This window comes from Heteronotia binoei, chromosome 7, assembly GCF_032191835.1.
Source record: "Heteronotia binoei isolate CCM8104 ecotype False Entrance Well chromosome 7, APGP_CSIRO_Hbin_v1, whole genome shotgun sequence".
NCBI classification, from domain to species: domain Eukaryota; kingdom Metazoa; phylum Chordata; class Lepidosauria; order Squamata; family Gekkonidae; genus Heteronotia; species Heteronotia binoei.
The window spans coordinates 108921233-109209590 of NC_083229.1; the positions used below are offsets into that span (position 1 = coordinate 108921233).

Genomic DNA, 288358 nt, shown 5'->3' on the forward strand with positions numbered 1-288358 from the left:
GCCACCTGCAGGAAAGGTAGCATGAAACTGACCTAAATTAAACACCAGTTCTTCAGTGCTTTACAGATCTGAACCTTTCCTCCCGTATCATCAGCTCAGCTATTCACTGAGTCATACAAGTCAGTCAGCCTGTTTAGATGATCCTCTGTGTGGAAAGTTAGTGTTTCTGAAAATGGCTACCTTGGAAGTTCAAGGCTTCAGTATCTCGCTGATCCATCTCTGTCTGACTTCAGGGCCAATAAGGCAAATAGCAATTGGAGCAACGCAATCCAAATTGGGAAAATGGTGTAAATACTTCAATCCTAGGTCGATCTCTCGCTATTACAATTGATCTCCAGACAACACAGAGAAAATGGTGGCTCTGGAAGGTTCATTGTACCCAGCTGAGATCCCCCCCCTCTCCAAACCCCACCCTCCTCAGACTGCATCCCCAAAACCTCCCAGAACTGACGACCCTCTTCATTCCCCAATGCCACTTCTCTGACCCAACAGCCCTCGCTTCTAACTTAACTCCTCCTCAGTCTGATTATGGGTTTGCTCCAGAGATCTGTCAGCAGATTATTGTGTATCCTTACCAGGCCTTGAACTCAGCAGTAGCTCACAGGAGCACAGCTCCTGAACTTTTCTGACAGCCCCCCCCTCCCCACCTACCTATTTTGTCCATTGAATAGGAGGTGCAGCTGCATAACAATCCCTGGATTTGGAGAGTGGGCAGGCAGCCAGCCACCAGGAACTTCGCTGCACCCTCAGCAGCCCTCATTGAGAAGACAAAGAAGATGATGATATTGGATTTATACCCCACCCCCCACTCCGGATCTCAGAGCGGCTCACAATCTCCTTTACCTTCCTCCCCCACAACAGACACCCTGTGAGGTGGGTGGGGCTGAGAGGATTCTCTCAGCAGCTGCCCTTTCAAGGACAACCTCTGCCAGAGCTATGGCTGACCCAAGGCCATTCCAGCAGCTGCAAGTGGAGGAGTGGGGAATCAAACCCGGCTCTCCCAGATAAGAGTCCACACACTTAACCACTACACCAAACTGGCTCTCATCCCAGTGGAGAAGCCCACAACTGGCTCTTAACCCCTGGAGAAGCCCACACCACTCTTTCTCCACTTCTTATGTGATTTTGGGTGGTGCGTGGCTTGCTGGCCTTTTGATGGGGGGGGGGGGTGGCCAAGAGAGCCCCAGTTGGCCCCGTTTAGTTTCTGAGATCTGATGAGATTGGGTTTGCCTACTAGAGCTGGATCTACCACATTATAGATATTCTGATTCTCAGCCTAAAACTTTGATAAGCCTAGAGAGACTTTCCTTTTCACTCATTTCCACAACTTGGCTTCTGATTAAGCAGGGCACTTAGGTAGTGATATGCCATCAAGTCACAGGAACTTACGGCGACCTCAGTGAGGGGCTTTCGAGGGAAGTGAGAAGCAGAGATGGTTTGCCATTGCCTTGGTCTGGAGAGCCTGCCTTAGCAGTGTCCTACCCAAATACCAACCTGCTTATCTTCTGAGATCTGACAAGATAGGGCTATACCATTCCACTTCCCACCCCCCACCCCCATTAAGCTACCAGCCATTAAACTTCTTTTACACTTCCATTAATGGCTTAGAAGGAACAAGAACCATTCAGCCATGGACTAAATTCAGAGCTTTTTTAAAAAGCAGGAACGCACAGGAATGCAGTTCTGGCTAGTTTGGTGGCAGGGGTGTGGCCTAAAATGCAAATAAGTCCCTGCTGGGCTTTTTTTTTACACAAAAAAACCCTGTGTGAAACAATGGTGGTGTCAGGGAGTGTGGCCTAATATGCAAATGAGTTCCTGCTGGGCTTTTTCTACAAAAAAAGTCATGACTAAATTTATAGCTAATTTGCAAGGAATGTGGAATCTATGGTTAGGGTTTTTGTTTTTGTTTTTTAAACTTAGCTTAAACTTTGTTTCCCCTTTACAAAAACTTGCTTAAACGTGATCTTTGGCTTAGCTTTCACTATAAGAAGCTTTGAAATGAATAGCACTCAACTCCCCTCCCCCAGGGGTCAGATTCCTTCCGCTTAGCACTTAAGGATGCCTGCCTCCCAAGAGCTGGACGGCAGAACAGATGGACGATGAATGTTATGAATGGATGCAGTTGCTGCAACGGAGGAGGTTATCCTTTGCTCAGGCAGACAATGCCCTTTCTCAGATTAGCAGTACATTTCGTTGCCCCCTAAAAGATCAGGCCCTTAAAGGAAAATACGAGCTCATGGATTTAAGATAAAGAATCTCGAGGCAGAATCAAGGTGGAGATGATAAAATAGAATTTATTAATTTTTGACTGCAAAGTAGAGTTGCCAATCCCCAGGTGCGGGCAGGGGGTCCCCCGGTTTGGAGGCCCTTCCCTCACTTCTGGGTCATCAAAAAGTGTGTGTGGGGGAAATGTTTGTCTGCTGGGCACTCCATTATTCCCTATGGAGACTGATTCCTATAGGGTATAATGGAGAATTGATCAGTGGGTATTTGAGTCTCTGAGGGGGCTGTTTTTTGAGATAGAGGCACCAAATATTCAGCATAGCATCTGACGCCTCTCCTCAAAACACCCTCCAAGTTTCAAAAGGATTGGACCAGGGTGTCCAATTCTAAGGTCCCCAAAAGAAGGTGCCCCTATCCTTCATTATTTCCAGTGGAGGGAAGGCAATTAAAAGTTGTGTGGTCCCTTTAAATGTGATGGCCAGATCTCCCTTTGGAGTTCAACTCTACTTGCCACAACCTTGCTCCTGGCTGCACCCCCAATGTCTCCTGGCTCCACCTCCAAAGTCCCCAGATATTTCTTGAATTGGACTTGGCAACCCTACTGCAGTGCCTTTTCCATGAAAATAGCTTTTTAAAAAATTAAGAGAAACAATCTAAACATAGAAATCTTTTGCATTGACTGCTAAGATTTGTTCAAATGACTTCAACAGTGCAGCATAACCTAGTTGATCCAGATGTTTTTCAGAACATTTGATAAATCAGAGTGGCTCAGACCTCTGTAGAGGAAACTGGATTTTGGTCCTACATGGACTGTTAAGGGAAGTGTATGCAAGAAAGAGGTTTTGGTCTTGAGATGGGCTTGCTCCCATTTTAATGGGAAAGCCTTACATCAAGCTAGAATAGGTTACCTGTATGTTATTTTCCACATCAAGGATGACAAAACAGCTGACTGAATGCTTGTTCTATTTTATGGGCCAATAGAGTTGTTCTTGTTCTATTTTTATGGGCCAATAGAACTTTTCCACCCCATTTTATCTAGTTCTTTTCCTTACTAGACCTCTTCATGGCTTTGTCCTTGCAGGTCTCATGATTCTCAGCATAGGTTTTTTGTTGGTCAAGGGAAGCCTCCGTCTTCCTTTTTTCATTGGTGGAAAAGCTATCTGGATGAACCCAACCCAATAATTATTATGTGTTCTGAAGGTATGCACATACATGGAATAAGACCTGCCTCTCAAGTTCATTTGTATGAGAATACTTTGTGTGTGTGAAGTGCCATCAAATGGCTTCCAACTTAGTTATCCTATGAATTAATGCCTTCCAAAATGTCCTAGACCGATTTCCCACTCGCCTTACGCTGCTCTCAAGCCCCTCTTCTCAGCGGGACTTCCCTCCGATTTCACACTATCAGCACCAGGGCTGCAGCTAGCATCAGCTTTTACATGCGGCAAACAGAAACCTCTAAAAACAAGTTTCTGTTTGATGCATGAAAAAGCTGACGCTAGCTGCAGCCCTGAGGCAGATAGTGTGAAATTGGAAGGAAACCCCACTGAAGAGGAACACGAGAGCGGCGTAAAGTGAGTGGGAAATCGATCCTAATGTTAACAACCTTCTTCAGGTTTTGCAGACTGAAAGCCCTACACATTAACTTATACTACCAATCTATACACCATATTTGTCAAGTTGGAAAGGGGCAAAAGATGTTTCATGCTTATGGAAAATGGATTTTTATGCGCATCTCACTGACTATCTAGAGCCTTCTGCTTCTGTTCTATAAGGTTCACTGTAGCAGGTAAGTAATGGAACCTCACACATTGCCTGGTATGAAACGATTTTACTCTGACATCAAAGCAGAACTTAGCCAGCATAAGCCTTCAAAATGACTAAGTTAAACTTCTTCTCCAACAGACCATTTTTATTCAACCCCAAAACAAGCAGCCAAGCCCCCAGGCTTATCTACTCAACATGCCCCCACCTTCCTGCATTTTTCCATACGTCCTGCCTTCATGAGTTATCAGCTTAGCAACTCAACATGCCCCCACCTTCCTGCATTTTTCCATACGTCCTGCCTTCATGAGTTATCAGCTTAGCAAGAAGCTTCTCAGAGGGGCCTCATTTATCTACTTTTTACAACCTTCTATCCACACCCATTTGGGCCGTGTGGCCTCCAACAGTCACTCTAAATGTTTCATTAGACATTCTCTTCTGAAGGCAACCCCCCCCCCCCATATTTTCATTTATTATTATAGGGATATTCATTAATTATTCAGGGGTCCCTCTTCACCACATTACTAAGCTCTTGAAGACTATCATAGATCAGTCACTAACTCAGGGCATCTTTCCTCAGGTACTCATTTATCAGGCCACAAAAAACCACCCAATCCCTTCACAAAAATGATGTGGCCAATTATCACCCAGTCACTAATCTGTCCTTTCTGGGCAAAGTGATTGAGAGAGCAGTAGAAGACAGAATTCAGATCTTCTTGGGTTACACATGTGCTCTAGACCCTTTTCAGTCTGGTTTCAGGCCAGCCTATGGGAGAGAGACAGTCCTGGTGGCTTTAGTTGATGGCCTCCAGTTGAATGTAGACAAGTCCACACTTGTTTGTGCACTGACTGGAGCTATCTGCAGCCTTTTATATAGTTCAGGGGTGAGAAACATATAGCCCATGGGCCAGAACCAGCCTTTGCAGGGCTTGTATTCAACTCAAGACTCAACTTGGTCTCTCCTGCTTCTTTATCTGGGGATGCTGGTGCATCACAGATTGCTTTGACCAGCTCCATCATTTGTACAGGAAAGATAGAAAGACACTCCTCTCTTCCCTGCATCACAACTTGCTTTGGCCAGCTCCCTCAATCATATGGGAGAGATAGAAAAGCAATCCTTTCTTCCCTGCATTGGCCGAGTCTCTTCTCCCTGCTCCTCTCTGAGAGAGGGAGGGAGGGAATGAGTGAGATCTTGCTTTCCAGGGAGGGAACTTTTTGAGGGAGCTCAATTGCAAAGGATACAAAGGCTACATTTCCTCCATTGGCTGAGACTCTGCCTCCCCTTCCCCTTGCTACCATGGGTGAGGGTGTGTGAAACAAAGTTTGAGTCCTCCTTCAAGACCAACCAAGTTTTATTCAGGGTATGAGCTTTCATGTGCCTTGCTACAGCTACAGTGTGTGTGTTTTATTGGACTCATTATGCAGTGGCTCTCCTGGGGGCAACTGAGTTCACCTCCCTCATGACTCTTCTTTTTCACTGTACTCATACCCTCATGATCCAGTCTTTCTCAGTAGAAAAGCAATGTGAACTCTTTAGATGAGAAATAGCAGGAAGCCAGTGAAGTGGATTAGACTGAGAGTATGTGTCCAGACCACTCAATGCGTTTCCTTTGTATACTGGGGATTTTGAACCTAGGCTTCCCAGATAGTAGGCTGATACTGACCATTATACATTGCTGTCCCTCTATTCTTGCACTGCCTCATAGGAACTGTAGTTATTTCTCTGGGAAAGACTATAGTTTTGTAGACAAACACACAGCCCTCACTCATGATGATGCCTTCACATGTTTTTGACCAACACACAAACCAACTTAATGTATGAAAGCTTGTAATGCCCAGCCATTTTATGTTTTCCTCTGGGTCCTAGACTTAAAGCATTGGCCATAAGATTTCTGTAATGAATGCCAATAAAATAAAAATAGGTTTGCAGCTTACAGATACACACCAGAACAGCATACTTTAGATAGCTACAGCACAGACATTGTGTCCAGGCTTTGACACAATAATTCAGAGCAAGAGATGTCAGTTATCAGAGACTGCTAAATAAACAAAATATGGAGTGCTAATGATTCAAGCATGTTTGTAACTTAAGCAAAATACCGTTAATTGTGTTTATCTGTGTCCTTTATAAAGTTTATAGCTCTGCTACCTGGCACTGCATGTTATTGCACACATGGCCCGACCCTACAAGGTTCCATTTATGTCAAATCCAGCCCTCATAGCAAACGAGTTTGACACTCGTGTGATCATACCATCCTGTTGAGGGGTTTGGAGGCAGAAGTTTTAATCAGGTTATGTGCTTTGGACAAGTTGAAATCATTCCTCTTGAATCAGACTCAAAAGTTTGCCACTGGAGACCAACTATGTGGAAGTTGTCTTGTGGTGTTCCACAAGGTGCAATTTAGAAATGGTTCTAAAAAATGTGTTAGCAAAGAGTTAAGGTCTGTCGTCTATACTGCCTTGCTCAGTCAGTTGTAAGTCTGCTCTTTCTATGTTATTTCTGCATCATTTATTTTATCACGTCATGTTTAAATGATAACACTTTGTTTCAGCTTGTTTCAGATTTCTGCTTGTTTTCAGATTTTTGCAATTCACCTCTATTGCACTTTTTATTGGATGTCCTATGCTGTTGATTGTATTGGACTTGCACTATGTAATCCTCCTTGATTCTCAGTGAGAACGGTGGAATAAAAGTAACATGAATGAATGAATGAATGAATGAATGAATGAATGAATGAATGAATGAATAACGCCAGGTGCAGGAAAAATAAGTGGTAAGTTTCATCCAGTTACTACAGTCCAGCAGTTCCTACTTGTATATCCTCTCATTCTTTGTGAACATTAAAAGAAAATATATGGTGTGTGCTTTTCCTTTTCTCACAGGGAATGAGAAACTGCCGGGAGTCCGGGGTATAATGTGTCCCAGCATCATTCTTCCAAATAAGTAGAGATCACTATAAGTCTAGATCACAGTCTTGGAGCCCAACAGCTCTCTCTGTGCCAGATGTAGGAAAATATGGTCCCCGGCTTTCTCAAGGCCATCACCTCTCCTACCTGTATATCATCTCATTCTGCACATGCAGCTAGAGGAAATGATGTGGTATACAGCCTTGTTCTGAGAAAATAGAAAATGCTTTGGGTCCACACTCAGAATACTACTGACATCTCTCAGCAAAAGATATGAAAATATGTTATTGAGCTGTCTCAAAGTTCTTGATACCTCATCCGCTTCCCTTATACTGTCCCAATTCTGCACATCCTCCAAAGAAGTCAAAGTAGCATGTTCAGTAGAATTTGCTGAAATTCTGCCCCAGTCATGTAAACATTCCTTACAAAGTCATCCTGTAGCTTTCAACAAGGCCAGTGCCCAGGCAGCTCTGAAATGTCGCAGAACAGCTAGTTAGTAGGGCAAGAAGCTATTTTAACCCTTAAAGGTAAAAGTAAAGGTAGTCCCCTGTGCAAGCACCAGTCATTTTCGACTCTGGGCTGACGTTGCTTTCACAACGTTTTCACGGCAGACTTTTAATGGGGTGGTTTGCCACTGCCTTTGCCAGTCATCTACACTTTCTCCCCCAGCAAGCTGGGTACTCATTTTACCGACCTCGGAAGGATGGAAGGCTGAGTCAACTTGGAGCCAGCTACCTGAACCAGCTTCCGCTGGGATCGAACTCAGGTCATGAGCAGAGGGGTCCGATTGCAGTACTGCAGCTTTACCACTCTGCGCCATGGGTCTCTTAGTCCACTGGTAATTTACCCACTTAAAAATTATCTCCCCTGAGCCTGCATCTCTCCCCATGTCTAATTTTAACTTTTTTTTTTATTTTCTAACATGTTAGAACAAGTCCAGGAAATAGATTCTGACAGGTGGCATTTATGAGACAGGTAACATGACTCAAAGGACTAACTATCTGATTTGCTTTCTATCTATTGGTATCCATTGGACTATGAAACCAGAGAAATCTTTTATCACAATATTATGATATTCTGTTAAAGGCAGAAAGTACTGCTGAACTAAAATCCTTCAGGAGCTGAAATATCGAAACTGCACTAACTTAAAAGGAAATCATTTTTTGAAGTCTCCTGTAAATGCTCTCATAACTATGTTAAATTAAAGAAAATATGATGTATCCAGCCAAGACAGTTGCTGGAGACATAATTCAGCAAATACAGACGATCTTTATACATGATAGAGCTACTAGCTAATTTTGGTCTTTTTGGATAGGTGGCATTATCAAGACTACGGATGGCCGTGAACAGGGGTGGAATTCTAGCAGGAGCTCCTTTGCATATTAGGCCACACACCCCTGATGTAGCCAATCTTCCAAGAGCTTACAAAAAAGAGCCTTGTAAACTCTTGGAGGATTGGCTGCATCAGGGGTGTGTGGCCTAATATGCAAAGGAGCTCCTGCTAGAATTCCACCCCTGCTTAAGACTGAGAGTAGCACACTTACATGGTGCATTGTTCTCCTCTTTGTAGTCTTTCTGCAAAGAATGAGAGCATATATATGGGGGTAAAGCAGAGCTACGCTGTGTTGGTGCATCACAGTGAAGTGGTTGACTGTACTACCATACTTCTTCCTCTGGGGTTTCAGAGTAGTAAATGGTGGCAGTATGGCAGTTTGTAAATGGATGTTGTCACTAAAGATGAATTCTCTGCCAAGCTCATTGGATGTAGGGATGGCTGAATTACAGAACAAGCCCTTCTTTTAGGGCCTTGTGGGATTTCAAGGATGATAGAAGCGGAAGAGTTAATTCCTTTCTTGTGCCATTAATATTCATGTCATGCTTGTACAGAGAGTTCAGCAATTTTAGCAAGGTAAACAGAAAGGTTTGGCAGCAAGCTCTGTATCAGTGCTGCTCCATTAATGGGACCAGATATTTCAGAAGTGCTGGATTCAGGGGGGACCTTGGATATTTGTGGGGTAAACTATGGAAGCTCCTTAATCAGTTCAACAGACTAAAAGCAAATCCATCCCAAGAGAGTGTTTCGTAAGGAATGGAGGGGCAGCAATCCATTGTAATGGCACAATGGATTGTAAGCTGGCCAAATTTGGGAGATTTAGGCAGCAATCTTAAGAACGGATTTCCTGGGAGTAAGTCCCACTGACTAAAATAGGACTCACTTCTGAGTAGACTTGTTTAGGATTGCTCTGTTAAAGCGCAGTCCCTTGCAGAATTTCCCATTCTGCATCTATAGATTTTAATGGGCTTAAACTGGAGTAGATTTATCTAGAATTGCATTGTTAGGTTTTCAATAATAACAGAAGAAGGGTGTGGGGGTACCTTGCAGTTCTTGTTGTCTGTGGGTGGTTTCACACGATGACTGTTTGCAAGTGGATTTTGCTATTCTTACACAGCAAAACCCCAGTTGCAAAGTGCATTATTTAATGTGAGTGAACGCACGCAGTGTGTAAAGTGATTCAAGCGTCAAAGACTGTTGAACAATGGCACTCACCACAGATCGAGAAGAGTCATGTTTGCAGCTCCCATCACCCCAAAGAGTCACATCACTACTGTATGCCCCGCACTCCTTCAAACACACACCAAGAATCAGGACTTTTTTTGTAGCAGGAACTCCCTTGCATATTAGGCCACACACCCCTGATGCAGCCAATCCTCCAAGAGCTTACAGGGCTGTTCTTACAGGGCCTACTGTAAGCTCTTGGAGGACTGGTTACATGGGGGGTGTAGCCTAATATGCAAAGGAGTTCCTGCTAAAAAAAAGCCCTGCCAGCAATAATAAGTGATGTATAATTCTTCTTCCACAAAACTATGACATAAAACAGAACACAAGCTTTGGAATAGTCCAGAACTCTTTATTATGTTGGATTTAAAAAAACCCCAAAACCTCTCCTGTTGGAAGGGCTGTGGACAAAATGGTACATTCCTGCACTGTTGGTGGATATGGACCTGTTTAAAAATTCAGAAACATTGAGAGTTAATAACCAACACTATTACAGATATTGTGGGATGTTTGATAACACATGCACCTGAATCGATCTTATTAAATTATTGGCCCATCACACATATAGACTTTTACAAGCAGAACTAATTCTACTGTTATTATTAGTGGCAGGGAAAATAACTTTAGCGCAGTATTGGAAAACCAAAAAGATACTTAAGACACTGGTTTTTAAAAGTCTGGGACATGATGATTAAGGACAGACTTGCAGCTCAAATATTGCAAATGGAGAATCCTGAATTTAAAAATAATTTTGATGAGAAATGGTATTTTTTGAATATGTAAATAACAAAACATCTAAAGATTGTAAAGTACCAGCTAAATATTTAGATTTTGCATTGTATTGAATATATAGATATTTAAAGGGTACTTTGAAGAAGTAATTATTAATGTAAATTTCTACATCTTGTTGAATGTTGTTGTTTGAATGTTTGATGTTTAATAAAAAAAATTAAGTACTAAAACAACTCTTATTTTAAAAAGTTCCCTTTAAGTTTTACTCTAGGCTTGCAGAAGTGGTGATTAGAGTCTTTTTCTGTGCTACTTGAACGGCATGGTGTAGTAGTTAAAAGCAGTGGACTGTAATCTGGGTTTGATTCCTCACTCCTCCACACAAACCTTGGGCTGGATGACCTTGGATCAGTCACAATCCTCTCAGAACTCTCTCAGCCCCACTTGCCTCACAAGGTGCTTGTTGTGGGAAGAGGAAAGGAAGAAGATTGTAAGTCACTGAGACTCCTTAAAGTAGAGAAAGGTGGGGTATAAAATCCAGCTTCTTCTCCATCATCTTTGTTTTATGAGCTAACATTCAACAGTGGTATATCCCATCCCATCACCTTGTTTCAGCAGTCTGTGTTGACCCAGCTTCATACACAGAACCTCTACATTTCCAGGACTTTGACAATTGTGTTTCAAAATTAAAACTGTGAGGTTTATCTTGAGCCCATAGTAAAAATTAACTTATTCCAATTCCTAAAGAAATTGCCAACTTTTATAGAATATATATGGGATGTCTACCATTGGGAACAATGTTCAGAAGAGCCCCACAAAAAGCCACATGTGGTTCCTGGGCTACTACAGCAGGAAAATAAATGAAGTTTGGAAGAAACAACATTATGATTTCATGAGATTCTTCCCCCCCCCCATCCCACTCCTTATACACCAAAGGCTCAGAGCTCAACTGTATGCTTTTACTTCGCATATTGAGTATTGTAACTATGCCCTTTTTGGGCCTTCTGAAATGATATTAGTTTCAATTACAGCTAATGTAAATGCCATTATATAGTATAGGCTCTAGTGCTGGAAAAGTAAAATGAGATTAATTCCAGAAAGCCACCTGTCTTCCAGTAAGACATTTTTTCACAAAGCAAAACCAGGCTGCGTTTGTGTTTCCACTCCTTGAATATCCTTCTGAGCCCTGTGCCAAATGTGATTCTAACATGGGACCCTGCAATTAGAGTGGACAGCTATGGGTGGGGGAACACCTGGAGATTAGGGGGGTGGAACTTGGGAAAGGAGGGTTTGGGGAGGGGGAGAGGCAGGGTACAGTGTCGTAGAGTCCATTAAGGTTGCCAAGTCCAATTCAAGAAATATCTGGGGACTTTGGGGGTGGAGCCAGGAGACATTGGGGCGGAGCCATAAGCAAAGTTGTGGCAAGCACAATTGAACTCCAAAGGGAGTTCTGGTCATCACATTTAAAGGAACCGCACACCTTTTAAATGTCTTCCCTACATTAGAAATAGTGAATAATAGGGGCACCATCTTTCGGGGTTCATAGAATTGGACCCCCTGACCCAATCTCTTTGAAACTTGGAGAGCATTTTGAGGAGAGTCATCAGATGCTATGCTGAAAGTTTGGTGCCTCTACCTCAAAACACATCCCCTCCAGAGCCCCAGATACCTCCAGATCAATTCTCCATTATACACTATGAGAATCGATCTCCATAGGGAATAATGAAGTGTCCAGCAGACATTTCCCTCCCCCACTCCTGTTTCTGACAACTCTGAAGCGGGGGAGAGCCTGCTCCCACCTAGGGATTGGGAAACACAAAGAGTGACGTGGAAAAGTAAAGCAGGAATGAAGCCCGAAGGCATCCATGCAAAAACAACCTCAATTTTGGAAATCTTTATATAAATAACTTACTGCATGACCAACAAATCTAATAAATACAGTAACAAAGTACCCCGAAAACACAGTCCTCTCATTCTCATAAATCTTGATAGTAGAAGTCCAGGGAAAACCTTGCGAAGCCATGAAATGGAAGTCCAAGGTTACGGCAATTCTTTACCTTCTTGGCTGAAAGAATCGCCGTAACCTTGGACTTTCACTTCACGGCTTTGCAAGGTTTTCCCCGGACTTCTCCTATCAAGATATATACTGTGTATTGAATGAGAGGACTGTGTTTTCGGGGTACTTTGTTACTGTATTTATTAGATTTGTTGGTCATGCAGTAAGTTATTTATTTAAAGTTTTCCATAATTGAGGTGTAACCGTTGAGAATGTAGAGATTTCATATGGACATATGGACATATGAATCTGCCTTATACGGAATCAGACCCTGGGTCCATCAAAGTCAGTATTGTCTACTCAGACTGGCAGCGGCTCTCCAGGGTCTCAAGCTGAGGTTTTTCACACCTATTTGCCTGGACCCTTTTTTGGAGATGCCAGGGATTGAACCTGGGACCTTCCCCCCAAGCAGATGCTCTACCACTGAGCCACCGTCCCTCTCCCTATTTCTCCCTATTACTGAAAGATCTTAGCCAGCTGTGTGTCTCTAGAGTGAGAGGAAGGGCTTGCAAGTCAAAATTATGACATTAAACACTACGCAAGCTTTGGAATAGTCCAGAACTCTTTATTAGGTTGGATTTTTACAACTGATCTCCGGCTGGCAGAGATCAGTTCCCTTGGAGAAAAATGGCTGCTTGGAAGGGCGGACTCTATGGCATTGGACCATACTGAGGCCCCTCCCTTCTTCAAACCCTGCCCTCTCCTGGATCCACACCCAAAGTCTCCAGGTATTTTTCCAGTCCAGACCTGGCAACCCTACGAGGAAGCAATACAATAATAACCATGCCTAACGATACTGTTGTCCTGGTTGCAGAGATGCAAGCGCTAGGGACGTCATGAATTTTGCAGCAAACGTGTTCAACTGTCCAATTTACTGCATTTGACTGTGACTATCAGACATCAGGCAATCAGCGGCTCTGTTTGGCTTGGCACCAAATGAGCCAACCCCTGCCAAATAGGCTTGCATTGCTTTGTTTTCCAAAATGGAGGACATGCAAAAAGGCTGCCAATCCAAACACATGAACAGCGATTAACATCGCTAAGGACTACTTTGGTGAGTGGTTATGGGGGGACAGCTGGTGACTGGATTAGGGGACAGTTTTTCTTAGCAAGGAACAAAGCCATACACCTGCTGTCAGGAGGACCAAGGTAGGGATGCCAGTCACCAGGTGGGACCTGGGGATCCTTCCAAATTACAGCTTATCTCCAGATGGCAGAGATCAGTTCCCCTGGAGAAAAGGGATGCTGTTTCATCCCCAAATCTTCAGGAGTTTCCCAACCAGGATTTGGCAACCTATTTGCCCCGTCCCCTGTTAGTGGCTGGGTGGAGGGGAACTGGCAACCCTAGCTCCAGGTCATGGCTGCTCTCTTGATAAGTATGGTTAGTCCAGGGCTTTTGTTGTAGCAGGAACTCCTTTGCACATTAGGCCACACCCCCTGATGTAGCCAATCCTCCAAGAGCTTACAGGGCTCTTAGTACAGGGCCTACGGTAAGCTCCAGGAGGATTGGCTACATCAGAGGCATGTGGCCTAATATGCAAAGGAGTTCCTGCTACAAAAAAAGCCCTGTCTCCGTGTATTTCCCAGCCGAGAGCTGGCAATCCTGGCACCCATCCACCTGCTCATTTGCTTGCTTGCCAACCCGCTGCCTGGTCAGGGCCGGCTGGCTGCAGAGGCCGGTGTGTGGGGCTCACCCCAGCTGCACAAAAGGGGCATGTCAGTTGCACAGCAGTTAGGGAGCCCCTCCCATTTCTCACTTTTGCCTCTTGACCTGCTGCAGCAGCCAAGCAGCTCCACAGTGGCCCCCAGTGCTCACCCTGGGCAGGGCCCAGGACAGCTGACCCAGTTGCCACAGTGCCTGAAACACTCTCCTGGCCTGACCTACCTCTGAGGACTGTTGTGAGGATAAAGTGGAGATGGGGAGACTGTTGGCAAGCTTCTTTGGGGACCCCACTGAAGAGAAAAGCAGGGTTCGAATAAACAAATAAAAGATACTGGTAGTGAGAATAGATTCTCTGTGGTCCCAGAAGGGCATCTTCACCCACCTTGTGAACCAAGTTTCTTCATGTATACACAAGAAAAAGGAGAAGAGGAGGAGGAGATTGGATTTATTCCCCACCTTTGACTACCTGAAGGAATCTCAGAGTGGTTTATAATCTCCTTTCCCTCCCCCTCCCCACAACAGACACCCTGTGAGGTAGGTGGAGCTGAGAGAGCTCTGACAGAAACTGCTCTTGAGCAGAACAGCTCTGCGAGAACTTGTGACTGACTCAAGGTCACATCAGCAGGTGCATGTGGAGGAGTGGGGAAGCAAACCCAGTTCTCCATGCACTTAATCCCTACCAAGCTGGCTATCTGGAAGCTACCTTTCCCTGGTATTTCAGGAGATTGTAAGCCGCTCTGAGTCTCTGATTCAGAGAGAAGGGCGGGGTATAAATCTGCAATTCTTCTTCTTCTTCTTTGAAAATGTCAGAGAGTAGCATCTATGCATGCGAATTCAGTGTTCACTTTACGAAATATGTTAGAAACATATGGAACCAGGCCTTTTGTCTGTACTAATGAACATTTCTCCCAGATGTATATCGAAATGGGGCCTGAAAACAGGGCCAAGGGGTTTCCTTTCAAAATATCACCGAATATTCATAGTTGGTTGCTTTAAAAAAGCTGTGCATTGCATTGAGGAAGCAGCATACATTCGCCGTGTCCTGTTACTCTAATATCAGTAGCTGAGATTTCTGCACACAAATAAATAAGCTTATGCGATGAAGCTCATTAGCGCGTTCTGCTGCCTGCATCTTGGCTGCGCTTCTGCCTCTGATTTGGGGTAGTGTGACACTTAGCAACACGCTGAGCTTTGCAGAGCAGGTGGCCGAGCCAAAATAGCGCAGGAGTGAGCTTTTAACTGGAATAATGGCAAACAAAAAGATAATCTCTGAAGCAGGTCCCTCCCGGGCGGCTGCCGCTCGAAATATCAGGCAGCAGCGGCAAAGTTATTTTCTTCAGTGCAGACAGGGAAGCATTCAGAGAGTATCAAGAGGCTATGCCAGCCTGACAAGTAGACAGATTGAGCCATGGCAGCACCACACCGGAGAACTCATTTGTGTGTCTTTTGGCTCTTCGGGGGATCTTATAATGAATCAATCCACAAGTTTCCCTCTGTCCAGGATGGAGGCTTTCACTCCTCCCCCACATCTCTCTCTCTCTGTTTCATACCTGTGCTGTGGCCATTGTAACGCCAGGCCTGCTTTCCTACCGATGGATTTTTTGAAATGCACTCCGAGGCAAGAAACGTGGGTGTTTGTTGCTGGGATAATATATGGGGGAGCTGCTAGGATCTCCCACGTATGACATTCTTGAAGGCACCCAAATTCTGTTCTGAGAGGAACGTGGGGCTTGTGATTGGGATTGCCAACCGGGAAGGTGAAGTTTCTGTCAGAAGGCTTCTTAACCAATATTCTCCCAGTTTCTACCCTGGGATCCACTCCAGAATTGTCAGATTCCTCTCTAGTTCTGTCTCTGACCAGGACCTGTATGCAGGCCAGAGTATGTAACCATTTTGTGATTGGTCTAGGGCTGCCAACACTGAGTTGGGAAATTCCTGGAGATTTGGGGGTGGAGTCTGGGGAGGGCAAGGTTTAAGGGAGGGAGGGATCTCAGTGGGGTACAATACCATATAATCCACCCTCAGAATCAGCCATTTTCTCCAGGGGAACTGGTTTCTGTAGTCTGGAGATGAGCTGTAATTTTGAGAGATCTCCAGGCCCTACCCGAACACTGGCAACCTTCCCATGGCAGTCATTTTGTGGTGGTCTTTCTCAATATCCCCAAAGCACTTCCATGCTCAACAAGATGGAGGACCCCTGAGCTAGGTGCTTGGCAAACTCTGATTTTGTAGTCCCCAGGCAAGCAGACAGGCAGCAAGAACAAGAAGTCTGGCTAGCGTCATTTACACTTATATATGGCCGAGATCCTACTTCAGTAGGGTGCGTCAACAGTGTTGCAGGGCAGATCTCTTGATTGTTCTGAAACAAGCTTTGTGCATTGGGAAAAGACAGAAACCGAAACAGTTTTGTCCAGTACCCTCCTTACAAGCACACTTGTTACATGCAAATTTAGACCATGCTGTAAAAAAAAAAAAAAGAGTGAATAAATCAACCCCGACTCCCCAGCTGCAATCTCAGGAGTTGAATGCACAGAAGTTCCACCTGACTGCATCCCAAGCAAGCTGGCGATTTCACTCCACGGTACTTAACGGTCTGCATCTATGATAGGAACACGGTGTGGGGGAAGAGATAATTTGCTTCTATGCTGGGAAAAAAGTATTTTGATGATGCATTAATATTTCCAAATCAATAACAAGTTTTCTTTCTTTTTCTTTCTTTCTTTTTAAGTAAGAGTCAAGATTTTAACATAAACACACTGATGGGCCAAGGCGCATTAGAGAACTGCCAGTACTTGTGGAAGATCTTGATGAAAGGCAATTTGACCTGACATTAGCTGGAGTTTTATTGTTCTCTTTGGGAATATAGATTTGGAAAAGGGGTTTAGCTGAAATATCTGTAGGAGGGAGTGGTAACCAAGGATGCAGGGACTTTCGTCTGGTGCCAGGCAGTCAGCATGAAATGACATGGCAGATCAGCCTTTCCTCACACACCTTTTTATTTATTAATTTCATCAAAATATTTATTGACCCCCTTGTGGCTCCCCTCTGGCCTGGTGTGTACATGTGAAAGGAATGAGCCGGAAAAGCCCTGAGGTGTAATGTGGTCCCAGTACAGACTGCAGGCTGGAGATACCTTTTTGAATTATTCTTCATCATGGATAGGGGTGACATGGGGCGCTTTCACACACGCTAAATAATGCAGTTTCAATGCACTTTGCAGTGAGATTTTGCTGTGTGAAATGGCAAAAGCCTTACCTGGCCCCATGTACTTTCCAAAATCACTTGACAGGCACTAGGAGAGGTGACAGCAGGCACCATAGCATCCACGAACCCCTGGAGAATCACTGGTCAAAGAGATCATATAGGGTTACCAGTTCCAACTCAGAAAATACCAGGGGACTTTGGGGGTGGAGCCAGGGGACTTCCCCATTCCCTAAAATAAAAATACAGCAGTGCAATTCTCCTGGATAGTCTTTATTTCCTTGTTCCCCAGCAGCTCCAATTCCAGTGAATGAAAGTGAACACACACTAACAAAGCAGCCACTTTTCTGATCTCACTGGGGCTTTATGCACAGGGGCTGCTGTATTTCCAACCAACTACTTCAGACTGCTGGGAACAAGGCAAACTACCACAAGTCACCTGCTGGGAACAAGGCAAACTACCACAGGACTTTCGCGATGCAATCATCATCACTCTACACAAGAACAAAGGAGAAAAGTCAGACTGCTCCAACTACCGGGGGATAACCCTGCTCTCCATCGCAGGCAAAATCCTTGCCAGAATACTCCTGAACAGACTGGTGCCCACCATTGCAGAAGAACTCCTCCCAGTGAGCCAGTGCGGCTTCAGAGCTAACAGGAGCACCACCGACATGGTATTTGTTCTCAGGCAGCTTCAAGAGAAATGCAGGGAACAGAACAAGGGTCTGTATGTGACTTTTGTCGACCTTACCAAAGCTTTTGATACCGTTAGCAGGAAAGGCCTGTGGCAAATCTTGGAATGTTTAGGATGTCCCCCAAGGTTCCTCAGCATGATCATCCAGCTACATGAAGACCAGCGAGGCCAAGTCAGACACTGCAACGACCTCTCGGAGCCCTTCCCAATAGGCACAGGTGTAAAGCAAGGCTGCGTTCTCGCGCCAACTCTCTTTACGATCTTCTTTAGCATGATGCTTCAAAGAGCCGCAGTAGATCTAGATGATGACGATGGTGTCTACATCCGCTATCGCACTGATGGCAGCCTGTTCAACCTGAGGCGACTAAAGGCTCACTCCAAGACAATGGAAAAACTCATCCGAGAGCTACTATTTGCTGATGATGCTGCACTCGTCTCCCACTTGGTATCAGCTCTGCAGCACATGACGTCCTGCTTTGCAGAGGCTGCCAAGCTATTCGGCCTAGAAGTTAGTCTGAAGAAGACAGAAGTTCTCCACCAGCCTGCACCCCAGGAAGATTATCACCCTCCCTGCATCACTGTGGGTGAATCAGTTCTGAAGACAGTCCAGCAGTTCAGCTACCTGGGGTGCATCATCTCCTCAGATGCCAAGATCGACAAGGAGATTGACAACAGGCTGGCAAAGGCAAACCGTGCATTTGGCCGACTGCACAAAAGAGTGTGGAGCAACAAGCATCTGAAAAAAGGCACAAAGATCAATGTTTACAAAGCGGTTGTGATGACAACCCTCATCTACGGCTCCGAATCGTGGGTTTTATACCGTCATCACCTGCGACTCCTTGAGCGCTTTCATCAGCACTGCCTTCGCGCCATCCTCAACATCCACTGGAGTGACTTTGTGACCAACACTGAAGTCCTCAAGAGGGTGGAGGTTACAAGCATCGAAGCACTGCTGTTGAAGACGCAGCTGCGCTGGGCAGGGCATATTTCTAGGATGGAAAACCACCGCCTTCCCAAGATTGCTCTGTATGGCGAACTTTCCACTGGCCATCGAAATAGAGGGGCACCAAAGAAGAGGTACAAGGACTCCTTGAAGAAATCCCTTGGCACCTGTCGCATCAACCATCACCAGTGGTCTGACCTAGCCTCAGATCGCAAAGCATGGAGGCACACCATCCACCAGGCTGCCTCTTCCTTTGAGAACGCACGCATAGCTGGTCTTGAGGACAAAAGGAGATTGAGGAAGAATCGCACTGCTACAGCACCAACCCCAAATCAGACTTTTCCCTGCAGCCACTGTGGCCGGATCTGCCTGTCCCGCATTGGTCTTGTCAGCCACCAGCGAGCCTGCAGCAGACATGGACTACTGCACCCTTCTTAAATCTTCATTCGCGAAGTGAAGCCGAGAGAGAGAGAGAGAGAGAGACTTCAGACTAGCACAGGCAAATAAAGAGAGAGCGAGAGGTAGAGTTTTCCTCCATCCCATAAACAGGTTCCTATACAAAGACATCTGAAACAAATCCAAAACAAGCACAGAGACTGTGCTCTCATGCTCTCTCTCACTCTCTCTCTCACACACACTGACAAGCTCTGGTTCCTATACAAAGACATCTGAAACAAAAGCAAAGCAAGCAAAGGGACTGCACTCTCTCTCTCTCTCTCTCTCACACACACACACACCCCTGGCTTTGCTGCTGGCCCCTCCCAATGCAGCTTTCACTTCCTGCTCAAATTTAAAGGCACACACACAAGGTGTTTGCAGGCTTTTAAATCTGCAAAGATCTAAAAGCACAAGGTGGCTGTGGGCAGGCCCGGTGCTAGGGGTTCAACCTGAAAGCTGGTTCAAACCCGATTCTCCCAGATAAGAATCCATGGATTTAACCACTACACCAAATGTGGTCTCATCTGGCTCTCAACAATGGCATAAAAAATTGTGGGATCATTTCATTCTAGGGAGAATAGCAGAAAACCCTTATATGATCTAATGAGTAAGAAACAGCCTCTCTCTGTCTCACTGACTTGCTTTGGAAAAGAAGGGAGAAGCTGATTCAGACTCATAGCTATGGAGTCTGTCTTGGGGCCTATAATATAGTGGGTTCAATGCATGGGCACTATGGCACTCATAGGTGTGTTTCTTAGCAAGCATTTTCTTCTACCCCACCCCCAAGCATCTCTTTTCTGAAACAAAGAACGAGCCTTGGCAGGTGATCAGAGTCCTGCATTTGCACATACTGTAGAAAGCAACTCTAGAATGACCCTGAATACCAAAATCCAACTGGCTCCAGTTCTCCCCTCCCCTTCTGCTGTTGCCCCCTTAAACAGAAAGAAAAAAAGGAAAGGAAAAAGAAAGCAGAAGAGAGAGAGAGAGAGAAACCACCCTATCCTCCTCTTCCAGCCAGAGTGCACGAGTTCTGGTTTTTTAAAAAGCAAGCACATTCCATATTGGTAGCCGGATTGTGTCCTTGTTAACTCAAAGTGTGACTGTGATTGGGCTTATTTGCATGTAAACAGTGCTTTTTTGTAGGAAAAGCCCAGCAGGAGCTCATTTGCGTATTAGGCCACACTGCTTGGCCTGGGAGCATGTGGCTGCTGCATGGTGGGTTGGGCCGGATGGGGCCCTGGTCAGCCCAGTTGGAGCTCCGCTCTTGTGTGCTCCAGCAGGGGAAAAAAATACCTCTGCATGTAAACATGTACAGCAGGACTGCAGCCTTAAATGTCCTCATTTCTTCTCTCTGATTCTTGCATCCCCCCGCCAATCTACCCAGCATTCATTCCTTCCCATTCACCAGCACCACGTGCCCAACCCCAACAATCCCTTGCACTTATCCTCACCCAGATCTAGGGGTTGCCATTGCCAACTTCTTTCTTACTAGCTCCTACTCCTCTGCCTCTTCATAGCAACTTGAACTGCAGGCACAAGCCATAGTAATAAGCGTTTGTTCTTTTTTTTTTGTCATAAGTTCCCTTTCTGATTGCTACAGCTCAAGGCAGAGGTGCAAACTAACCCTCTTTCTTGGTCAGCTGGCAACCTTATCTGAAACTTCCACTGCTTTTCCAACGCTGATCTTTTCCCTGTGATGTTCATTCTGAGCAACTGCCTGGAAACTTTTTTGCCTCTCCGGCATCACAGTGTCAGCCTTAACATCCCTGCTCCCTCCGTCATATTCTTCTCTGGGGCATGAGATAATTGAGAAGTCCCCTTCCCCCCACCCCTTCCACTGCCTTCAGCAAGGGGCTCATTTCCCAGACGACAATCCTCTTCTTGTGGTAGAGAAGCTTGCAGCTCAGGAAATGGGTCAGGGAACTGAGAAAACGGTGAGCCTTTTGCAAGGCACATCATGCAAGGAGGATGACGACAGACTGGTTGCTGCCGTGCAGATCATCTTACAAGGGAGAAGTAGCACCCCATGCTGCCTTCCCAGTGTGCAGAGTGTGAGGCTGGCTGGCTATGCAGACAAAGGAAGGGGACAGGCAGAGGAAGAGGGCAGGCAGAGGAAACTGTGCCAACCCTGAGCATCCACCTCTCATTCTAGAGCAGGGGTGTCAAACATGTGGTCCACTGACTGCATCTGGCCCACACAGGTTTCCTATCCATCCCTTGAACAACTGGCTGGTTCCTGCTTCCTTCTCCATTTCTGCTTCTGCAGCATCATAGCTAGCTTTGCCAGACTCTCTCAGTCTCACAGGAAAGATGGATAGACAAGCCTCTGTTCTCTGCTTTGGCTGAGGCTCCTCCCCCCTCCTCCCAGAGGGAGGAAGGGAAGGAGCCAGAGCTTTCTTCCTGGTCAGGCTCCCTCAATTGCATGGAAAACAAAGGTGAGCCTTTCTTCCCTTCCAACGCCTGAGACTCCCCTCTGCTTGGCTGCCTCAATTGCACAGGAGAAATACAAAGCATCTTAAGGCCAGCACACTTTTAATAAGGTATCAGCTTTTGTGTGCCTTGCTACAGTTTGTGTATTTTGGTGGGCTCACTATGCTGTGTGTTGTTGGGCTAATTATGCTGTGGCTCTCCTGCACGCAACTGGGTTTGTCTTCCCTTTTTCATTATACTCATGCCCTCATGATCTAGTCTTTCTCAGTAGGAAAGCAATGTTTAGATGAGGAATAACAGCAAATCAGTGAGGTGGATTAAGCAGAGAGCGTGTGTCCAAACCAAGCTCCCCCAGTGTGTAGTGGCTAAGTGTGTGGACTCTTATCTGGGAGACCCGGATTTGATTCCCCACTCCTCCACATGCAATTGTTGAAGTGACCTTGGGTTAGTCATAACTCTCTCAGAGCTGTTCTCTCAAAAGGGCCGTTTTCGCACTAGCATTTGCTCCGGCGTAGCGCCCCATTTACCTCCGGATCTTCTCTTGGATTTCGCACATGTTGCTCCGGCGCTGCGCTTTGCTCCGGCGCTTCAGGGATTTTACGCCGGAGTATGTTTTTCAGCATGTTGCCGGAGTTTCCGAAAACCTCCGGATCCACTCCGGATCCACTCAGCGGAGTTTGCTGTGCGAAATCCATCCACGCCGGATCGACTGCTTTGTGGGCGTCACCCTCTCCCTTTCCGTCCTCCCACCCCATCCACCCGCTTGGCCAATCATCAGCCTTTCGCGGCGCTTCCCCAAAGTGCCGGCACGGCCATTTTTTTTTTAACTTCACAGTTTTGCGTAATAGCGATATTTCGAAATTAACAAATAGAAAAAAAAACCCTCCTGGAATAGCCTCAATTGCCACTTCAATTGGTTTCGTTAGAATTTTTTTTATTATTATTGACTTTAGTTGCGTTATTTCGCTGTTGCGTTATCTCGATAATGCGAAAACGACCATTGTTGGGGGGGGGAATCTAGTGCCGGTGCGGGCCAAAGCGTTCGTGTGTGTGTTTTAAAAAGGGAATGCCTCCCTCAGCTGTGCCACCAGGATTTCTGGACCTGCACAAAATCGCCATGTATAAAATGGGAAGTTGGAGTCCTGCATTCTTCTCCCTGGCTACATTCCGCTCGGTTAGAAAATAGACGCGACCTCGCTCTTCACACGCGCCATAGAAGGGGAAGGAGAGAATGGAGCGGGTGGGGGGAGCTATGGCAGCAGGAATCAGTCAGGTCCCCGTTGCAAGCGCCAGCCGGGGAGGGGAAAGAGAGCGGAGGAAATTTGGGGGGGGGGATCTAGTGCTTCAGAATTTGGGGGGGGGGGAATCTAGTGCTAGGATTCTCCACTGTGAATGCTTCCGTTAATACATAAAGGGCTGTGGAGGATTCTACAGCTGCAGCCAATCCATAAGCAGCAGCAGCACACGTGATGCGGTTTGTCCAAGAAAAGAAGGGGAGGGAACAGCTCGATGTTACATTAGTACGTTAGTATGTCATTACGCAACCAGACTTGCGCTTAAAAAAAAAATGATTGACAGGGCATCGAACTCAAGCCGATGCCAGTGGGAAAACGATTTGAGCCGGGGCTTCAGGGAAGGCGACTCCACAAAGAGTCACTAGTGGGAAAACGAGAAAAATGATCCGGACATAATTGCGCCGCGGAAAAAGGGGAGCAAACGCTAAGTGCGAAAACGGCCAAGCAGTTTCTGTCAAAACTCTCTCAGCCCCATCTATCTCATAGGGTATGTGTTGTGGGGATGGGAAGGGAAAGGAGATTGTAAGATGCTCCAAGACTCCAAGTGAAGGGTGGGGTATAAATCCAATCTCCTCCTCCTCCTCTTCTCATTACATTTGATGGCACACATGGCCCAGCCCGACAAAGTTTCATTTATATCAGATCTAGCCCTCATAAGAAATGAGTTCAACACCCCTGCTCCAGAGGGAGAGAGGGCAGAGCAGAGACATTCCAGGGGAAGGTAAACTCTATGGTTGGCTGTCAGAGAGTCCTAGCTGGGTCCCCTCAAGTTTACTATGCTTCCCTTTCCAAAGTCGCCCCCCCCCAGTCCTTTTCTCTCCTCATGGCCAAGGAATCAGTTTTGATCACTATGATTGACAATCAAATACCTTTAAGCATTTGCATTGGCCCTCACCTGGATGGCCCATGCTAGCCAGATCTCATCAGAAGATAAGCAGGGTTGGCCCTGGTCAGTGTCTGGAAAGGAGGCCACCAAGGAAGTCCAGGTTCTTTACAGAGAGGCAGACAATAGCAAACCACCTCTGCTAGTCTCTTGCCTTGAAAATCCCACCAGAGTTTGCCATAAATCAGCTGCAACTTGACAGCACTTTCTACCACCACATCGGTTCAAGAAACGGAACAGTCCATCCTTCTAACAGTGCAGTTTTATTTATTAAATTGTAAGTTATCTTACGCTTCTTTCACTGTTTCCAAATAGGAATGCCAGTCTCCAGGGGTGGAATTCTAGCAGGAGCTCCTTTGCATATTAGGCCACACACCCCTGATGTAGCCAATCCTCTAAGAGTTTATAAAAAAAGCCTTGTAAGCTCTTGGAGGATTGGGTACATTGGGGGTGTGGCCTAATATGCAAAGGAGCTCCTGCTAGAATTCCACTCTTGCCAGTCTCCAAGCGGGACCTGGGGAATCCCCTGGAATTACAGCTCATCTCCAGACTACAGGGATCAGTTTTCTTGGAGAACATGGCTGCTTTGGAGAGTGGAATCTGTGCCATTGTACCCCACTGTGGGCCGTGTCCTCCCCAGGCTCCACCGCCAAATCTCCAGGAGTCTCCCTACCTGGATCTGGCAACCCTACCCTGCTTTCCCTAGCCAGTGGCTGAGGAGGACCTGGTAACTCCATTTCCAAAAGTCTGGAAAAGGTTTCAAAATACAACTGTTTTAGGAATCTGAGGATGTATTTAAATTTAATCGATCAGTTGTGCTCAGGGAGTTACAGCCACTGAATTAATTTTAATCGGGCTACAGGGACAGAATTCTTTTTTAAAACATGAAAAGATTATTTTATTTTTAGTAACTGCTGATAGTACGTGGGATGGAGGGAGAGACTCCAACCTATTCAAAATTCTTCAGATGTTTTGATGATAAACCTGCCAAATGGTGCAAGGAAAACTTTTTGAGCCAACGTAACACAATGGCATCTGAGCCGAGCTTCAGCTACTGGACTCAGATCAAATGTATCAAAGTTACCCTTTGGCATCCAGATATTGACTGCAGACTAATCAAAAGCAGATATGTTTTCTGGCATTTAGCAGCTTTGCCCAGTCAATAAAATGAGGTCAAACTCAGACTTACTGCAACTTTGTTCAGATACTCAGACTTCTCGGATTCATCTATTCGTTTTAATTTCATTTACAACAAAGTCTGAGTTCGGTGTCACCTTTAAGGCCAACAAAGTTTGACGACCAAAAAAGTTTGCAATGAAAGTTACCAGTTCATACATATAGGTAGAGGTTGACTGGTATCTGAGGAAGTGTGTGTGCACATGAAAGTGTGTGGACTCTTATCTGGAAGAATTGGGTTTGATTCCCCACTCCCTCACTTGCAGCTGCTGGAATGGTCTTGCGTCAGCCATAGCTCTCACAGAGTTGTACTTGAAAGGGCAGCTCTCTCAGCCCCACCAACCTCACAGGGTGTCTGTTGTGGGGGAAGAAGATAAAGGAGATTGTAAGCTTGGTGCTTGGGGCGGGGGCAACAGTGGGATGGCTTCTAGTGTCCTGGCCCCACGGATGGACCTCCTGATGGCACCTGGGTTTTTTTGGCCACTGTGTGACACAGAGTATCAGACTGGATGGGCCATTGGCCTGATCCTACATGGCTTCTCTTATGTTCTTAAGCTGCTCTGAGACTCTGATTCAGAGAGAAGGGCGGGGTATAAATCTACGGTCTTCTTCTTCATGCCTTGAATAAAACTTCGTTGGTCTTAAGGGTGTTGCTGTACTCTAACTTTGTTCTGCTACTTCAGATCAACACAGCTGCCCATCCAAATTTCATTTATAGTTTGCCTTTCCCATGAAAATTGCCAACCTCCAGGTGGCACCTAGAGATCTCCAGCTATTTCAGTTGATCTCCAGATGACCACAATCAGTTCCTCTGGAGAAAATGGCTGCTTTGGAGCGTGGCCCCTATGGCATTGTAGCCTAATGAGGTCCCTCCCCTCCTCAAGCCCCACCCTCTCCAGGTTTCATCCCCCAAATCTTCAGGTATTTTCCAATCCAGAGCTGACTACCGTTATTTCCCATTGGGACTCCAAGTGGATTATGCAAGTATGATAGAATCATTCAGACAATCTGTAAGCCTGCTATAAAACAACATAACATTTTAAGCGATAACTACTATATTTGAATCTGGAGTCCAGTAGCACCTTTAAGACCAACAACGTTTTATTTGGAATGTAAGCTTTTGTATGCATGCAGACTTCATCAGAGAGAACTCCATAGTGCAGAATGGTAAAGCTGTAGTACTGCAGTCCTAAGCTCTGCTCATGACCTGAGTCCGATCCCGACAGAAGCTGGGTTCAGGTAGCTGGCTCAGGGTTGACTCAGCCTTCCATCCTTCCAAGGTCGGTAAAACGAGTCCCCAGCTTGCTGGGAGGAAAGTGTAGATGACTGGGGAAGGCAATGGCAAACCACCCTATAAAAAAGTCTGCTGTGAAAACGCCGTGATACGATGTCACCCCAGAGTCAGAAACGACCAGTGCTTGCACCTTTACCTTTTTTATACTTCATCAGACATGCACACAAAAGCTTACATTCTGGATAAAACTTTGTTGGTTGCTCCTGGACTCCAACTTTGGTCTATTGCTTCAGAACAACACGAAGATCCCTGTAAACCAAAGCGATTCAGTCAGGGAGCAAGCAGATGACAAAATATGGTGACATTTGAGTCTAACAGTGAAGATTTTTAGTAGAACAACACAACGTAGCGGGGCTGAAAGAACAGGAAGGAAGGAAAAACAACTAATAGGGATCCTGAGGTGATGCATTACCTCAGATCCAGTGCTGAAGTTGCTTCACTCTTCCAGGTTTTTAAATGATGATGCTTCATATTAGCCCTGTTCATATGGTATAGGGCAGGGGTGGGCACACTTGCTCCATGGATGAGCCACAGAGAATAAACATCAGATGTCTGAGAGCCACAAGACATGAATGTCAGATGTTTGAGAGCAGGAAACAAGGAAGGGAAATGGAGGGAGGGAGAGGTGGAAAGAAAGCAACTTTAAATGCTTTCTCCAAGTCAGCCATTGGGGTGGGGGCTTCGAGAGCCACACAATTTGTGTGAAAGAGTCACATATGGCTCCCGAGCCGTGGTTTGGCCACCCCTGGTATTTTGTGAGAAAGAGCCAATATGCACTCACTTTACAAACAAAACTGGGGACCAGTCCCTGGATAAAGAAGAAGAAGAAGAATTGCAGATTTATACCCCGCTCTTCGCTCTGAATCAGAGACTCAGAGTGGCTTACAATCTCTTATATCTTCTCCCTCCACAACAGACACCCTGTGAGGTGAGTGGGGCTGAGAGGGCTCTCACAGCAGCTGCCCTTTCGAGGACAACCTCTGTGATAGCTATGGCTGACCCAAGGCCATTCCAGCAGGTGCAAGTGGAGGTGCGGGGAATCAAACCTGGTTCTCCCAGTTAAGAGTCCACGCACTTAACCACTACACCAAACTGGCTCTCCAGGTGGGATTTCAAACATATCAACATACATATAAAGAAAAAAAATCATCTTAAGAAAAAATCAAGTGTAAACATAGAAACATAGAGCTGGAAGGGATCCTCAGGGTCATCGAATACAATCCCCTTGCAGAGTGCTGGAAATTCACAAAGACCTTTCCCTCCACTCCCCCAGGAACCCCCTGGTCTATGCCCAGAGGAAGGCAAAACCCCCTCAGGATCCTGGCCTGAGCCAGTCTGGTCTGGAGGAAAATTCCTTCCTGACCTCAAGTGGCAATTGACCTTACCCTGAGCTTATAAGAAAGCACCACAAGACCTGAGCTCTGTCTTATCTGTTCCTGCCCTCGCTGTAGCCCTGTTCCCAAATTATAGCGAATGTACAGACAATCCATGTACAGTTTACACTTGGTTGTGCTTTGTACATGCGTTGATTAATTCTCCTGCTGCCTTCAATACACATACTGCCGAACATGTACCTGAAACCAATACATCCTCTAAGCTGTGGCGTCTTGCGAGAAAACATTCTGCTTTGTGAGCTACTGGTGTTGAAGCTGTGTGTGAGCGATTTGGCTACTGCATCCTTCCTGACCTGAGCTAAGACAAAAATGTGTGAGCCAGAGGCTAAAAAACTGTGAGCTAGCTCACGCTAACTCAGCTCAGAAGAAAGACTGACTGAAACCCTTTGTTTATCCAGAAACTGGTGAATGTACCTTGCCTCTTCCTTACAAAAAGATGCACACACGTAAATGCAGGTTTTATGTATGTTTATGAAGGAAAAAATGAAAAAAATACTTTGATTGCTTTTTTGCTTGTAATTTCTTAACTCTCTCTCTGCCCAAATGCCTGAAGACTGTGGACCAAACGAAAAAGAATAGATAAAACCCAAGGCACACCCCTTGAGTAACATGGGAAGTCCAATGCGGTAGCAAAGTGTATGCAGATGGGACTGGCTGTGGAATATAGTCCTATCCAAACTGGAATCTCTGGTGTGGTGCAGTCAGGGCTTTTTTTTTTGTAGCAGGAACTCCTTTGCATATTAGACCACACCCCCTGATGTAGCCAATCCTCCAAGAGCTTACAGGACTCTTCTTACATGGCCTACTGTAAGCTCTTGGAGGATTGGCTACATCAGGGAGGTGTGGCCTAATACGCAAAGGAGTTCCTACTACAAAAAAAAAAGTCTTGGGTGCAGTTATCTGACTCCATAATTTCAATGTGAGGAGAATAGCACAGGTGGAACACTTCCTTGGTCATATATATCCTTCTGGAAGTGTAAACCAAGTGACAGCTTCTCACTAGGCAGTGGCTCTGGACACAGTACCTTATGGAAACTGACCACAGGAGTGGTGTAGCAACGGGGGAGTGCCGGGGTGGGGAAAAGGTAACAGCCAAGATTATCTGGCAACCAACAGAAGACCAGGTGGAGCAGGGACATGGAGAAGGCATCAGCAACGGAGTGACATCACTCCTGGGATCTTCCCCGATCTCAAAGTGACATCACTTCTAGGTATCTTATGCTGTGTGATTTCCCCCTGTAATCTGCCTTGAGGTGAGCTATAAAGTAAAAAAAAAAAAAAAACTGTTACACAAACAAATACATTACAATTGCTGTTCCAGTTTAAAGGATCAAGATGCCTTGTAACAGATAATTTTCCCCCCACATGATCATGTTGCAGCTGTTTGACTGTTCGTTAGAAGAAGAAGAATTGCAGATTCATACCCCGCCCTTCTCTCTGAATCAGAGACTCAGAGCGGCTTACAATCTCCCATATCTTCTCCCCCCACAACAGACACCCTGTGAGGTGAGTCCGACTGAGAAGGCTCTCACAGCAGCTGCCCTTTCAAGGACAACTTCTATGAGAGCTATGGCTGACTCAAGGCCATTCCAGCAGCTGCAAGTGGAGGAGTGGGGAATCAACCAAATTCTCCCACATATGAGTCCACACACTTAACCACTACACCAAACTGGCCTGTTTGTTCAGGTTTTTTAAATCAGGAAGGGGGAGAGAGAAAGTAGCATTCATTTTTTTTTAAAGTTCCACCTTTCCTTTTGCCGTTTTATGTACAGGTTCCATTTCCATTTGTCCCCCTAGGACTGTTAAATGTCGGCTAAGAAAGGAATAAGAGCACGAAGGCAGAAATACAAGATCAATGACATTCGTGAAAAATGCTACCACCACCTAAAGGAGGAAAAGGAAGCTTAAGCTTTGACTCAGCAGAGAATCTATTGCAAAATAAGATGAATGAAAGAAGATAGGCTAGAACACTGTGAAGCCACAGATGCCTTGGGGGAGAAAAAAAAAAACAACAAACAGGAGAGTGAAGCCGTATTTATCCTTTCACGTGAACCAAGGACATTTCAAAGCAGTCTGGGTTTTTAAAACTGAGATACAATTGAAACCGTTCTGCAGGGCCTCTTTTACATGGCTATTTGCTCAAGAAAGAGCTTGGTCACATTAACCACAGAAAACACATTTCTGCTTCTTCCCTGCCCCGTGGGTATAGATTGATTGGGAAAGTTTAGCAACTCATTTATCTGGTTAGCAACACTCCTTGAGATCTGGATTCATGTATGTGTGGATGCTGTCTTCTTTTATTTAAAAAGGATAACCGTATCCTCAGGGGTGGAATTCTAGCAGGAGCTCCTTTGCATATTAGGCCACACACCCCTGATGTAGCCAATCCTCCAAGAGCTTACAAGGCTCTTTTTTGTAAGCTCTTGGAGGATTGGCTACATCAGAGTTGTGTGGCCTAATATGCAAAGGAGTTCCGGCTAGAATTCCATCCCTGCATATCCTTCTTTGCTGGAAAGTTCAACATGGTGAACATGTAGGGTTGCCAGCCTCCAGGTGGTGGCTGGAGATCTCCTGGGATTTCCTGCATTGAGCAGGACTAGATGGTCTGTATGGCCCCTTCAATTTCTAGGATTCTATGATTACCACTGATCCTCAGGAATAGTGATCAGTTCCTCTGGAGAGAAAAGGCTGCTTTGGTGAAAGGGAAGAAATACCTTTCAAGGGAAAAATTGTAAAAATATAAAAGAGGGAGGAAACAATTTTCAGATATTTGATAGGTCATGTCTGTGGAGGGAAGCTAGGGTTGCCAACCTACAGGCAGGGCCAGCCGTAGATGGTCTGGCACCCTAGGCTAGGTTAACTTCTGGCATCCCCCCTGCACTGATAACATCACCAAGTCACATGAGGGCACCCAATTCAGCACCTCCAGAAGGCCGGCACCCTAGGCAATTGCCTAGTTCGCCTAGTTGCAGGGCCAGCCCTGCCTACAGGTGACACCCGGAGACCTCCTGCTGTTATGATTTATTTCCAGACAACCAAAAACAGCTTCCCCCTGGACAAAATGGCTACTTTGGAAAGTGGACTCTATGGTTTTGTGCCCCACTGAAGTCCTTCCCTCCCGCAGCCCCCATCCTCTTCAGCCTTCACCGCCCCGCCCCCCCCCCCCCCCCGATCTTCAGGTATTTCTAAACCCAGAGCTGGCAACCCCAAGGGAACAATTTTTCTTCATATCACGATTTTTAAAGTGTTACATGAGTACCTTGGCATTATAGTAGGGGAAGGAAGGAAGGAAGGAAGGAAGGAAGGAAGGAAGGAAGGAAGGAAGGAAGGAAGGAAGGAAGGAAGGAAGGAAGGAAGGAAGGAAGGAAGGAAGGAAGGAAGGAAGGAAGGAATTGCAGCATAGGATTGTGTTTGGTGTCAGGAGTGATGACATAAGAACTATCCAGTAAGTACCTCTGACAGTGACAAAATGCTGCTTATGCATGTCTTGAAAGTAAGAGAACACTCTGCAGGGGAGAGAACAGGATTTTGCTAGCGGCCATGATTTGTGATCTGCATGCTGGCAGGGCCAGTTTAGCCATCAGCGGGGGCACAAGCAGGAGGGAAGACCCCCTGCCGTCAGCATTTCCTTCTAGTGCAGGGTGCTCAGTAATGTATGCACAGGCTTTGGCAACTATCCTTGACCAAAGACTCTTTAGCTCCATCTAGAGGCCACAGACCTGGGAAACATTCCTGCAAGGTTCTGGCATGACCTACATATGCAGATATAGATCAAGCCTCCTCCCTCCCCAAATCTGCGAAGACAGCTGCCTCTGAGAAAGTACTTGTTTCCTGGTCTGAGGCCAAAACAAAGTGCAGAACATCTTTATCAACTGAAATTGGATTAACACTTTGCAGAAGCAAGCATATAAATATTCCTTAAACATTTCTCGATTACAACAGATGATTATTCTGAACAGGGGTTTTTTTGGTAGAAAAAGCCCAGCAGGAACTCATTTGCATATTGGGCCACACCCTCTGATGTCACCATTGTTTCACACAGGGCTTTTTGTAGAAAAAGCCCAGCAGGGACTCATTTGCATATTAGGCCACACTCCCTGATGGCAAGCCAACTGTGTTCCTGCTCAGAAAAAGCCCTGACTCTGAAGGATTCATTGCTATAGAGGGAGACGATTGACGATAAAACGGGGCTACTGAATGTCAATCAGCTGCTAAATATTGACCCTTGCTTTTTAAAAACAGGTTTTACTAATTCCAAGTCTTTTCTGTGACATGCGGTTATTTTTATACCTGTTTTGCAATATGAATGTTGTACTTTCAGTGATTGTCTTTCCTAGCAATTGGATGTTAAGGAAAGACCATTGCTGAAAGTATGAAATTTATATTACAAAACAGGTATCTGCAGGGCTTTTTTGTAGGAAAAGCCCAGCAGGAACTCATTTGCATATCAGGCCACACCCCCTGATCCCAAGCCAGCTGGAACTGCATTTCTGTGCGTTCCTGCTCAAAAAAAAAGGGAAAAAAAGCCCTGGGTATCTGCCTCCAGCGACAAACAGCATGGAACAATTTTGAGTCTTAGAATTGTTGCTTGTGTGGCTTTTTGTACCTGTGTGGGAAAGAACTGTGCTATATTTAGTTTGTTCTATGACACCCAGAGGACCTTTTGGTACATTGCTGTGGCTCAGAAAGCCCCTGCTATACCACTGGGGTGCTGGAGCATTTCTCCAGCCCTTTGAACATACTGCAGAAATGGCTTTAAGAACATTCCTAGATCTATTGATGCTCTTTGGCCTACCCTCAAAATTCCTTAGACAGGAACCCTCCATAGGAAAAAAAATGGCCCTTTCAAATGTCACTAGCTTTAGTGAAGAGTGTTGGGTGACTCTTGAATGTTTCATGCGTTTCACCTGCAGAGAATCTCCTTTGTTTTGAAGTTTGCTTTAGCTGAAATTTCAGTGACAGCCTTTAAAGTAAGCAAACAAAGTTCAAGCACTGGGAAAGTATTCTATTCTATCCTCAACAATTGCATCCCCATAACTTTTGCAAGGCACAAATAAATAATGTGCTGCACAGTCCGCATGGATACAGAACTTTCCCAGTAACAATATAAAGCTGTCTGAGAAGAGCCAGTTTGGAATGAAGGATTCCAAATGCTGGACTAGGGAAACAGTTCAAAAGTTCATTTGAAAAGAGAATCTCTGAATGTGGTGAGGTAGGAGGAAAATGAGGGGAACACTGTAAAGCCACTTCCCATTTCAGAGCAGGAAGTGATTTTCAAGACATTTCTGCCCTCAGTGCTCCTGGGAATGCCCAAACAACAAGGGCTTTTTTTGTAGCAGGAACTCCTTTGCATATTAGGCTGCATCCCCTGATGTAGCCAATCCTCCAAGAGCTTACCGGGTTCTTCTTACTGTAAACTCCAGGAGGATTGGCTACATCAGGGATGTGTGACCTAATATACAAAGGAGTTCCTGCTACAAAAAAAAGCCCTGCCAAGCAACATGAAACTGAAAGCGAAAGGGGAAAATGTTTTGGTTGCTGAGCCGATTTGCATCATACCCAGCTCCCGCTCTTGCTTGCCATATGCTTGACAGAGCTGTAAGAATCACATCCCATCGCTGGCTTTATTTTGGAGGGAAAGCTCACTTATGCCATCCTAGGCAGGAATTCGGTAATGTTTTTCTTTTCGTATGAGCCTCTGTCTTTATCCTTTTTCCCCCTTTGGTAAAAGTCACCCTTGAAAGCAAAAGTTAACTTGAAGGGGCCCTTGTGTGACATAAAAACATGACCTTGCAAGGAACCCTGACTGAGGCTTGTGCTGCCACGTCCCTTTGAAGATCAAGCCACAGAAATGTGGGCTGTAGAAGAAAGATCATCGTGTAAAAGGTATGGATTCTCTGCTGCCAGTGTTCCCTGAAAACATGACTATAGCTTCCAGCTGCACACGTTTGATATCCACTTGCCAAAGAAAGATGAAACGTCAGGGTCGGGAAATTTCTTCTTAAATCACAAAAGGTTTTTCCCTCCCTGGCATAATGGATTTCTCTCCCTTTTTTGCTTATTCATGCCGCTGTTGAATAGCCTGTGGCTCTCACATCTCCCTTTTTATTTCTTTCCTCTGCTTCAGTAAGGCCCAGACTAGATGGTACTGGAGACACAAGGCTGCCATTTCCAGCAGCAGTCCCGTATCATCTCCTCTCTCCCCAGTAAAAGGTAAAGGTGACTACCCTGTGCAAGCATCCAGTCATCACCTACCCATAGGTGACATCACATCACATTTCTTGGCAGACTTTTTCTTATGGGGTGGTTTGCCATTGCCTTCCCCAGTCATCTACACTTCACCCCCTAGCAAGCCGGGTACTAATTTTTCCGACCTCGGAAGGATGGAAGGCTGAGTCAATGTTGAGCCAGTTACCTGAACCCAGGTTCCACCGGGATCAAATTTAGGTGGTGAGCGGAGCTTGGACTGCAGTACTACAGCTTACCACTCTGCACCACGGGGCTCCTCTCTTCCCAGTAATGTGTAGTAAAACAAAAGGAGTGGTACAGCTTCATTGTGCTCCCCATTTCCCCAGTCCTAGATAGCAGAAGCCAATAAACGGAGCCAGAGACGGGGAAACTCGGAATGGCAATGGCATCGCCACACATATTCATGTCCTTATGCATGACTGGGAAAGAGAGGATCAGCCTCGGGGCTGTTGTTTTCAGGAGCAGTCTAAGGCTGCAATTCTGTGGACGCTTCCAAGAAATACGCCCCACTGAATGCAGTGCAACTTCGGAATGAAGTGTTAAAAGTGTCCACTGCAGCAAGATTGCAGGCCAGAAGGAGGAAGTAATCCACAAAACAAAGAGGAAACACACAGGACTTTGCATTTTGAGAATCTTAGGCTTTAGAATTTTTACTTGGTTGGATCACAGAATCACAAGAGTTGGAAGGGACCTCCAGAGTCATCTAGTTCAATCCCCTGCACAATGCAGGAAACTCACAAACACCTCTGCCCTAAGTTCATACTTTCCCCCGAAGTCCTGCCTAAGTTCACAGAATCAGCATTGCCATCAGATGGCCATCTATCCTCTGTTTTAAAAACTCAGAAGGAGAGCCGGCCACCTCTCAAGGAAGCCCCTTTCACTGAACAACCACTCTGTCAGGAAGTTCCTCCTAGTGTTTAGTCAAAAACTCTTTTGATTTAATTTAATTTCAACCCATTGATTCTGGTTTGACCTTCAGGGGCCATAGAAATTAACTCTGCAAAATCCTCCCAGGGGTGGCCAATGGTAGCTCTCCAGATGTTTTTTGCCTACAACTCCCATCACCCCCAGCCAGCATGGCCAATGGGAGTTGTAGGCATGATGGGAGTTGTAGGCAAAAAACATCTGGAGAGCTACTGTTGGCCACCCCTGCTCTATATGACAGCCCTTCAAGTACTTGAAGATGGTGAGCATATCACCTCTCAGTCATCTCCTCTCCAGGCTAAACATACCCAGCTCCTTCAGCCTTTTCTTGTAGATGATGAGTTTTAGTATTGTTTTCTTGTTTTTTAGCTCTTATGGAAGTGATCTGGGGGAGGATTAAAAAGGACTTGGAGGATGATTTGTATGAACTGGGTATTCCTGTGGAATGCCCCCTGCAGTATGCTTCATTTTATCTACCAGGGCCAGCTCTTCTACAGGTAAATATCTGATTCAAATCAACTTTTACATGTAGGCTTGTTATGGCTGCAATGTGCAGGAAGAAGATAAGGCCATACCAGTAAATAGCAGAGGAAGGGAACAAGTTGCAAGGTTCAGAGCAGGGATGGGCATGGAAGGGGGAAATGGTGGTTCATGTTGGTTCGTGGTTCATTTGATTGTTGGAACCGGTGCTTCATTTTGTGATTCATATGGTTGCCAAAACCGGTTCGTTCAGGAGGTGAAAAACTCACTGGGAGTCTTCAGCAGGCTGTCCTCCACCCACCCTCCAAGTTTGATGAAGATTGGATTTGGAATGTCCAAGTTATTTTCCCCAAAGCAGGTGCCCCCAGGAAAGCGCAGCTTCAGCTCTCAGGACAACTAATGCCACAAAGTGAAAGCAGAGGAGTCAGGGTGTCTGCTTCCATAGAGCAGAATGGGAGCTCTGTGGTGGGCTCCCAGAGTTGGCAATCAAGCTATGGACAACAGCTATGGTCGTTTCTAGGGCTCCCAGAAGTCCATCCCCAGTGTTGTCTAGGAAAACAAACCACAAAAATGAACCAAAGCTCCAAGGGAAAAAAGGGGCTCATTTTCCAGTTTGGGCATGGCATAAGCAAACAAACTGGCTTGAAACGAACCATGAATTGGCCCAATTCATGCACGAAACATGATTCATGGATTGGTTCTTGCCCATCCCTGGTCAAGAGTTTAATTAGGTCTTCTAGATTCCCTATGCATTTTGTGAAATATTTTGTCATGGGATCTTGTACACAAACTTCTCTGGCTCCCACCTTGAACAACTGGATTGGTTTGTTTCTATGCCACCCACTTCAAATGGCTACCAAGCAGCTGTGCAGTAGTGGCAGTACTAGACTTTCATTTTCGTGCATCCCAGGAGGCTTCTACATCTGTGCAGTAGGCCAGACGATTCTACCCAGGGCTGAGGATGGCTGGATCAGGCAATTAAAGGTCATGAGAGGGGAATGAGACCTCCCTTAAGGGGGCTTGAAATTGTGCCTGCATGAAATAACATCAGTAACATGGACTTAAATGAAGATCATATTGTAGCACTTTCAAAGAAATGCAATGTTTATTTGTAATTGCTGGTGGACAGGCTTGTGCACGGCTTGTATATAGACATAGTTGTCAAACTGTGTGCAGCGACACCTGGGTCATGGAGAAAGGTGACAATAGAAGAAGACATTGAAGAAGACATTCGATTTATATTCCGCCCTCCAGTCTGAATCTCAGAGTGGCTTACAGTCTCCTTTATCTTCCTCCCCCACGACACCCTGTGAGGTGGGTGTGGCTGAGCGAGCTCTCCCAGAAGTTGCCCTTTCAAGGACAAGCACTGCGAGAGTTATGGCTGATTCAAGGCCATTCCAGCAGCTGCAAGTGGAGGAGTGGGAAATCAAACCCGGTTCTCCTGGATAAGAGTCCTCACACTTAACCACTACACCAAACTGGCTCTCCCATCATAGGACTCCCATCATGTGCAGAATGCTTGTATATGGCCCTTTGCTAATTGCACTGTGCTATACTTTTTTTTCAATACAGGAAAAGTAACCTGACAAACAGGTCCGGGTTTGCGAATAGCCAAACTGCTGAAAAAAGTCTGTTCCGTTTGAGCAGATTGTGAGCTGAACCGTTGAGTATTCGAGCGGCATGTGTAACAGAGCCCTCTGCAATGACCTCTAACTGGAAAAGCAGCTTTGGGGAGGAGAGGATTTGAAGCAGAAACACAGCAAGGTAAGAAATCTGTGCAGGGATCGGAACTGCGGCTAAGGGAGAACGATTTACAAGGAAGGAATGGGAAGCGAGCGAGAGCGAAGTACTCACCCCCCTCTGCTGATTTTCCACTCCAAATTGTCCTCTTTCAGAGCTGCTTTTCCTTGGAAATAGCAGCTGTTGGGAGGGTTCTTGCACTCATTTAGGTCTAATTTGTATTTAGGCCCTGATTTATATGGGATAGCGCTCACTTGTGCATGCAGCTGTTTGTCTAATCATAACTTGTTCCTCTGGCAATCCTTCCATCTGTCATCATCCAACATTTTATTTATCTATTGCCCTTGTTTTCTTTCCTCTCAGACTAGCCTAAATGGGATTAACTGGCGTTTCAAAGACAAACAAGGGGGATCTAGATCAAATCAAGGCTGAACTCTCCCTTGAAGCTAAAATGACCAAATTGAGGCTATTGCACTTTGGTCCTGTTATGGGAAGGAAAGCCTTACTGAAAGAAACAATAACGCTGAGAAAAGTTGAAGGCAGGAAGAAAAGAAGAAGATCCAACTTGGGATGGATAGATTCAATCAAGGAAGCCAAGGCTGCGGTCAGATGTGTATTTACATCCGACATAGCCATGGATGCCTATCAGATTTAAAGTGCACATCCAGACAGCAACATTTGGGAATGGTCTGTGAGCTGTGGACAAACTGTCCTGCCCCGACTCAATTCCGGACTTATTTGACAGCACATAACGTCCAGTCCTAAAAGCTTGATGAATGGCCGTGAACGGATTTCCCCTGTCTGATTGCTCCAGTATCTTCAAGTCGTTGCAACTTCCATCCCCGTCAATCCTGGTTTGATGCCATTTTTAAAAATCTTAGTGATATGCACATAACTGCATAATTGGCAAAAGGCGGCAGGAGACTGTGGGTTCCTTAAACACCGCAAGAGATGTATTCTGAGCAACTGCAAATACTTTTTGAGGTTTTTTTAAGGCTGAGATTTGTGAGTAACACAATCATTATTTAGTCCACACTCCTAGAATACAGTCCCTACATGGGTGAGCCAATCAGCAGCATCGTTTACGCGCATGTGCAAAGGCCAGGCCATCTGATAGGGGCAGGCACTCGTTGAGGTGGATTATGGTCAGGATGTCTGATCGGGCAACTGTGTTTCAAGTAAAGGCGGAAAAAAACAGGAGCACCTTGTTGACGAGTTAAATGGTACATATGACATGTGACTCAGTTTGCAAGATGTGAACAAGGTTAACAATAGGAAGTATGGGAGGTCATTAATTCACAGAGTTGGAAGCAGCTTGACAGCACCTAATACACATGCACACACCCTTTTTGTTACTGATCAAAGTCTGTCTCTACTCGGCTTCATAGACACAACTGCAGCTGGCACAGCCAGGCCCTTCTCTTGATCCTCTGCGGTCCATTGCAGATCAGAGGAGCAAAAGTTTTCCATGCGATAAGCATGCATGCAGATGCGCACACACATTTTTAAGGCAGATGGTGTTGATTTATGTTGAAAAATGGTTACCAAAATCATTTCAAATTTTTCACAAAAAGCTATTCAAGCTATTTCCATTTTTCAGAAACTAAGTGAATAATCAAAGGGGGTGGGATCCAAGAGTCCAATGATCTCTGTGCACCAATAGGGTGAAGATGATTTTTTTTTTTTTTGGCTCGAAACTCAGTGGAATTATTAGCAACTCGAGTTTTAAGAAACAAGGTATTTGTTCTGGTGGTTTCGCAGAAAAGTTCAAAAATGGGTGAACAAAAACAGACAAAATTGGGGCTTAGTGATAAATCCAGTGCTTGGGGGAGGGAAGATATATTTTCTGAATTGCTCTTTTCCTCTTTCCCATAACTTGCATAGTTTTATAGCTTTTTTCCTTCCTGCAGTAAGTAAATCTGTCTCTCATTGAAATAATTTGATAGCAGAGCGCTGAGAATTTTAGTCAAAAGAATATGCTGAAATCAAGATCTGTAGTCTGTTCCTATTGAATGGACAGAATTTCCTAACTTTCTGTCTAGAACTAAATTTACACCTGACTGAATGTTCTTTTATCTATTTCACACCCAGTTTATCTGCAAGCAAATGTGTGCTTTGTTAAAACCAGAGGGGAATTGGAAGACCGCCCTGGAAAGTCACAAATACATCTTAAAACTTAAATTGTTGCAGTTTTAATGGATAGTGAAAGTGCATGTCAAAGTAAAAGGAGAACTCAAGAAGGTAAGGGTCTGCAAATTACTGGAACCTTTGAAATACTCAGGGGCGGAATTCTAGCAGGAGCTCCTTTGCATATCAGGCCACACACCCCTGATTTAGCCCATCCTCCAAGACTTTACAAAAAGAGCCTTGTAAACTCTTGGGGGATTGGTTACATCAGGGGTGTGTGGCCTAATATGCAAATGAGCTCCTGCTAGAATTCCACCCTGGAAATGCTCATGATTGTTAGAACTGAATCAATCTGACCTTGCAGTCACTCCAGCATTGGCTGAGCGCAATGTATGAATTTAGTTGAGAAAAATCACAGGCATCAGCACAGAATTGGCCATACTGTACTTTGTTTGTAAAGATTTAAAGAGAGTAGCATAGGTAATGCTGATAGAGACCGTCTAGGACCGTTTTCGCACACAGCTTACCACGGGGTCACGTTCCTGTTCTCTCTGCAGCGTCCGTCGGATTTCCCATTATCTGCGCCGAAGTTACAGGAAGTGCCGCGGCTTTTGCGTAGCAAACGTAAACCGCTAAAACCCAGTTTACATTTGCTACACAAAAGCCGCGGCACTTCCTGTAACTCCGGCGCAGATAATGGGAAATCCGACAGACACTGCGGAGAGAACAGGAACGTGACCGCGTGGTAAGCTGGGTGCAAAAACGGTCCTAATTACATGAAACTCTGTTCCTGGACCCACCAGCAGACTTGCCAAGTAGATGTGTGTTAGCAGTTTCTGGTCAAACCACAGATTCTTAGGTGCATGAAGGCCTGATTCAGATTGGGACAATGAAACACAGGGAGAGGGAACTTAAACCTTCCAACCCACACCATTTTCCTGACCTAAAACAACTCCAGTGAACCACCACTTGGGGAAATTCTTGTCTATATGTTTTTGTTTACCCAATAGGGGTGGCCAAACTGTGGCTCAGGAGCCATAAGTGGCTCTTTCACACATATTGTGTGGCTCCCCAAGTGGCTACATTTCAGCCAGGAATTCCCAGGTACATCTGATTGAGAGGACCCAGGGCAGACCCAGAAACCATGTAAGGTGCAGTTCCACTCTCAGTCCAAACTGAATCACACAACTAGGTAAAGTAATTCTTTTATTGGATTAACTTTGATTCATATGAGTAAGGTTATGAGAGCCACAGACGACAGTTTTTCAGAGAAAAGCAAATAATGTATCGCTTTACAGGAGCATAAATCTGAATGTGCATGCAAACCAAACAAGTACACACTTTAGTCAGGATAACATTTTGAGAATAGTACCTTAATGATCTGGAAACCAAGTAACTCAACACGATGACCTGCTATACTGAAGCAGCACCTTGCAGAATGGAGTATTCGAGTACAATTCAACCCCTATCTGTCTGCCAATGCAGCTGTAATCTCTAGTGGTTCTTAATCTCTAGTACGTCCTTGGACATACACAACCTTTAAATGCAAAAGAAGAGTCTCTTGTTATCTTATAGACTAAACAGTTATTGAAACACAAGCTTTCTTAGTCTTCTGCCTGTTCCCAACACTGTCTCAAGCCCACAATAGTTTATGCTACAATAAATGTGTTTGTCTTTAAGGTTCCATCAAACTCTTATTTTGTTTTTGTTGCAGCAGACTACCAGCAGAGATCCTACTGAAACTAGCTTTTCCAGGTCACAGTTCCCTCCTTTCCACTGCATTATTACTGGCTGTTGCCCTACCAAGTACAACATTCATGACTTGTAAACATTTATGAGCAATGGATGGTGAGCAATGAGCAATGAGCAAACATTTATGAGCAATGTAGCCTATGCATGGTTTAGAGTAGGTGGCAACTTCTTTGAGACTCCAAACCAACTTGGCCCTCTGAGGGATGTCAAGTGGTCCTGTAGGATGGAATACAGGTTGAGGAGGTCACCTTCAGCTTACATTTCTTCTCCAAGCAACTCTCCCAGAGAATGAATTGCTTATTAGCATTATTCATATGATGTCCCACTGCTCTTTAACACGGTCCAATTCAACTTGTAGTGTCTTCTTCACCACAGCTGCCATTTTATTTATTCATTCAGAAAAAAAAAAATCGCTGCCTCTCCACAGAGCTTGATCAAGGTTTTGACTGATTCTGCAGTAGCCATTGCTCTGCCCACATGGCCATATTTTGATCCGCAGCTCCCTCCAATTTTCCCTTGATCTTCCTGATTTTGTTTTTTAGCAATCAGGAAGATGAGGGGAATTGGAGGGAGCTGCGGGTCAAAATGTAGCTATGCAGCAACTGATGGAGAATCGATTGCTTGATCCAGGGAAAGCAGAAGCCTGGAGGCAGAAAAATTGCTACTGCAGAATTGGTATTTGTTTTAAAAGAGTCACATGTATCCATATGGTTTCATGTATCCTGGCCTGCTTGTTCAGGGATCCTGGAGGTTTTTTGCTATTTTCTGGGCATGGAACAGGGGTTGAGGGGGAGGGTACCTGTGAATTGTGCAGATTCTATGCTGTGCAGAAGAAGACAGGATGTTTGGAAGTGTGGTATCAAACCCTTATTTGCATCTTATTCCATGACAATCACCATCTTGGTTCATTCTTTGAAACATTTCATTTATTGCAGTTGGAGCTTTCTGTCATAGCTTTTTTTTTAAAAAACTTTATGAAATATCAAGCCTTGATTAAAACTAAAGTTCAGAGTACTTCAAAGACTGGTACTCTTGATATTTGTCTTCACTATAATGCAATAGGTCATCGATACATATAAGCAAGAAGAAACAATGTGGCCTACAATGACATCAGACTGATTTGGTCCTTTGCTGCTCCTTAAACATTTTGTTGATTGGATGCACATCATTTTCCTTGATTGGATACGATTAGCCAGTTCAATACTAGATCAACAGGAGATTTCAAGCAAAGAAGACTCCAAAATACAGTCACAATATCCTGAGATAGAGTTGCCAAATCTGGTTTAAAAAATACCTAGAGACTTTGGAAATGGGGCCTGAGAAAGGCAGGGTTTGGGAAGGGAGGGAGCTCGAGTCCGCTCTTCAAATGAGCCATTTCCTCCAGGTGAACTGGTCTCTGCTGTCTGGAGATCACTTGTAATACTTTGAGTTCTTCAGGCCCCACCTGGAGGTTGGCAACCCTACCTGAAGAAGTTCTCTTGCAGGAGCCTAATGGGCAGCACAAATTGCTTTCTTGCAGGGCTTTTTTTCGTAGCAGGAACTCCTTCGCACATTATGCTGCACCCCCCTGATGTAGCCAATCCTCCAAGAGGTTACAGTAGGCCCTGTAAGAAGAGCCCTGTAAGCTCTTGGAGGATTGGCTACATCAGGGGTATGTGACCTAATATGCAAAGGAATTCCTGCTCAAAAAAAAGCCCTGCTTTCTTGTATTCTGGAAGTGTTTTTCTTCTACAAGGGCTTGTGCAAGAAAATTTCCCAGAGTATTATTCTATGCTTTATTTGACTAATTTTGAAGGTTTAAGAGGGTGGTTTGAAAACACTATGGGACAGCTTCCGAAAAAGAAGCAAAAACAGGCATGTATGTAGAAAATGAACACATACCCTTAGAAGAATACCCTTTTGTAATGAAATTTCTGAAATACTGGGGAGGAAAAAAAATGAAGGAACAGGGAAGAAAATCTCTTTACGCAGCACTTTGAATATAAATGTCCAGTTCGCCATAGACGTGCCGTATGGCATTGCAATTCAAGCTTGCAATCAGCTTTCGGAGGCCGTCCCGCTTTGGAATACATTGCACTTCCCAGATCAAGGGTGAATTCCTTGAGAGCTTTCTGCAGTGATAAAAGAAGAATGCGAATATGGTGTCAAATAGGCCATAAATCTCAGTTTAATACATGAGCAGGCACCTCGGAGAGAGAAACAATAATCTATCTTTTAAAAAGAAATCTCCCACCCCAAATTGGGCTTTTACACCTAAAAACAAAAGCTCAACACACCAGGACACTGCTAGAGGATTCCAAGTTATCAACTAGATGTGTCTTGTAAGCACACCAAAGCTGTTGTTGAATTAGATGAAATTGATCTGTGACTGACCCAGCAAGGTAGTCTTTATCAGGGTGTTTTTTTTGTAGCGGAACTCCTTTGAATATTAAGCCACACGCCCCTGATGTAGCCAATCCTCCAAGAGCTTACAGTAGGCCCTGTAAGAAGAGCCCTGTAAGCTCTTGGAGTATTGGCTACATCAGGGGTGTGTGGCCTAATATGCAAAGGAGTTTGTTGTGTATGAGGACCAAAGTGAAGACTATTTCTGTGTGTTCCTGCCTGGTTCATTGGAGCCTTTAGGCCTAAGCTTGGGACTCAGGAACAATGGGCAATAGGATCCAAATTCCTGCTGCCCTGCTCCAATCACGGTCCCCCTGCTGGTTTGAATGATCCAATGGCATCCTAGCACTGGAACCTGGATGTGTATATAGTTGGCCCTGTGGGCCCAGTTCTTCAGTATTTAGAGTGCAGCCCTATACTATGCTGTACCTAATGAAAGAGCTATGACCACTACCACCTCACTTCTTCATTGCATTGAACCCACTATATTATAGAGGTCCTGCTACAAAAAAAGCCCTGGTCTTTATACTTTTGACTGGTATACATGTCCACAATTATGTACCGAGATCAATAATTACTCATATCTAGAAATGAAAACAACATTTGAGATAATCAGAATTTGGCACTGGATTTGGAGGTCCATTTTGTAGTAGATCTAAATTTTGTTGAGTTTGTGTCCAAAACAGGACCACTAATCAAAGCAGATTGCAGCTGAATGATGAGAATCTAGTCCCTGTTCACATGAGGGTCCATTCCCAAGGGTTCATTCCCAATCACCCAAGGCCACAACCTGCTCCAATGTCTCCAATGTTTCTCAGTATATTGGACTTACGATTCCCATGATTCTGAGAGCCCCATCAAATAACTGCAAAACAGAACCCGCTGCTTTATTCTACCCCCAATCGACTTTCAGATTACACCTAGGGGGTGTGCATAACAGAATTCCTAAGCCTAAAAGATACATGAAAAACAATGGTTTGGGTTGTTATAGTAGCTCCCAAAAGTGATATTTAGGGCTTTTTTTGGAGCAGGAGCTCCTTTGCATATTAGACCACACACCCCTGATGTAGCCAATCCTCCAAGAGCTTACAGTAGGCCCTGTAAGAAAAACCCTGTACGCTCTTGGAGGATTGGTTACATTAGTGGTGTGTGGCTTAATATGCAAAGGAGTTCCTGCTACAAAAAAAAAAAGCTCTGGTGATATTAGCAGCCTTAGTGAAATTAGAGATTCTTAGTGAAATGAAACAACCATTCTCCCCGCCCCCGAAAAAAAAAATCTGTGTTATTTTCAAGTTCAGGTGCTTGCCAAACTAGCAGCAGTTCCTGCTTGTTGTGTTGAATCCTTTCAACCAACGGGATCCTGGCGAGGGAGGAGTACAAAGTGCTTCCAGTCAATCAGCTTTGGAATTATCTTCAATTACTGCTGTCCCAGGTGTCCATGGAAAAGGAGTCTGCAGCGCACGTGCATGTAAACTCACCTACTTAAGGTTCTGGTAAATTGGAGCCCCTTTGTTGAATGCACTTGAAATTCAGGGGGACTTGAGAGAAGAGGAGAATGTGCTGTCATTCAACTCTGGGAGCTGTCATTCCAGTCCTAGAGCAGTCTGTCTGTCTCAGGGGCCATTATTCCACTCTGGAGGACTGTCACTGAAGGTCCAGTGCAGACTTCTCCAAATCCCTTCCACGTTTTCACTGCAACTTTTATTTCAATGGCGCCCATGCAAGACAACTAGTATTCCCGACTCCCATTATATTCAATGGCCGCTTTTCTCAATAGGCATTCTTGTCATTGCTTTTAGTACATCCCCTCCAGACACCATTCTTTGCAATGGACTGCCAATTCCAGGGTCTGGGGCAGCAGTCACTAAACAATGGCACCAAATTTGGCAGGAAAGAAGTTGGTCCTCTCCTCTCAAGTTCCCTCAAATTTCAAGCACATTCAACAAAGGGGCTTCATTTTACTGGGCTCTGAAGTAGATGGGTTTCCGTGCACATGCACTGTGGATACCAGTCTTTTCAATAGACAGTCATTTCCAGAGTCTGGGGAAACACTCATTGAAGATAATACCCAGGGCTGGCCCTAGAGTGTCTGACATCTAGGCAAATAACTTTTAGTGCCCCACCCCCTGCACTGATAACATCACTGAGTCACATGAGGGAGCCCAATTTGGTACCCCCACAAGGCCAGCACCCTAGGCAATCACCTAGTTTGCTTAGTGGCAGGGCTGGCCCTGATAATACCTAAGATGACTGGCTGGAAGCACTCTGTGATCCTCCCTTCCAAAGATCCAATTGGTTGGAAGGATGCCATAGCCCAGAAAGTCGCTGGATCACGCTGTAACTTAGTTGCGGTGGGTGGGGAGGTGTCTTTCTGTATGTAAAAGCCCATGGTAAGCTTTCTGACATTTTCAAGTAGTCACATAAACTTGTCCAACTCACAGGATGAGCTCTATAGACTAACCTCCACACAATAATTGTGGATTTCTAATCACAAATAGGGTTTCTTCCCAGCCAAGAGAGGCCTTAGCCATTTAGGTTTTTTACAGGGGTTGTTTTGTAGCAAAATAGGTGGTGGAGATCATTAGCATAACTCATTAGCATATGCTGCCTCCCAAGCAAAAAGCAACCCGATACAAGAAAGGAGAGCCCCTGGTGAGCGAGGCTGGCTTGGGCTGGCTAGAGATCCAGCCAGTCCAAATAGGCCTCGCTCTCCTGGGGCTCTCCTGGGCTGCCTCTCCCAATAAAAAACCCAGCAAGCCAACCGCCACCCAAAATCACATAAGAAGTGGAGAAAGGCTTGTGCGGGCTTCTCAAGGGGTTAATGAGGGCTGCTGGGGGCATTGTAAAGCCCCTGTTGGCTGGCTGGCTGCCCGCTCTCCAAATCCAGGGATTGCTTTGCAGCTGCACCTCCTATTCAATGGACAAGGTAGGTGGGGAGGAGGAGGGGGAACCCTCAGAAAGGTTCAGGAGCTGTGCTCCTGTGAGCTCCTGCTGAATCTGAGGCCTGGTCTTTTATATCACTTAGAAGGGCACTTATTTTCATGGCATTCCCAAGTCTGGGGGGGGGGGGGGCGGAATTGGTGGAAATTGATGCAGACCAATGTTCCCTCTAAACTGCAGTCTTGTGAGCAAAAATTCTACTTTGTGAGCTACTGGTATTAAAGTAGTGAGCTACTGGCATTAAAGTTGTGAGCTACTGCATAATGAAGAGGGACCCCTGAATAATTATGAATAATAATAATTGAAAATATGGTTTTGCCTTTAACAGCAAAGAGAATGTCTGATGCAATATTTGAAGAGCTGTAATTGTTAGACAAACAAGCAGTCCAAAAGGGTGTAAGATACAGATGGGTACTGATAGAGGCCCTCTGAGGAAGCTCCTTAGATAAGCAGACATGCTGGAATAAGCAGACTACCAGGGAGAAGGGGAGGAGAGAAGTGAATCAGATAATGTGTAAGGCAGGAAGCTGCAGGCTGGCTTTTGCTTAAAGCTGATGTTTTGAGAATGGTCTGGGGTTCATTATTTTTGGGAGCCTAGATGCTCAAATGAACCTGTTTTGATGTCAAAGTAAAATACCTCGTTTTTCAATCAGTAAGTGTGCACCTCGCTTATTCCTCTGCTACAATAAATTATTGTGCTCTGAGGTCATCCTTCCTGAGGTAAGACAAAAATGTGTGAGTTGGAGGCTAAAAATCTGTGAGCTAGATCATGCTAACACAGCTTAGAGGGAACACTGATGCAGACATATATGGAAGTACTGGCACCTTTTTTAAAACAAAAAGAACACTGTTGCTTAGCTATAAGCAGTTTTGAAAATGATTCCTCTTTAGTATTGACCCTAAGCAAAACAAAACAAAACCGCCATTCAGAACGGTGCTGAGCAAGTGCCTTGTCAGGGTGGTTTAAAAAGTGGCCTTTTTACAATTAAAATGTAAAAAAAAAAAAAAAACAGTTATGGAAGACTGTTGGGGACATTTCCAGTGGGATCCGGTCCACTGATCTTTTTTTTAAAAAAAAAAACCAGAATGTTATCTCAAAGGATTTTTTTTTTTTACTAATGGAATAAAACTGAACTAATTCTATTTGCCTGAAGTAACCTTAGTGATGGATGATTCTCAGTAATGTGCTAAGCCATCAACATATACCAGTCATTTATCATCTTCAATACAGAGAGGCAAATGGGATTAATAATAAATAATCAGCTTTGTTTTTCTCTCTGTGAACATTAACTTGCCACCTCTACAAAGCCATGATAACTCGATCAGCAATATGCATATTGTGTGGAACCAAGAACCTCAGCTTTTAGGGATGCTTTTACAGGGAGTTTCTAGCTCTCATGGTGTATGAGTAAAACCTGGAATTGCCAAGATCTAGAACGCCATGTGCTGAGAGCACAGAACTCCTCCACATATACGCAGCGCTACCCCATTCATTTCAAAAGAGAGACCCTATTGGTAAGCATTGGCTGGTTACAGAGGGGTGGGACAGCAGGCCAGCGGATCGAAAAAGAGTGTCCAAATGTGCACATCTGCCTGTCGTCCCCATCCCGTACTCACCCCATCCTGGTCTGGATGGGAGCCGCCTCACAAAGGTACCACTCCCAAAGTGGTACCTAATATCTAAGGTGGCTCCAAAGTGCTTCCCTGGCCGTCTGGACAGCCAGGAAGTGCCCGGGGAGCATCTGGGGAGTGTCCAGGGAGTGGCAGATGGGAACACGAGCACTCTGGATGCTCCTCCAGAGCACCCACAGCCTGGAGCGCTTGCAAAGCAATGGCTGGATTAATAAGAGTGAAAGAGGCCACGCAAATAACCAGATTTCCCAAGGGTAAACTGAGTTGTCTGTATTATCCAGCCAAGTGAATGCCGTTACCATCGGAGCTCCATCTAGTAAAATCATCTTCTGCCCCCCATCAGGTTCTGGTGAAGAACCAGGAACTGGGCAAGGCTTCCATTTATGAGCGTAAAAAAAGGGAGACCTTTCTGTCAGACCATTAAAATAATAACTAGCAGCAGCCACAACAATAAGAGGTATTTATATATTTTGAATTCTCAAAGCACATAAATTATTTGCAATACTTCCAACATCACAGTAATACTGCAGAGATTGCTGAAACTCTTAAAACTGAGAGTTATTGGCTTGTCTAAGGAGATCATGGCTAAAGTGATGCTTAAACTGTGGATGGATTTATTACCACAGCTTAGTTTGATAGCCACTACATTATACAAATAGGATTATAGTAATATCTTATTACTATCAGTATCTGCCTCTAATGACTTACAGGAAAAGGGCATAAGCTCAAAATTTTAAATGCAATACATTTTGGATGCATTCACTTATGCCATCTGCATAAGTGCTACAGATACTGGGAAGCCAGTGTTACACTACCAACACGAGTCTAATTCTTACCCAAACTTCCTTGAGGTGGGGCTCAGTATCCCAGGCCCATCAAGTCGTACCAAGATGTCTGTTAGTTCCCGATTCAGCGGGTTGATGAATTCCACAGTCACTGTCATTTCCTTGCCAACTACCTTCTCACCAGCAACCTACAGGAAGAATACAGATCAAAATAAGAAAACTGGGGTACTTGAAAGACAGCCCCCTCCCATATTAATCTGTCTGGCAATTAAACTCTCAACCCTTGCTTGGTAGGCAGCTACCAGTACCAAGGCTTGTTGGGTGTTGGCCTCTCAGCTATGGAATGCCAGCTTTAAAGATGTTCAGCTAGCACTATCTACTTAACAGGAATGTCAAACATGTGGCCTGGGGCCACATCAGGGCTCCTATCAGGCCCCCGAGCAAATGGCTTGTCATCCGCTTCCTTCTCCCTCTCTCTTGCTTCCTTCTGCATCACAGCTTGCTTTGCCAGGCTCGTTCAATCACATAGGAGCTACAGAGCCAAACTTCTATTTTCTCCATTGGCTAAGGCTCCTCTCTTGGGGAGGAAGGGGGGCGAAGGCAAAACTTGCTTTGCCAGGCACTCTCAATCCCACAGCAGAGCTACTGAGCCAAGCCTCTCTTCCTTCTATTGGCTGAAACTCCTACCCCTCCTGGTTCCCTGGGGAAGGAAAGAGCCAGAACTTCCTTTGCCCAGTTCCCTGGATCCCATGGGAGAGATACAAAGAAAGCACCTTTAAGACCAACAAGTGCTAATGTTTTAAGGTTTTTTTCTTTTAATCTTCGTGCTTGTCTGTGTCCTTTATAAAGTTTACATCTCTGCTACCTAATTTTAAATAGGTACACACATGGCCCAGCCCAACATGACCTAGCCCAACAAGGTCTCATTTTTGTCAGATCCGGCCCTCATTGCAAATGAGTTTGACACCCCTGGTAGATCTTTTAGGTGGAGGGGAGGGGGGAGGGAAACCCATCAGAGCATAATGTTTGTATAAGTACTGTATTTTCTGGCTTGCAGGGCTTTTTTGTAGCAGGAACTCCTTTGCATATTAGGCCACATCCCCTAATGTAGCCAATCCTCCAAGAGCTTACAGTAGGCCCTGTATGAAGAACCCTGTAGGATTGGCAACATCAGGGGTGTGTGGCCTAATATGCAAAGGAGTTCCTGCTACAAAAAAAAGCCTTGCTATCTTGTATATGTTAAAAGCTGCCATGGCCTTCAGTTTGCGAGACCTGAGCAAGGCTGTTAATGACAGGATATTTGGGAAGCCATAGCTTCATAGAGTTGCCATAAGGTGGAAGTGACTTTCTTAAATTTTTATTTAAGAATACCAACAATATAGTTACAATACAACAATGTAATGGCAAAGGTAGCGACTCAGTAATACCATCTTGCTAATAATTTATAGAAGTGCATACAGATATTGATGGGTCTTGAAGTGTAAAGATTGGATCGCCATGTCATCACCCAGGAGTCTGCAGAGAAAGAACTACTCAAGTCTGCTTGCCAGCTCGTAGCAAATGACGGTAAACGATCATCATCTAGAGCCAACGGTATTTTATAAAGGGCCAATAAACATCCTTTAGTGCTATTAAATTCACTTTTAATTAAACATTAGGTGGAAGCAGGCCTTGGATTCAGTGGTTGCTCACAGGAGCACAGCTCCTGAACCTTTCTGACAGTTCCACCTCCTCCTTGTCCATTGAATAGTAGGTGCAGCTGCATAACAATCCCTGGATGGGCTCCACCACCTCTTTTTCTACAAAACAACCCCTGGGTGGAAGTGACTTGATGGCACATAACACACCACAGGCTGTGATCACACACACACACACACACAAACCAATGCACTTTCAATCCACTTTCAACACACTTCCCAACTGGATTTTGCCACACAGTAAAATCAAGTTGGAAAGTGCACTGAAAGCGCATTATTTCATGTGTGTGATCGCAGCCACATGTTATCTTTTGCACTGTCTGCAGGGCTTTTTTTGTAGAAAAAGCCCAGCATGAACTAATTTGCATATTAGGCCACACCCTCTGATGGCAAGCTAGCTGGAACTGCATTCCTGTGTGCTCCTGCTCAAAAAAAAGCCCTGTCTTTATTAGGTTTACAGTAAAGGGGAAAGAGGTAGGGAGGGTAGGAAGGGAATGATTTTTTTTTTTTCAAAAAGCCCTGTCTGTCTGATTATGTTTTATGCTGCTTTTTCTTTACTGCTTTATCTTCTTTGGATTTAGTATTGTTTTACTGATTTTATTATTTATTATTGCAAACAGGTCCAAATAAAAAAGCTTGGATAAGTGACTAATTAACAAGAAGTAAACGTTTCTAATAAAGATCTTGATTGTTAAATATGAATTGGCTGCAGAGAGGGAGTGGTTTCTCTACTGGGGAACAGAGACTGAACTGGAAGTATGGGCCCACCAAAGCCATCAAACTGTGAGACAGATCTCCTGCAGAGATGCAATAGGAAAAGAGAGACCTGAGGTCTTGCCTGGCATCTGCTCTGCAAATATATGCAAATATTGGATATTCTTAAATATAAAACACATATTATGTTAATCATTATTCACAGAATCCCTTTGACTCATGATGCATTTGGCTAGCAGTGGAAACCCCAATTAGAATATGGGGGGGGGGGGTGTTTGTTTTGTTTTGCTTATTGTAACAGTTGGCGAAGGATTGTTTTTGTTAAGGTACATCGTTTGCTGTTGGCCAAGGATGGCTGGTTGGTATTTCCTCAGTGGGAGCCATTCACTAAGTGGAGGATGTTTCCTTAATGACAATTCTCCTGCAGGGCATGGAGTTAGTCTGTTTGGTAAGACTGACAAAAAAAAGCTCACTAGTTCCAAACCAAGGAACTAATCACATGGAAGTCTATGGAAGGAAAAGAAACAGTCTGAATTTGGGCAGAAATGGCAAATGTCAGGCAGAGATCTGGAAGTCTGAGATAATCAGGAAGCAGTAGTCGGGGCTGGGAGGGGGAGTTCATGTGGCCGCTTTATGAGAGCTTGATGCAGGATTAGGGTTGCCAGGTGGGGGATGGGGCAGCCAGAAATTCTAGCTCTTTTTTTTAGTGTTATGTACCACTAGGTGGCGAGCTAGATTTGTTTTTATTACAAGAGACCTTTCAGAGGTCGTTTGCCGTTGCCTGCCTCTGCAGCCTGACCCTGGTATTCCTTGGAGGTCATCCTTCCAAACAGTAGCCGAGTCCAACTCTGCTAAGCTTCCCAGATCTGACAACGCTAGTAGAAAGGGCAACAATGCTAGTAGAAAGGTGGGTAAAAATGTTTTAAATAAAATAAGTATGTACTCTGTTCAAGAAGCAGAGGACCAGGGTGAACTGGGGGGGGGGGCACAGTAGGGTATTTGGCCTGGGCCTCACACTCAAAGGGGGCCACAAATTTTAAAAGGTAAAGGTAGTCTCCTGTACAAGCACCAGTCGTTTCCGACTCTGGGGTGACGTTGCTTTCACGACATTTTCACAGCAGACATTTTAACGGGGTGGTTTGCCATTGCCTTCCCCAGCCATCTACACTTTTCCCCCAGCAAGCTGGGTACTCATTTTATTGACCTCGGAAGGATGGAAGGCTGACTCTACCCTGAGCTGGCTACCTGAACCCAGCTTCCACTGGTATGGTACTCAGCTCATGAGCAGAGCTTGGACTGTAGTACTGCAGCTTATCACTCTGCGCCACGGGATACAAATTTAACAACTTGCTAATTTGGGGGGGGGGGTTCGATAATCTTCATAGCTTGCTTTTTTGTATATGCATATGCATCATCATCATCATTATTATTCTACAGGACTCAAAAACCAGAGGTGGCATGGACATTTCTGGGACTCCCTCTTTGTAACTTGCTATTTTTTTTGGGGGGGGGGGGTGTTACCAGCGCCTGCTTCTTCATGATTCATTATGCTGGTGGCAGCTGCTTTGTATGTACTCATAACCAAGTGAGTAAACTGGTTTAGCTCGAGTTCTGTCTGCACTCCACTAGATCAGTAACCCTGAAAGGTGATGCGCAACAAAGATGACTAGCTCCAATGCCAAAATGAGGATGATGATACAGATGTGGAAACATTTCCAGATGTGAACATCTGCAGCATGCACACGGAGGTCTGCCCCTGAACACAGATCTCTCTGAAAGGACCACGGTGTCTGCTAATTCTTTTTTCTAACAGCCTAAGAGGTCATCTTTGGATAATAAAAGCTGTTTTTTTCCCTCATCTCTCGAGTCCACTAAAAGTCAATATTCAGACCACCTCCCCAGGCCTGATCTATTTGTTAACTACAGACTTTATAAAATGCCTATTGTAAAGAGAGGGTAGGGGAGAAAGCTACTGAACTTAGGTACTGGATAAGGCTCTTAGTCTTCACCCCGCCAAAACCTCCCAGGGATCTGACGGTCTTTTGTCTGATAAGGGCACAGGGAATTAGCACTTTAAAAATGAAAGGAAAGGAAAGAAAAACCCTACCGTGCTACATAATGCATAATTCATCGCAACATCTGTGGTATGTCACATTTATCTTAACACACGAGAATGAACCAATTCAGCCTATGCTTGTTAGGGTTTATGAATTATATTAAATCTTTTATTTCTCTCTCCTTGGTCTTTTTTTTTTTTTTAAGGGGGATCAGATTCTTCTCCCAGCTGAACCAGAAGGCAAACTGATACGTGGGAAGTAATAGCATTGATATGGACTCACTGCCAAGCTAGTGAGAACAAAATTTGGCTATACTGAGTGCACTAGAAGCCGTGGCTTTGTATTAAGCTGCATTTGATACCAGAAACAATCAAGAAATATTGATGGTATTCAAATGCTTTTTCTTTCCATGTAATCAGACATGCATTACACGCTGCTGAGAAAAGTAAGGCATTTTGGGGTGAGGGTGTGTGTGTGTGTGTGTGAGGGATTCCTTTCCAATACTTCAGTTTCCTCACTGTCCTAGTTGCAGCAAATATAATTTTCTTTTCATTCATGGGGCAGTGGTAGGGAAAAAAGCAAAAAAGAAAAGAAAAGAAAAGAAAAGAAAAGAAAAGAAAAGAAAAGAAAAGAAAAGAAAAGAAAAGAAAAGAAAAGAAAAAGCCTCAGGCCTCATTTTGGGCAGGAACTCACAGGAGCAGAGCACGGGAACCCCTAAATTTTATTTTGCTCTTTCTTACCCCCCTCCCCACAAAAAAAACCCCTTGCTTCTGGGCTCCATTGTTCAACCCCCCTGTAAGGATTTTGCTGAACTCTTAAGATTTGACAAACTTCCTAATATCCCCCCCCACACACACACACAAAAATGGGAAAATAACCAAAACATATAAAGCAGACGGATGGAAATCTTCACCATGCCACTGTGGCCACATAGGAGAAAGTAATTTTAAAAGCATGATAGTGGGAGTAAGGTTTTATTATGACAATTAGAATTCAAGAAGCATTTTAAGGTAGATGCTGAGCTGCTATAATTGAGTACACATTCTGGTGATGTCAGGGGTGTGTGGCATATGCAAATGAGTTATTCAAATGAGTTGTGCTAATGAGCTTCAGCACTTATGATTCTATTAAATGATCCCTGCATAGCCTTATATCCATAGGATACCAGCCAACACACAATAGGCAGAATCCAGCTAGTTTTTCTGATGGTGAAAAAAGGGTTGGTTTCCTTTGACCACCCCAAAAGCCTGTGCTTGAGATCATGGGATTCTGCATGATTTGATTTGATTTATTAGAATTATACCCCACCCTCCGCACTGAAGCAGGCTCAGGGCGTGGACATAAGCCACGTGGGATGGGGAAGGGAGATTTGGCGAGAATGAACAAAAGAAGCTGGCTAGTTCCAAACCAATGATTAATCACATGTTTATGGCTACCTCAGGCACACAAGGGGGCACTGGAGGGAATGAGAGGTTAACAGGAGTCTTCTAGATCCTCATTCAGTCCCACTTTCCACCCCAGCTTCACACAAGTCACTCATGCTCCGAGTTACTGCCTAAAATACATTTTGAAAACGTGCCACAGTGCAGATCTGCTCATATGTTATGGGAACAGGTTCAGTTGAGACACATTATACCTTGAGGCAACATCAGCAGAACCATTTGTACAAAATTGCATCATGCAGACAGGCTGCATATGGGTCAGATCCAGAGTATATGGGCAGTTTTCATGGATTTGCCTTTCCCACTGCAGATCCCTCCCCCATCAGTCCTCAAGGTCCCCTGACACGCAGGAGCAACAAGTTGTAAATATCAGTGGACTGTAGTGGGGAGGAAGCAGGAAAGTCCCATCCACTGTTGAGAAATTTGATCCAGATCCAACCTGGAGAATGTTGGGCTTCTCCACATTCTAATTTTCCTCACTTGTAAATTCCTGTTTCTTTGAGATTTATTTTGTGTTCCACACACGTTTTGCTCCCTCTAGTGGTCAATTCAATGCTATAGGCTAGGGGGTCTTTGGCCACACAACCCTGCCCCCTGAGGGGGGGAAGAAAAGCAGTGGGCTCCCACTGCCAACACTCCTGCCATGCTGGTTTAATTCCACCCACTTATAACAGTGACTGAAACCTGCCCCATCTGTGGTCAGGCCTCTTGCACCTGCCATAGCCAGGAAATTGGCCCCTGGCTTCCAGCAGCCACTCCCACCCATGTTCCACACAAAAACCTACAGTTTAAATCTTCAGGGAGATATGCTGGACATAAACCAATGTAATATCAAATTGACCACTAGAGGGAGCAAACATGTGAGGAACAGGAAAACCTCCCTGAAGAAACAGGAAGTTACAAGTGAGGAAAATAAGAATGAGGAAAAGCCAGCTGTCTGACTACCACTTGCTTGCCCCTGGCGGGGGAGGGGGCAGTGATCCAAGGACCCATCTTGGACTTCGGACCAGGACCCCAGAATCACTGCCTCTGCTTTACTCCTGCCACAGTACGCTTAGCTGGCTGAAACTGAAAGCTACACAGCAGCACTTAGCACTCCTTGCTGGAAAGTGGCAGAAACACCTGAGCAGTACAGGTTGTGTGTCTCAGACAGATTCTTTTCCAGCCAACGATGCAGCATTTGACTGAGGGGCTGCTGAGTGATAAAACCAACCAGCAGCCAGCTTCAGAGGAGGTAAGGTACATGGGTCACCAGATGCTCTGTACCGAAGTGTAATGGTGATTAAACAGAACTTTCCTATGGCTCTCCGGACAGTTTTGAGTGGATTTAAAAAGGAATAACTAAACAAACAACCTTTAAGTAAGTTTGAAAGAACTTTCTGAGATTTCTTTAAAGAGAACAAAACAAACTGGGCACAGAATTAACTTTCCCCTTCTTCTTAACGGTATATAAAACGACTGTCTGAAGAAGCAGTGACTCTGGGGTTCGTTCTCGGCATGTTTAATATTCCTGCTTCAGAGAAGCCGAGAAAGACTAAGCAATTTAGGAGTGTAACCCAGGGAGTCTGTAGATGCTGTTCAGATCTGGCAAAGAATTGAAAGGATTATACATTTTTAAAATGTGGTTACTGAAGATATGAGCTCGAAGCAAAGTTTATTTGACATTGGCTTCCTCTGTGGAGTGCTCAGAAAAGACATAATATTATTTGAGGACACTGCTGATAAACATTTGTCCTCACTAATTAGATACACATAGGCTGGCATCTGCAGAGAGTTCTCAAAACAAACTTTGATGAGAAGGAGCCATTCCCCTCAAACTTTTTTTTTAAAGAGTTTGGAGCCTTATCATCTGTCACATTGTCTCACATTCATTTTGGTTTTTTTAAAATCTGGAATGAATGGGCAGTTCATATAATCATTGCGCCTTCCTGGACGAAAGCTGTCGATATATGAGTTCTTGCCTTGACCTGGACAGCCCAAGCAAGCCCGATCTCATCATTTCTTGGAAGCTAAGCAGGGCCGAGCTTGGCAAGTACTTGCACGGGAGACCTCCAAGGAGTACCAGGGCCGGGATGCATAGGTAGGTGATATCCCAGCTACCCCTCTGAAAAAAGTCCTAGCCCCACTATGGGTCTCCAGAAGTCACCATGATCGTAAAGAGGCAATTTAAGATTACAGCCACTTTGGTGCAAGGGTTAGAGCAGAGGTCCCTCATAGTGCCTGGGGTCTCCAGGGTGCCCACCACTGTGTTTCCTAGCACCTGCTAAGTGTTTTTGGAAAGTGGGAGGGGTCAGGTGGGGCTTTGGGGCAGCAGGCTTTTGATTGGCTCCACAGATTTTTTAAAATGTTACTTTGGCTGTAGTTGCCATTACAATGCAAGGATATTTGCTCTGTGACTTAAGGTAACCTGTAGCAGCCATTTTGTGGCTGGCTCCACCTCCTGTGGCAGCCATTTCATGGTCTCCATGTTATGGCTGTGTGTCCCAAACTGTGTCAGAATTCCTCAGGCTCAGAAAAGTTGTCGATTCCCGTATCCAGGGCTTTTTTTGAGCAGGAAACGCACAGGAATGCGGTTCTGGCTGGCTTGGTGTCAGGGGTGTGGCCTAATATCCAAATGAGTTCCTTCTGGGCTTTTCCTACAAAAAAAGCCCTGTGTGAAACAATGGGTGTAGACTAATATGCAAATGAGTTCCTGCTGGGCTTTTTCTATATAAAAAAGCCCTGCCCGTATTCCCCAATGATACATTTGTTCATGGGTTGCTGCTAACTTAGTCATCCAAGGCAGACTGCAGAGATGTGGGTTTTTTCCTCAGTCTCCTTTGGATCATATTGGGGAAGGCTGCATGGAAGGGGGGGGGGCACTGGGTTGACTTGATAGCTTGAGCCAGACCTACAGAGCACCATACATACAAGACTACTCCCCCCCCCTCGAGTTTAGGATTATTCCTGCCTCCAAAACACACATCCTGAAAGTACTCTTTGAACTCCTCCTGAGTGAAACAAGTAGTTGGGGATATGGATGATATAGCCATGTTTTCCAATCTTTTTGACATGGTGGCCCACAAGTCCAAATTGTTGTAGCACCGTGACCCATTTAGAAAAGCAGAGCATGAACAAATCAATAGAAGTGCAAAAGGCTAAGATTCCAGCTTAGCGAACCACAAACGGGGGAATGCTGGGAATAGGGAATAGTAAAAGTGTATAAATTAATGGCATATTGAATGTTTTGACTTTGAACAATTTTTTTAAAAAAGTTCAGAACATACACATGATTTTCTTTTTCATGCAGCTTCTGGTTGCAACAATTTGCTTGAGAAGTTTTCCCCCTTTCCAAGCCAATTTCAGTTTGAGACTCTTCCAATGACCATACACTGTCAGTCTGCTTCTGCAGCAGGAAATTACTTCAGTGGAACAGGAAACTGAGCCTAAAGAAATCTCAGCTAAAGTGATGACTAAATCCTGTTGATATCAATAACATTGTCACTATTAATTTGCTCCACTGAGAAGTGAAATTTATAATTTACAACTAATTTTACAATTGATATTACCTTAACCGTGTGGGGTTTTTTTAGTACTATGTGGACTGATTAGTGTTTCATTCCTCTTAACCAGGGGTGGCCAAACTTGCTTAACATAAGAGCCACATAGAATAAGCATCAAATGTTTGAGAGCTGCAAAACATGAGCGTCAGATGTTTGAGAGACAGAAAGGAAAGAAGATGGGGAGAAGGAGGAAGAGGTGGAAAGAAAGCAACTTTAACTTGAAATGCATTCTCCAACTGCAGGTTGGCTTGACTTGGAGAAGTGATCGAAAGAGACAAATGCTTTCTTCAAGGCAGCCAACAAGGCAGGGGGGGCTTCAAGAGCCACACAATATGTGTGAAAGCCATATGTGGCTCCTGAGCTGCAATTTGGCTATCCCTGCTCTAAAAGGCACCAAGCTAGATAGGTCAATGGTCTGCTATGGTTTGGGTATGATACTAGGTTTTGAGACTCTTACTAAACATAGCTAGTGAAGATGCTTGTCTTCAGACAATCACACTAAACATAGTTCCTGCATTATCTAGGATGCCGGACTTTCCATAGAGGATGACTGAGGCCAGTTTTCTACCATCTGTTAGTAGTGCTGCCTGCTGTTGTTTTTTAAATGGCACTCTTGGGTATTGATTATTGGGTTCCAAATGATGTATGTTTTATTCTGATACCTGAGTTAGGCTGCTATTTTTCAGACTGTAATTTAATTTTTTTTGTTTAGTATGTATTGACTTTATTTATAACTTGTTTATTCAATGTTCTGAGCTGCCCCAAGCCCTTTGACCCAGAAGAGGGGCAGGATATAAGCCTAGAAACTGCTTTTTTGCAACAGGAGTTTTTTGCATTTTAGGCCACACCCCCTGATGTAGCCAATCCTCCAAGCATTTATAGTAGGCCCTGGATTAAGAGGCCTGTAAACTCTTGGAGGATTGGCTACATCAGGGGTGTGTGGCCTGATATGCAAAGGAGTTCCTGCAAAAAAAAACAACACCCCTGCCTAGAAATAAAATAAAATAAAATAAATACAGTACCTATATTGACCCCTTAATTGGCAGTGGTCCTCCAAGATCTCGGGTAGATACTTTTAATCAGAGCTTTTTTTGAGCAGGAACGCACAAGAACGCAGTTCCGGCTGGCTTGGTGTCAGGGATGTGTGGCCTAATATGCAAATGAGTTCCTGCTGGGCTTTTTCTACCAAAAAAAGCCCCGCTTTTAATTGAGATGCAAAACTCACCCACAGCGCAGCTACATCTGTCTGTTTCTTGCAGTCCCTGAAACTGACCTTAAGGAGCAATTGGGGAATTTTTAGTGTGGCGCTCTTCTGCTTGGCCAGGATCTTCTGCGTTTCGTTGACACGGGCTGTGATGAAGAAATGCAGGGAGGCTTGTTCCAACAGCCGGCTCATGTACTCGTTGGCCTTGATTAGCACCTCGGTTGTTTGAGCTGACAGGAGGAAACAAACAAACAAAGAAACACAACTGAAGCCTGAAAGCAATATACCGGCAAGTTATTACTTCCAGTCCTGCTGATACTGTATTACCCATAGGCCATCAGATGCAATAAAGATGCTTCTCACAGAGAGAGAGTGGCCACTGCTTTCCAAGGCACTAAAGAAACATCCAACTGCAGAGCTGTGGCTTGTTTTCCCTCCCCACCTCCCCCGGATCAGGCTGTGATCCACACGTACTATAGTTATGCTTGAAAATTTGGATTTATTTTATGACAACTTAGATCTCTTTCACCCCTGGGATTTCCCCCATATGCTGTGGCTAGGCACAGTGATACCAGGAAGTAGTCCCTGATCAGGGATTGTTTTGTAGAAAAATAGGTGGCGGAGCTCATTAGCATAACTCATTAGCATACCCCCCAGCCAAAAGCAGCCCAATGCAAGAAAGGAGAGCCCTGGGCGAGCAAGGCCTGCTTGGGCTGGCTAGAGATCCATATGTGGGTCAAAAGGCCAACAAGCCACCCGCCACCCAAAATCACATAAGAAGTGGAGAAAGGATAGTGTGAGCTTCTCCAGGGGTTAACGACGGCTGCTGGGGGTGTGGCAAATCCCCAGGTGGCTGGCTGGCTGCCTGCTCTCCTAATCCAGGGATTGTTATGCAGCTGCACCTACTATTCAATGGACATGGTAGATAGGGAGGAAGAGGGGGAAGCATCAGAAAGGTTCAGGAGCTGTGCTCCTGTGAGCTCCTGATGAATCTGAGATCTGCCCCAATAACAAAAAGCTGCTAGAAGTTCTTCCTCTGGTGGGGTTCTGAGCTAGCATCGCTGCTGAAGGGAAGGATTATAAGCTTTGTCCAATGTAGTATAGTGGTTAGAGCAGGGCTCACCAACCTTTTAATTAATGACAGAAGAAGAAAAGTTGATTTTTATACCCCACTTTTCTCTGCCCTAAGGAGTCTCAAAGCAGCTTACAATCACCTTGCCCGCCCCACAACAGGCACCTTGTGAGGCAGGTGGGGCTGAGAGACTTCTGAGAGAACTGTGACTGGCCCAAGGTCCCCCAGCAGGCTTCACATGGAGGAGTGGGGAAATCAAACCCAGTTCTCCAGATTACAGTCTGCCGCTCTTAACCACCACACCATACTGGCTCTCGGGTACATATAAGCAATGAAAAAATATTCCAAGCCACTTCCACCACTCCCTGTGCATGTTGCCAAGTTTTGTTCTGCTCCAGAAACACAGGTTAGGAAAAGCACCAGAAATGAAGCTGCCTTGTAAGAGGCACAGAGAAAAATCCTGTGAAGCAGGAAACCCTAACAGCATAAGAAGAGCCCTGCTGGCTCAAACCAGCATCCTGTCTCACAAACTGGCCAACCAGTTGTCCTAGAGGGCCAACAAACACGGCATGGAGGCTGAGGCCTTCTATTGATGTTGCCTCCTAACACTAGATTTCAGATATTTGCTGCTTCCAAAAATGGAGATTCCCGTTCGTCACTATGGCTAATAGCCACTGATAACCTATTCTCCATGAATCTGCCTCACCCTTTTTTTAAAAGCTATCCATGCAAGTGGCCATCACTACATCAACTGGCAATGCATTCCACAATTTAATAACTCACTGAGTAAAGAAGTGCTTCATTTTATCTGTTCGAAACCAATTGCCCATCAAATTTACTGGGTGCTAGTATTATGGGGAGAAAAAGTTATATCTACCCACTTTTTCCTCCTCATGCACGATTAAATAAGAGGTCATGATTTCCCTTCCTTCTCTGTTTTCTAAATTGAGAAGTCCCAGACTTGATAGCCTTTTCTCAGAAAAAAAAAAGTGCTACAGTCCCTTCATAATCTTGGTTGCCCTCTCCTGTACTTTCACAAACTCTGCAATACCCTTTTTTGAGACCAAAACTGCATGCAATACTCCAAATGGGGCTTCATAGATCAAGCGTAGCGAAAGCAGCTTGTAAATTATCAGCATACTTGTGTGGAAGATTTCTCTCTTTTTTACAACTGTATAATGGTTATTTCTGAAGCAAACTGAAGGAGATCAATTTCATTCATAATACTGTTTCTTAATTAAGAAGTTGTGTAAGTTTGCTAGTGGAAGAATATGTTCAAAACACACTGGGGAATTTGGAAATCATCTTGTTCTTTCCCCCACTGTTTTTATGACTTCATCATTCACTTGGAAAATACCCTGATGTTTGAATTCAACTTCCAAAGTGTGTTTAAGTGTGACCGATTTTCCACTCATCTTAGGCCACTCTCACGCTCCTCTTTTCACCAGGGCTTCTGTCCGATTTCACACTATCTGCCCCGGGGCTGCAACTAGCTTCGCCTTTTTCGTGGGAAACAGAAACCTCTAAAACCTATTTTCTGTTTGCCTCGTGAAAAAGGCGAAACTAGTTGCAGCCCCAGGCCAGATAGTATGAAATCAGACGGAAGCCCCACTGAGAAGAGGAGCGTGAGAGCGGCCTAAGGTGAGTGGGAAATCAATCTGTGTTTTGCAGTAGCTTACTCTGGAGCAAATTTTGGTACTCAGGTACCACATTTTCACACTGTCAGCTCTGTTTACTTCCCATTGAGTTCTCATTGACAGTGCAAAAAACACGGAAATGAGATAATTCACTGTTGATGGCATAGCTTGAGAAAACTACATTTTGAGAACATAGGTGCCAGTGCACAATAATTATGCTAGAGAATGCTGCTAAGGAAGAGAACACGGAAGTTGAATGCACATTCTCCAGCCAATGAAGATTCTTAATTCACACCACAGACTGATTAAAGCCTGGATCTACTGGGATGAAGGAAGTATGTGAACAATCACTGGAATCAGAGTGACCTGTTCGCTGCTTGTCTTGAGGTCTAGCAGGTTGCTGTGGTAGGGCAAGATGGGCGGCAGTTGTGGAGACTGACCTCTTGTCTTGATTTGGAATTTCCCAATGGAACAAAAACACTGACTTTCCCCACTAAGGGCTACCAGGTGAAAAAAAATCACTGGTTTCCCTCCTTTTGTGCCATCCATATCAAAAGGAAACCTTGACTTTCGCTCTTCTAACTATTCCCAGGCAGCCGTCTGATCCAGATTTCCAAGTCTTGTCAAAATCTGTTTGATGAGGCCCCTCTGCTACAACGGAATTACAACAGATGCCCCTAAGTCTTACTTAACCTTAGCTCAGACCTAAGAATAATCATGTCTCCTCAGCCCGCCTCCTCAAAGAAAATAACAAAATAAGCAATGTGATTTTCTTTTGACAATCTGAAAAAGAGTGCAAGAGAGTAAGGTTAGACTCCTAGCCATAATTGAAAGTACATCTCATCAGAATTGATGCAAATAATTTACGAAGTATGGCTTTTTTGTAGCAGGAGCTCCTTTGCATATTAGGTCACACCCCTCCTGATGTAGCCAATCCTCCAAGAGCTTACAGTAAGCCTTGTAATAACAGCCCTGTAAGCTCTTGGAGGATTGGCTATAGCAGGGGTGTGTGGCCTAATATGCAAAGGAGTTCCTGCTACAAAAAAAGCACTGTATAAATAAACACAAGCTTTATGCAGATGACACAGCATCAAGCGACAGTGGAAGAGTGGGTTTGTCCCCACTGGCTGTGCCCCTCCAGATGTGCCTACTCAGTCATTGCACACACTCAGGGGTGGAATTCTAGCAGAAGCTCCTTTGCATATTAGGCAACACCCATCCTCCAAGAGCTTACAAGGCTCTTTTTTGTAAGCTTTTGGAGGATTGGCTACAGCAGGGGTGTGTGGCCTAATATGCAAATGAGCTTGCTAGAATTCCACCCCTGCACACACCTATCAGCTGCATCTTAGATATAATATTTAAATAGGGGACTGTGTGCGTACAGCCCATTCTTATCCCTTATCCCATTTACACTGATGTTGTGTTCTACGCATACAGGACCCTATTTGAAAATGATATCCTATGAGCAGGTATCAGGTAGGATAATGGATGGGGTGGATGTTCCAGGCGATTGGGGTGGTGGGCACCATCACAGTCCTCCACTGCACAAGGGCACTATGTGCAGAGCCAGAAAGTTATCAAATGAAGCACACATACCTGGAAGGCAGTCCCCCTGAAAATACTATGTTGAATGTCCAGTCACCAAAGAAGAACAATAACAGAAGGCCCCTCATTGAGAGGGCTGACTGGTAACGCTGCCAGCTCTGCTTACAACTGGAAATCTCAGGAGTAGCATTTGTATATAAACAGGGGATGGGGCAAAGAGATTCCAGTGGATAGGGCTGGCCCTAGGCTGTCTAGCACCCTAGGCAAGACTAACTTCTGGCACTCCACCCCTGCACTGATAACGGCACCGAGTCATATAGGGGTGCCCAATTCGGCGCCCCGAGAAGGCCAGCGTCCTAGCCAATCACCTAGTTTGCCTAGTGGGAGGGCCAGCCCTGCCAGTAGTATAGGAGCAAGTTTCTTAACGAAATTAAAAGGCTTGTTCTTTGATAATTTCAAAGTTAAATTCCAAGACTGAGCGCAAGTTTGGTGTAGCGATTAAAAATGAAGGACTAACATCTGGGAGGCCCAGCCTTCAAATCCCCACTCTGCCATGGAAGCTGGCTGGGAGGGACTCTGAGACAGTCCCAATTTCTCAGCCTACCCTACCTTACAGGGCTGTTGTGAACGTAAACAGGAGGAGGGATGGCCAGTCTACGCCACCCTGAGCTCCTTGGAGGAAGGGTGGGTGAAAATGGAGCATCTCAAAAATAGAAGTGCATTTTGCCCTGATCCGGATAGCCCAGGCAAGCCTGATCTCCTCAGATCTCAGAAGCAAAGCAGGGTCGACTCTGGCAAGTGCTTGGATGGGAGACCTCCTTGGAATACCAGCAATTGGGAGGCGGGGCAGGCTTTTTATTCAGTCACCTCCCTGAATATCCTCCAGGCCCCCAGTAGGGGTCAGTCACCAGAGGTCACCATGACTTCCAAATGCAGACACACACAAAATACAAAAAAATACCCCCCACACACCCCAAAAAATCAGGAGTTGTTTTTAAAGTCATAACAGCTATAGCAATATTATCAATATTGGTCAAGTAATCACCAATTATTCTGAAACAAGGGATTATTGACCACTGGCATAAGTACACAGCAAAATTTAGCACATTTCTAAGTAGTCAGTCAAGGAGTGCAGCCTGAAAAAGAAATTCATCTTACAGCTGTAAACATTTTATTCTGGCCTTTGGGACCCAGAGTAAAGAGAGATTGGGTGGGGTTTTTTTTTGCTTTGTTTTAATGAGGTTTTAATTGAATTTTAACGAGATATTTTACTTGTTTCCTTATTGCATCCTTATCCGCCACAAGTCCTCAGGAAAGAGGGGCGCCATATATTTTAAATTAAAATGCAAATCCAGCATTTTCTTGCCTTACTTTTCGCGGGCTCCAGCGTCACATCAAAACTGTGGTTCTTGAACTCTGTCTTGGAGACTCCAGTATAAAACACAATGTTTCCAGAAAGATACGACTTCATGGTGTAGCGGTTCTGGGTGTTATTTTTGAAAGTAACGCTGACTTTGAAGTCGCTGCCAATTGTCGAATCTTCCACTTGGAAGTCCATGTCAACCTCCGCGCTGGGTAAGACATCCTGGGTATCCTTCCTTTTAACACCATACATCAGGGCAGTGTCAAGGGCCAGCCTTTCTTCCTCTGTACCTACAAAACAAATGGAAATGCTTCTGAAAGAGAAGCGCCACAGTCTTCTGCCCAACTCTAATGACTATCCTGTATGTGCTACAAGAGAATGCCTTTATGACCCTGAAAAGTATAAGTTGCACTATACATTATCATCCAGATATATGGGATTTTATAGGGCAATGTGATCAAAAGAGGCAGATTCCAGCCCAGCAGTTTGCAATAAAAGGGAGACAATGGAAAGGGAATAAAGAGAGGGAGGAGGTTAACAGGAGGTGAATATACACAAATGTACTAGGGTTGTCAATCTCCAGTTGGGGGCAGGGGATCCCCTGGTTTGGAGACCCCCCCCCTCCACTTCAGGGCTATCAGAAAACAGGGTGGGGGAGGGAAATGTCTGCTGGGCACTCCATTATACCCTATGGAGAACTATTCCCATAGGGTACAATTGAAAACTGATCTGTGGGTATCTGGGGTGGTGGGGCTGTTTTTTGAGATGGAGGCACCAAAGTTTCAGCACAGCATCTGGTGCCTCTCCTCAAAACACCCGCCAAGTTTCAAAAAGATTGGACCAGGCTGTCCAATTCCGTGAGCCCCAGAAGAAGGTGCCCCTATCCATCATTATTTCCAAATGGAGGGAAGGCATTTAAAAGGTGTGTGGTCCCTTTAAATGTGATGGCCAGAACTCCCTTTGGAGTTCAATTGTGCTTGTGACACCCTTGCTCCTGGCTCCACCCCCAATGTCTCCTGGCTCCACCCCCAAAGTCCCCAGATATTTCTTGAGTTGGACTTGGCAACCCAAAAATGTACCAACGCATACTTAGATATCATTACAGCTCAGGGAAGGTTTTTCAATTTCCTGCTAGGGCCAGGGTGACCCGGCTGTCACTTCCACTATAAACTCAGAAGGGACATCTGTATGTCGTACAAATAGTTGAGCGCTCTGTGGTGAAACTCTATGGCAATTCCTACAGAGGTATGACATCCCTTCTGGGTTTTTCCTAGAAGGGATGTCACACTGTTGCTAGCCAGTTCCCCTCCCACCGACTCCTGCAGATCTAGTTGGGAGCAGGGATTAAGGGATTCAGTCAAAGGTTTCCTATAAGAGGGAGTCTGAGGCTTCACAGAAGTAGTAGTTTGAGGCCTACAGAGCCACAAAAGAGAATAGGGCCAGCAACTGGTCATGTTCTCAAGAACAAGGTGGAGCCTCGAGTTCTCCTGGAATTGCAACAGATTTCTATTCTACAGAGCTGCTATTTCCTATAGAAATTAGTTTCCCTGAGGAATTAGCAGATTTGTAGGGTGGGACTCTATGGTATACAACAGAGTGTAAAAGAAACTAGACTCTAGAAGTCCTAGAGTAACATCCCATCCCTGCTGAGCTCCCTGCCCTTCCCAAACTCCATCCTCCTCAGGCACCACTCTCAAATCTCCAGGAAATCCCCAAGCAGGAGTTGGTAGTCTTAGCAACTGGAGTCACAAGACTCTATCTCGAGAGCCAGTTTGGTGTAGTGGTTAAGTGTGTGGACTCTTATCTGGGAGAACTGGGTTTGATTCCCCACTCCTCCACTTGCAGCTGCTGGAATGGCCTTGGGTCAGCCATAGCTCTGGCAGAGGTTGTCCTTGAAACGGCAGCTGCTGTGAGAGTCCTCTCAGCCCCACACACCTCACAGGGTGTTTGTTGTGGGGGAGGAAGATAAAGGAGATTGTGAATCACTCTGAATGTAAATCCAATGTCGTCTTCTTCTATCTGGCTCCCTGAGAACTGAAACACTCAGGGCTTTTTTTGTAGCGGGAACTCCTTTGCCTATTAGGCCACACACCCCTGATGTAGCCAATCATCCTGGAGCTTACAGTTGGCCCTGTACTAAGAGCCCTGTAAGCTCCAGGAGGATTGGCTACATCAGGGGTGTGTGGCATAGTATGCAAAGGAGTTCCTGCTACAATAAAGGCCCTGGAAACACTTATAACCCAATATTGACTTATGTGCCTGAGCAACTGATGTTCTGCTGTGACAACAGGTGGGCAGAAGACAAAGTGCCATTATCTTCTTCCTTTAAAAAATGAAAACTCTTGGAAGGCAACCAAACAAAAAGATATTGAAGATACTAGATTTATATCCCACCCTTCATTCTGAATCTCAGAGTCTCAGAGTGGTCACAATCTTCTTTATCTTCTTCCCCCACAACAACCCCCCTGTGAGGTGCATGGGGCTGAGAGAGCTCTCCCAGAAGTTGTCCTTGAAACTCTGCGAGAGCTGTGACTGACCCAAGGCCATTCCAGCAGCTGCAAGTGGAGGAGTGGGGAATCAAATCCAGTTCTCCCAGATAAGAGTCTGTGCACTTAACCACTACAGCAATTTGCTCTGTGAACATACAGACTATGACAAACATAGTTTGTCATTGAGTTTGCCATATTATTACCTTCTTGGAATTTGTAACTCTCGGTGATATCCCTTTTTTCATCCATGCCCACTGCCTTGGTCAGGATTAATTTCCCAACGTGGGTCTTGTCAATATATTTAACTTCCGTTGTCCCATTTTTCATAACTTTTGAGTAGACAACATCACTGTTAACCTAATAAATAAATAAATAAAGGCAAAGCATTAAGTCACATGCTGACTCAAGATGCACAGGATCAGTACATACTTAAATATTGTGTCATGGAATTACTGCCATATGCACCATGAGAAAGAAATTAATTAAATCATTAAAGGCCCAGAGAAGACTGAACACTATAAACCCTATACATAGAACACATTGATCTATAAGGTCTAAAAGGGCAGAGGACAAGCACTGACCCTTTTATGCATATTCTCTACACACCGGCACAGTGCTTAGGCACATGTCTGGGTTCCATTCCCAAGACTGGCAACAGCAGCTGAACCTACATCTGTGCAGATGTGCATAGCAGAGGGGCAGTGATTTTGGGGATGAGCAGGGCAGCACATTCACTTCCAACCCCCCTCTAGTATGTTGCTCAATGCATCATCTGTAGGTCTTCCAACACTATATGATTCATGGCTTTTCCTAGTCTCCATCTAGCCAGCCTCTTCTGAGAGTGAATTGTTCCACTGGGTCTCTATATTCAGTGGCTGTTTCCACAAGAAAGCTCTTTATTTGGAGCATCAGTACAATATCATGCTCTAATCATGCTCCAGCCATCCTTTTACCAACCAACAATTTTAATAAACCAATTTTATTACACAAAACAAACATTAACAATCAGGGGAAATTGGGAGGGGGGGGAGCCAGCCCAGGGCCCCTAAAGGCATGGGGGCCCATAGGCCAGTGATTACTTGGCCTACTTGTTAATCCGTCCCTGTTTCCCCTCCTCCAGTATGCACTTTTCCTGAACCTGCTTTCCTATGATTTTTTGGGGACCACTGCAGTCCAAGCAGAGTGGGTTGGATCCCATGATCCACCAGCAGAAGGCACAGACAATTGCAGATCTTCTACACATTCTCCTCCCTCCAACAGTCCTTTCTGACCCTGGGAACGATTATTCTTGGGATTGCAGGATCCATGTGAATTAACAGTCATGCAGGTCTGGAAGCTGCAGCAGGGAAGGGGAAGAGGAGGAAATCATCCTTTTCCTCTCTTCTATCAGCACAGCTCCACTGACGGAAGAAAGAGGAGAGGGCGATTTCGCTCCCTTACCGCTTCTGACTCCAGCCTTCTGACCTGTGTGACTATTATGTGATCTTTGCATCTGTAGATGAGAGGATCCAACCCATTTTCATCTCATTTGGATGGGGGAAAAGGCGTTTGAACCTGGTCTTCCAAGCTTACTTCAGCATTCTAATCACTGTACCAGAAAGGCACTCACTGATCATTGCTTACAGAGGTGCAATTAGATAACTTTCGATTCTGGACTTAATGATCTTCTGGAAACCCCTTTAGATGATAATATACGCTTCAAATGTGAAATACAAAATGAACTTCCAACAAACTCTTTCAGCCCACCGTCTCCACATGGCGTGACCTGATTTGCTCTATTTATTCCCTCTTCACTCAACAGGGCTTGCAAGCAACAGGCTTAATGTGAGCCAGTCATGGACCTTCCCCAAAGTCTAGCCAGGACAGAACTACTTTAGGGCAAGTGATGTGCCCAACGGTTTTAGTGGCTAGTTCTCGGATGAGCCTCTCAGTTTTCTCACTCCTGATAGTTAAGCACTTTTTTTTGACATCAAGTCACAGCTGATTATGGCAAACCTGTTGGGTTTTCAAAACAAAAGATGATTGGAGGTGGTTGGCCATTGCCTGCCTTCACATCACAGCCCTGTTATTCCTTGGAAGTCTCCCATTCAAATACTAGCCTAGGCTGACCCTGCTTAGCATTTGAGATCTGATGAGATCAGACTCGCCTGGGCTACCCAGGTCAGGGCTGGTTAAGCATTAACTGTTATAAATCTTGCTGTTGGATAACTTGCTTGATTTTTTAGTTTCGTTCATTGTAGCGTTCCACCCCAGCCATTTTGTGCACAGAACACACGGTTTTCCTGAATTCCAATCTGTGCCTGCAGCCCCTTTCAACTCTCAGTAAGATCATTTCCAAGGTCAAAGGACACATGCAGAGGAATAGCCACATGAGTTGGCGGCTGGAGTGAAGAAGGACAAGGGAATGAAGCTCCTCCTCCTCCCCTTCTACACGTGCTGCTCCGCTGAGAAAAGGGACCATTCATTTCCTTGTCTCACCTCACTCCAGCTCACTGATGCACACAGCTATTTCTCGACATAGATCTTGTGACCCCAGGGTCAGTCTTACAGGGAGTAAGAAGTAGTTGCAGGAGCAGAGGGGAATGCAGGCAAAAGTCAGGGTGCTTTCCCTAGAAGGATGACTGGACATTGCTGGTGTTGATGGAGCGGTGAGAGCAGAATTGGGGGGGGACCAGCATCATGCAACACTGTGATGTCACTTCTCAGTTCATACTTGGAAGTGATGTCATGGTGTTGCACAATGCCAAATTCTGCAGTCTCTGCCCCTTCAAGTGCTCCTGGTGGCTTCCCAATCTGACTGCAATCCCTAGAATTAAACAACGGTAAGGCCTGCAGTGGGTAAAAACCTGCCACTGGGTTGCCTATCTCTAGAACCAACTTTTAGTCACCCTCAACATGTAACATGAGCCACTCCAGACAAATAACTTATTATACAGGGGTGGAATTCTAGCAGGAGCTCCTTTGAATATTAGGCCTCACCCTCCCTGAGGGGGCCTCATCCCCCCCAAAAGAGCCTTGTAAGCTCTTGGATGATTAGCTACATCAGGGGTGTGCGGCCTAATATGCAAAGGACTCCTGCTAGAATTCCACCCCTGTTATTATATGATGGTAGCTGCAACACCGAACTGGTAAAAGTGGGCTCAACCTGGTAGCTTCAGCAAGTGTCAGTCTCATCAAGTCTCATTCCTTATTTTTGGGCTCACCTTTTCTGCTCCGTATAGCATTTGAGATAGCATTCTCATTTTCACTGCCCCACTTTGTTCCCTTCTTCCCCTACAGTCACAGTCCCATGTGGGGAGCTACTTCCTGGTCTGTGTCCACCAGCCATGCCTTCCAATTCTGTCTCATACAGAACATTTGCTCATGCTCCCAATCATTCTCATACAGAACATTTTCTAAACCAAGGATGTCAAATGTCTGGCCCATGGGCCAGAACCGGCCTGCCCAGAGCTTTAATCAGACCCATTGGGCTCTTTTCTCTCCCCCACCCCCAACTTCACCCTTTGAAGCTCCCAGGCTGCTGAAGTTCCTAGCTCTTTCTGCCTTGTCTTTGCCAGCTGCAGCAAGAAGCAAAGCTGCAAAGAAAATGAGGAGTGGATTTCCATTCAAGTCTCTGGGCACAGAGACCTTAATGGGAAATCCATTCCATATTTTCCTTGCAACTCTGTCTGTGCTGCAATGTGTTTCAATGAAGTGGAGCTCAGTGTCCCTATGGCCAGCTGAAGCTTCCTGGAGTTGTGTCCTTGCAAATAAAGGGTTGGTACTTTGAGCCAGCTTTGTCTCTACCAAAAGGAAAGAGAACTGGTGCCTAGTGAGTACTGTAACCTGGAACTCCACAGCCAAAGGGGGATATTACACTGAAGAGCAGGGCTTTTTTTGAGTAGGAATGCAGTTCTGGCTGGCTTAGTGTCAAGGGGTGTGGCCTAATATGCAAATTAGTCCCTGCTAGGCTTTTTCTACAAAAAAGTCCTATGTACAACAATAGTGATATCAGGGACTGTGGCCTATTATGCAAATGAGTTCCTACTGGGCTTGTTCTACAAACAAAAACCTGCTGAAGAGCCATTGCCAATCTGAGTAGACCAAGGTGGGGGGAGAAGTTTGCAATGCCCAGCTATTTCATGTTTTCCCAGGCTGAGAGCATTTTATATTTTTAGTGTCTGATGTGATCCTTGTGCCTTTCTTGATGTTTTATTTTTAAAACTGCATTGCCAAATCCCACTATGCCTCCACCTTTCCATTTTAAACAAAATATTGCAAGAATTTTAAGCATGTTTGTGTTTTAAGTTAAAAAAAATCTTTAATTGTGTTTGCCTATGTCCTTTGCAAAGTTTATATCTTTACTATCTGGCATTACATTTTATGACACACATGGCCCAGCCCACGAAGTCCCATTTATGTCAGATCCAGCCCTCCTGAGTTTGACACCCCTGCTCTAAACCATCACAGACATTCATTTTCTGTTGTCAGATTTCTCTAATCTTGTCCTAGTTGCTTCTTTATAAAGTCCTGTTTCAGCAAGCTCACTACAGACCTAAGCAGAATTAGATTCTTCTAAACCTACTGACTTCAACTGCTATAGAAGGCTATAACTCTGCCCAGGCGAGCCCAATCTCATCAGATCTCCAAAGCTAAGCAGGGTCATTCCCAGCTAGTATTTAGATGGGAGACCTCCAAGGAATACCAAGGTCGTGACATGGAAGCAGGCAATGGCAAACCACCTCTGAACACCTCTTGCCTTGAAAACCCCACAGAGTTGCCATAGGTCAGCTGTGACTTGACGGCACCTTCTACCACCAACTCTGCTCTGGATTCCACTGTTAAGTCTTCCAGTTTGGTGTAGTGGTTAAGTGTACAGACTCTTATCTGGGAGAACCGGGTTTGATTCCCCACTCCTCCACTTGCACCTGCTGGAATAGCCTTGGGTCAGCCATAGCTCTGGCAGAGGTTGTCCTTGAAAGGGCAGCTGCTGTGAGAGTCCTCTCAGCCCCACCCACCTCACAGGGTGTCTGTTGTGGGGGAGAAAGGTAAAGGAGATTGTGAGCCGCTCTGAGACTCTTTGGAGTGGAGGGCGGTATATAAATCCAATATCTTCTTCTTCTTCTTCTGCTTCTGGGAAAGAATGATATGGCTGAGCTTCTACACAGCACCTAACGTGTTATTAAATAGCAGTAACGGTGACCATGCTGCCTAACTGAAAGAGATGACCAATTATTTGATTACATGCAGGCCTCAGATTCAGCAGGAGCTCACAGGAGCGCAGCTCCTGAACCTTTCTGAGAGTTTCACCTATTCCTTCCCACCTTGTCCATTGAATAGTACGTGGTGCAGCTGCATAACAATCCTGAATGAGCCCCACCACCTATTTTCCTACAAAACAACCCCTGATTACATGTGTTAAAGCAAGGAGCCACTTCATGTCTCAATCATGGTTTGCACTGACATTGTTCAGAGAAGAATATCTTGTGCAGATGCATACCTCTGCAAAAATGAAAGGAGAATCAAATGGGAAGCAGACATGCCCATGCTTGATGGCTTGAACTGAAGCAGGACCACACCGGTACATGCCTGAATGTGGAGAGCAAAAAATGGGATATAAGTTTTGATTGTCCTGGAGTACCACCAGAACCCACCCGTCTCTATCTATTTCCAGAGCAGGGACACCAGACAGAAATTGTAGAGAAGGAAGAGAAGGATGACAAGGGCACACGCTGGTAGGGAAATCAGGTCACAAAATGACTGATTAGACATCCTTCTGTCCTTGGTACAGCATGGGCAGGGATTGAGGGGGGATGCAGACAGTCCGTCTGCCCAATCCGACATGTTAGGAGATAAATGGGAAGGAGAAAAACAGGTTTAGGATAAGAAGCAGTGGAGGCCAGTCCACTGGTCTGTCTTAGAATCATAGAGTTGCAAGGGACTTCCAGGGTCATCTAGTCCAACTCCCTACACATTGCAAGAAATTCACAACGACCTCCCCAGCCCCAAACAAAGTGACCCCTGCTCCACACCCAGAGTATGGCAAAAAGAAAAAGAAAAAACTCCCCAGGATCGCTGATCAAACTGGCCTGGACCCAAAGTGGTGAACAGCATTTCTGTGGGTGTGCATGAAAGGGCCAGAAGAACTAAGCACTGATTCAGCCCTTCCTGCCCTCCTTCTCATGAGTTCACAGAATCAGCATTGCTGTCTTCTCGCAGGCCGGGCGGACACATCAGGTTTGGACTTCAGAGACTCTTAAGGGGATCCCTCTTTGTAGGTTTAGGCAGGGAGCCTGTCGCTGCATAGGCCCTCTGGTCTGTTTAGATGGCCTCACTCCTCAAAACCTATTGATACCAGACTCTTGGGATGGTGTGGCTTTGTAACTTTGAAGAAGCTGGCTGCAACTCATGAGTAGAGATGCCAATCCCTTGCTTCAGAGTCGCCAGAAACGGGGAGGAGGAAAATGTCTGCTGGGCATTCCATTATTCCCTATGTGGAGATCGATTCTCATAAGGTATAATGGGGAATTGATCCAGAGGTATCGGGGACTCTGGGAGGGCTATGTTTTGAGGTAGAGGCACCAAATTTTCAGTATAGCATCTAGTGCCTCTCCCCAAAATACCCCCCAAGTTTCAAAACAATTGAACCAGGGGGTCCAATGCTATGAGCCCCAAAAGAAGGTGCCCCTATTCTTCATTATTTCCTATGAAAGGAAAGCATTTAAAAAGGTGTGCTGTCCCTTTAAATGTGATGGCCAGAACTCCCTTGGAGTTCAATTATGCTTGTCACACCCTTGCTCCTGGCTCCGCCCCAATGTCTCCTGGCTCCACCCCCAAAGTCCCCAGATATTTCTTGAATTGGACTTGGCAACCCTACTCCAAGAGCTTAAAAGGCTCTTTTTACAGGGCCTACTGTAAGCTCTTGGAGGGTTGGCTACATCCAGGAGTGTGTGGCCTAGTATGCAGAGGAGTGCCTGCTACAAAAAAAAGCCCTGCCCAGGATACAGCCATCCTTTACATACAACCCATATTTACTTCCCCCCTTCCGCCACTCAGTGCGCAACAGATACTACCATTTGTGGTCAGAAGCCAGATTTGCTGTATCCTTTCTTGTCTTGGAGCTTCTAACTGCTATTGGTAAGGTTATAGCATCATCAACATGCACAGCATTTTATAAAGTCCAGAAAGACAGGTTCTTGACCGTCCTGAGGATCTTACAATCTAACAATTGTAAGAGGGAAGGAAAGGGAGAGCTAAACAGATTCAGGCCTCATTTCAGTAGAGAAGAGAAACTAGCTGTCAGACATGAGCCACTACAACAAAAAGAACAAACCAACCAAGTTACCGAAAGGTTACATAATTAAAGCAGAGTCGATACATATCAAATTTACAAACACTTGTAACAGATATTTGACAGCAAGACATAATGCATAAAATTATTTTCCCCTCTCAGACGGCAAAAATAAAATCTCATTAAAGCCAACATGATCCATAAGGTATCATTACAAAAGAACATCCTGAATGTAATTTGCTCAGATTCTGTCTGCAATTAACACAATAACCACTACCTGGTAAAGTGCTCTACTGTCCTTCTAGCCTTAAAGCTTAAAAGTTGTTCAGGAACTCCAGCATGCAAGGATCAAGGTACATTTAATGGGAGCATGAAGCATATCATTTACAGCATGACTGATTCCCCACTAGCCTTGTTCCGGTCTCATTGCTCTTTTCCCCGCCAACACTCTTGCTGGATTTCAGACAAGCTGTCCCAGGGCGGCATTCAAACTCCCTCTGTTGCAGGCAGGATCCAGTTTCTGCCTGCTGTGGAGGGAGCTTGAAAAGAAGCGGGGCAACTCACTGCCCCGAGATAGCTTGTGCGAAATCCAGCAGAAACACCTTGGGAAAAGGAGCAATGAGACCAGAACAAGGCTAGTGGGGAATCGGTCCATGTTTATAGAGTGCCTTTCCATGCTTTGACTTCAGGGACTGGGAGATTTCCAGAAACTCGGCTACCTATTGTATGGATTTAACCTTTATTCTACAATCAGTCTTGATAGTTAAATGGAATCGACATGTTTATCAGAAGTCTGCCTTTGGTGAGCATCATCATACTGAGATGGGGGAGCTGCCAGAGCCCTGTGCTTCTCACGGGGCCCACAGTTGTCATGTTGCCACCAGTGTACCTTTTCCCCACCTACTTGCTTGTAAGTGCGAAGCCCAATAGCTCCAAGGAAGAACACGCAGGTGGTACACAGTAGCAGCTCACCTGGCAGCCCTGGTGAAGGCACTAGCAACATGAACTATCCAGTGCTGTGGAGGAACGTGTACGTGGACCGCACATGTGGCTGTGAGTGCCGGTAATGGAATGGCTTAAAAAAGGACACACAGGCAGGTGGAGCCATAGGGATGCCAGCCTCCAGGTGGGACCTGGGGATCTCCTGGAATTACAGCTCATCTCCAGACTACAGAGATCAGTTCCCCTGGAGCCAATGGATGCTTTGGAAGATAGACTGTATGGCATTGTAGACTACTGAAGAACCCAGTCCTTCCCAGGCTCCATCCCCAAATCGCCAGGCGTTTTCCAACATGGATCTGGCAACTCTAACTCCCCCATCCCTCACTGGTGGTCACGGGACTTGGCAACTCTAGACAGGTATCTGGGCACCAACTTGTTTCTTGGCATGTGTTCACTCCTTGAGTCATGGGGATAAAATCCAAAGGGTCTTGAATGGAACAGCAAAAACAGGGGACTCTGGGGTTGCCGCTACCACTTGCCTGAAGAGCAACGCTAATTTCAGGCAGGCACATTGCAGTCATTTCTCCTCAGCATGTCCATAAGCGCAGCTTCTCTTATTGTCTGTGGGCTTGGTGCCTCTCTGTGGTCACAGGGAGAGCAACCTCTCTGTTTTCTTCAGAAACTGGATCCCACAACCCTACCCCACCCCATCCCCTGCTGATGGCTGGGGGGGACCTGGCACGTGAGTGGGTGGGCAGGAAGGGAGATCCGAGCGGGGACAGGACTGCTGGGCATTCCTTGTCCAGGGTCCCCTGAAACCTGGGACCAGCCCTGAGTGTATCTCTGAACAATAGATGCCAGGAACAAACAAGAGGGGGAGGGGATAGCTGTTGCTTTCATGCCCTTCTTGCTCATTTCTCAGAGGCCTCTCGCCCCATTACAAACCAAATGCTGGACTCAATGGCCCCTTCGTTTGATTTAGCAGGACTGTTCCCTTGTTCTTATGAAATCTGTTGAAAATTCTGTTATTAATTGAAATGGATTGCACGGCATTGCTGATTATTGCAGATGACAAGAAGCTGAGTGTTGTTTCGTGGCCTTGTTGAAATGGTCTAATTGTTTACTGTTAGCTTCTAAATATTCAGACCGATTTCCCACTCACTTTACGCCACTCTCACGTTGGTCTTCTCAGCGGGGCTTCCTTCCGATTTCACGGGGCTGCAGCAAGCGTTAGCATTTTCGCGCAGCAAATAGAAACTGGTTTTAAGTGGTTTCTGTTTACTGTGCAAAAACGCCGTTTGCTGAAGCCCCGGGGCAAATAGTGTGAAATTGGAAGGAAGCCCCGCTGAGAACACCAGTGTGAGAGTGGCGTAAGGTGAGTGGGATATCTGTGTCTGTCTTGTTTTGCCTGTCTCTGCAGGACTGGAAGATTTGTTAATTTTTGGATAATCAAGAAGGATTCCTGATCAGGCTTCTACTGTCCTACCACAAAAATAAGATAATGAACACCAGTTTGGCAATCATCTTTTCATAGTGACTATATTTGTCCCATTAGGATGGTCAAGAAATGGACAACCACCACAAACCATTGATCTAAATCCAGGCACAAACTACTAGGGGATGGAAAAGATAACTTTTCACTGACAGAGCAGGAAAGGTTATCCAGAGTGTGATAAATACAATGAAAAATATTCAGCATTCTCGTTCTCTGTTAATAAAAGTTATAATATTCTCGAACCTGCTTCAAAGATGAATTCATTGCGGGCAGACATTTTTCGTTAATTGGAAATGTCAACTGCTTTGAAGTCTTTGTTCCTTGTTTTAAATTAAAATGACAGCTATACGCTAAGTGTTATATCATGATTCACTTAGCAATACTTTAATTTAATATTCCTGCTTTTACTTTGTTTTGTAAGAAATTCTGGCTTCACTATTCAGTGAAAGTTTATTTATTAATTTTTGCATCATTTACAGTCATCCTTTCTCACTCAGACGCCAGGTGAATTATACAGTTTACAATTTGCTTGTTTTATCTAATCTTGAAAACTCCTATAAATATTTTTAAAAGCCTGTAAGGTTTTGATTCTTGTTCTGCTTAATCAAATGGACAGATGCTAATATTTGTGTGTCCTGTGTGTGTAATTCCATTTATTTATTTTAACCACTACAGCACTCTGGCTCTTACCACACTGGGTTCAATCCACTACAAGCAGGATAGGCTACATGGATGGTGAAGATACAACAGGAGCATAATTTATCGTCTTGCTGGTGGAACACAATCACCCGAAGGCAGCCCGAAAAACAGCAGCCTTGCATGACCTGTGAAACCTAGGAAGGTCCATAAGGCAGGCACCTCTTCAGGCAGCTGGTCACACAGGACAGGGGCCACTACTAAGAAGGCCCTCACCCTTCTTGACACAAGGCAGACAGTTTGTGGCCAGGGACCTTCAATAAATTCCAAGAAGATCAGAAAAGACAGAGAAGATCGTGGTGGGAAGGGCAGTCCCAAAAGTATGAGGGTCCCAGGCTGTTTAGGGCTTTAAAGGTAAGTATCAACACTTTGAATTGGCACCAGAAACTAACTAACTGGGAGCCAGTGCAGCTGTCATAGGATAGGTGTTATATGTGCACTGGCTGAGATGTTCCTGTCAGCAATCTAGCTGCTGCGTTCTGGACCGCTTGCAGTTTTCAAAGCATCTTCACAGATATCCCTGTAAAAAATGCATTACAGTTGTCTGGTCTCAAGGTGACCATTGTGTGAATTACCATAGTAAGGTCCACCTGAGACAGATAGGGAGCTGGCGGACTTGACATGGATGGTAAAACAGTTGTTTTCACTGAGGACACGTTTGTACATGAAGAACTCCTGACAGAGTTGACTACAGAAAGTTGGGCCCCATCAAGGGACAATAGAAGTGGCCACCCCAGTGGTCTAGGCTTCCTTGGCCATAGAAGAAGAATTGCAGATTTATACCCCGCCCTTCTCTCTGAATCAGAGACTCAGAGCGGCTTACAATCTCCTTTATCTTCTCCCCCCACAACAGACACCCTGTGAATGGGTGGGGCTGAGAGGCCTCCCACAGAAGCTGCCCTTTCAAGGACAACCTCTGCGATAGCTATGGCTAATCCAAGGCCATTCCAGCAGGTGCAAGTGGAGGAGAGGGGGATCAAACCCGGTTCTCCCAGATAAGAGTCCACGCACTTAACCACTACACCAAACTGACTCTCAAGATAGAGCCTTGTGACTCCAGTTGCTAAAACTACGAACCCCAGCTTGGAGATTTCCTGGAGATTGTTTGTGATATTGTATAGCTTGGATAGGAATGTCCTATTGTCTGTGATTTGGTCTAATATTTGTTAATATTTGCTTAGGAAAGGTTTTTATTTCCCTAATACTATATCACATCCCTCAGTTTCTTTTTAAACCTTTAAATCTGGTCCCCATCACTCTTTTCATACTGAACACACTACTCCCAGCTGCCTCTTTAGTTAAAAGATATCTGTTTTCAATTCCTTACAAAAACACTAAGGTTTTCAAGTCTGGAAACCACCAGGAGGACAGTGGAGCGGGAAACATGACATTGGCAACACTGCTAAATAACTTCTGGGTTTAGTCTGGAAGTGACAGAGGGTAGCTCTAGGAATTGCTGGATACTCCATGGTAAAACCATAGAGTTTCCAGTGATTCCTAGAAGTACCTGATGTATTGACACAGAGGCCAAAGTTTTAAAAAAAATTTCTCCCACAGCTGCGTGGAGTGCATTGGGCAACTGTGCTGATCAGCTGGAGGCTGGCAACTCTAGCAAACACCCAAATTAATTCCCTATGTTAATTTGAACTTATGTTCATTCATGTGCTGAGGCCGGGGTAACATAATTCATTTAAAAAAATTTTAACTATGCATTCTATGAATTTTTCCTTGTATCTGTTTTGATCCTTCTGCCTCTCCCGTGTGCGTCACCCTTCCCATCTGCAGACATATGTTACAGTGTTATTCTGCTCCACAAAATCAATTCAAAGACGAAACGAAAACAGTCTGTCATGTAAGACAAGGAAGAATGACAAGCCCACCGTCGCTGTTTTCTTGGGGAGTGCTGTCCACAGCCTGCCATCCTCCAAATCCGATAGGAAGGTTAGGTCTGGTCATCCAAGCCTCATTCCAGCAGTGGTAATTCCTTAACACAAGAAAATGAGAACATTCAACTTCCAAGCTGCCACATTAGCATCAAAGCAAAGGAGCATATTTCTTCTTCATTACGGCTGAGCCATTAATAGCTGATTGACATTTCGGGGAAATAAGCACAGCTATTTATACCAAGACATAGCAGGACAGTTCATTAAGTCCACGCTTTGATATATTCCAAATATATCCATTTTGCATCTAACAGTGCAGTGACATCACTAGAATAGCACAGAATATCAATGTTGTAAGATCTGCTGTGTATCTGTCAACACCTTCCTTCCTTCCTTCCTTCCTTCCTTCCTTCCTTCCTTCCTTCCTTCCTTCCTTCCTTCCTTCCTTCCTTCCTTCCTTCCTTCCTTCCTTCCTTCCTTCCTCCCTCCCTCCCTCCCTCCCTCCCTCCCTCCTCATGGGGTTCAAGCATTGGTTCCTTGAGGCCTGATTTGCTATACTAACTAATCTCATGGTAATCAAAAGAAAAGACTAATGCATGTTGAATCACTTCTATGTACTCACCACTATGCTTCAGGAACAACTTTGAGCGTGCTCCTTCAAGCCACCATCTTAAATATGGGTTACTAGTAGTATGCAAAAGCCACTCCCAGCACGTGGCAGAGATGTGTGTGAATAGTTAAAACTGCTTGGAAGTCAGAAAGGCTAGGCATTCTGTAGCTGTTGCTATGAGTCAGCAAAGTGCTAGAACCCAGTCTAAGCGTAGGGTTGCCAATCCCCAGGTGGGGGCAGGGGATCCCCCGGTTTGGAGGCCCTCCCCCCGCTTCAGGGTCGTTAGAAAGCGGGGGGAGGGGAGGGAAATGTCTGCTGGGAACTCTGTTATTCCCTATGGAGATTTATTCCCATAGAAAATCATGGAGAATTGATCTGTGAGTATCTGGGGCTCTGGGGGGGGGCTGTTTTTTGGGGTAAAGGCACCAAACTTTTATTATAGCATCTAGTGCCTCTCCCCAAAATAACCCCCAAGTTTCAAAAAGATTGGACCAGGGGGTCCAATTCTATGAGCCCAAAAAGAAGGTGCCCCTATCCTTCATGATTTCCTATGGAAGGAAGGAATTGAAAAGGTGTGCCGTTCCTTTAAATGTGATGGCCAGAACTCCCTTTGGAGTTCAGTTATGCTTGTCACAGCCTTGATCTTGGGTCCACCCCTAATGTCTCCTGGATCCACCCCCAAAGTCTCCTGGCCCCACCCCCAAAGTCCCCAGATATTTCTTGAATTGGATTTGGCAACCCTATCTAAGCGTGAGACATTTTCATGCTTGGCCCAAAACACTGACCCAGCAAAGAAGACATTACAGCTCAGTTCTAGCAGAGGAGGAAATAAGTCTAGATTTGCACAGCTTAGTTAGCATAAACAGAATTTGAACAGTAATGATGAGCGATCAGAATCAGCTAATATATCTGTGCCTACTGGAATCACTATTGCCACTCACTGGTCAAGCACTGTTTTGTGGAACCTGCCCTGCACAGTCTGGATTTGCAGCATTCCCCTTTTTTCTTGTCAAGTCACCAGCAGCATCCACAAGCAGGTTAAGCCAACTCAATCACCTCTGAGTACAGGGGTTTTTCCAGGGCCGTAGCCACAGGGGGGCCTGTGGGGACACCGCCCCCTGACTTCCAGGGGGCTCTCTGGGGCGCAGCCTGCTTTTCCTTTTCCTTTTTGTCACGGCTGAGCCATCGAAGCATCACCAATGGCAGCTGGAGCTGGGAGAGTTGAGCAGGGCACAGTGCACTGCAGCAGCAAAAGCAGTAGGTGGAGACAGGGCCGGATGTAGGGGTTGGTGGTGCTTGCCTCGGGCATCGACGGAGGGGGGGCGCCAAATTGGGTATGGAGTCCATTGTATTCTATGGAACCATAAGACAGAATGGTCCATAAGGGGGCGTCATTTTTTAATTTTGCCCCCCCTCAAAAAACATGTAGATCTGGTCCTGGGTGGAGACGAGGGAGGCAAAGGAGCAGGAGGAAGAGGAAGCCGTGTGGAGGGGGTTCAGATGGGGCTGCTGGTTGTAAAGTGCTGGGATGGGGGAGAGGGAGGTGGAAGGAACCCCCCCCCCCCGATTGCACGCAAGGTGCAGTCCCTTCTTGACTCCAAATTTTTAGGGTTGGCTGCCTTGACTTGGCCAAATTCAGAGCCTCCAGCTTTTGCCCCTACACCAGAAAGCTTCTGAGAAGTGGCAAGCCCTGCAGTGGATGGGAAAGGGTGCCCCCTGACTTTTTAAAAAGCCCCCTGACTTTTAAAATCCTGGCTACAGCCCTGTTTTTTTGCATCACTCTTAAGGCATTGCTCACAAGCTAAATGCATAGCTGGAGGATCTAATGCCTCCTCTCACAAGGTCTTTCTTCGTCTTCAGATTGTCCAGCTGAGATCCTATAGGGTTGTCTGAAGTGTTATGAGAGGCTGTCCAGACCTTTTGATAGTGGTGCCCTCAATGTGCAACAGCCTACCGAGAGAGTTCTTCCTGGTTCAGTCCTACATCTCTTCAAGAAGATGTTTATTCCAAAGGGACTTGGGTCGCTGAGCTGCAGTGATCACACGATCACATACAGATACCTTATAGCAAACCAAGTCTTTGGTCTATGAAGGTCAGTATTGCCTACTCTGACTGGTAGCAGGTCTCTGGGGTCTCAGGTGAGAGGTCCTTCACTTCACCTGACCCTTTTAACTGGGGATCCAGGGGACTGGACCTGGGACCTTCTGGATTATCCATTCCCTGTCAGGTGATAAAAAGATAATTACATTAATACAGCCAATGTCTCCTCAGTGCTATTAGTGATAACATCTCAGCAAATATGAGGATTGTTCAGTTCAGACTGTTTCATTAATGACAGGTGAAGAAAAAGAAAAAGAATAAGAGAAGTCGGTGGGATCCAAGGCTTGTCTAACAAGACGTTTTGAAGTGGAAATGAAAGCCAGAATGTTCTTCCACTAAGCCACAGCCTCTCCCTTATTTGTTCTATGAGCTTTGCTGGTTTGTATTTTTAATTTCATTTGCAATTGTTGTTTCATTTGCACGTGGGCCTTCTTGAGATGTTTTGTTTTTGATTGGAAACCTCTACAAGAACCTGTGGATTATTCAGCACAGTCAGGGGTTGTTTTGTAGAATAATAGGTGGTGGAGCTCATCCAGGGATTGTTATGCAGCTGCACCTACTATTCAATGGACAAGGAGGTGGAACTCTCTGAAGGAGGAGCTGGAATCCTCAGAAAGGTTCAGGAGCTGTGCTCCTGTGAGCTCCCACTGAATCTGAGGCCTGAGCACAGTAATAAATCTTGGAAATAAGCAATGAATTGGTGGGGTTTAAGTACTCAGCAGGCCCTCTTTCTAGTTGACAGGTACCGTTAGCTTATCTGAACATAGTCTTCTGGGCTTCTGAACATTGTTTCCCTGAATAGGCTACCATCATTGGAGGGTATGGGATCTGTTTGGGGCATTTTTTGAGCAGGAACCCAGTTCTGGCTGGCTTGGTGTCAGGGGTTTGGCCTAATATGCAAATGAGTTCCTGTTGGGCTTTTTCTGCAAAAAAGCTCTGTGTGAAACAGTGGTGATGTCAGGGGATGTGGTCTAATATGCAGATAAGTTCCTGCTGGGCTTTTCCTACAAACCCCCCCCCCCTCACTCTATTTATAGTTTCTTGCCTTTCATGCTGCTGCCGTTCACTGAAACTGTAATGAAAAAGGCTCTGAGGGCTGAAACCCAGTCTTTGCATCAGAAGTTGAAAAACACCACAGGACCATCACGTATACAGTCTGCCCAGAATATTTTGAAGATGGAAAAAAACTCCCGGCCTTGTAATTTGCTTTCTACTGCTTTATCAGGGCTCAAGAAAAAGTATAAACAAAGGAGAAAAAGCCCAGAAGACAATGTGCAGATAAGCTTCAAGTAGGGTTGCCAATCCCCAGGTGGGGGCAGGGGATCCCCTGGTTTGGAGGCCCTCCCCTCGCTTCAGGGTCATCAGAAAGCGGGGGTGGGGGGAGGGATATGTCTGCTGGGAACTCTATTATTCCCTATAGAGACTTATTCCCATAGGAAATAATGAAGAATTGATCCACAGGTATCTGGGAATCTGAGAGGGCTGTTTTTTGAGGTAGAGACACCAAATTTTCAATATAGCATCCAGTGCCTCTCCCCAAATACCCTACAAGTTTCAAAAGGATTGGACCAGGGGGCCCAATTCTATGAGCAACAAAAGAAGGTACCCCTATCCATTATTTTCTATGGAAGGAAGGTATTTGGAGTTCAATTATGCTTGTCACACCCTTGTTCCTGGTTCCACCCCCAAAGTCCCCAGATATTTCTTGAATTGGACTTGGCAACCCTAGCATCAAGAGATTTGATCCATTGTAGAAGGGGGGAAGACAAAAGAAGCAATTTCCTTATTTTTTTAATTATCTCTTCCCTGTTAGCCGATAAAAAGATAATTACATTAATGCAGCCAACATCTCCTCAATGTTATGATATTAGTGATAACATCTCAGCAAATATGAGGATTGTTCAGTTCAGACTGTTTCATTAATGACAGGTGAAAAAAAAAGAGGGGAGAAAAACAACAGAAGTTGGTGGGATCCGAGGCTTGTCTAACAAGACGTTTCGAAGTGGAAATGAAAGCCAAGAATGAAGGAGAAACTTGTCAGTTAGACGAGCTAATGAAGCAGGGCAACAGGAAAAGGAGAATTGTTCAAGGGAAGTGTGGCACACTGTATAAATTTTTGATACTGTTGAGATATTCATTCATTCTTGCAGAGCCTTGCTCGTGGTGGCTGGCGGACAGGAAAGAAGCGCTTCAGGGTGAGTTTGAAAGGATGCTACTGACAGGGAGGGAGGGAGGATGCACCACGGTGTAGGCCTCATTCCCTACTGCACTGAAAACCTTACTGACATGAATTCAGCAGCTATCCACTTCACGGCCAGTGAGGGTGGAATATTAAAAACGGCCTGAGATGCATAAAGAGACAGGACCTCCATGAGTAATACAGTCGGGGCTAGAACAGAAATGAGTTTGCTCCCAGCGATTCTCCTCAGAAGTTTTTGTCCGTACATTTTGATGAGGAAGATTCTCTGAAGGGTGAAAAGCCACATTTGATGCCAAATGGGATTTGATTTTCATATTTGATATCTGGCAGTGGATATTGTGCAGTTTTTGATAGCTGACATTTGAGCAAAATGTAGCATTTGGCAGGAATGATAGCTGAAAGTGGCTTTAATTTTTCTTTTCCTGTTGACTAGCCTGCCAAGGAATATCCACATATCTGCCACAGGATCTCTGTGCATTGCAGAGGATTCTGGGAAATGTTGTAGGATGTACACTTCATTCACATAAAACAGTTTTCAGCTTCACCATCATATAGTATGAACTAAACATATGTTTGGAATACACTCAACATTCCCCTATGGGTGCACATAAGGGGAGGCAAACTGTCTTGTAGTTGTTCTTCTCACTGAGGAGCATTTAACAGCTTCCAAAGAACCCAGGGTTCTATGAAAAATAGTTTGCAAAAGATTGGCATAATCATATCTCACAATATTTTATGGTTGCTGGCATGCAATAGTATTGACCATTTTGGTGTGATGATATTTCTGTCATATGGATTTTGATATAAAATGCAGTGGCCTTTAATATTTGACAGCATTTGAGAGACAATGTGCAATGCTAATTAGTATCTGACACAAGACTGCTCATAAGATTTCATATGTTAAGCTTCCCCTCCCTACAAAGAAAACTGGGATGCCAAGAAGTCAAAACCATTTGTATTAGATAGTTTGGATTTCTTGCTCTGCGTTTATAATTTCACATCCCTCATGTAAAATCTGAGTTTTACTTTGGATTTGTTCGTTCAAAAAAATCTGAATGAGAAAACTGGGAAATTTGCCCAATTTTAACTATTTACCATTTTTGTTACAGCTCCAGTAGGAGCAATTAGTGAAAATGGAACATGTTTCGCTGGAATTTAAAAAGCAACAACCTTTACATTTACTGATGAAACTTGGTGGCATGGTGCGTCTGAACTCCACAGTGTTTTCCATATTCATCTGACCCTACCCATTTTCACTACTGTGGGAGTGGATTATATTTATTTGTGTCATCGACACAAATAAATCATGGCCTTGGACCCTCATGTTTGCAGGACTGCCTCTCTCTCTCATGTACCTCCATGACAGCTTCGCTCATCTGAGCAAGGTCTTCTGCAGATACCAATCTGCAAATTGCATGCACACAGGGCTTTTTTGGAGCAGGAATGCACAGGAATGCAGTTCCAGCTGGCTTGGCATTGGGGGTGTAATATGTAAATAAGTTCCTGCTGGGCTTGTTCTACAAAAAAAGTCCTGTGTGGAACAATGGTGATACCATGAGGGATGGCCTAATATGCAAATGAGTTTCGGCTGGGCTTTTTCTACAAAAAAAAGCCCTGCCTGCACGCATACCTCATCTGTTGTGGCCCCCCTGGCCACAGAAGGAGATGATATTGGATTTATATCCCACCCTTCCCTCTAATTTCTTATTCTTCTTCTTCTTCTTCTTCTTCTTCTTCTTCTTCTTCTTCTTCTTCTTCTTCTTCTTCTTCTTCTTCTTCTTCTTCTTCTTCTTCTTCTTCTTCCCTGGATCTCTCAATTTTTAATCCAACCACTACACCACACTTTTGATAACATTTGATTATGCGCCACTTGGACGTTATTCAGTTTTGTAGGTTTAGTGAGAGAAGACGCTCTGCATCTCTAATGAATGTCAACAGATGCAGAGTTCAATGAGACCGTGCCCTCCATTGAGGTTACTTCTATCATCATAAAAAGGAAGATTTAATAGCTATTCTGAAACCAGAGATGGGCAGTAATGAATTCAGGAATCACTACAGAGATCAAGATCAATTTAGGGGATATGAGACACTTGCTAAAATAATTGCGACCAAACTAAACAAGCTGTAGGTGTATTTAAAACAAACAAACAAAAAACAACCAAGTGGTTTTATGCCTGACAATCAAACCAAACTTAAAGGGGGAAAAGCAGGCTACATTGTTTACAGAAGCACTTCTATAATGGCTAAATTACAATGGCCTGCATTATCCAAATATGCCCCTGCTTTCAAAAGCATATTCATAAAATAATACTTCTATTGCTTGGAGGCGCACTGTAAACATATTCCCATGATCAAATATCAGCCCAACCAAGAATTTAGCTGTTCTATGGATTGCCCAAAATGATGTAGCCTGAGGTGAAAGAATTCTAAACTGTACTATTTCAAATTGCAGGTGTGAAATCACTTCTTTTTGACAAAATGTTTGCATGCAATAAAACAGTACTCCAGGGTGATACGTTTAGCATAGCCAGCTACTTGGTGTACTGAATTACTCTATGCATTATAAATATGACACCTCGTGCCACCAGCAGTTTGAAATGGTTCAGTCCAAAATTTCATCACCTCAGCCTACAATTTCGTTCTGTTCCACATGTGGATTAAGTGGGATTAAGCATGAATTTCTCCCTCTTTATAATATAGGGATAATACTACAGACCTCTTTTATTAGATTTTATATGGATTCCTGAGGTAATATATGTGAAACATTTTGAGTGCCACAAAAGAGTACTCATCACTATTGCTTTCATCACCATGATCATTATACTGATGTGGAAATCAAGAGCCTGATTTGGTTTTCTTTGTTTTGTTTAAACGTTGAGTCGCCTCCTGAGCATTTAACAAATCAGAGGTTGGAATGAGATAAGAGGTAGGGGAACTAGTTGTGTCCACAGGCTCTCAAGATGGCTACCTACCTGGCTCTCTATTCTAGCTCATGCTGAGTATGCTTCTGTCATATACATCCTATGCTCTAACCATGTACTTTGTTCTCAAAGCTTGCATGATCCTTGCTTTGCCCTAATGCAGGCGTGGTCATTGGATACTTGAGAGCCCCAAGACATTAATGTCAGATGTTTGAGAGCTGCAGGAAAGGAAGGAAGGAAGGAAGGAAGGAAGGAAGGAAGGAAGGAAGGAAGGAAGGAAGGAAGGAAGGAAGGAAGGAAGGAAGGAAGGAAGGAAGGAAGGAAGGAAGGAAGGAAGGAAGGTAAATAGATGGGGGAGGGGGAAAGAAAACAACTTTAAATGTATTCTCCAAGCTGCCAGCTGGCTTGGCTTGGAGAAGTGATTTAAAGGGACAAATGTTTTTTTTAAAGGGCCAGTGGGACAGTAGGGGCTTCAAGAGCCGCACAATATGGGTGAAAGAGCCACAGTTTGGCCACCCCTGCTCTCATGCAGACCTTTTCCTCCTGCTGTTCTTTATCTTCTGGGACACCAGTTCAGTTGCTAGTACAATCTGATTCTCATAGGCACAGTTCCAGTTTGCCCTGCCTAGTCCACATTGTTCATAATAATAATAATAATAATAATAATAATAATAATTTTTTATTTATACCCCACCCTCCCCGCCGAAGCAGGCTCAGGGCGGCTGATGATAGCCATGTTGGTCTGAAGCCGTACAACAAAGTTTGAGTCCAATGGCACCTTTAAGACCAACAAAGTTTTGTTCACTATATGAACTCTGTGTGCATGCACACTTCCTCAGACACAATGAAATGGAATTTACCATACATATAGGCCGTTTTCCCACTGACCTTACTCCGGAGCGATGTCCCTCTTCACCGCGCAGCGTCTGCGCGGATTTCCCACCAACTGCTGCGCACAACCAGGAAGTGCCGCGGCTTTTGCGTCGCAGATGTAAACCGCTAAAAACCAGTTTACATCTGCGACGCAAAAGCCGCGGCTCTTCCTGGTTGTGCGCAGCAGTTGGTGGGAAATCCGCACAGACGCTGTGGCTGCGCGGTGAAGAGGGACATTGCTTCGGAGTAAGGTCAGTGGGAAAACGGCCATAGGCAGGTGAGCAGTAAATTAGTATGCAACATAGAAGAAGATATTGGATTTATATCCCACCCTCCACTCCAAATCTCAGAGTCTCAGAGCAGCTCACAATCTCCTTTACCTTCCTCCCCCACAACAGACACCCTGTGAGGTGGGTGGGGCTGGAGAGGGCTCTCACAGCAGCTGCCCTTTCAAGGACAACCTCTGCCAGAGCTATGACTGACCTAAGACCATTCCAGCAGGTGCAAGTGGAGGAGTGGGGAATCAAACTCGGCTCTCCCAGATAAGAGTCTACACACTTCACCACTACACCAAACTGGCATAATGATGATGTTCTTCAGATTCAGGAATAACAACCTTAGTTTATATGGGGTTGCAAACAACCAGCTCTCTGAATATCAAAGGCAGTGTCAGGCAGGCACATCGCAGTCATTTCTCCTCAGTTTGGCAATAAGCACAGCTTCTCTTAATATCTATGGGCCTGGCATCCCTCCCTGTGGCCACAGAGAGAAGGACCTGTTTCCTTTCTTCAGAAGCTGGATCTGGCAACCCTACCATCCATACCCTGCTACTGGCTGGGGGGACCTAGCAAGCCTAGGTGGGGTGGGCAGGAAGGGAGATCTGAGCGGGGGCTGGGCTTCTGGGCACTCCCTGTCCAGAGACCCCTGAAACCTGGGACCTGAGTGTACTGCTGAATAATAGACGCCAGGAACAAACAGAAGGGGAAAGGGACGGCTGTTGCTTTCATGCCCTTCTTGCACGTTTCTCAGAGGTCTCTCGCCCCTGTTGGGAACGAAATGCTGGACTCAATAGTCCCTTAGTCCAATTTAGCAGGACTGTCCCCAGATTCTTATGAAGTCTGTCAAAAATCTGTTATTGATTGAAATGGATTGCAAGTCGTTGCTAATTATCTAGGCTGACAAGAAGCCAGGTGTTATTTTGTGGACTTGTTGAAATGGCCTAATTGTTTACTGTTAGCTTCTAAATATTCAGTCTTATATTGCCTGCCTCTGCAAGATTTGTTAGCTTTTGGATAATCGAGAAGGATTCCTGATCAGACTTCTACTGTCCTACCACCAAAAAAAAAATAAGATAATGAACTCCAGTTTGGCAATCATCCTTTGATATTGACTATATTCGTCCCATTAGGATGGTCAAGAAATGGGCAACCACCACAAACCATTGATTTGATTCCAGGTACAAGATACTGAGGGATGGGAAAGTTAACTTTTCACTGACAAAGAAGGAAAGGCTATTCAGAGTATGATAAGTGCAATGAAAAATATCCAGCATTCTCATTTTCTCTTAATGAAAGTTCTAATATTCTTGAACCTATTTTAAAGGTGAGAGGAGACCGATGGAACGTAATGTCAGAGTTCCAGTTAATTGCTCTCAGCATTCCACAATGAAAGATACATCAGTTTCCAATTTAGTTATATTTATTTCCTTCACTATGTTTCCCCCCTCCCCGGAACTAAGCCCAAACAAATGGCAACCATATAAATGAAACTTGCTATTCCTGAATATGATAAACATCTTCATTATGCTGCATGCTAATTTAGTGCTCACCTTTTGCCTATATGTACAGGATGGTAGATTCCATTTCTGAGAAGGTGTGAGTGCACATTTATTTATTTATTTATTCCAGGGCTTTTTTGGAGAAGAAATGCACAGGAACACAGTTCTGGCTGGCTTAGTGTCAGGGGTGTGGTCTAATATCCAAATGAGTTCCTGCTGAGTTTTTTTCTACCAAAAACAGCCCTGATTTATTCTGTTTATTCCCCGCTCTCCCCACCAAGGCAGGCTCATATGAAAGCTCATACCTTGACCTTTGCTGGTCTTAAAGGTGCCTCTGGATTCAGTCTACATTGTAGTTAACATTCCTCCATCCCTGTCTGGGAATGTATGGCTATTCCAGTTTCTCTTTCTTTTTTATTTGTTGTCACAGTGAGCCTTTTTACCCCACACATTTATTTTATCTTATCCTTTTTTCTTTTCTTTTTTTGGCTGGTGTTCCCAGATAGTTTCCATTATGCCATTTTATGCCATTACATCTCTTCTTTTATGTTTATGGCCATTCATATGCAATGGGTAAGAAAACAATATTGGGAAATGCACTCATTTTTAACAATGTGGCATGAAGAAACCAAAATGGCAGAAAAATAAAGGCTCATGGGTTCGATTTGCCCAACTGAAATGGGGATTCCTGAATGGAACCAACAGGGTTGAGAAATCCCATTGCATCCCTAGATCCGGCTGTCTAACTGGAGTTGCCAACATATCTCTGCAGTTATTACTTTTTCCTATGTACACAGATCCAAATATCTGTTGGATGCTTAACATTGAAAGGACAGACATGAGTTAAATTCCTGGATGAGAAGATTGTCTGAAAGTCAAGCCCAAGCAATACCAAACAAAATTTTAAATAAACTTTTAAATCAGGGCTTTTTTTGTAGGAGGAACTCCTTTGCAAATTAGGCCACATACCCCTGATGTAGCCAATCCTCCTTGAGCTTACAGTAGGCCCTGTACTACAAAATAAATAATCCTGCTTTTAATGTAACTTGAAGAGGAGTGTTAGGTTGGATCCAACCAGCTTTTCAGTTGATGAAAGAAGGAGGAGAGGGTCCCCTTTGACCACCACAAAGACTATGATAGGGATCAGTTGTAGAAAAGGTGGGAATTTGATGACTTAGCGGGGGGAAACTGACTGGATCTAGCCCACTATCCTGGAGAAGGATAAAAAAGACTGATAAAATGTCTAGAATGTAACCTTTTAAAAACAACACTAAAATCACAATACGCAGAGAGAGAGCTTCCATAAAGCAATAGAAACTAAATGAAGAGAAAGGACACAGAGGAGAAATGGGAAGAACTATAGGTTAAATTAATGTGTGCCCCAAGAGGTTGTATGCATCATGTAGCAATAAATATCCTATGAAGAGAGGAGATTGGGGGTGGGGTAACTTCAAAAAGTAATTAAGTCTCCTAAAGGAGGCTCAGAGAGAGCAAGATTTAAACCACAGCAAAGCTTGACCTTAGCTGACAAGAAATCTAGAAAGCTCTGTTTGCTTTAATTTTGCAGTTGGTTTGAATGAGTCCGCAAAAGGCATATGACAATTAAATTCACACAGAGAGGAAGAACAAGAACGAGCCACTTCATAGTGCTCAGTTAATGGTTTGGTGGCACATTGGCAGTTCTACTGGCGGGGATGGTTCACCATCCAAGTTATTCAAAATATCCAAGTCAGCTGAGTGTGGCAGTGTGGGAGGAGACAGTGGGCATAGGTTTCATCACCTGTGGTCACCTCCCATGTTCATGCTGCTGCCACCCTACCTGGGATCAGGGGTAGAATTCTAGCAGGAGCTCCTTTGCATATTAGGCCACACACCCCTGATGTAGCCAATCCTCCAAGAGCTTACAAAAATAGAGCCTTTAAAGCTCTTGGAGGATTGGCTACATCATAGGGGTGTGGCCTAATATGCAAAGGAGCTCCTGCTAGAATTCCACCCCTGCCTGGAATCAAGGTGGGGCTACAGAGGTGCTGTTCCTGACTTGAACCCAACCCAAAAAGGAGAAGTCATACACCACAAAGCTGTGCAATACAATTTACTAGCCAGACTTTTAATCACCCTGTTTTATAAGGCATTGCCTTCCTATATTATCGATAATCAAAACATTTATCAATCAATGGAAGTTGACTGACAGTTTTAACATATTAATATCCCACCTTTACTCAAGGACTCAAAGTAGCTAGCAATACGCCCACAAAAATACAACAAAACCACAAATGTGGGAACAACATATCCATCAGTGCATAATCAGAGCTGACAAATCCTTTTACAGCCCTATTAATGCCTTAAAAACAATTTGCCAACTCATCTAAGAGCCCTTTGTAATAGAATAGCCTTTCAAGCCTTCTTAACGATAGGCCACAATGGCACGCTCCTCCAGTAGAAACTGATCAGAGGGTGATAGGGAATTAGGCACCTAAACAAGATACTGGTGGTAGGGTTGCCAACCCCCAGGTGCAGGCTGCAGCTCTCCAGGGAATACAAGTAATCTCCAAGCAACAGATATCAGTTCACGTGGAGAAAATGGCCATTTTGCAAGGTGGACTCTATGGCATTGTACCTAACAAAGTTCCTCCCCTCCCCAAATCCCCGCCCTCCTCAGGGCCACCCCAAAATCTCCAGGTATTTTTCAGCCTGGATGTGGCAGCCCTAGTTGTGATGATTACTTAGACTGTCAAACATGTATCCCCCCCCCCCAAAAAAAACTTACCAGATTGAATCTTTTGTGAGTTTATTGTGCACCTTTGAATCTTCATCTAAAAAAATATCTAGCTGTAGGTTGGCATTATTGTCATGGGCTGAGGAATAGTTAGTGATGACTCTTGCAGGAATTCCTATGCATCTCAAAACTGTAAGAACAGAAGGGGAGGGGAGGATGGAGAAGTTTGTTCAAGCCAATACTGGTAACATCTGCATCAATGGGGGAGTAGACAAATGATCTAACCTATAAGCAGTTTTATCTTTCTCTTCTATTGGACGTCAATCGGTCAGTCACTACCAGAAGCAGCATTTTCCATTTCCTCACCCTGCCTCCAGATTACAGGGTTTACTCCCAATGAATGTTCAGGGGGCCCCCGCCCCATCTCATTTTATTCCAGCCTTCCTCCAAAAAATTCAGGGTAATTCACATGGCCCTTCTCTCCTTTATCCTCACCAGGCCTTGAATTCAACAGGAGCATAGCTCCTGAACCTTTCTGATGGTTCCCCCTCCTCCTCCTGACCTTGTCCATTGAATAGTAGGTGCAGCTGCATAATAATAATAATAAAAATAATAAAATTTTATTTATATCCCGCCCTCCCCGCCTAGGCAGGCTCAGGGCGGCTAACAACATTTATAAACATACAATACAATAAATATAGGGCTTTAAAATTAACATTATTTAAAAACCAGTCAGTATACAATTAAAATTTAGACTTAATCTGACAGTGGTGATGGTATTTCAGACGCTAATTTCTGTCAGTTTACATAGTTTACATAACAATCCCTGGATGAGCTCCACCACCTATTTTTCTACAAAATGACCTAGGCTTCCCAAATCCCCCGCTTGGCCTGGAGACCCCCGATTTGGAGCCTCCTCCCCCCGCGCGGCAACAAAGGGAAAGCGGGAGGGGGGGAGAATGGCAGCCCTTCCCACCCAGCCCCGATCGCAGCAGCCAGAGCTCTTCCGTTTTCTCAGGCTGCTTCCTGCCCCCAGTCAGCTGGCCGGTGAAGGGAGAGGAGCCCAGCCCCGCCTCCAAAGGACCATGTGCCTTTGCACCTCCGGAGGTGAGTGAGTTCTGCCGGCTTCCTATTCCATGCCATAAAGTGCCCAGCTGGTGTGCCTGTGTTGCTGTGAGAAGCTGGCAGCAACTCGTGAGTAGAGGCCAGTCCCCTGCATCAGATTTGCCAGAAACGGGGGGGGGGGAGGGGCGGAGGGGGAAGGGGGGTGAAGAGGGAAACGTCTTCATTATTCCTTAGGTGAAGATCGATTCTCATAGGGTATAATGGGGAATTGATTTGGAGGTTTCGGGGGCTCTGGGGAAGCTGTTTTTTGAGGTAGAGGCACCAAATTTTCAATATAGTATCTAGTGCCCCTCCCCAAAGTATCCCCCAAATTTCAAAACGATTGGACCAGGGGGTCCAATTCTATGAGCCCCAAAAGAAGGTGCCCTTATCCTTCATTATTTCCTATGGAACAAAGACATTTAAAAAGGTGTGCTGTCCCTTTAAATGTGATGGCCAGAACTCTCTTGGAGTTCAATTATGCTTGTCACACTCTTGTTCCTGGCTCCGCCCCAATGTCTCCTGGCTCCACCCCCAAAGTCTCCTGGCTCCACCCCCAAAGTCCCCAGATATTTCTTGAATTGGACTTGGCAACCCTAAAATGACCCCTGATCTTCACAATAACCCATTTCAAGTAGATTAGGTTTAAAGGGAGTATCTGGTTCAAGATTATCCAAATCCAGATGTCCCTAGTCTAACAGTGCCGTCTGAGGAGAGTCATACCCTTCTAAGCATGCTGATTTCAGCAGACTTAGAAAGGTGTAATTATGTTTAGGATTGCACTGCTAATCTGGTATTGGTTAATGCAGTTGACTCCCAGTATCGCTTGAGTTGCCAACTTTGGCTAGGAAAATTCCTGGAGATATGGGGATCAGTGCCTGGTATTTAGAGACAGGAAGGAACTTGGCAGGAATAAGATGTCATTTTAGGGCTGCCAAACAACCCTACAGCATTGCTCACAGAAAATTGCTGAGATGTATGTGGAGAGATAGCGATTAACTGCACATCTTTTTATTCTACTGCTACTGTCTATTTTTGTTGTGATATTTATTTTACTGCTTTTAATTGTCAAAAAAAATTGGGGGGGGGGAGGTGTAAGCCTCTTCTTTTAAATGGAATGAGATGATGTACATAGACAGATAAAATCCATAATATATGCAGCCTATAATCAATATAAAATGCAGCATTTACAGAGAAAAGCTCTGTTGTCCTGAAACCTTACACTGCTTATTAGTTGCCCTGTGCAAATATTTTAAGAAGGGCACATTATTCAAAATCTATGATACAAATATGTTCTAACTGTGTGATGCTTCAACTTAAATCCCAACATTAGCTTCTCATCTGCTTCCATGCCTAGCACAAATCTTTTGTCTTCAACATCAAATGTAGTTTAAAACGTTATTAATTCTTTTGTCCTAGACTGAGAGAAAACTGCTATAAAATATATTCACGAGGTATAAAAACCTTCTTCTTCTTCTTCTTCTTCTTCTTCTTCTTCTTCTTCTTCTTCTTCTTCTTCTTCTTCTTCTTCTTCTTCTTCTTCTTCTTCTTCTTCTTCTTCTTCTTCTTCTTCTTCTTCTTCTTCTAGCAGGAGCTATTGCTGAATTATCCCCTTTACAGTATTGAAGGCACTGGGGCCTCATAGTCAGATATGCAATGGAGTGTCTGAAATCACACTGAGAACTCATGAAGAGTCTGGTTAGGCCAGGGGTTCCCAGTGTGGTGCCTGTTGGTGCCGTGGCACCCACCAGCACCTTTTTGGTGCCTGCCTGGTGCTTTTTAGGAAATGGGCAGGGCCAGGTGGGACTTTTGCCAGGAAGGCTTCTGCTTGGCCCCTGAAGATCTGATTGGCTGTGCGGATTTGTTAAAATGTTGCTTTGGCAGCAGCTGCCACCACAGCATAAGGATCTTCACTATTCGACTGAAGGTAAGCCGCAGCAGCAATTTTGTGGCTGACTCCACCTCCTATGGGAGCCATTTTGTGGCATCCATTTAGCCATTTTGTTGCTGTGCCCCTCACTGAATTAGAACTCGAAAGGAGTCTGAAGGCTCAAAAAGTTTGGGGACCCCCAGGTTAGGCCTTCCGGCTGACACTCCTGCAGTAGTTTGTATTTTGTAGCTTACAGTGTTTCGCACAGAAGAGTAGCTTAACATATTCATTTTAATTGTATGATGACAAATTGCTTGGATGCATCCAATACCATATGCATCTATTGATTAAGCTTAATTCAAATGCCCTCCCAGGCTCTTAGCACGTGAGCTATCAAGGTTCATTGGATATAATTCAGCTGACAATTTCAAGATTAATGGCTTTGCTCCTTCTTTTTCAAAATGTTTTAGCATTTTTAACAGATGACTGTCCCAAAATGTTCAATATGGTAACCTTGGAACGTTGTACAGGGATAGCTAAAAAAATGCTAGAAGTTCTAAATACCTGAAAAGTTTAAAAGATGAGTACAATGTGGGAAGGAGCTGTTATTGAGAAGTTGTGGGGGGGGGGGGGGGGTTTCCCTGGAGTTCAGTTGAAATTAAATTATGAGTTATATATGAGTCTGTGTGTGATTTTCCATGTAGGCTTTGGAAAAGTGCCTGCCAGATTTCTTCAGTGATTTTCATGTGATCATATTTAGCTTCTGATAGTCAGAAAACACTGAACAACACATGTATATCCTGTATCCTGTACAGATCCTCCATCTAATGCCAAGGGTGAATGAGTTTCCACTGGGAACTCTATGTCTCAGCTGCTCCCTGTGCCACTGAGCTTGCTAGTCAAACAGGACAGTCTGTTTGTGATGAGGCATTTGCACCAGGGGTGTGCAAAAATAAAAACTGGCATTTTTTTTGTTCGGGTATATTGAACTGAATATTTTGGGTTCAGGTATATTGAACCCCCCAAAACTGGTATTTCCTGATATTCCCAAATTCCAATATTGGTATGGTATTCAGATTTGGGAAATGTGATTTTTCCTGGCTCCATTATACCCTGTGAGGACAATTATAGTCAATAGTCCCCATAGGCTATAATGGACAATGTATCTGGGGATCAGGGGGGCTTGTGTTTTGATGTAGAGACCAGTATTCCCTCTAAACTGAGTTAGCATGAGCTAGCTCACAGATTTTTAGCTTCCAGCTTACACATGTTTGTCTTGTCTGGATGACCCCAGAGCACACTAATTTATGCAGTAGCTCACAACTTTAATGCCAGTAGATCACAAAGTAGAACTTTTGCTCACAAGACTCTGCAGCTTAGAGGGAACACTGGGCACCTCATAGCTGCTGGTGCCTCTCATAACCCCACCAAGTTTCAAAATGATTGGACCAGGGGAGCGAATTCTATGTGCCCCAAAAGATGCCCCTATTCCCCATTATTTTCAATGGAAGGAAAGGCATTTAAAGGGAACACAGTCCATTTAAATGCCTTTTGCAACTCAGCTATGTCACAGATGAACTCTGAAGTGGCAAATTCACCTGGAAAGTGTTTAAAGGGAAAGCAATCCTTTTAAACACCTTTTCCAAGCGGCGGACTCGCAACTTGGAGAAAATGTTTTAAAGTGTTTAAAAGGATTGCCTTAACTTTAAACATCTTCTGGGTGAACTCACTGCTTTGGAATTCATTTGTGGCACAGCTTGCAAAAGGCATTTAAAGGAATGGTCCCTTTAAATCCCTTTTTCAACTTAGCAGCTTGGAGAAGGTCTTTTGGGGTGGCCATTTTTGGATAGCCGAATCACTACTCCCCTTGGTAATCGCCTGAAAAAATGGGAATGTGGGAAACTCCAAAGTCTAAGACATTTCTCACCTTTCTATTTAAAAGAAATAATCAGAGTAGTGTACCATACAACTCTGTACCACACAACAAATAGTTCACAAACACACATAACTATATAAAACATGCCTATGATATTAAACTTTAGAAAAGAACCGTCAGTATTCAGCATGATCTCTAAAATCTTTAACATGGCGAGATCTTTGCTTTAACTTGTTCTTGCAATCTTTGTGTTTTTAATCCACTCCATTAAATTCTGTATTCAGATATAAATAGGTCTCTCCACCAATGTTCCCTCTAAGCTGTGGAGTCTTTTGAGCAAAAATTATACTTCGTGAGCTACCGGCATTAAAGCTGTGAGTGAGCGATTTGGCTACTGCATAACTTAGTTTGCTGTGGGGTCATCCTTCCTGAGCTGAGACAAAAATGTCTATGCCAGAGGCTAAAAACCTGTGAGCTAGCTCACACTAACTCAGCTAACACTGGTCTCCACCCTATTGTAGTATAGTGGGGGGGGGGGGAGGAGTGCAGAACCTGAGACCCTGGAAACAAGGGACACTCAAAATTTGCCTACTTATGACTCACCATGGACAATTATAAGAATATCACCAATTAAGATGGATTTTTAAATGTATGACTGTAAGAAGAAGATGGATTAGCCAAGAATTAGACACATTTTCAATGGCTGGCAATATCTACTAATATTGGCATGTGTATGGACTAGAAGACAGGTTTGCACTGGAGTTCTGCCAGCTGTGGCGTAAACAGGGCGCTCATTTCAGTGTATGTGTGTTCATAACCACAGGAAGGAATATATGCCTCACTGGAGAGGTACATTCCAACATCTTTGTTTTCAGAAACAAGCAAATATATTGGATATTTGTCTCTGGCTAACTCATTTTGGAAAATCAAATGCATAAACATTTCCAGCTTCTGCCATCTACAATCATAATATTTTCTTTCAACAGAGAGTCAGTGGATGAGGATAAAGGAAATTAATCCTTGTAAAAAGTACTAGAGTACCATCCTGACTGAATCAGGAATTAGGGATATGCACTCAGAAATGTACTAGTATAAAATCGGATGCAAACAATGGCCATTTGTAAATGTTTTACATTAAACCACCTGATCTAGCAGCTATTCTAGTGCCTCATTGGTTCAATTCTAAGGCAGAAGGAAGCAGGAGAGGCTGGGCCAGTGAGGGTTACTGCAGACTTAAACATTGGTGAGGATGTTGTCCAACTGCAAAAGTTAACACATCTTCCCACCACTGGGGATTATCCTGGTTGGTATTTCTATGCATAGCATTTCCAGTTTCTCAGAATCATGACGTCATCTCCTGTTTTGACAGGGTTTTTCTGATGCCATAGGCCTTGCTGTGTGTATGAATTATTTCATTATCTAGAGGCAAGCACAGTCTTCACATATGGTGTAAAGCAGGACAGCACAGGCAATAGAGGCAGAATCTGAACCCCAGGCTAAATTTATTAATTTTTATAATTTACTTTCCACTACCCAGACATTCAAGAGACCTTATAATAAGAAATAGCAACAAAGCCCAGAATGTCCCTAAAACTGTTTTTAAAAAAAATCATACTAAAACCAGAATACAAAAACGATATAACTGGGTAAAAATACTCTGTGGATTAAAAACAATCCAAATCAAAGCACAACAGATAAAGTATATGATAAGGTATTATCATGTTGTGAGCTTGTCTGTTTTTACTCTGCTTCACTGGTTGGGTGGGAAATCTTGTGATGACATCATATATTTTCTTTATTATTATGTGAAAAGAACTGGCCAAGGTTTTTCCTATTCTGTACTGTTCAGATTTGGAATTAGAACGCAGGGCTTGTTTTTTGAGCAGGAACACACAGGAACGCAGTTCCAGCTGGCTTGGTGTCAGAGGGTGTGGCCTAATGTGCAAATGAGTTTCTGCTGGGTTTATTCTACAAAAAAGTCCTGTGTGGAACAATGGCGATGTTGGGGTGTGTGGCCTAATATGCAAATGAGTTCCCACTGTTAGAATGCATAAGTCTGCTATTTCAATGACATAGGGATGCCAGCCTACAGATGGTGCATGGGGATCCCCTGGAATTACAGCTCATCTCCAGACCATAGAGATCAGTTCCCCTGGGGAAAATGGATGTTCTGGGAGGTGGACTCGTGGCATTGTACCCCACTGAGGTCCCTGTCCTCTCCAGGTTCCATCCCTAAATCCTCAGGAGTTTCCCAACCTGGATCTATCAACTCTACCCTCCCAGCGCTGCTGAGGGCCAAGGGGTATCTGGGAGCCCTACAGTGACACAATGGGCATTTTCGCACAGAGCTTACCCCCGGAGCGACGTCCCTCTTCACTGCGCAGCGTCTGCGCGGATTTCGCACCAACTGCTCCGCAGAACCAGGAAGAGCCGCGAAGTGCCGAGCCTTTTGTGTCACAAATGTAAACCGCTAAAAACCAGTTTACATTAGCGACGGAAAAGCCGCAGCTCTTCGCAGCTCTTCCTGGTTCTGCGGAGCAGTTGGTGCGAAATCCGCGCAGATGCTGCGCGTTGAAGAGGGACATCGCTCCGGGGTAAGCCCTGTGCGAAAATGCCCAAAGTGTTTGTAGGCTTAAAGTCCTACAGACAACATGGCATATTTTAAATTGAAATTATTGGTATTAGACTGACACACATTAACAACCTGAACTAACAGAAGGGTCAGAAAGAAACTACCTTTGGTTCATTTGAGACTGAAAGAGCGACAACGTGCATGCCACAAAATAACATTTTTGTTGCACAGTTTTTTTTCATACGTACAAGTGTTGAAGACTCCGGCAAAGACCCAGCACTGGCCGTATCGCACAGACTCTTTAGAACTGTAATACTCCAGCAGAATGTCTACACTTCCAGTCCAGGCTGATGGTGGGACTCCATAATCATAAACACTGCTCCAAGAACCTACAAGCACACCCTGGTCATCTTGAGAATTGATCTGAAGGGAGGGGGAAATAAATAAATGCATTGTTGACATATACATTCCTATGTATTGAACAATATTTAAAAAATATATTACAAATCCTCTAGCACATTTTTCCTGCCCTTGTATCTGGAACTCATGTTTTCTCTTCCCCATTTTATCCTGACAAAGGTAGGTGAGGCTCAAGGGGACTCAGCAAGGCTCACACAGGGTGGGAATTTGAACTTGAACTACTATATGAAGACACAACACTCTAAGCCAGGGGTGGCCAAACTTGCTTAACATAAGAGCCACACAAAATAAACATCAGATGTCTGGGAGCCTCAAGACATGAACATCAGAGTTTTGAGAGAAGGGAGGGAGGGAGGGAGGAAGGATAACTCTTGAATAAATCTATTTCCTCTATTCACACAAAACAAATCCTGTTCCATTCACTGAAGAGGAGGAGTCTTCTCCGGACAAGATGAATAGAGGAAAAAGCATGAATGGACTTGTCTGTTAACTACCACTAAGGGCTTTGGGATATATGTCTGACACTTTATCTGTCCCACTGTCAACCGGTTTTGGGGCAGTGCCCCACCCAAGAAACAATCACCAGGCTGGAGGCTTTGTTGTTCAGAGAAAACCATTTTATTTTCACTTCTGTAGAGAGTGGAGAGAGGCCAGCCATGAGACCGCCTCTCTACCTGAATCAGCCAAGCCCCTTGCCTTATAAGACATCCCGGACGTCACATCCTATCTTGCTCTGAGGCTGTTTGCCATTGGAGCGCACAATCTACCTTGACCGGCCGATTTGGCTGAGGGCTTTAGCCTTATAAGGTAAAAGTTACAAATATCTCCACCCAGCAACACTTCCTCTTGTCAGAACTTGTAACTTCTTTATCTATATGCTTAGGTATAATGGTACTTAGTTAGCACAACAGATTCCATATTGTGAATTTCACTAACCCTGTGATTCTGCATTTCAAACAACCACTAACCACTGAAAGGTGACAAATAACCACTCACAAACATCTGCAGATGCCCCTTTGAATTTCCAGTTCTGACACCTCTCATCTATGCAATGACAGTGCACATGACTCAACTGAATATACAGCTCTAAAACCGATTTTGCCCTAATGATTGATTAATTCTTTGTTGTGCACTCTACTCACTATTTATGCTGAATATTATAAATCACTATACTTATAACAGTTGTCTTGTTAGCATATATAAAAAGAAAGAAGCATTTTACTTTTGCAGACTTAAGAGGCTAATGTATAGGAAAACTAGCAGGGAGGGGGAGTGGCAATACTAGCAAGCTTTTGAGAAGCTTCAATAGGAAACAGCCTAACCACCAAGCCACATCAGGAAACTAGCAATTCGAAAATAATTCTGCGGTCAGACAGGTGTTGAGGAGAGTGTGGGGGCTTCTAGATTTTCTTTTCTATTGAATAAATGAATGTTATTATTTTCCTATCACCACCTTATGGTTGTTCCATGGATTGTTAATTGATTATTCTACTGTTTGTAATAGAATTAATATTTATAAGTTTGTGTTCTAAGCATTCTGAGTGTGTTTGAAGTGCTAAGTTGAGTTACAGGACGTTTTTCACGGGGCAGTGCCTTATCTCCCACTCTCTTCGTGATTCTCATTTGTGTTGCCATAAGTCCCCAGTTGGGGTCAGGGGGTCTGCCAGTTTGGAAGCTCTCGCTCCACTTCAGGGTCATAAAAAAGTGAGGTGAGGATACTCGCCGGGCACGCCGTTATACCCTATGGAGACCAGTTCCCATAGGATATAATGGAGAATTGATCTGTGAGTATCTGGAGCTCTGGAGGGCTATGTTTTGAGGTAGAGGCACCAAATTTTTAACATAGCATCGGGTGCCTCTCCTCTAAACACTCCCCAAGTTTCAAAAAGTTTAGACCAGAGGCTCCAGTTCTATGAACTCCAAAAGAAGGTGCCCCTATCCATTATTTCCGAATGGAGAGCATTTAAATGTGATGGCAAGTACTCCCTTCAGAGTTCTGACATGCTTGCCATACCCTTGCTCCCAGCTCCACTCCCAAAGTCTCCCAGCTCCGCCCACAAAATCCCCAGATATTTCCTGATTCAGACCTGACAACCCTACAATGAAATCAAAACTCCTGTGTGCCATCTGGATAGATAAATTTAATCCTGCACACCAGACCCCAGAGGATTCTATACTCAGAAGGCCCAAATGGGAAAAATAATGGATCCAGAGACTGCAAAACTCTGGCGCCTTATGTTATTGATTCCAAGGAAGAGTGATTTGCTTTTACATAATGCAATGTGGGGGGAGGAGGAAATCACAGATCAAAGACTGGGATCTGGGGGATGAGGATTACTTCCCAGTAGATCTCCAGTGCCTCACAGATTATTCTAATTAACCCCAAAACTAGGGCTACCAACTTCCAGATGGGCCCTGGAGTATTTCTTGGCTAATGAGTAATCTCCAGATTACAGAAATTAATTCATCTGGAAGAAATAGCAACTTCAAATAGTGGATTCTGTGGTGTCACATCCCTGCAGAATGTTCTGCTCTCCCTAAGCACCACCCCCCAAATGTCCAGGAATTTCCCACGGTGGCGTTGAAAGCCTAATATAAGACAATGAGTTCAAAATCTGTGTTTAGGCTGGCAAAGCAGCAAGATGCAGATGCAAAGGGTGGATCAGCAATCAAGTGCGTCACAGTCAGATTTTACAAAATTGCAGCTCAATGCAACTGCAAATGCTACTCAAGGACTGTGATGTTGGCACCGAGGGTTGCCAAATCCAATTCAAAAAATATCTGGGGACTTTGGGAGCAGAGCCAGGAGACTTTGGAGGTGGAGCCACGAGCAATGTTGTGACTAGCATAATTGAACTCCAAAGGGAGTTCTGGGCCATCACATTTAAAGGGACCACACATCTTTTAAATGCCTTCCTTCCATTGGAAAAATGAAGGATAGGGGCACCTTCTTCTAGGACTCACAGAATTGGACCCCCCAGTCCAATACTTTTGAAACTTGGAGGGTGTTTTGAGGAGAGGCATCATATGCTATGCTGCAAATGTGGTGCATCTACCTCAAAAAACAGCCCCCACAGATCCCCAGATACCTGTGCATCAATTCTCCATTATATTCTATGGGAATCGGTCTCCATAGGGAATAATGGAGTGCCCAGCGGACATTTCCCTTCCCCCCCCTTAAATGGAGGGAGGGCCTCCAAAGAAGAAGATAGAAGATATTGGATTTATATCCCACCCTTCACTTCGAATCCCAGAGTCTCAGAGCGGCTCACAATCTCCTTTATCTTCCTCTCCCACAACAAACACCCTGTGAGGTGGGTGGGGCTGAGCAGGCTCTCACAGCAGCTGCCCATTCAAGGACAACCTCTGCAAGAGCCATGGCTGACCCAAGGCCATTCCAGCAGGTCCAAGTGGAGGAGTGGGGAATCAAACCAGGGGATCCCCTGCCCCCACCTGGGGATTGGCAATCCTAGTAGCGCCAGCCAAACTGCTCAGGTTCTTGCATTCTGCATGGACATGCAATTTGCTCACTCTGAAATACCTAGTGGGGGGTGGAGACAAACTGCAGTGCACACTAAGAAAGGGAATGAAACAAGCACATCTCTAATCTGGAATGAAATGGAAACGTTAGTTAGCAAAGGGAGTTCCTGCTTCTTCTCCATAGATGTAAAAAAGGAGAAGACTGCCATTTTGTGGAGAAAAGGGATCATTTGGCTAAAGGCTGATGCACAAGCTGAACATGATGAGAGCCAAGTCAAAGCGTCAGGTAAACCAATTGAGCAGTGGCAAGAATTATGTTTTGGAAGAAAAAGAACACAGCCAAAAATCAAAAGGAGCAGGCAGACCTCCTTTGAATAACAAATGGAAGCAGTATAAAAGAAAAAACACATCTAGAAGTTCACGTTATAAGAAGAATAATGCTCTAAATGCCAAAATGTGGAGGACAATACATCAACGTAATTTGCAAGTCATGCATGATACATCAATCAATGTGGAAATACAAAATATGAATATTATACATATCCAACAACACCAAGATATAGATATTGATTACAAAAGCCGGCCCAAAATCCATTTCAATCAAATCTTTTTAAGAACTGTAGAAGAGTTATGAAACCAATAACCCTCAGATGAAGAATTACTTTTCTGATTTTTTCTTTTTTTCATTCTTCTACAGAATATTTATTTATTTAGTTGTGGCATTCTCTATGCCTACATTATTATTATTTTTTTTGGGGGGGGGGGGTTTGCTTGTTAGGCTATACTGTAGGCAGTTATGCAGCATGACCTCGGATATTTCATCTTTAAACATTTTATAATGGGACCATATACATTTTGGCCTCTAGGGCCTTCCAAGGTGGTCACTAATACTATGATAAACACACACTCACACATCCAGAAACAAATATATATAAACTGAGGCTAGGTGTTGCCTTCTCATATATTGTGCAGTTGCTGAAAGTTTAGGGAATAGGCCATGGGTAAGTTCTCACGGTAACTGCACATGCACAACAATCTTAAATTATATAATAATCTGGTAAGAAATTTCCCAAGTCTCTGGATGTGTGTGACATTCTCCAAGAGTTACAATACCGTGACTTCTAGAATGGCCCTAGAGGCAGAAACACATATGGCCCTATTGGTCATATGATATATTCAGGGCCAGCCTTAGACTGTCTGGCTCCCTAGGCAAGGCTGGCTTCTGGTTCTTCCTCTGCAGTGATAACATCACCAAGTCACATGGGTGGCACCCAATTTGGAGCCCCCAGAGAAGAAGATGAAGATATTGGATTTATATCCCGCCCTCCACTCCGAAGAGTCTCAGAGCGGCTCACAATCTCCTTTACCTTCCTCCCCCACAACAGACACCCTGTGAGGTGGGTGGGGCTGGAGAAAGCTCTCACAGCAGCTGCCCTTTCAAGGACAACCTCTGCCAGAGCTATGGCTGACCCAAGGCCATTCCAGCAGGTGCAAGTGGAGGAGTGGGGAATCAAACCCAGTTCTCCCAGATAAGAGTCCGCACCCTTAACCACTACACCAAACTGGCTCTCTCAAACTGGCTGGTGCCCCAGGCAAACACCTAGTTTGCCTAATGGCAGGGTCAGCCCCGGACATATTCATCAACGATGCGTGTTAAATAATCAACTCTGTGTGTAAAATGATTAAAGTTTATTTCAAGCGCATGTTGATGTTCTTTCTAGTCTGATCTTCAGAGTGTTTGTTTTTTATCTTTCAATATTTGCTACTGTGTACACGACAAATTTTAAAAAGCTATTTTTTGATAACATTTATCTTTAAGTTAGGTTGATCCTTCAAATTGTACTGGCATATTTTAGGGTTGAGCTTGTCTTTCCCTTTTTCGGTCCTTTGTTTACTGCCATAGCCCAAAGTTCAGTTCTGTCCCATTCACCGCCCAATCAGAATCACAACACAGTTCCCCCCAAATGGTTAGTGTTTATCAGAAAAGGAGAGAGATCCTAGAAAGAAACCCTGACCTATTTTACAAGAGAAATTGTCATCAAACTTCTGTTATTCGTTCCAATTTTACTCTTTTGCAATCCTTTTAGTAGAGTTCTTCTTAAAGGAAGTGGCATGTGAAGAAAAATAGGGCTACTGGGGTTTGCCCATCATGATAGCAAGAAAAGATTTTGCTTGCCGAGAAGTTTGCTTGAGGAAAGGTTGCGCATTTTTGCTGACTAATGATTGAACAGATAGCTATTAGCGAGCAATATTTTTCCTCCCAGCGATCTGAACCAAATCAGTGGAGGCTCTGTGGAAAAGGCTCCTTTGCTCTGTACCTTTTAATTATGTTGATGCAGAGCTGCTAAATTCTTGCCAGATAAATCACAACTCTCATTGAAGAGCTTTTGGCTGGATTAACTACTGGTTTCTAATTAGAAAAATCGACTTCCTGTGAACCCCTAGGATGGAATGAGATAAGGATTCAGCAGCAGGCCCAAAGGGGTTTCAGGATTTGACCTTTAGCTGTTGTGGATTGCCAGGTCTGTGTTGGAAAACACCTGGGGACTTAGGGAGTGGATCTGGAAGAGGGTGGGTTTTAAGGGGGGAGGGGCCTCAGCATGATCCAATGCCATAGAGTCCACCTTTCAAAGCAGCCATTTTCTCCAGGGGAGCTGATCTCTGCCAGCTGGAGATCAGTGCAAAAGTAGATTTCCAGGCTCCACCTGGAGACTGGTAACCCAGTGTGGAAGGGGTTGGAACAAAAGAGGCTTTTTATAAGCAACATGGAACACTGATATGTACAAACTTTGCCACCAAAACCAATCACAAACCAGATAACTGCCAGCTTTGAGAAATTAGAGGATGGCTGTGGAAATATCCTGCAAAAGCTGTAATATTTCTAGATTTAATACCACTTTCCCTCAAAGTGCACCATGTCTAGGGTTGCCAACTCCAGGTTGCAAAATACCTGGAAAATTTGGGGGTGGCGCCTGGGGAGGGCAGGGTTAAGGGAGGGAAGGGTCTTCAACAAGGTCTAATGCCATAGAGTCCACCCTTCAAAGCAGCCATTTTCTCCAGGGAAACTGATTTCTGTAGTCTGGAGAGCAGTTGTAATTCCCTGAGATCCCCAGGCCCTGTCTGGAGATCTCAGGGAATTACAACTGCTCTCCAGACTACAGAAATCAGTTGGGAAGCATAACATGTCTCCATATTCAAGTTCATATTTCCTGTGGGAAAAACCTAAGATTCTAGCCTGGACCAGACTTCTCAGGCAGGGTGAGGAGGCTTGCCTCAGAATTAGGGTTGCCAATCCCCAGGTGGGGGCAGGGAATCCCCCGGTTTGGAGGCCCTCCCCCAGCTTCAGGGTCGTCAGAAAGTGGGGGAAGGGGAGGGAAATGTCTTCTGGGAACTCTTATTTCCTATGGAGATTTATTCCCATAGAAAATCATGGAGAATTGATCCATGTGTATCTGGGGCTCTGGGGGCGGGGGCTGTTTTTTGGGGTAGAGGCACCAAATTTTCAATATAGCATCTAGTGCCTCTCCCCAAAATACCCCCCAAGTTTCAAAAAGGGGTCCAATTCTATGAGTCCCAAAAGAAGGTGCCCCTATCCTTCATTATTTCCTATGGGAGGAAGGCATTGAAAAGGTGTGCCATCCCTTTAACTGTGATGGCCAGAACTCCCTTTGGAGTTCAATTATGCTTGTCACAGCCTTGATCTTGGCTCCACCCCTAATGTCTCCTGGCTCCACCCCCAAAGTCCCCAGATATTTCTTGAATTGGACTTGGCAACCCAACTCAGAATGCAGACTGGAGGGTAGATTGGATGCTATTCTACAAAGCATCATTATTTAATGACCCCACAAAGCAATTGCAAACAGTGTTATATCCTTCCAAGCCCAAAGACATCAATGGATTTAGAAGTATGTATCTCTGCTCAGCATTGTTTTGCAAAGGCCTTCATGATCAAAATCTGGCCTATACTATTTTGGCCGTATACAGGGGTGGAATTCTAGCAGGAGCTCCTTTGCATATTAGGCCACACACCCTTGATGTAGCCAGTCCTCCAAGAGCTTACAAGGTTCTTTTTTGTAAGCTCCTGTAGGATTGGCTGCATTGGGGTGGTGTGCCAAACATGCAAAGGAGCTCCTGCTAGAATTCCACCCCTGGCCGTATAGATTCTCTGTCTCGCATGGAGTTAGGCTTCCCAATCCCCAGGTCCCAGCAGGGGATCTCCTGGTTTTACAAGTTTCCCCCCGCCCCCCAGCCAGCTAGCTGGCGGGGGAAGCCCCACCCCCCACAGCTCTAGATCTCCAGCAGTTTTAGGGAATAATCGGGAATTGATCTGCGGATATCAAGGACTCTGGCGGGGCTGTGTTTTGAGGTAGAGGCACCAAATTTTCAGTATAGCATCTAGTGCCTCTTCTCAAAATACCCCCCAAGTTTCAAAACGATTGGACCAGGGGGTCCAATTCTATGAGCCCCCAAAGAAGGTGCCCCTATCCTTCATTATTTCCTATGGAAGGAAGGCATCTAAAAAGGTGTGCTGTCCCTTTCAATGTGATGGCCAGAACTCCCTTGGAATTCAATTATGCTTGTCACACCCTTGCTCCTGGCTCTGCCCCCAATGTCTCCTGGCTCCACCCCCAAAGTCTCCTGGCTCCATCCCCAAAGTCCCCAGATATTTCTTGAATCGGACTTGGCAACCCTACATGGAGTTGCTAGGCCCTAGTCATTGGCTACCTCGGCTCCTGTTTCCTGCAGCAGAGGCAGGAGAAATTGTTTTTAAAACATTTTTTTCTTAAATGGTGTGATGTCACTTCCAGGAAAACCCAGGAGTGATGTTGTGCCTCTCTAGGAATTGCTGGGAACTTTTTTGTAAAACTATAGAGGGTTTTTTGCATTCTCAAATTATATCATGGTATCCAGGGCTTTTTTTTTGTAGAAAAAGCCCAGCAGGAACATATTTGCATATTTGCATCACCATTGTTTCACAGAGCATTTTTGTAGGAAAAAAAGCCAGCATGAACTCATTTGCATATTAGGCCACACCCCCTAATGCCAAGCCAGCCAGAACTGTGTTCCTGTGCTTTTCTGCTCAAAAAAAGCCCTGATGATATCTGACCCAAACTGCTGCTTAGTGTGATTATGTTCTATATAAAAGAGTTTCTTAAGTTTTGGCACCCAAGATAAACCACCTTACACTGTTTAACAACAGCAGTTCTATAACAAAAGCACATTACATACACCACCAGGCAAAATATGCTAAATAATACATCAGTCAGCCCCACATAATTAACAATATATCTAATTATCATCATGACGCCATCTGTGAATACTAAAATCCAGAGACTGGAGCTAGGAACAGACAAGATAGATCTTTCTAACTAGCAACTTTGCTCAGTGGCGACCATTTGATGACTCACTACTAATTGATAGTGGTACCAGCCCCATGGCGCAGAGTGGTAAAGCTGCAGTACTGCAGTCCTAAGCTGTGCTCACAACCTGAGTTCGAGCTGGGTTCAGGTAGCCGGCTCGAGGTTGACTCAGCCTTCCATCCTTCCGAGGTTGGTAAAATGAGTACCCAGCTTGCTGAGGGGAAAGTGTAGATAACTGAGGAAGGCAATGGCAAACCACCCCATAAAAAAAGTCTGCTGTGAAAACGCCATGATGCGACATCACCCCAGAGTCGGAAACAACTGGTGCTTGCACAGGGGACTACCTTTACTTTTTTACCATATGAAAGGCAGTGTGGTGTAGTGGTAAGAGTACCAGAATAGAAACTCTCATATTTGCAGAGAAATCTCATTAAAAAAAAAAGTGGGGATTTTTAAAAGAATATCAAAATAACAGACGCAACCTCTCTAACTTTAAGGGATGAATGTCCATTAAGATCTTGTGAGATGTTGATGGCCATTTTAGGGAGTTAAGAGGTAACAGCAAGAGTATTGCTGAGCATTCCAAGCTTTGGTTTCTGTCTGTCAAAGGAGAGGGAGAGATAGAGACCAAAAAAGCTAAAAGATGTAAGGAAGGGAATAAAACAGGGAAAGGGAGAGGAGAAGTTGAAGGGGAAAGTGTATAGAATAAGGTGGCTGGGTAGACTGGAGTGAAGCAAAGAGGAACAGTTGGCAGAAGGAGAGAAAGAAGACATAGTGGGGAGCAATGTCCCCTCTAAACTGCGGAATCTTGTGAGCAAAAATTCTACTTTGTGAGCTACTGGCACTAAAGTTGTGAGCTACTGCATAAATGAGTGGGGTCATCCTTCCTTAGGGGGGTCATCCTTCCTGAGCTAAGATAAAAATGCGTGAGCTGGAAGCTAAAAATCTGTGAGCTAGCTCACACTAACTCAGCTTAGAGGGAACACTGGTGGGGAGGCAAATAATAGGGGAAAAAGAGATTCCTCAGCAGTTCTATCGCCTTACCACTGCAGAGCCAACCCGGCTGATTTTGACAGGATCTCCTCGGCCAGACAAATCCAGTTTTGCTCGGTCCATCAGGTACAGGCAAGCATCCAAAACACCCTCTTCAAACTAAAGAGGAAAGAGGAACAGAACACTGATACAATCTACAAAGCAAAAAAGACATGAACGATCATTCCCTCAAAAGAGAAATCAGGGTGGCATAGGCTAATAAATAAACGTGCACGAACACACATTTACATGGTAACCTGTCTGTTTCAAGGCAGAACACTCTTCTTCAGATTTTCACTGATTTTTTAAAGTTAACATAAAGACCTGTGTCCAGAGGCCAGGGCTTCCCCACTGGCTGGGGCACACTCGACCCCCATCCATCCTGCCAGTGTCACTCAAGTGGCCTATGAAACCTCATGACACAACACAGACATGTTGGCAGAATACAGGTGGGCCTGATCCATTCCACACCTCTCAGTGCCAGCAGAAACAGCAGTGCCACCTCAGCAGCCAAACGGCCCCCCGTGGGTGCCAAAAGAGCCCTAGGCCTGCAAGCCACACGTGAAAATCTTGCAAGGCAAGGCACCAACCAAGGAAGGGAATGGGGGGAGGGGAGGTGCAATTTGGAAGGGGCTAGCTGAGCTATTTAGATCAAGCCAGTTCTGGGTCAAGGAGGTTTGCCTGGGGACTGCTCCCAGAGTGCAAGGCTGCCCAGAGAGAAGGAACTCTGAAGCAGGTATCTGGGGGATTAGAGAGGACCAGGGTGACTTGAACCCTCCTACCTTCTCATTCCACCAAGCAGGGGTGGAATTCTAGCAAGAGCTCCTTAGCATATTAGGCCACACGGGCCTGATGTAGCCAATCCTCCAAGAGCTTACAAGTCTCTTTTTTGTAAGCTCTTGGAGGATTGGCTACATCAGGCGCGTGTGGCCTAATATGCAAAGGAGCTCCTGCTAGAATTCTACCCCAGGCCCAAGCAACAAGTCCAGCATTTTAGCACAACCAACAACAAGCCCCACTGGAGGGAACGAGGACCCCTGTTTCCAGGTGGATGGGGCTGGCCCCTTTTGTTCCCCCCAACTTCAAAATCAAAATAGTTTCTTAATGGATCCTTAATGGATCTGGGGTTGTCCTGAAATTTGCATCCAACTAAACCAGACCACAGTACTGGTTTACAACTTCAAAGTCATCCTCTTGAAAACTTTTATTAGAGTTTACTAGGAAATGTGAAAATTGCATGGTAGTTAGATAGCAGGCAGTTATTAGACATTAGAGGAAATTTTAAACTGTTTTAAAACGTTTTATTCAAATATTTTAAAATCTTGGAAATTTTGTTAAGTTTGTATTTTTCTGTATGATTGCTCTAAGGACAGCTATAATAATACACAAACAAACTAGAAAATGATTCCTTCTTGGGTTTTATTAAACAAATCTGATAATGGTCCATGTTTTACATAAGCATAGTCTCCAGAAGGGTGGTTATTTATCTCAAACACGGGTGGAATTCTAGCAGGAGCTCCTTTGCATATTAGGTCGCACACCCCTGATGTAGCCAATCCTCCACGAGCTTACAAAAAAGAGCCTAATACGCAACGGATCTCCTGCTAGAATTCCATCCCTGATCTCAAATGTTCAATAGAGGTCACATGGTTCAGTTCTGTACTCTCCACAGTATAAAGATATATTGAGAGGTCCAGTCCTGTGGCAAGCCCTGGCTTAAATGAAATCTCATTCTAAATTCTCTCATCTGTCACACAATTTAAATAGTACATAATTCCAAGTTAGATTGGTTACTAGTTGCACTGTTTCTTGGTTAGCGCTGGACTAGAGCTTAGTGTGTCTTGCAAAGAGACCCAAATTAGAAAATAGTGACCTGAAACTGTCTCCTCTGAGAATGGACTCTAATAAAGGACTCTGAATGCTGGGATCCTGTGACAACAAGGACAGGAATAAATAGGGGGCAGAGCAGAGGCCTAAACAGAGCCAAATTCATTATCAAAGAGCCTGCCCTGTGATACAGTCCAATTTGCTCAGAAGAAATTGCATAGCAACCAAAAAAATGACACTGTCTCATGGAAAACAATTGCTCTGATGGTGGCAGAAGCACATGAATTCAATTATGAGCTTCTCTAATCGGTGGTAAACAAATGACAAAAGTATATATCTGTTGCAAGCTGGAACAAACATCTATGAAGCTTTCTCCTTACGTACTCAACTTTGACTCTCTTTGAAAATATTTATTTGTCAAAATAGCAACAATAAGTTGATTGTGTCACTGATTACTTAATGTAGTGCCATGATGCTGAACTATCCAAAGCAATCACAACCAGACTGAACATTGTACATTTATCATCATTCTTTTCCTTTGGCTCTATACCTAGAATTGCATTACCTTTTTGCCCCCCTTTTTGGAAGAACAGAATCTCATTACTAAATAATGGATTATGGTCCTATATGACAAAACTGAGATCACAATGGATGGGCGTGAACCAAACCTGAATCATAATTCGTGCTAAAAATGGCCGATTCCAACTGGTTTCTCTGATCCTGCCAAACCCAAACACAAACCAGTCTTTTTTCTTGGCATGCCATTCGGTTTGTGTTTGCTTCATTTTTCCAGACAGCCTGGCAATGGCCTGATTCCCTGGCCCCTGCACTTCTGGTCAGTTTCCAGTGAAACTGACTAGGTACCTCAGCCCCACTTTCTTCAGCCCTTTTGCTTCTGCTCAGTTTCCAGTGAAATTGACTAGATGTTGCTGTTCTGCTTTCCTCAGCCCACTGCAGTTTCTAGTCAGTTTGACTGGAAACTGAAGTGTAGGGGCTGGAGAGAGTGAAGCTGATGCTTCTAGTCCCTTTCCAAGCTTCCTGGGGGTGAAACTGACCAGAAGCTGCAGGGAGGCTTTTCTTTCTTTCCCCAGCTTGACATAATCCTAAAAGAGCAGTTTACTGAGGGCACCTGCTTTCAGGAGCTGTAGCTTGGCCCCCCAAAATCCAATTTGCACCAAACTTAGAGAGCTAGTAGAGGAGAGTTCTCTGAAGAGTTTGCAGCAAGTCTGGCATCTCTAACCCACTTGGGGGCCATTCTATGAGTTCCTGAACTGAACAGACCAACGAACCATGAATTGTTCAGGAAATTTAAAAAAAAAACCCACACAAAATGAAATGAACCACTGATTCAGGCAACCCAATGCACCATGACCCAAACCACTATTTTTGCATTCTGTGTCCATACCTAGTCAACACCTCCAAGGAGCTGCTTCCTGAAACAATATCACTTAAAAAAAACAGCATTTATTCTAGGAACTGGTCCACAGATCTCATTGATGTATTTCTGTCAGAAATGAATCTTTTTAAAATGGTACTATTACCACTGGGATACAAATCCATCACTGAGCTCTAAATCTAGGGCAAATGGCCATATTTGTTGGCAATAGAGTCCTGTAGTATGTTTAAAGATGAACAAATTTAGTATGGCATAAGCTTTTATAGGCAAGAGTTGACTGATATTACTTCATCTGATGCAAGTTTCTTTATTTTGTAACTAGTTTCAGAATTTAGTCTACAGTAGATTCCAGTCCAGTAGCAACAACTTTTTGAGGAATGTAAGCTTTCCAGAAATCTCCATTCCTACTTGAATCTGACAAAAGGAGCTTTGACTCTTGAAAGCTGATATCCCAAAGAATCTTGTTGGTTTCTAAGGTGCTAATGGGCTGGTCTCTGGCTGTTATGTTGTAGTTGTTGGCCAAAACAGTCCTTACTCAGATTTTGCCCTGGCCCACTTTACTCTATGTCTAACAGCACAACCTGAAGCAGAGTCACATCTTTATAAGCCAGTGAAACTTGAAGCATTTAACTTTGCTTCAGACTGCACTGCAAATCAGATTTCTCAGCACTGCTGTCAAGGATGCAAGTAAAGTAAATAAAAAGTGAACTTGGAAGCCAAGCTGTTGCCACCTGTATTTATAATGGGTTAATGCTGCCATTTCTCTCTCTCTCTCTCTCTCTCTCTCTCTCTCTCTCTCTCTCTCTCTATATATATATATATATATATATATATATAAGCTACATCTATATCAGTCTGTCGCCAATACAGAATTGCTGTATTTGTATTATTTGGGGATGTTGTTTTTCACACTTCTCATTTTATGCCATGTTGGATTATTTTGTTGGAATAATTTTTCTTTGTTGCTGATTTTGGAAGCCACCTTGGGCCTCCGAGGAGCAAGGCACAAATATTTTCAATAAAAAAACACTATTTTCCAAACAACAGTTTGACATATTTCCTATCTTGGACATGCACTTTATAACAATGTATTAACAAGTCCAAACTCATTAGACTGTAGGACAGAGACGCAGAGTCAGAATTTGCAAACCCTTATTCTTCAATAACCATGTTAAAATTAACAGGACCAAGTACCCAGTCTTTAAAAACTGTGCTAGTGTATCTGCTCTCTCAGTCTTCAGACACTGATCCTGCAAGGCTACATAATACTTCAGTTTATAAGCATTAGACTAGCCCAGAAATCAGTTCTGCAGTACAGTGACAGTGGGGTTGCCGAGTCCTACCTTGGCTGCGGGTTGGGAAGTCATCACCCAGAAGTGATATCATTGCAGCAGGCACATCTCTGGGTACACTCTAGCATTTGGGGGTAAAAACCTCTATGGTATCATAGAGTTTTAACCTGAACGCTAGAGCGCCCCCATGTGCCAGGCATGTCAAACAATGACGGAGCTCTTTAGGGGCAGGGATCCCCCCTGGCAGCCCACTCCATGCCAGTGGGTTGGGAGCCTCCAAAAAAGGGGAAACCTCGTCCCCAGCAGGAGCTTGGTAGCCCTAAATGATAGAGTTTATTTGCCGACGTTGATGGTCTCAGGGTTGAGACGGCACTTCAGGCTGCTGCATTTGGAAGGACTCACCTGACCATAATTCCAGCTCCTGGATCTTATATTGTCAGGGTCTCCATAGAAAATAATTCCAAGGTCATTCAGGACATACTCCTGTCGTTCCTGCTCGTCATCGAGAAACACAACATCCTCTGCATCAGAATGTTGTTTATAAAAATCTGGTTAATACAGGTGCTCGTCTTAAAATAGATGTCAGATTTTAATACTGGAAAATGATACAACAATAATGAAAAGGATGTGTTTTGTTCATCTGGCATAGCGGTCTCTCCTCGCACAGTCTCTGTAATTGGAAACCACGCATTCTTCAACTTAAAAAGCAAAAAAATAAAGGAATGGCGACTCCTAACTATTTTGAGCAGGATCTGTAAAGCATGATTAAAATGTCACCTCTTATCAAGCATTTTATGATTTTGCATGGCTAAGTTGAAAAGTCTGGGCGCAGTGATGCAATTAGGCCTCCGCATCGCAGATCAAAGAACAATTCTGAACTTCTTAAGGGTAATGGAGAGCAGCTCAATGTCAAAAGATTTAAAGGTAAAACCTCCATAGGGCTTTAAAAAACCAACTAGAGAGCAGGGCTGGAGGCTCAGAAGCAAGCCTTCTGTTTGGATATGTAATGCAAGCTTTTAAAGAGCCTTTTGCTTCTTTGCCTGTGGGCAGGGATGGAATTCTAGCAGGAGCTCCTTTGCTTATTAGGCCACACAGCCCTGATGCAGCCAATCCTCCAAGAGATTACAGAAAAGAGCCTTGAAAGCTCTTGGAGGATTGGCTACATCAGGAGTGTGTGGCTTAATCTGCAAAGGAGCTCCTGTTAGAATTCCACCCCTGCCTGTGGGAAAGAAGAATTGACTCCAGGCAATGGGCTAGGGAAGCTTTAGGAAAACTGGTTGGTTGCCTCCTGATCATCGGAGAAGGTCTGTGCCCATTCAACAGCTTCTGATATGAAGGAAGAGCAAGATTTTTATTTTATTTGGTCGATTCCTCCACTGGTCTTTGAGGTTCATGCTGGCAAGTAGCAACAGTGGCAAAATGCTCACAAACACGCAGCTCAAGGTGGACTGCTTACTCAGGAGTCAAGTTTGGTGTAGTGGTTAAGTGCGTGGACTCTTATCTGGGAGAACTAGGTTTGATTCCCTCACTCCTCCACTTGCAGCTGCTGGAATGGCCTTGGGTCAGCCACAGCTCTCATAATTTTCCTTGAATGGGCAGCTTCTGTCAGAGCTCTCTCAGCCCCACCCACCTCACAGGGTGTCTGCTGTGGGGGAAGGAGATAAAGGAGATTGTATTCCCAGTTACTATGCATGAAGTTGGACAACGAAGAAAGCTAAGAAAATGAAAGTTCATTCATTCAAAATGTGGTGTTGGAGGAAAGTTTTATGGATACTGTCAAATCAAGCCTTAATTCTCCCTAGAATCTAAAATGACCGAATTGAGGCTACCATACTTTGGTCACATCTGGAGAAGAGTCACTGGATTAATTTATAGGGTCACCATAAGTCAGAAGAAATTTGAAAGCACTGAAACAATGGTGACATCAGGGGGTGTGGGATAATATGCAAATGAGCTCCTGCTGGGCTTTTTCTGCAAAAAAGCCCTGCTTATTACACACAGTCCTCTGAAGCAGCCTTTACCCCTGTGCCATGCAAGGACTTGGGGATGGGTATTGGCAACTGACAGAGATATAATGCTAAAATGCTATAGCAATGTGCCAGTTGTAGATTTTAACAATATCACGAAATAGTTCCCTGAGGTGTGGTGGGGAATGGCTGCTACAAGGGAATGGTAGTTATGCAGGGAAACCCACCATGAGGAAGCCCTGTTGGTCTTTGCATTTAACCAGCAGCAGAGGAGGAGGAGGAGAAGACCGTACATTTATACCCCAGCCTTTCTCTCTGAATCAGAGTCTCAGAGCAGCTTACAATCACCTTTATCTTCTTCCCCCACATCAGATACCCTGGCTCTCTTTAGGAAACCATTGACAATTGTCACCATGTTGCCATCAGTACACGGATGACACCCAGCTTTATCTGCTGATGGATGGCCAGCCTGCCTCCGCCCCAGAAAATTTGGCCTCCGCGTTACAAGCCGCGGTGGAGTGGCTCAGGTTGAGTCGTCTGAAGCTGAATCCAACAAAGACAGAAGTCCTCTGTCTGAGTCACGGTGGCCTGGGAAGGGAAATCCCTCTACCAGCCTTTGATGGGGCGCCACTGATATCGGCGCTCAAAGTCAAGAGCTTGGGGGTGCTACTGGAGCCCACATTAGCTATGGAGGCCCAGATAGCAGCCACTGCGAGATCCGCCTTTTTCCATCTTAGGCGGGCACGACAGCTGGCTCCCTTCCTAGAGCACAGTGACTTAGCAACAGTGATTCATGTAACGATCACCTCGAGACTAGACTACTGTAATGCCCTCTACATGGGGCTGCCTATGTCCCGAATACGGAAGCTGCAGCTGGTGCAGAATGTGGCAGCCAGGCTGCTATTGGGTCTCTCTATTTGGGACTGTATACAGCTGGGGCTGCGGAGACTGCACTGGCTGCCAGTAGTATTCCGGATTCGCTACAAGGTGCTGGTTATTACCTTTAAAGCCCTATATGGCCAAGGACCTGTCTACCTTAGGGACCGTCTCTCCCCATATATTCCCCAGAGGGTACTCAGATCTGGATCACAAAATCTATTAGAAATCCCCAGGCCGAGGGAGGCGAGATTGAAGGCTACCAGAGAAAGAGCCTTCTCTATTGCGGCCCCCCACTGGTGGAACCAACTCCCAGACGATGTTAGAACCTTGCAGGACCTTGCCCAATTCCACAAGGCCTTCAAAAAAACATTATTTCGAATGGCCTTCAACCAAAGTACACAGATGCCCAACATCATGGCATAGAATTTAGCACCAAAATTGTTGTTTTAAAACTGCATTAATAATTTTAAATTGTAAATTGTTTAATTGTAACTAATATTATTGTAATTGTTTTTATTGTTTTATGGTTTGATTGTTTCACTGTTGATATTCAATGTTGTTAGCCGCCCTGAGCCTGCTCCGGCGGGGAGGGCGGGATATAAATACGAAAAATGAATGAATGAATGAATGAATGAATGAATGAATGAATGAATGAATAAAATGTACAAGTCACTTTAGATAAGATCAACAGGTTGCATGTGCCTTACCTGCACACCAGGGGTTGAAAACTATGTATGTATCTGTGTCTGGATTCCGTCTTGTCCTAAGAATGCCATATGGAGTCAAGACAGCGACATACATGCGGAACTTTCCCACAATGCAGTTTGGTGCTGACAAGATGGCCAAGCTGACAGAGTTGTTTTCATTCTGGGTGATCTTTGCTCCCCATTCCCCCTTTTGCAGTTCTTTTACCAAAGGAAGACGAATGTACGTGCCTTTGTTTGGTTGGGGATAGCGCCCTGCAGCAGAGGAAAGAGGAAGGAAGGAATACAATGAAGCGAATAAATAACTTTTTTTAGTTTATCTCATCCTGGTAGAATTTGTTGCTATTCACCAACAATGGGAATAAAATCACAATAGATTTGGCAGCCACAGAAAGGTCATCTAATCCCAGAACAAAGTTTGAGTCCAGCGGCACCTTAAAGATCAACAAAGTTTTATTCAAAGTATGAGCTTTTGTGTGCGTGCACACTTCCTCAGATACAACACAATGGAAATTACCAGTCCATACATATCAGCGGAGAGTGAGCACTAAATCAGCATGCAATATAATGAAGATGTTTAACAGATTAAGGAATAACAAGTTTAGTTTATATGGTTACCATTTGCTTGGGTTCAATTCTGCGGGGGGGGGGGGGGTGCGGGAGATGGAACATAGTGAAAGAAAGAAATATGTCAAACTTGAGGAATAATTGTGGAATGCTGAGAGTAATTAATGAGACCCTCCTATTATGCTCCATCAGTCTCCTCTCAAGCATGGAAGTGACCTTCCAGCATCTTCTTCTTTGAAATGGGGTTCAATTGGCTGTGTAGAGTTATCTCCCTCATCCCCAGACCAGAGAAACACATTCCAATCTAACATTCCATATTACATTAAGTTCTACTATTCATTATGTTACATTACGGTCTACTATTCTAACCTATTATTCCAAATAAAAAATAAAATAAAGAAGACATATGGCTCTTCCGGGGGATTGGTGAGAATATAGATGTCAGAGCTGAATGAGGCTAGCATATGTAGTAAGATAAGAAATCAATATCCCTATTAAGTCCTGGGGATTCCATTGTTCTGAATGTTGTAATAAACTTGTAATGCAGCCATTTCCCTTTCTAGTCTGTTCCTGAAGTTCCTTTGCAATAAAACAGCTACTTTGAGGACACCCACTTCCTATAATGCTGCTTTCCCCCTGCTGTTAAGAAGGAAAAAAGAAAACTTTGTGTTTGAGAATCCTGCTTTGTATTGTCTCCTTGCCTGCACCAAAATACACAACAGATAGCAAGTGTTGCACCTGAGAAAGGTACTATCAATGGCTGAGTACTGCCTAGTATGGGACTGATTCCTTTCCAAGCACAAAAGTTCACAGACTAAGCCATGACATTCAAAATGGAATCTAGACGGTAGACCTGGCACCCACAAAACCTTAAACTTGGCCTCCTTACTGTGGTTCTCATCAACATTCAGTGCATTTCTGTCTATCTTGACTCATAGATTTTGGTTCTTAAGATTTTGGATGACATAACCCCAAAAAACCTTCCACATTACCTAGAATATCTGGGCCATGCAAAAGAAGAAAGAGAACTTCAAAAGAAACAGAACAAGAAGGGGGAGGGGGGAAATCAATAACAAATTTGGAAAGATACACTAAAGGACACTTCAAAAGGTGGCTTTCTAAGGGAAGAAGGTGTCGAAATATACACTAAAGAGACAACCAACAGGAGAATCTGCTAACAATTGGGATTCTGTGAGCTGCATGAAGCTTCCTTCTTTTGAACTGTTGCTAGAATTGACCTTTGCTTTCTTTGCAGTAGGTTTTTGCTTTCAGTTTTGCTACAGTAGAACAGCAAACCCAACCCAGAGAAAAGCCCACCATTTAGAGAAACTGAAATGTCAAGAGAAAAGCATCTTGCTGAACTGGAATATCTGAAAAACATAGATGTGTTATTTTCGGAGGGAGGGTGTATACTACTATTTTTAAGCCTGTCATCTACAACTTTTTTTTTTCCTTTCCAGTGTCCTAAATGTCTGTTGGAAATGTACACGTATCCAGCAACTGCAACAGATACCAATCGAGACATGATTAAGTCAAAGTAAAAAAAAAAAAAAGTATGCTAAAAGTTATGTACTAGGCACTGTTCCTAGTCAGACACAGCGCTTTCATCATCATAGTTTATTACATTCTCAAGACCAGGATACAGTATGAACATATGGAGAAGTAAAAACAGACATAATATACAAAGTAAAAATCTAAATTTAAGAACCTTTAAAATGCAAATCCCGCAGTCTAAGAATTGATGCACAGAACTCAGCGACTGTATACGTAATCTCTGGATTCTTATCTGATAAGAGCCAATAAAGTCTTGCTTTGTTTGTATTAATATAACCAGGTGTCTTATCAACTAATGGAGTGATAATTCTAAAACGAGCCTCCCTATAATATGGGCAACTGAAAAACATACGCTTTACAGATTCAACCTCGCTTAAGGAGCATGAGCAGAGCCTTTCAGAGTAAGCCTTTCAGCCTTGCATAGACACAGTGCCTTTTTTTTTTTTTTTGCAGAGAAAGCCCTGCAGGAGCTCATTTGCATAGCAGGCCATACCGCCTGACCTGGGAGCACATGGCTGCCACATGGCAGGTTGGATCAGCTGGAGCCCTGGTCAGCCCAGACTGAGCTCTGCTCCTGTGGGCTCCGGCAGCGAAAAAAAGCTCTGGTCAGACATACAATGGTTTGTTACAGAAATGAGCCTTAGAAATCTGGCTCATATGATTCCCCCTGGCTTATAGGCTTCCTTTTCTATCACTCACTTGAAGACTTCTGCTTTCCTGACAAATCATTAGGCTTACCAGGTGCCTGCTAATGGCGGGCAAACTCTTGGTTATTGTTGCCAATGCCCACTGACCCTTATTTGGTCAGGGACAGAAGCAGGCTGGAAAAATAGGGTGGGGTGGCAATCTTTGTCACCTCACAATGACATCACTTCTGGCATGACCCAGGAGCACTGGTATTGCACCAGGGTGACATTTAGCACTAGAATTTGGAGGTGAGTGAAAGAGGTTACCCACCAGATTCCCCAGAGGTCTAAATAAAAATCCCTGGTGCAACGCCAGTACTTCTGAGTCACACTTGGAAGTGACATCATCACATAGTGCCAAAGAGCACTGCCCTGGTGCAATCAGGCTGGAAGTGACATCATTGCACAGCGCCAAAGATCATCCCCCCTGCAATAAGTACCCCTTTCCCCTCATCTCCCACTAACATTACTGGATAGGGTCATGTGGGGAAAACATGAGCCCATGGGTTTTTAAGGTTCATTCCCATACTGTTTATATCTGAATGCAATCAAAATAGGCTAAATTGAGATCTCTCTCAAGGCCAAACTAGTTGTGACAGTGTCCTTGTGACTGCCATGAGGGTGCCACCAGCATTTTGAAGTCATTTAAAAATGCCACAATAACCTAGTCCTGATCAGGCCCACAATGCAGCAGGCTGCGGCACTTGTCATGTCTTATGTGCTGGATCTTCTGTACCCCTCCCCCCCCAAGATGTTTCAGCACTTGAAAAGGAGCAGGAGGAGGATAAGAGCACCTCAACCACCCACTGTGGGCGCAATCCGAATCAGACCATTATGGCCTTCTTAAAAGACTTTCAAAGGGCAGGGGTGTCCTCCTGGTGGCCTGTGGCCACAAGGATGTCATCAGGTTTAGTTTGACCCTCAGTGGTTCCAGACTCCTGGTCTTCTCTTTCATGGGAGTTAGAAGAACAAGCCCACTTGCAAATTTTCATATGGATTGCAAGGCCTTTCTTTTCAGCTTAGAACTAAACTCTGTTTTAATGCAAGAAGGGCCTCCTTTGAGCGGCTGGTATCATATTGCACTCATAAGGATGCATTTTATCATTAAGGCTTTATTATTGATCATTGCTTCTAAAGATTGTTTTAACATTTATTTAAATATTTATTATATTTATTTCATTGATACCTTGCCTTTCCCCCCTCCGAAATGGGGAACTGAAGCAGCTTACCTTGTTCTCCTCCCCTCCATTTTATCCTCACAACAATCCTGTTGTAGGTTCGTCTGAAAGGGTGTGATTCTCCCAAAATCACCCCCATGAGCTTCCATGGCGGAGTGGGGATTCGAATGTGGGTCTCCCAGATCCAGTTCGACCCTCTTAACCGCTACATGGCACTGGCTCGTTTGAATTATTACTTTCATGTTTGTAAAATAGCCTTGACTATCTGAAATGCAGTGTGCAAAAACTGAAATAAATTAATCCAGCACCACATGAGGAAGAACACTTAACATGCCAAATGGGCTATAGTCAGGGCTTTTTTGGAGCAGGAACACACAGGAACACAGTTCCAGCTGGCGTTGTGTCAGGGGGTGTGGCCTAATTTGCAAATGAGTTCCCGCTGGGCCTTTTATACAAAAAAGCCTTGCATGAAACATTGTGACATGAGGGGTGTGGCTAAATATGCAAATAAGTTCCTGCTGGGCTTTTTCTACAAAAAAAAGCCCTGGCTGTAGTTATTATTCAAGTGACACAAGATTAATCATCTGAGGGAAATGCCACCCTTGCTGCAGGTTTTTTTTGGGGGGGAGAGGAGGGGTAGAATACATACAGAAGTGGCTGCACAGCTTAGTTCTCTCTTAGGAAAACGTTACCTGCACAATGTCCCCCAAGTATCACCGCCTATTATTTCCTTTCTCTAAATTAAAAAAAGGCACTTGGGTTATAAAACGACCCCAGAAAGTGACTGATTTTGCCACTGGGGTGCTTTTTCACACCGGCCAACATAATATATCGGGGTTAAAAAAGATTTTATGAGTTTTTACAAAGGAAAACTAATGCAGGAGATGCAGTGAACAGTTACAGTTGTCTATAGGTTTGGGTAAACAGACTTTAATTGGAAAACATTTTACCTCACCATAGAGAGGTATATCCTAGAGAGAGGGGGAAATAACTCCCCAGATATCCAGGGCATTGGTGATTAATGATGATAAATGTTTCCTTGACAGGTTATGACAAATTTTCTAATACCTTGGATACCAAGTTTGGTTACTGTGAAACACTCACTTCTACTAGCAGAAATATGGATTTTCTGGGTGACAATTGGAATTTGAACATACGAAACTGCCTTTTACTGATTGGCCTATCCTGGCCAATAATACTGAAACCTTTCACTGGAGGTAGCTTTCCAGGATCCCAGGGGTCTTTCAGATCACCTATTACCTGGTCCTTTAACTAAAGATTCCAGGAACTGAAGCTCTGCATGCAAAGTAGATGCTTTAGAACTCAGCCCCATCTTCTCCCCAACCCTGAATCATAGGGTTGCCATATTGCTCCTGGCAACCAGAGTGAGGTGGGGGAGGACTTACCAGGAGTGGGAGGGAGGCCCATGCTATGTCACCGGTGACATAATTTCTGGTGTGTACTGGAAGAAATGTCATCATATTATGCAATGCTGTGGTATTTGAGGGAAAACTCTATAGTAAAACATTCTATGATAAAAAAAACCCCTCTACCATAGAGTTATTATTGCCCAAATACCAGAGTGTTGCCATGACATCACTGACATAATGACATCACTTCCTGTATACACCGCAAGTGCCATTGCCACATTGCCAGTGATAGCAGCCGATGTTTGCCTCCCTGTTGGTAAATTCCCCTTCTAGCCACCTGATTGGCAGCGGAGGGCAGGGCCTGGCAACCATACAGAATTTGGCTTGTGGCAATACATCTCAACTACAATTTGTACAGATTTGAACAGGGCTTTTTGGGTAGAAAAAGCTCAGCAGGAACTCATTTAGACCACACCCCCTGAAGACATCGTTTCTCGCAGGACTTTTTTGTGGGAAAAGCCCAGCAGAAACTCATTTTCATATTAGGCCAAACCACCTGACACCAAGCCAGCCGGAACTGCGTTCCTGCTCAAAAAAAGCCCTGGATTTGAAACAAAGTAAACAAAGACGTTTTTACAGGAAAAATGAACCTCCTCACTTAAGAGCTATCATTTAAGATTTACTGGTGTGACTCTGATTTCTGCTCCATGTTTTAGGCAGGTTTTCCTTTTTCTAGTGTGACTTTGCTGGTTAGATTGTTTTTCTTTTTGTGTTCTTTTTATTCTCCTGTTAATTTATATTTCTCTTCTTGTGTAAACAATTTGGTATGAAGAGTTTTTAATGCCTGCAAACGGCTTTGTTTTTCAATCGAAAAGCAACATAAAATTTTTAATATATTATATCTGTCTTAGAGATTTATTTACGCAGACTGATACCACAAGTCCCCTATGATCGCTTTAATTTTTGATAGTTCATACTAAATTAAAGGGATAACCAGGAGCTGAAAGTGAAATAGTCCCTCCTTGGATAATTCGGGGCTCTTGATACATTATTTTGATCTCAGGATGCCACTTCTCTTCTTTTCATGGACTTCATATATCTCCAGGCTACTATTTGCATAAACTTCAACCATCTATGAATATCAAGATAATCACCATAATCTTATTTATGTAGTCTTTCATTGAATGAAAAATCTTTGTAAGGAGAATATGCACAGACACACATATTCTTCTAGAGTGTTTCCCATTTGCAGGGTCGTGACCTGGTACCAAGCCACGGAAGTCTTGCTACCAGGTCACAAGAAAAGCCAAAGCTAGCCCCGCCCCCATCAAAGTTAGCCCCACCCCATCTCTGTGTTGTGCAGAGAGGAGCTGGGCTGCCTCTCCTTCCTTCTCTGCTGCTCCCAGTATTTGAGAGAAAAGCTAGCATCCACAGGCACTTTAGACCCATGAAGTGTTCTTCAGGGTATGAGCTTTCATGTGCTTTGCAGTATGTTTTTTTGGGGAGATTTCCCCGGGAGACCTGGGCAGCAAAGAAGGGTGTGTGTGTTTTTTTCAGCTGGGAGGGGCAGGGAGTGGGCATTCCAGTAGCTATTTTTTTTACCAAACGATCCCTGGGCAGAATTTTTGCTGGCTGGGGTCATCTGATGGTGAGAAAGGCTTTCTTTCTTTCTTTCTTTCTTTCTTTCTTTCTTTCTTTCTTTCTTTCTTTCTTTCTTTCTTTCTTTCTTTCTTTCTTTCTTTCTTTCTTTCTTTCTTTCTTTCTTTCTTTCTTTCTTTCTTTCTTTCTTTCTTCTTTCTTTCTTTCTTTCTTTCTTTCTTTCCCTGCAAGTGATGCTCTGTCTGTATTCTTGGTGCTGGGAGGCAGGGAAGCAACAGTGGGAGGGCTTCTAGTGCCCTGGCCCCACTGGTGGACATTCTGGTGCTTTTTGGGCATTGCTTGAGGGAATTTTGAACTGGATAGTCCACTGGCCTGTTCCAACATGGCTCCTCTTATGTTTATGTTCTTTCTTTCCATGTCTTTCTTTTCTTTTCCTTTCCTTTCCTTTCCTTCCATTTCATTCTTTCCCTTTCTTTCTTTCCCTTTTTCTTTCTTTCTTTCCTTCCATTTTTACTGAATGAAACTTTTCTGTTCAGCATACTGTTGTTGCAGACATAGGAGCTCTGCCAATGAAAAGTTGGCACCCCCAGTTGTAGTCAGGAGACCTTCTATGAGATTTCTGTGTGAGTGAGTGAGAGTAAGAGGTATGGGGCAGAAAGAGTTTATTGAAGATTACTGCGGTATATTTCAACAGCACTGGAAGAGATGATACTATGAACTTGGCACCATTTTACTGGTCCTGCTTTTAACAGCTGTCTGACACCAAAATTAAACTCCTCCTGTATATATTAAAAAGGATGAAAGTACAGTAGTTCACTGCCTAAGTATCTGCACAACAGGTTGCTTTTAAAGGCATGGGAAACACAGCCAGTAAAAAGCTGCAAGCCTCTCATAAATATCCTTTTTGGGATAACTGCAGAAAAGCATGTATGAACTTCATATAACGAAATTAATTCATTAATTGCAGTACAATTCTCTGCTGCCTTTCACAGCAATTTCCCCATGTTTCAACCAAAGAAAAGTATGAAAAATAGCTGTCGAAAGATTTTCTTGAAACCAAGCAAGCTTGGTTGTAACTTGAGACAGGGTTCCAGTAGCAGCAGCTGAAGGAAGGGCCTACTAAATGTGTCAGCATATTTTGAGGTAGAGCAGCTGCCAGGACCCAGTGTGGGTGGTACACAGTGCTGGCATTCCTGATGGCAATGGCAACAGCACTCCCAACTGCATACACTGGCCAGTGCTGTTGAGGAAGGGATGTGTATGTAGGTGGTGCAGGCAACTGGACATGGGCATTAGGAGTGCTTGCAAGCTGGAGAAGAATACACAAACAGATAGGTGCATGCAGGTGTGGGGGTGAAAAGAGAGGACTGCCCACTTTCCACCCACCCCCATTTTGGCTCAGCATGAGTTTCAGAGAGATTTTTCTGAAAATGAATTTACTTCCAAAGAGGCAGGTTTGGGGGAGTCCCCTGGAAGTGACATCACAGGAAAAGGTGGAGTTCTGGTTCACTGTGCCGCGGAAGTGACATCACTTGGTCCTTGACACCACAGGAAATGACATAATTTCTGTCTCCCAGCTCCACCTCCAAAGTCTCCTGCTCCACCCCCAAATTTTAGTGGGCCACGAAGGTGTATAAATCACCAGGCCACGGGAAAGAAAAGTTTGGGAAACCCTGCTCTAGAAAAATACTGGCTTTCTGTGTGAAAGGTGGCTAGAAAATAAGGCTTTGCAACGTGGACTTTATGGCATTATACCCTACTGCAGGGCTTTTTTTGTAGCAGGAACTTCTTTGCATATTAGGCCAGACACCCCTGATGTAGCCAGTCCTCCTGGAGTTTACAGTAGGCCCTGTACTAAGAGCCCTGTAAGCTCTTGGAGGATTGGCTACATCAGGGGTGTGTGGCCTAATATGCAAAGGAGTTCCTTCTCAGGATCATTTTATAGAAAAAGAGGTGCTGGAACTCATTAGCACAACTCATTTTTTTTGGGGGGGGGAGAGAAAGAACAATAAAATGTAGAGGTTCCGGAGCCGCACTCCTGTGAGTTCCTGCCCAAAATGAGGCCTGTTCCTGCTACAAAAAAAGCCCTGCCCTACCGAGGTTCCTCCCCTCTCCAAACCCCATCCTCCCCAGGCTCCTCCCCCAAATCTCCAGGTATTTCCCAAGGGGCATTGGGCTACCCTAGTGTGTAATATCAGCATCTGGGCTGATTCTTTTTTTGCTTGCAATAATTTTCTTTTAATCTCAGACAGGTATGTTCCCAACTTGATGCCCTCTTTTGGCGGCGCACACTTTTTAATCGGTAGCTGCAATTCAGCGGCACCAGGCAGACATTTAATAAATGAACTGCAGCCCCATTTGGCTGTAAAACATTAGTCTCCATTTATCCACAGTGGTAAGAACTCCAGAGAACAGAAATGCCTCAAGGAAAAATGGCAAATCAATTTATGGGCTTCAGAATAAAGGAGAAAGAAGGACCGGGGAAAGGCCGGTGTGAAAGCTTCAGTCTTCGATCTCCTCACTCTCTAAACCAGGGATTCCCGTCCTCATTGAGCATGCAGGCTCTTCCGGAACCTTAAGGAGGGGTAGTGTGAGTCTGGCTGGGGCGGGGATCAATCTATGGCTTTCGGGAAGAGATACTGTTTAGTTTCAACTTCTGAAGAGGTCACTCTCCCTGTGGCCACAGGGAGAGGTGCCAAGCCCCAGGGGTGATGAACTCATTTGTTATGAGGGCCAGCTCTGACATAAATGAGACCTTGTTAGGCTGGGCCATGTGTGTCATGCAATATAATGCCAGATAGCAGACACAGACAGACACAATTAAAGGGTTTTAAAAAAAAAAACCTTAAAATAAAACGTGCTTAAAACATTAGCACTCCTGCAATATTTTGTTTATTTAGCAGTCTCTGATAACTGATACCTCTTGTTCTGAATTATTGCATCAAAAACTGGAGAGCATGTCTGTAGTAATCTTGAGTATGCTGTTCAGGTGTTGTTCAGGTGTGTATCTATAAGTTGCAAACGTACTTTTGATTTGCTTGCGGGCCTGACAGGACCCCTCCGGGCATGTTTGACACCCCTGCATTAAGAGAAGCTGCACTTATGGCCACGCTGAGGAGAAATGACTATGATGTGCGGCCTGAAATCAGCTTTGCTCTTCAGACAACTGGCAGCAGCAACCCCAAGTCCCTTGTTTTTGCTATTCCCTTCAAGATCCTTCGGATTTTAACCCCATGACTCAAGAAGTAAGCAGGAGCCAAGAAACATATTGGTAGGTATCCTGACACCTGTGTAGGGTTGCCAGGATCTCCCTGCCACTGGTGGGGGATGGGGGATGAGGTTGCCAGATCCAGGTTAGGAAACTCCTGGGGATTTGGAGATGGAGCCTGGGGAGGACAGGGGCCTCAGTGGGGTACATTGTCGTAAAGTCCACCCTGCAAAGCACCCATTTTCTCAAGGGAAGCTGATCTCTGTAGTCTGGAGACACCCAGAAGATGGCAAAAAAAAAAAAAACCCTCTATGATCCCTGACCAAACTGGCCTGGAAAAAATTTGATGCCTGACCTCATATTTCCTGAACATGTAAGATAGGGCCACAAGAACTATGTGCTGAAACTAAGCACGGCCCTATAACCACTATACCATGCTGGAGCCGTTCCATAGTTCTCTACTAACTATTCTTTGTTTCAAGGAACCGTTCCTTATTAAAATGTAGAATTCCTTTCCAAAAAGAAATGCACCATATCTGCAAAAAGCAATATAATTAAAATTAAAAAGGTAAAGAAATGACTATGCAAACACCAATTATTTCTGACTCTGGGGTGACGTATCGCAACATTTTCACGGCAGACTTTTTACGGGGTGGTTTGCCATTGCCTTCCCCAGCCATCTACACTTTCCCCCCAGCAAGCTGGGTACTCATTTTACTGGCTTTGGAAGGATGGAAGGCTGAGTCAACCTTGAGCTGGCTACCTGAACCCAGCTTCCGCCGAGATTGAACTCAGGTCGTGAGCAGAGAGTTTGAACTGCAGTACTGCAGCTTTACCACTGTGTGCCACAGAATGCCATATTCTAACAGCATACTGTCAACATTCTGACATAAATGATGTTATTCTCTTAGAGTCTCGCCATTTGGTTTTTATTTTGGAGCTCTATGTGTGACAGTTGTAGCAGGCTAGGCCATTAAAAAAAATAGTGTGATAAGAGGCATTGTTTCTTGCAGTGTACACGCTTGTTTCTTTCTTTTATCCCACTAGTCAGACATGGTTTTCAAAATGCTAACAAAAAGCTTTGGAATATGTGAACAGAGATGGATGACAGTGGGATGAGTGTACACGCCCACAGGCAACGATGCCTCAATCATACCCTTCTTCAGCTCTCTGGAAAACAAAGTATTAGCAGCCATCTTTCACCCCCCATTTACACAACGCAGATTGCTGAGCTCAGCAGATGTTGTGTGTTACATGATGTGACCAGCAGAGGGAGCACCAGGACTCAAAACAAGGGGGATGGGTGCCATCGGCTGCCATGTTTGCAGTTGCTGCTTCCCTTTGCAAAATGCTTGGGCCAATATTAATTTCCCTCTTTCATATTTTAAAGGTAATATTTAAAATCCAGGAGACAAGGCGGGGGGTGGAGAGAGTTGACAAAGAGAACTTTTTCTCCCTCTCGCAAAATACTAGAACTCAAGGGCATCCAATGAAGCCGTCAAGCAGTAGATTCAGGTTGAACAAAAGAAAAGACTACTTTATACAAAGAGTGATTAAAAGGTAGAATTCATGGGCAGAAGATGTCGTGATGGCCACAGGCAGGGCTTTTTCTATAGCAGGAACTCCTTTGCATATTAGGACACACGCCCTTGATGTAGGCAATCATCCAAGAGCTTACAGGGCTCATAGTATAGGGCCTACTGTAAGCTCTTGGAGGATTGGCTACATCGGGGTGTGTGGCCTAATATGCAAAGGAGTTCCTGCTACATAAAAAAGCCCTGGCCACAGGAATAGGCAGCTTTAAAAAGAGACCGGTTTCTCACTCACCCTACGATGCTCTGACGTTCCTCTTTTCAGTGCGGCGTCCTTCCGACTTCCCACTATCTGCCCCGGGGCTTCATCTTGCATCACCGTTTTTGCGCAGCGACAAGAAACTGGTTTTTAGTGGTTTCTGTTTACTGCACAAAAACCGCGACACAAGATGAAGTCCCGGGGCAGATAGTGGGAAATCGGAAGGACGCCACGCTGAAAAGAGGGACATCAGAGCAGCGTGGGGTGAGTGCGAAATCAGTCAGGGATTGGACAGATTTATGGAGGACAGGTTTATCAGTGGCTACTAGCCATTGAGACTAAAGAGAACCTGAATCCCAGTTCCAGGAGGCAACATCTATCACCTCTATGCCCTGTTGTGGGTCCTCCTGAAGAACTGGCTGGCCACTGTGTGAGACAGGATGCTGGACTAGATGGACCATTGGTCTGATCCAGTATGGCTCTTCTTATGAAGCACTGACCATAACAGGTTAGATTTAAAGCATCACTTGCTTTTGCGTTTAATTATGTAATGCTACTGCCTTTAACAATGCAATCCTGTGCAGAGTTAATCGGATCTAAGCTGACTGAAATCAATGGGACCAGCTCTGCTGCGGATTGCACCGTAAACAAGCTCATTTTCCCCCCAGCTTCGTTCTGCATTTCGGGGAGATGTTACACAGGGTGAAGTTAATGCGCTTCCCCCTTGGTTTGGTTCATTTCTTTAACTCAAATGGACCCTTCATACACAGTAGCATAATTGGATTTCAGGCCTGTCTTGAAAATATGAGAATTGTGACAGAATGATAAACAGCTACGATGGTTTTGTCAGAGGGGTACAAGCCTTATTATAAGGGGAAAGTTGTCGGTGGGTTTTACCTTTCATTTGAAAGGCAAAATGAAACTGTGGGACACATACATGAAGCTGTCTTGTCCTAGGGTTGCCAGCTCTGGCTTGGGAAATTCCGGGAGATTCCGTGCGAACCATGGGAGACTGGAATTTAGAGAGGGGAGTGAGCTCACCAAGGATGTGAAGCCTTAGAGTCTACTCTCCAAAGTGGCCATTTTATCCAGGTGAACTGGTCTATTCAGTCTAAAATGATATCTATAATTTGGGTTGAGAAATACCTAACCTCAGCCATACCACCAATGGAGAACCTGCTAGTGGTTAATCTTTGCACACAAAGGGAGACATTTTTTTAAAAAAAACAACTTTTTACTGTTTTATATATTTGAACCATTCAGATCACAGTTTGGAACTTCTGCAATCAAAACAGATTCATGTAGGCAGTGGAAGAGCAAAATTCATGTTCTGTAGCACTTTAAAGGCCAACAAAATTTCCAGGGTATTTCTCGAAGTGGGTGGGGAACAGAGTCAGCCAATGTGATGCAAGAGCCGTTGATTGATGGTTTGACAGGCCAAAGGTTGATGCACCGCAGTCCCACCCAGTCCCAACCAATCAGGTTGCTCAGTTTTGCCAAGACAAAAGGACTTTTATTATATTATAGATAGATGAGGGAAGTTCGATGTTCATCCACAACATAAATTTCAAAATTCTAATATTTAAATGTCATACATTTTTCCACTGTGTCACAACATTTCCCCAGTTTTGCAAAAGTTGACTGGAACAATTCCTGTTCTTGGCAACATCTTGTTCAGTATGACTGATTTTTTTAAAAAAACTGTCTTTTTTCATTGTGCCATTTGGAATAAAGTTTGCTGCCAGGCTGATCAATCAAACAACAAGCTTTTTAAAAAATGAAATACATATTTTTTTTATTTGTATAATTTTAAAAAATGGCAAAGGCCCACTTCATCAGAACATTGCTTCAGAGTGCCTTTAGCAAATGGTTACAAATTGTTCCCATGTTCTAAAACAGAACCCTTCAGTTGATTAAAGAATTAGCTACAACTGTTCAGCTGTGTTTCCTAAAATCATTGAAATGCACCCCCAAATACTGCATGCCATATGCTAACCTAGGGAAAACAAATCTGTGACCTCTTTGCACTGTTACATAAAGCACCTTGAACCAGCAAATCAGATTGGCTTGTGGAAGCAGGTCTCAACATTTGGGGCTCTTTCTGGATTGAGAATCATGTAAACAACAAAGGCTTCTTCTTCTTTTTTTTTTTTTTAGCAGGAATGCACAGGAACGCAGTTCCAGCTGGCGTGGTGGCAGAGGGTGTGGCCTAATATGCAAATGAGTTCCTGCTGGGCTTCCTGTACAAAAAAAAGCCCTGTAAACAACTAGGATTGACAGCTCTAGGTTGGGAAATACTGGGAGAAATTAGGTTGAAGGTTGCCATCCTCCAGGTGGAGCCTGGAGATCTGCTTTTACAACTAATCTCCAGCTGGCAGAAATCTGTTCCCCTGGAGAAAATGGCTGCTGGGAAGGGTGGATTCTATGGCATTGCACCATACTGAGGCCCCTCCCTTCCCCAAACCCTGCCCTCTCCCAGATGCACCCCCAAAGTCTCCAGGTATTTCCTAACACAGACCTAGCAACCCTGTTAGGGGTAGAGCCTGAAAAGAGTGGGGTTTGGGGAGGGGATAGGGTTGCCAGCCTCCAGGTGGTGGCTAAAGATCTCCCCCCCCCCCCCAAGCCCTGCTTTCCTCAGGCTCCATGCCCACCCCCCAAAAAAAATCTCCAGATACTTCCCAACCTGGAGAGGGCAAGCCTAGGAGGGAAGGGATTTCAATGAGGCAGAATGCCAAAGAGTCCACCTTCCAAAGTGTCCATTTTCTCCAGGTGAACTAATCTCTGTCACCTAGAGATTAGCTGTAACTGCAGGGGATCACCAGCCACCACCTGGAGGATGGCAAGCCTACTAAATCCCCTTTTCCATATGGGCTGCAGTGGCAATCTCAATTGCACAACTCCTGCCTGACTGTGGACTGGGAATCCCAGACCTCAGTTAGGGTAGGCAGCTCTGGGCTGGGGAATACCTGGAGATGTGGAGGGGGAGCCTGAGGAGGGTCAGGGTTGGGGAGGGGAATGACCTCAGTGGGGTATAGTGCCATAGAGTCCATCCTCCATCCAGATCAACTGATCTCTGTTGCCTGGAGCTTAGTTGTAATCAGTGTTCCCTCTAAGCTGAGTTAGCGTGAGCAAGCTCACAGATTTTTAGCCTCCAGCTCACAGATTTTTGTCTTAGCTCAGGAAGGATGACCCCAGAGCACACTAATTTATGCAGGAGCTCACAATATTAATACCAGTAGCTCACAAAGCAGAATTTTTGCTCACAAGAGTCTGTGGCTTAGAGGGAACATTGGTTGTAATCCCAAGAGACCTCCAGCCACCAGGTGGAGGTTGGCAACCCTAAGGCCCCCGAAGGAAGTGCGTAGCTCAGTGGTAGAGCATCAGCTTTGTGTTTAGAAGGCCTAACCATTTTTCCTTAAAAAACAAACAATTTTTGAGCCAAACTGGATCATTTTTTAATTTGCACATCTTAAAAGCAAATCAACATATATCAATGAACAATGACTGTGATAGGTGTGTGTGTTGGGGGGGAGCTCTCTAGCCACCACCTGGAGGCTGGCAACCCTATGCCCACTCCAAAGTGCACTCTTCTCAGGCTCCACCACTTACAGGGTTGCTAGGTCTGGGATGGAAAATACCTGGAGACTTTGTGGGTGGAGCCAGGAGCGGGAGGGGTTTGGGGAGGGGAGGGGCCTCAGCATGGTACAATGTCATAGAGTCCACCTTTCAAAGCAGCCATTTTATCCGGGGGAGCTGATCTCTGCCAGCTGGAGAACAACTACATGAAACGTGGATCAGGTGTGTGCCAATGTTCCATGTACGTCTGGGCTAACTGCATGGGCCACTACAGGATGGGAGTTTTACTTGGCACCGAGGCTTTTTTTTGTAGGAAAAGCCCAGCAAGAACTCATATGCATATTAGGCCACACCCCCTGACATCACCATTACTTCACACAGGGCTTTTGGGTAGGAAAAAGGCCCAGCAGGAACTCATTTGCATATTGAGCCGCACCCCTTGATATCAAGCAAGACAGAACTGTGTTCCTGTGCGTTCCTGCTCAAAAAAAGCCCTGCTTTGCACAGAGCACTTGGGTAAAATACTGCCTGCCTTCCAGATGCTCATTAAAGCTAGCAACTTTATGAGCCTGGAGATTTCCCATAATTACAACTGAGTTCGAGACTACAGACATCAGTTCCACTGGAAAAAAACAGCAGCTCCAGAAGATGGATTTTATGGCATCACATCCTTGCTGAATTCTAGGACTGTCACCTTTGGCTTTAAAAATTCCTGGAGATTTGGAGGGCAGGGCCTGGGAGGGGTGGGGTTTGGAGAGGGGAGAGACATCAGCACAGTGTAATGCCATGGAGTCCACCCAGCAAAGCGGACGTTTTCTCCAGGGGAACTGATCTCTGTAGTCTGGTGCTCACTTGTAATTATGGGAGATCTCCAGGCCTCACCAGGAGGTTGTCAGCAACTTTGCTGAGCTCCCTTCCCAAACTCTGCCCTCACCAGACTCCACCCCCAAATCTCCAGGAATTTCCCAGCCCAAAACTGGCAACCCTGTTCTTGCTAGAAGAACAGACTGACGATGTCTCTTGCTCAATCCTCCAAGACTACAAACACCATAGAGCAAGATAGATAGCTAGGTTCATATCAGCCAGTCTCCTTCCTGTCTACTTTCACTCACCCTCCCTAACCAATAGAATGTAATCTCAGGGAACTTCCTTTTTCCTGTTCTCTTCCTCTTCCTTGTTTTTCTTCCTTGCATGCATCAGGAGGAACAGCGTGGTGTCCCTTGTCCTGAACTGAACTAAGTAGATGGCCTACTATAGTCCAAAGCCATCTAGTTAGATAGAATAGTTTAATCACTCTTTCTCTCCGCTACACTTATTTGTTATATTTATTTTTAAATAAATCCACCAGCAAAGGCTGTTTGTGCAGTTTGTGAGATAGTGTGGTAACCATTAGATTAGGCCACACTGCTGCACTGAAGCGCAGAAAGAGCACTCTGCTAAGTGAAGGTAACAATGGCTGCCTGAACAGTCTAGCCATCCTAAACCAGACCCAACATATTCAACATCTCCACAACCTGCCCCTTAGGAGGCTATAATACTGCACAGGCAGTTTCTCACAATGTTTCCTTCAAAAGAACTGAGCCACATTTAAGGAAAATTCCCATTCGGGAAGACCCACAACATTCAATCCTCACATCTCTACAGCCCTGAACACTTAACTGAGAGCAACAAGAGTGTGCGTGAGACAGCGGAAAAAGGAAAAATAACCACTGCTCTAATCTCATGTCAAAAGTCTGTGGATTTGCAGGAGCCAAGAAAGGATTTGATTTTACCCAAAGAGCCCTTTTACAGCTGCTTTGATGTGTGTTTGTCAATTGGCAAGTAACAAAAGCATTTAGGGGCCAGACCAATATATATGGATTTTATGAAGCCATTGGGGAGGGGGGGGGGTTTCCAACAGCTCCTGAGATTTACAGCTACCTCCCACAACAGATCATTAATGCAAGGAGGCGGTATATAAATTCATCAACAGATTTACTGTCCTATACAGGAAGATGCTCTTCAAAGTGAGATTGACGGCCTCGTTAGCAGATGCAATCATTGAGCCGCCTTTTGAATAAGCTATTATTAGAACACATTGGGGGGTTTTTTTGAGAAGCATCAGTAGATTTGTCACAACATTGTCTAGTGCACAAATAAGTCTAGACAAGGAACTGTGTACTTTGAGTGTCTTCCTGACAGTCTTAGGCATATTTATAAAAGCATCTAGCCCAGGGGTGTCAAACTTGCGGCCTGAGGGCCAAATCAGGCCCCCAGAGGGCTCGTGGCTGTCATCTGCTTCCTTCTCCCTATCTCTTGCTTCCTTCTGTATCACAGTTTGCTTTCCAAGGCTTGCTCAATAGCATATGAGCTACAGAGCAAAACCTCTGTTTTCTCCATTGACTGAGGCTCTTCCCTTAGGGAGGAAGGGGAGGAAGACAGAACTTGTTTTTCCAGGCTTTTTCGATCACACAGCAGAGCTACTGAGCCAAGCCTCTCTTTCTTCTACAGGCTGAGGCTCTTCTCCGCCCACCCACCCCGTCCCCTGGGGAAGGAAGGAAAGAGCCAGAGCTTCCTTTGCCCAGTTCCCTGGATCCCATGGGAGAAATACAAAGAAAGCACCTTTAAGACCAATGAGTGCTAATGTTTTAAGTTTTTCTTTTAAAAATATTTAATTGTGTTTGTGTCCTTTATAAAGTTTACATCTCTGCTTAGGGTTGACGTCCAATTCAAGAAATAACTGGGAGCTTTGGGGGTGGGGCCAGGAGACACTGGGGGTGGAATCATGAGCAAGGTTGGAACAAGTACAATTGAACTCCAAAGGGAGTTCTGGCCATCACATTGAAAAGGACTGCACACCTTTTCAATGCCTTCCCTCCATTAGAAATAAAGAAGGATAGGGACACCTTCTTTGGGAGCTCATAGAATTGGCCCACCTGGTCCAATCCTTTTGTAACTTGGAGGGTGTTTTGAGGAAAGGCATCAGATGCTATGCTGCAAATGTAGTGCCTCTACCTCAAAGAACATTCCCCCCCCAGAGCCCTAGATACCCGCAGATCCCCATTATTCCCTAGGGAATAATAGAGTGCCCAGTAGACATTTCCCTCCCCCTGCTTTCTAAAGTGGGGGAAGGGCCTCCAAACCGGGGAATCCCCTACCCCCTCCCTCCCTCTCTCTCTCTCTCACACACACACACTTACTGGGTCTGGTTCCTCCACAACTTTGCTTGCTCTGAAAACGAAAGCAAAACAAACGGAGGGTCTGTGCTCTGACGAAACTGCTGCTGACCCTTCTCCATTAAGCACTTCCTGTTTCCTGCTTCCTGCTCAACTTTAAAGGCACACATTTTTAAAACGTATCACCCTCGCCCCCCCCCCTCTGTGTATTAAAAATGACATTTGAATACATCTCTGTTTTAAAGAGCAAGTTATTATGTGATATAGAGAGCCTTGTGGCGCAGAGTGGTCAGCTGCAGTACTGCAGTCCAGGCTCTGCTCATGACCTGAGTTCGATCCCGGCAGAAGCTGGGTTCAGGTAGCTGGCTCCAGGTTGGCTCAGCCTTCCATCCTTCCAAGGTTGGTAAAATGAGTACCCAGCTTGCCGGGGGTTAAGTGCAGATGATTGGGGAATAGGGTTGCCGGGTCCAATTCAAGAAATATCTGGGGACTTTGAGGGTGGAGCCAGGAGACTGGGGGTGGAGCCAGGAACAAGGTTGTGACAAGCAAAATTGAACTCCAAAGGGAATTCTGGCCATCACATTTAAATGGGCTGCACACCTTTTAAATGCCTTCCATTCACTGGAAATAATGAAGAATAGGGGCACCTTTTGGGTTTAATAAAATTGGAACCCCCCCCCCCCCAGTGCAATCTTTTTGAAACTTGGAGGGTATTTTGAGAAGAGGCACTGGATGCTTTGCTGAATATTCAGTGCCTCTACCTCAAAAAACAGCCCCCACAGAGCCACTACAGCTGAAAATCAGTCTCCATAGGGAATAATGCTGTGCCCAGCAGAATTGTATTAGTAATTGAATTGTATTAGTAATTTGACTGTGTCTGTAAGGTTGTTTACTGTGCTGCTCCTGATTTTGTAATGTTTTGTTTTTATTATTTTAGCTCTGTTCGAATTTACTGTTGTAAGCCACCCTGAGCCCACTCGCAGGATAGGCCGGGATATAAATCCAAAAATTCAATTCAATTCAATTGTTCTTGTTCCGGTTCTCTGTCCGTGATTCTCTCTACCACCTGGAGGATGGCATCCCTCTGAACTCAGGGACAGGCTGAGCATGAAAGGAGAAATCTCACCTGCTTTTGATCTAAGGATCTTTCTCTGACATTCCCTAAATCTATGGATTACCCCTCTCCAGCAATTTTCAGTGCAATCCATAGATGGGGAGAGGGAGGGAGAAAAGAATACTTGAAAACTGCTATATTTTCCTGCCATATTTAAATGTAAAAGCTAAACGCACACTACTGTGAAAAGCAACAGATTTAATAAATGGTTCCGTGATTATTATGCAGCAACAGAAGGGGGGGGGGGGGTTGGAATCAATAATCCAAATTTCAAAAATGTAGCCGGTTCCCAGGAAGATAAATTAAATGTCAATTCAAAAGCAGTTCCCAAAGAGTTTATAATGGCAAGAGAGACAGCTTTGGGGAGAAATTTAACAGCAGTAACTCATTTAGGATGGATGCACTTTTGGCCTGGCAGGTGGTGTGTAGCCAGAACCAGAATAATTAGTCAAGCCCTGTGTTTTCATGAGTCCAGTGATGATTTTGCTTGTGGGAAGAAGAAGAAGAAGATATTGGATTTATATCCCACCCTCCACTCCGAAGAGTCTCAGAGCGGCTCACAATCTCCTTTACCTTCCTCCCCCACAACAGACACCCTGTGAGGTGGGTGGGGCTGGAGAGGGCTCTCCCAGCAGCTGCCCTTTCAAGGACAACCTCTGCCAGAGCTATGGCTGACCCAAGGCCATGCTAGCAGGTGCAAGTGGAGGAGTAGGGAATCAAACCCGGTTCTCCCAGATAAGAGTCCGCACACTTCACCACTGTACCAAACTGGCTGGAAGGAACTTGCTAGGTTAATATCTGCACACTGGACTTGCCCACCACCCAGTGGCACAGTTCTTGCATAGTCATCCAGCATTGGTGGGGGGAGGAACCTTGGAAAAATCTATAGTCATCTAGCATTGGGGGAAAATTGGTTTGGACTTTGAAATGCGCTGCCACTAGGGTTGCCAGTTCCAATTCAAGAAATATCTAGGGACTTTTGGGGGGTGGAGCCAGGAGACATTGGGGTGGAGCTAGGAGCAAGGTTGTGACCGGGATAATTGAACTCCAAAGGGAGTTCTGGCCATCACATTTAAAGGGACTGCACACCTTTAAATACCTTCTCTCCACTGGAAATAATGAAGGACAGGGGCACCTACTTTTCGGGCTCATAGAATTGGATCCCCTGTTCTAAACTTTTTGAAACTTGGAGGGTCTTTTGGGGAGAGGCATCAGATGCTAAGTGGAAAATTTGGTGTCTCTACCTCAAAAAAACACACACACACCGAGTCCCAGATACCCACGGGTCAATTTTCCGTTATACCCTATGGGAATTGGTCTCCATAGGGAATAATGAAGTGCCCAGCAGACATTCCCCTGTCCGCACTTTCTGATGACCCTGAAACGGGGGGAGGGCCTCCAAACCAATGGATCCCCTGCCCCCAACTGGGGATTGGCAACCCTAGTACATTTGCGTATATTCATCTCCCGTTAACCTCCTCCCTCTCTTTATTCCCTTTCCATTGTCTCCCTTCCGTTGCAAACTGCCGGGCAGAAATCTGCCTCTTTTGATCACATTGCCCTATAAAATGCCATATACCTTGATGACAATGTATAGTGCACCTTACACCAGAAGTTGCTCAACTGCATGGAGAACTCCTTCATCTAAGTTTAACTCCCACGTGATGCCATGCTTACTCTAAGGGCTTCCCTGTTTAAACCAGATCAGAAATAAACCCAGTCGGAAGGGGAAAATGCAGTGTCGGTGAGCAGAGCATCATTTTGTAGGCTCCATGTACAGCCATTCGAAGCTATCAAAATGGTGGTGCAAGGCAACTGGCTGCAGTGTACCACCACCAGCCCCTAGAGCTGCCAGCTCTTGACTGGGACATTCCTGGAGATTTTGAGAGTGGAACCTGGGGAGGAGAGGGCTTGGGAAGAGAAGGAATCTCAGTAGGGTTTAATGCCAAAGAGCAGCCATTTTTTTCAGGAGAAACATGGAGGCCAGCTGTAATTCTGGGAGGTCTCCATTTACCACATGGAGGCTGGCAACCCTATCATCACCCCTTGTAGGATGTTTTTACATTCCGTTTGATCCAGAGTTTTAGAGTCTTCAAATCGCCTGCCACTGTTCCGCTTTAATTATTTTCCTTTTACATTTAAGCATTTCAGTTTGGGGGCGGGTGTCTCTGGTCAGAGGGTAGCCGAAATACCAGTGCTTAGTTAAAAGCATATGATTGCTTGGAAATTTAAATCACTAGATGAGGCAAGCAATGATATGTAAAAATTTCAAGTGCTGTCAGTTCTCATGCAAATTACTGCACCTTGGAGGAGTCTTTTAAAACGCATGAAAACTTCTACAATGCAAGTTTGAAGCGGCCCGTAGAGAAAAGATCAGATCAAAACTAGTGTGCTGTTGCAGCAGCAGCACCGAAACAAATGTAGATGCTTTGGGCAGCAACGATGCAAAACAGTTGTGAGAACGTTAGGTAATGTAAATGGTGAGTTTCCAGTGCAGCGATAAAGAGTCGCAAACTGTCAGTGTAAAAACACCCCTTCTTGTCTTGTAAAGTGCAGTTGGGCTGAGGAAAGAGAAGGGAGGGGAAAGGGAGGCTTTCTGGGTTGCAGGAACTAGCACAGTCACCCTGAGCTGCACTTTTGCAAATGCACCACAAAGGCAAAGGAGAGGAATAGAAGTTGTACACAGAGCCTGTTTTCATCTGTTCCCACCCCCACTGGCTTCTGATATTGCCCTTGTCTGAAGGGCATATTTCCACACTTCCATGTAGATCCAGCCTCGCTTTGCTTTCTCCGCCAGCTCCGTTTTAACGACAAGCTGTGTCCCTTTTCTTTCACTTTCCCCACACTATTCTCAGTAGCTTTTGCTTATTTCAAGAGAAATGTATTCAGTTGGAGGGCTTTTTTCCCTGGCTTGGAACTTGAAGGAAGCAGGGGTGGAATTCTAGGAGGAGCTCCTTTGCATATTAGGCCATGCCCCCCGATGCACCCAATCCTCCAAGAACTTACAATGCTCTTTTTTGTAAGCTCTTGGAGGATTGGCTACATCAAGGGGTGTGGCCTAATATGCAAAGGAGCTCCTGCTAGAATTCCACCCCTGGAAGTATGTGTATTGTTTGTGTGCACAAATCAATTTTTTGTTGCTACCCCAGGGTCCTTGTTAGTATCTGTAGGTACCCAGGCCTGCCTGTTGCTCCTCCTGTTTCTCCGCCTCACACGTCAAGTCGTCAACCCACGGCAAACCCACATAATCAAGAGGGAGAATGAGAAGAACCACGAAAGCTGTCATTTGGCACTTACCTATGACATACTCGATCCAGAATTGGTCCACTTGTGGGTTGTACGGGCGGTTGAAATCAATCTGGATATGGAAAGGCTGTCCTCGGCGTACAATCAGTTTCAAGTTGTTGTATTTCTCTGTGTGGTGATCCCGTTTATTCACTTCATGTTCCCGGCTGAATAAATGAACTTCCTGGACTTCCAGAAAATCTACAGAAGATGGGAACAGTTCTGTCATAGTGATCGTTTGTTTGAAATAGTCAGGAAATATGTCCTTTTGGTTTTTTTGCTTTTCATAAAAACATAAGAGAAGCCATGTTGGATCAGGCCAATGGCCCATCCAGTCCAACACTCTGTGTCACACAGTGGCAAAAAAATTTATATATACACACACACTGTGGCTAATAGCCACTGATGGACCTCTGCTCCATATTTTTATCTAAGCCCCTCTTGAAGGTGGCTATGCTTGTCGCCGCCGCCACCTCCTGTGGCAGTGAATTCCACATGTTAATCACCCTTTGGGTGAAGAAGTACTTCCTTTTATCCGTTTTAACCTGTCTGCTCAGCAATTTCATCGAATGCCCACGAGTTCTTGTATTGTGAGAAAGGGAGAAAAGTACTTCTTTCTCTACTTTCTCCATCCCATGCATTATCTTGTAAACCTCTATCATGTCACCCCGCAGTCGACGTTTCTCCAAGCTAAAAGAGTCCCAAGCGTTTCAACCTTTCTTCATAGGGAAAGTGCTCCAGCCCTTTAATCATTCTAGTTGCCCTTCTCTGGACTTTCTCCAATGCTATAATATCCTTTTTGAGGTGCGGTGACCAGAACTGCACACAGTACTCCAAATGAGACCGCACCATCGATTTATACAGGGGCATTATGATACTGGCTGATTTGTTTTCAATTCCCTTCCTAATAATTCCCAGCATGGCGTTGGCCTTTTTTATTGCAAACACAAAAATGTCTTGACATTTTTAGTGAGTTATCTACCACGACCCCAAGATCTCTCTCTTGGTCAAATATAGTATTTAAAATATAGTATATTCAAAATATAGTAACTTTACATTGTTTTTCCTAACCCAAAGCTGGCAACCCTGGGTAGAACCTATGTCCTAGGCCAGGGGTCCCCAACCCTTGGGCCGTGGACTGATACCAGTCTGTGGCCTGTTAGCAACCAGGCCATGAGTTTTATAATTCTTTAATAATGTATTATAAAGTAGTAGTAATAATAATAATAATAATAATAATACATTGACCCTCCGCTCCAAATCTCAGAGCGGCTCACAATCTCCTTTATCTTCTTCCCCCACAAGACACCCTGTGAGGTGGGTGGGGCTGAGAGAGCTCTCACAGCAGCTGCCCTTTCAACGACAACTCTGCCAGAGCTATGGCTGACCCAAGGCCATTCCAGCAGCTGCAAGTGGAGGAGTGGGGAATCAAACCCGGTTCTCCCAGATAAGAGTCCACACACTTAACCACCATACAAAAATAAAGTACACAATTGTATCATCTCGAAACCATCCCCCCACCCCGGAAAAATTGCCTTCCACAAAACTGGTCCCTGGTGCCAAAAAAGGTCGGGGACCACTGTCCTAGGCCACCTAATTCCACTGTGTGAAGCATATCCCCATAGAAGGCCATAGATACCAGAAAGTTAGGTTAGGCAGGGGATGGAAAAATTGTATTGCAATGATGAAGCCATCATGGTTTTCATGTGCATTCACAGGGCTGGGGACAATGCAATACTTCATTAAAGAAATGGAACAGAATGAGCCCAAGGCAGATCAAAAGTGTCTGTGCACATCCTTATGATATGCTGGGGAGGGAGGTCACTTTGATACTTGCCCCCTCCAGATTAATATTCAGAAACCGAACTCAGTGGACTGCATTGCCCTGTTTGTCACATTCATTCAAATCCTTCTCAAAGGACATTACATCCATGCCTGCGGTTTGGAAGGGTGTCTCTTTGCTTTTCTCTTTGGAGCCATCTCTAAGGGGTGCTTAAAACATGATGCATGTTGGCAGCTTTTGGATGTCTGTTTTTAATAACATCGCCAACATGGCATTGGGATGCAGAAGAAAGGAACAACACATTCGCTGCTCTGTTTCGATTTAGTCTCTTGGCTCTTGACCCTTTTGCTCACTAAAGCGGCCTTAAGATCAGGCTTTTTAATGAAGAATTAGCCATTCTTAAGAGCATAAAAGTTTGGCTTTGGAAAAGAAGAGAACGAGGTTTTGCCAACTTTAACTTAGAAAAGGATTCTATATAACCATTCAAGACATATAATCTTTTAACACAAAATCTAGCAGTTGATATGAAATCCTTTCATCCTAAAAACAGGCATGCACAAACACCCAGGAAACCTTTGTGGTGGTGTGGGGTAGAATGTGAGTACACGAGCAGTTTTGGAAGTAATCTTGGAAACCAGGGATAAGGTTACAATCGTGAATAGTAGGAACTTCTTCATTCTATACTAGCTATTTCATTTTAATTTAGACAAGGATTCTATATATCCATTGAAGTCATATGATCTTTAACACAAAATCTAGCAGATTGAAGTGGGTAGCCGTGTTGGTCTGAAGCAGTTGAACAAAGTAGGAGTCAAGTTGTACCTTTTAACTTTGTTGGTCTTAAAGGTGAAACTTGAATCCTATTTTGTTCTACAAAATCTAGCAGTTGATATGAAATCCTTTCATCCTAAATACAGACTCACACAAACACCCAGCAAACCTTTGCGACGGGAGGTGGAATGAGAGTACATGAGCAGTTTTGGAAGAAACCTTGGAAACAAGGAATGCGGATAAGGTTACAATTGTGAATAGTAGGAGCTTCTCCATTCTATGCTCGTTATTTCATTTTGCATAGTGCCTGGTCATTTGTTTGGCCTCTGGTCAGTATCTGGTTTGCTTTGTACTTATGTCAGCCCCAAACCCCATTCACTCTACAAAATAAACAGAGTAATTATTTAAACTGAAACTTTGCACTGTAGTGTGCATAGGGTTGCCAGTCTCCAGGTGAGGCATGGAGATCTCCTGCTTTTACAACTGATCACCAGCTGGCAGAGATCAGCTCCCCTGGAGAAAATGGCTACTGCGAAGGGTGGGCTCTATGGCATTGTACCATGCGGAGGCCCCCCTCCCCAAACCCCCCCTCTCCCAGATCCACCCCCAAAGTCTCCAGGTATTTTCCAACCCAGACCTGGCAACCCTATGTATGCACATAATTAAAAGCATGCCTGATTTGCACATTTGTTGAATTTAGATAACATTTGTTCTAATCACAGTGTTTTGAGTTTTCAGAATTTGGGAATTGTCACTGCAGAAATCCTGACCCCTTGTTGTTGCGCTCTATCTACATTCTTTCCTTAGTGCTTCTTGATCATATTCAGTGACGTTTGCTTTTCTAGTCCTTGCCCCCGTTTTAAAACTCGGTGACACCAATTAATCTGTTGCATTTATAACACCTCAGGTCTGATCCTCAGTACTGTCAAATAAGAAATCTCAGGTTGAAAAATTAGGAAAATGGCTCTTGATCCAATATAATTAATGCCAGTGGCAGTTAAAAAAAGAACATTTTTATGTTGACAACTTCATTCCATATACAAACACTCCTTGTTCCTTTACCTGCACCGCACTGAACTTAACTGCTAGGGGCAGCTTTCCACAAAAAACAAGCATAATGTAAATACATTTAGCGGATGGAACTACTAAAGTGAAGAGGGGAACCTAGTAAATATACCAGCAGATCAGCAATTATCCTGTAACAGTGCTTATTAGATGCAGCCCTTCTCAGTACAAGTCATTTGAATTTCCCATCTCTCCACAAACACCTGACTTCTGATCTTGAGGGACTTAAACGAGGCCTCATGAATGATGCAGACACTTTGAAGAGGCATAATGCAGACTGGAGGCAATCCCACTGCCTCCAAATTAAATTTTAATTCAGCAGCTGAGCACCCTTATTGTCATGTCAAACCAAAGAGCACCGTGGTCACCCTAAGAAAATATACTGGCCCGTATGCCACTGGCCATTACGGAAACACTTTAATAAGGCTTGTCCTTAGATGGACTGAAGGAAAACCACGCCAGCAGCTCTCGGAGGAATAATCATACAGTATCAGTGCAATAAAGCCATGTTGCAAGCTGGTTCCAGCTTCATAATACATATTCCCGGTTAGCTATTTCCACGCCTGGATCAGTGGCATGAAGCAGATCTTCTGAGAGAGGCCCTTTGGTTAACTGAAGAACAATAATGCCCACTCACTCCAAGTTCCCAGGTACAGTTTCTTCCTTTATACTTAGGATGTTGTTATGTCTTGAAACATAAGCTGATGTACCGCATGGCGATCGCTACAGAGGCGACCCCACGGGTCCCCGGATGTAGCTCGCTAGACGCCCCGCCCATCAAAATCTGTGGCGGGAAGTCTGACTGGTTGGGATTGGACTGGTCAGACTGGGGGGCAGTTCCGGGGAATGTATATAAGCGGGACCCGGCCCGCGTGTTCCCTCTCTTGTAATGTACCACTGAATAAAGCATGTTGCCTTCAAACCGTCTCACAACTCAGTACATTACAGATGTACTCTATAGGCATAGCATCAACTGTGGGGAGACAGGGAGGCAAATATGGTCCTGGAAAAGGGTTCCATACAGAAGAAGAAGAGGCAGAAAGAGGAGGAGGAAAAGGAGAAGAAAAAGAAGAGGAGGAGGAGATTGGATTTATACCACATCCTTCACTACCCAAAGGAGTCTCAGAGTGATTTACAATCTTCCCTTCCCCTCCCTACAACATATACCCTGTGAGGTAGGTGGGCTGAAAGCTCTGACAGAAATGGCATTTTTCAGAACAGCTCTGGCAGATTTACAGAAGGAGGAGGAGGAGATTGGATTTATACTACATCCTTCACTACCCAAAGGAGTCTCAGAGCGGTTTACAATCTCCTTTCCCTTCCCTTCCCCACAACAGACACCCTGTGAGGTAGGTGGGGCTGAAAGTTCTGACAGAAATGGCTCTTTCCAGAACAGCTCTGGCAGATTTATGTCTGACCCAAGGTCATTCTAGCAGGTGCACATGGAAGAGTGTGAACAGGAAGGTATGGATTTTCAGACCTCCCTGCACATCTGGAACCCTGGGTTTTTCCACAATCTCATTTCATTCTCATTTCCCTCACTTACAAATTCCTGTTGTTGCTTTTTTTTTGGGGGGGGGGGAGCTGTTCCACATGTGCTTTGCTCCCTCTAGTGCTTGATTTGATATTACACCAGTTTTTGTCCAGCATAAAAACCTGCAGTTTAAATATGCAGGGAGATAGGCTGGACATAAACCAATGTAATATTGAATTGAGCATTAGAATGAGCAAAACAGGTACAAAATGAAGCGGGGGGGGGGGGGGGGAAAATCCTGAAGAAACAGGAACACACAAGTGAAAAAAAAATGAATGCAGAAAAAACTCTGTATTTTCATGCCTGCCATATCCCTCCCACAGTGGGCTTTTTAAAGGGGGGGGGCTTAAAAATCTGGAGTAGACACAGGGCTTTTTTTGTAAGAGGAAATCCTTTGCATATTAGGCCATGCCCTCTTGATGTAGCCAATCCTCCAAGAGCTTACAGGGCTCTTCTTACAAGACCTACTGTAAGCTCTTGGAGGATTGGCTACATCAGGGGTGTGTGGCCTAATATGCAAAGGAGTTCCTCCTACAAAAAAAGCCCTGAGTAGACATAACACTACAGTGTCTTAACAATATTTCTATCATTGATCAAAAAACAAGTCCAAGTGCTCACCAGAGATGGGTGGGATGCTAGGTATCAGGGGAGGGTATTGAGTAAATTCTCACACAGAGGCTCTGCAGTCTCTGTGAAGGGCTTTGCATTCACAACTGCAACTTCCCTTTCTATTGTCTCAAGCAAAGTCTTTCCAGGTCAATTAAGCTGACAGCATTTAAACACAACAACCCCAATTTGTCCTCTCCAGCTGAAGAATCTTTTGTTCACAAAACTCAATATTTGGCCAACTGGTGCCTCTGATCACACACATTTTCATGACTGCTGCACAGTCTAGCACATCTCCACAGAAGAGATTGGAGAATGGATATTAAGTCTGGACTTGAACTAGATTAGTTCAAACCTGGTAGCCATGCTGGCCCACTAGAAGAAATAATAACCAAAAGGATCTGAGAGTGTTCTGTGATGCCCAAAATGTTTCATATGGCATTGGAGCATTAGTGAGTCCCAATAAAAATATTCTTGTATGGCCTCTTCAGGAATTGTAACACTCAAAGAAGTTGGCCCAAATGGCCAAAAGGACATTTAAGCAGTGGCTGGACGAACACTTGTCAGGGATGCCTTAGGCTGATCCTGCATTGAGCAGATGGTTGGACTAGATGGCCTGTATGGCCCCATCCAACTCTATGATTCTATGACATGGGTCTCTTTACTTCACACAAGACATTCTTTGGTGTAACTCAAAAGGACCACAGAAATAAAGCATCATTTTGGGCATCTCATTTCCATATCCTATCTAAACAAGCTTCATTTTGAAATCTGAAGAACTCCTGAGAGGATATGTGTTCCCCAAGATTTCTGAACATTGCAAATAATCCACAAATACATCTGTCTGGTTTGCATCCAACATTCATCATCACTGTGGTATCCAAACACTTTCATCATAAACCACCAAAACATCTCCCTCCACTGTATATTAGTATGAGACTAGGGCAAGGCACAATCCTGTAGGTTTTTTCCAATTAAGAACTAATTAGTCAACTGACCCCACAGCTCAAAAGCAGGTCACAGTGAACAAGCTAGATCTATTATATGGAAACCCTGAAGATAACAGAGACCCATAGTATACTTTGCTTTTGCTGTAAGTCAACTATCTCATATCATCATAGCCCTGAATAGTTTGCCATCCATGTGGGTATATCAATGTGAACACACAAGGGAAAGGTCACCATTTGAAGAAGATCTATCCCCATTGGTGGACCTCTTGATGGCACTTGGGTATTTTTGGCCACTGTGTGACACAGAGTGTTGGACTGGATGGGCCATTGGCCTGATCCAACATGGCTTCTCTTATGTTCTCATATGTTAAGATGAAGATATTGGATTTATATCCCGTTCTATGCTCTGCATCTCAGAGTGGTCACAATCTCCTTTACCCCCCCCCCCTACAACAGACACCCTGTGAGGTAGCTGGAGCTCAGAGAGCTCTTACAGCAGCTGCCCTTTCAAAGACAGCTCCTACGAAAGCAGTGGCTGACCCAAGGCCATTCCAGCAGCTGCAAGTGGAGGAGTGGGGAATCAAACCCGGTTCTCCCAGATAAGAGTCCGCGTACTTAACCACTACACCAAACTGGCTACACCAAATTTGTAACCCATTAATCCATTATTTATTACATCACATAACACCCACTCTTATTATGAGGTCCAGAATTCAGAGATTTTGAACAAGACAAATATTCAGTGGGGGGGGAAATGGTGGAACAAAAGCAGGTTTGTGTGGATGTATGCATTTGTGTGGGTGTGGCACAAAGTGGTAAGCTGCAGTACTGCAGTCCAAGCTCTGCTCATGACATGAGCTCAATCCTGGCAGACGCTGGGTTCAGGTAGCCGGCTCCAGGTTGACTCAGCCTTCCATCCTTCCAAGTTTGGTAAAATGAGTATCCATCTTGCTGGGGGGGGGGGGGGGGGGTGGAAGTGTAGATGACTGGGGAAGGCAATGGCAAACCACCCCATTAAAAAGTCTGCCAAGAAAATGTCATGATGTGACCTCACCCCATAGGTCAGTAACAACTTAGTGCTTGCACAGGGGACTACCTTTACCTTTACTGCCTTTATAGCAAATGATCAAGCAATTAAACAATGGCAACACAATATAAGCAAAGATGCAAAAAACAAAACCTATTGTGTCCAAAAAACAAATGACAACTTACAAAAATTAATACATTATATTATAGAAAACATCCAGACTAAATACCAACATTCAGACATTAAGGAACAAAGAACAATCCCATATAAACAATATCAAAGGATGACTCCGAAAACAATCTTCATACCGTCTGTAAGAAGTGCTAAGACTCAAGTGTAAAGTTCAAACGGAGTCCTTCCATGGAGTCGGCTTCAAAGGAGAAATTCTTTCCTTCATGCAACCACCGGTTTGAATTGCGTTCCGCTGCCTTTACAGCTTCTTCATAAGCCAACTCTGAAAAGGTCCTCAGACCAACATCTCTCCCAGCGCATACAGGAAAAGGTCTGAGGACTTTTTCAGAGTTGGCTTATGAAGAAGCTGTAAAGGCAGCGGAACGCAATTCAAACCGGTGGTTGCGTGAAGGAAAGAATTTCTCCTTTGAAGCCGACTCCATGAAAGGACTCCGTTTGAACTTTACACTTGAGTCTTAGCACTCCTTACAGACGGTATGAAGATTGTTTTCGGAGTCATCCTTTGATATTGTTTATATGGGATTGTTCTTTGTTCTTTAATGTCTGAATGTTGGTATTTAGTCTGGATGTTTTCTATAATATAATGTATTAATTTTTGTAAATTGTCATTTGTTTTTTGGACACAATAGTTTTTGTTTTTTGCATCTTTGCTTATAGCAAATGAGGCTTGCATTCAGCAAACATAGATCTATATTTTATGCCAGCATGAAAAATATCTCTTAGAGGTAATTGAACTCCCACACCACGACCTTCTTGCCTTGGATGGTACTGGGATGCTGGCTCCTCTTATGATGAATGCCCTGTGCTTTGACTCTTGGTGGCTCAAGATGAGGCAGGGCAAAATTACCTCAGATCATGAAGTGAGCAATCCATTACGGAGAGGGAAAACTAAAATTTAGACAGCCGCTCTGTGACTTTTGGTCAAATTTAAGGACAGCAATCAGACAAAATTTCCAGGTACTATAATGGTTGGAGTGAACCATGTTATCTGTTTCCACTACTAACTAATGATTCACAGCAAGTTGTTAAAAACTACATCGTTTGAGATCCTGGAAGTTCACCAGCCAATTTGACCTTGAAGCGTAAATTCATTCTTTGGACAAAATAACTCACAGGGTCATTTAGCAAGTCCGGAATGTGTTCCTCACAGCATCCCAAGTGGCCAGGCTCTCTGTGATATTCCCATCTCCATGGCAGCAGATTCTCCACCATCACACCCCCACTGATGCATCACGCCAGGACCATCTGCTCACTTCACTCCCTTGTACACATGCCAGCCGCCAATTTACAACAACCCTGACAAGATAGTTGTTAATTTATGTGAGGAAATCCCCAGTGGTTTTCTATCAGGACGATAGTGAGGCTTGGAGTAATTCCCTCCTGCATCCACTGTACCAGCGTTGGCAACATGCCGACAGCAAATGCAAAACCCCTGAAGTAGCTGAGATTACCTGAACAGACGTTTATGGAGCGGAAGAATGGAAGGGAAATTATACGCTGAGGTCAATGTTTCAGCCCCTGAGGCAAAACTGGGAACAATTTCAGGTGAGAAGCGTGCTTTGTTTTGTTTGTACGTAATTCTGTGCTTTCCATTTTCAGCCTCTTTGAAAATAGCAAAAGGTAAACTGTTCTCTTTCAAAAATAAGCCCATGTAATTTCATTATTTGGATCAACCAAAAATGACACAAAACAGTGTGCAAGCCTCTGAGTTCCACAGAACTCTTCATCAGGCTGGATTTTACAAAAAATAAACAAATAAAAGGAAGGGATTCCTCTTATTAACAATGCTGCAGGCAAATTTAAGGAGATGCCCACCATATAAAGTCAAACAAAGCTAAATTGGGTAGTTTTACTTTGTGTTATGGGGAAACCCGTTTACTTTTTCAAGAGTTATTCAAGACATTAATCTTGAACTCGCCAACAATGTTCCCTCTAAGCTGTGGAGTCTTGTGAGCAAAAATTCTACTTTATGAGCTACTGGCATTAAAGTTGTGAGCTACTGCATAAATTAGCTTGTTCTGGGGCCATTTTTCCTGAGCTAAGACAAAAATGAGTGAGCTGGAGGCCAAAAAAAACCTGTGAGCTAGCTCACACTAACTCAGCTTGCCAACCATGAAGAACCGCTGTCAGGAGGCCCAAGATCATATGCAGCTCCAAAAACTCATTGCCTGACTCTAGGCAGGTCACCCTTAGACTCAGTTTATCAGCCTATACAATGGTCATAATTTTGCCCTGTCTTACACATTGTTGGGAAAAAGGAAAGGAAAGGTCCTGTGCAAACACCAGTCGTTTCCGACTCTGGGGTGATGCTGCTTTCACAACGTTTTCATGGCAGACTTTTTTACGGGGTGGTTTGCCATTGCCTTCCCCAGTCTTTTACACTTTGCCCCCAGCAAGCTGGGTACTCATTTTACCGACCTCGGAAGAATGGAAGGCTGAGTCAACGTTTGGCCGGCTACCTGAATCCAGCTTCCGCCGGAATCGAACTCAGATTGTGAGCAGAGAGTTCAGACCACAGTACTGCTGCTTTACCGCTCTGCACCACGGGGCCACTAGACACATTGTCGGGAGAGAACTAATTAAATAAGGACTCCTGATTCTTAGTAAATAAATCTAAACAAATAAAAGCAATGTTGGGTCCTCGCGGAAATCTACAGAATTCCATACATTGGGTAAAGGATATTATTCCTCATCGGCACATGTCTTCTTCCTCTGGGTCCCCCTCTGCTACCACCCTTCACCAGGTTAGGGTTGCCATCTCCAGCAAAGGGAATTCCTGGAGATTTGGGGGCAGTATCTGGGCAGGGTTGAATTTAGGGAATGAGCTCAGCAGGGATGTGACATCACTCTTGGGTTGCAATCACACACACAAAATAACGCACTTTCAATCCACTTTCAGTGCACTTTACAACTGGATTTTACAGTGTGAACTTCCAAAAACTCAGCTGGAAAATACATTGGAAGTGGATTGAAAGTGCATTATTTAGTGTGTGTGACTGCACCCTAGGATTGCCATTTCTCCTAGATTCTTTGGCGTATCAAAGAATCTGCCTTCCAAATTTCCATTTCATACATGGGAATGCCATCTCTTTAGTCTGGTAATGCAAAACCCCTGAAGTAACTGAGATTACCTGAACAGACTTTATGGAGTGGAAGAAGAAAGGAGAATTAGAGGCTGAGGTCAATGTTTCAGCCCCTGAACAAAATTGGGAACAATTTCAGGTGAGGAGCATGCTCCAGAACTCCAGGCCACAACACGAGGTTGGTAACCCTGCTTCACTGCCATCTCCTCCTCCTAGGGCTGAGGGCAGGATAGGGAGGGCGTGTGGCCCAGGACTCAGGCTCACAGGTGGCCAAAAAAGGGCTTAAAAAAGGATTTAAATTTTAAAAAATTCAAATTGTATCTCTTCACTGGGGGCAGTAGCACTCTCTCAGTCTAACCTACCTCAAATGATGACTTTAGGAGAAAATGAAAGAGAAGATTTAGGAGAAAATGAAAGAGAAGAATGTAAGCAGCTTTGGGTCCCCATTGGAGAGAAAGGTGAAATATAAATGAAGTAAGTAGTAAGTCATTAAATAAATATGCAAAGCAGATCTTTGTTTGGTACAGCCCTAAATTATAACCGGGTTTTGTTCTGTTTTTTGTAGAAAAAGCCCAGCAGGAACTAAAAGGCCACACCTCCTAACATTACCATAGTTTTGCACAGGGCTTTTTTTTGTAGAAAAAGGCCGACAAGAACTGATTTGCATATTAGGCCACACCCCTGACACCAAGCCGGTCAGAACTGCATTCCTGCTAAAAAACCCTGATTATAACCATGGGAGAATCCTGCAAGGGCAACCAAACCTCATGGGAGTCCAAGGACCCATCCAGTCTGTCCAGTACTGTCAGCAGGGTTGTAACCAGGAGGATGGTCTACAACTTGGCCTTGAAATCAAAGCCAGCGGTTCCTGTTTAGTCCCTCCTTTCATTTTGAACTTTAAAGGGCATGGGTGGAGCAGACAATCTCCAAAGGCCAGGTCTACCAATCTACCAGCTGTTAGTCAGCTCAGCTGTTTGGTGGCTCCTGATCTTTTTAAATATTAAAGGGGTATCATTTTCTATTGGAATAGACCTGGACCCCAGAACCCTGGAGGCTAGATCTACTCCTATAGAATATCATTTTAAATGACTGTTCCTATTCTGTGGCCGTTTTCGCACTAGCGTTTACTCCGGCGTAGCACCCCATTTACCTCCGGATCTCTTCCTGGTTTTCGCACCTGTTGCTCCGGCGCTGTGGTTTGCTCCGGTGCTGCAGGGGTTTCACGCCGGAGTATCTTGATCCACCTGCTTCCGGAGTTTTTGAAAACCTCCGGATCCACTCCGAATCCACTCCGCGGAGTTTGCTGTGGGAAATCCATCCACGCCGGATCGACTGCTTTGTGGGCGTCACCCTCTCCCTTTCCGTCCTCCCACCCCATCCACCCCCTTGGCCAATCATCAGCCCTTCGCGGCGCTTCCCAAAAGTGCCCGCACGGCCATTTTTTTTTAAAACTTCATATTTCTTGCGTAATAGCGATATTATTGCTTTTCCGCTGTTGCGTTAGTTCGTTAGGTCCCCGTTGCAGCTGCAAGCGCCAGCCTGGGAGGGGGAAGAGCGCGGAGGAAATCCCAGCTTCGCCACCCGGGAGGGAGCAAGGCTGGGAAGGGAAGAACCTGCCACACACACACACACACACTAGTGCTGGGAGGCTTAAATGTAAAAGCTTTCTCCAGTTTGAACAACGTGTAGTGTATCGCCATAACCATTTCGTTATAACGCAACCATTTCATTATGGCGCAACCATTTCATTAGTTCGTTAGATCGCCGTTGCAGCTGCAAGCGCCAGCCGGGGAAAGGGCAGAGCGCGGAGGAAATCCCAGCTTCGCCACCCGGGAGGGAGCGAGGCTGGGAAGGGAAGAACCTGCCAAACACACACACACTAGTGCTGGGAGGCTTAAATGTAAAAGCTTTCTCCAGTTTGAACAACGTGTAGTGTGTCGCCATAACCATTTCGTTATAACGCAACCATTTCATTATGGCGCAACCATTTCATTAGTTTGTTAGGTCGCCGTTGCAGCTGCAAGCGCCAGCCGGGGAAAGGGCAGAGCGCGGAGGAAATCCCAGCTTCGCCACCCGGGAGGGAGCGAGGCTGGGAAGGGAAGAACCTGCCACACACACACACACTAGTGCTGGGAGGCTTAAATGTAAAAGCTTTCTCCAGTTTGAACAACGTGTAGTGTATCGCCATAACCATTTCGTTATAACGCAACCATTTCATTATGGCGCAACCATTTCGTTAGTTTGTTAGGTCGCCGTTGCAGCTGCAAGCGCCAGCCGGGGAAAGGGCAGAGCGCGGAGGAAATCCCAGCTTCGCCACCCGGGAGGAAGCGAGGCTGGGAAGGGAAGAACCTGCCAAACACACACACACTAGTGCTGGGAGGCTTAAATGTAAAAGCTTTCTCCAGTTTGAACAACGTGTAGTGTATCGCCATAACCATTTCGTTATAACGCAACCATTTCATTATGGCGCAACCATTTCGTTAGTTTGTTAGGTCGCCGTTGCAGCTGCAAGCGCCAGCCGGGGAAAGGGCAGAGCGCGGAGGAAATCCCAGCTTCGCCACCCGGGAGGGAGCGAGGCTGGGAAGGGAAGAACCTGCCAAACACACACACACTAGTGCTGGGAGGCTTAAATGTAAAAGCTTTCTCCAGTTTGAACAACGTGTAGTGTGTCGCCATAACCATTTCATTATGGCGCAACCATTTCGTTATAACGAAATAGCGTTAGTCCACGCAGCCAGCGGAGGCGACTGGGGACACCCAGACGACTCCGCGGAGCGCGCTGAGCACCCGCCAATCACCATCAGTGGCGGGAAGTTGACATCCAGATTCTCCACTGTGAATGCTTCTGTTAACACATAAAGGGCTGTGGAGGATGCTACAGCTGCAGCCAATCCATAAGCAGAAGCGGCACACGTGACGCTCTTGTTACGTTGTTACGTAGTTACGCAACCAGACTTGCGCTTAAAAAAAAAATGATTGACAGGGCATCGAACTCAAGTCGATGCTAGTGCGAAAACGATTTGAGCCGGGGCTTCATGGAAAGCGACTCCACTAAAGAGGCAATGTGCGAAAACGAGAAAAATGATCCGGACATAATTGCGCCACGGAATAAGGGGAGCAAACGCTAAGTGCGAAAACGACCTGTGTCTTCTATACTGTGCTATGAGCCAGTTTGGTGTAGCGGTTAAGTGTGCAGACTCTTATTTGGGGCAACCGAGTTTGATTCCCCACTCCTCCATTTGCAGCTGCTGGAATGGCCTTGGGTCAGCCTTAGCTCTCACAGAGCTGTCCTTGAAAGGGCAGCTTCTGGGAGAGCTCTCTCAGCCCCACCTACCTCACAGGTTGTCTGTTGTGGGGGAAGAAGATAAAGGAGATTGTAAGCTGCTCTCAGATTGTAAACTGATTCAGAGAGAAGGGTGGGGTATAAATCTACAGTCTTCTTCTTGTTCTAATGGTAGAATAATACTAGCAAACAATCAAATGCCAAAATCTCTTTTCTCCTTGGTAGGGGTGCTAAGAAGCTGGAGGAAAAAATGTCCTATGCCTTTAAAAGAGGCTTAATGCTTGGAAATTGGCATTTGAAGCTTTTCATGGGGGGGGGGGGGTTGTAAATAATATCCCCTTAAACTTCTGTTAGACAAGCAGAAGATCTTTTCTCCAGGTTGTTGGCAACCCCCCCCCCTTTGGTGGTAAGACAAAATCATGGCTAGGTGTTTCTGAACTCAACATTTAGGGACTAAAAAGTGATTAAAGTGACAATCTAATGTAAAATATGAGAGTAATACAAATAGTTATCAATAAACTCTGTATGTGTATGTGCGTGTGTGTGTGAGAGGTGTGCAAAGTGCCATAAAGTCACAACTGACCTATGGTGACCCCAGCAAGGAACTTTCAAAATAAGTGAAAAGTAGAAGTGGTTTGCCATGGCCTTCCTTGGAGGTCTCCAATCCAAGTACTAACCCAGGCTGACTTTGCTTAGCTTCTGTGATCAGACAAGATCAGGCTGTACCGTGCTACATTCTCTCACAAACTTCCTATATCACGTATATTTGGGTAGGAGGTGTGTGACAATTTTTTATCAAGTGCTTCCAGTATTTTTGTTGAAACCATCTGGCAACCCTACCAGGCACTCCCAAATAGCTGTTTGCTGGGACAAATGGCCTCACCCTCCTGGCCTCTCCCAAAGCCAGAACACTCCCTAAATTCCAGGAGATTTTTTTTTCTTATTCCCAGAATTTTGAGAGTGTTTGGGGACATTCCAAATATTCCTAAGCCAATTTGATACAGCAGTTTCTTTCAGCTATGGAATATCCAAATGGCCCCTAGCCGGTGGTGAATCTCAGCAGCTCATTCCAGAAGAGTCTATTACCACCACTGCTCCCGTTAAGCAGTGGAGTCTTGTGAGCAAAAATTCTGCTTCGTGAGCTATGGGCATTACAATTGTGAGCTACTGCATACATTTGTTTGCTCTGGAACCATTTTTCCTGAGCGAAGATAAAAATGTGTGAGCCGGAGGCTAAAACACTGTGAGCTAGCCAGGGGTGGAATTCTAGCTGGAGCTCCTTTGCATATTAGGCCACACCCCCCGATGTAGCCAGTCCTCGAAGAGCTTTTCAAAAAAGAGCCTTGTAAGCTCTTGGAGGATTGGCTACATCAAGGGTGTGGCCTAATATGCAAAGGAGCTCCTGCTAGAATTCCACCCCTAAAGCTAGCTCACACTAACTCAGCTTAGAGGGAACACTGACTACCACTGTCTGTTAATGGGAGATTGCTGCTGGGGGTGAAGCCTCAGACCTGCATGCAGAGCAAAGGCTCTTCCATTAAGCCACAACCTCTCCCTTCTGCTTGCCCTGCTGATGGACACTGAAGGAGAAGAGATAGTGGTGGACAGGGCTTTTTTGTAGGAACTCTTTCTTTTCTTTCAAAACCATTAATGGCATAAAATAGTGAAACAAAAACATAGACAGGATCCAAAACGGGCGAAACCGAATAAAAAAATTACACTGGCCAGAAAGGCAGTCAAGACAACACCACAGAAAAGCCAATCAGATATTCATTGCCCTTACCTAAAATTATGATAACCCCTATGCAATACCCCAGCCACACACCCAGCCACCAGCCTCATCAATCTGGGCGATCCACCAGCAAGCAAGTACTGGGCAACTCCCACTTGAGAGCTGGAAAGGGGAGAAGCAACAGGACCACAAGTCGCTGATGGAACCCACAGAACACAGGGCAACAGAGCGAAATACGAGCAACCGAATCAGGCTCCGACAAGCAACACACACATAGTCTGTTCTGGAAAGAAAAATATTCAATGAGCATAAAAGCCCAATGCTGTGAAGGGATGGCAAGGCCCCGCATGCAAGCAATTCCTTGGCTTGCAATGGGCAACAAGCCAAAAAGACATGGAGAACAAGATGGGCTGGGATAGAAAAAGTATATAAAATGGGGTGGGATAGAGAAGGTGAAATTGGAGGGGTGTAGCAGGAGCTCCTTTGCATATTAGGCCACACACCCCTGATGTAACCAATCAGCCTAGAGCTTACAGTAGGCCCTATACTAAGAGCCCTGTAAGTTCCAGGAGGATTGGCTACACCAGGGGTGTGTGGCCTAATATGCAAAGGAGTTCCTGCTACAAAAAAAGCCTTGGTGGTGGAGCACTAGAAGGCATCAGGCTGAGCACACATATTTCTTGGGGGAGGGGGGGAATGCTCTTTTTTTAAAACTGGAAGCTCAGCTGGGGCACTGTAGATATTAGAAGGGGTGGATCAGCAGACAGGGAGGTGTTAATTATCCCTCCCTCCTGTCTAGCACCTCAATAGGCCATCCTGGGAAAAGGCACCACTCCCACTCCCCACCAATCACCATTCATTCAAGCCCAAAAGTGGGCTTAAGAACAAGCACGTACAACACGGGTGTGCCTGTTGCACTCCCCATGCATGTAGTGGCTCTCCCGGTTTTCTCTCTGGGTGCTCAACCTTCAAAAGTGTCATGTTGGAGATGGGGGGTGGGGGCTAGGAAGAAAGGGTGGGAATGGGAAATCCCTGCTGTATGTATGGAAGGCTGTCATCCTTAGTACCTGATCCTGGATTTGGTGTTTCTCCAGAATTTCTGTTAGGTGTGATCTCAGATCCTGTCTGGCTGAAACACCAGGCTAGATCTCCTCATTTCAAACTGCTGTTTATTTTGTGCACTGCTGGCAATGAATAATAATGTATGTATGTATGTATATACACACACACACATACGGTATTGGCATCCATTTTATTCAGAATTCATTTTCTAGTTATGCTGAATAACAGACAAAGCTATCACTGTTATAGATGGACAGACACCCCATAACATCTAATGAAGTGGATTCTCTTTGAAACTGGAATTTCTGTATCATCCCTGGCCTAGATGTAAGCTTTGAGAACTCTGAAATGTGCTTTATTTCATACCTTGCAGATTAACTCCTCTTGGCATCAAACCAGTCAACTCCATGGTAGGGATTTCATCTTCTTCTGCGTTGGACACATTGGGGGGGATGGCTCGTCGCCCACTCAGGCTAGCAGGAACCTGTTTTTCCTTCTCTTTCTCAGTAGTCGCTGGTTCCGTCATTGTGAACCTCTCACTGATCTTCTCTTCAAAGGCAAAAAGTGGGGAGTGAAAGAAAAAGCAACAACATTGAGTCAGAGCTCTTGTCTTAATGGTGCCATCCTAAACAGAGTTACTCCCATCAGAAGCTCAATGACTTCAGTAGACTTAGAATACTTAGGATGACACTAAACACGAGTTATGTTGCCCACCTAAAATTTTAGACCAGTTTCGCACTAGACTTTTAATCCTGGTTTAGCCCTGTCCCCAAGCAGACATTCTACACTAAAATCATAGAATCATAGAGACATAAAGTTAGTTTCTCTGATTCTAGTGTAGAATGTCAGTTTGGGGACAGAGTTAAACCAGGATTAAAAGTCTACTGTAAAGTTGGGTTTAGTCTTGACAATATAGAGAAACAGAGTCAAAATGTCAATGGTTGGATTACAGTTTTAGGTTGCTAATGCAGGGGCTTCCAACATTTTTAAAAATTGAGACATTTAGGAGTTCGAATGTTTTAGAAAATTCCCTGCAATGGGATTTATAAGAAAAAAGAAGAACAGTGCAATCCTATGCAAGTTACTCAGAAATAAGTCTCATTGCACCAAATTGGTTTTACAAGAAAAGAGCGGATTTCAACCAAACCTGCATACATAGCACCCAGAGTTTCTCATAGAGGAATGCAATCCTCCCCCCACACTGGACAAACAACATTGCAAGAAAAACTTGATCCTGTTCTTATTACTCAGTCATTAAAAGCCCCCCCACACACACACACATACATTATTGAATCAAAGGGGAGTAGAGAAAGGAAGGGCGGCATTTTTGGAAATTCCTCTGAAAACAGTTGCAGCCTGTGCACAAAATGCCTCTTGTAAAACAGCTCAGCTCCCTCCCAAAACAAGCCTTACAAAGCATGACAATTCCCTTCACAACATTAGACAGTCAGGCAGCCAACAGTGAGATACCTTCTGCGCAGATATAGTTTCTCTGGATTCTCCTCAGTTCACACCCAAAGTGAAGTCTGGATAAAGATAGGCTTGAGCAACTGCTATATATGGCCTCTGTCACCACCACCCCCTTCCTCCACCTCTTCCCCCATCGACGTCTGCAACAGGACAGTTACCCAAAAACAGTAGAAAACAGCTGTGGAGTTCTGCTTGGTTCTTCCTCTCTTGCTCCTGCTCCCCCTACAGAGAGAAGCTTCAGAGTTGGGAAATCCTTTCGCTTCTTGTCCTGAAAGGGAATTATTACCAAGCTTGTAAAGGTGTGAAGGGGAAGTCAATGGCATAGCCTTGCGAAATACAAAGGACAATGCCATGGGCGCCCTGAGCCATTACAACACTTGGGACATCCCTGACTGTTGAAGAGTAGGATTTCCAACTTCCAGGTGGTGACTGGAGATCTCCTAAGATTACAACTGATGTCCAAATGAAAGGGATCGATTTACCTGAAGAAAATGGCCACTTTGGAAGGTGGACTCTTTGGCATTATATCCCATTGAAGTCTCTCCCTGTCCAAATCCTGCCTTCCTCAGGGACCACCCCCAAATTCTCCATGGGTTTCCCAACAAAAGTGGCAACCCCACCAAAGAGTGGAGTATGTAACAGAACAAAGGCATATTGCTGTAAGGATGCCACTGCCAACTTCATCCTGAGAAATTCCTGGAGATCTGCAAATGGTGTCATTTGGGAGGGGAAGAATCTGAGGAGGGGTTTTGCCTATGGTATACCATAGAGTTAGCCCTCTGAAATTGCCATTTTATCTAGGGAAACTGATCTCTGGAGATCAGCTCCAGGTCCCACCAGGAGGTTGGCAACCCTACTTTAGAACAGGGAACATCTGTGTTATCACTTCCCCATCCGCACCCAAGACCTCTAGGGAACCAGAGCCGCCATATACGCCCAAGACCTCCAAGATCCCAGAACTGCCAACCGAAGTGCCTAAATCACCCAAACTGCCGCCAGTCGTGCAGGAAGCTGCAACCTCCCGCCTCCCACTCCCGTGCTCCGGAGGTTGACTCGAGAGCGTCGCAAGCCTGCCTGTCTACAGAACTATGATTGCTAAGGCTTGCAAACTGGGGAAGGGGAGGGATGTTATGTATGTGAATCAGAGCCAGTTTGGTGTAGTGGTTAAGTGTGCAGACTCTTACCTGGGAGAACCGGGTTTGATTCTCCACTCCTCCACTTGCACCTGCTGGAATGCCCTTGGCTCAGCCATAGCTCTGGCAGAGGTTGTCCTTGAAAGGGCAGCTGCTGTGAGAGCCCTCTCAGCCCCACCCACCTCACAGGGTGTCTGTTGTGGGGGAGGAAGATAAAGGAGATTGTGAGCAGATCTCAGACTCTGAGATTCGGAGTGGAGGGCGGGACATAAATCCAATATCTTCTTCTTCTTTGTGTTACCAAATGGTGTTCCTGCCTGGCTCATTGGAGCCTGAAGGACTGAGCTTGGGAACTTAGGAACAATGGGCAGTAGGATCCAAATCTCAACTGTCCTGTTCCAATCACAGGCCCCCAGCTGGTTTGAATGACCCAATAATGTGCTGGCTCAGGAACCCAGTGTTGTATACATTTGGCCCCGCGGGCCCCGTTCCCCAGTCAGTTAGTGCAGTCACCCACCATGCTGTACTCAATAAAGAACTTGTTATCACTGCAACCTCACCTCTTCAGTGCCTAAGAACCCACTATATTCTAATCTGGGAACAGAATGATTACACCACAATGTTGTGTGAATGCTCCAGAGATAAAAGCGCTCCAGTCTGGAAGTCAAGGTCAGGAAAAGCCTCCATGTGGAAGCAGCCTTGGGCACACAAAAAGCAAAATGGTTATACACATATTTTCAAGAGAAACAAAACTACAAGAACCTGGTTAATGAATTTATGTCCACAGAAACTTGAAGGTAGTCTTGATACGGTAACTAGCTTCCTGAATGTTAAGACAGAGCTAAAACTGGTGTCTGCAAATATTCAAAATCCAAGCAGCTTTTTCCACAATACAAGTTTTGAGTGGTGGATTTAAAACTCTAAATTCAAATGTGCCTTTTGAATGTGATTGTCTTTGTTTCCATTTCCTAGGGATTCCAAGAGGGAAGATTCAGGGTGTTTTTACACTGGCAGTGTGCAACTCTCTATCTCCTCATTGTAAACTCACCTTTTACATTACATAATGTTCCCATAATCATTTTGCATCATTGCTTCCCAAGGCATTTACATTTGTTTCAGTGAGATGAGTTTCAACGATGCCACAAAAGCGTTTTTCTCGAGACTAGTTTTGGTCTGGTCTTTTCTCTACGAGTGTTGCAAACTTGTATTGTGAAAGTTTTCCTGCGTTTTAAAAAACTCCTCCAAAAGCCAACACAAGGTGCAGTGATTTGCATGAGAACTGACAGCATTTGAAATTTTTACATATCATTGCTTGCCTCATCTAGTAATTTAAATTTGTATTGTTTTTGCAGTGTTGACATTATTTTCAAGCAATATATACATTTAACTAAGCACTGGTATTCCGGCTGCTCTCTGATCAGAGACACACATACCCCACCCCCCAATTGAAACTCTTGAATGTAAAAGGAAAATAATTAAAGAGGAAAAGTGGCAGGGGATTTGAAGACTCTAAAACTCTGGATCAAACTGAATGTAAAAACACCCACAGCCAGCTTTCTCCAGCATGCAGTAGTTTGGCATCCCAATGTTTTCAAAGTTTCTGCTACTCCTTTCAGAGGCTACAACCACCAGATTTCAGACAGAGAGAAGACAACAAGGGATGGGCACAAACCAGGAAATGTAGTTCAGTTCGGTTCATGGCACACCCGTTTTGCGAACCATAAACCATCACGAACTTTTAGCTGCCAAATGAACTAGTACAGTGTGTGGTTTATGATGTCATAGAATAGGCCCCTGGCATGCTAGAGACACCAAACTTATAGAGGATCTCCAGCTGACTCACCTCTACCTACCTTCCAAGTTTGGTGAGGACTGGATTTACGGGGTCCAAGTTATGACCCCCAAATAAGGTGTCCCCAGGAAAGGGTTTTCTATGGAAATGACAAGTACAGGTTGAGGAGTGTATAGAACAGATCCTGTGCAAGCCAGAGACATCAGAGTCTCAGAAGACCTCCCACCAGGGGTGGAATTCTAGCAGGAGCTCCTTTGCATATTAGGCCACACACCCCTGATGTAGCCAATCCTCCAAGAGCTTACAAAAAAGAGCCTTGTAAGCTCTTGGAGGATTGTCTACATCAGGGTGTGTGGCCTAATATGCGAATTAGCTCCTGTTAGAATTCCACCCTTGCCTCCCAAAGATGATTGTCTGCATGCCCCCCAAGTTCCACACACACACACACCCCGACCACCCAACAAGGTTATGCTGAAGATGGGACCATCATAGACAAAAACCATGCAAGGCAGGAGTTGTACCAAGGAGGAGAGTTGCGTGGGACGACGTGGGAAAGGGTTGGATCCACCCCAATGACATAATGAAATGTTGCCTATATGCAGCTTTGTTGGTCTGAAAGCTGTTTTTCACACACACAAGAGAGACACTGTGCGGGAAAATTGCTGTTGCCCATTCTAATGTGTATTGGCACTTGCCTCTGTCACCCCAGAGTCGGAAACAGGGGACGTTTCCTTTCCTGTCAGTGAAGGTTTTGGTGTACAGACACAAGTCCCTCAGAATATCCTTTTTTCTGCATTGCCAGTGGCAAATGTTCCAGCAAACAGAGGACTGAAACAGGGTTGGGTTTCCCTTCACATTTTTATGACCCATAATGGGTTACTTGAGTTCAATGGGTAGCAAGTTTTTCCAGCCTCTGGTCAGCAGGCGCAAACTCCCCTTTTTATTGTAAGCAGATGACACAGTGCTTCTGTCTCACAGGTATTTGGCTTATATAGCATGTCTAGATATTTATTGTAAAAGAAAAACTGTTAACATCAAACTACTGTAGTTGTCTTTGCGTACATGGCTACTTGTTTCTCACAGTACTGAACAAACTATATCACAACAATTATCCAAGAATTTTGCTTTTTAGTTCTGGTAGCAGGAAATAATTTTTTTTTTTTACTGGGAATAGCATAAGGCCTGGGTATCTAAGTTTTCCCCAGAATCTGAGCATGCCTGCTGGAACCCAATGGGGTCTTTAGCTATTCCACATCCTCAATTTTTGATTGAAATAGAACCCAGAACCTAAGTCTGTAGCCCTTGTAGGTGATCGGATATAAGGCAAAATGCAGAGGTGAATATTGCCCAATCGATTAGTGAGAAACAAAGCCTTCCATTGCTCTCACCAATAAGGGAATTCATAGCTATGATTGACATAATTATGACACTTCTGTGTAACAAAATTCGTTTTTATCTGAAAAGAACTCATCAGCAAATAATCAGGGTAGAAAGGTGCTTCCTCTGACCTTTGGCACTTTTTGTAGCAGGGGTCAGAAGCAGAACTGAAGCAAACCAGTAGGAAATGCAATCAATGTGCTTGATTTGTATAATATGCAAGCAGTCTACCTGATTTGCAAATATAGACTGTCAGGAATGAGGAGGTGAATTATGGCAGCCATAATCTTGACTGAAGTAAATTCAAGGTGAAACATTTTGTTAAAAGAGGCATGAAGATTTGATGCATTCCTGTGGGTAAGCAAATTCAAACCATCCTGACAATATTAGAATCCAAATTATACACACAATTCTGTATAGTATTGAAGTATGAAGGCACCATGGGTCATTGAAGCTAGAATTGAAACAAAATGTTGAAAACAATACGAGGCACTCCCATCTGTTCTCCTGAGATGATACACTAGGATTTTTTTCCAATGGAAATGAAGATTCATCTCCAATATTTCATTATTGGTACAAATTGATTCATTATTTACCAGAGAACAGTTTTCAATCAACAACTGCAAATAAAATCTGCTAAACAGACTTCTTAGCTATTGAAAACTAAAAGTATCATCCAAATTTATGGGTTCTTTGTTAAACATTTTCTCAGTATAAAGGTCCAGCCTTCCAAAACTGAGTTTAAGAAGTGATTGAGAGAGATATCCAATAGGACCTCTCTGCCTAAGTAAAATTCACACCCTGAGAAGATTTCAATATGGTCTCCCCCAAAATCTGGATGATTTCAGCAAAATTCCACTGAGAAAAACTCAAGACTACAATAAATTCCCTTAGCAGTTTTATTCAGAAGATACAAAAAACTTCTAAAAACAGAAGTATCAATTTAATCTATAGAGAATTGTCATGGAAGGGGAGGCACCTGGATTGGGAAGAAGGCGACATGTTGCATCAGATTGTTCTGTCCATGCACACGCATATACAGCACTTCTGCCTCCTTTTCACTTGCCCAAATTAGCCCCTGGATGTGTGGCGTATGGTAAATCATGGCCACCAACTTGTTCTGGGGGATTCTCCTTTAACTTGAGAGGGATGTAGGTCACTCTTCCTTTTAAATTTCTCCAGGAATTCCTGTTTTGTGGCAAAGAGTCCATGAGTCTGAGATAAAACAGAAAAAAAGCCAAGACCAATATAACTTGTGGAAGGCAGAATTAACAAAATGTACAATGACTATCTATTCCCAGATAAAACTCCACGGCATAATAGATGAAGACTTGTATCTACAGGGGAGTTGTGCGCAGAGGATAGTCTCCCCATAATGGGTCTGACATGGAACCCAATCTGGATAACAGATTCATGGATTAAGACAGCCTTCCATGTCTTCTTCAGATCTAAACAAGATCTTACATGTGACACCAGCCTGACATGCTGTCACATGGAAAGACTGTGGATCTTATTTTGAATGTGCTCCATTCAGCTCTTGAGCGTTGTGCAGAGGCATGAGAGGCTTTCAGCTGTTTTGGGGTGTTTTTACACTGACAGTTTGTGACTTTCTATCACCGCATTGGAAACTCACCTTTTACGTCACCTAACGTTCTCGCAACTATTTTGCATCGTTGCTGCCTGAAGCATCTACATTTGTTTCAGTGAGATGAGTTTTGGAGCTGCTGCTGCAACGTTTTTCTCCACACTAGTTTTGATCTGGTCTTTTCTCTACAGGCGTTTCAAAGTTGTATTGTAGAAGTTTTCATGCGTTTTGAAAGACTCCTCCAAAAGCCACCACAAGGCACAGTAATTTGCATGAGAACTGACAGCACTTGAATTTTTTACATATCATTGCTTGCCTCATCTAGTAATTTAAATTTGTGTTGTTTTTGCAGTGCTGACATGATTTCCAACCAATCGTATACATTTAACAAAGCACTGGTATTCCGGCTGCCCTCTGATCAAAGACACCCCCCCCCAATTGAAATGCTTAAATGTAAAAGGAAAATAATTAAAGTGGAACAGTGGCAGGTGATTTGAAGACTCTAAAACTCTGGATCAAACTGAATGTAAAAACATCCTTTGTCAGCAGAAATGGCCAGGGTAGAACCTGTTTGCCCCTTTCTCTGGCTCCACTCATGTCATGCGTAATATTTTGTTTACTTCTAAATATAGTGAATGAAGGTGCCCTCCTCACCTATTTTGCAAGGCCATTCTGAAAGACTGGACCAACCAAAGCCTATGATTGAACTGTAATTGTACAGAAGCCTAAAGGGAGGGCACCTTGAGGAGAAAATTGTCTGAAGAGTGGAACTGGTGCAGGGGGATATACTGGGTGATATATCTCAAAAAGTATGAGGGGCTAACTAGCACTTTGATTCAGCCTGGAATAAACAGTTGATGCAGCACTGGAGTTATGTGTTCCAAACAGATAACCCCCAAAAGAAGGAAGATTGTTACCTTGTTTTGTGTAGCTTCTGAGATATCTTAAAAGGAAGCCCCACAAAAAAATTGTTACAGTAGTCCAATACGGAGGTTACAGAAGCATGGATTTGAGTAGTTAGGTCAGCAGAGTCTATAAAAGGGCTCAGTTTATAATCTAAATGTAATTAAAAGAACATGCTCCTGGTAACGGCAGCAAGGGGTGACATGATAGAGGTTTACAAGATTGTGCACAGGATAGAGAAGGAAGAGAAAGAAGTACTTTTCTCCCTTTCTCACAATACAAGAACTCGTGGACACTCAATGAAATTGCTGAGCAGTCGAGTTAGAACAGATAAAAGGAAGTACTTCTTCACCCAAAGGATGATTAACATGTGAAATTCACTGCCACAGGTGGTGGTGGCAGCCGCAAGCATAGCCAGCTTCAAGAGGGGATTGGATAAACATATGGAGCAGAGGTCCATCGGTGGCTATTAGCCACAGTGTACTGTTGGAACTCTCTGTCTGGGGCAGTGATGCTCTGTATTCTTGGTGTCTGGGGGGGCAACAGCGGGAGGGCTTCTGGTGTCCTGGCCCCACTGATGGACCTCCTGATGGCACCTGGGTTTTTTTGCCACTGTGTGACAGAGTGTTGGACTGGATGGGCTGATCCAACATGGCTTCTCTTATGTTCTTAACTTGTTTATCCATTAACAGGGCCAGGGCCAGGAGCTCTCAACTTAATCCACTTTGGAAAGCTTAACACCATCTAAATCTGGTAGATCAACACCAGCCAAACATCCTGCCTTTCTGCTCTGGGTCTGTAGTAAATAACAAATGTAAATAAGTGTGTGTACGAGAGAGAGAGAGAGTTAAGTGCCACAAAATTGCTTTCAAGTGACCTTATGGATTAATGACCTCCAAAATGTCCTATCATTAAGAGCCTTGCTCAGGTCTTGCAAACTGAGGTCCATGGTTTCCTTTATTGAATCAATCCATCTCATGTTAACTACTCCTCTTTTTTCCTGTAGCCTTCAACTTTTCCTAGCATTATTACCTTTTTCAATGAGTCTCATCTCTCATAATGCAACCCAAGTACAATAGCTTCATTTGGTCATTTTAGCTTCTAGGACAAGTTCAGGCTTCATTTGATTTAGTCTTTTTGGCAGCCCGTGGTTCCTTCTAACATCACATTTCAAATGAATCAATGTTCTGCTGCTTGTCAGCTTTCTTCATGGTCCAACTTTCACATCCTTACATAGTAATGGGAATACTACGGTATGAATTATCTTGATTGAGATGCAGATGCCGAGCTCCACTCCAAATGAATTTGTTTGATTTAACTGTAACTTAGTTTACATTAGATTTTTCTTTTCTTGCTTTGTAGTGTGATATAGTTTGTTGCAGCCTAGGAGAGTAGTTTTTTCTGAAGTAGCTGGCCTTGGTTTGGCTTGGGGGAGAGAGAGAAAGAGAAGGACCAAGAAGGAGGGATTGACTTAGTGGAGGGTTGGAAAGAAAAAGGAGGAGGGACTGACTTGAGGAGAGAATGGAAGGGGAAGATGAGGGAAGAGGGAAGGAAGCAAAGGTGGAGGGATAAGCATATGGAGCAGAGGTCCATCACTGGCTATTAGCCACAGCATATTGTTGGAATTCTCTGTCTGGGGCAGTGATGCTCTGTATTCTTGATGCTTGGGGGCACAGTGGGAGGGCTTCTAGTGTCCTGGCCCCACTGATAGCCCTCCTGATGGCACTTAAGTTTTTTTTGGCCACCATGTGACACAGAGTATTGGGCTGGATAGGCCATTGGCTTAGGCTTCCCAACCCTCCCGCCCTGGCGGGGGACCCCAGAATTTACAGCCTCTTCCCCCGCTCTCCAAAAAAATGGAAGCAGGGGGAGGGGGGAGGGAAACGGCGCCAAGGAGCGTGGCAAGCTGCCCCATCTCGGAGGAGCAGCTAAGCTGAACCGGAGAAGAGGCGGCAGCAGCGCAGCGGCATCACCCGCTCCGCTTCTGAGGTAAAATCAGAGAAGGGGAGGGTGGAGGCAGGCCAGGAGCGTGGCGAGCCGCGAATCTGGGTCCTTCTAGGACCCGAACTCACGGCTTGCCACGCTCCTGGCCTGCCTCCACCCTCCCCTTCTCTGATTTCACCTCAGAGGCAGAGCGGAGCGGGTGACGCCACTGCGCTGTAGATGCTCCTCCAGGATGGGCTCAGCCTGAGCGAAGGGAAGGATATGCTGGAGGCAGAAGGTGCCCTCCGAGGCGGAGACCGGGGCTGCCTCCTCCATGGCTCCTCAGCCTCCCAGCCGGCCCAGACAACGCCACCACCGGTTGCCACGGCAACGCCCAGCCTGCTTCCGCTTCCCCCATGCCATGGAGACGGGCCTAGAGCGACCTCACTTCCGGCCAGGTGGAGGAGGAGGAAAAAGAAGTTCGGTCCACCTAGGCTGCGGCACACGGAGGCAGGAGGGAAGGATGACATTTTAAAAGGTGTGCCGTCCCTTTCAATGCGATGGCCAGAACTCCCTTTGGAGTCCAATGATGCTTGTCACAGCCTTGATCTTGGCTCCACCCCTAATGTCTCCTGGCTCCACCCCCAAAGTCCCCAGATTTTTCTTGAATTGGACTTGGCAACCCTATATTGGCTTGATCCAACATGGCTTCTCTTATGTTCTTATGGATGCCCCCTCCCCACAAGTTTTTTTGCAGGTCCCCACTTGTAGCCTATAACTGCCTGTGCTACATCTCAGTTTTCTGATTGAAAATGTCCTAATCCAGTCAATTCATTCACTTCCAGGACTGCAATGTTTAGACATTCCATTCCTCATTTCAAGTATTTCAAGCCTATTTTAATTCCTACTTCTCACATTTCATGTTCCTATTATGTACTGAGCAGCTTTGGACTTTCATTTTGCATCCATTCGCATCAACAATGGATCATTCTTTTGGCCTTAATCCAGTTGCATCATTAAGAATAGCGCTACTTGTAGCTTCCCCTGTAAATGGTTGAGTGCTATCCAAACGGGGGGAGTCCTGTCTTCCAGCACTATATTTTCTTTTTGTTTTGGATTGTCTCATCCAAAATGATAAAGGTGTGAGATTATCAGAAGTGGTTTACCACCACCTTCTTCTGTGTAGTAGTAACCAAGGTAGCTACCCTTCATGGATTCCTCTACCCTCATCACCACTGGAACTGTCTATTCTCTTCTGCATTGATTCCTGAAGGGGGTGAATGCATCTTAGTCCAGCATGTGTCCATTCCACCTGGAGTGATTCTGCTAGGAGTTTAGCTTCTTGACAGAATCTAAACTCCATCCAGTATTGCTCTCAGCTTTACTGACATACAGAGAAATTCTAGCCATATTAAGGTGTGTGTCTAAGAGGGGGAATGTAAACACAAGAGGGAGGAAACACCAGCGCCAGATTTGTGAATTTTTATTTAAATCCGGGTGTCTATTCAGCAGGGGTGGAATTCCAGCAGGAGCTCCTTTGCATATTAGGCCACACACCCCTGATGTAGCCAATCCTCCAAGAGCTTACAAAAAAGAGCCTTGTAAGCTCTTGGAGGATTGTGTACATTAGGGGAGTGTGGCCTAATATGCAAAGGAGCTCCTGCTAGAATTCCACCCCTACTATTCATAATTTGAGAATCCAGGGAAGTATTTTCCAAACGCATAACCACAGTTGCATTAACATCAAATCTGAATTGTGGAGAACTGAGCAAATTACAGAATTGTTAACCAGCTTGCAGACAAAGCCGAGGCAATTGCCACAGGAAGAAAACCAGAAAAAGTGAGCTTATTCTTGGCTTTCTGAGCACCAACAAAGTTCAGCCTCTGGAGTAAGCCTTGTGCTTTCTCTTGGAGCCTTCAGTGTGGAAACTGCGATGTGGAAGAGGTCCTGTCCATAACATGACACAGAGAGAGAGAGAAACACTGGACATGACAGTGCAATCATATATGTTCCCTAGTGCTTAACCATGCGTCATCTGCAATTGCTCCACTGGGTACATTCACAGTTACCCAGAGACCACCAGAGAGCTTTCACAAAACCTGACAATGACAACTGAAAGCAAGGGAACCAAACTCTGCAAAGCAGCAACATCGTCAGGACTTTAAGTCCTAGGAGAATAATGTTCCCTAGACCATTTTTGGGGGGGGAGGGCGGGAGGGTGGAAAAACTGATAGACTCTCAGACTTTTGACAGCTCCAGATGGCAAGAGGTTTTGTTCCCCTTGGTGACTTTGACTTCCTGGCAATATCTCTTCTTTGCCTATTGGCCTGTGGTGAACTTTGTCTCCTTCCTGCTGAGCAATGGATGGATGGATGACTCAGCTTTAATGACCTTGGGGTGAGAGAGAAGTGCATGTGGAGAGCACATACCCTATGGGCTGTCCACCTTCCTGGTTTGTGAGAGACTAAAGACTGCTAGCATTTCAGATTGCACAGCCATGTACTCTTCTTATTGCAGTTTCTGAATGATGTTCTATGAATCCTAGGGCTTCTTTAGATTCTTAAGGGGGGGGGGGGAGCCATTCCTCAGTAAGAAGATTAATAATAGCAAACAGTCTTCTCTCAGTTTAGCAGAGAAATCTGTCTTTTCAAGAGGATTATCCAGGGCTTTTTTTTTAGCAGGTATGCACAGGAATGCAGTTCCAGCTGGATTGGTGTCAGGCCTAATATGCAAATGAGTTCCTACTGGGCTTTTTCTACAAAAAAAGCCCTGTGTGAAATTATGGTGATGTCGAGGGTGTGGCCTAATATGCAAATGAGTCCCTGCTGGGTTTTTTCTACACAAAAAAAGCCCCTGGGATTATCCTTTGGTCTCACGAAACCTACATAGACAATACAACTCTGTGGAGACCTGGAGGCCTTCTTCTGAACACGTTCAGACAGACAGCCTCCTCACAGCTTCAACTATCTACTGCCAAATAACTGCCTCCTCACCCTTCCACCAACAAAACAGTATAAAATTGACCAATTGATTCCCATTTGGCACGTCAGAAGGAAGGACAACATATGGACTTCTCATGAAGGTCACAACACCATTCCGGACCTATAAGGCTTCCACCACCAAGACCTAGCTGAAATAATCAACAAAAAATACCACTCAAGATCCAGCCACACAAAGAAGACAGCCATGAGAAGCCTGAAAAATAATCCAGATATTGTAATAAAGCAAGCTGACAAGGAAGGAGCTAATGTCATAATGGAGAAGACAAACAATACATGAAAAGCTGAGGGACAACTCTAAAAAACCAATTTCTACAGGCAACTATCCTCAGACCCCACACATGAATACCAGTGAGAACTCAACAAAGTTATGAAGAAAGTCCCAACATACGTACAAGAACAATTTTATATGGATATACCCCAAGAACATCAACCGGGCACTTCTTACCTCCTGCCAAAGATACATAAAACTGGCAACCCTCTCAGAAACATTGTCTTAAGCATAGGCACCATTACTATTTAGCAAGGGTGGCCAAACTTGCTTAATGTAAGAGCCACATAGAATAAATGTCAGATGTTTGAGAGCCACAAGACATGAATGTCAGATATTTGAGAGCTGCAAATAGATGAGGGAGGGAGAGGTGGGAAGAAAGCAATTTTAAATGCATTCTCCAAGCTGCTGGCTTGGCTTGGAGAGGTGATTTAAAGAGACCAATGCCTTCTCCAAGCTAGGTGATGGGGTGGTGGTGGCCTTGAGAGCCACCCAATATGTGTGAAAGAGACGTATGTGGCTCCTGAGCCACAGTTTGGCCACTCCTGCTGTAGGATATCAGGATATATTGACTCCATCCTGAAACCACATGTTATTAATACCCCACAGCTATGTCCATGATACTATAGACTTCCTAAGGAAACTGCAGTCCAATGAGTCCATCAACCATCTCACAGAAAACAGCATTCTAGCCACCATGCATGTTGAATCTCTGCACACCAACATCCCCCATCAGGATAGACTGCAAGCCACTAGAAATATCATCATCCTTGATGCCACCACAGAAGATCTTGCCACTGAACTCTGTACATTTGTTCTCACCCATAACTACTTCAGGTTTGGTGGGAACTTCTGCCCCCAAATCTGTGGTACAGCCATCAGCACCCACATGACTGCACAGTATGTCAACATTTTCATGGCGGATCTAGATCCTACCCATTGGCACCTCTCCTTTTCTGGAGATTCATTGGTGTCATTTTTATTGTCTGGGCCCACAGCAAAGAAGCCTTCTCAAGATTTCACCAGACTTTTCACAATTTTCACCCCACCACAAATCCAACTATGAATTACTCTACACAAGAGTGATATATTTTGGCAAGCATTCTCTAGCTCCCTCAGAAGGAAACAAATGAGGGGGGGGGCAGAGAGAGAATGCAAATGGGGGAGGAGGAGAGGGGAGGGGAAGGGAGGGAGGGAATTGTCCAAGCCACACCCCCCCCATGCTGGCTGGCATGGCTTGGAGAAGGGACAAATGCTTTCTCCAAGCTGGCCAACAGGGTGGCAGGCATTTTGTAGAACAAAAATCAGAATCCTTTGCAGGATATAAGGAAGCAAATGCACCAGGGTTCTTGGACAGAAAAAGTGGTGTAAAAAAAGGTGTCCTGGACATAAAAAGTTGGACCAGAAATGACTGGTCTTTTCAGGAGTACCAACAGAGCCTGACAAAGCTAAGGACCCTGACACATTGATTCATGCTGCCTAAAGTTAATGGTCACAAGCCCTGTGGCACAGAATGGTAAAGCTGCAGTACTGCAGTCCAAGCTCTGCTCACGACCTGAGTTCAATCCCAGCAAAAGCTGGGTTCAGATAGCCAGCTCAAGGTTGACTCAGCCTTCCATCCTTCCAAGATCAGTAAAATGAGTACCCAGCTTGCTGGGGAGGAAGTGTAGACAAATGGGGAAGGCAATGACAAACCACCCCGTAAAAAGTCTGCCGTGAAAACTTGATGTGATGTCACTCCACAGTTGAAAGCTACTGGTGCTTGCACAGGGGACTACCTTTACCTTTTTAAAATTAACAGACAAACAATAAATTTTGAAAACATTTCATAATAAATATGTTGGCAAAATAAGGCGTGCATTTCCTTGAAGGCCTTTTCTTTTATGCTTCCCTTTGCCCCATATATTTTTTTGCAATAAAAGAAGTCAGTTCCACTTCTTGTTTCTGGAGCTGTTGCTGAATCAGCAGTGTTCTCTGTGACAATCAGTAGAATAGCCTTTTTTGCCACAACAGTATAAAAATATCTTACTTTTTCTTATTGTAACGTTAGCAACTTCTTTAAATGCCTTTTACATAAGTTGGACGATTGGGAGGTTTCCAACCATGTTCTCTACCCCAAGCAAGCAGGCTTTAGAAAAGGGCAGTGTACCATTGATCACTTTCAAACTCTTCTCCAACTAGCTTCTCAAAGTATCAAGGGCCCTACCAAATCACTCTATGTGGCCTTTGTTGATTTGACAGCTGCCTTCGACACAGTTGTCAGAGAATGCCTCTGGATGAAGTTGGCTGGCACAAACACAGATAAACACCTATTGTTTCTTCTACAGGAACTTCACTCCAACATCTTTGCAAAAATTGGGTTGGATACCTCAGGTTCCTTAACAGGAAATTCCAATCTCCAGAAGGGTAAAACAAGGGTGTGTTCTGCCCCCTCCCCCAACATTTTTAAATTTATCCAGATGCTCTCTGGCTCTGAGTTTGTCTCCTCTTCTTTAAAAGCTAAAGATAGTCCCCTGTACAAGCACCAGTTGTTTCTGATTCTGGGGTGACGTTGCTTTCATGACGTTTTCACGGCAGACTTTTTACAGGGTGGTTTGCCATTGCCTTCCCCAGTCATCTACACTTTCCCCCCGGCAACCTGGGTACTCATTTTACCGACTTCGGAAGGATGGAAGGCTGAGTCAACCTCAAGTCGGCTACCTGAACCCAGTTTCTGCCGGGATCAAACTCAGGTCGTGAGCAGAGCTTAGGACTGCAGTACTGCAGCTTTACCACTCTGTGCCACAGGGCTCTTTCTCCTCTTCTTTAGGGTCTCGGGAAAATCAGTTCTTTTTTGTGCTGATGATATGACTCTGGTCTTCTTTACTCGTATAGGCCTTAAAACGTTGCTATTAGATGAAAATTTATGACTTCTTTAAAAAAGAGGCCTTAAAGTACCATGGATACAAGACATAGCTGCTACCAGTGTTCCCTCTAAGCTGAGTTAGCGTGAGCTAGCACAGTTTTTTAGCCTCCAGCTCACACATTTTTGTTGTAGCGCAGGAAAAACTGCCCCAGAGAAAACTAATTTATGCAGTAGCTCACAAAGTCGAATTTTTGCTTGCAAGACTTCCCGGCTTAGAGGGAATATTGGCTGCTGTTCAGACTTCTGGGCACTAGAGCATCACTAATTCACGCATTACACAGGTTGCATTTGGGATTCCCACTTTGTGTAATAGGCAGATGAGATTGTTCTTCCCAGTTCTCACATGTGTAGTATTGATTTGGATCAGGATTATGCATGAAAAAGGAGCTTCATGCTTCTCTTCCTTCTCCGTTGTCCCAACCTTAAATGGGGCATGGACATTATCTGGCCCTCTGGGGAGACTCGCATATATCTTAGGATACACCTAGGTTTCCCCAGTAGTCCAAATTGTCAGGTGTGAGTTGTGAGTTCTCCTTTTACACAGGATAGGGGCCTCAGACCCAAAATATGTAGTCTATAATAAGTGAACTGGTGCACTAACACTGCACCAGTTTGGGCTTGTGAGTCAGGAAATGTGATGGAGAATTGCCATACATGGCACACTACCTATGCTGGCAAGGAAAGTAAACTATAATTTAAGGGATACAAATAACATACTTTTGCTGATGGCTTGTTAAAGCACAATATATACAACTAAAACCCATAGTTCTCTTAATGTATAGTTTAGTCATAAAAAAATCAATATGATTGAACTTTCAGCAAAGTTATTTAAGGTGCTAGAAAGAAGTACAAGTACAGGTAGAAGTTGTCAATGGCCAAAGGCCATTAAAATCTGAGCACATAAAACCATCTCTCTCTCTCACACACACACAAACTCATACACACAACATGATTTCAAATATCAGCATTAAATAAACCACCCAAAAGGTACTGATCAAATAAAAACATTGCTTTCTATAGATACAGCTCTGGCCTTTTATTTTCTTGACTACTGAAGCAAAAAATGAAACTCTATGAAGATACAAATGGATCATAGAATCATTGGCTGAGAACAGACGGGCATTTTGAGGTGTCTGGGAGGCATCCCAAATTGGATTGGCGCAGAAAGAGCTGTTCGGGAGCCTCCACACACTCACCTGCATGCCGCCCACCTCTGGTCTGTCAGGCGGCTTGGCGCCTTCACACGGGAAGGTGACCCCGAAGCCGGATTCCTCTTTGTTCCCCCTCAGGGGAAGCGCTGATGTGCACGAGTGCTCTAGCGCTCTCATTGGGTTCTTAAAACAAAAAAACCCGGAAACAGCTTCAGGCGGCTTGGCAGTTCCACACCGCCGAACCGCCTCACTTGCAGCCCTCCCCTTCCAGACGGCAGGGAGGCAACTACCGGTCAGATCAAATATTTGCAACCACTTTCAAAGTGGTTGCTTTTTGAGCCGGGTCAAGCGGATGGAAGGACGGGGTGAGTGCGGGCTGGGGACACCCGGCAGATGTTTCTGTGTGGAGGGATTATTTGGGCCAACTTCAGAGGCATCTCTGAGTCGGCCCAAAGTGCCGGTCTGTAATCGGCCATAGAGTTGGAAGATACCTCCAGGATTATCTAGTCCAACACCCTGCATAATGCAGAAAATTCACAAATACCTCCCCCCAACACATACATCCCTAGTGACCCCTGCTCCATGCCCTGAAGATGGCAAAAACCTCCAGGATTCCTGGCCTGGAGAAAAAAAAAATTCTGACTGACCTCCAAGTGTCAATCAACATTTACCTGGGTGTGTAAGAAGGGGCCACAAGAACTAAGCACCGATGCAACCCTTCCTGCCCTCTTTTGCATGATCCACTTAAGTTCACACAGTCAGCATTGCCACCAGATACCCTGATATAAGAAAAAAATAGTGTCTGAGATAAGGAAAAAAATAGCTTCTCTGAATCTGAAGCAAGGTTTAAACCCATTAAAAGCTCTAAGACATTTGGTTCTAGGCAGTGGTTGTTTTGTAGAAAAATGGGTGGTGGAGCTCATACGGGGATTGTCACGCAGCTGCACTTACTATTCAATGGACAAGGTAGGTAGGTGGGGAGGAGGAGGGGGGCCATCAGAAAGGTTCAGGAACTGTGCTCCTGTGAGCTCCTGCTGAATTCAAGGCCTGGTTCTAGGCTCTACATAGAGAGGACAGGATAGTGCAATAGAACTCAGGCTCCACAAGGCGAAGGGCCTTCATTTTGGAGCACTGTCCAGCTAACAGAGCCATTGGCATGGTTTAAAACCAGACTGAGGTGAAGGCTATTCTGAGATTGGGCAAAGGAATATTAATAGTCAGTTTGGTGTAGTGGTTAAGTGCGTCGACTCTTATCTGGGAGAACTGGGTTTGATTCCCCACTCCTCCACTTGCACCTGCTGGAATGGCTTTGGGTTAGCCATAGCTATTGCAGGAGTTGTCCTTGAAAGAGCAGCTGCTGTGAGAGCCCTCTCAGCCCCACCCACCTCACAGGGTGTCTGTTGTGGGGGGAGAAGATATGGGAGATTGTAAGCCGCTCTGAGTCTCTGATTCAGAGAGAAGAGCGGGGTATAAATCTGCAGTTCTTCTTCTAACTGAATAGGAGCCTCTAACATGGTTCCTTTTGAACAATTTGACTATTGGGAAAATTTGGAATGGCAGATTGACTGCCTATCTGTTGCAGCATCACAGTGAAACACCCAATCCCAGATGCTGAAACCAGCTATAAGGACAGGCTGGGTGTTATCAGCTATAGAATAACGGTGCAGGATGTTATGGCTAACTGAGCGGTATTGTTTTGCAGCATTGTTTCATAGCATTGCCCAAATAATAAATTGATGGTGTCATTGCTTTGCTTCCTTCAAAATCTTATCAGTTCTGCTTGCATCGAAGCTGCAGGAGTGCCTTTAGGTAAAGCTAAGATTCTCCTTAAGAAATTATTTTGAATAGATTCCAATGTCGTGATTAGACTGTCTTTCCAACCCCAAACCTCTATGCCATACAGGCGTTGAGGGATAGCCTTGCTTTCAGTGCCGGATCTATTAGAAAACCTCCTTTTGTGGTGAAAACAGCCCAGGCGATAACACTAAAGAAATGAAGGGACTGTCCAAGAACACTAATGAAGGGGTCGCTTTCCTTACACAATTCCATAAGCAGGGCTTTTTTCTGCAGCAGGAACACACACGAATGCAGTTCTGGCTGGCTTCGCATCAGGGTGTTTGGCCAAATGTGCAGATGAGTTCTTGCTGGGCTTTTTCTAGGAAAAAAGCCCTGTGTGAAACAATGGTGACATCAGGGGGTGTGGCCAAATAGGCAAATAAGGGCTTTTTCTACAAAAAAAAAAAAAAGCTCTGCCCATAAGAATTTTTAACAAAAACATTCAAATTTTGGAGTGAGGTCATGAGCAGATGCTCAGAGGTGGACCATCCACTTTGCATAGAGAACATCCCAAGTTCTGTCCCAGCGTCTGGAGAACCACGGCCAATCAGAGTTCACAGAACCAACCTTAACATACCAATGGTCTAACTAGGGCCAGCCCAAGTATTTGGGGGAGGCAGGAAGAGGCATCATTCTTCTTCCCCCATGACATGGGGAGAGGTACGGGGAGACAGGAAGGCTTTGCCCATCTTCCTTGCCACTGCCGGCAGGATGAGCCCCAGTGGCAGAGTGCTCTGGCATCCACCCTCCTCACCTTCCCCTGTGGCACAGGGAGGTGAGGAGGCAGGGAGGAGGTCAGAGCCTTGCAGGACCCTGCCCAGCAAGGCTGGCAAGACAATATTATTTCAGTTAGCTTTTGACTAAATGATGACCACCGCCATGATATTAGATCCAATCGGATGCCCAAGAACACTGAATGCCATCCTAAATCATACGGAATTAGCACCAAGTTGTTTAAACTGTTTTAAATTGTTTATTTTAATGTTTAATTTAACTGCTTTTATTGTTATTCTATTACGTTTGTGAGCCGCCCCAAGTCTGCTTCAGTGGGGAGGGCAGGATATAAATCATATAAACTAAACTAACCACCAGTCCTCCTCCCTCTGTACCAATGCAAGTGCTGGCAACCACCCTGTTTGCATCACCCCCATGCCATAGGGAGGTGGGGACATGCCACCCATCCTTCTCCCCTGGTGGCCAGTGCAAGTCTTCTCCATCCCCTGCTGGGTGGCCTTCCGTGCCTACCTTACCCCCACCACCCATGGAGAGAGGGAAGGAGAATGTTCCTTCTGGCTGAATGTCCACTGGGCTTCAGCCCCCACGAAGCCACAGTCATGCAAGGGCTGGGGCATTGGCTGGTATGTTTGGCGCATCTCCATGGCTGGTGCCATCCCTGTCCCAGATCTCTACAAATGCTACACCTTCGGAACATCCTGAGTAATAAACTTAACATAAGAGCCATGCAGAATAAACATCGGATTGAGAGCCACAAGACATGAACATCGAAGGAAGGAAGGAAGGAAGGAAGGAAGGAAGGAAGGAAGGAAGGAAGGAAGGAAGGAAGGAAGGAAGGAAGGAAGGAAGGAAGGAAGGAAGGAAGGAAAATAGATGGGGGAGGGAGGCTGGAGAGAGAGGTAGAAAGAAAGCAACTTTAAATGCAGTCTCCAAGCCACCAGCTGGCTTGGCTTGGAGAAGTGATTTGAACAGAGAACTGCCTTCTGCAAGCCGACTAACAGGGCTGTGGAGGCTTTGAGAGCCACACAATATGTGTGAAAGAGCCACATGTGGCTCCCAAGCCACAGTTTGGCCACCCTGGTATAGACTCTGAAGCTAAGCAGGATCATTACTTGGATGGGAGACACTAAAAGAAGATTCTGCAGAGGAAAGCAATAACAAACCACTTCTGCTGCTCACTTGCCTTGAAAGCCCCTTGCTGAGGTCACCATAAGTTGACTGCAACTCAACGGCACTTTACACACAATGATATACAGAGTTTAGCCCCAGCCTCACAGCATCTGAATCATGCTGCACTCATGTCCTTTCCTGCTTGTCAAAACCCTCATCATAATTTCTGGAATAAGCTCAATGATGAATACTTGAAGCCGTGACCTTCTAGCGCATGCATATATTTTCATACAATGACATATCCACTCAAACAAAAGAGAACTATACTGGTTAGTAACATAAAGAATAGTCGAGGACAGTGTTCATTTCAAATTTCTACCTCTGGGGCCTGCTGTAGCTTAGCTCAGCCGCTGTAGAAACTAATGGAACATGTCTTCAAGTTCACAGGCTATGCAGGTCAGGCTTGATAAGTCTTGCCATTTACCCTGCACAAAAAGAATGTCAGTCCTAGAACATACTTCACATATGACTGTTTCTATGATTATCCACCACTGTTGGTCTTCACATTAAGAGACTCTCTAGAGTACGTTTTGAAGGCTACTTTTCCAAGGGCCTCATGCAGGGTATAAAGATATGTGGCCACCAGAGAAGGCTTGTGAAGCCCAAGCAGCATCAGAAGAGTTCAGACAGCCTGACCGAAAGACGATATGACCAGGCTGTCAAAGGTGAGAAGATGCTAGGGGGATGGAACCTGCAATGGTGAGATGCACATTTTAAAGGAGGGTTCTTATCCATGATATGGGACTGGTGAGTCCAGCTAGGAAGGTAGACTCAGCTTTTTTAAAAAAGACCAAAGGAATCCACAAGCTGTTGACACCAGTGCCATGGAACCTCTCTGTCGCTATATCAGCCAACAATCTTGCACAGTTTGGAGAATGGTTGGCCGTGGTGTAAGGGGAGCTCACACAGTGGTTAATGGATCAACAGCAGGTGGCCCAGGATCACTCCGGGGGGGGCACCAGGGGGAGGGGTCTGGTGGGTGGCTTGTTCCAGATTTCTAAGGTGGCACCATCCGATGATGTGGAAATCTACGTAGTCATTGGGTTATTAAGGGGGCTAGAGGATGTGGCAGTAGCACATAATGTGAACAGGTAGATGCCAGAGGTAGGCCAGTTCTCGGGTCCATTTGCCAGATTGCCAACTTTAAAAGGAGAGCCTTGGTTTTGTTGGTAGCAGGCAGAAGATGATCCCCTAGCAATGGTAAGATTGTATGTTGTGGTGGTGGATGGGCAGGTGGAGGATGCCTAGACAAGTCACATCCAAAATCTTGGCCCAAGGCCAAGGAGAATGGAAGAAGGAAAGGAGAATGATGTTGTGAACTGCTTTGGTGGACAGACTCACTCAAAGAAAGAACATGTCTGAATGTTGGTTTTGGAACTCAAGTATCTTCATTCAATGTACACTATGTTGACTCATATTGACTCATAGAATTTGTACATGGGTGGTGGAAGGTGCCATCAAGTGCAGTTGATTTATGGAGACCCCGTATGGTTTTCAAGGCAAACACAGGTGGTTTGCCATTGTCTGCCTCTGCATGGTAACACTGGACTTCCATAATGGTCTCCCATCCAGATTCTAAGTAGGGTCACCCCTGCTTAACTTCCAAGATCTGACAAGGTTATGCTAGCCTGGGCCATCCAAGTCAGAGAAATTTCTATATTAGATGTATTTTTTAATAACTTAAAGCAGAAGTTATAGCTCTAGGTCTATGTCACAGGAAGTATGTTACCATGGATAGAGTGGATGAGGTGAAATCCAGGTTTAGTTCTGCGCTGGACTGCCTGAATTTGGGCTAATCCCCTGAAAGCTGCTGTACTGACTTGATGATAGGATATGTGCCCTCAGGGTCCTGGGTTTAGTCCCTGGGACATCCCGTTGAAGGCACCAAAGCTGGAAATTATTCTGAAGAAACTCGGCCAGTGAGATGACAAGACTAGCCTCAATTATCCATAGTCAGTATTGTAATATCCCCTTTTGGCTGTGGGTTCCCAGGTTAGAGTACTCACTCAGGACCCTGTTCTCAGGTCCATTCAGCAGAAACAACCTGGATCAAAATATCAACTGTTTCTTTGCAAGGGGACAACTCCCATCACCAACAACTACTGCTAATATATAAAACTGGAAACTGAAACAAGACCAAACTAAATCACACAGATATTGGGAGGTGGGGTGAGACTGTTCCATTACATATATACATTTTTATTTATTTATTTATTTATTTTAGTATATTTCTATTCTGCCCATTCCCCGTAGGGCTCAGGGTGGAGTACAACATATGATAAAACAATAAAATACAATAAAAACATTTTATAAACAGACAGCTCAACAGCACTCAGAAAACGTTACCATGTCATCACATATTGCCCAGTCTGGCCGTCTCACAGCCTGATATCTCATAGAGATGGCAGATATACAATAAATATACCACAAGTATAAGTCAGATCCCTATGATGTGCCTTCTTCAGACCAGCTCAGTTGGCTGGAATGTGTCTCAACACAGCCTTTCACTTGACGTCACAAAAAGTGAAGAAAAGAAGGAGAAATGAACTCCACCACCTTTCTTTGCAAGTCAGAGATTGCATTCATGTGTGCAACTGTCTTCAGAGTTGAAGAGCATGATTTAATCATGTTCCCTCTCTCCTGCCTAAGAAATTTTGTATTATTCATGGGGGCAGCTCAGGAGCTTTTTGCTTTGCATCCAACTGAAAATGTTGCATGGACAATCTAACCTACCCTCCAGGAGCTTAGAATGGAATACAGTTCTCCCCAACCCATTTTATCCTCATATTCTGTCACTGTGAAGTAGGTTAGATTGTGAGACTGTGACTAGCCCAAGGTCACCCCAACAGAGTGTGGATTTGAACCCAGGACTCCCTGGCCCCAATCTAACTACTACATATCACTATAGAGATGGTGACAAAAAGGCCTCATTTTGGGCAGAAGCAGAACTCTGGAACCTCTAAATTTTACTGTGCTCTTTCTTTCTTATCCCACCCCCAAATAGTTGCTTCGGGACTCCATTGTTCAAAACCCCTGTGAGCATTTTGCTGAACTCTAAGATGTTTCTAATATTTTTCCCCACCAAAAAGGGGGGAAATAACCAAAACATATAAAGCAGGCAGATGGAAATCATCATGCCACTGTGGCAACATAGGAGAAAGTAATTTAAAAAGTATGATGGGAGTAAGGTTTTATTATGACAATTATAATTCAAGAAGCATTTTAAGGTAGGTGCTGAGCTGATATAATTTAGTCCACCTTCTGGTGATGTCAGAGGTGTGTGGCATATGCAAATGAGTTATGCTAATGCGCTCTGGCACCTCCTTTTCTAAGAAATGACCCCTGGTGACAAAGACCTAACAGCCAGTTCTGACCCTCAAAAGCCTCAGAGTCTCAGCTATGCAAAAGCGATGGTGTCTGAGCTGCCTGTCCCACAGCTGCTGAACATGTGTGATCAGCCCTCTCCTAAATGGATTTCAACAGCACTGCAGAGTTGACTGAAAGAAACCGCTGCCTCCTATTAAATATTTGCACTTGGGATTTGCTCAGTCTACTTCAGAGGGAGTTCATGGGTGGCAGCCAAAGGGAGGGGGACATTTGAGTTTCTGGAGAGAGGGATTCTTCTCACAGATGAGCAGAGCTTTAAAGGCTTTGTTTGAGGATAGTTCCCTCCCGCCCCTCCTGCAAAAATAGGATTTAAAGATCCTCAGAAAGGAACTCAAAGATAGTTCCACCTCCAAGAATTTACCTCGCCGCAAGATCACAGCCGGGTTGAGTCCATGGGATGTACTGCCCCACCTGGAGCACCGTATTAGATGACCTTAAGCCCTCCAACCCCCATAAACAAGATTTTTCTTTGTGACATGACCAGTGTTCCCTCTAAGCCGAGTTAGTGTGAGTCAGCTCACAGTTTTTTAGCCTCAGGCTCACACATTTTTGTCTTAGCTCAGGAAAAATGGTCCCAGACCAAGCTGTTTTATGCAGTAGCTCACAACTTTACTGCTGGTAGCTCTCAATTTTAATGCCAGTTGCTCACAAAGTAGAATTTTTGCTCACAAGACTCCAACATCTTAGAGGAAGTATTGGACACCATTTCCATTTCAAGAATAGGAGTTTCACAAAGCACAATGCAATAGCATATTTGGCATATATCCCATTTGTTTTAGCCTATGACCTTCCATAACTTCCAAAACACACACCTTTTACTCCCAATAAAAAGTGGCATATACTGTACGCAGATATCTTGTGTTCCTTTCATGCTGAATTTTGGCGAATATGCCTGGATTTCTAGATAGAGCTTTGGGATGCAGAAAAGAGAAACACTGTGAAGTATATTAGTGGGAGGGGCAGGAACAAGAGGCTGAAGTTGGTTATTAGATCCTTATTTGTATTTCCTAGTCCCTTATTCATTAATCAAACCACAAATATTAAGGACAACTTAAAAGCTCTGAACCACAAAATAAGGTTGGGACCACCACAAATGGATTTATGCTGTTTCCAAGCTCACAGTCCATTTCTTGTGCCAGTTGCTTAAAGGAGGTGGTACCATAAGGACAATTGCACATGCAGATACTGGGGCCAGGCTGCACCCCAAACATAAGAACATAAGAGAAGCCATGTTGGATCAGGCCAATGGCCCATCCAGTCCAACACTCTGTGTCACACAGTGGCCAAAAAAAATTATACACACACACACACACACACACACACATATATATATATATATATATATATATACACACACGCTGTGGCTAATAGTCACTGATGGACCTCTGCTCCATATTTTTATCTAACCCCCTCTTGAAGCTGGCTATGCTTGCAGCCACCACCACTTCCTGCGGCAGTGAATTCCACATGTTAATCAGCCTTTGGGTGAAGAAGTACTTCCTTTTATGCGTTTTAAACTGACTGCTCAGCAATCTCATCGAATGCCCATGAGTTCTTGTATTGTGAGAAAGGGAGAAAAGTACCGTATTTTTCGGACCATGAGACGCACTTCCCCCCCCCCAAAAAAAAAGTGGGGGGGAAAGTGTGTGCGTCTTATGGAGCGAAGGTACCTTCCTCCGGGGGGGGCGATCCGCTGCCTCCGCCTCTGATCCCAATGCTTCCCCTGCGCCTGCCTGCCTGGCTCCAGCTTCTTCCAGCAAGCGCTGGGATTGCTCCACGCTGCCCCCACCGCAAACCCAGAGCTTTGCGAGCGCCGGCTGCGGAGAGGGCAGCGTGCTTCCTCCGTGCCTGTCTGCCTGGCTCCAGCTCTGATGCTTAAAGCAAGCGCCAGGATTGGAGAGCGGAGGGAGCGATCCTGGCGCTTGCTGTAAGCATCAGAGCTGGAGTCAAGCAGACAGGCACGGAGGAAGCACGCTGCCCCCTCCGCAGCCGGCGCTCACGAAGCACTGGGTTTGCAGTGGGGGCAGCGTTGAGCGATCCCAGTGCTTGCTGGAAGAAGCTGGAGCCAGGCAGGCAGGCATGGGGGAAGCGCCGGGATCGGAGGCGGGGGCAGCGGATTGCCCCCCAGGAGGAAGGTGCGTCCTATGGTCCGGAGCGCCTTATGGACCGAAAAATACTACTTCTTTCTCTACTTTCTCTGTCCCATGCATTATCTTGTACATCTCTATCATGTCACCCCGCAGTCAACGTTTCTCCAAGCTAAAGAGCCCTAAGCGTTTTAACCTTTCTTCATAGGGAAAGTGTTCCAGCCCTTTAATCATTCTAGTGGCTTTTTCTGGACTTTTTCCAATGCTATAGTATCCTTTTTTTTTTTAAGTTTAATAGTTTATTAACATAAACATCATCCTTTTACAAGATACTATATCGTTCTGCCATATCAGTCTTGGTGTGTAAATACATAACACAAGTTTCTTCTTATAATTTCATCCAATTTATATACCAGAACCTCTAAATTTAAACTATCTTATACATAAAACAGAGAGTGGAAATGGATTTAAACATCAAAAATTAACCACCTGATTTTATAAACTAAACTTGATATTATATCATTCATTCATCACCACCGGGTCCTTTGTTATCCTTTTCTTTTGTCTTCCTATCAAACCATATATACAATTTCTTCCATTTATTGCTTGCTACTGGTTTGGCCTCCCCTTTCAAGAGGGTTGAAAGTATATCCGCTTCAGCAGCATGAAGTACTTTTTCAGTCACTTCATCTAAGTTTGGACATCTCCCTTTCCTCCAATATTTAGCTAGTAAGATTCTAGCAGCTGTAAGAATATAAATCACCAAATGCTCGTCTTCTTTTAATATCACTTTGCTTACCATGGATAATAACATAACCTCTGGTTTAAATTGAAAATCCATACATAATACCTCCTTTAAGAATACAAATACTTTCACCCAATATTTTCTCACAATAGAGCAGGTCCACCATAAATGATAAAATGTACCTATTTCAGTTCCACATTTCCAACATTTAGGTGACAGACTAGTGGACATCTTTGATAACTGGACTGGCGTAATATACCACCTATGAAACATTTTGAAAAAGTTTTCCCTATAGCTTACTGGTTTGATAATATTATAGTTATTTTTCCACAATTGTAGCCATTGTTCTAAGTCAAAGATTCCATGGTCCATAAGGCAGAAAAGAAAGGAATATATGAAACTGGCGGTGATGTTACAGGATAATGAGATAATGTACAAATGGCTTACTCCAGAAGGTCTAATGTTTACATTTTTGAACACTAGATATAAAATAGACTCTAGATTTAAATTAGAAGACTTCTTAAATAATCAAGCCAAAAATTGGTTGAAAAGAACAAGCAAAGGGAATTCAAAGGAACTTGTGAGAAGGCAGGGCTCGGGTGAGTCACAAGAGTTGGTGGATCCTTTGCAAACATACGAGCAAGAGGAGGGAGAGCTCACACATGGCGAAGAACCAAATCAGATTGAAACAAGACTTCAGAAAAAAAGAAAAATTTGCGATCAAAATATAGAGGGTCGCAAAATAAACTATGGCAGGGCAACTAAAGATTTTATCTTTAAATGTTAATGGTTTAAACTCTCCTAATAAAAGGAGAAGAGTGTTAATGCAATTAAGGAAGTTGAATGCAGATATTATCTGTCTTCAGGAGACGCACATAAAACAAAAAGATGAAACTATAATATCCTTTTTGAGGTGCAGTGACCAGAATTGCACACAGTATTCCAAATGAGACTGCACCATCGATTTATACAGGGGCATTATGATACTGGCTGATTTGTTTTCAATTCCCTTCCTAATAATTCCCAGCATGGCGTTGGCCTTTTTTATTGCAATCGCACACTGTCTTGACATTTTCAGTGAGTTATCTACCATGACCCCAAGATCTCTCTCTTGGTCAGTCTCTGCCAGTTCACACCTCATCAACTTGTATTTGTAGCTGGGATTCTTGTCCCCAATGTGCATTACTTTGCACTTGGCCACACTGAACCTCATCTGCCACGTTGATGCCCACTCACCCAGCCTCAACAGATCCCTTTGGAGTGCCTCACAATCCTCTCTGGTTCTCACCACCCTGAACAATTTAGTGTCATCTACAAACTTGGCCACTTCACTGCTCACTCCCAACTCCAAATCATTTATGAACCAGTTAAAGAGCATGGGACCTAGTACTGAGCCCTGCGGCACCCCACTGCTTACCGTCCCTCACTGCGAAGACTGCCCATTTATACTCACACTCTGCTTTCTATTAATTAGCCAGTATTTGATCCACAAGAGGACCTGTCCTTTTACTCCATGACTCTCGAGCTTTCTAAGGAGCCTTTGATGAGGAACTTGATCAAAAGCTTTCTGGAAGTCAAGGTAAACAACATCTATTGGGTCTCCTTTGTCCACATGTTTGTTCAACCCCTCAAAGAAATGTAACAGGTTAGTGAGGCAAGATCTTCCTTTACAGAACCCATGCTGAGTCTTCCTCAATAACCGTGTTCATCAGTGTGCCTACTCATTCTGTCCTTGATAATGGTTTCTACCAACTTTCCTGGTATTGAAGTCAGACTGATTGGCCTGTAATTTCCTGGATCTCCTCTGGAACCCTTTTTAAAGATGGGAGTGACATTTGCCACCTTCCATTCCTCAGGAACGGAGGCAGATATCAATGAAAGATTACATATTTTTGTTAGAAGATCCACAAGTTCAACTTTGAGTTCTTTCAAAACTCTTGGATGTATGCCATCTGGACCTGGTGACTTACTAGTTTTTAATTCGTCTATCAGTTGTAGGACCTCCTCTCTTGTCACCTCAATCTGACTCAGGTCTTTCAATGCCCCTTCCAAAATTAGTGGTTCTGGAGCGGGCAAACACTTTTCGTCTTCCACAGTGAAGACGGAGGGGAAAAATGCATTCAGCTTCTCAGCCATTTCCCTATCCTCCTTCAGTAATCCTTTGACCCCTTGGTCATCCAAGGGCCCCACTGCCTCCCTGGCTGGTTTCCTGCTTTTAATATATTTGAAGAAATTTTTATTGTTGGTCTTTATGTTTTTTGCAATATGCTCCTCATAGTCCCTTTTTGCCTGCCTGATCACAGTCTTGCATTTGATTTGCCACAGCCTGTGTTCCCTTTTATTAATCTCACTTGGACTAGCTTTCCACTGCTTAAAGGAGTCCTTCTTACCTTTTACAGCTTCCATTACTTTGTTTGTTAACCATGCAGGCCTTTTCTTATACCTGTTTGTGCCTTTCCTAACTTGTGGTATATATTTTATCTGAGCTTCTAGGATTGTAGTTTTAAATAGCCTCCAAGCTTCCCCAAGGGTTTTGACTGTATTTACCTTTCCTTTCAGTTTCCTCTTCACATGCCTCCTCATCTCAGAGAATTTACCCCTTTTAAAGTTAAACGTGGTTGTGCTGGTCTTTTGGAGCAACTCCCTATTTATACAAATGGTGAAATCAATAACATTATGGTCACTGCTCCCAAGCAGTGCGATCACTTTTACATCTCTCACCAGGTCTTGGGCATTACTTAGGACCAAATCCAGGATTGCCCCACCCCTGGTAGGTTTTGAGACCATCTGCTCCATAGCACAGTCATTGAGAGCATCTAGAAACTCAATCTCTTTCTCTCAACCAGAACACATATTGACCCAATCAATCTGTGGGTAGTTAAAATCACCTATTACGACACAGTTTTTACGTTTAGCCACTATCTTTAATCCTTCCATCATATTATAATCATCCTCTATCTTTTGATTTGGTGGGTGATAACAAACTCCCATAGTTAAATTTCCTTTTGGGCCCTCTATTTCAACCCAAAGCATTTCTAGAAGGGAATCTAATTCTCTGACCTCAGTCTAACTGAAAACAATCTTTGGACCACCCCGGATCTTACATCCCAACGCTCTGGAATAGGTCCCATACAAGAAGACATCCAGTGGTTTCCTGCTCCAAACACAGGTTCTATTCTAGTTCTCACCAAGCTTTTATTGCAAAGAAGATCTGAATAAGGAACTTGAATGACTGCATGCCCTCTGCAACCCAAAATAAACTTTGGACCACCACATATCATACACCCCCACATTCAAGGGAGGGACTCTGCCCTCCAAGAACCCCAGAGATTATTACAAATCGGCCAATCAACATTTTTTTACTGTCCCTGGTCCAAGGCACATCTGGCTTGCCTCAACCAAGGCCAGGGCCTTTTCGGCTCCCTATGGAGATTCAGACCCTACCGAATTTACTACCATTCCATAGGGCCTGTAAAACGGAGCTATTCTGCCAAGCTTTTGGCTGAGGCGAGCGGGCGTCCTCATTTCATTGATTATACCATCTATTGTCCTCCCTGCACTGACTTACCATCCTGATTGCTAGAGACGGGCTGACAATTTTGACATCTAGCACGCTTATGACATCTAGGTCCTAATTTGTAAAATGTGCCTACACCATCCACACTTTTTTTATCTATTGGTTTTAATGCTTTTAACTGTTTTACTGTTGGATTTCTAATTGTTCTATTATGCTGTAATCCGCCCTGAGCCCATTATGGGAAAGAGCGGACTATAAATCTACAAAATAAAAATAAAGAGGGCATGAGTTGTTTCCTGGTCTAAAGTTTAGTTCCTTTGCCAGCTGCTCCCCCAGTGCCCGCCTGCATGCAATGGTGCCTCTGCCAAATAGGGCTTTCTGCCACCAAAAGCTCCATATGATCCCTGCTTTCCCTTGCCCTGGGTATACTAGATCCAGTCTCTTAATCATAATTATATTAAAGTCATTTATTTTTCTATGCAAAGCCCTCTGCTAGATGGAAACTTATTTGCTGTTTTCTATGTTGCCTCACTAATGCCATTTTTCTGTAGCGTAGGCACAACGTGCATTGTAATCCAGCTAGATTGGAGCAGAAGGGGCAGAAAATTAGTATCTGCAGTGAGATAAGAATCGTATGTCTCTATTCAGCCCTGAGGGAGTCCATTGTCCTGAACTTGTGAATGAAGTTAAAATCAGCAATCTCATTTTGTAATCTCTCTTTGAAGCTTCTCTGTTTGAGGACTCCCATTCTTAGGTCAGCAATAGAATGACCTGGGAGATTAAAATTTTCTCCTGCTGGTTTCCTGCTATGGGTTTTAATGTCAGATTTATGTTCATCCAGGACTTTTTTTGTAGCAGGAACTCCTTTGCATATTAGGGCACACACCCCTGATGTTGCCAATCCTCCTGGAGCTTACAGTAGGTCCTGTACTATGATCCCTGTAAACTCTTGGAGGATTGGGTACATCAGGGGTGTATGGCCTAACACACAAATGAGTTCCTGCTACAAAAAAAGCCCTGTGTTAATCCATTCTTTTGCATAGGGATTGACCTGTTTAGAATGTTGGAAAGGCATTGCTGACATTTGATGCATACATAACATTGCAAGATAAACAAGTGAATGAACCTAAAATGGTATGGTAATACCAGTAGTAATAGTTACCATTACTATTATTAATGACCAAGAACTATTTTGCCACTTATATGTGAAAGGTAAACAATCCCCTCACAAAATTGATCAAAACTAGTATAGATAAGATAGATCAAGATGGGTAGCCATGTTAGTCTGTAGCAGTAGAAAAGAGCAAGAGTCTAGTAGCATCTTAAAGACGAACAAAAGTTGTGTCAGGATATGCTCACTTCTTCAGGGACTCATGAAAGCTCATACCCTGCCACTAATTTTGTTATTACAGATAAGCGGCACTTAGCATTACACTGAAAAACACATCTCTAGACACTTTTCTAGGTATTAAACAAAACCAAGTATTACTAGATTACACACACACACTTTTGCCTTCCAGTCAGTGTTGATCTACCGCAACCCCATGGAATTTTCAAGGCAAGAGACTAACAGGAGTGGTTTGCAATTGTCTGCCCTTGCATCACGAGCCTGGTATTCCTTAGTGGTTTCTCCTCCAAATACTAAGTAAGTATAACACTGCTTAGCTTTTGGAATCTGACAAGATCAGGCTAGCCTGGACTATTCAGATCAGGGCAAAAACTATTGCTAGATTATTTTTTTTTTAAAAAAACCCACAATATTAGAATTGTAACTTTCAAGACAGCTGTGGATTTTCTGATAAATTGGAATATGACGCAGAAGGAGGGACCGGTCCAAAGTTTACATGGGGGACAACAGAATCTGGATAGTTCAAAGGTTATTTTGGGGGATAGTTTCACCCTCTGCCTGCATGTTCATGTGTCCTCAGGGCACCTCGGTTTGAAGCAGTAGGCACAAGAACTGGGCTTTGGACCAGGAAAAAACTGATGTCTCCTTGGATGGCAGACTTCTCCAAATGTGAAAGTGTACGATGTGTGGTGGCCAAAACATTATTTTGGGGACATGCGACCATTCCAGTTCCTTATTCATTTTTTCTTCACAATACAGGCTTCTTGGAGGCAACTTAAATAGAAGCTTGAGGTTCCAGAACTACCACTAGAGGTCTTCTTGCAGATGACAACCTCCAGAGTGTGGGGATGTGTTATTCAGGGTGGTCCAAAGATTATTTCAGGGAGCGGCTTGACTCCAGCATCTGCATGTGCATTTGCCTTGAGGGCATTCCACTTTGGAGCAGCTGGCACAAGAACTGGACTTTGGACCAGGAAACAGCATATGTCCCCTTGGAGGGCAGAGTCCCTGAGTATGGAAATGTATGATATATGGTGGCCCAAACCTTATATGGGGGTTCAGAGTTTTTAAATCATCTTCAGGTTTTTTTGATTGGATTCATCAAGAAGGAACTAGGAAATGTGAATAAGGAACTGGGAACTGGGAACCAATTTCAGCCTCATGGCAGGAATGCAGGCAGATTGTTCAAAGAGCTTAGATTGTCTCTTGAATGATACATGATTGACAACAGCTATTCACTGCTCAGGATCCACGTATCATAGAGGTTTTATTGGAGGAAAGAAAAGGAACTCAGATGCAAAAGGCCTGAGAAGATGTAAGAAGTTCTAAGATTTAGAGGTGGCTTTATTTTACCTAATAGCTCCATGGCGCAGAGTAGTAAAAGCTGCAGTACTGCAGTCAAACTCTCTGCTCATGACCTGAGTTTGATCCTGACGGAAGCTGGGTTCAGGTAGCCAGCTCCAGGTTGACTCAGCCTTCCATCCTTCCGAGGTCAGTAAAATGAGTGCCCAGCTTGCTGGGGGGGAAATGTAGATGACTGGGGAAGGCAATGGCAAACCACCCCGTAAAAAGTCTGCTGTGAAAACATCGTGATACGACGTCACCCCAGAGTCGGAAACGACTGGTGCCTGCACAGGGGACTACCTTTGCCTTTTTTATTTTACCTGATTTGTGTTTTGATTATTAATGGGACAAAGTTCAAAATTATTCCCTCTTATTCAAATGGTGTGGATCCCCATAGCGGATGTAACAAGTAGCTCAGCTCTCACTGGATTGTACCTGGTATCTGATTCCGTGTATATTTGCATCAGAATCTCTCCACAGCCACCAGTCTGTTGCTCCTGAGTTAAATCTTCTAAGAACACATCCTTCTTCTAGTGTTGCCAACCTCCATGAGAACCACGGGTGCCACTGAAATGTAATAGATTGCTGTATGAGAGCTATAGCCTGGAGTACTGGTTCTATTGATGATTGTGGCCAGAAGATTTCCTAATAGAAACATGCTTTAGAACCTGGGGCACACGTTGCCGCATACCTCAAGTGAATGGATGAAATTGACAACTATTGTTTTCATCACCTGCATCAATTGAAATTGACAGCAGTTGCTGCAATCCACATGGAATTCTGAGCAGGCTGGTGACTAGTGTAACATACATTGTATAAAGAATACATGGACTGTGACATTAGGAATATATGAATTTGCAACAAAGAGAAACTGTAATCATTTCCGGAAAGTTAAATTTATTATAATAATCACTTATTGTAACGCACTGTTTCTTTGTTTTGCCAGACCTACAGGTGGTAGCTGGAGATTTCCAATATTGCAACAGGTCTCCAGGAAACAGAGATCAGTTCCCTTAGAGAAAAATGGCTGCTTTGGAAGGCGGGCTCTATGGCATTATACCCCATTGAAGTCCCTCCCCCCACCCTCTTCAGGCTCCAACCCCAAAATCTCCAGGAGTGTCCCAACCTGGCAACCCTACCTTCTTCTAATAAAGGGAGTCCTGACTCATGAAAACTTCATAAGAACATGAGAAGCCATGTTAGATCAGGCCAATGGTCCATCCAGACCAACACTCTGTGTCACACAGTGGCCAAAAAACCCAAGTGCCATCAGGAGGTCCATCTGTGGGGCTAGAAGCCCTCCCACTGTGCCCCACAAGCACCAAGAACATAGAGTATCACTTCCCCAGACAGAGAGCTCCAACAATACACTGTGGCTAATAGCCACCAATGGACCTCTGCTCCATATGCTCATCCAATGCTTATTTATTCATGCTGGAATAAATTTGGTTACTCTTTAAGGTATCATTAGGCTTCTGTTTCATTTTGCTGTAGAAGACTAACATAGCTTCCCTGCTGGAATTAGCATGCAAATAATATCATACAGTAATGTTATACCTGCAAAATGGACATAAACAAACAACGGCTATATGCAAGACCACATTCCAAGGAAGGGTGGGAAGGACTCTGTCAGAATGATACTATATTTAGCAGGCTTCGTGCAATTCCTATGCAATTTCAATTTCTTTCTTTCTTTCTTTCTTGAGGAGCTAGTACATCTGTTTTCTGAGCAAATAAAATTTAAAAATGTGTACTGTTGCTCTCTGTGATTTTTAATTAAGATAATAAGAACCATAAAGAAAGAAATCACTTTGTCTCACTGTGGGTGTGCATGTGAGACAAGGAGGAAAAGGCAAAGATGTGAGTCACTTCAACATCACGCATCTTCAAAATCGGCTCACGGCAGTTCTCTGTACCATACGGTGAGGGCAGCTGATCATTACTTTCCAGTGTTAATATACCCTGGCTATGGGTTTTCTATGGCTGGAAAATACCTGGAGACTTTGGGGGTGGATCTGGGAGAGGGTGGGGTTTGGGGAGGGGAAGGGTCTCAGCATGCCCATAGCCAGAAAATTTTAGGTGGGGGGGGGGGGGCCTGCAGAATACAATTTCCGATAGCGCACCCTCCCACTCTGGCGGCCCCCGCTCTCTCCGCTGCTGCTGGAAAAGTTGAGTGGTGGGAAAAGCCACACCAAGGCCAGCGCTCCTATGCGGGCCTTCGGGCACTCTCCAGACCAGCAAGCCCTGAAAAAGTGCCCGCTGCCTCTGCTCCCTCTCGGGGAGGGAAGTGGGGAGGAAGCAGTGGAGGCAGTGGGTATTTTTTCAGTGGCTTGTTGGTCCAGAGAGTGTCCAAAGGCTGGCATAGGAATGCTGGCCTCAGCATGACTTTTTCCTCCAATCAGCTGATTGGCAGGGGGGCCTTGAAAGAGCCCCAGGAGCCGGCACTTTACCGGGTGGGTGGGAGGGAGAGAGGCACCATGGAGGGGGGCGGGGCCACCAGAGTGGCAGGGAGATTGGGCCCGCAAGAGCAGTGGCGGTGGATAGGGCAGCAGGGAGAGCAGTTTTTCCCACTTGGTGCGGCAGGGAGAGCGGGGCTGCCAGGAGGAGCCATACAGGTCAAAAGGGGGGTTCTGGTGGGGAGACCGGACTCCCCCCCTGTGGCTATAGGCCTGGACCTCAGCATGCTATAATGCCATAGTGGCCATTTTTTCCAGGTGATCAGTTGTAAAAGTGGTCATTTTCTCCAGATCAGTTGTAAAAAGCGGGAGATATCCGGGTCCCACCCAGAGGCTGTCAAGCCTAGGGTTTTCCTTTTTTATTCCTTGCAATGTATGTAGAAATGTATGAAGCCAGTTGATAAAATCATAGCAAAAGAAAAATGTGAATATTCTAGTCTTCAAGAAGCCGTCCTGAGTCTGCTTGCGGAGAGGGCGGGATAGAAATTTAAAGTAAATAAATAAATAATAAATAAGAACCAAGGGCCAAGATTGCCCTGGAAGTTCTCCTGGGCAAAACGCCTTGAAAAGAAGGAGCCGTTTCCTGTGGCTGAAGCTGCTGGACACGATGTCAGGGACTTCTTTGCAAATTTGCCAGACTGATACAAGCGCTTTTGCCCTCTGTTCAGATCCATTTGAAAACAATTAGCTTGCAAAAGTCTTGGGCAATATTGCAAAGACCTTTTGCCTGGATTTAACAAGCTCACCCTATCAGCAGCTTGACTTTAGGAACAAATGCATACAATAGACCTCCCCCCCCCCACCACCAATGCCTTCCCTTCAGGAAAGGATAATTGGGACTGGAGAAACTGAGGAGGGGGGTGGGCACTTAATCCCTTTAAGTTTCTGCTGTTTCTTTGCTCCAAATCACACTCTTCCCCCACCCACCCAGGCAGCTTCCATCCTCTTCATTGGATAAGCAGAAAGAGAATTAAGCCATCTTAAGTATCCCTTTTCAAAACTGATTTTTTAAAAAAGAGTGGGCTGTTATGTGCACATGTGTATATTGGGTTGGATCCAGTGGCAATTTTCTCTGATCCAAGGCGCAAACGATCAGTCAGCAGAATGAAATTTTCCTGCCTTCCCCCTCTGGCTTCGGTCTATTAACACCCCTCCCTCCCCACCCACACTTGCTCCTGTGACCCTCAAGAAGACCACAATTAGGGGTCTGCAGCAATGCTCCCTTTAAGCTGTGGAGTTTTGTGAGCAAAAATTCTACTTGGTGAGCTACTGGCATTCGAGTTGTGAGCAACTGCATACGTTAGTTTGCTCAGGGGGGGCTTCCTTCCTGAGCTCAGACAAAAATGTGTGAGCCAGAGGCCAAAAAACTATGAGCTGTCGCACACCGACTCAGCTTAGAGGGAACTCTGGTCTGTAGTGGGAGGGAGGAATTGGTGAAAACAGCCCTCCTCCCACTGGCAGAACATTACAACCGGATCCAACCCACAATGTTTCATTTGTTCTTCAGCTGCCAATTTGTTCTCATGCCAGTCACAAGCCTCACAGGTGCCAAACCCAAGTGTTTCTTGCAAAAGGGCAAAGGCTTAATTTGTGATGGCTCCACATCACCCTCCTCCACTGCTTGGCCAACCGAATCTGCTCACAGTACCAAGCTGGCACCTCCTGCCCCGCATCTGCCCTGTGGGCTGAAGAGCAGTGCTAGTCTGCTTTGGGGGCAGCTTTAACCAGGATCAAGATGGAACGTTGCCTGGTTATGGTAAGGAGCCACCGCATCATGTGTCACAACAGAACTGATTCATGCATCAGAACCAAGGAGGGCGACCTTTCTGCCCCCCTTTTTTGCAAAAAACACTGCCCAACCTATAGAAATACTGGAGTGCCAGCGATCAAACAGGAAGAAGACGAAGAAGAAAAAGAAAAAGAAAAAGAAGAAAAAGGAAAAGAAGAAGGAGGAGGAGGAGGAGGAGGTGGTGGTGGTGGTGGTGGTGGTGGTATTGGATTTATATCCCACCCTATACTCTGAATCTCAGGATCTCAGAGCGGTCACAATCTCCTCTACCTTCCCCACCACAACTGACACCCTGTGAGGTAGGTGGGGCTGAGAGAGCTTTTACAGCAGCTGCCCTTTCAAGGACAACCTCTGCGAGAGCTCTGGCTGACCCAAGGCCATTCCAGCAGCTGCAAGTGGAGGAGTGGCGAATCAAACCCAGTTCCCCCAGATAAGAGTCCGCGCACTTAACCACTATGCCAAACTGGCTCTCACACCAAACTGGCTCTCGGAGAACTGCTGTGAGCCGATTTTGAAGATGCGTGATGTTAAAGTGACTCACATATTTGCTTTTTCCTCCCTGTCTCACATACACCCCCACAGTGGAGACGAAGTGATTTCTTTCTTTACAGTTCTTATTATTCTAATTAAGAAGAAAAAGAATACCACCAATGATTTATACGCTGCCCTTCTCTCTGAATCATAGTCTCAGAGCGGCATACAATCTCCTTTATCTTCTCCCCCCACAACAGTCACCCTGTGAAGTGGGGGGCTGAGAGAATTCTCCCAAAAGCTGCCCTTTCAAGGACAGCTCTGCGAGAGCTACAGCTGACCCAAGGTCATTCCAGCGGCTGCAAGTGGAGGAGTGGGGAATCAAACCTGGTTCTCCCGGATGAGAGTCTTCACACTTAACCACTACACCAAAGTGTGACCCCATGCTGGGGTCAATGTATGGCACACACCAGGCTGGCATGCTGCTGCCTTCTTCCACACTAGCAGTATGTTGAGGGGTGGAGCCTGAGGATGTTGAGGGGAGGAACCTGAGGATGTTGAGGGTGGAGCCTGAGGATGTTGGGGGTGGAGGCTGGGGAAGGTGAGGCTTGAGGAGGGATCTCAGCTGGGCAACTGCCATCCCCTTCATTATGAAGTTCTCTGTCCCCTGTGTGGCTGATCTGCAGCCGTGGTCTGTGAATGACATGCATGGAGCTCAATGGTCAGAGGCACAAGGGGCTGACTTAGATTGAGAGCAGGCTGGGTGGACAGAGGAGGTTTTAAACTACCCCCCCATGCACAATTTTTCCAGCCTGAAGTAGCCACTATTTGTCCCATGGGCTGATGGGTACATGCAAGTTCCCCCTAAATGGTCAAAAACAACTCCTTGGGGCCACTTCAGATCAGGAAAATTGCCCAGGGGAAGCCCGCTCCCCACCCCATACTGCAGTCATGGTCCAAACGGGTCCCTGTGCGCCTGGGGTTCCAAGAACCTTTCAGCTGAGGCAGTGGGCGTCACTTGTTATCGACCTCCCCCCCTCATACCATCCCAGCGCTACAAGATATGGACAATAGGTCACATCTGTGAGGCAGAATCTGCCATCTTAGTCTGTCTACTTTTAGATTTTAAACTGGTCTTTTACTGTTTTTACTGTTGACTGTTTTTTATGATGTAACCCGCCCTGAGCCTGTTCTACGGGAAGGGCGGGCTAAAAATCGAATAAAATAAATAAATAAATAAACCAAACTGCCATTGCATGTCTGAATGAAAGAACTCCTGGCAGCTGCGAGAAGTTTGTCCTCTGTGAACTAACGCATATATCGGGGGTGGCCAAGCTGTGGCTCGGAGTCATATATAGCTGTGGCTTTTGCATACATTGTATGGGTCTCAAAGGTCCCACCACCCCATTTGTCTCCTTCAATCACTTTCTCCAAGCCAAGCCAGCTGGCAGCTTGGATAATGCATTTAAAGTTGCTTTCTTTCCACCTTGTTCTCCCCCATCTATTTGCCTGCCTTCCTTCCTTCCTTGAGGCTCTCTAACATCTGATGTTCATGTCTTATGGCTCTTACATTAAACAAGTTTGGCCGCACCTGGCATATATTATTCTCCCCCAAACCATGCACTGGTAATGATGTGATCTGATAATTACCAGGCGGGTAGTAACAATGGATGTGCTATGACATCTCACTGTTTGCGGCGATGGAGCTGGTACATGCAAAAAGCTCCAGAATGTCTTCATCAGAGTATATACTATAGATGTTTGCATCGCTTCTGAACTGTGTTTTTCCTTCCTCCCCAAAGGAAGCCGATCGTGCCGAAGCGCTCTGCAGCTGATCTAGTAGAACAAATTCTGCAGCATGTGTGCCGCAGCCAGTGGGAAGTGTTGCAATGCCTCCTGACAGAAATAGCACACAAAGCGACGTGCTGCTGGAAAATAAAATGAAAAAAGCCGCCTTGGAATCAGGAAACTCAGAGTTATGGTCCCCCGAGCAACTGTTATTTCAGCCTCCTGCAGCATACGGAGCACTTTTGTGTACAATAGCAACATTATGTTATTGCGTATGGGTGAATTATGGAAGCTGTGAGAGTGCCAGTTCTGGGAAGCCTGCGCCTTCCATACGTAACGCAGCAATTGTCTGTAGCATGGGCTGCATGCACGCTGCAGCGTGACAATGGCTCACAACTGGGTTGGCTTGTCTGCAGTTCTGAAAACACAGCTGTGAATAACTGTTATACAGGACTATTATATTGTGCAGGATCCACAGATGTGGGGATACCGCCGCAGATATTTGCACGCAAGCAAGACTTATTTCTGGAACAGATTCCAGTGTCAGTACACAGAGCCGGATTAACAATTAGGCCAAGTAGGCACGGGCCTATGGGCCCCCATTCCTTTATGGGCCCCAGGCCAGCTTCCTCCCCCAGTTTCCCCCCTTCTTGCAGCCCTCCCAGCCTGCACGTGCAGTCAGCAACTGAACTACTCATTGTCCAACTCGCCTGGTGCAACTGGCGCTGGCATCGTCGCCAGGTTTGCCTCTTTCTGCCTCTCCCTCGCAGCTTTGTCAAAGGGGCTTTTGAGAAGGTGCCTGCAGGCTGCAGTGTGGTGGGTGCTCAGACTCTGTGATAATTTGCGAGGGGGCCTCCAAGATTTCGACTGCCTAGGGGCCTCCACAGGATTTAATCTGCCTAGGGGCTCTCCACAGGAGAGCCAGTTTGGTGTAGTGGTTAAGTGTGCGGACTCTTATCCTGGAGAACCAGGTTTGATTCCCCACTCCTTCACTTTCAGCTGCTGGAATGGCCTTGGGTCAGCCATAGCTCTGGCAGAGATTATTCTTGAAAGGGCAGCACCAGTGAGAGTCCTCTCAGCCCCACCCACCTCACAGGGTGTCTGTTGTCGGGGAGGGAGATAAAGGAGATTGTGAGCCACTCTGAGATTGAGTGAAGGGTGGGATATAAATTCCAATATCTTCTTCTTAATCCAGCACTGTCAGTACTGGACCACAGAATACCAAGTCACTGGTCTCTGAGCTGCTCTTTCCTAGCATCCAGAACTCCAGGGTTGTGATTGAAAACTTGGTCATTATCAGACTGCATAATCGCCACTATATGGTCTATGGGAAAAATAATTAGATTCACACATTACAAATTCCTTACAGTTGCCATGAGCCAAACGCGCAATGCGAGTTTTGTCCTGTAAACAGGGACCCAGTTTGGATCATATCCCTGGGTCCTAAAACCTGTGCATGGCTGCAGTCCCCTCTACATCTGATGGTGCTGGCTCTTTCTGGTATTCTCGGGGCTCCCCAGTTGTTTTACTTATTTAAAAACATTTCTAGCCTTCTTCATCACCTTGGACTCAAGATGGCACCCAGCAATTAGGGTTGCCAATCGCCAGGTGGGTATTCAAAACAATGGACTGCAGCGTGGAGAATCCAAATCAAAAAGACACTACTTTCAAGCACAACACAACAACAATAAGAGTAATTTAGTGATAGCCAGTCATACACAATAAAACACTAATTCCAAATATACAGTATTTTTTGCACCATAAGACTCACTTTCCCCCCCCAAAAAAGTGGAGGGAAAAGTGTGTGCGTCTTAAGGAGCGAATACTGCAAAAAATTCACACAAATGCCTCTAAATTCACACAAACGGCTCTAAAAACTAGGTGCGTCTTATGCTCAGGTGCGTCTTATGGAGCGAAAAATACGGTACATTCCCAACATATGGATACACAAATTCCAGAAATGAATTCCAAATACATTGACATGTATATGGACAAAGAGGAGAATCTTTCCCTGTGTAATTAGTGTAGGCTTTGGCTACGTGTGAATGTCTGTGGTAATTCCCACACAAACACAAGTTCTTGTTATAAGATTGCAAATTCTTTGGAGCCTCCAAAAGTGATAACCATTATTAAGATTGTAAGCTCTCTGGAGTCCAGGTTAAAGGTCCCATTTCAAAGTGATACCCAGATTTTATATTTATCCCTTCATCTTGGACCTGATAAAGATCTGAAATGGTGCACTTTGGATCAACCCACCATTGTCCATATATGTGTCAATATATTTGGAATTCATTTCTGGAATTTGTGTAACCACAGGGCTTTTATTTATTTTTTTTTTAACAGGAACGCACAGGAATGCAGTTCCCGCTGGCTTGGAGTCAGGGATGTGGCCTAATATGCAAATGGGTTTCTGCTGGAGTTCTGTACAAAGAAAAGCCCAGTGTATCCATATATTGGGAATGTATATTTGGAATTAGTGTTTTGTTGTGTATGACTGGCTATCACTAAATTACTCTTATTGTTGTGTTGTTGTGCCTGAAAGCAGTGTATTTTTGATTTGGAATCCCCAGGTTGGAGCAGGAGATTTCCCAGAATTACAACTGATCTCCAGACGGCAGTTCCCCTTGAGAAAATGGCTGCTTTGTGGTCTCTATGGCATCATACCTTGCTGAGGTTCCTTCTCTCCGCAAACCCTGTCCTCCTTAGATTCTGCCATCAAATCTCCAGAAATTTCCCATCCCAGAGCTGGCAACCCTTTGCGGCTTGGTAACTAAGCTAGAGGGCTGTGGGTAGTTGCTTCTTTGAAGGGATCCCCCCGGGGCTTTTTTTGAGCAGGAGCACACAGGAACGCAGTTTGGCTGGCTTGGCACCAGGGGGCGTGGCCTAATATGCAAATGAGTTTCTACCCCCAAAAAAGAAAGGAAAAGCCCTGGATTCCCCCAAAATCACCCACCTCCCATTTCCAAGGGCTTTTTAATAGATCCTCAGCGAGACATGCCTTGTTTATGACAGACTCCTTGTGCAGACTAAAAAGTTCCCATAAAGGTGAGTCCAGACTACCAGATGCACACCAGGCCAGATATGGTGCCACATAGCTCTGGCACACAGTGAAAATTGAACCTATCTAGAAGTCGCAGTCTAGATAGGATCTAGAAGTCACATCAGAGATAGGATTGTCAGTCTCCTAGTAGGGGAAGGGGATCCCCCACCTTCACCTGGCATTTTCCACTGCCACTCTGAGTGGTAGCTGGAAAAATATAAAATAAAAATCTTTCAGCCAATAGCATGATGCCATGCTTCTCTAGTGATTGGTTGAATCACTGAGTTGGCAATTCCTGGAGAGGATCACATCTGGGTTTTCTCTGGAAGTGGCATTGGTCCTCTCTAGAAATCACCAAAGCCTCTATGGTTTTGCCATAGAGTTTCAAGCCAATACCTAGAGAGGTGTGATACTACTTCTGGTTTTACTTGGAAATGATGTCACAATGGCAGCCACCCCTCTTATGTTCCCACCACCCAGTTTCCTGGTGATTGCCAAGCCAGGCCTGGCAACTATAATCAGACATGTATAGATATTGGAAGATATTTGATTTATATCCTGCCCTATACACTGAATCTCAGAGCAGTCACAATCTCCTTTACCTCCTCCCCACATCCCACAACAGACACCCTGTGAGATAGGTGGGGCTGAGAGAGCTCTTACAGAGCCAGTCTGGTGTAGTGGTTAAGTGTGCGGACTCTTATCTGGGAGAACCGGGTTTGATTCCCCGCTCCTCCACTTGCAACTGCTGGAATGGCCTTGGGTCAGCCATAGCTCTGGCAGAGGTTGTCCTTGAAAGGGCAGCTGCTGGGAGAGCCCTCTCAGCCCCACCCACCTCACAGGGTGTCTGTTGTGGGGGATGAAGGTAAAGGAGATTGTGAGCCACTCTGAGACTCTTCGGAGTGGAGGGCGGGATATAAATCCAATACCTTACAGCAGCTGCTCTTTCAAGGACAACTCCTACACAAGCTATGGCTGACCCAAGGCCATTCCAGCTGCTGCAAGTGGAGGAGTGGGGAATCAAACCCGTTTCTCCCAGATGAGTCCACACACTTAACCACTACACCAAACTGGCTCTCATATAGGCACGAAACAGTTCTCAAATCAAGCTCTCACTAATAACAGCTGAACCTTGTCCTTACAAGCACATTTCATTTTTTAAAATGACAATTTCAGTTTAGCATATGAGCCACTCACTTTTCCTGAAAGAATACGACAAACTAAACAACAGTAAGGGAAATGGAATGCAGCATCAAGACTTTCTATAACCTCTTAGGAAAGGTGCTGGGAAGGATTTGCAAGTCAGCCGTTGTTAAAATCCCACCTCTACGGAAACATGAAGACTGTCTGGATTATTGCTTTGCTGCTGCTGGAATTTGCTTTCATCCCTGCCAGGGATTATTTCTCTGTAGGCCTGTAAAAATGCTGAGAAGCAAATTGCTCGCCTCTGGAATGCACAAAAGCAAATGCTCAGGCTAGGAATTAATAAAGAGAAGCTGGAGCCCGGTTCCCCCTTAAAAAAGAAAAGTCAAGATGACATGTGGAACGATATCATTAACAGCCCATTTGTCAAAAACAGAACAGCAAGTATTCCTGACAAATGCTTTCATGTGGATCTGTTTGCCAAGGAGTTAGTCTTTCATCCTAGTATACAATCTACATTAGAAGGGTTATCACATGGCTAGCTTTCTCTCACTTCTTCAGCTCTGGGTATGGGTCATTTTTGTTGGAAGTGAAGGACTCTGTGCCTCAGACTTCAGAGGAGGTATTATAAGAGAGTCAGAGAGAGAGACAGGCAGGACACTGATCATCCTTTTCTTTCTACTGCTCTGATGCTACCTCTTTGATGTGTAGATTGCTTCTCTTAGGGAAACTTCCTTCCTTCCAGTCTTGACATCTTCTGTCCACACTCTGCATGCTTCTCCATCTTGGCACTATGAGGCCAGGACGTTCTTCCTGCGTCTCTATCCGTCTTAGCCAATTAGAATCCTGTCTGTATTCTATCCTGTCTAAAATGGAGTTCCTTACAGTGAAGGGCTCGTATTAGTTTTGCAACGATAAAGAGACTCGCTGTGTTTTTCATGTCAGCACACATTAACAATACAGACTCTGCTGTGTTGTGTGCCTTGAGCACTCTGCTAAACCCAAATAATCCTTCAATTTTTATGTGGAGTGCAGAGGGTATTAGTTTTAGGCTGGACATGAACTACAATTTCTGAGAGCATGTAGCCTAAAATCTCAAGGGTAGCGGGACAGCAGGGCTTGGTGGTAGTTGGGGATTTTTTTAAAAAAAAAACTACTGCTCATTAACACTGAAGAATCATTGCCATCTTCCCCACATATTTTCAAAATACTGTGCTTGTGTCTGTTCCTACCACTGCAATATGAAAAGAGAGGGGAAGGTACTGGGACTGGATGAGCATGTTTGAAAAGGGAGGCTTACAGTGGGAACAGTCACGCAAGAGATGTAGCCTGACCTAGCCATGCGTCCCCTCCGGGTTGAATGTGTGCAATCACACACATACATCTGCCCCGGGAAGTTCTGCCTGTACCTACCTTGTCTGTGGATGGGCTGGGACCAGATTAAAGAGGCACTGGGAACCTCCCAATAGCAAACCTCTAAAACGTATGTAGGGTGCTTTTCCCTGCAGTCTGAATGGCCATGCATTGCATATGCTGCACCTGCCCTCACCCAGCAGGTGCATGAGCAATCTGAATGCTTCTCTTGCATGTTTGCAGCCCATGCCTCTCCTGGCAGCAGGGTGGGGGCTATGTGAATGCTGGGCCATGGATCAAAAAGAACTGGCTTTTCCAGAGCTGGGATACAGCTGCACCAAATCTCTAGTGTGATCTCACCCAGTGAGACGAAAGGCTGGGGAGGGTCCCAAGGAAAATAGCTCATCTCCCCTTGCTTCGGGCTCTCTGTATTTAGATTTAACTCCTCCCTTAGATGCATTTTAAGAGGCTTAACTCTGAAGCTTCAGGCCAAGCCCTTGGGCCTGACAACTGCCCAGCAGGGAATCTAGTTAATAACCATGATCAAATGCAAAAAAACCACACTGGTGCTTGTCCTCAGTCTATATCAATATCTTATTGCCTATCAGGACACTGTTCTGCATTTTCATTTCCCTTGCTTGTGTGTTCCTGTTGCTTGAGGGGGTTTTTTCTGTTCCACATACGTTTTGCTCCCTCTAGTGGTTGATTGGCTATTTCATCACTTTACATCCAGCATACAAACCCGCAGATTTAAACCGATGAAGCATGCTTGCACACAAAAGCTCATACCGGAAATAAAACTTGTTGATATTAAAGGTGCCACTGGACTCAAACTTTGTTCTGCAGGTTATTACGTCAGACATAGAGTGATGTAATATCCAATTGATCACTAGATGGAGCAAAACACACACAGAACAAGCAGTAGGGACACAGAGGGGAGGAAAATGATAATGCAGAAAAGCCCAATGTTACACATGAATGTTGTGAATAAGCCTGAGTGTCCAATTAGATGAAACTGAGACCTTGGATATCCCTGTTTCTCCAGGGATGGAATTCTTCCAGGAGCTCCTTTGCATATTAGGTCACACCTCCTGATGTAGCCAATCCTCCAAGAGCTTGCTCTTGGAGGATTGGCTACATAAGGGGTGTGTGCCTTAATATGCAAAGGAGCTCCTGCTAAAAACAAAATGTCAGATCAGGACCTCACTGAGAGGGAAAGTGGGACTTATTTCTTCCATTGCTTCTTCAGCCCTGCCAATACTCCAGTTAAGCACTGGAAGGCTCCATCCTTTTCCTTCTGTGTAGGAACTGTGGGGGAGAGGTTTCATTGGCAAAACCATGCAGTTCTGAATAACTAAACCAGTGATTCCTGACTTAGAACTTGTGAGCAATATGGACCTTTGCTGTGTTTCCTGGCACCTGCTTTTTCCTTCCCAAACACTGAATCAATCCGAGCTTTTCTTTACCTCATTGGAGCAAAGAGTTTCCTCAGAAGAGTCTAGGAAGCATCAACTTTGTGTCTGCCCATTCAGAAGCAGTAGCCACTACTGCAGGGGGTCACGACCAGGTCTTTTTTTGTAGCAAGAACTTCTTTGCATATTAGGCCACACCCACTGATGTAGCCAATCCTCCAAAAGCTTACAGTAGGCCCTGTAAGAAGAGCCCTGTAAGCTCTTGGAGGATTGGCTACATAGAAGGGGTGTGACCTAATATGCAAAGGAGTTCCTGCTACAAAAAAAAGCCCTGGTAATGACATACACAGTCAAGATTACTACCATTTTGTGGTTGTGGCCACACACCTTGCTTTCAAAATCTGAAAGCGCCCACAGGTTCAAAAAGGTTTGTGAACCTCTGTACAGACCAATTTCGCACTAGACCTTTAACCCTGGTTTATCCCTGTCCCCAAACTGACATTCTACACTAAAATCATAGAATCATAGAGTCACAGAGTTGGTTTCTCTGATTCTCTGATTCTAGTGTAGAATGTCAGTTTGGGGACAAAGGTAAACCAGGATTAAAGATCTAGTGCAAAATTGGTCTCATCAGACTCCCTTTGCAGCCCCAATTCAAATTCGAGTCATGTACACCTGAAAGTTATTTTTTTAATGATATTGAGAAGATTTAGTCATGGATCTCCCAACATCTCATTTGTTTTGTTCCTGAGTAGTTCACCAGACACAATGACTGATGAGATTTTTGCACATCAATCACCATGCGCTCACTAGTACTCAGGAAAGCGAAGTGGAAAACAACTGTCGCCAGGGCTTTTTTTGTAGTACGAACTTCTTTGCATATTAGGCTACACACCCCTGATGTAGCCAATCCTCCTGGAGCTTACAATAAGCCTTGTATGAAGACCCCTGTAAGCTTTTGCAGGATTGGCTACATCAGGGATGTGTGGCCTAATATGCAAAGGAGTTCCTGCTACAAAAAAAAAGCCCTGAATGTCACAGCAAATAAACATTTGGTGTCAGAAATCTAAAAATAAAAGATATATTTGTGTGCTTACTACTGTAAAAGGGTTGGTGGTTAGTTGAATAAAATACTTTGCGTGGATCATATATGGCTTTTCATTCAAGGGAATGCATTTTGTTGGAATACTTGCTTGTTTTACTATATAGGTCTTGCAGCCCACGGCTTTACTGATGAGTAAACGGAAAGAGAAGCTGACCATGATGGCTCTTTCCATAAAAACAGAAGTACGGGCTCTGCAATCTCCTGCTTTTCTGGCACAATTTCTAGTTGTGTGTATAAACTGAAGAATTGTTGTAAAATTTATATGGGACCTTTCCCTTTTTCAGCTGCTTACCTCAGAAACATTTCAAACTCAGCATGCGTTCACTCCTTTAACAAAACCGGGGTGAGGGGAATTTTAAAAAACGCCCCTGGGGCACAGTCGAACAAGATACGGACAATTTCTATTTAGAAGTGTACCTAAGGTTGCTACACTGAGGCAGGCAACCGTAAACTGCTTCTGAACATATCTTGCCTTGAAAAACCCATGGGCTCGCCCTAAGTCTGCTGTGACTTTCCAGGAAAAACAAATTGTGTGCAACATTTCATATGTTTTATATATATATATATATATATATATATATATTTGACATAGGAATCAGCTGAAGCTTTTTTAAAAAGTGTTTGTACACAGTTGACCACTGATGAAGATATCTTCTAACAATTTGTATATTATGAGTATTTTCTTACAATAGTGTGTTGGGTGCCATCAGTCTCCTTCTGAGTTACAGCGACCATATAAATTAATGACTTCCAAAAATCCTCTCATCAGGGCTTTTTTTTTTGTAGCAGGAACTCCTTTGCATATTAGGCCACACACCCCTGATGTAGCCTATCATCCTGGAGCTTACAGTAGGCCCTGTACTAAGAGCCCTGTAAGCTCTTGGAGGATGGGTTACATCAGGAGTGTGTGGCCTAATACACAAATGAGTTCCTGCTTCAAAAAAAAGCCCTGCCTCTCATTAACAGCCTTGCTCAGGTGCTGCAAGCTGAGGGCAGTGGCTTCTTTTATGGTGTCAATCCATCTCATGTTGGGTCTTCCTCTCTTCCTGCTGCCTTCAGCTTTTCCTGGCATTATTGCCTTTTCTAGAGAGTCTTGTCTTCTCATGATGTGAACAAAATATGACAGTCTCAGTTTAGTCTTTTTAGCTTCAAGGGAGAATTCAGGCTTGATTTGATATGGAACCTGTCTTTTTTGCAGTCCACAGTGTCTGTAAAACTCTCCTCCAATTTTGTAGTTGTTGTTGTTCAGTCGCACAGTCGAGTCCAACTCTTTGCGACCCCATGGACAAAGTCACGCCAGGCCCTCCTGTCTTCCATCATCCTCTGAAGCCTGCTCAAATTCGTGTTTGTTACATCAGTAACACTGTCCAGTCATCTCATCTTTTGCCATCCCCTTCTTCTTTTGCCTTCTGTCTTCCCCAGCATCAGGGTCTTCCTCTTCTGTTTTTTTTGTGCATCAATCTATTTATTTGTCCATGAGTTGTTGTTTAAAAGGAAACTGTTTACAAAATGTAAAACTGCTCTGGGAATGAGAGGAAGAAGAAGAAGAAGAATTGTAGAGTTATACCCCGCCCTTCGCTCTGAATCAGAGACTCAGAGCGGTTTACAATCTCCTTTATCTTCTCAGATTTTAAAAACTTTTATTGATTTCAAGGAATTAGGGATAGGGAATAAGAAAGGATAGGGGTTAGGAGTACATATTAATCTTATTCTGCATAAGAAATACTTTCAAAGAATATAAGTCGACATCTGCAATACTTTCTTAAAATACATAAATTGTCACATATTATTGTCTCTAAACTATGCATCATCAACATTTTGATATTTTATGTTATAAATCTTTTTGACCAGCATCAGGATCTTCTCCAGTGAGTGCTCCCTTCTCATTTGGTGGTCAAAGTATCTGAGCTTCAGCTTCAGCATCTGACTTTCCAGGGAACAATCTGGGTTGATTTCCCTTAAGACTGACTGATTGGATCTTCTTGCAGTCCAAGGGTCTCTCAAGATTCTTCTCCAGCACCACAGCTCAAAAGCATCTATTCTTCTGCGTTCAGCCTTCCTTATGGTCCAGCTCTCACAGCCATACATTACTACTGGGAATGCAATCACTTTGACTAAATGGACTTTTGTGGTCAGGGTGATGTCTCTGCTTTTTATTATACTGCCCAGGTTTGCCATAGCTGTCCTCCCAAGGAGCAAACATCTTTTAATTTCATTGCTACAGTCAACATCTGCAGTGATCTTGGACCCCAGAAATAAGAAGTCTGTCACTACTTCCATATCTTCCCCTTCTATTTGCCAAGGTGTGATGGGGCTGGATGCCATGATCTTAGTTTTTTTGACGTTGCGTTTCAAGCCTACTTTTGTGCTCTCCTCTTTCACCCTCAACAAGAGGTTCTTTAGGTCCTCCTCACTTCCTGCCATTAGAGTGGTGTCATTGCATATCTGAAGTTGTTGATGTTTTTCCCGTCAATCTTAATTCCGGCTTGTGCTTCATCCAGGCATTTCAAATGAATCAATTTTCCTCCTTTCAGCTTTCCTCATACTTGGGGGTGGGGCATTAAAATGCTCCCTGAAAGGCCCTCAAAATCTTACCCTTTTTGCACCTGACATCATAATGTCCCCAAAACCTTACTGTCTGTGAGCATCTTCACCTATTAACTATAAGAGCTCTGGCTTTAGAAAGTTGAAATGGCTTAGCTGGTGAAGTGTTATAGAACATTTTTGAACGTTCCAGCTTTTCAGATATTAAAAAATACCAGCAGAACACTCTCTCCATAAATGGAGCTGCTTGGTGAGAGGCAACACTGCACAATGACATAAAGTTAAGACAAAATTTATGAGTGGAATCTGTGGGAATGGAATGTGAAGGGGGTGCATGATGATGATGCGTGTGTAAAATGAATGTGTCTATGCACTGAGACACAACATAAATTGGGAACAGACGCAGAATGCAGAGGGGCTGTGGTTGAATGGTGTGGCACATGTTTTGCATCTGATCTTTCTCTGCTTGAGTTAAAAGGCTACACTGAGCTAGATGGACCAGTGGTCAGACTTGGTGTTAAGAGAGCTTTATATACTCCCAGAAAACCATCAGGAAAAAATTCTCAGGTCTCCAAGTGGCACCACAGGGCTTGTCCTGGATTTAGAGAAGGTTGACTGAGAAGTGGATGATGACAATATTTCTGCATCATCAGCTTTGGTCTTCGAAAATTCTCACAAACTCTAAAGTTGGTGTTTAAATTCCCTGTACCTTTAAATCAAACAAAGAGAAGTGCTCAGCCTAAAGCATGTGTTCTATTTAAAAAGGGCTCTCTTCCATGTTCTTTATTGTATTTGCTGCATTTAGCAATGCTATATCCCAGACTGGGGTGCCTTCAGAGGACAGGGGCATATCACAGTTCTGGTGCTCTATAACACGGGTGGCCAAACTTGCTTAACACAAGCGCCACATAGAATAAACGTCAGATGTTTGAGAGCCGCAAAACGGAAGGAAGGAAGGAAGGAGGGGGGAAGGAGGGAAATAGATGGGGAGGGAGAGGTGGAATGAAAGCAACTTTAATTTTCAATGCATTATCCAAGCCGCCAGCTGGCTTGGCTTGTAGAAGTGAATTAAAGAGACAAATGTCTTCTCCAGGCCGACCGACAGAGTGGTCGGGGCTTCAAGAGCCACACAATACATGTGAAAACCATATATGGCTTCTGAGTCATAGTTTGGTCACCCCTGCTCTATAAGAACAGGCACAGGCGTGGGCTGTGCTATATTGACAATACATGCATTGCAGGTTTTGGCTTATCATGTGTTAGATGCTCCTCCAGGCCAAGAGGTTCCAAGGGCTACACTGCTCTTGTCCTTGACTTCTCCCCCTTTGGCTTGGGTGTCAGTCTCCTTCTAAGCCTCCTTCGCTGTTGCCTATCTTTCTGATTTTCTAACATGTTTCTCTTGCCTGGCTCCACCCATCTGAGATGCCCTAGGACACATAATCTGACTGGGATTCCCTCTGGCTGCCTTAAAACAGGGCCCCCCAACCCCTGGGCCATGGACCGCTCCCGGTCCATGACCTTCTAGCAACTGGGCCGCAGAGAAAGGCAGAGCAGCCCCACCGCTCCTTTCACCCAGGCAGTCAAAAGCGGTAGTACAGCCTCACTCCTTGCAGGGGAGGCAGCCTTGGAGCGAGGCCACACCGCCTCTTTTGTCCACCCAAGTCCTGAGCCAGCGGAAGGGGCAGTGCTGCGGTGACCTTAGCCTACCCCTTATTTACAGACCGCTGCCAATCAGCTGATTGGCAGGGGTCTTTAAACGGAAGGAGGAGGCAAATTGGCCTTCTGTCCCCTGGCCACCTAGCAGGGAGGTGGCAGAAACAGCCCCAGTCTCCCCCCCCCCATGAGGGGAAGAGACAGGGAGTGGGTGGGGGGCATTCTGGGGTGACAAAACCCCCAGCACCACCCTCCTACCGGTCCATGGAAAAATTGTATTCCACAAAACCAGTCCCTGGTGCGGTGCCAGAAAGGTCACTGCTTTAAAAGACTAAAGCCCCCTGTCTCCGTCAAAGCTATTGGGACCCAAAGGGGAGTATGCAGGATGGTGGTGCAGGTAAAAGTCTGGCTGGCAGTTCCACAGTCCACCAGCATCACAATATCACTTCTGGCACCCACTGGAAGCCATGCCAATGTGTTGGGTCAACTCATACAGGTATGCTAGAGCAGGGGTGGCCAATGGTAGCTCTACAGATGTTTTTTTGCCTACAACTCCCATCAGCCCCAGCCATTGGCCATGCTGGCTGGGGCTGATGGGAGTTGTAGGCAAAAAAAATCTGGAAAGCTACCATTGGCCACCCCTGTGCTAGAGCATTGCCCTGATGTGCTGACATGATTTCTGGTTCACATTGGAATTGATATTGCTATGCACCCGCCCATTTCCCTCCTGCCAGCCTGTTGAGTAATAGCAGGGAGTGAGGGGCCCAAGCCTGGAGTTGTCCTATAGCCTGACCACCCTGGGTAAAGGGGGTAACAACAATGTGGTCCAACTGGTGCCGTAGATTTTTGTGCTGCCCACAGGACTGGAAGCTGGGCTCATCTGGGTATGCTGGGATACCACACACTAAAAAGCATTATTAGTATGTCCAGTAAAACTTCCTTTAGAAGTTTTGAATATAAAATCCAAAGAGGCCCGACTTGGGCAAAAATAAAATCCACGTTCTACTTCTACATTTATTTGCTGACACTAAGCTAGCGTCTTTACAGAGAACATTTTAGAAAAATAACCTTGCGACACACTCGGATGCACATTTCCTAAGACTCCACATAATAAGGATTCCAGAAATACACAGCAAACTTTTATTAGCCATTATCCCGCCCTGAATATGGAGCAATCACACCAAATGTTGTAAAACATACTCATTTTTCACTGTGTTTCCCTGCGTATCTGACAAATTTATTAGCACTATAAAAAGGGCACATTTTTGAAATCCCAAGGGTATCTTGGATGCAGTAGTGTTAAATATATTTCCATTTTCATTACAGCCAGACTGTCGCAGAACCCAAGAGGGATTCATCATCTTCTTTCTCCTTCCTTTAGAGCTAGACCATGCTAGAAACTTGCTGCCTCTTGAACTAGTAGGAAGTGATCACTGGAGCTCACACTAGAAATGGTGGCCACAGACCGACAGCTTTATATGTGGGTCCGCACCAGAGGTCAGCAACCTTATATAAATACAGTGCCAAATGATGTCAACATTCAAAGCAAATGGTCAATAAAGATCCAGTATAAGTCCATTTCCATAACTGAAATGATAAAACTTAACATCATCAGGCCCATAGCTAACCAGGGGCTCACGGGACCTGGCCCCCTGACTCACCCCCATCCCAGGGCCAATTTAAATCTTTTGTGATTTAAACTGCATGGGAGGGGCTTGCAGGAGTAGCCACTCCCTTCTCATGCCATTTGAAGGGCCCACCAATCAGCTGATCAGCAGGCTCTTTAAATCATGCAGGAGGGAGAAGGATGGCCCCCAGTCTCTTCAGCTTTTTGCATTCACTCCATGGGACCCTCAGTGGTCCCCGATGACTATAGGTGTTGTGTCCTAGGCTCAAATGGGAGAACTGTTACTTTTGGAGGGAACTGTTACTTTTGGAGGGAACTGTTACTTTTGGAGAGAAGCTGAACAAGCCCAAGCTTGTACTCCACACCAGGGTTCCAGAGAAGGCCTAAGCGTGCCCAATCAGGGGAAGGATTGAAACATAAGTAGCCAATCAACATCTAGGCTCATACTGTACCCTGATAGGCCCTTAGGGCCCTGTAAATAGCCAATCCATGTACATAGTTAAGGACCAATCAGAAGGGGGCAAGAATTGTCTAAAGGAGCGGGAAGTTTGAATAGAGCTCAGTCTGTGTTGGTGTTCCTGAAGTAAAGCTTGCTGAAATCACTCTCCGACTCTGGTCTCTTACTGCGCCGACCCCAGTACTTTACAATAGGGCTGATCATATGTGATATGTTAATCACTAATCAATAAAGTTTCTGCAGCCCAAAGATGAGTAGTTGTGAGTTCTTTCTCAGGAAGCGAGGTCTCGCAATAGGTATTAATGAGGTCTCACAGTATGTATTAAATATACACAGGAGCAGGGCTTTTTTTGAGCCGGAATGCACAGGAACACAGTTCCAGCTGGCTTGGTGTCAAGGGGTGTGGCCTAATATGCAAATGAGGACCTGCCAGCCTTTCTCTACAAAAAAGTCCTATGCAAAACAATGGTGATGTCAGGGATGTGGCCTTATATGTAAATGAGTTCCTGCTGGGCTTTTTTTGCAAAAAAAAGCCCTGCACAGGAGCATCCTGTACTCATGTTCAAGTGAACTGACAAAAAGCTGTGAATGGTTCTCACTTGAATTCCTAGCAACCATTTATCTCCATTATTTCCCTTTCTGGGGAACATCTCCAGGAAGTCCCTTTTGTCCCATAACAGCTTTCCCAGCGAGCAAAAATTCTGCTTTGTGAGCTACTGGCATTAAAGTTGTGAGCTACTGCATAAATTAGTTTGCTTTGGGGGCATTTTTCCTGAGCTAAGACAAAAATGGAGACTAAAAGATTGTGAGCTGGCTCACACTAACTCAGCTTAAAGGGAACACCAGTTTCCAGGTCTGTGTTGGAAAATACCTGGAGACTTTGGGGGTAGGTCCAGGAGAGGGTAGGGTTTGGGGAAGTGAGGGGCCTCCGCATGATACAATGCCATAAAGTCCACCCTTCAAAGCAGCCATTTTCTCCAGGGGAGCTGATCTCTGCCAGCTGGAGATTAGTTGAAAACACAGGAGATCTCCAGGTCCACCTGGAGGCTGGCAGCCCTAGCACAGCCAATCAAATCTCCATTAGCAAATCAGAAGCCTTGCTGGGCAAAAGGCCCCATCTGGCCTTGCCCACCTTCTATAAACACTTGGTGGGAGCTCTGCTGTAATAATTTCAGTCACTCTCTTGTTAACTTCACATGGCTAGTGATACTCACTTTGGCCAGTTTAACAATGCTGCAATGACACAGGACAAGTGTTTGCACCAAAAAAGGGATTTCAGAATTACATCATCTCCTTTTTAGCAATGCATTATTACCCTATGTCAAGCAAGAAGCTCACCAAAGTCTAGGAGGCCTCTTTATACAAGTGCCAGAAGATTACTACCTTCGTGTTTTATTTCATCTTGTGAAAACCAGGAACATTAGCGCATTATCTGAATACTAAAAAGATACAAAAGATGGGAGTTAAATTCAACTGTGCATACCAGTCTTTGAATACTTCCCAAGCCTGGAAAATGCCAATGCAGCATGCAATAAATACTATCTATATAAAGCTCATCTGTCAAAGAAAATAGCCAAGTAATAGTATTTCCAGGCAACTTTTGAGAGCCTGTTACCATTTTCTGATCCTAGAAGTCGAGGAAACAGATAAGGCATATGAAGGATGGAACAACTATGAAGTACAAATTTATACATTTTAATACTAAACATGGCCACTGATCTGACATCATGCAATGTTTTATCATATCTACAGTAGAATCATATTTACATCATTAACAATGCAGCTCTAAGGCCAGTCCATATACTGTGTAAGATGGCAACTGCGCCCATGTCAATATCAAATTTTCTGGCATATCTGCAAATACACTGGCATAGAAGGATTGGATAAACATATGGAGCAGAGGTCCATCTGTGGCTATTAGCCACAGTGTATTGGTGGAATTCTCTGCCTGGGGCAGTGATGCTCTGTATTCTTGGTGCTTGGTGGGGGACAACAGTGGGAGGGCTTCTAGTGTCCTGGCCCTACTGATAGACCTCCTGATGACACCTGGTTTTTTGGCCACTATATGACACAGAGACAATGTTGGACTGGATGGGCCATTGGCCTGAACTAACATGGCTTCTCTTATGTTTTTAAGGCCACTCTATCATCATCACATGGCATTGTGTGTAGTATAGCCAAGTGATCCTAAGATTGTCTGGCAGCTAGAAGTTCTAGCTCTTTAGTGTTATGCACCTATAAGTGGAGCTCTATACTTGTTTTTAAAGCAAGAGACATTTCAGAGGCGCTTTGCCATTGCCTGCCTTTGTGTCATGACCCTGGTATTCATTGGAGGTCGCCCTTCCAAATACTAACCAAGACCAATGCTGCTTAGCTTCTAAGATCTGATGTCAAGCTAGCCTGGGCTATCCAGGTCAAGGATATAGAAGGCCACTGATGTTATGCCATTATAAAAATGGGAGTGTGCCAGAGGATGGAACAGGGCTTATTCAGTATCAGAAGTCCTCACAACATCCAACTTTGTCTTTGGCAACAGCATAATGTTACATTGGTGAGAAGACTTGTTTAAGCATAAATTAAGCTTTCATAGATGATAGAAATTATTTAGATTCCTTCCAGTTTGGGTTTAGGCCTGGTTATGGGGCTGAAACAGCCTTGGTCACCTTGGTGGATTACTTGTGCTAAAAGCAGGGGTGGAATTCTAGCAGGAGCTCCTTTGCATATTAAGCCACACACCTTTGATGTAGCCAATCCTTCAAGAGCTTACAAAGAAGAGCCTTGTGAGCTCTTGGAGGATTGGCTACTTCAGGGGTGTGTGGCCTAATATGCAAAGAAGCTCCTGCTAGAATTTCACCTCTGGCTAGGAGATGGACAAAGGGAGTGCAACCCTGTCAATTCTCCTGGACCTCTCAGCAACTTTCAGTATCATCGATCACAGTATCCTTCTGGGCCACCTATCTGGACTGGGATTGGGAGGCATCATTCTGCAGTGGTTCCAGCCTTACCTGGAAGGTGAGTTTCAGATGGTGGTTCTGCTGTTCAGTCTCTTTGCCTTTGGCCTGTCCCCTATGTTCTTTAACATCTACAACAGTGTTTCCCATTCGCAGGGTCGTGACCCAGTACCAGGCCAAAGAAGGCTCACTACCAGGTCACAAAAAAAGTCAAAGCTAGCCCTGCCCCCAGCAAAGCATGACCTCTGCTCTGCTTCCTTCCTTCCTCCATCTCTCTGTTGTGTAGAGAAAAGCTAGCCTTAAAGACTGACACAGGCTGCAAAGCCTGAGCTCCACTTGGCTTCCTTCCTTCCCCCATCTCTGTGTTGTGCAGAGAGGATCTGGCCTGCCTCTCCTTCCTTCTCCCCACCCCCCCCTTACAGTGTTTGAGAGAAAAGCTGGAGTCCACTGGCACTTTAGACCCATGAAGTGTTCTTCAAGGTATGAGCTTTCATGTGCCTTGCAGTATGTTCTTTTGGGGAGATTTCTCCGGGAGGCCTGGGTAGCAAAGAAGGGGGGATTTTTTTTCAGCTGGGAGGGGTGGGGAGTGGGCATTTCAGTAGCTATTTTTCTTACCAAATTTTTTTTATTTATTTATTTATTTAAGATTTATATCCCGCCCTTCCCACAAGTGGCTCAGGGCGGCTTCCAATAGTAGATCCATCAAAATTACACATATAAAGGGATCCATATTTAAAACAGATAAAACAGATAAAACAGATAAAACCCTAGTTATTAATACACATAAATATTTCAGCTATATATAAAAGGAATCCAGCAAGTTACAGTAAAATTCTCAAGCTAAGTAAAGGCTAGCCGGAAGAGGGTCGTCTTACAGGCCCTGCGGAACTGAACAAGGTCCCGCAGGGCCCTCACCTCTTCCGGCAGCTGATTCCACCATGTAGGGGCCATAACAGAGAAAGCCCTTTCTCTGGTGGACTTCAACCGGGCTTCCTTCGGCCCAGGGATAGTAAGGAGATTTTGTGTTCCCGACCTCAGTACTCTCTGGGGAACGTGCGGGGAAAGACGGTCCTTCAGGTAGACAGGTCCCAAGCCATATAGGGCTTTAAAGGTGATAACCAGCACCTTGTACCGGACTCGGTATATTACTGGAAGCCAGTGCAGGGTCCGAAGACCCGGCTGAATGTGTTCCCGCTTTGGGAGACCTAATAACAGCCGGGCCGCGGCATTCTGCACCAGCTGCAATTTCCGAGTTCGGGACAGGGGCAGCCCCATGTAGAGGGCATTACAGTAGTCTAACCTCGAGGTGACCGTGGCGTGGATCACTGTTGCTAGGTCGTCGCGCTCCAAAAAGGGGGCCAACTGCCTTGCCCGCCTAAGATGAAAAAACGCGGACTTGGCAGCGGCTGCTATCTGAGCCTCCATCTTTAGAGAAGGCTCCAACAGCACCCCCAAGCTCCTGACCCTGTCCGCCGCTATCAGCGGCGCACCGTCAAAGGCTGGTAGGGGGATTCCCCCTTCCGGACCACGGCGACCCAAGCAAAGGACCTCTGTCTTCGCAGGATTAAGCTTCAGCCCGCTCAGTCTGAGCCATTCAGCCACGGCATATAGTGCCCGGTCTAGATTTTCCGGGACGCAGGTCGGCTGGCCATCCATCAATAGATAGAGCTGGGTGTCATCAGCATACTGATGACACCCTAGCCCGTACCTTCGGGCAATCTGGGCAAGAGGTCGCATATAGATGTTAAATAACATCGGGGAGAGAACCGCCCCTTGAGGCACACCGCAGTCAAGTGTGCACCTCCGGGACAGCTCCCCCCCAACTGCGACCCTTTGTCCCCGACCTTCAAGGAAAGAGGAAAGCCACTGTAAAGCCAACCCCTGAATCCCTGCGTCGGCGAGGCGGCCCTTCAGTAGCTGGTGGTCGACCGTGTCGAACGCCGCCGACAGGTCCAACAGCATCAGCACCGCCGAGCCGCCCCGATCCAGATGCCGTTGAAGGTCATCCATTAGGGCGACCAGCACCGTCTCCGTCCCATGTCCCGGGCGAAAGCCGGACTGAAATGGGTCAAGGATGGAAGCATCCTCCAGGAAAGTCTGCAGCTGCATCGCCACTGCCCTCTCGATGAGTTTGCCCAAAAAGGGCAAATTTGAGACCGGCCGATAGTTTGCCAATTGGGCCGGATCTAAAGATGGTTTCTTTAAGAGGGGACGGACCACAGCCTCTTTAAGTGGCGTTGGAAAGTGCCCTTCCCTCAGGGATCTATTTATGATATCCCGTATAGGATATCTAAGGTCACCCTGGCAAGATTTAATAAGCCAGGAAGGGCATGGGTCCAATTTACAGGTAGTTGGGCGAGCAGCTAAGAGTATCCTGTCAACTTCCTCCAGGCTGAGGGGGTCGAAGTCATCCAGCGTATAATCCGAAGACAGGCTCGGAGCCTCGGGTTCACTAACTGTCTCAAAATTGGCAGAGGAGTCGGGGCGGAGTGACGCGATTTTATCCACAAAAAATTTCGCAAAAGCCTCACAGCCTATTTCCAATTCAATAGAATTTGGTCTGCCTTGCGGCAGTGTTGTAAGTCCTCTAATTATGTCGAACAATTGGGCCGGGCGCGAAGTTGCGGACGCAATCTTAGCCGCAAAGAACGCTTTCTTTGCGGCTTTGATTGCCATCTCATAGGCCTTCAAATTCTCTCTATAAGATGTTCGGGTCACTTCGTCTCGAGTACGCCGCCATTGCCTCTCTAGCCGTCTGAGTCCCCGCTTTTGTTGCCGCAGCCCCTGGTTGAACCAGGGCGACGGCTTCGGGCGGGAACGCAGAGGGCGCTTGGGTGCGACCTCCTCGATGGCCCTGGAGAGCCCATCGTTCCAGGACTCTACCAGATCATCCAGGGAGTCGCCAGCAGGCCAGGTGTCCCGAAGAGCCGTTAGGAACCGTTGCGGGTCCATCTGGCTCCGCGGGTGAGCTAAAATACGCTCTCCGCCTAAACAGGTTTTGGGTGACACTCCCATACGAGCCTTAAGGGCAAAGTGATCTGACCATGAACCCTGGGCAGAATTGTTGCGGGCTGGGGTCATCTGATGGTGAGGAAGGCTTTTTTTCTTCTTTGTCCCTCCTTCTTTCTTTCTTTCCCTGCAAGTGATGCTCTGTCTGTATTCTTGGTGCTGGGGGTGGGGGAAAGCAACAGTGGGAGGGCTTCTAGTGCCCTGGTGGACATTCTGGTGCTTTTTGAACATTGTGTGAGAGAATTTTGGACTGGATGGTCCATTGGCCTGATCCAACATGGCTTCTCTTATGTTCTTTCTTTCCATGTCTTTATTTTCTTTTCCTTCCATTTTATTTTTTCCCTTTCTTTCTTTCCCTTTTTCTTTTTTTCCTTTCATTTTTACTGGATGAAACTTTTCGGTTCATCATACTGTTGTTGCAGACATAGGAGCTCTGCCAATGAAAAGTTGGCACCCCCAGTTGTAACCAGCTGGCCTTTCTATGAGATTTCTGTGTGAGTGAGTGAGAATGAGAGGTGTGGGGCAGAAAGAGATTATTGGAGATTACTGCTGTATATCTTAACAGCACTGGAAGTGATGGTACTATGAACTTGACACCATTTTACTGGTCTTGCTTTTAACCGCTGTATGACATTTATTTAAAAGGATATTTAAAAGAATGAAAGAAGTTCACTGGCTAAATATCTGCAGAACAGGATGCTTTTAAAGGCTTGGGAAGCACAATCAGTAAAAAGCTGCAAGCCCCTCATAAATATCCTTTTGGGGATACTGCAGAAAAGCTTGTGTGAACTTCATATAACTTGAAATTAATTCATTGTTTGCAGTATAATTCTCTGCTACCTTTCACAGCAATTTCCCAATGTTTCAGCCAAGGAAAAGTATGAAAAATAGCTGTCAAAAGATTTTCTTGAAACCAAGCAAGCTTGGCTCTAGCTTGAGGCAGGGTTCCAGTAGTAGCAGCTGAAGGAAGGGCCTACTAAATGTGTCAGCATATTTTGAGGTAGAGCAGCTGCGAGGGCCTAGTGTGTGTGGTACACAGTGCTGGCATTCCTGATGACAATGACAACAGCACTCCCAACTGCATACACTGGCCAGTGCTGTTGAAGAAGGGGTGTGCCCCGGAAGTGAAATCATTTGGCCCTTGACCTGGAAGTGACACCACAGGAAATGACATAATTTCTGTCTTCCGGCTCCACCATCAAAGTCTCCTGGCTCCACCCCCAAATTTTAGTGGGTCATAAAGGAGAAGTGTAAAAATAACCAGGCCACGAGAAAGAAAAGTTTGGGAAACCCTGATCTACGAAAAACAACAGGGAAAAGTTATCCAGAGATTTGGAATAGGCCATCACCAGCACACAGATCCGAGGGAGGTTGCAGAAACGCTGAACCAGTGCCTGGAGGCAGTTTTAGAGTGGATGTGGGCAGAGGTCATTTTGTAGAAAAAAGAGGTGCCAGAGTTCATTAGCACAACTCATTTGCATATGCCACACACCCCCGATATCACTGGAAGATATACTAAATTATATCAGCTCAGCATCTACCATAAAATGATTCTTGAATTATAATTGCCATAATAAAACCTTACTCCAGTCATACTTTTTACATTACTTTCTCTTATGTGGCCACAGTGGCATGAGGAAGATTTCCATCTGTCTGCTTTATATGTTTTGGTTATTTTCCCATTTTTTGTGGGGGGAAATATTAGAAAGTTTGTCAAGTCATAGAGTACAGCAAAATTCTCACAGGGGGGTTGAACAGTGAAGCCCAGAAGCAAGTACTGGGGTAAGAAAGAAAGAGCACAATAAAATTTAGAGGTTCTGGAGCTCTGCTCCTATGAGCTCCTGCCCAAAATGAGGCCTGGATGTGAGCTAATAAAATGAAGCTTAATCCCAAAACAGAAGTGCTACAGGTGGACAGAAGGTCTGACCTGGGGATTTGATGCATCACCCATTCTAGATGACGTTGTTGAAGGAATTAGTCCATAGTCAGAGGTGGCTCTTGAACCAGGCCTGCTATTGGATAAGCAGGAGGCAGCTGTGGTGTACCTTTTACCAGCTTCAACTGGTTAGCCAGCTGTGGCACACACAAATAACAGCAAGACAGCAATACAGTAGAAGATACAGATGTCGGATGAACTTCTGAGTCACTTTCCTGTTTGCTGTGGCCCAAGAGAGTCAACCCATGTTTTCAAGAGGGCACTGACAACATTTATTTAGCATGCATTATTTATTTGATTAAATAACATAAGCTATAGCCCTATATTATTTCTTAAGCACTGGCAATAAGCAACACAACAACAACAAAAAAATCTTCCAAACTGATCTGTAAGTTGTCACAGAATTCCACCTTCTAACTCATCCAGCACAGAACATTGCTGAGTTATTGCCTAATAAACCATGTCATATTGGTGGAAATGGTGCTGTGTGAAGTAACAGAAAATATGATTCTGTCTGGAAATGCTTTTTAACAAGAGTGGACATTCATGTTTGGAGATCTAAAGCTGGTTGAAAACTGCCTACTACCTTCCTCTCTCCCCTCCAACCACCATTGCTCAATCCTCCTTGGATAAAAGCTGAACTTTAACAACCCCAACATGAAAGCTTCTTAGGGACCACAGAATGATTTTTAAGTTTTCATTTAATTTTAATACAGGGTTTCAAAGGCAATTCCATCCTATCTATTCTGTCAGATTTCTGCATTTGGTTTGTTTTACTACACTTTTATACCACTTTTACATTATGCCCCATTTGTAAGCTGTTTACAGCTATACACCAATTTTTACACCTTTGATACATAATTGGCACAAAACTAGGCATTGGTTTTAAAAAGGAATATTTCTATCAAATGTCATTAGTATATTCCCAGGGGATGGGGAAACGTAACTGCAGTTTCATCCCAAGCAGGGAAAAACTAAAACAAAGCTGAACCACACAATTCCAAAGACTCAAGGGGGAAATCAGTGAGAATTACCACCCCCTGTTCCGAAATCTTAAGTGAAAACTGTGATTGAGCATAGGCCAATACATTTACAAACTTTGGTTGTGTCCCTACTCCTGAGCAGTGCTCCAAGCTGAGTTAGTGGGAGCTAGCTCACAGTTTTTTAGCCTCCAGCTCACGCATTTTTGTCTTAGGAAAAATGGCCCCAGAACAAACTCATTTATGCAGTAGCTCACAACTTTAATGCCAGTAGCTCATGAAGTTTTTTGCTCAAAAGACTCCACAGCTTAGAGGGAGTATTGCTCCTGAGGACAAAATTATCTGACCTAACAGATTTATGTTGGAGCTAATATGTTGCACTAATTTAAAAATAAAAGAGTTCCAAGAAATGTAATTGTGCCTTGAGCTAGTCACACACAATCACTGACCTTGGTCTCAAAGCAAGTTCAGGTAGCCAGTTTCCCATGCAGGTGCAGCTGGGCCCAGTCATTAGGGTCAGTGCTGTTAGCTGAGCCATCCTTCTTCATCCTGGATCCCGTCAGGGCCTGGATCCCATAAACACTCATCACTAGAGTCCCCTGCTTTTACCGGCAAGAGAGGCTGAGGGCTGCCAGGTGTACACTCCCACATCCACTAAGGAAGGGGTGTCAAACATGCAGCCCTGGAGGGCTCCTATCAGACCCCTGGAGGTAGGGTTGCCAAGTCCAATTCAAGAAATATCTGGGGACTTTGGGGTGGAGCCAGGAGACATTGGGGGTGGAGCCAGGAGCAAGGTTGTGACAAGCACAATTGAACTCCAAAGGGAGTTCTGGCCATGACATTTCAAGGGACTGAACACCTTTTAAATGCCTTCCTTCCATAGGAAATAATGAAGGATAGGGGCACCTTTTGCGGCACATAGAATTGGACCCCCTGGTCCAATCTTTTTGAAACTTGGAGGGTATTTTGAGGAGAGGCACCAGATGCTACGCTGCAAATTTGGGGCCTCTACCTCAAAAAACACACACACACACCCCAGAGCCCCAGATACTCGGGGATCCATTCTCCATTATTTCCTATGGGAATGCATCTCCATAGGGAATAATAAAGTTCCCAGCAGATTTTTCCCTCCCCTCCCCCCGCTTTCTGATTACCCTGAAGCAGAGGGAGGACCTCCAAACCGGAGGATCCCCTGCTCCCACCTGGGGATTGGTAACCCTACCTGGAGGGCTCCTATCAGGCCCCTGAGCAACTGGCTCTTGTCTGCTTCCTTCTCCCTCTCTCTGGCTTCCTTCTGCATCTCAACTTGCTTTGCAAGGCTTGCTCAATCTCACAGAACAAAACTTCTATTTTCTCCATTGGTTGAAGCAACTCCCCCTCCTATCCCCTGGGGAAGGAAGGAAACAGCCAGAGTTTCCTTTGCTCAGCGGAGAAATACAAAGAAAACACCTTTAAGACTAACAAATGCTAATGTTTTAAGCATGTTTTTATTTTAAGGTTTCTTTTAAAAAATCTTTAGTTGTATTTGTCTGTGTCCTTTAAACAGTTTATATCTCTGCTACCTAATCTTAAATAGGGTACACACATGGCCCAGCCCAACACAGCCCAGCAAGGTATCATTTATGTCAGATCTGGCCCTCATAACAAATGGGTTCAATACCCCTGCACTAAGAGCCTCCACCCCGACTCTTTGCCTTATCCTTTCCTGAGATTTTGGGGGAGACTGTGGTGAGGCTAGAAGACCGGCTGCCTCCTGTCTTGTGGGCCCTTCTGATTCAGCTGGTGGTTGTATTGGTGAAGGGACCCTTCTGGAAGGAGGTTCTGCTCCACTCTGTCTGACAGGATAGGTCTCAGGAGGTCATCCTCCATTGAAGACTCCTTGTGCCACACTGATCCAGGGCTGCTCCCAGAACGATGATCCACTTGTTTGTATTGCCTCCCTACCAGTACAGATTAAGTATGAAGGCCTCTCAATGAGAAAAACAGACTCAAATGAAGAAGAGAAGCAGAGGAGAAAGGACAACTAAAGAAGATGTCATGATCAGGGGTGGAATTCTAGCAGGAGCTCCTTTGCATATTAGGCCACACACCTCTGATGTAGCCAATCCTCCAAGAGCTTACAAAAAAGAGCCTTGTAAGCTCTTGGAGGATTGGCTACATTGGGGATGTGTGGCCTAATATGCAAAGGAGCTCCTGCTAGAATTCCACCCCTGGTCATGATAGACATTAACAGAAAGTGGGGGGCGTAATAGAGGGATACAAAAAAAAAAAAAGACTTTGAATGGTGTTGAATGTCATTTTAAAAATTTGAGCTGGATTCTTTAATATCTGATTGATGGAGCTGATTATGTGGGCAGGGAAAGTGACATAAAAGAAATGAGAAAGAACTGTTGCATTTTGGCTCAAGTCTGTCAATTTATTTCAGCGCTGAAGCATTCTGATTCTAGGCTGATCTAACCTCTGCCTCTCTCTCCAGGCTGACTTGACCTTTCCTTTTTTTGTTATTCACTTTTCATTGGGTCCTATTGAAGTTCTGGGTTAGAGCAGATGAGGTGTCATAAAAATTAGAGTAGTAACCATTTACTCATTGCTTTTCACTGCTGACAAAGTGGTAATTATCCAATAAGTGCCTTGGAACAGTTCACACTGCATTAATGACAGCAATGGAAACATTAGCTGAAAGGAAGGATGCGATTTTTTTAGCAACCACATTCTGCTTTTTTTTTGTTTTGTTTTGTTTCTTTTTGTTGTCAAGTCACTGCTGACTTATGGTGACTCCATATGGTTTTCAAGGCAGGAGATGTTCAGCGTTGGTTTGCCATTGCCTCTGCATAGCAACCCTAGACTTCCTTGGAGGTCTCCCAGTCAAATACTGACCAAAGCCAAACCTGCTTAGCTTCCAAACTTTGATGAGATCAGGCCAGCTTGATGGTAGACAAACACAGTTTTTCTACAATGGAATTGCTAACCTCAGGGGAAAATATCTGGATTTCCTGCTATGATTGAGTAACTGCTTTGAGGAAAGAAAGACTTTAGATTCCTCAACCACAAACCAGAGAAATAACAGTGATTTTTTTTTCCCCACGTGAAAACAGCAATTGAAAAGCATCCTTACAAGTAAACCTACAAGTATTGACAGAAAGTGTAAGACCAGAAGCACAGATCAGCACCCTTCTCATAGCCTAAACTAAGAATCTATGAGACTGGCATGTTATCTCAGTATTATGCGCTGACATATGCTTAATATTTCAACATTAAAAAATGGGAAAGACCAATCAATTTCAGTTTCCAAACACTTCTCTTTTTTTCCCAATGGCCAATAGTGCGGTAGAGGAATATTGGCTTCTCTGATAAAGGAGCAGCTCAGAAGAAATTAAATTTTAAAAGGATATATTGATCACAACCTTTCCAGAGTGTAAAATATTAACCAGAAGCCCTTTATTTTACACCAGACAGAGCTGTTGGATCAATTAAAAACAAGAGAAACTTGGCTGCAAACACACGGAAAACAGGTCTGATTGAAGTCTTAATTTCACCAGGTTCCCCCTCCCATTGACGTCCATTAACTTTGAGAAGATTAATTTGGCCATTTAAACCAGGAAAGAAAAAGACATTTTACTTCACCTTACACATACATTATAAGAATATATAGAGAAGAAATTCCAGGCCAAATACCTAAAATGCTGCCTCAGTGCGTGGCACTGACAGCTCATTGCAGATGATAGATCTTGGTAGAACAATCAAGGTAAGTGTTGCAAAAAGATATCCCGTGTGGTCAGGTGAGCCATATGTGCTTGATTTGACAGTCTGTCATTCAAATCCCATGAAGCTGCCTTATACTGGGTCAGATCTTTGGTCTACCAAGGATTATTTCCACACCAGAAGAAGAAGACTGCAGATTTATACCCCGCCCTTCTCTCTGAATCAGAGCTGCTTACAATCTCCTATATCTTCTCCCCCCACAACAGACACCCTGTGCGGTAGGCGGGGCTGAGAGAGCTCTGACAGAAGTTGCCCTTTCAAGAACAACTCTGCGAGAGCTATGGCTAACCCAAGACCATTCCAGCAGCTGCAAGTGGAGGGGTGGGGAATCAAACACGGTTCTCCCAGAAAAGAGTCCGCACAGTTAACCACTACACCAAATTGGCTCTCTCAGCAAACTGGATGCCTCAGCATTTTTTGAGAACTTCCAAATGACATCATGTTCATTCTAAGCCCATCATGCATGACTAGGATGCCAGACTACAGGAGGAGCTGGGGATCCCCTGGAATTACAGCTCATTCCAGACTATAGAGATCAGCTCCCCTAGAGAAAATGGATGCTTTGGAGGGTGGAGTCTATGAAATTATATGTCATTAAAGTCTGTCCGTTCTCCACCCCCAAACTGGATATGACAATCCTGCCCCGCTGTTGCCTACTAGTGGTCAAGGAGGACCTGGCAACTCTGTGTGAGATGGGCTCTCCAGACTTATTCAGTGGCTAAGTTCAATCATCATGCAAAAAACCCACAGTTTTATTCAACTAAATGTGGTTCTTGTAATTGTCTGATATAGTCTGGGATGGAATTCTAGCAGGAGCTCCTTTGCATGTTAGGCCACACACCCCTGATGTAGTGAATCCTCCAAGAGCTTACAAAAAAAAGCCTTGTAAGGATTTTGGAGGATTGGCTACATCAGGGGTGTGTAGCCTAATATGCAAAGGAGCTCCTGCTAGAATTCCACCCCTGGTTATAGTCCATTCCGTTACCTTTGATCAGATATCAAGTCTAGCATCTGAAGCTGGTTTATTAACCAAGACTAATCATGCTTATTTAATTTATATGCAGAGTACATCATGTGGAATGCTGGCCTGGATGAGGCACAAACCGGAATTAAGATTGCCGGGAAAAACATCAACAACCTCAGCTATGCAGATGATACCACTCAAATGGCAGAAAGAGAACCTAAAGAACCTCTTGTTGAGGGTGAAAGAGGAGAGCACAAAAGTAGGCTTGAAACTCAACATCAAAAAAACTAAGATCATGGCATCACACCTTGGCAAATAGAAGGGGGAGACATGGAAGTAGTGACAGACTTCACATTTCTGGGATTCAAGATCACTGCAGATGGTGACTGTAGCCATGAAATGAAAAGATGTTTGCTCCTTGGGGGGAACAGCTATGGCGAACCTGGGCAGTATAATAAAAAGTAGAGACATCACCTTGCCAACAAAAGTCGATACAAAAGCGATGGTATTCCCAGTAGTAATGTATGGCTGTGAGAGCTGGACCATAAGGAAGGTCAAGCGCAGAAGAATAGATGCTTTTGAGCTGTGGTGCTGGAGAAGAATCTTGAGAGTCCCTTGGACTGCAAGACGATCCAAAGGAAATCAACCCAGACTATTCCCTGGAAAGTCAGTTGCTGAAACTGAAGCTCAAATACTTTGGCCACCAAATGAGAAGGGAGCACTCACTGGACAAGATCCTGATGCTGGGAAAGACAGAAGGCAAAAGAAGGGGACAGCAAAAGATGAGATGGCTGGACAGCGTTACTGATGTAGCAAACATGAATTTGAGCAGGCTTCGGAGGATGACGGAAGACAGAAGGACCTGGCGTGATTTCGTCCATGGGGTCGCAAAGAGTCAGACTCGACTGTGCGACTGAACAACAAAAAATTATGGTTTTTCATTTTGCAGCCATCTTGGCTCCTGCCCTGGTGACATTTCGCAAGGTCACAGGGAAAAGGTCATGAAACAAGCACATTAAGGCCAACCAATGACCTGAAGTGTACTAAATTGTACCAACTGCTGAATTATGGCCTCAGGCTGTACCATTGTTGGAGTTATGGCCTTCTTATTTTAATTTGTATGTATTATATTTATGAGATTTTAAATTTGCTGTGTTTAATTTGATATGTTTTACGTATTGTTAGTGTAATGTTTTAATGTTGTAAGCCGCCCTGAGCCTGCTTTGCAGGATAGGGCGGGATATAAATCGCAAATTAAATTGAAATTAAATTAAAACCAGAATATGAACAATTACCTGTAAGCAGAATTTCACACATGAACCGCAATTCAAATAAGCCATCCTTTTGCTGCCTGAACTGCATCACAGATCCCTTGAGCAGGTTTCAATCAGCATATCAACCATGTTATGGGATTAGACATCTAATTACTCTGACTGGCTCTCTCTATTTTTCCCCCCTTTTTGTCAGCATAGTTTGAATGCTATTCTAATGGCTGAGGACAGCTGCGGAATGAACCCTTTGCCTGGAGGACTGACATCTCACACCAGTGTTCTGCAGCATGCGCATAAATGTGTGAGGAAACAAGTCGTTTTTGCAGTTCGAAGAGGAAAGTGAGAAGGGAGCGGTAGCTGGGGAAGGCTGGAACCGGGGATTCAGCCTAAGGAAGGACTTACAAATTGCTCCTTGGAGACTTTTCTACCTACCAAAAGAGCAACTGTTTGCTTCCCCTGAGCTCTACTTGCGTATCTGTAAACCTGGCGTGTATTTATACCTCAAATCTCTTGTGTTCTCTCATCCTAAAGGCAACCACAATGCAGTCCTACACAGAGTTATATTTACCCAAATCCATGGGCTTAGAACAATACAACTCGGCTCGGGATTGCATGGTAAATCTGGTAGTGCTGGAATTTCTCACCACTCAGAAGTAGGGAGCACACAACAACATAATGATGTCTAGGGGGAGCAGACGTCTATTGGGGACAAGGCTGTGTACAAGAAGCAGCAAGCTAAGTTTCACCTGTCAGCCTACTCTATTCTGCACAGCTGTTAAAGGCGCTCTTTTTCCTTGCCATTGGGTGCCCTCAGAAGAAGCAAATACATGAATTGACCCAGATTGCTTTGCTTCGCTTGCTCTGCCTCTGTTGCAGCGTCTCTTCCGACATGCCTTCATTGAAACAAACCAAAAATAAACATGAATGAGAGAGGGAGACCTTATGAAGAGGGGGGGGGAATAGTTAGAGAAGGGTCAAAGGGCAACAAAATGAGATATAATGATGTACAATTTAAAGTTAATAAAAAAATTAGGAAACACAAGTCCTTGTTAAGTCCCCAGGAAATGGCATCAAATGTCTTGATGAATTCTAATTCCGCACTTACGCACAGTAGTTTAATAAGGACTTGGGATTCCTTAGCCCTTCTAGTTGTTAATGAGTTAGCAAAACTAGGGAGATTGCCAATTACTGAAGCATGAATGGTTTCTATACTTTTCTTGATTACACTTGAATTTTACATAACTGTGTCTTTCACAGCCCCTTAACCCTACTGTTTACAAGTTTTTCCTTCGTAACCCCATATATAAACATCTACATGCATCAGATGAAGAGGTCTCTAGTTCATGAAAACTTATGGTAGAGTAAAAACATGTCCATCTCTAAGTCCTGTTTTGATCAACAGTGCCACTCCTCTAGAATTAATCAGTCAACCACAGTGGGGTTGTTGTTGTTGTTGTTGTTTTTTTTTGGGGGGGGGGGGTTATTTCAAAATTTTCTTTATTGAAAATTCACACAGCTTACATAAAATCATAAAGCTTCAAAACATGATACAACTTAAATTCCACACATAGATAATAACACAAAAAATAAATCTAAGTTAAATAATTAGCAAAATTATAGCACTTGACTGCAACTCATAAATGATTTTATCGATAGTAAAATAATCCCAAACTTTGAGATACCAAGCCTGAATATTGGGAAACTGATCATCTTTCCATTTACAAGTGATGACCACTTTAGGTGCTGTAAGTAAATTCATTATAAGCTCTCTATCTTGTTATGAGGCAGAACAAGATTCCCATAGATTTAGAAGAATCAAACTTGGAGAAAATGGAATCTTAACACCTGTGACTCTTTGCTCACCAAGTGTAGAAATTAAACATGGACACGGACCGGGAAAATGAAGTTTTGTTGGAGGTTCGGGGTTCATGGTTCTCATGAACCCCAAACCTCCAATGAACTCCTTCATTGGACAAATCAGTTTGTGGTTTGCCCCATCTGAAGTGACCTTGGAAGACATTTAAATGACTTCTGAGCCAGCCGTACAATCTCTCCCTGAACCTCATGAACCTCCACGGAGGTTCAAGGAGGGTTCGTGGGAGGCATGTTCTCCCAAACCCCAGTTTATGCTCAAATCATGGTTCATGGTTCGGTTCATGCCAATTCCTAGTAGAAATCAAAATTAAAAGTGACGTGGGGGGGGGGGGAGCTGCAGTTTTAACCTTTAGTTCCAAAGAAAGCCAGAAGAGTACAAGGAGAGGGATTCTAGACTGATTTGTAGAGCCTGTACTTCATGCATGGCAAAAAGAGCTGGAAATATAAAGATTAATGTTAGAGGGTTTGCTTGACATGTATAAATCTGCAGTCTTCTTCTTCATCTTCTTCTTCTTCTTCTCATCCAGAAGAACAGTCAGCCCCAGAAATTACGGTTAACTTATCAGTATTGCTAAAGTCTCATAAACTGAAGATTGTGCTTGGAGGAAATTAGCAATCCAACCATAGAGCTAGTGAGGGCAACCTAACCAAAAAATGAGGACATTCGCAAAAGCGAGAGATGGATCTAGCAGGCCTTCAGCACAAGGCTCACTGGTCTTTTATGCATTCCCCTCTCCCCCAGCAGTTCCTTCCAACTCCAGAAGGCTGGCTCCTAGGACGCTGAGGCTCACATAGACTAAAAGCCAAATCAGTTGAGATTTGCATGGAGGAGGTGGAAGGGGATGAACATACCCACACACCACCTATAAATGTCAGCTGCACTGATAGAATCAGAAAGAGGGTGATTTCCTCCCCTTCCTCCTCCCCAATGAAGCTCTCCTCCACTTGCACAGTTAGTCATCCACACAGGTCCCATCCTCCTGAGAATAAATGTCCTCAGGGCAGGCCTGGCACTAGGGGGTCTGGCGCCCCTTGGCCGAGGCCCTTTCCCCAACCCCCCAGTCTGTTGCCGTGGGTGCAAACCACGCATGGCCCAATGACATCGATGGAAGTGACATCAACAGGCTGCGCGCGCGGTCCTCCTCTGCTTCAAAGGGAGCCGGCTGGCTTCCTTTGAAGCACTGGCGGGCCAGCTCATGGCCCGTGGGAAGCATCTTCGGGTGTGGGGAGGTGGGCACAGGGAGGCGGAGGAGTGGGCAGGGGAGGTGGGTGCAGGTAGGCAACAGCAGGCAAAGGGAGGTGGTGGCTGGCAGCGAGCAAGGGGAGTGGCAGCGGGCATGGGGAGGCAGCAGCAAGCGCGAAGTGGTGGATGGCAGTGGGAGCAGGGAGGTGACAGTGAGTACGGAGAGGCAGGTGGGGGTGGGGAGGTGGCAGCCACAGAGAGAGGGGGCGCCCCTAGGCCAAGTGGTGCCCGAGGCAGCCGCCTACTTGGCTTACTCCCACGTGCCAGCCCTGCCTCAGGGCTTTTTTGTAGCAGGAACTCCTTTGCATATTAGGCTGCACACACCCCCATGTAGTCAATCTTACAGGGCTCTTAGTACTGTAAGCTCCAGGAGGATTGGCTACATCATACATCAGGGATGTATGGCCTAATATGCAAAGGAGTTCCTGCTTAAAAAAAAAAAGCCCTGCTCACCCTCATCTACCTCACAAGGTTGTTGTGAGGATGAATCAGTGGGAAACAATATATGCTTCCCCGCGCTCCTTTGGGGATGAGTGGGGTAAAGATGCAGAGAGATTGCTAAATACCCAAAGGAAAGATGGCAAAGCCCATAGGGTTGTGGCCCAACCATACCATCCTTCACTGGCTGAGTGATGCTGCAGTGCTAGAAAGGTCTCATCAGCAATGCTTCCTCTAAGCTGTGGAGTCTTGTGAGCAAAAATTCTCTTTTGTGATCCACTGGCTTGAAAGTTGTGAGCTACTGCATCAATCAGTTTGCTCTGGGGACATTTTTCCTGAGCTAAGACACAAATGTATGAGCCGGAGGCTAAAAAAGTGTGAGCCACCTCATACTAATTCAGCTTAGAAGGAACACTGTTCATCAGTAGAATACCTAATGTTACCCATTACTATAGAAAGTATCAAACGTGGCTTTAAAAGCGCCTGTCAACAAAAATGCAATACTCATACAAGCTTCAGAAACTGCTGGATCCAACTGCAATGTATTGAAAATAGGCTTGTTAGCATAGCTACTCTTCACAAAACGTTAGGGTGCTTCCAAATGTAATTCTCTCAAAATATCCCCCTGAAATTAGGGGTCCTAATTCATTTTATCCAGGTCATGGGATGTGGAGGGTTCCTGCGGGTTTGCTGCCTGTCATTCTTCCAGATGCATTTCCAGAATTTGTTAACCCTACTATGCATGTGTAGTTTTTTCTTGCCGCTCCTTTAGTTCACATGCTTTTTTAATTTATATAATAAGCAGGAGTGGAATTTTAGCAGGAGCTCCTTTGCATATTACCCTAATGTAGCCAATCCTCCAAGAGCTTACAAAAAAGAGCCCTGTAAGCTCCCGGAGGATTGGCTACATCCGAGGGGGTGTGGCCTAATATGCAAAGGAGCTCCTCCTAGAATTCCATCCCTGATAATAAGCACATAAGGACATTAAGTACAATAAATAAATAAATTAACAAGACCAGGCACTCTCTTCTCAGCATAGAATTCTGTATACAATTCTATCACCATTCTTTTCAGTTAATGGAAAAGTCTCAACTTTGCATGCTCGTCGAAGGCAGAGAAACATGTTTAATTTGGAGGGAGGGGGAATATGTACTTCCTGTCATTTGTTTAAAAAAATGCTTTGGGAACGGGGAGATGCACATGGTTCCCCAGATAATGCCAAGAGAGCTTGTTAGTGCTCATTCCACATTCGGGATCTGCATTATGTTGTTTGACAAGATGCGTCTCTGCAACTGAGTAGTCAACATTATGCACAACCATGGACTGGGGAAAACACATCCCACCCATATGAAAAATGGCCATCAATTTTGGGGAGCGCTTTGCCTCTCTGTATTTTTCAAGCCTCAGCAATTAGCAACTCCCTAAAGTTTGGCTTGTCCCGATTCCTGTTTGAAAAGATTGATGAAATCCCAAAATAGAGGAAATTGCTATTGGAGGGCACATTGAAAAAAAGAAGGTACTGTAGCCAAAAGTAATTAAGATATTTTCAATTTTTTTTAACCAAACAAAAAATCAATTCTGTTCCAGTTCCAGCCCCTTTAAAATAACTTGATCCAGTATTCCCAGTGCGCAAAAGCTCTGACAAATTCCGTCTAAACCTGATTACTTTCTCATTATACGGATAAATGTGTCCAATAAGCAATCCCAGCCCCTATCATTGCCTCCATATTTGTTATTTCAAGTGTATTAGCTTTCAGGTGGCAGACTTAAAAGGTGTTGCCTGGCGAAAGATGAAAAGTAAGCACTTCTGTTCGCAAGACAGATAGAAACGTAAAATAGCGAAACAAGCAATGGAAAACATCCCTCTTTCGATCATCTAGTCGATTCCGTTCTGATTCTCTTGGAGGAAGGGCAATACATACAAACATGATCAATGGTAGGTTGGTAGAAATTATACCCCATATGATTTATCACAAAAGTGATACATCTCATAAAATCCCACCAACATAGATTATATTTGGGATACTTCATAGATTAACTTCATGGCCATTTTGAGATACTCATCAACTAGCCTTTTTCTGAGAATTCATTTGTCTTCAGCCACCACCACAACTAGACTAATAATTTTGATGGGCATGGCTTTTTTTGTAGCAGGAACTCCTTTGCATATTAGCCACACACCCCTGATTTAGCCAATCCTCCAAGAGTTTACAGGACCCATATTCCAGGGCCTACTGTAAACTCTTGGAGGATTCGCTACATCAGGGGGATGGGGCCTAACATTCTAAGGAGTTTCTGCTAAAAAAAAAAAAGCCCTGTTTATGGGTAAGGCCTGTCCTTAGTTCTTGTTAGGCAGTTCTCCTCTGATGGCAGATTTGAGGACAATAGCTAAAGGGTAGCATTAAAAAAAATGCAGCTAGCATTTAGATATTGGATTTGGATTTATATCCCGCTATACTCGGAATCTCAGAGTGGTCACAGCCTTCTTTACCTTCTCCCCCCCCCCCCTGCCATCACAACAGACACTCTTTGAGGTAGGTGGGGCTGAGAGAGCTTTTTACAACAGCTGCCCTTTCAAGGACAACTTCTACAAAAGCTATAGCTGACCCAAGGCCATTCCAGCAGATGCAAGTGGAAGAGTGGGGAATCAAACCCGGTTTTCCAAGATAAGAGTTCACACACTTAACCACTACACCAAACTGGTGTTTTTTGTCCCAGGCACTAAAAGTGTAACCTTTGTGTGGGCTACAGTGCTCAAAGGCAACCAATCTACATGAGGTGGTCTCAGGTACAAGCCCATAAGAGATATCCAGTTTTTCAACTTTTCCACCTATTTTTTACTTTTGCCACCTTTTTTTCTAGGGTCTCCCCTTTCTGACATTTGTCGCACATACCCTAGGTTTGGTGTTTGTGAGCCACAGCTGTTGAATCCAATGCAAGTGCCTTTATCTCCACCTTTTTAGAACCTTTCCTGCCACGCAAAATGCATGGCTTGGAATGGATGTATCTTTACCACTTACCTACATTTTGAATGATCACACCCAGGATGAAGACCGAGACAGAGTAAAATTGCCAGTTATAAAGGTGGTAGGGTCCTGGGATCATACTAGGAAGCCTGTAGGGTATGAAAAATAACCATAACTCTAAAAAAATGTGACTTATGAAAACTTAATTGAGAAATATGGAATCAGTAGCTCTTCCTCCTTTTTCTCCATTTGCTCCTGTTCTGTAATTGTATCATTGATCTCAGTAGGGTTTCTTTTGTAGCAGGAACTTATTTGCATATTGGGCCACACACCCCTGATGGAGCCAATCTTCCAGAAGTTTACCAGGCTCTTCTTACAGGGCCTACTTTAAGCTCTTGGAGGACTGGCTACATCAGCAAAGGAGTTCCTGCTACAAAAAAAGCCCTGGATAACAACTCCTGACTGGAAAAAGAGGGAAGTTCCCATTTTCCTTGCCTGTGTCTTCCTGTTTGGTGGGAGGGGTTCTTTTCCATAGGTGTTTTGCTCCCTCTAGTGGTTAATTTGATATTGCACCACTTTGTGCCAGTATAAAAACCTGCAGTTTAAAGCTGTAGGCAGATATACCAGAATAAAGTGATATAATATCAAATTGACCACTAGAGGGAGCAAAACGTAAGTAGAACAGGGAGTGGTGGGAAACCACTGAAGAAACACACAAGCAAGGAAAATGAGAATGCAGTAAGTCCCCTAGTCTCACTGGAATCGGCCTCTCTCCCCAACCCGCTTTCCTCCTCATTCTTCAGCTAAAAGCAAAAGCATAATTCTTGTCCTCTTCTAATGTCACTCTGGGCACCCAGGAGTCATTTTTATGGTCCAATAGGTGCAGTCAGTATAGGATAAATCCCTTGTTTCCAAAATTAGAGTCCCGTCCAGAGTCAGATGAACACAGCTACCCACCTGGATCTATCCTTGTTCCCAGTCTGCTGTACTGCTGGCTTGTTTTCACTGGATAAGACTCAATCTCTATATTGTTCTATCAAAGGGGAGTCAAGACACAGGGGGCTTTCATACAGTGGCTGTTTGCAAGTGGATTTTGCTATTTTTACACAGTAAAAAAACAGTTGCAAAGTGTGTTATTTAGTGTGTGTAAACACACCCACAGAGTGTCTCTAAGTGCTCAGAATTCAAATAAGTACTAGCATTGTTCCTCCTGCCTGCTGTATTACTGGTATGTGGTTTGCAAAAATGGATGTGCTCCAGATGCATATCTGCCCTTTAAGCTCCAGGCCTCAGATTTAGCAGGAGCTCAAAGGAGCACAGCTCCCAAACCTTTCTGAGGGTTCCGCCTCTTCCTCCCCACCTACCTTCATAGAATCATAGAGTTGGAAGAGACCTCTAGAGTCATCTAATCCAACCCCTGCACAATGCAGGAAACTCACAAACACCTCCCCCTAAATTCACAGGATCTTCATTGCTGTCAGATGGCCATCAATCCTCTGTTTAAAAACTTCCAGTGAAGGAGAGACCACCACCTCCCAAGGAAGCCTGTTCCACTGAGGAATCGCTCTAACAGTCAGGAAGTTCTTCCTAAGGTTGAGCCGGAAACTCTTTTGATTTCATTTCAACCCATTGGTTCTCATCCTACCTTCCGGGGCCACAGAAAACAATTCCACACCATCCTCTATATGACAGCCCTTCAAGTACTTGAAGATGGTGATCATATCACCTCTCAGCCGCCTCCTCTCCAGGCTAAACATCCCCAGCTCCTTCAACCTTTCCTCATAGGACTTGGTCTCCAGACCCTTCACCATCTTTGTCGCCCTCCTCTGGACCGTTCCAGCTTGTCTATATCCTTCTTAAAATGTGGTGCCCAAAACTGAACACAATACCCCAGGTGAGGTCTTACCAGAGCAGAGCAAAGCGATACCATCACATCACATGATCTGGACATTATACTTCTGCTGTTGATACAGCCCAAAATTGCATTTGCCTTTTTAGCCACCACATCACGCTGTTGACTCATGTTCAGCGTATGATCCACTAAGACCCCTAGATCCTTTTCGCACATACTACTGCTAAGACAAGTCTCCCCCATCCTATAACCATACATTGGATTTTTCCTACCTAAATGCAGAACTTTACATTTATCCCTGTTAAAATTCATTGTATTGATTTTAGCCCAGTTTTCCAGCCTGTCGAGGTCATTCTGTTTCCTGTTTCTGTCTTCTTCTGTGTTTGCAACCTCTTCCAATTTGCTATCACCTGCAAATTTAATAGGCATTCCCTCTATTCCTTCATTCAAATCATTGATAAAGATGTTGAACAAAACAGGTCCCAGGACAGATCATTGAGGCACTCCTCTCCAAGAGGATGAGGAACCATTCACAAGCACTCTTTGGGTGCAATCTGTCAACCAGTTACAGATCCACCTAACGGTAACAGGATCCAAACCACATTTTACCAACTTGTCAACAAGGATAATATGTGGAACCTTATCAAAAGCCTTACTGAAATCAAGATACACGATGTCTACAGCATTCCCCTGATCCAGCAAGGTAGTCACTTTCTCAAAAAAAGAGATCAAGTTAGTCTGACATGACTTGTTCTTGAGAAAACCATGCTGGCTCTTAGTAATCATACCAATTCTTTCCAAATGTTCCAGGACCGATTGTTTGATTATTTGTTCTAAAATTATTTGTTCTAGACGTCAAGCTGACGGGTCAGTAGTTACCCAGATCATCTTTTTTCCCCTTCTTGAAGATGGGGACAACATTCGCCCGCCTCCAATCTTCTGGCACCTCTCCTATTCTCCAAGAATTCTCAAAAATAATAGTCAGAGGCTCAGAAATTACGTCCGCAAGCTCTTTTAGAACCCTTGGATGCAATTCATCTGGCCTTGAGGACTTAATTTCATTTAAAGAAACTAGGTGTTTATGCACTACCCTATGCTGATCCTAATTTGGAACTTCATACCCTCCTTATATGTTCTGTTTTTGCCATGTTGAGCACTGTTTCCCTCAGAAGAGAAGACTGAGGAAAAGCAGGAATTGAGCAGTTCCACCCTTTCTTCATTACCTGTTACAATTTCACTTTCTTGTCCTCGCAATGGGCCTACCATGTCCTTGCTCTTTTTCTTACTCTGAACATAAGAAAAGAACCCTTTTTTGTTGTTTTTAGCATCCTTAGCTCATACTGAGCTTTAGCTTTCCTAACTTTTTATCTACAAGCACTGGTGATTTGTTTATATTCATCCTTGTTATAAGGCCCTCCTTCCAATTCCTAAAGGAGTCTTTTTTATTTCTCAAAACTTTAGAGAGGTGAGAATCAAATCCAAGATAGCAGATCCTCATTTCCTTCTTCACTTTCTGAAAAAGGAAGTTGTCAGCAAGACAAGTCAGGAATCTATTTGATTTTTCATTTTTAGCAGAGTTGGACTGCCAACAGATGTCCGGGTAATTGAAATCTCCCATGATCGCTGTATCCCTTCTCTTGGAGAACTTTGCAGTCTGCTGTAGAAGTATCTCATCCAAGTCCTCTGCCTGACTTGGTGGTCTATAGCAGACCCCCACAATAATATCACTGTTGTTTCTTACTCCTTTTATTTTTACCCAGAGACTCTTAACTGAGCTGCCATGCTCAGATTCACATATTTCCTCACAAGTATATACCTTCTTCACATATACTGCTACATCTCCACCCTTTCTCATTTGCCTGTCCCTTTTAAATAAGTTGTACCCCTGAATCCTAATATTCCAGTTGTGAGTGTCATCTCACCAAGTTTCAGCAAGGCCTATTATGTCATAGTCTCCTTCCTTTATTAGGACTTCCAGTTCCTCCTGTTTGTTTCCCATACTCTGCACATTAATGTAGAGACATCGGAATCCACGATTTATGCATCCCAAGGGTTTAGTTTCCGTACAAGCCTGCAAGTTAACATTACCTAGCATATGCGCCACTCTTTGCAAATCTTTAATGTTCTTATCCCCAGTTTCTGGCATCATACAAGGCTTTGAATTATTGTCTTGCTCCCCCATACAATTTAGTTTAAAGCCCTCCTTATTAGGTTAGCAAGGCTATTACCAAACACCCTTTTTCCTACCGCTGTAAGATGCAAACCATCTCTTGATAGAAGACCACCATTTCAAAAACGTAAGCCATGGTCCAGAAATCCGAAACTTTCCTGATGACACCATTGATGTAGCCAGTCATTTATTTGAAGTATTCTTCTTTCTCGTCCTAAGCCACGGCCTTCAACAGGAAGCACTGACAAGAACACAACCTGTGCACCCAGCTCCTTCACCTTCTGACCCAGAGCCACATAGTCTTTTCTAACACGTTCAGGGCTATGACGGGCAGTATCGTTCATTCCCACGTGGATCAGCAAGAAAGGATAGTAATCCATGGGTTTGATAAGTCTTCCAATCCTTTCTGTCACATGTTGGATGTGTGCACCCGGCAGACGGCAGACCTCTCGGGATGACAAATCCGGTCGGCACACTTTGGGCTCCACCCCTCTGAGCGAGGAATCTCCAATCACCACCACCTTCCTCTTCCTATATTGGGGAACAGAAGCTCCGGGCTTCTTATTCACAGGATCCTGAGAAACTTTCTTCAAGCTTCGTGGAGGCTGGGGAAGTAGCCCTTGTTCCAATGGTTCAGAATCAGTCACTGTGGGGAGATCCTGGAACCTATTGCTGAGCAGCAGGGGCCCAAAACATCTCCTGATTTTCTTTCTACTTCGGGTTACATTTTTCCAGGAACCCTCCTCCTGTGTTGGGTTCTCTTCTAATTGCTAAGATACCATTTCCTCTCCCTCCTCTTGTCCTTTCAAGAGTGCCTCGTGTGTTTTGTCAAGAAAATCCTCACCTTCCCTTATACACTGCAGTGTGGACAATCGTGCCTCCAGCTCCTGTATCTTCTCCTCCAGCAGGGCCACTAACTTACACTTGCTGCAAGTGTAATTCGTGCTACTCTCAGGTAGAAATACAAACATCCCACGGTCTTTACATGTCACTGAATCTGTTCCCTCACCAGCCATACTGCTGCAATCCATTTCAAAATTTTCTTTATCTTCACTTCTCTTTAAATCCCACTACCAACTGCCACTTGAAACTACTTGTGGGTAACAACCCACCTTTCTACAGAACCCCCAGGCAAGAGCCCCAGGCCAAGAGCCCTTTGGCTCAAGCCAAAGGCTCACACCTCTGGCAAGGATGAGCCTTGCAAATTAAAGGCTCAAGCCCCCACCCACCTCTGACTCAACAGCCAGGGCAACAGCAGAGGGTGGGGCCAGCAATTACCCCCAGGCAAACAAGCTCTCCTCACTCAGCAACAGCTGCACAAAAGACACACAAAAGCAATCAGAAACCCCTCTCCAGCAGGCACCAAGCACTCGCACAGTTCCCTCGCACAGCAACCCTAGGTAATGCTCCCCAGCAGTTTTAGAAAAGCAAATCAAGTCTCACTCACCTTACCAACAGCTTTGTTCTAGATCCAAACACCTTCTTCTACTGCAGCTGAGCTACTTCTGTCACCTTGTTCATTGAATAGTCGGTGCAGCTGCATAACAATCCCTGGATTAGGAGAGTGGGCAGCCAGCCAACCATAGGGATACCAATCCCCAGGTGGGGGCAGGGGATCCCCCAGTTTGGAGGCCCTCCCCCCCCCCGCTTCAGGGTCGTCAGAAAGCGGGGGAGGGGAGGGAAATGTCTGCTGGGAACTCTATTATTCCCTATGGAGATTTATTCCCATAGAAAATGATGGAGAATTGATCTGCAGGTATCTGGGGCTCTGGGGGGGGCTGTTTTTTAAGGAAGAGGCACCAAATTTTCAGCACAGCATCTAGTGCCTCTCCCCAAAATATCCCCCAAGTTTCAAAACGATTGGACCAGGAGGTCCAATTCTATGAGCCCCAAAAGAAGGTGCCCTTATCCTTCATTATTTCCTATGGAAGGAAGGCATTGAAAAGGTGTGCCGTCCCTTTAAATGTGATGGCCAGAACTCCCTTCGGAGTTCAATTATGCTTGTCACAGCCTGGATCTTGGCTGCACCCCTAATGTATCCTGGCTCCACCCCCAAAGTCTCCTGGCTCCACCCCCAAAGTCCCCAGGTATTTCTTAAATTGGACTTGGCAACCCTAGCCAACCACCAGGGTCTTTGCCACGCCCCCAGTAGCCCTCATTAACCCCTGGAGAAACCCGCACCACCCTTTCTCCTCTTATGTGATTTTGGGTGGCAGGTGGCTTGCTGGCCTTTTGATTGTGTAGGGGGGCAGCCCAGGAGAGCCCCAGGCGAGTGAGGCCTACTTGGGCTGGCTGGATCTCAAGCCAGCCCAAGCAGACCTTGCTCGCCTGGGAGTCTCCTTTCTTGCATCAGATTGCTTTTGGCTGGGAGGGGGGGGGCGACATATGCTAATGAGCCCCACCACCTGTTTTTCTACAAAACGACTCCTAATGAGCCCTGTTGTCCTAATGCACTTTGAATGGATGTACCCTTGTAAACCAACACACCCATCCGGTCTGCCGCACAGATTTGATTCCAACAACAGCACAAACTGAAGATGAGAAGATGCAGTAGCCAAGAAAAAAAACAACTGAATATATTGAAACAAAGGACCCCTTTAGGGCTTTTACTCATTGTCTGAAATAAAACACAAAAGCAATAATCAAACAATTCACAACTGGGAAAGATTGCTGGAAGACTTTATAGGCCTTTTCCAGGAATACCTTTCATTCCCAGCACCAATAAAGAGTCTTGGTCTTTGCTAGACTAATTTTCCCTTGTAAAACTAGGGCTATAATAGAGCCTGTGCTTCACTCTGATCAAGTCTTCTGTATACTGTGCCCTGAAGAAGGGATTTTCAGGACAACCCCACCCCCCTCCGGCCCCAAACAATAATTGTCTGAATCATCTTACTGTGTGTCTTCTTGCAATATATCCAATATGGAGAAAATACTTAAACAGCTACATTTTGGGATTTTGAAATTCCTTTCATGATGAAGAAGATGCAATTGCATATGACCTTTTCAGACATTGCAACCACATGCATCAGAACCCCACAAGCAGAAGCATATACTGCTTACTCCCTCTAAGCTGTGAAATCCTATGAGCAAAAATTCTACTTCGTGAACTACTGGCATTAAAGTTGTGAGCTACTGCATAAATTAGTTTGCTCTAGGGCCATTTGTCCTGAGCTACGACAAAAATGTGTGAGCTGGAGGCCAAAAAACGGTGAACTAGCTCACACTAACTCAGCTTAGAGGGAACACTGCCCGCCGGGGCTTTTTTGTAGCAGGAACTCCTTTGCATAATAGGCCACACACCCCTGATGTAGCCAATCCTCCTAGAGCTTACAGTAGGCCCTGTACTAAGAGCCCCGTAAGCTCTTGGAGGGTTGGCTACATCAGGGGTATGTGGCCTAATATGCAAAGGAGTTCCTGCTACAAAAAAAGCCCTGCTACCCACAATGCTTTCAAACATGTGCAGTCACTATTTTCACATGAATAGAATTTTTTGTGTACCCAGGGGTGGAATTCTAGCAGGAGCTCCTTTGCATATTAGGCCACACACTCCTGATGTAGCCAATCCTCCAAGAGCTTTCAAGGCTCTTTTTTATAAGCTCTTGGAGGATTGGCTACATCAAGGGGGGTTTGGCTTAATATGCAAAGGAGCTCCTGCTAGAATTCCACCCCTGTGTGTACCAAATCTGTACAAGCATGAGAAATCTACAGGTTGTCCTATTTACATGAAATGGTAACTGTTTGCATTGGGAGCAGGGATGGGCATGAACCAGGGGAAATGGTGGTTTGTTTTGTTTCATGATTCATTGGATTTCTGACTCAGATCAGGGTCCATTTGGTTTACTTGGTGCAAAACTCACTGGGATGCCTCATCAGCAGACTCTCTTCCACCTGGCCTCAAAATTTGGTGAAGACTGGATTTAGAGCGTCCACGTTACAGCCACCCAAAGCAGGTCCCCCCAGGAAAACTCGGCTTCATGTCTCACAACTAACTCTTGTCTCTTTGTGCTGCAGAATGCAAGCTCCATGATTGGCTCCCGGAGCTGCCAATGAAGCTATGGACATGTGCTGTGGATGTTTCTAGGGCTCCCAGAAGCCCATTTCCAGCATTGCCTAGGAATCAGTGCCAGGCTGTCTGGAAAACAAACCAGATGAAGCACCACATTCTGAACCGGTTCAGATCAAAACACAAATTGGCCTATTTGTGCATGAATCATGATTCGTAGTTCAGTTCATGCCAATGCCTAATCGAGAGTTTTGCCGTTACTGCACGTATCTGTGAAAGTGCTTTGTGTTTTTACGTAATGCATAGGCTCCCCTGCAGTCTATTAGGCAATTGGTATTCCAAGCTTCATTTCCCATTTATTTTTATTATTTCAGCTTCTTTGTTTCCCTGTTTTCCCAACATAACATCATTGATGTTTGAATGCACAATTTAACAGAGGGGCTTGAAGTAGGGATGCCAGCCTCCAGGTGGGACCTGGGGATCCCCCAGAATTACCCCTCATCTCCAGACTACAGAGATCAGTTCCCCTGGAGAAGATGGATGTTTTGGAGGGTGAACTTTGTGGCAATCTACCCCATTGAGGTCCCTGCCCTCCCTCAGGCTCCACCCTCACTTCTCCAGGAGTTTTCCTATCTGGATAAGAACACAAAAGAAGCCATGTTGGATCAGGCCAATGGCCCATCCAGTCCAACACTCTGTGTCACACAGTGGCCAAAAAAACCCAGGAGCCATCAGGAGGTCCATCTGTGAGGCCAGGACACTGTTGCCCCTCCCAAGCACCAAGAATACAAAGCATCACTGCCCCAGAGAGTTCCATCAATACCCTGTGGCTAATAGCCACTGATGGACCTCTTCTCCATATGTTTATCCAATACTTCAGCAACTCTACTTCAGGGGAACCAGGCAACCCTAGCTTCAAGTCAGGTTTTGTATTTTTAAAAACTGCAAGGAAAACCTTCCCAGACTTCTAAGATTTATTTAGTGATTCGCATTAATGACACTCCAGTCTGAAATCAGTGGTTGTTTTGTAACTCAAGCTCCCAACTGAGGCCTAAATAACACTAAAAATCTTCTATAAAATTTTCCAGAAGACTACTCTGGCTCTTATTTATCTGGCTGCCTAGCGTTAACTTGTTCATCTAGACCTGCTGGGGGAAAACAGACCTAAAAATCCCTTCACGTTATGCTTGTGGCTAAGAACTGCAGCTAAAGTCCCCGGCTTAATTTCATCTCACAGCCTTTGTTAACATGCCTCAATCCACTCATCCTACCAGGTAATCCACACATCCCACCTGGAGCCCAACATCCTCCCTTTCCTTCCCCATTTCTTTTATCTAACTATTCAGATCTTCCAGTGGGAGATGGGATTCTGACTCCCACCTATACATGACTGTGGCATTTCTGGATCTTCTTTGTCATGTATAGGTAGGAGTCATTTCTCCACCTCGGGTTGCCAATCCCCATGTGGGGCCAGGGGATCCTCCAGTTTGGAGACCCTCATCAGGGTCATCAGAAAGTGGGGGGTGGAAGAAAATGTCTGCTGGGCACTCCATTATTATCTATGGAGACTGATTCCCATAGAGTACAAAGAATTGATCCATGGGTATCTGGGGCTTGGGGGGGGGGCTGTTCTTTGAGGTAGAGGCACCAAATTTTCAGCACAGCATCTGATGCCTTGCCTCGAAACACCCTCCATGTTTCAAAAGGATTGGATCAGCAAGTCCAATTCTATGAGTCTCAAAAGAAGGTGCCCCTATCCTTCATTATTTCCAATGGAGGGAAGGCATTTAAAAAGTGTGTGGTCCCTTAAACTTGATAGCTAGAACTCCCTTTGGAGTTCAATTATGCTTGTCACACCCTTACTCCTGGCTCCACCCCCCATGTCTCCTGGCTCCACCCCCAAAGTCCCCAAATATTTCTTTAATTGGACCTGGTAGCCCTATCGCCATCCCAGACTGTGCTTCTGTCACTACAGGACAAGGTTCAGTAGTGTAAAGGTACAGTCCCTGTTATGTATGTCAGGAGGGCATTGTATCTTTGTGTGTGAGTGCGTGTGTGTGTGTGTGGTTGTTTGGACTTCTTGGCTAGTGAGACTGTTTCATTTTATGTCACAGAAGTTAAGGGGAAAGCCTCTAATCTAACACAAAAGCTACCTGTAGCAAGCAGGCAGCGGATTCTTGACAACTAGATCAGTGCAGCAAACCAATCCTTGCTCGGGGTATGGAAAAATGTCATCAATTTGTTTGCAGATTCAAGGGTGCAAGATATAGATTCTTCAAGAAAGGCCACCTTGAGTGCCAAGGGCATCTTCTTTCCCCTGTGAAGTGACAAAGAAGCCATAGTCAAGAATCCATATTAATGTTCCAGTTCCCTTCTAAGGCAATCATTTCTTGATTGTCATAAACTCCTATCCTAAATGGTCCAAAGTGGTCTTAGTACAATGACAAACATCAACGACAATCTCTCAGTTTGGACATTACTAAGCTTTTTCTTGCTGAGTTTGCAAACTACCAAACAGAAAAAAAGAAAGGCCTCAGACTATCGCAACCACAATTACTAATTTAAATTATATAGAATACTTCCATTTATAAGCAATCTAAATATATATGTAATTCATACATGTCATTCATATATTCAAGTAATTATTTACAAACTCATTTTTCAAGCTAGGCAAGAGCTCAAGCACTTGTTAACTGTCTATGAACTCTGTTTCAAGAAGAACTGCAGATTTATACCCCGCCCTTCTCTCTGAATCAGAGACTCATAGAGGCTTACAATCTCCTTTATCTCCACACACACACACACAACAGACACCCTGTGAGGTGAGTGGGCTGAGAGGGCTCTCACAGCAGCTGCTCTTTCAAGAACAACCTCTGTGATAGCTATGGCTAGCCCAAGGCCATTCCAACAGGTTCCAAGTGGACTTTCATCTTGGACAGTTGAACCAGTTACAGGGAAAAAATAGATTAATTGCTTTTTAATAGAGGCTAAAAGTTAATCAGCTTTCTTATCTTGCTTTATCTCATATACATCTGCAGATTGGGTCATATGTTGCTTGTCTCTTATTTAGTATGAACCAATCAGTTATCTAAATAATATTACATTATTATGATAGACAAGAACTGATATATTTCTGTAAATATGCACTCCTATGACAAGCAAATCAGATTTCTCTGGATGGAAGTCTCAGAAGAATAAGTGAGATTTCTTGGTGGGTAATTTGGGCTTTTTCATTTTCCCTAAACTCAGCAAGACAAACAGCTGAAATCTGATTTGCTTTTAAAACTATTGTTTGCTAAAGAGCAATGAAGAAGACTGCAGATTTGTACCCCGCCCTTCTCTCTGAATCAGAAAGCAACTTACAATTCCCTTTATCTTCTCCCCCTGCAACAGACACCCTGTGAGGTGGGTGGGGCTGAGAGGGTTCTCACAGCAGCTGCCCTTTCAAGGACAACCTCTGCGAGAGCTATGGCTGAACCAAAGCCATTCCAGCAGCTGCAAGTGGAGGAGTGGGGAAATAAGTGGAAATAAACCAAGTGGAAATAAACCCAGTTCTCCCAGATAAGAGTCCACACACTTAAGAGTCCAGATAAGAATCTGCACACTTAGCCACTACTACACCAAACTGGCTCTCAATGCTAGGTATTTTGATAATTTTAGCGTTTATTTTCACAGTAATTGTAGGGTTAACTTGTTCAAGATTGTATTTCGCTCTGTTTAGCTCTTTAAGGAAAATAACTTATCTCAATAAAAGATAAATGTCCCTGCAGTTGTTCCGTCTGGTTTGTTGTTATACTCAAAGAGCCATACTCACCCCCTTTTTCTTTTGTATTATCAGAATTAAAGGTTGTAAATCACCCTTTAATAAGATAAATCTAGGAGAACTCTGTTGCTAAACATTTTTTAAAGACAAAGCAGTTAAAAGTGTTCTCTGATTGGATGTGAGAGGGAATATCTTGCTACAGATCGGCATTGCGTAACCAATTTGCAAGCCATGGATTGCCTGACACCATAATCTTGGACAATGGTCTGTGTTTATATCTGCTGAATTCCAGGGATTTGAGGACAGGAACTTGATTAGAGCTGTCACCATTGTGCGACACTACCCCAAAGGACCAGCCAGACTGAATAAATAGTGCAGACCACAAAAGGATGCTTTGAAGCAGATTGTGGGAAGCAACTAGGCAACATGCCTTACTCACCAAGAAATCTCAACAATAGAAGTTAGTTCTGCAACGTCTCAAAACTTGTCTTATCATGTATATTCATTAGGACAGATGGACTCACATTCTAGCTGTATCTAGCTGGTTGAATGTGAACCCTAAGATGGAGGTTCTATGGCTTAGTCAGGGGGATGCTGGTGGAGGGCCTAAATTCCCAGTTCTGGATGGTGTTCCACTGACGTTAGTACCAGCTGCCCAGAGTTTGGGAGTGCTCCTGAATGCCTTGCTGACAATGGAGGCCCAGGTTTCTAATGTTGCAGGCTGGCATTTTACCAACTATGCCAAACCAGGCATTTGGCCCTCTACCCATCTCAATCTAGCTGCTGTAATCCATGCAATGGTCACCTCCAGGCTGGACTACTGTAACTCACTCTATGCAGGCCTACCCTTGAGACTGACCCGGAAACTTCAGCTGGTGCAGAATGTAAATGCAATCAAAGTGACACAGAGAGAACTCTAGCCTTCTGTGTTATACCTCTGATGCCAATCAAGCTGCTGACGAAACATCAGGTTCTACAATGCCAAGACCATGGTCATATAGCCTGGAAAATTTACAACTAATTGTATAGATTTTCTGCATCATGTATGGATTTCTGATTGCATTTACATTCTGCATTTATTTATTTGTATTCCCTTTTTCTCCTCACAGTCAGGACCCAAAACAATTTAGAACATTGTTCTCCCGTCCTCCATTTACTCACAACAATAATCCTGTGAGACAGTCCAGACAGAAATTTTGTGATGGGCCCAAGGTCACCTAGGAGTTTTCAAGGTAGAAGTAGAGATTTGAACCCAGTGTGAGAAAATGACCCCTCTGTCACAAACAAGGTTGCCAGGGCGCCTGGAGAAGCAAGCTTGCATCCGCCTGGCCAGTGAATGCGAGTGACGCTACCCAGGAACTACATGAGACTCCCGTGTACCTATTAACAAGTATATAAGCGCTTGAGTCAGGCACAGAGTGTCTGCAGCCGCGCTCTAATGTTTCCCCGCCATCGCGTGAAACCCGCCATGGTAAGGAGGAGGCTATGCCGCCACGGAGCTGTCCAGGCGAACGGTGTGAAGCGCTAAGCATGGAAACCACTGTGTTTTGCTAACACCACATGTAGCCATCTTCCTGCCTGGATGGGATTCATTCCTTCGATGTGGAAACCTCACGTACACACCTTGAGTCATTCCTAGCCCGCAAGCAGCCCACCTAGTCTATGAATGGATTAATGGCTCCACTATTAATCCTGATTGCCCAGTGATTTCCTAAACAACTGTCTTCACCCCGGAGAGTTGAGAAAGAGGAAGGATCTCTCCTGATACCACCAAGCCCTTTTTGTCTACACCGGAATACCTAGGTGCATATCTGATTCTCTATTGTCCCTTTCCCAGTTAATCCCATCTCCTCCCAATCACCCAACCATTCCCACATTGATACCAACGGAGCCGCCCCAGGCCCTGTCGCAACCTGGAAGTTTCCAGGATGCCCAGGATGAAGGTGATGTTCATTGGTTGAAGCACACACCCAATCAGGTGTCGCCATTGACCCACCATTGGTCCAGCCGATGTCCAGCCTTCCTGGTCATCTGCAGAACCTCCCATTACCACTCCCAGTCACCTCCCATCCCCTCAGGACTAAGGTGACTCTATATAACCTGTGGACTAGCTACCCACAGGTGTGCCTTCTACTCAGTAAACCCCCATTTCCGCTGTGTAGTTACACCCCCGATTCCTGATCAGTTTCGGGACCTTACCCCTATTCCCTCATTCGTCGCCATCGGAGCCTTCCATTGGAGTCTGCGAGAGGTAGTATTGCCCTGTATGTCAATTCCTTTATGTTCCCCTATCGATCTCTCTATTTTTCCTAGACCTGTATGAATGTGTGATTGATTTTGTACCTTGTATGAACGAACTATTGTTTCAAAATAAACCACAATTGATTTTATTAAATTAGAGTTCTTTATTGAGCATTGACTCTCTGATCGGTTGAGCCTCGTATACACAGATAATAAAAGATTCCTTTTTAGGGTTAGCTGTCTCTCAATCTAATTCCCCAATCTCATTTTGAGAGCAGTTTCCCTAACAGAAATTGGTGGAGAAAGCTTGGGCATTATCCTGTTTGTGTGAACGCACGCGAGTCGACACGCGTGTCTTCATACAGACAGACGTAAGGTTGCACCATTCAGAAAGTCTTGCTAGTGAGGCTATTGCGTGAGTGATTGAGTGAATGAGTTCTGTGTGAACGGCTCTAGCGAGCATTTCTATAATTTGTGGGTCGGGCTGCTCCCCTTTCTATCATTCAGCGTTGGACTTCTCAGCCGCCCCGAGGAGGCCAGACACCTCGCAAGAGGACTGAGCCCGATCGAACGCAAGGGGGAAGTCCCGTGAAGTCCGGCCGCCGTCCCGAGGCCTTCTAAACGCGTCTATCGTGGGAGGGAATGTCAGGACAGGCTAGGATTGTTTAAGATCTGGATAGAGCACCCTTCCCTTCTCCTTTCCTTTAGAGCTGAGTGCACACACGCACACACACTACATACACGCTCAGACACCCACACACACACACCCAAGTCCTTACACGAGTCTAGGCCAAGGCTAGTCTAAGGCACCCGACAGTCAAGAAGGCAGGCGGGTCACAGGATCGCTGCAATCTGACTGCTGGGCAACTTTTATTTTGTTTTTATTTGCCCGAGACGCGATCGTTGGGTCGGCTCGCGGCTCCCTTTTCTGGCCGAGACGCAATCATAGGATTGGCTCGCTGCCCAAACTCTGCCCGGAGACGCGATCGTTGGGTCGGCCCGTGGCTCCCGTTTGTTCACCCGAGACGCGATCGTTGGGTCGGCTCGTGGATTTTCCCTTTGGCTGAGACGCAATCATAGGATTGGCTCATTGCCTAAAACTCTGCCCGGAGACGCGATCGTTGGGTCGGCCCGTGGCTCCCCTTTCTCACCCGAGACGCGATCGTTGGGTCGGCTCGTGGATTCCCCTTTTGGCTGAGACGCGATCGTTGGGTCGGCTCATTGCCTAAAACTCTGCCCGGAGACGCGATCGTTGGGTCGGCCCGTGGCTCCCTTTTTCACCCGAGACGCGATCGTTGGGTCGGCTCGGTGCCCCGTAACCTTAGCTGAAACACCACCGGAGGTTGGCAGTAGGCGAGATACAAAGAAAACTAAACTGAAATGGAGATTTTCGCAAAAAAAGGGGAACTCCCCAAGTTGGAGAAATGGTTAATAAAGAAAGGGGACAACCCCTGGAACAAGGGAGTCTTTAACCAAGGCTCGGATCCCCTCCAGTCCTTTAGGGATATATTTGAAGAAAATTGCAACAACAAAACAATTAGCACTGGCAAAAGAGATCTTTTTGCCTCGTGGGGCCTGTTTGAAGCCCTGCGGGATAGCTCTGCCTTGAACAAACAATTCAAGGAGCAGCTAGCCCAGAAAGACCAGCAGATAGAAAGGAAGGAACAAGAATTTGAGGAAACCCTCAAGAAACATGCAGAAGCATTAGAACAAGCATTCCAAAACTATGAGGCAGAGAAGGAACGCCTAGCTGCGGAAAATAATAGCTTGGACCTCGACTGGCAACAGGCAAGTCGAACCATAGAAGAAGTTAAGATAGAGAAAAACACCCTGGCCTTAATGCTCCAAGATACTACAACCGCTCTAAAAACGGCCCACTCGCAAATAAAGGCGCTGGAAAAAGACTTAGAGCAAACAAAAGCCCGTAATGAAAAACTGCAACACGCCATGCAATATGCTTCAGAGCAAAACCGAAAGGCTAGAGAAGCAGCTAGTCATGAGGCATGCAAAAGGGAGATAACAGCCCTCCGAAAGAAATTAGAGATTAAGAAAACTTTCATAGCCACGGTGGCGCCCGCTGACCTCTACGATTTCACATCCGATGAGGAAAGTGAGGATGAGGAGGAAATACAACCCTCTGAAACTGTTCCCGCCCCAGTATGCCCGGTGGTCACCCGGCAAACTACCACTAGACAGGGGAACGGTAAAGAGACGGTGCAGATAACTAAGGAGGTTAAGGATTGGAAAATTGAAAATATTAAAATGGCACACCAAATTCTTGGCCCATACAATAGAGAAACCTCCATCCGATGGATGATGCAAATGTACCGTGAATACCCGAATATAACCATCAGGGAGTTAAATCAGGTCCTGAGGTTGGCTGTAAACGGCCCCCATGTAGAAAAAGTGAGAGAAAAATTGCTAGTCGCTCCCAAAGATGTCATAACCACCTTGGAGTGGATAGCTGAACTATTGAGAATTACTTGGAATGAAGAGAATATTAAATATGTGTATACCCAGACCGTGCAAGGCCCAGATGAAGACCCTATGGTCTATCTATCAAAGAAACAATTTTTAGCCTTAGCTGCAGACGTAGTATTCCCGGAGGAAGAGGGTCAGGAGCCCGACTACGATGACGCTGATTTTATAACAGATGTCATTAAAGGCCTCAACCCAGAAACGCGGCAGGCACTAGGACCCACACATGCACCTAACCCCAAATGGAGCACACTTTATGCCAATCTGGAAAATATTAGCAGATATATGGACACGGTTGCGCAAGGGAAAAAGAGTAGTAAGAAGGACCGGGCTAAGGAAGCTGTTAATACAGTTACTTATGCTAACAACGGGCCTCACTCTCAGTATCAGAAGAGGGAAGTTAATCCGGACCCCTATAACCCATCGCAGCCTCCAGTCAATCCTCCAACAGGACAAAATAAGCACGCTCAGGCGCGGAACAATGGGAAACCGGCCAGGCAGAAGCCCGGAGCGGGGGGAGGGAACCCTAACTATCAACCAAGAGCCCCTCCTCCACCCGTGCAGCCCTCGGCCCCTTTTCCTTCTCCCGCAGTGCAGCCGCCTCCGGCCCCACAGCCTAACATAATGACGGGCCCTTATGGGGAGGCATATCAAGATTTGCAGAATCAGAGTCGAGGGTACAAGCCTTCCTATAACAGAAAGGCCGAGCGAGCTCGTTTTTGGAATTCGCTATCGCCCGGAGAACAGACTCAGCGGAAAGCGCTCTGGAACTTTTTACTCCATGCAGGGTGCGACATGACCAATATGGATCTAGCACCCACTGCACTTTTGATAGAAAAGCAACAACAAGTGATGCAGGGGTGGGGAAATCAGCAGCCGTCTGCTCCCCCACCTCCACCAACCCAATCTCATTTTGCGGCACCTCAAGGGTATTCACCGCCCGTAGCTGCAGTAGTTCAACATCCACCTCCTATAATGCACCCCACCGTTCAGTTATACCCGGCTCCGATAGCCGCGGTCCAGCAGCAAACGGTCGTTAACAGTCCGGAATATGAGGAACAGGGTCTGCGCTAGGGGTGCCCGGGGCCCACTAATCTCCCCGAAGGAGTAGTGGCTAAACTTAAGCCAGACACTTGGGGGAGACCAATGGTGAAGGCAGGCATTGGGGCTCCAGGGAACATTAAACCTGCCACTCTATTAGTAGACACAGGGGCATCGATTAGCGTGCTCCATCCAACGCTAGTTACCCAGGGAACCCAGACAGATAGAACTCTGGAACTGGCTGGGTACGCGGGAGGAAGCCACCTCTCACACATCTGGAAAAAGATTCCAATCACTGTAGGGAGACTCAAAGCCAGCATGAGAGCCTGTAACAATGCAGGAGAAGACGATGGAATGATTGGGGCTCCCTTCTTAAAGAAAAACCATTTAACTGTGGATTTAGCCAACGGACTCCTGTGGCACATCCCGGGAGGCCCGGACTTTATTAATGCTATACACCGATGTGCAGCTCTAAAAGCTCCCTTCCCTGTATGTTCGGTGACGGGAGATCTATGGACCCAAAAGTTTCCCGGGGTGTGGATTACTGACAAGGCGGAGTGTGGGACTGTGAGAAACGCTTGTGTTCTCATAGAGGGCAAAGATCCTCCTCCCCAGCGTCAGTACAAATACCCCGCGGAAGCGGAAGCAGGAATAGGGAAAACCATTGAGGGTCTGTTGAAGTGGGATGTCATCCTCCCAATGCAGTCCATCTGCAATGCCCCCTTGTGGCCGGTCCTAAAGGCAGATGGAGTAACTTGGAGGATGACAGTGGACTTCAGAGCCCTCAATGCAGTGACTCCCCCGGTGGCCCCGGTGGTCGCTAAATACAACGAAATCGTGGCAGCCATTGCAGCGGGATCTAAATTTTACAGCGTGGTGGACTTGGCCAACGCGTTCCACTCGATCCGCCTGCACGAATCCTGTTGGTATAAATTCGCATTTACCTTCCGCGGCCAACAGTACGTGTTCAAGCGGACACCGCAGGGCTTCCATTCTAGCCCAAGCATTTGTCACGCGCATGTTGTGCAGATGTGGGACCGACTGCTGCCTGGATCAAAGGATTGCGTGCTCAGTTATGTAGATGACGTGCTGATCCACGCAGAGACAGAGGAGAAGGTCCGGGAGGTCACTGAGGAGGTCCTCACCCTCATCCAAGAAACAGGCTTTAAAGCAAGCAGGGAGAAAGCCCAGCTAGTAAAGACCGAGGTGAAGTACCTCGGCATCACACTAGGAGCAGAAGGGAGAACACCGGATTCACAGAGAGTAGAAGTGATTTCTAAACTCCCCGCCCCCACAGACCCCCATTCACTAAGAGCCTTGTTAGGCACCTTTAACTTTTCCCGAGATTTCATCGAGATGTTCTCCGAGAAAGCCCGACCTCTTTATGAGCTCCTGAAGAAGGATGTGCAGTGGTACTGGGGACCGGAGCAGCAAAAGGCTTTTGCAGAGCTCAAAAATGACCTCGCAAAGGCTCCGGCGCTTGCCCACCCCGATGTTACCCAGCCGTTTTTCATTCAGTTGGCTATCTCGGAGCACAGCCTAGGGGCTACTTTGATCCAGAGACGAGCAGGATCTCAGCGGGTGGTGGCTTACGCCTCCAGGAACCTTTCTTCCGTGGAGGAGAAGTTCTCCCCCTGCGAGAAGGTCTGCCTCGCTCTGGTTTGGAGTTTAACCCATTGGGAGTTTATAATAGGAGGAGCAAGGGTGGTAGTTCAAACAACTCATTCCCCTCTTAAGTATATTCTCTCCGGGAAAGTTAAAGATGGGCAAGTTTCGAACCAAAGGATTGCCCAGTGGACGCTGGCGTTAACTAATAGAGGGGTAGATTTCCAGAAGGAGCAAAAGGAACCGCCCTCGCCCTATGGCCTCGTAGTTGAAGGGGAAGAGCATGAGTGTCCGCTGCCAGTGGTACAACATATACCCTGGCCAGTTAATGGAGGAATAACCCTAGCAGAAGCCCGACAACAAGAGCTTGTTTGTTGGTTTTGCGATGGGTCTTCTTTCCATGTAAATGGCTCAGCTCGAACCGGCTACGGCGCCATTAGAGTGCAGGATTCCCTAGTCCTTAAAGGAACCGTCCGCCCTCATTCTAGCCAAGCCGCAGAAGTGGAGGCAGTGCTAGCAATCCTCCAGTTTGAGCCTCTGGATGTTCCCCTGGCCATTTTTACAGATTCTCATTGGACGGTGCAGGCGATCACGGCCTGGCTGCCCATTTGGAAGAAACAGAATTGGCTGAATAGCGAGGGGAAAACGGTCGCGCACTCTCAGAAATGGCTGCAAATAGCGGAGAGAATAGAGGCGCGAACTGACTCCACCTACGTGACTCACGTTAAGGGACATCAGAGACAATATACAGAGGAAGGGATGTGGAACAATAGAGTAGACGCTATTGCCAAAGAAGCTGCATTCGCAGACAGCAATCCTTTCCGCTCACCCCCCACCTTTCCTTTACACCCGGTCACCACCCGGAACCAGAGCAAAGGGAGGGAAATCCTGATGGATTTGGGCGAGCTCCAGAAAGACGACCCAGAGATCCTGGAGCTTGCCAAAGCCCAGAAGGATGAAACGGGGAAATACACTATCATTCAGAAAGAGGGCATTTACTGGGCAGTAGATAGTCAGGGGGAGCAACACTGGATTGTGCCCCTGCAAGTCAGAGGGGATTTAATCAAGTTTGTGCACGAGCAGGGACACCGCGGTGCAAATCTAACTTTGGAACGGGTAAAGGAGACGGGCTGGTGGCCGGGCATGCGCCAGGAAGTAGCACAGTGGGTTAATAATTGCCTTGCGTGCGCTATGGTTAATGCCGACACATCAGGACCCAAAGCTCCCATCCAGCACCAAAGAATAGAGGGACCCTGGGCTCGTATACAAATCGATTTTATCGGCCCCCTTCCCCGCACAGCAAGAGGGAATCGATACTGCCTCACGGTGATCGATCCTTTCAGCAAATGGGTGGAGGCTTTCCCTTGTAAATATAATACTGCCGCTACAACTGCTAAAATTTTATTCAACCACCTATGGACGAGGTGGGGAATCCCGAGGGTCATGGACTCGGATTTGGGGTCACACTTCATCGGGGAGGTCACAAAGGAATTGTGCAAAGCCTTGGGGGTGGAACAGCGGTTTCACATTGCCGGACACCCCCAGGCATCAGGGGCAATTGAGAGGACTAACCGGACAATCAAGGAAGCCCTACGGAAAGTAGTAAAATCCACAGGCAGGGATTGGGACGAGAAGCTACCCATTATCCTGATGGCGCTGAGGGGAACTACTGCCGTCCATGGTCACACACCGCATATGGTCATGACAGGAAGGAAAATGGTGTTGCCGGAAGCCTTCTGGCTCAAAACACAACTTCCATCTGACTGGATGCCGGTGGTTGTGAATGACGCGTGGGTGCAATCGCTAGTCACGGAGGTCCACAATATCCACCTGGAGGTAGCTAAACAACTAGGAAAAACACAGCAGGCAATGGACCAGAGATTAGGCTGGGTTAAAAATCCTCGAGTGTGGGATCCAGGCCAGCTAGTGCTATATAGGAGATTCTCGCAAAACGAGCACTCCTTGGAAGCCAAATGGTTAGGTCCCGTCCCGATAACACTGAGGATCAGCCCAGCAGTCTACCAAGTAGAAATTCAGAAAAAGAACGGGGAAACCTGGCGAAAGTACTTCCATTGTTCCCAACTCAAGGAATGGAAGGGGACTGCGCCAGCTAACCCTAATCAGATTCAGCAACCTGAAGGGGCGCCGCCGCAGAGAAGAGCCGAAATCCGACAAATCTCTGTCATGCCCTGCCCTGAACCGGTGGATTTCCCCTTAAGTGACACATTCCTCACCCTTGGTGTAACTTGAACAAGTCCAAGTACAGGAAAAAGATTCCTGAGACAGACCCGTCCACAGTAATCTAGGGGGGGAGGGCAGGAGAAAAGAACTCAGAACACAAACATGTAATCTTGGAACTACAGCAGTTTTTTTTTCTTTTCTTCTCTCCTGTGAAATTGCTCCTTCCCTTTCCCCCTCTTCCCCAACCTTGTCTTAGTACTTTGACTCCTTCAAGCTTATAGAAATAGCAAGAAGGGTCTACAGCGCAATCTTATCTTTTATTTTCAGGTACACAATATGGATTACCAGAATGTGAAGGTGAGATTTGTGAGAACAATGATGTATGCAATGTATTTAGTGTTGATGTTAATGCAGGAGGAATGTACAGCTGATAGAGCAGTATTGCCCACTATAGTCCCATTCTCTCATTGGAGATGTAAAACAAGCCTATATCCCAAGGAAATCATGCTGTGCAAAGTCATAAAGTCTAATTATGGGGAAAATGACAGCAGACTCCCCAGAAGCAGCTATGACTTTCGCAGCTGTGATGAAGAGTGGGTCAGACCACCTAATATGATTTTGTTATGTGCTGGGACCAGAATGTTAACGCAGGAACTGTACTGTTTTTCTCATGAGGACACCATGAGACCTCTAGTGCCAATGCATTGTGTTTACGTCCCAAAGGGCCCACGGAAATTAACAACAACTCCCACAATAACTCCTAGCGCTACTCCAGCCTCTAAAGGGTTTACTGAGGACATGGGGCCATACTGTGAAATTGCAATCGTGTCGACCGCAGTGTGGAGCGCAAAGAATCCTTTCAAATTTATATTATCAATTGGCTCTAGGATAGAAAAGCCGCTTGCGTTCTCAATACAGACACCTAGTGGAGAGACGCATCACTACCAGCTAACTGCATGGTCAAATAAAAATTGGATTGTTACTGATTCGGAGTTGGGAACACAGGGACCTCCTGACTGGTTTATGGTAATAGACCCTCTATGCCAGCGGGAGTCCGCGATGGGAATGAAATTCACCACATTGGGCACCTTCAACACAGAGCTTCCATCGGAGGAAGGAAACTACACCCTCACAATAGGGAATTTTACCCAGCTCCAATTCAACCCTCTCATTCCAGACGCTGAGAGTACATTAAGTGCCAACTCTCACATAATTGGCTCCCATGTGATTAAGCGGGATATAAGGGAACAAGTTTTAATTCGGCCACAGATGGTATTAAAGGAGATCAGGGTCAGCCTGACGGGATTAAATACCATCGAAAAATTGCCACAATGTGCTCCCTACTTGGAACCCAGTAAAAAGGGTTGGGAGGCTTGGCTGCAGTTATGGGTGGGGAACACGCCTCGCAGATTGAAACGATCTGTAGGAGACTGGGTTGCACCAGTTGCTGGAGGAGTAGCGGTTTTAGATTCTATAAATATAGAAACCCTCGCAAATAAATTTGCCTACGCTACCTCTTATATTTCCCAGCTGGGAAAACCCATTAATGACTCTTTCCACACCATCTCTGAAGTCCAGCATTCAATCAGCTCCATTTTAGTAAATTGGGAAAACCAAATTGAAAGAGATTTTGCCTTGCTGTTGAGAGGTACTCAATCACTACAATTAAATATTTCTTTGGCACTGGCATGCACTCAGGCTCAAGCTATGAATTTAGCAGTAACCATGGGCATGATCAGGCAAGCCACGGAGGGAAATATCCCCCTGGAAATCAAGCAGTTAATTAGACCAGAAATTCCCACTCCACAACTGGAATTGGAAGCCTGGTGGACTCTGGTGAATACATCTTTCTCAGTGGACAGGCAGGAATTGAGACTGCTCATCCTGATGCCCACTGCACAAAGATTCTTTTATGTACACCCCGTTGTGCCACTAGGGCTGCAAGTGGGACCAACCGAAGTGTTGTATTCCTTGGACTCAGATAAATGGGCCAGGAATGACAACGGAAGTTGGGAAGCTGTGGATCTAAAGGCATGTGTACACAAAGACAACCTGGGATTTATTTGTGATGAGCAGACTCTACAAACTCACCACCCCTGCGTGAACCCCTTAAGGGACTCCCCTCATGAATGCAAATATGCGCTTAGGCAAGAGAATGCCTCCGCTTTTGTGTACTTGGGAAGAGGGTGCGCTTGCGTGAGGACATATTGCGAGTACCTCATCATAAATACTTTCCACATCCAACCCATGCTGCCAGGTGTCAACAGATGTTTCTGCAACCTATCTTCCATTGTAGGGTGCGATATAGAGTTCACAGTCCCCATATGGACTAGGGAGGAAATCCTGCTGGCCCCTAGTCTGTTCAAATTCATTCAACCAGTTTTTCTGGGCATGGGGCTGCGGGCGATTAGATCCCTGCTGTCTCATCCCCTTTTAAAACAGACCTTGCAAGATATTAAAAGAAGCGGAGACACAGCGTCCATGGTGGTTAAACACGATGGACAGGAAATCTCCGGGCTTTTAACACAAATCAAGGACACGGGAAAGCATTCGTTCCTTGACGCGCTCCTTGGCTGGAGCCCTACTGGATCAGCGATACTTAACGTAGCCCTGCACCCTATTGTGGTCATTTTGGTCTTCCAGATTATACTCTGCATTGCAATAATTGTCTTGGGGTGCTGGCTGAGAAAGCAGCTCAAGAAGGTGGACGAGCTCCAAACCATGTGGAGATATCGTCCCCTCGTCATAGAAAAGCCCTAAGTACCGCCTTGAATCCCCTCCCCACTTGTGCGAGGGGGGGGGGGCTCCCTTCCTTCATTCCTTTTCCAAGATCTTTCTTTTACTTGTAAGGGAGGGCTGTAAAGCCCAAGGGAAAGGGAGAGGGGAGAAAGGCGACGAAACCGAACCGTGGAGTGCGGACCAGCAGTGGCAAGGTAGAACTTGCAAGGATTGCTTCCCGAGGGTTCTGAAGTCTTTATCGGAAGACTACCATCGGGCGCGCGTCCTGCTTTGCCACTTCAGGCTTCCATCTGAACTGGATCGCGCCAGGCGCTTCAGTTCAACAGGCCCGCTGGGACCCCCGGTTCTGCAGCCCCACATGTTTGATAACAGCGGGGACCGGTCGGGTCACAGGCTAAAGCCGCCCGATCATCCCCCTCTGGTGCCTCAATCCCACCAAGTAACTAAAAGGTCACTAGGAGTCAAATGGAGGCTCAGCCCAATATATATATATTTTAAATCTACACACCCTGTTTATAGATTTGGAATACCTCCCTCCTCATTAACCCCCGAATAAGGTTATTAATGGTCCAAAACTTCACTGCCCCGTCGCTCCCAGGCCGCCTTGGATTTGAGGAATTTGCATGAATCTCTCTTGCACATGCCCCAACTTTTGGGAGGGGAAAAGGAGGACGATGGGAAATGTAGTCCCCACAGCCAGCCTTTACATTATGCATGTCAGTATCTCTCAGCCCCGCTCTGTTCCTATGGGAAGTTCTATCTTTTACCAAGTGAAGGGTGGGCTCGTTGGCCCAGGGGGACGGGGTGAGAGGAAGCCCAAATTGAGCAGAACAAACTCAGGGCATTCTTGCAAGTGTTGGATCGCTTCTTGATGGTCTAGATAACAGTCCCACCAAGTGATCCATCACTACAAGGCCCGAAGTGACTCTGGGACAGAACCTGTTCTGACCCAGAGAGACTCCCAGCAGTCCAGTGTTTGAGCTCTGTGACTCTTCCGGCGCTCCGTGATCCTGAAGGAACACAGGGAACGGAGAGGGGAAGAAGTTGCAGACGCTCAAAGCATCAGGAACCTAGTGCAGCCACTGTTCTGACCCATTGGGACGCCTGAGCGTGCAGCCCTTACCCACATAACTGTGGAAGGGACTCAGGCTGTGCATGGGCACCCGAACCGAGGAGCTTAGGAAAAGCCACCTCCCGCGGGCACCCTAGGTCTGCCAGCTACCTTTTAGATTAAAGAGGCAACGCGGGTGAAGAGCGACCTTGGGACCAGTACACCTGAACTATGGCCCGTTCACAAGCCCCTATTCCCACAAGGAGCGGACCGAACCTAAGTCTATATATATTTGAAAAGTATTTTATAATATCCTATTCCCAACATGCCTTAGGCTTAGTTCATCTGCATAAACACACCATGCGCATGCACTAACCCAAGGCACAGGATTGGGGACATCTGGGACTTAGAGTTCCAACACCCTATGTGGGAAATGAACTGTTGTTATTATTTGTCTATCTTTTACCAGAGAAGGTTGGGCCGCCGAAGCAGCCCGAGGGTTAAAAGAGGGCAGGCACTGACACTTGCCCTCCGGAGCGCGGAGCTCCAGCTAAAAGTTCCGCCCACCTAGGGTCTCAGGGGGCCAGAACAGACTCTGCACCAGGTGCCATACTTGCAGGGGCACCCTGAGTTTGTAAAGGCGCACACGAGACCAGGCAGAATGCTTGAACCCGGCCCCCACCGAGAGAGCCAAACGCACCGAAGCACCTTTAAGTCACAGTGACTCTGGCTTTCCCCACAAGAAAGGAGTGCCCAATAATAGAAAAACCGCTGGAGTATGACCGCAAACCTTTTGGGGCGATTCTGAATAAGGGGGTGCCCCACAATGGTCCAAGTAACCCATTTCAAGGCAAAAGGGTATTTGCATATGTGCCTCCCACTTGGTCTGCTCTATGAACTGTATGTCATCATTGCCTGGCGCCTCTGTAAACCGCCCTGTCTGCCAGCAGAAGGCAGTGCTCAGCGGAAGACATGACGTGTCAGTTTACCCGTTGCCATCTCCCGGGCGGGAGGAGTAACAGAAAATGGGATTTCGACCAACCAGCCATGTTTAGCTATATTTGTAAGATGTTATGAATCTATTTTTGACCAAAAGAAGGGTGCCCGCCCTTGGGTGGGCAGGCTGTGAAAAATTAGAGCAGGCTTTTGAAGAGATTAAAAGACCGAACCAAGGAGCATGGAGTTGGAGAGCGAGGGAGCCGAGTTAGCCCTTTGACGAGCTATCTCATCAAGCTTTCCCAAGAAGCATCTCCGGGCACAGGCCTCTCCAATGGTGCAGGTTCGGAGAAGCCCACCCAATGGAGTAACTGGCCCAACTTGACACACTCCTCCCCATGGTTTCCACTATACTATCAGATTAGTGTGGGAAATGGCAGAAATCTCCCAAGCCGCTTTGCAAGAAATCATTTACATATCCCACGCCTACTGACAGGATATGGGCATCATGATATGGGCACGACCTCACAGGAAGTGGTGACTACCATGCAACTTAGATCCCACCCCTGCCGGTCAAGGATTTGATTGACAGGCAAGGATCCTTGGGCCACATACCAACATGGACCAAGGCTTCCTTGTGAAAATGTGTTTTTTTTTTTATTATTATTTATGTTTTCTATCTTTTACCAAGTAAAGGGGGAGTCCCCCCCTCCCAGTCAGGGAGGGACTCCAAGAGGCCCTAAAAGAGAACCACGCTTAAAGCTGGTTCTCCGGAGCCCAAACGGGCTCCAGATTAAAATGGGGAAAGCGGCCAATGGGTCAACTTCCCCGAACCTACAACATGGGAGAGGCCTTTCCGCGGCCGTGCTCCCCGGTTCGGGGTGTTGCTCCAAAGGCCTGCACTTCCAGGCGTATGCCTTCCCCCTCTGCAAAACCGGGAAGGCATGAGGAACGAGGTACTTCGAGGTTAAGGGGAGCAAGCCAAGGTCGACTGGGGAAAACTGTAACCTCATTAGGAAAGTTGGTCCTGTAAAAATGCTGTGACAGTGTGTGCTAAATGTTATTCTAAACATGTATAAACACAAGCAAAATATGTAAAGACCTCTCCCAGAACCCCATTGTTCCTTAAATTTACATAAGTTCCCTGGAGATCCCTCTAGATAGGATCTCCCCAGGTCATGTGAACGGACCCCCGACGAGGTCCGAGCCACGTCGAATGTCTTCGCCTAGAGCATGCTCAGACAGAAACTTGGCTTCACTGGGGGCAGCCTAGATACAAGGGGGGGTGGGATATCCGCCGTAGACTCCTCGGCGCCGCCAGCCTCCTCCCCTCCAGAAGGAGACTACAGACAAGCCAAATAAGAAGGGAAGCCTCCCCTTTCCCCAGCGTGGAAGTTATCGAGGGGGGGAGAAGAAGAAGCCCGAAAGACCAAAGGTCAGACAGATGAATTATGTACTAGCATAGGGATAAGATTTGCGTTTTTCTTTTTTTTTCCTTTTTTAATATATATATATAAGTATGAAATGGAACCCGGTAATTTTAAATGATTTGCCTTGTGAATCCGTGGATAATATGAAATGCCTATTGCCTGTCTGATCAACTACTGCAGCCTAGCCGGTCTAGACTGCACACATGATTTCTGCTTTTAAGTAACCTCTGATTCAAATACTTTGTATTGGGAGATTTACCATGTGTTTTTATAGATTGTAATAATGCTATATGCTGCTTTTAAGTAACCTTTGATTCAAGTACTTTGTATTATGAGATTTTACCATGTGTTTTTGTGGATTTTAATAATGCTATATGAAATACTGAATATGTACAATGTATCCCAGAAGGCCTCCCTGTAAGCATGAACGCCAAGGAAGGATCTGATGGCCCATTGGCATTTTTAAATTGTGTTTTTGAGTAGTTTTAGATAGTGGCTCCAACCTTTTTTTCAGGTAGCCGGTATTCCCTAGTAGACACCCCACGCTTCAGGGGCTTACTGCCCTCTTACCGAAGCCCCGTTTTTTTTTGTTATCAGTTGTACATACGAGACTTTGCCACTAGACGGTGACGTCAGTCTCGAGGGGGGGAACTGTGAGAAAATGACCCCTCTGTCACAAACAAGGTTGCCAGGGCGCCTGGAGAAGCAAGCTTGCATCCGCCTGGCCAGTGAATGCGAGTGACGCTACCCAGGAACTACATGAGACTCCCGTGTACCTATTAACAAGTATATAAGCGCTTGAGTCAGGCACAGAGTGTCTGCAGCCGCGCTCTAATGTTTCCCCGCCATCGCGTGAAACCCGCCATGGTAAGGAGGAGGCTATGCCGCCACGGAGCTGTCCAGGCGAACGGTGTGAAGCGCTAAGCATGGAAACCACTGTGTTTTGCTAACACCACATGTAGCCATCTTCCTGCCTGGATGGGATTCATTCCTTCGATGTGGAAACCTCACGTACACACCTTGAGTCATTCCTAGCCCGCAAGCAGCCCACCTAGTCTATGAATGGATTAATGGCTCCACTATTAATCCTGATTGCCCAGTGATTTCCTAAACAACTGTCTTCACCCCGGAGAGTTGAGAAAGAGGAAGGATCTCTCCTGATACCACCAAGCCCTTTTTGTCTACACCGGAATACCTAGGTGCATATCTGATTCTCTATTGTCCCTTTCCCAGTTAATCCCATCTCCTCCCAATCACCCAACCATTCCCACATTGATACCAACGGAGCCGCCCCAGGCCCTGTCGCAACCTGGAAGTTTCCAGGATGCCCAGGATGAAGGTGATGTTCATTGGTTGAAGCACACACCCAATCAGGTGTCGCCATTGACCCACCATTGGTCCAGCCGATGTCCAGCCTTCCTGGTCATCTGCAGAACCTCCCATTACCACTCCCAGTCACCTCCCATCCCCTCAGGACTAAGGTGACTCTATATAACCTGTGGACTAGCTACCCACAGGTGTGCCTTCTACTCAGTAAACCCCCATTTCCGCTGTGTAGTTACACCCCCGATTCCTGATCAGTTTCGGGACCTTACCCCTATTCCCTCATTCGTCGCCATCGGAGCCTTCCATTGGAGTCTGCGAGAGGTAGTATTGCCCTGTATGTCAATTCCTTTATGTTCCCCTATCGATCTCTCTATTTTTCCTAGACCTGTATGAATGTGTGATTGATTTTGTACCTTGTATGAACGAACTATTGTTTCAAAATAAACCACAATTGATTTTATTAAATTAGAGTTCTTTATTGAGCATTGACTCTCTGATCGGTTGAGCCTCGTATACACAGATAATAAAAGATTCCTTTTTAGGGTTAGCTGTCTCTCAATCTAATTCCCCAATCTCATTTTGAGAGCAGTTTCCCTAACACCAGGCCACCCAGGGTCCTAGTCCGGCACTCTAGTCCTAGTCCAGCACTCTATCCACTGTACCACACTGGCTCTCAGTTGAAATGTTATCCCGGTTCTTGAAACCTGATGGCTTTTTCATGGTACTGCTGTATATATCCATTTACAGTGCAAAGCAACAATGTTCCATTATAAATAATCTGATGCATTTACAGCATAATCCTAAACAGAGGGCCTTTCCACATTCTCATTTTCCTTGGTTTATTGCCAGCATTAAAACATGCAGTTTAAATCTGCAAGGAAGTATGATTGAAAGAAACCAGTGTAAGATAGAACCAACCACTAGAGGGAGCAAAATACAGATAGAGCAGGGGGAAAAACAAAGAAACAGGAATTTAGAAGTGAGGAAAATGAGAATGTGGAAAAGCCCAGTTATACCTTTTTAATGCCATTGAAGTCAGTAGGCTTAAAAGGGTGGAACAATGTTTAGGATTGCAGAGCTAGACATGGCTTTCATTATTTAACCAGTGGGCAGGGCTTTTTGTAGAAAAAACCCAGCAGGAACTCATTTGCATTTTAGGCCACACTCCTGACACCAAGCCAGCTGGATCTGCATCCCTGTGCATTCCTGCTCAAAAAAAAAAAGGAAAAAAGCCCTGCTAGTGGGTATTATTTAACCAGTGGATGAATTAAAAACATCCAGTGGGAACTGCTTTTCACTGGCCTGGGGTTGGATCCTACTAGTTTTCTACTGGTGCAAGAGGAAGGACAAATGATTTTGGTCAATCCTTCTTTTTTATGCACTCCTAGCCCACATGGCTTTTAATCTACACATGTCCCATGTTTCCCAGCAATGATTTCTCAGGGACAAAAGTCCCCCTCCCACACACACACTACTGGATCATCTAAAAAGCTGGTAGGATCCAACCCTTTTTGATGAGACTTTCAAAACCTCCCACTAAAAAAGAGATACATTTCTTTCATGGAAGAGATTGTCTTAATTCTTATTCTCTACCATTGTTCCAGACTCTTTTGCCAGTGTAGGTTCCAAGAAATACTTGAACGATCCGGCTTTGAAACCTCTCACTATTTCCTGCCAAATGAAGAAGTTCATCTGGTATGCTTTACAGACAGTTTTATTTTACCAGAAGTATTGCAAGAATTGTTGGATTGTCATTTTGAATGCTGTAAGAAAAGGCCCAGGGGGGATATGTTTGGACACATCTCATACATCATGTTTGGTAGTCAGGTTGTCAGCCGATCTAATCTTTATTTTTCTCCAAAAGAACAGACCTTTCCCAAATGTCCTCTTGTTTAGAAATACCTTAATTTAGGGGTGGGGGAGACATCATCCAGATTGATCTCAATAGGGTTTACAGGATGAAGGGATCTCTCTGTTTGCTATTTTAACTGGTTAAAACCCATTCCTCCACAGGGATCTGAGCTTCTGAGAGAGAAGGGATCCGAGACAGAATTTTGCCAGACCGCAGTTTGGGAGAGGGGTAACCATGACAATTAAATTGGTAACAACCTCATAGCTTATCTTTCAAAAACCAAGTCAGTCATCACTGGTGTCGGTGTGGTCTACATACACAGCAGAATGAGGTGGTAGAATGCTGAGGTGGCAAAACAGGCTGTACCACTCCAGACTGCAGGTGGGTGGGACACATTTTTGATCCTTTCCAAAGTAAAAGTATCTGCATTTTTTTTTAAAAAAAATAGTTCTTCGGAGAGACATGTTCTAGCCCAACCTTTTTCTTGCTGTGTTCTAGCCCAACCTTTTTCTTATGGGAAAGTATTAAGGAAGGGGGACTTTGAATAATGCAGTACCTCCTCTGCAGTGTGAATTGGTCCAGTCCTCTCTATACCTCAAGACTCTGCCACTTCATTATGACATCATTGTGCTGCATGTGTTAACTGGGTCTCATTCTCATTTAATACATGCTTGCGGGGCTTTTTTTGTAGAAAAAGCCCAGCAGGAACTCATCTGCATATTAGGCCACACCCCATGACACCACGTCAGCCAGAACTGTGTTCCTGTGCATTCCTGCTCAAAAAAAGACTTGCATGCTTGGATTACATATGATCCAGGGTCCACATGGGTAGATCACACACCAATTAATTCAGCTATGTTTCTAGTGTTTGTGTTGCTGTGTAGCTGATGACATTCACTGGTCTGCAGCATCCAGCATGTTGGTGTGTGCTCACAACATCCTGGATGAAGGAACAGATTAGATTTGGTGGCAGTGCTCACAAAGTATTTGCAACCTAATTTAGAACACTAAATTAACACAAACACACTCGACCTTGGGAATCAGCACAAGGCAACCAAGGGAAGCACAAGTTGATTTTTTTCTGTTAAGCAGGTTGGGCAAACAGCACATGAGGCGGACAGGATAGCCGTGGTGGCACCACACTGGACCCAAATGAACAAAACTCACGTTGTGCAAGACTGTTGTGTGGGAACCACTGCCAATGCCACAAGTGAGGCCCCTGCCCTATGTTAGTGGGTGATAACAGCAGCCACCATGATCTAATGGTCTTACCCTGGGCTAGGGAGGCATGAGTCAGCAGCCCCAGTACAGGAAGGCAGGTGTGAGCTGCTGCTACAAAGAATCAACCCCTGCCCCTCACAAGGGACCTTCCCATATCTTAATTTCCCTCATTTGTGTGCTCTTGTTGCTTCAGACAGGGGGGCTGTTCTGGACATGTTTTGCTCCCTCTAGTGGTCAATTTGATATTACACCACTTCATGTCTGCCCTATCTCCCTGAAGGCTTTTTATGCCAGACATAAAGCAATGTAATATTGAATTGATCACTAGTGGGTGCAAAACTTATGGGCAACAGAAACACACACATCCCATTCCCAAGCAACAGGAACACACAAGCATTGATAATGGCTCAGTGGTAGAGGAGGAGGAGGGGAAGATGAAAAAGAAGAAGAAGAAGAAGAAGAAGAAGAAGAAGAAGAAGAAGAAGAAGAAGAAGAAGAAGAAGATGATGATGATGATGATGATGATGATGATGATGATGATGATGATGATGATGATGATGATGATGATGATGATATTGGATTTATACCCTGCCCTTCACTCTGAATTTCAGAGCAGTTCACAATCTCCTTTACATTCCCTCACACACACAACAGACACCCTGTGAGGTAGGTGGGGCTGAGAGAGCTCACAGAAGTTGCCCTTTCAAGGACAGCTCTGCGAGTGCTATGGCTGACCCAAGGCCATTCCAGGAGCTGCAAGTGGAGGAGTGGGGAATCAAACCCAGTTCTCCCACATAAGAGTCTGTGCACTTAACCACTACACCAAACTGGCTCTGCTAGGCATACAGACGGTCCCAGGTTCAGTCCCTCCATACATCTCCAGTTAAAAGATCTAGCAGTAGGTGGTGTGAAAGATCTTCCTGAGACCCTGGGGAATCGCTGCCAGTCTAAGTAGATAATACTGACTTTGATGGATCAAGGGTCTGGTTCAGTTTAAGGCAGTTGCATGTGTTCATGTGAGTTGCTGTTGCGAGCTGGCGGCCCTTCCCATTTTAAAGTGGATGAGACTCACTGCTTCTATGGGCGGATGGTCTCCTGGTTGCTCAAGGCAGGTGTGAGCCTGCTCTGCCTTCCTCATCCTCACCTGTGGAGGTTCAGCCAGGAAATTGGGGCCCTTTTCCATGCCCGTTTTTGCCTCCCAGTATGCAATGGCAGAGAACATCACCAATAAAGTTAAGCACCTATTATAAAAAGCCAATATTACCTGCATATTTGAGAGTGTTAGTGGCAGTCTGGGATAAAATATTCTTCCATCACTGAGCAGAATCTAAGCTATGGGTGAGCTGTGTCAAGCTCTACAGAAATGACTGGGGCTCATTCAGCACCACTTTGAATTAATGGGAGTTGGGGCTACCATTTGGATTTTTTTTATCACCTATGATTTCAAAACCTCTTGGCTGGCCTTCTCTAACAGTTAAACTGCAGCCCCTAAAAGTGCCTGGCTGCCCTCCAACTTCAAATTAATTTTGCATAAGTTTGTAGTTCACCTATACCTGCCCTTCTGAGATATTGAACAAAGCATGTAATATCATTTTTAATATTCTCTTTTTCTTTCTCTATTGCAGTCGCACAGAACCATCAAACCAGACTAAAACAAGGAACAGCAGAGTGTGTCAGCATTACCAGCCAATCAACTAAGGTTTTAGTTGCTTCATCTATCAGTTAAATAGTTTGCAGTTCTCATTTTTAAAAAACAACAACTTGGAAGCAGATATTTGAAGACTGCAAACCAAGAAAATGCCTGTAAATAATCTTTCTTTCCTTTGGTTCTCAGTTTCATTAAGAAAACTCCTAGAACAGGGGTGTCAAACATACGATCCGGGAGCCAAATCAGGCCCCTAGAGCAGGGGTGGCCAACGGTAGCTCTCCAGATGTTTTTTTGCCTACAACTCCCATCAGCCCCAGCCAGCATGGCCAATGGCTGGGGCTGATGGGAGTTGTAGGCAAAAAACATCTGGAGAGCTACTGTCAGCCACCCCTGCCCTAGAGGGTTCCTATCAGGCCCCCGAGCAACTGGTTGTAATCTATCTGCTTCCTTCTCCTTATATCTTGCTTCCTTCTTCATAACAGCTTGTTTTACAAGGCTTCCTCAATTGCACAGCAGAGCTACTGAGCCAAGCCTCTCTTCCTTCTATTAGCTGAGGCTCCCCTTCATCCCCTGGGGAAGGAAGGAAAGAGACAGAGCTTCCTTTGCCCAGTTCCCTGGATCCCATGGGAGAAATTTTTAAAAAGCACCTTAAAACGAGTGCTAACATTTTAAGCATGTTTTAAGTTTTTTAAAAAATATATATTTAATTGTGTTTGTGTCCTTATGAAGTTTATATCTCTGCTACATGATCTTAAATAGGTAAACACATGGCCCAGCCCAACATGTCTCGGCCCAACCTGACATGGCCCGGCCCAACAAGGTCTCATTTATGTCAGATCCGGCCCTCATAACAAATGAATCTGACACCCCTGTCCTAGAACATACAGCTGGAACCATCTTCTGTCATAAATTCTCTCGATTTTTTTTCCAGCTTGTGTTGTTAACTTGCTGTGTGTGTGTGTGTGGAGTGCCATCAAGTTGCTTCCAACCAGTGGCAATCCTATGAATTATTGGCCTCCAAAACATCAACAGCCGCAGGTCTTACAAACTGAAGGTTGTGGCTCTCCTGACTACGCCAATCCATCTCTTGTTGAGTCTTCCTCTTTTCCTAGTGCCTTCAACTTGTTTCAGTATTTTTGTCTTTTCCAGTGAGTTGTATGTTCTCATAATGCAATCAAAGAATATAGCCTCAGTTTAGTCATTTTAGCTTGTAGGGAGAGTTCAGGCTTGATTTGATCTAGAACCCACTGGTTTGTCTTTATGGTGATCCATGGCAACTGTAAGCTTTCTTCCTGTTTAGCTTCTTTCTTCATTGTTCGACTTGCACACCCATGCTACGGAATGAATTGTCTTGATTTTGAACACTAGTGACACCTCCTTACACTTAAGGATTTTTTTCTAGCTCCTTCATGGCTGCCCTTCCCAGTCTAAATCTCCTTGGGATTTCTTGGTTGCAGTTTCTCTTTTGGTTGATGATGAAACCAAAGAATAGAAAATCTTTAACAATGTCTGTTTCTTCATCATCAGCCTTAAACCTGTGTAATTCCCCAATGGTTTTTACCAGGACTTTTTTTTGTAGCAAGAACTCCTTTGCATATTAGGCCACCCAGCCCTGATGTAGTCAATCCTCCTGGAGCTTATAATAGGCCCTGTACTAAGAGCACTGTAAGCTCTTTGTGGATTGGCTACATCAGGGAGGTGTGGTCTAATATGCAAAGGAGTTCCTGCTACAAAAAAAGCCCTGGTTTTTACTTTTGTCTTCTAGATGTTGAGCCATAATTTTGCTTTGGCACTTTCTGCTTTCGCCTTCATAAGTAGTCGTTTCAAGTCTTCCCTGTTTTCTGCTAGCAATGTGGTGCCATCTATGTATCTCAGATGGTTAATGTTCTTTCCACCAATGTTCACTCCACCTTCAGCTAAATCTAATCCAGTTTTCCTTACGATATGTTCTACATGTAGATTGATGAGATAAGGAGATAAAATACACCCTTGTCTGACACCTTTGCCAGTGGGAAACCATTCTGTTTCTCAACATTCTATCCTAACAGTAGCCTCTCGTCCAGAGTATAGATGGCACATCAAAACAATCAGATGCTGTATCATACCCATTTCTTTTAAAACCAACCATAACTTTTCAGATTATCTACCAGAAAAATGAGGATTTAAACAGAATGGAGGGTTGCCGTAAAAGAGAGATTTCTTAGGTGTACATTTCATAAAGTGAAATCAAATACCGCTCAATGCATCTTTTCAAGGCTGAATCTAAGAAAGGCATTCTCCACCACCAGAATTCATACAAAGAACTTCTCCTTTTGGAAGGAAAGACAATGAACTCATGCTTTGAACACATGCACACATAGATTCTTTCTTTTTCCCAGAAGAGGAGGGGGGAAGCAAATGTCTAATCTGTTGACCATTGAAAAGTGCTGAATTGGAAGAGAACACTTCATTCCTCCTTGGTTTCTGATTCTCACACTGGGGTGTGTGTGTGTGAGAGAGAGAGAGAGAGAGAGAGAAAGTGCCATCAAGTTGCTTCTGACCAGTGAAAATTCTATGAATTACTGGCCTGGTGAATACATCGGTTTTGATGTGCATGACAAGAAAGTTGTATATTTTTAAGTGACCGTGCCATTAAAAGCAGAGAGTTAAGAACATCCTCCCTCCATCAGCCAATACAATGTAGGGTTTTGCTCTGCAAAAGTGCAGCTCTTGAAACCTGAGTTGCTCTTCTACTGCAAAACGTTCTACAGTGTGTCAGATGACCTGAAATTAAAAAAAAAACTTCCTCTATTTAGCACCCAGCATTAGTGACAGTGACACACTATTTAAAATGGGCAGCACTCAATCACTCTGGCCCATTGCAACATTTCTGTGACACAGCACAATACCTGAAGGGGACTAGAAGGTGGACTTAGCTAGAAAAAAACAGAACAGTGTATATCTGTTGTATTTATGCTGGCTAATGATGAGGTTTCTGTTGTTAATGTTATTCCCAAAAGGTCCAAAACAGACTGCCTAAGACACCTGACCTCTTGACATTTTATAAAAGCTCTGTCTGGGCTAATTCTTTGCCAGTTTCCTGCTTTCATACAGTGTGGCTTTTGGGAGGAGGTTCAGGTGAAAAATCAGACAACAAAGCAAAACTCAAGTTGTCCATTGATGGGGCGGCATGTATTATTCATTCATTCAGATAAATGTACCACTTTCTTCCTGATAACAGCCTTTAAAGGCAGCTTTACAATCAAGAGAAAATATTAAGATAAAATAAAGATAATCTGATTTGTTTTTTTAAATGCAGTGTTGGCTGGTGAAGGCCCTTGGGGGCAGAATTATGTGCCAGTAAAAACATCATGGGATAGTACAGTATATAGATTTAAAAAAACCCTATAAAAGCCACAGCTATTGAAGAAGGAGATTTCTATTCCTTAGTTTATGGTTAGATAGCTAAAGGCATTTGTCTAGCTAATAAATAGGACCAATGACCAGAATTTTTTTCCTCAGTGGCTTTTGATAGCTTTTGGATAGCTGTGACACACCCAGGCCTCAGATTCAGTGAGAGCTCACAGGAGCACAACTCCTGAACCTTTCTGAGAGTTCCACCTCCTTGTCCATTGAATAGTATGTGCAGCTGCATAACAATCCCTGGATGAGCTCCAGCACCTGTTTTTCTACAAAACGACCCCTGGACACACCCTATGTGCTTAGAAAATAATCCTTACAAGAGGGAAGTGCTACGGGTGAGTAGAAGCTCTGATCTGGGGATTTAAGGTGTCACACGTTCTGGATGAGGTCACACTTCCCTTGAAGGAACAGGTGACCTTCCAGGGCCAGGTCTTCCTGCTTTTCACGCTGGGTTTGAAATCAGCTGAGCAGGAGGGGAGAGCAGGACTTTTTTTTTATAGAAGCCCAGCAAGAACTCATTTGCATATTAGGCCACACCACCTGAGGTCACCATTGTTTCACACAAGGCTTTTTGGTAGAAAAAGCCCAGCAGGACCTCATTTGCATTTTAGGCCATACCCCCTGACACCAAGCCAGTCGGAACGGCGTTCCTGTTAAAAAAAAAAGTCCTGGGGGGGAGAGGCGGGGCCAGTAAACTGGGTCTTCCTTCTTTCATAGCCAACCTATCCCTCTCCCTTCCTGCTCTGCCAAGTCAGGGGCTGTTAAATAGTGAGTTCAGCCGTGGGTAAGATGCAATTCTATTTTATTTCGAATCAGAACTGAGGAACACACAGACAAACAGTGAATATATACTCTCAGGCAACATCAAACCGCACCCATAAGGTCAGCAGGAAACCACCCTATTGGTCACTCCAGGATTCTATTATTTGCATACTGGAGATACATGTCTGAAGCCCTGATTGGCCAATTCTCAGAGAACGGCCAATCAGAGTGTAGGTATTAGTATCCTGAAGGGCAGAAGCATGGTTCGTTCCAGAACTATGAACATTGGGGGGCCTCAACAGGAAGTCGGGGTGGGGCCCCCGGAGGCCCCTCCATAGCTACAGGCCTGCTGATCATGCTCTTGGACCCAGACCTGCCTTTTATCAGCTTTGACTGGTTAGCCAGCTGTAGCTTTTTCTGGGCAGAAAAGATCTGGCCACTGCAGTGCATTCCCTGGTTACTTCCAGATGAGGTTACTGCAATGCGCTCTTCACAGGGCTGCCCTTGAAAAGTGTTCGCATATGTCAAATGATGCAGCCAAGATGGGAACTGGAGTGGGTCATAGGCAGGCCTATAGCCAGGAATTCTTAAATTGGGGGGGCACTGAAATTTTGCAGGGGGCACTTAGCAGCTCAGGAGAGGGCAGTAGTGAGCAGAGTTGGAGAGCTGCGGGAGCAGGCAGGCAGGACCGACCTAGTGGCTGTTGCTCAGCTATTGGGGTGCCTCCATGTGATGCTGCTGCTGCTGCCAGGTGTAACCGCTAAGTAGCAGGGCATGACTATGTGCCAACAGAACTAAAGTCTGTGCATGTGCTAGTTTTACCTCAAAGTCATCTATATTGAGTTACTTCAGGGCAGATCAGGCACCTCATTCCTCCCAAGACTTAGCTACATTTACCCATGCAATGATCACTTCCAGGTTAGATTACTGTAATTCCCTTTATGAAGCTTCCCCTTGAATATGATCTGGAAACTCCAGTTAGTGCAAAATGCAGCAGCTTGGCTGCTGACTGCGACGTCTGTGCAGGCGCGCAAGCAGACCATGCTATGCCAATTGCACCGGCTACCAACTGAGCACTGGCTCCATTTCAAGGTGATGGTATCAGGGCTTTGATGAGCAGGAATGCACAGGAACACAGTTCCAGCTGGCTTGGTGTCAGGGGTGTGTGGCCTAATATGCAGATAAGTTCCTGCTGGGCTTTTTCTACAGAAAAGCCCTGTGTGAAACAACAGTGACATTAGAGGTAGGGTTGCCGAGTCCAATTTAAGAAATATCTGGGGACTTTGGGGGTGGAGCCAGGAGTCTTTGGGGGTGGAGCCAGGAGACATTGGGGGCGGAGCCGAGAGCAAGGGTGTGACAAGCATAATTGAACTTCAAGGGAGTACTGGCCATCACATTTAAAGGGACTGCACAAATTTTTAAATGCCTTCCTTCCATAGGAAATAATGGAGGATAGGGGCACCTTCTTTTGGGACTCGTAGAATTGGACCCCCTGGTCCAATCTTTTTGAAACTGGGGAGGTATTTTGGGGAGAGGCACTAGATGCTATACTGAAAATTTGGTGCCTCTATCTTGAAAAACAGCCCCTCCAGAGTCCCCGATACCCGCAGATCAATTCCCCATAATTCCCTTTGGGAATCATTCATGGAGGTCCATGATGGCTCTGGGGGCGGGGCTTCCCCCGCCGGCCAGCTGGCTGGGGGAGGGGGGAAGCCTGTAAAACCGGGGGATCCCCCTCTGGGACCTGGGGATTGGGAAGCCTAATTAGAGGTGTGGCCTAATACGCAAATGAGTTTCCACTGGGCTTTTTCTACTAAAAAGCCTTGGATGATATTAACCTTTAAAGCCCTATGCAGCCTGGGACTGACATATCTAAGGGGCCATCTCTCCCCTAGGGTTGCCAAGTCCAATTAAAGAAAAATCTGGGGACTTTGGGGGCGGAGCCAGGAGACTTTGGGGGTGGAGCCAGGAGACATTGGGGGTGGAGCCAAGAACAAGGATGTGACAAGCATAATTGAACTCCAAGGGAGTTCTGGCCATCACATTTAAAGGGACAGCACACCTTTTAAAATTCCTTTCTTCCATAGGAAATAATGAAGTATAGGGGCACCATCTTTTGGGGCTCATAGAATTGGACCCTCTGGTCCAATCGTTTTGAAACTTGGGGGGTATTTTGGGGAGAGGCACTAGATGTTATACTAAAAATTTGGTGCCTCTACCTCAAAAAATAGCCCCCCCCAGAGCCCCCAATACCAACGGATGAATTCCCTATTATTCCCTATGGGAATCGTTCTCCATAGGGAATAATAGAATGCCCAGTAGACATTTCCCTCCCCCCGCCCACGCTTTCTAAAAGGGGGGAGGGCCTCCAAACCAGGGAATCCCCTGCCCCCTCCCTCTCTCTCTCACACACACACACACACACTTACCAGATCTTCTTCTGGAGAACTCTTGCTGTGAAAGTGAAAGCAAAAGAAAGGGCTGTTCTCCCAAGCCCTTCCTACTCCCTGCCCAGCCTTAAAGGAGCAGACATTTTACAAACGGCTCAGGAGCTCTATAATGAAGCCTACAGGTATGTTCTCCCCCCCTCCACCCCCCCCCCCCGCTTCCCACTTCTTGAAGACCGGGAGATGAGGCTGCAAACCCAGGAGACTCCCGCCAGAGCGGGAAGGTTGGAAAGCCTACTCTCCCCTCAGAGGGCCTTGTGCTCTGCTGATCAACATCTACTGGCTGTCCCCAGACCAAAGGACATCTGCTTAGCCTCAACCAGGGCCAGGGCCATTTCTCTCCTGTACCCTACCTGGTGGAACGTGCTCCGGCTTGAGATCAGAGCCCTGCAGGACTTATTACAGCTCTTCTGTAATGGAGGTGTTCTGCCAGGCCTTTAGTTGACCCACCATACAAAAGTGGCAACATAGTCTATAGCAGAAAACAACAACTGTGTACAAAACACATAATAAAATACATACAAAGGAATTCTTATTTGTCTATGTTTGTTTCCAATGATACCAAATACACAGTATTTCAAAATGTTTCACAAAAGGAAAGGATCCACAGTATTTCAATGTCCAGAGAATATCCAGTCCTTCTCTCTTCTTGTTCAATCCTGTGTGGTATCCAAATTCCTTACAAATCCTGGCTCAAAGGTGATGTTCCCTTATGTGCCCATCAACTTGGATCACGTTTCAAGTACAATGCTTCCTCGAAGAGCCAATCTGCTCAATTTTTCTTTTTGACGTCCACTAAGACCACTTGATCAAATTTCCAAAACTAAAACTGCCCTATTACATCTGCCCATGTAAAGAGATGCTATTATTAATTCTGCTGTTTGGGATCTATAAATTAGTGTATACGTCACCATCTTTTAGTTGGTTTTAAGTAATTTATTGTGAGAACCATTTTAATGACCCTGTAAGTTTTGCTGTTGTTACCAGCTCTGAGCCCAATTGTGGGGAGGAGAGGATATAAAACTAACAAATAAAACAAATAAATTGTTACCCCTGATTTCACCTGACCTTTTCCCTGTATGTTAAATAAAATATTTTGTAATTTTTGAATTTTAAAATGCCTTGAGTGACATTTAAGTTGTTTGAGTTAAAGGGCAATGCCAACCCTTCCCTCGGGTTTCTGGGCTGAGCCAACAGCCAAAATATCATACTGTGTGGGACAGCCAGAGTTTTTCAGCAAAGATGAAAACAAACTACTAGGGTGGCTCAGTCAAAAAAGGGAAAGAAAAATGGAGGGAAAAGCTTGCCTCAGAGGGAGGAAAGAGGACGGGGGCGTCATAGTGTGAAAGCTTGACACGTACATCAACTGAATTAAAAAATAATGCTGACTAGTTTGTATGCGTCATTTCACAATCTCCCACTCTGTGTCATCATTAATGCTCGCATGATAACATTCCAGATTAATAGACATTTGCAAAAACAGATGAGATAAAGCGTGTTCATTCCCACCCATCTACAATACGCATACCTGCAGGCTCGTTCAACCCCGGTTTGATTTGGAGTCATACAGGGGAAAGTTTATTAGTCCTTCAGCTACAATTTTGCCAGTCAAAACTGGACTCTTTGCTTGTTCTCAGATTTTTAAAAAGAAAAGAAGAAAAAAAATGTTTCAAGGCTACCTTTTCCTCTTTTAAAATGCTAGTCACAGACCAAGCCCATTACTTTTCGTCACTGAAACCCAGTGGAACCTGAAGGGTTAAGCTTCCTTTTTCTTCCCTGCATGGCCTTGAGGCAGAGTGAAGCTACAGAAACCTACACTTTGCATTTTATAGATGAACTGACACCTGTTATCTCTGTCATGGCACTTTCAACCAAAGCACCGCTTGTGAAGACAAGACGGCCCTACAGGTACTATTAAATTACCAATTTATCACTGTCTCCCCTACAATTAATATGCATAAATGTTTCACAGACAAGTGGAATGCCCTATGTTCCTAAGACTTTTTAATTCAAAAAGCTAATCCTTTTTGAAGTAAAGATCTTGACCCTTCTTACTACAGATCTTACACATGTAGTCAAAAGATCATATCCCTGTGGGGCAAAATATGACTTCAAGGTGCAGCCTCAGTAGACCAACCCAAGGAGGAATGGCTCTACTCACATGCGCCCATGGAGGGCAAAGACCCATGGAAACCGAAGCTGGGACCAATGATGCCTCTGGGCATGGGCAGGAACAGCTGGCTTGGCATCCGAGCCTGTTTCTGCTGGCCTGTCAATCAGCTGGTGAAAGGAGGCGGGGCCCACAGCAGTTGCATTGGGCAGAGGGTCACAGCCCCAGTGCCTGAGGAGCCAGCTGCTAAGCAGGCCATGACCCAGACATGGGGGAGTAGGGGGAGGGAGCCACCAAACAAGGACCTTTGGGCTGGTTCAGGTCTGAGAGGAGAGGTAGTGAGAGGAGGCAGCATGAGAAGAGAGAGGCAGAACTGAGTTAAACTGAGCCTAAAAAGTAGTATGGAGAGGGAGAGGAGATCTAGGCTTGCCATGAGAAGTGGAAGCCCCAAGCCCATGCAGCCATGTGGCAGAGATGCTGGAAGACTATGAAGACCCTACTGCAAGTAGAGTTCCTAGGTCCAACTCAGAAAATATGTGGGGACTTTGGGGATGGAGAAAGGAGACCTTGGGGGTGGAGCCAGGAGCAAGGGTATGACCATGACTGAACTTTGAAGGGAGTTCTTGTTGGAGCAAGAATCTACATAAACCCAGTCTGACAGCTACAGTATGACAGCTGGTGATCTAGCTGCCAGGCTAGGTCACAGTGACCTGATCAGCAGACCGGCTTGAGCCGGCAGAAGCCAAGTGATGCAATCTGCTGAGTCAGCATGGCCAGGATTGGCTGCTTGGACTATATATGATCTGTGTGTGCATCACACAGGTCTCTCCCTGTGAGATGGTGGTTAGGCGAAGCACTTTGTCCGTGGAGGTGATATTGTATAGACTGCACAAGAGAGCACTTGTCGTGTATATATGTTAATACACCTTTTGGCACTAGTTGCACGTGTCTGCCTGATTTTCTTTCCTGAAGCCCCGTGTCGGGCAAGTCATCTCCCTCACTCTGCTACTCCCGCTCCGACAGGGTTATGGGCCCAGGGCGGTTCCGCTGCGCGGAGGAGAGAGTTGAGAGTTGAGCTGACTGTGAGTTTGGAAAGAGCCGGAGGCGAGGAACGCCGGTGAAGGACACAGAAGCACCACCGTTCTCTGTTTGAGAGCCAGAGGGACGTCGGCAGCCAGCCGTGAGGAGGAGTCGGCACGATGGCTCAGCAACAGCTTGGAGTAGCCGTTGAGAAGCTCACCTCAGCCAACTACGCGGTGTGGAGCCTGAGAATGCAACACTACCTCAAGCGTGAAGGGCAATGGCTGTTCGTGAGTAACCCCCCTGCTGACTTATCTCCTGCCGAGACTGTGTTATCGGATAAGGCACTGGCCAACATAGTGCTATCTATAGGAGATGACCAGCTGGTTTATGTGCGAGGGAAGGACACTCCCAAGGCTGCCTGGGACGCGTTGAGTGCGGTGCATGTTAGCACCACTGCTGGTTCCCTCATGGCCTTGACAAGGAGGATGTTCCGCACCGTTATGCCGGCTGGAGGGTGTGTGAAAGATCACATCAAACGGCTAACGGACTGTTTCGTTGAGCTGGAGGCAAGAGGCAAGACTGTAGCTCCAGACGACAGAGTGTACATTTTGCTGTCGTCGTTGCCACCTGAGTACACTCCCCTGATAACTTCTCTGGAGACGGTGGACGTAGCGACCCTGACCATGGAATACGTCTGTGCCCACCTGCTTGACTTCCAAGAGAGAATTGCGGCCGTGAGCTGTCCGGGGGTGTCGGCCGGGCAGCGTGCTGTTATCGGTGTGTCCGGGAAGACAGCCAAGAATGAGCCAGCTTTTGCTGCTGGCAGGCGTCCGAAGGTGGAGGAAGTGGAGCCGACTGCGTTTGCAGTCCGTCGCTGCTATGGATGCGGGTCGTCGCAGCACCTGCTCCGAGCTTGCCCTGAGAGGGAGAAGAGGCGGGGGCGTGTGCGGCGAGAGCGGAGGACCGCCAGCCCGTGTGAGGAAGCAACCCGGCTGGTCACGTCTGCAGTAGAGAGCACAGGGTCTGCTTGGATTTTAGACTCCGGGGCAACGAGCCATCTCTGCTGCGAGAAGGAGTTGTTGAAAAACGTTGACAGTCCTGAGCATAAGTATGTGAGATTGGCTGATGGGACCACTGCCAATTCTGTTTGCTCAGGCAATGTGGAATTTCCTGCACTGAAATGTATGTTGCAAAATGTGTTGTATGTACCCTCACTGCAGTCTAACCTGTTGAGTGTTAGCACACTGTTTGACCAGGGATACCAGGTGAGATTTGAGAAAACCTGCTGCAAAATCCTGGGAGGTGGGGGAAAGTTGCTTGTGACAGGAAAGAGGGAAGGTAAACTGTATGTGGTCCAGAGTGATTGTGCCCAGGTGGCTCAGGTGTCGAATGAGCCTGTGCACAATAATTGTATACATTTGCTCCATAGGAGACTTGGGCACTGCGGATTTAGGGCGTTAAAGAAAACCCTGGAGCTCGTGCCTAGTTTGAAAGTAAATCCTTGCAAATGTTACTTGGATTGCCAGGTCTGCAAGAAGACCAAAAGCAAGGCGTGTGCTGTTGCTAAAGAAAGCTCAAGGGAAAGCACACGAGCCCTGGAACTAGTCCATTTAGACGTTATTGGCCCATTGCCAAAGAGTCTGTCGGGGAGGAGATACTGCTTGGTGGCCACCGACGACCACACGAGGTACGCGTGGGTTTTCACCATGGTGCATAAGTCTGAGGTGTATAAGACATTCACCAAGTGGGTCAAAGCAGTGGAGAGACAATTAGGGGTTAATCTCCTAGCTGTACAAACCGACAGAGGGGGGGAATTCTTATCTAACCAGATGAAACGTTGGCTGGAGAACAAGGGCATTGCCCACCGTCTGACGAACCCGGCAACGCCCCGAGAAAATGGGCATGGGGCTGTATTGCAGAATGTGATGTATTGCATGTTAGAGGATGCACAACTGCCAATGACCTATTGGGCAGAAACCATACATGCAGCTGTTTTTTTGCAAAATAGGGTTTGGTGTAATACTGTGAAAAATGTGCCTTACAGGTTACTGTTGAACAAGACCCCAGATTTGAGTTCTTTAAAAGTCTTTGGGTCCCGGGCTCGGGTTGGCATCCACTCCACGAGTAGCGGGGAGGGGGATGTCCGGGCAGAGAGCCTAATTTTTCTGGGCTACAAGCCAAGGGCCAGGTGTTATCGTTTCTGCAATAGCAAAAGCAAGATAACACTTAGTAAGAGTGCCCAGTTCAATGCAGAAAGCAGCTGGCCAAGGTTGCACTCCTTGCAGAAACAATTTGTCCTGCTGCCAAGTAGCGATAACGATGTTGGAGCGCAGCCCAGAACTCCAGCCCAGGAGGTGGCACCCAGTGGGGCTGGAGAAGGTGAGCCGAATGCTGGCACAGAGCCTGACGAGCAGAGTCAGGAGGCAGAGCCTCAAATGCAGGAACTGGAGGTAAAGTGTGAGAGTCAGGAGGTTCAACACCCAATTACAGGGGCAGAGCAACCAGCCCAGGAGGTGGGAACAGAGCAACCCGAAGAAGACAAAGCTGGTCCAAGCACAGGGCCACGGGTGTCTGCCAGGTCCACCAAAGGCCAACGTCCCGCTAGGTACAAGTGTCCCTATGTCACTCCGACTGTCAATCCAGACCCACCCGGATTTGAGGAAATGTTAAAAGAAAAGGCTAAGAAATGGAAGGCCTGGGTGGCAGAGTGCGAGGCAAGGGAGAAGGAGGCTGAAGCCAAGCGTCTGAAAGAGCTGGCTGAACAGGAACACGATGATGTGTTTTACAATCATGATGAGTTCCTGAACGAATTCCGGAAAGGGTTCCGAGCTACGTAAATATGAACTGTAATGTTGCTGGTGGACATGTATGTAAACTGTGTAAAGTGTTTTGGTGCACTGGGTTTAAATAGATTAGGAGGTGTGTTGGAGCAAGAATCTACATAAACCCAGTCTGACAGCTACAGTATGACAGCTGGTGATCTAGCTGCCAGGCTAGGTCACAGTGACCTGATCAGCAGACCGGCTTGAGCCGGCAGAAGCCAAGTGATGCAATCTGCTGAGTCAGCATGGCCAGGATTGGCTGCTTGGACTATATATGATCTGTGTGTGCATCACACAGGTCTCTCCCTGTGAGATGGTGGTTAGGCGAAGCACTTTGTCCGTGGAGGTGATATTGTATAGACTGCACAAGAGAGCACTTGTCGTGTATATATGTTAATACACCTTTTGGCACTAGTTGCACGTGTCTGCCTGATTTTCTTTCCTGAAGCCCCGTGTCGGGCAAGTCATCTCCCTCACTCTGCTACTCCCGCTCCGACAGTTCTGTCCATCACATTTAAAGGGATCGTGCTACTTTTGTGTGCCTTCCCTTCATTGGAAATCATGGAGGATGGGGGCACATTTTTGGGGGGCTCATAAAATTGAACTCCTTGGTCCAACCTTTTTGAAACTTGAGAGGAGTTTTGAGGAGAGGCACCAGATGCTATGCTGAAAATTTGGTGCATGTACCTCAAAAAACAGCGCCCCAGACTCCAGATACCCACGGATCAATTCTCCATTATACTCTATTAGAACTAGTCTCCATAGGTTATAATGGAAATTCAACCCCACACACACACTTTCTGATAACCCTGAAGTAGGGGAAGGGCCTCCAAACCAGGGGATCCCCTGCCACCAACAGGGATTGGCAACCCTAAAGTCTGTAAGGCAGAGAAGAGTACATTCAGGTGGGCCAATTCAGCGGACAGGCCCTCCAATGGAGGGAGTGATTCCTGAGAAGTCTGACCAATATGATCACGTCCCACTCCAATTTTCCTTTAGTAGTCGTACAAACATCAAGTGAATCAGTGTTCCACCAGATTTTTCCTCACCCATCTTCCAAAGCAATTACTGCTTTAACATTTCAGTGACCAAGCTACCGTACTTTGTTTGCCTTTCCCCCCAGTTCCTCAAAAAAAGGGGGGGGGAGTTAGAATGTAAGAAAGAGAGATGAAAAGAATTAAAGGAAGTATATAAATATAGTTATGAGGGAAGGTATATATGATTGCATAAGACTGATTAAGAAATTCAGAGTTTAAGAACTCATAAAATGGCCGCTGCAGCAGGAGATACATCTTGTTGTTTCTGGCAGGGATCAGAGGCTGGTGGCCTCCGTGGACATCATGCAGGGGTGGCACTTAACAATTACATGGCCACTATATAAAACTGTTATGTTTTGTGGAATTGCACTGTGGTTTTCTCCACTGTAAATAGTTATAGCAACTGAAGCAAGCTTCAACCTCCAGGAGCCAAATGCCTGCATTCCAATTGGCCATTCTTGTGAACCAACCAATTGGGGCATAAGGCTTGTATCAACGTACATGCAAATGAAGGATCCGGGGGTGACCAATAAGGTGGATTCCCGCCGACTAAAGGGGGCGTTCCCAACTGTCAATAGTGTATATATTCCCTGTTTAAAGGGGAGTTTAAAAGTCTGCCATGAAAACATTGTGATATGTCACCCCAGAGTCGGAAACAACTGGTGCTTGCACAGGGGACTACCTTTTTACTGGCTGAACTCACGATTTAATAGAAACTAAAATAGTACAAAATTTGTGTGAGCTTACCTCTCTCTCATCTTCAAGGGAAATGAATTACATGAATGAGGCATAACATGTATATAAATGATAATCATAATGCCTATGTATTTATACATTCCCTCATTTTAAGGGAGGAGCCCCGTGGCACAGAGTGGTAAAGCTGCAGTACTGCAGTCCAAGCTCTGCTCACAACTTGAGCTCAATCCCAGCAGAAGCTGGGTTCAGGTAGCCGGCTCCAGGTTGACTCAGCCTTCCATCATTCCGGGGTCGGTAAAATGCATACCCAGCTTGCTGGGGGGAAAGTGTAGACGACTGGGGAAGGCAATGGCAAACCACCCCGTAAAAAGCCTGCCATGAAAATGTCCTGATGTGACATCACCCCAGAGTTGGAAATGACTGGTGCTTGCATAGGGGACTACCTTTACCTTTTATCATTTTAAGGGAGGGTAACATGCTTGCATTTTAAGAGAGGGTAACATCCCTCTCATGGGTTGCTGCCTTGTCAATGGCAAGAGGGCTTGAGTTGTTCAATGTCTCCTGAGAAACCTGTATAAGGGTCAAGAAGCAACTGTCAGAACGGGATATGGAACAACTGATTGGTTTAGAGTAGGAAAGGAGTTCGACAAGGATGTATATTGTCACCCTGCTTATTTAATTTATATGCAGAGTACATCATGTGGAATGCTGGCCTGGATGAAGCACAAACTGGAATTAAGATTGCCGGGGAAAACATCAACAACCTCAGATATGCAGATGACACCACTCTAATGGCAGAAAGTGAGGAGAACCTAAAGAACCTCTTGTTGAGGGTGAAAGAGGAGAGCACAAAAGTAGGCTTGAAACTAAACATCAAAAAAACTAAGATCATGGCATCTGGCTCCATCACACCTTGGCAAGGAGAAGACATGGAAGTAGTGACAGACTTCACATTTCTGGGATCCAAGATCACTGCAGATGGTGACTGTAGCCATGAAATTAAAAGATGTTTGTTCCTTGGGAGGACAGCTATGGCAGTATAATAACAAGTAGAGACATCATCCTGCCAACAAAAGTCCGTATAGTCAAAGTGATGATAATACCAGTAGTAATGGCTGTGAGAGCTGGAACATAAGGAAGGCTGAGAGCAGAAGAATACATGCTTTTGAGATGTGGTGCTGGAGAAGACTCTTGGAAGTCCCTTGGATTGCAAGATCAAATCAGTCAGTCCTAAGGGAAAGCAATCCAGACTGTTCCCTGGAAGGTCAGATGCTGAAGCTCAAATACTTTGATCACCAAATGAGAAGGGAGAACTCCCTGGAGAAGATCCTGATGCTAGGAAAGACAGAAGGCAAAAGAAGCAGGGGACGGCAAAAGATGAGATGGCTGGACAGCGTTACTGATGTAACAAACACGTATTTGAGCAGACTTCGAAGGATGGTGGAAGACAGGAGGGCCTGGCGTGACTTTGTCCATGGAGTCGCAAAGAGTGGGACTCAACTGTGCGACTGAACAACAACAACATGATTGCTCTTCCAACATGTGCACTGGGTTCATCCATGGGTGCCATAATTTGTTGGCCCTAATTCATTGTTACATTCCTGTTCAGTTCAACTTTGATTTTCTTCTCTTTCATATGTGACACTTTTCTTACATGAAGATCATTCTCCAAATATCAAAATGCACGTATACCATCACAAGGATATGTGCTGTCAATAGACTGAATGGAGCACTTTGTTTCCTTCATAGATATCTGTATGAAGAGAGAAAATATTATGGAACAGTCTGAAGTAGTTTAAAGGGATGGTAAGAAACTTATAATATGCATTAAACCACATGCAGAAAGAGTATTCACTCAGTATTTCTCTTTCTGTGCCTGAAAGATAAATCAGCCAACTCCTTTCTTTCTTTCTTTCTTTTTGGGGGGAAGGGGGGACTTTTTGCTTCATCATCTATTTTTCTAAAGTTGGCCAAATGGAGGAAAGCTAGAAAAGTGGCTGTTAATGGATAATGACAAGTAGTTTCCTGTAGTCTTAAAACAAGCCATCAATTACGGGCAGCCTCTTGAATTCTACAGGCTAAAAAGGAAATTCAATATCGTTCAGTTAGTTGCATGTTGCAGAGCGATTTGAAATACAGGAAGAGTAAAAAAATGTATTAAAAAGAGATGATATTCCCCTACTTTATCTAAATAATAACATAGTTTGAGTAAGGCTTGGTTATCTTGTGTACTAAAAAAGAAAAATATGGCGAACTTTGGAAATGCTACAGCAAGGCATTCATTTAGTTCCATGGTTTGTGTTTGTTAGAGCAGAGCTCAATAGCAATAGAAGACTAATCAATTTCTTTGCTTGGAGCATTTCTGTGAATGCACCTATGCCACTTAAAACAGTTTTTCCCAACCTGTGGGACTCAGGACTCAGGACCCAAAAGTGGGCGGGGAAGCCTCTGAAAGTGGGTCAAGGGCCAGCTATCTCTAATGGCTGCTCCTGAGCTTTGAATCATTCTTTCTGTCATTGTCAGCATTTCACATTCTTGCCTCCCACCTTCATTTGTGACAATGAGGGGGGAAATCAGTCCAGAAACTAGTAATTTTGGCTGCTGGAAGGAGGGGGAAATGGAATACCACTGGCCTGGGAGCAGCTGCATCCTTTTGTGCAACATTCATAGGTTTCTCAGCAACAACGAGTTGGCCACTGTAGAAAACGTAGTGCCGGACTAGATGGGTGACAAGGTCATCATTTGCCTCAGGAGCCAAAAAGCACCCGCAAAACCCTGGGCTGGCCCTGGCTGGGTCACCACACCAAGTAAACTTATACTTGTGGGCCACCATAGCAAAAATGTTGGGAACCACTGACTGAAAGTGTCTTCAGATCTTGCCATGCTGGAAGTGGGCAGGCATGAAAAGGTGAAAGGCATATGTGAGCAGTGCCAGGTTCCTGACTTGGCTATTTTAAATGCCCTGGTACTGAATATCTGAAGCAATGGATAGCCTGGATAGAAGGCTGATTTATAACCTTTCCCACCTGGCCTGTGCTTTATTTTTATTTATTTATGTAGAAAATGTAAATGCTTCCACTCTAGGGAACCTGCTCAAGATAGCTCACAAAAAAAAGAGCATACAAGAGCTTAAAATCACTAAGACTAGGAAACGATTAAAAGCCTGCCCATTAGAAACCTGTGCTTTACAATGCATATGCAAATTTTAGTCTTATTAGTTGTGCTCATTCACTTCCAAATAGGGTTGCCAAGTCTGTGTTGGAAAACACCTGGAGACTTTAGGGGTAGATCTGGGAAAAGGTGGGGCTTGGGGAGGGGCCTCTGCATAGCATAATGCCATAGAATCCACCTTCAAAAGAGCCATTTTCTCCAGGGGAGCTGATCTCTGACAGCTAGAGATCAATTGTCAAAGCAGGAGATCAGGCTCCACCTGAAGGCTGGCAACCCTACATTCCAAACCCAGTGGCAGACTGGCCAGGGTGTCAGCTTGCCCGATGGCAGGTGGGCCCCCTTAAACATTAGACAATGTGTTAAAAATGTTAATGACCTTTTAGTAGCTTAGAAATACAATAGAAGTTCCAGTATTTTTACTGTAATGCAACTAAAATTTGCGTTATATTTAGGGTTGCCAGCCTCCAGGTGTGGCCTGGGGATCTCCTGTTTTTACAACTGATCTCCAGCAGGCAGAGATCGGCTCCCCTGGAGAAAATGCAATCTGAACTGACATTTAGTATCTGCTGTATCTCTCTCTCTCTCGGCTTGACTTCGCGAACGAAGATTTAAGAAGGGTGCAGTAGTCCACGTCTGCTGCAGGCTCGCTGGTGGCTGACAAGACCAATGCGGGACAGGCAGATCCGGCCACAGTGGCTGCAGGGAAAAGTCTGATTTGGGGTTGGTGCTGTAGCAGTGCGATTCTTCCTCAATCTCCTTTTGTCCTCAAGGCCAGCTATGCGTGTGTTCTCAAAGGAAGAGACAGCCTGGTGGATGGTGTGCCTCCATGCTTTGCAATCTGAGGCTAGGTCAGACCACTGGTGATGGTTGATGCGACAGGTGCCAAGGGATTTCTTCAAGGAGTCCTTGTACCTCTTCTTTGGTGCCCCTCTATTTCGATGGCCGGTGGAAAGTTCGCCATGCAGAGCAATCTTGGGAAGGCGGTGATTTTCCATCCTAGAAATATGCCCTGCCCAGCGCAGCTGCGTCTTCAACAGCAGTGCCTCGATGCTTGTAACCTCCGCCCTCTTGAGGACTTCAGTGTTGGTCACAAAGTCACTCCAGTGGATGTTGAGGATGGTGCGAAGGCAGCGCTGATGAAATACTGCCAGTGATATGTACAATATATGTACACTGCAATTACTAACATATATATATTTATTTCGCAGAAGTTTTAATTGTACCTTTTTTCCACTTTTGCATTTTTTTTTGACAATTTTATTTATTTCTTACAAAAATTAAATGATAGCCTTAGAGTTGTGGGTGGGCCTCCTATGTCTCCTGGCAACCAATATTTTTAGACCCAGTCCGCCACTGTCCAAACCCAATGGATCTGGATGTCACAGAATGGAATCAGGAGAGCAGGACAGGTCTACAAAAGGTCTTGAGATCCCTGGCACTGGAAAAATGGTGGAGGTGAAAGCAGAACTTTCAAATGGCCTACAATTGCTACTTTGGGAATGATTGAATTGCTAATGCCCAGAAAGCTGGATTAGGTTTAATGAACTCATCTGAAAATCTCCCAAATTGTCAGCACCCTGTTGGGCTTGAAATGCCTGCTTTAACCCCTCTCCCTTTACTTGCATAATTGGAGTTCCAGCTATAATTAGGGATGCCAGCCTTAGAGCAGCCAGGTCTGGGTTGGGAAATACCTGGAGATTTTGCAGGTGGAGACTGGGGAGCGTTTGGGGAGTGGAGGGGAGAGACTTCAATGGGGTATAATGCTATACAGTCCACCTTCCAAAGTAATAAACACCGTGCATTAAACCCAACCACAGATGCAGTTGATGAAGAGGGTAAGAGAAGAAGAAGACTGCAGATTTATACCCCGCCATTTTCTCCAGGTGGACTGATCTCTGTCACCCAGAGATCAGCCATAATAATGGGAGATCTCCAGTTATCCCCTGGGGGTTGGCAACTGTACCCAGCCAGCAACCCTTGCTAGCCTCCAGGTGGAGCCTGGGGATCCCCTAGAATTACGGCTCATTGCCAGACTACTGAGATTAGTTCCCCTGGAGAAAATGGAAGCTTTGGAGGGTGGACTCTATGGCATTGTACCCCACCGAGGTCCCTTGTCCTCCACAGGCTCCATCCCCAGATCTCCAGGAGTTTCCCAACCTGGATCTGGCAACACTGCAGGAAATGTGGAGTGAAGGAGAAGCACAGAAAAGTGATTCCCACATGCCTGGGTGTATACACATAGATAAAGAGTTCAGGAGCTTCCTCCCTCTTAAGCCAGTTTGGTGTAGTGGTTAAGCGCACAGGATTTTCTCTGGAAGAACTGGGTTTGATTCCCCACTCCTCCACTTGCAGCTGCTGGAGTGGCCTTGGGTCAGCCCTAACTATCACAGGAGTTGTTCTTGAAAGGGCAGCTGCTGTGAGAGCCTTCTCAGCCCCACCCATCTCACAGGGTGTCTGTTGTGGGAGGAGAAGATATAGGAGATTGTAAGCCGCTCCGAGTCTCTGATTCAGAGAGAAGGGCGAGGTATAAATCTGCAGTCTTCTTCTTCTTTTACCCTCTTCATCAACTGCATCTGTGGTTGGGTT

The 288358-nt window shown here is 45.1% G+C and overlaps 1 protein-coding gene and 1 long non-coding RNA gene across 2 annotated transcripts; both read right to left on the bottom strand.

The window, feature by feature from the left end:
- Nucleotides 1-41823: 41823 nt before the first annotated feature.
- F13A1 (coagulation factor XIII A chain) lies at nucleotides 41824-160498 on the bottom strand. Its single transcript, XM_060244190.1, has 15 exons — nucleotides 160482-160498; nucleotides 159220-159402; nucleotides 141778-141966; nucleotides 118686-118937; nucleotides 115535-115653; nucleotides 110630-110737; nucleotides 100574-100748; nucleotides 92955-93093; nucleotides 79704-79807; nucleotides 72900-72988; nucleotides 67624-67777; nucleotides 64940-65221; nucleotides 59384-59544; nucleotides 48710-48846; nucleotides 41824-43030 (listed from the first exon to the last, which is right to left on the bottom strand). Exons 2-15 carry the CDS (start codon nucleotides 159377-159379, stop codon nucleotides 42883-42885), a joined length of 2217 nt encoding a protein of 738 aa, XP_060100173.1. The 5' UTR covers nucleotides 159380-159402; nucleotides 160482-160498; the 3' UTR covers nucleotides 41824-42882.
- A 5012-nt stretch (nucleotides 160499-165510) lies between these two features.
- LOC132575427 (uncharacterized) lies at nucleotides 165511-222984 on the bottom strand. The gene is made up of 3 exons (XR_009555677.1): nucleotides 222696-222984; nucleotides 192968-193099; nucleotides 165511-165840 (listed from the first exon to the last, which is right to left on the bottom strand). It is a non-coding gene; the product is annotated as an uncharacterized LOC132575427 (long non-coding RNA).
- Between the last annotated feature and the right edge of the window lie 65374 nt (nucleotides 222985-288358).

Coding starts and splice junctions, on each gene's coding strand:
- F13A1 (XM_060244190.1), bottom strand. CDS start 159,379: ATGACGGAACCAGCGACTACTGAGAAAGAGAAGGAAAAACAGGTTCCT. Junction 93,094..100,573: donor TGCCGGAGTCTTCAACACTT/GTACGTATGAAA, acceptor CTGTTCTTACAG/TTTTGAGATGCATAGGAATT. Junction 43,031..48,709: donor CCCACCTCAAGGAAGTTTGG/GTAAGAATTAGA, acceptor TTATCACTGCAG/AAAGCTCTCAAGGAATTCAC.